Here is a 278,054-nt window from a genome sequence, read left to right on the forward strand (position 1 = left end):
AAATACACCAGGTTGTATCACTCAGAAAGGCATCACAATGAGAAATTTTACCTTTTTGCTAATTGATGTGTTTACACATGTTAAATTTCATCCTATGTATAAGATTCTGAGCTCTCTGTTGTGCATTTTGCATTTTTTAAATTAAAAGTGTATGAAGACTTGAGCCTTCTCTCCTTGTTAGCATCTCACCTTTTTCTCATCTTACTAGTATTTTGGAGCATGGAGCTACCCTGCACTAAAAAGCGTTATACATGCAGAATCTATGTAAATTGTGTAATGGAAAAGTACTAAAATAGAATGTGTTTGATCCACAGATACCTGGAAGCTCCTTTGCACCAGCCCAAAAGTTCTGTTTTTTTACTGGCTTATTTGAAAGGCAAATTTTTTATAGATAGAGAAGGATAGACAAGAGCCAGGGAAGGTCTTCTGTCTGTTGGTTCACTCCGCAAGTGACTGCAACAGCTGGAGTTGAGCTCATCTAAAGCCAGGAATCAAGAGCTTCCTCCTGGTCTCACATGCTGGTGCATGATCCCAAGGACTTTGGGCCATCCGAAGCAGTGGAGGATTCCACTGCTTTCCCAGGCCAAAGCAGGGAGTTGGGACACAAACTGGTACCTATGTGGGATGCCAGAGCCAACGTGTGAGAATTCACCTGCAGCACCACCATGTCAGCCCCCTAAAGTTCCGTTTTGAAACTTCAGAAGAATACTCTAAAATCTAGCATGTGAAATTACAGTCTAATTTGCTTCCTTGAAGCAGCAAAAAAAAAAAAAAAATTCTAACTAGTGCTGTCTAGTCCCAGGACATGTTTAGGTGTCCAATCCGTGCTCTTCTAATGAGTAAGCAGAGGTGAAAATTTGATCACAAAGCATGAAAAGTGCATTCAAGTCATATACACAAAGGAGAGGAAAACAACAACCAAATTGCTTTTAAAAATTCACAGAATGTTCAGAAATAAGTGTCATCTGATTATTTTTAGTTCTATCATTAGGAAAGACTACCTGCCTGGCAAAATCCACTCCTCCATCTTGGCCTCATATGAGCTGGTGAATGTTGCGGCCTGGCCCGCCCCATACCCTGTTTTAGGATGCTGTAGCCTGGACCTGCCCAGCTTTTCTCGGTCCCTGTACCTGTGAGTGTTAGCAGGTTCCATGGTCACATCTAGCTCAGCCCATCACCACCCCAACTCTTGAGCTAACCAGCAGGACTTGCATTGCCACAGGGTTTGGCCCACATATCTCCACACAATCTACCCTCAGACCTGGTTCTCTTGTGTGCTGGTTAGTGTCATGGCCCCACCTAATGTGACCCATCCCCTGTTCCGACATTCAGTCAGGAACTGGCATCTAGTCCTGCTACACAGGCCCCAAACCCTAGCTTTTGCATGGATTGGTATGTGGTGGTCAGCAATGTTCTATCCTAATAAGCCCAACTCTGGACTCCCATGGGGGCTGGTACATGATTCTGAACCATATAGATCCTTCAGTCTCTCCCCTCCAAACCACAAGGTCTAAGTCCCTTCACTTAGCTGCAAGTACAGTGGCCCTGTCATTGAATATCCCTCAGGATTCATTCCTTACCTACACGTACAGTGGCTTTATCCATGAATGTACCTAGACAATAATTCCAGATCCCCAAGATCCCAGACTTTGCTTCCAGGTGACCAGCGGGCAAAACCCAGCTCCCTTGTCACTCTGGCTGCCCACAAGCCCAGGATTTGACCACCGCCTTGCGGCAGTGGACGGAGAGCTAGGATCCCCAGCAGGAAGTCTGGCTTGACACAGGTTCCCCACATGGCTGGGAAATTCAGACACCCACACCTCTGAGCAGACTTACCTGGACTCTTCCAGCAACACTTTAAGCTAAGTATCCAGAGGGGCCATGAGGGTGGGACCATTGTGTCTACCTCAATGTTCCCTTTAGGCCATATTCCTTAAAATAACTGCTTTTGATACAGTGAGGAATGCCTGAAACACAGATGAAGTGGAGGGAAGGGGTCTAATGTCTTCATTTTTACAGAAGCTAAACTTGCCCAGTGTTCTATTGTGGTACATGCCCATGAGCAATGTATCCTCTGTGTATTTACAGAAAACCAAGCCCCAGCTTTCCAACCATGGCATTGTTGCACAGGCATCCTTCAATAGGAAAGGAAGAGAAGCAGGCAATTCCACCTCACTGGTTCCAAAGTCACATCTGTTCAACTCAGCATTAAAGAACAGGGCTTGGACAGGGCTCAAAACTTCTACTGCATGGGGCAAATCCAAGCTCCTGAACACATTGTTCTCATGCAGCCATCCACTAAGACCAGAGTGTGAGCAGATTCTTCCATAGAAACAGCAGCCCAGGGGCTCAAACGCACAGGTGCATTCCACAGCTGCTCTCATAGAAAAGTCAGCTGGCCCACGTGGGCCTGGATTCTAGCAAGGCACCACTGGGAAATCTGAAAAAGGGGATCTAGAGTGACGGTCACCCTCAGGGGTGACAGCTCACCTCGACCGTCTCCAGAAGGCAGTTCCTGTGCTCTCCATGATAGACGGGATAAGAAGTTCAAGTGAAAGCACCCACAAAGCACTTGAAAGCAGGTTTTTAGGGACAGAGGAAAGGCCTGCCTTGTAAGTTCAGACAACCATGTGCTCTAAGTGTCTGCTGAGTGTGTTGCCACCTGCCTAGGGGGACATTGTACCACATCTACTTCACTAGTACACATACCTGCCTGGCCTCTGCAAGCCTTAGGTTGTGACACCAAACTCTGTCCTCTCCACTCTCCTTCAACTGTAGGCATTCATTGAAGGCATAAACTGTTCTTCATACTCGGTTCCATGTGGGTTCCAGAGGGAGTTTTCCTACAGGACATCTTTACCTGAGTGTCCGCAGCTGAAATCAGTCTCCACCTGGCTCTCCTCCACTCATCCCAAGCCCCTTGTCTGGTCTAGGCTGCCTAGTCGGTTGCCTGGCCACCGCCTCCCCCACTTCCATCCTCCCTGCCTTAGCCAGATAACACATCTAAACACAAACACAAGGAAACTATCCCTTCAGCCCTGCTCCCGCTGCCCACGGACAAACTCAGTCCTCCACTCACCCCAGAAACCACCATCAAAAACCGGGAAGAGGGGTATCTAAGATGTCCCCCAGTTTTGCACACTTACAAATTCTCCTGCCTCAGGTTCACACGCCCTGGCAAATGGCATGAGGGTGGTGGCTAGAGGCCAAGGGCATCCTGACAGGCCAGCGGCACAGACTGTACCTACACTGCTCCCTCTTACTCCACCCTCCCCTCCCCTCCCATGCCAGCAGCCCTGATGAAAGTTGCGCGCGCACACACACACACAGCATTTGTCCATTGCTGAGGAGACTTAGGGCAGGAAGCTCTGACCCTTAAAGGGGTAAGCTGGCAACCCTGGACAGACTTGGAGTCAGACACTGACTTGCCCTGGACACACACACACCCGCCCTTAGACCTTTTATCTGTATCTGTGTCTTTATGTGATCTATGAATGCCTTTGAACTGAAATCTGGGGCCAGAGCTAAGGTGAGATGAGAGAAACACAAAATGCAAGAGATTGAAATAATTTTCTCGGAATTGTAACTTCCTTTTTCTTTTCAAAAGTATTTCCCAATATCTCTCAGATATGTTTATTGAAAAGGCAACGTGACAGACGGGCAGAGAGAAGGAGAAAAAGAGATTCCATCTGCTGGCTCACTCCCCACATCTGCAACAGCTGGGCATGGACCAAGCCGAACTCAGAAGCCAGGAATCCCATCCGCTTCCCCTGTGTGCATGGCAGGACCTCAAGTTCTCGGACCAGTATCAGCTGCCTTCCAAGTGTATAAAAAGGAAGGTCCATCAAAGGGGGAGTAGCAGGGACTTGAACCAGAACTGTGGTACGGGCATCCCATGCAGTAACTTCACATGCTGGGCCACAACTCCTAACCTACAATATTAAAGATGGAGAGACAAGGTTGATCCCAAACAAATGAGAATATCTCATAATATGATATTCACAAATGGACTTGGTAATATGCATCAGTAAGATTAAAAATTCATAGTCCTTAGACCAGAAACTATACTTTTGGGCATTTACTGTAAGAGAATCATCAGCTGCCATTAAAGATTTATTCCGCGCACACACCTCCCTTGCACAGCCATACACTGGAGAGTGGTGAGATGGATTTTGTAGGCCAGCATGGCTTTGTACATTACCACACTTTTTTTTTCCCGGGTCAGGCTTACCTGCTTAACTACACAGAGACCTGGTCCCAGGTCACACCCTGGCGACTTTGCAAAAGCTATGTCTTATACAGTGTTGCACCCTAAACCCAGCAAACCACTCATGCCTCAGGTGGCTTCCCTCCTAGCCAGTGTCCTCTCTCCATGTCTAACTTGCTGGTGTTTGGTGAGTCCGGCTCAGCATCGTTCTGGCCCCTTAGACCAGCAAGCTCCGCATCCTGTTACTAGAGCTGCTGCCTTTCTGATCCCCTTCTCTGGCTCACACACCTGTCCTGTGTCCTCCTCCACTGCTACTGTTCTTTCCCCAACTGCTCCCTGTGAGCTCTGAACACCTTGGGTCCCTTTAAATTCCCACACATCCTTATCTTTTCACTTGCAGCAATTCCTTCAACATGTGGCTTTTACCTACGGATCTTCCTTAAGGACATAGTTTCTCTTAAGGAACAATTTTTTAAAGGTTTATTTTTTTTGGACAGGCAGAGTGGCAGTGAGAGAGGGAGAGACACAGATCCTCTGATGGCTCATTCACTTCCTATGTGCGCACAACAGCCTTGTGAGCCTGCAGCTCCTCCAGGCTTTCCATGTGGGTGGCAGAGACCCAAATGCTTGGGCTCTCACCTGCTGCCTCCCGGATGCGCAGCAGCAAGAAGTTGGATTGAAAGCAGGGCAGGACAGGGAAGCCAGGCGTGTATCCCAAGTGGTGTGTCAACTCCTAGGCCAAATCCTTCTGCTCACTAAACAAAGACCCTTTGTGCACAGGAATTTCTGGTTTTTTTTTTTGCACCAACCTTACTTTGTAGATTCATTTTCCATGAACTTTTTGACATGCCCTTATACATAGTCCAGGTCTTTTCCATATCAGGAACTTTGAGTATCTGGTTAGTTTCCTGTGAGTCAGTTCTAATCAACTTGGTTTAGAGTCTGTGTTTAACTTGATGACCTTTTCTATTCAAGTCTTTCATCCACACGGTATTTAAATCAATGTTGGGAAATCCTCTTTGGAAACCACTGAGCCACAGAGTTCAGTAAAAAGGTCCTATTTTTCCTTGTAATTCAGCATGGTCAAGAGGATTGCATCTTTCATATGAAGACATTGCTCTATTAATTTCTCCACTTCCTTGTAGTTTGAGAACTGCTACTACTAAGCATGGCAGATACATGTTCCCACTATGCACGTGGACCCCTAGCTATCCTGTTCTCCTTTCCCAATGAGTTACACTGAAAGCATGTAATACTACACCTGCTTTTGGGGTAAGTAAAAAAAAAGATGTTCAGAGCATATCAAAAAACAAGGAATGCTGTCATGACCTAGGTAAGGCTCCCACCTGCAGAACCAGCATCCAATTGTGGGCGCTAGTTCGAGTCCCGGCTACTACAGTTCCAATCTAGCTTCCAGCAAACGTGCATGAGAAGGCAGCAGAAGTCATGCCTACACCTACACAGGAGATCTGGAAGAAGCTCTGGGCTCTTGGTTTTGAACTAGTCCAGCTTCCAACACTGTGGCCATTTGGGGAGTGAACCAGAAGACAGAAGATTCTGAGTATGTTTTGTGCCTTTCAAACAAACAAGTAATTTTTTTTTCTAAAAAAAAATAATAATCAGAAACAACACAAATAGTCAACAACAGGAAGAGGTAAAATAAATGATGGTCTACAGGTCTTTATAATATAGAGTCACTGAAAAAAATGACTTTAGGTACTGTACTTTCTCAATTTCATTAAGGCAGGTGCAGTAGGTCAGGAAGAGACCTGGATATGAGAGGGCACTTCAAGAAGCTTATCAAAAATGGATTTAAAAGGGAAGTTTACTTTAATGTAAAAAGATTTTGAAATCCAGGGCAGGTGTTGTGGTCCAACAATGCTCTATCAGAGTGCTAGTTCAAATCCCACCTTCGCTACTTCCAAGCCAGCTCCCTGCAAATGCACGTGGGAAGGCAGAGGTGATGAGCCCAACACCTGCATCCCTACTACCCACTGAGGAGACCTGCACGGGGCGGCTGGCTTTGGTCTGGCCTAGCCCTGGTTGTTATCTGGGGAGTGGACCAGGACACTTGCTTTGTCACTCTTTTTTTGACATCCATGCATACTGTTTTCATAATATTCATTTTCTATGAACTTTTCGGAGACCTCTTCTATGTCTGGCTTTCAAATCATTTTGCTTGAAAACAACTTGATCGTTCAATACCTCTTCCTATGAAATTTTTGAAGTTCCCTTGTATGTGTTATAGTATGGTTGCAATTGCATGAAATAATTTAAACAACTGAGATTCAGATGATCAGTTATATCCTGTAACTATGGTAGATCATTTTATTTATGCTTCTCTACAGATTCTAAATTCTGCATAGTATGAATATTCTACTTTTTTTTTTATTTATTGTTGCTTAAATTGTATTATGTAGTACAGTTTTATAGGCGCTGGGGATTCCCCCCACCCCTCCCATACCCCTCCCCCCATGGTGGATTCCTCCACCTTGTTGCATAACCATAGTTCAAGTTCAGTTGAGATTCATTGCTTGCAAACACATGCCTAGCATAAAGTTCAGCGTCTTATTGTCCAGATAAGTTCAGTGGCCTCTTGGGGAGACCTTCTATGGTCTGAAGATAGGTCTAACAGAGTAAAGATCCGGTCAGTTAAAAGCCCCAACAAGGCCTCAGTATCAATATACAACATTATGGAATTAATTGACATAGTATTGGGTAAACAATATGTTAAAAATAATGCAAGTTCCATTCTTCGAAACATCTGGGTTGAGACAGTATCAATGACAGGTTCAAAAAATAACAAACCAGAACTTTTTATTTTAATTTCAAAGATTAGAATTTTCTGGCAGTCTGATCCTTCTGGTTGACAAGATGAAGGCCCAGCCACTCCCTACAACCTGGCCTCACTGGCTTTTTCTTTTGCTTTCTTTTTAAAGATTTGTTTATTTGAGAGTAACAAAAAGGGACTGATGTAGTGGTATAGCAAGCTAATCCTCCATCTGTGGTGCTGGAATCCCATATGGGATTTATGCCCTGGCTGCTCCACTTCTGATCCAACTCATTGCTCATGATCTGGGAAGGCAGTGTAGGATGGCTCAGGTCCTTGGGCCCCTGCACTCATATGGGAGACCAGGAGGAAGCGCCAGGATCCTGGCTTCAGATCAGCTCTGTTCTGGTTGTCGTACCTATTTGGGGAGTGAACCAGCCAATACAACATCTCTCTCTCTCTCTCTCTAAATCTGCTTTTTAAATAAAAAGAGTCACAAAGAGGGAGAGACAGAGATATCTTACACCTGCTGGTCCATTCCCCAGATGGCCACAATGGCCAGGGTTGGTTGGGACAGGCAGAAGCCAGGAGCTTCTTCCAATTTTCCCACATGGGCGGTAGGGTCTAAGCACTCGGGCCTCTCCCACTGATTTTCGCAGGCCATTACAGGAAGCACCAAGAACACAAACTGCTGTCCATATGGCTTGACTCACTATGCTACAACACCAGCCCCCCACTTTGTGCTTCTGTTAATATTGAAACAGAACTCACATATACTGCTCACCAATGCACAGTGCACAATTCAATGGTTTTCCAACTATTCAGTTTGAAACTTATCACAGTCAACGCAAGCCTCATCCTGACCCTGTATCACTAAGCACCACCTCCCATTTTCCCCCACCTGTAGGCTGACTACTCTACTTGATGAGTCCTGATCCTGTAAGGGTCAGGCAGAGCTGACATCCCCATGGTACTGTCAGGAAGCTATTCCCATCCTTTGACAACCACAATTTGAGGAAATTCAAAAGCCGAGTTACCCCTACCCTTGGCAATATCACGCTAATTTTCTTTCTTTGTAGGGATTTATTTGAAGGGCAAGGGTGAAGGTATAGGGTGACTTCTCCCCTGGTTCCTTCCCCTAAATGAACTGAGCCAGCTGAAAGCAGGAGCCAGGAACTTCCTCCAGGTCGGCCTCAGTGGGCACCAGGGACCCATGCACTTGGGTCATTTGCAACTTTACAGGTTGTATGAGCAGGGAGCTGGACGGGAGAGGCAGAGTAGCCCGGGCTTGAACTGCAACTCCCACGCGGGCTGTGGAGGCTCCAAGCTGTGCTACAGTGCCCACCCTAGTTTTCTGTTTCTGCAGATCTGCCTCTTTGGCACATCCAGTGGTGATGCATCAGACATCCCTAAACCGCACTACCGCGTTCCTGCCAGCAGTGGCAACTGTTACTACTGCGGCACCAACGCCACTCGGGAGCTCCAAGGGGCGGGGCCTCGGCCCCGGCGCTCGGCGGCCATTCGTTGGGGCTCAGGACTTTCCAGTGAATGTCTCTTCGAAGGGAAAAATAAAGCCACTCAGGGTTCTGTGACTGGCACCAGAGCTTAAGGGCCAGTGGATAAGGGGGGTAATTCGGCTTTTGGATTTCCTCGCTCATTTCACTTTGTCAAAGGATGGGAATAGTTTCCTGACAGTGCGATGGGGATGTCAGCTCTGCCTGAACCCTACAGGATGAGGACTTGCCAAGTCAGCTTCCAATGAAACACACAAGAGAGGAGCAGCACGACAAAGTGGTGAGGGGACAGAGGTGTAGGGGGAGAGCGCTCTGTCAACTCCCAGCTCTGTCCGCACCCCAAGGGCCCTCGGTACCCCGTGCCTTCCGGTTCCCTGACGGGTGGAAAATCAGGACAACACAGCCCGAGGCGCCACACGGGCACAAAGGGGCCGGAAGCCGGCATCCCTGAGGCGGGCCCGTCCCATTGGCACTCGGGAACCGCCGTCCCTGTCAGGGCCTGAGGGAAGGGTCGCTCTGCGGCGTTTCCCCCGCCCCGCGTGGCGGCGACGCGTCCCACGAGCAGCAGCCCGGCCCGCATCTCCCGCGTGGAGGGGAGTGCCGGGAAGCCCGGCCTGACCCGGGGCCGCCCGAGCCGGCAGCCCCCGCCCCCCGACGTCACGGCGGCTGGGGGCAGTGCCCCCTAGGGGCCCCGGCTCGCCGAGAGGAAGCGCCCGGTGCACGCCTCACCTCGCCGCGCCGCCCTCGGAGCGCCTCGCCGCATCTCCTCCCGCACCATGCGCGCGCGCCTGCCGCTCGTGCTGCGCCAGCTCGGCCGCCCGCCGCGCCCCCCGGGCCCCCGCTTGCCCTGCCGTGCCAGCAGCAGCAGCGGCGGCGGCGGCGGAGGAGGAGGAGGAGGAGGAGGGAGCGGCCGGGACGGCCTGCTTGGCCAGCGGCGGCTGCAGGATGGCCAGGCCTGGAGCAGCTGCGGCCCCGGTAGCCCGGTGCCCCCTGTGCGGGACTCGATCGTCCGGTGAGTGCCGGGCTTAACCGCCCCCGTCTCTGGTGAGCGAGGGAGGCCCGGCACCTTGGAGCTGGGGGCGGTGAGGGCTCCGGGGGGGAGGGGGCCGCCGTGGAAGTAGGGGATGCCGGGCGCGGATCTGGGAGCGCTGGGGTCGCCTGGTGGCCAGCGTGTGCTCGCCGAGAGCGGGCCGGGCGCCCCCTGGCCGAGGCCGGCCTGGGGAGGTAGGGGGACGCGGGCAGCCCGGCCGGCACCGCGCTGCACAAACTGCACGCCCTGCACGCCCTGCACGCCCCGCCGCACGTGTGCCACGGCCGGCCGGTTGTGATGCAACGGGGCCGGGTGGCTCCCCGACGGGAAAGGGCGGGCGGAGGGGCGGGCCCGGGCGCGGAGGCTGCTGCGAGGCGGGCGCGGTCCCCGGCGCTCCTCCCAGGCCGGGCCCATCCCTGCTGGCGGGCGCGCGGGCTCCCTCCCTGCCAGAGCAGAAGCTCCTGCTCCCAGGACCCGGGCCCCCAGTGAGTCACCGTTTTCCCGGATAGGTCTAGCTGGATATCCTTTTCTTTGCTAATATGTCTTCTCTCTGTATGTTTGTACATAACACGTTTTACAACTTCCCACATTTTAAAACACTTACTTCAAGATTACCATGGCGCCTTAGTTTAACTGGTGCTTTTCCCTTGGGGAGGAGCCTTGGGCTGCTCGGAGACCCGAGGGAAGACAGGTGTTTTGGGAAGCGGGCTGGGCTGCTTCATCTGGAGTCTGTCTTCCCAACCACCGCTGATTGATCCCTTCCGACGCAGCAGGAACCTACTTCCCACAGGCCTGCAGGCAATCTGGCATCTGGCACAGGGCAATCTGGCATCTGGTGGCCGAAGGCAGATGTGCAAGAGAGAAGAATGTGTGAAAGAGAAGAGGACCAAAACTATCTTAGCGTGTCCAGAACTCATTCTCACTCCTGAACATATTCCTTTGTAAAGGCGCCGCCCTCAGTGCTGGTACTGGGGACTGAGTTGCCAAGAACTTGGCCTTTGGGGGGCACGTTGAGGCAGTGTGCCAGAATCTGTGGGCTCGGCTGTGCAGAGAGGAGGGGCCGGGATGACCCCGGGGTGTTGTGACTCCTGTTGCGCCAGCTTGGTTCCTTCGTGGTGGGTGGTTGGGTGGCAGCAGGCAGGCAGCAGGCAGGCAGGCAAGGGGCCAGGTGGCCGTGCTGGTCAGAAGTGCCTTACAGACTGTCGCCACGCCGCAGGTGAGTGTGACCAGCATGTGCACTTGAGCTTGGTGGCTGGATACAGCTGAAGTGAGCTTACTGCATTCAAAGCAGAGGAAAATGCATGCAGGTCCCTGCTGGCCATAGGAAGCCCCTGACCCTGTGATCCAGGCATGGGGAACCTGTGGCCCAGAAAACCCTCTGGTCTAGCCCCAACAAGGCAACTGCAGGCAGGGCTCAAAATTCAATACATATGTAGCAGGCAGAATTTTTTTCTTTCAAAAGATTTATGTATTTTTATTAGAAAGGCAGAATTAAAAAGAGAACGAAAGAGAGATCTTCCATCCAGTGGTTCACTCCCTAAATGGCCACAATGGCCAGAGATGGACTGATCCGAAGCCAGGAGTGGCTTCAAGGTCTCCCATGTGGGTGTAAGGGCCTGAGGAGTTAAGCCATCCTCCACTGCCCTCCACGCCATCAGTAGTGAGGCAGATCGGAAGTGAAACAGCCAGGACTTGAACCGGTACCCATATGGGATGCTGGAACTGCAGGTAGAGGCCTGGCCTGCTACACTATCCCTGACGGTGATTTTTAAGTTGATACTCTTGTGTCTCTTACAAATGATGTTAACAGATATCCCAATGGCCCTTGGCACCTTGGCACCCACCTGTTAAGCCAGTGGGTAGCAGTTTGATTACTGTTGCTGTTATATTGACTATCGTGTGCTGAATGTCACTGTTAAATTGCTTGTGGTACTTTTTACCTGTTATTCCTCTGAATACAAGTGACTCTTTTTGGAAAATCTTCATGATATTTATAAAAAGTACACGTTTGGGCCAGCGCAGTGCTGTCATAGGCTGTTCCACCTGCATCATTAGCATCCCATACGACTGCTAGTCCGAGTCTCGTCTGCTCCACTTCCAATCCAGTGCCCCGACTGTAGCCTAGGAAAGTAGCGAAGGTGGCGTTAGTGGACAGAAGACTTCTCTGTCTCTCCCTCCCTCTCTCTTTCTGTAAGTCTTTCATGTAAAAATGAATCTTAACAACAACAAAAGTGTACCCTTTTTTCCCCCCCAAAGAGTTGAGAAGTTGACATGTAGATTATTAATAAAAATGGAATCCGCATTCCGAGATACTTAAAGGACAGTTTTCAGTAGCATGGCCAGCTGCTTCCTCCCAGCCCTGGCGTGGGGGGCCACAGCAGGCCACGGAGCACGGAGGAATGTGGTCCTTGTCACTGGGCAATTCTGTATCTGGCTGGCTCAGTGCACAGCCAGCTAGAGGGACTCAGCCCAGCTGTGTCACCCCCGCCCAGCCTGGTGCCCAGTCGGAGTGGAAGCTGACAGAGCCATTGTTCTCCCAGGGGCACAGAAAAATCCCTGACTTTGCTGCTGTTTAGATCTGTGTTGCTGGGAGCTCCTTGCTAGCATGCTGTGTTTGTGTAAATGATGAGTATCTCCAAAGAAACATTAGGATCAGTGCGCTGGGGAGAGGCTGTGGATACTGTTTCTGGGCTTCCTTGGTTAACAGTGCTGGACCGCCTTGTGAGCCTGTCTTGTCTTCCTGTCCCCATACAACGAGTTTAAAATTCTGACTTCTTCACTCTTGCCAACTTACGAACAGTGCTGTTCCATTCATTTCTTTCTTTCTTTTTTATGATTTGTTTTTATGCTGTTCCATTCATTTCTTTCTTTCCTTTTTTTAACGATTTGTTTTTATTTCAGTGGCAGATTTTGAGAAGTCTTCCATCTGCTAGTTCACTCCCCAAATGGCCACAATGGCCAGAGCTGAGCTGATCTGAAAATCAGCCTCTTCCAGTCTTCCACAGGAGCCCAAGGACTTGGGCCACCCTCTGCTGCTTTCTCAGGCTATAAGCAGAGAGCTGGATCGTAAGTGGAGCAGCCCTGACAGGAACTGGTACTATGTATGATGCCACACTGCCAGGTGGAGGATTAGCTTGCTCTGCCACTGCGTTAACACAGTTTTTTTTCAGTTCTTTGGGAAGTAGGCAAGTCTGGATGTTTCTGGGATTTTGACTATCTTGGGGAGTGTTTTTAAGTTGAGCCAGCTCTATGGCACAGGAAACAAACAAAAAGAACAATTAGAGGGAAAAAGATAAGGTGTCTCTAGAATATACGTATTGATGAAGAGGTGAGTTCACGAAACTAAGAGAAAGGCTCATTATGTCGGTCCTGGGCAGTGTTTCCACTCATGTTTCAGAATTATTGGGATGTCTTGTCTACACCTTCTGGGCCCTCCTGGGCTTTTTCTAAGCAGCCCTCTCGTGTACACCTGCTGCGGAGCTGCAGTGCCTTCCGATTCCATTTGTCACCTGCCTGTGGGAAGCCTGGGAGAAATGCCCAGGGCCTTTCAGCTAGTGTGACCTGGCTGGGACTTCCTGCCCTTGCATATTTGAGGTCTGCTAGGTGCGTGCAAGGCCTTATGGGAGAGTGAGACAGTGTAAAGTTGGTCTCAGCACTGAAGAGCTTGGGTGCAGCCACTGGGGCCTGGCCACTGGGCTGTGGGAAGAACGGGAAAGCCTCCTATTGCATGGGTGCCGGGGATGTGGGTGGTGAAGTCACACATCCTGGGCAGTTCAGGAAGAGCCCGGCTCCCCCTGTGCATCAGGCTCCCCCTGTGGTGCTGTGAAGTCCCTGCTGGCCTTTTGTAGGGGGCATTGGGCAGGCAGTCCCTATGCAGAGCCCAGAAGAGTGAGATCTCACAGAGTACCATAGAATACCATAAAGTCCCCGCTCGCCCCCAGTATCTCTGTAGCTTCCCTTCCCAGTCTCCCACCTTTCTCAAACTCTGGGGCCTGGGGTTTGCCCTGATTTCTTGTCCAATGACAAGCCCCTTCTCCAAACCTTGTCCTTACTCCTCCCATACTCGCCCATCCCCCATGGGTCCCAGACTCTGTGTGGGGGATGGTGACTGTTAGTTAAAATAGAAACCTCGACATTTCATTGAGTCCATTTAATAAATGCAAGAGAAAAACTGAACCCTAGGAGATGTTTGCCAGGGTCACGTCCATTTCCGTCTGCCTGTTTTTAAAATCCGAACTTCTGGGCCTAGTGTGGTAGCCTGGCGGCTGAAATCCTTGCCTTGAATGTGCCGGGACCCCATGTGGGCAATGGTTCTTATCCTGGCAGCCCCGCTTTCCACCCAGCTCCCTGCTTGCAGCCTGAGGAAGCAGTCAAGGATGGCCAAAGCCTTGGGAACCTGCACCCACGTGGGACACCCAAAAGCTGCTCCTGGCTCCTGGCTTCGGATTGGCACAGCACTGGCCATTGTGGCCACTTAGGGAGTGAATCATCAGACAAAAGATCTTCCTTTCAGTTTCTTCTCCTCTATTTATGCCTTTCCAATAAAAATAAATAAATCTTAAAAAAAAAAATCCGACCTTCGCACTGTCCACGGGGGCATAATCCACGATGCTGGCACCATTGTGCTTCTTCCCTTTGTGCACTGGACTCAAACGCCTGTGCTTGTCTGATTGCTGTAGGAGTGAGGCGTTTTCGGACGAGGTGCCGGGCGTCCTGGTGTGTCCATCTGGTCTGCACATTTACAGTGAAATATTCTTTTCTTTTCCGATGTAGAGAAGTCATTCAGAATTCAAAAGACGTCCTGAATCTGTTGCAAGAGAAAAACCCTGCTTTTAAACCTGTTCTTGCCATTATTCAGGTAAGCCGAGGGTGTGGTTGAGTCCCGCTGTTTTAGGGTGGATGTCAGTTTAGGAAACACTTGTATAAAATAGTACCTGTTATTTCCAGTCCAAGAGAACATCCTGTTGGAAGTGGCCTCACCTTCCCCTCTCTGGGCGTTTGCCTCTGCGGGGTTCCAGGTTAGGCATTGCTGCCCTGGGAACTGTCTTTGAGGAGTCTTCCTCTCTGAACGTGGGTGGCTTTCAGAGGACAGGAGGTGGGCACCCACATACATTGCTTGTCCAGTATGCATTGCAGTCCGAATGCTCGTATGTGCTTTCCAAATGAAGTGAGAGGGAGATGAGTTCTGACAGATGCTAGGTCTTTGTCATCTTTGTGTCTTTAAAACCCACTTTCAGCTTGTCACAGGTCCTCAGCATGTCAGAAGAACTGTATGCAAGTGTGTTTTTGGGCTGCAGCCCCATAGTTCTGAATGGTGCTCGGGACTTGCTGTCCCTCTTGGCATCCTTTGTATGGCGGCAGGTGCTGAGATATAGTAATGCCAGAATACTGACCCAGTCTGGCAGGTAGACGGCTACAGGGCTGTTTGGCTTGCACGTCTCCTATCAACGTAGCAGGCTCCAGTTATACCAGTGCTGTCTCTCAGGATGTTTGCGCTGCTGTGTTTCCACATGTGTTTAGAAAGAAAGGCAAGTTAGGACAGCAGAAAGCAAGCTGGGCTGGGGGCTCGCAGCCAGTCCTGGGTGAATCTGCCTATCAGCGGCTTCCTACCCAAGGGTAAACCGCTAAAGCCCCTTCCTTTGGGGTCCTCCTCGGGAGGGGATGCTGGCTATGGGACCGTGTGTGCCCCGTGAGAGGAGAGCTGTGACTTCTTGAGTGACTTCTGTCTGCTAGCCTGAAAAATAAAGATACATATGAGCCATTTTTCCCTTTTTCTCTCTCATTAATCCTTTATATAAGGAGTAAGATTCTCTGCATCTTTCTTTAATTTTTAAATTTTGTTTTTTGAGGGGTAGAGGGCAGGGAATGGGGGGGAAGACAGATAGCTCTCCACCATCCTCTGGTTCACTCCCCAGCTTGCTACACGGCCCAAGAAGGGTCAGTGGGATGCTGGGAGTCAGCTGGGTCTCCCACATTTGAGGCAGCGGCCCAAGGGCTGGGGTCATCTTCCACTGCCTTCCCAGACATATTGGCAGGAAGTTGAATCAGAATCAGAGCGTCCAGAGCTGTGTGTCTGAGCAACTGCTGTGTCACAACTGCAGCCTCTTTTCGTGTTTTGAGGAGATGATTTAGAGTCCTGGTGCTGGTGGCTGTGTCCTGTGCTCTGTGTTTGCAATATGTTTTGATGCCATTACACTCTCCTCACTCTCTCCTAGGCGGGGGATGACAACTTGATGCAGGAGGTAAACCAGAACTTGGCTGAGGAGGTGAGGACTGTTTGCTTTGACCTTCCTGTGTTCTGTACCGTGTGTCGTGGTGGTGCCTGACCCTGTGCTCCCTTTGCAGGCCGGCCTGAACATCACGCACGTTTGCCTTCCTCCGGAGAGCAGTGAAGATGAGGTAATGACCACAGAGCACGTTCCCCGTCACTTGTTTTCCCTTGTGCACCTGGCAGGCCCGTTAGCATCTTCTGGGGGGATGGAGCAGTCCTTTTACTTGTGGGGGATGGCGTTCGTCTTCCCTTGCGTTTAAATGCCCGAGCCCTCTGTCCTTTCTCGTTGTGTCCTGAGGCCTGAGCCACAGTGGGTTGTGGGTTTCCTTTGGCTGTGGCAGCAGTGTTGTCTGGGGGAAGTCTTCAGGCCCTGGGAGCACTGACTGTGCACCTGTTCTGTTTGATAGACTTGCCTGATCCCGGGCCATTCCCCCAGCCTCCCTGGGTCACAGTGACCCCGTGGATAAAATAAATGAGTGGGTCATGATGACCTCAGGTTCCTTTCTGTGGTTTCCTCAGTAATCTCTCTCTTTTTTTAAAGGATTTATATTTATTTGAAAGGCAGACTGACTTAGAGAGAAGGAGGCACACAGAGACAGGAAATCTTCCATCTGTTGGTTCACTCCCCGGATGGCTGCAGTGGCCAGAGATGAGCCAATCTTCCCCCAGGTCTCCCACGAGGGTCCAAGGACCCGAACACCTGATCCGTCCTCCCTTGCTTTCCCAGGCCATAGCAGGCAGCTGGATTGAAAGTAGAACAGCTGGGATACAAACCAGTGCCCATGTGGGGTGCTGACACCGCATGTGGAGGCTTACACTGCTGTGCCATGGTACTGTCCCCATTCAGTGAGATTTTGAAAAATTGAATGTATTTTCACAATTTACTGAATTTTTGCTATTATTTTATTTAAGAAAGAGAGAGAGAGGGAAGCATCCCATCTGCTGGTTCATTCCTTAGATGCCCACAGCAGGTAGGAGTAGGCTAGGCCAAAGCCAGCAACTGGGAACCCAATTGAGGTCTCCTACATGGAAATAAAATGTAGGTGCCAGCTGCTCCAGCACCTGAGCTGCCGCCCACTGCCTGCCAGAGTGTGTGTTGGCAGGAAGTCAGAATGGGGAGAGGGGCCAGACACTCCAGTACACAGTGCAAGCGTCCCAGGCAGCACCACAGACGCCAGGCCAAACGTCCACCCCTTTGGAGTGTCATAGGAGCAGCTGATGAAGAAACACCCATTGGTCCTCCCACCGCTATGCCTGGTAATGTGGCTGTTCCTGCCACAGGGAGCAGCTGCCTTGCCTAGCATCATCTCAAGCGTGGGAGGAGACTGGGCCAGAGGCCACAGGTCCCTTTCTCGGCTGGCTTTTCTTTTAGGGCATTGGGATGTCCCCTGTGAGACAGAAAGCTGCAAGGACCCGGGTCTTAAATAACAGAAGGAAGTGTGGGAGTGGGCAGACCCTGGGCAGCAGCGTTCTCTCATTCCCTGGAGCCTCGGGCTCCTCCTCCAGCTGTCTCCTCTCCCTGTCACATCCACGTTCAACCCGCGTCAGATAAAGAAGAAATGGTGAGGTACTGAAAAGGATTATTTGCAGGCAAGGAGAGGGACTGCTGAAGCGGGGGCAAGGGCGTTACGGCAGCCACCCCGTGTCCACAGGGAGTTCCTTCCAATACCCTCAGTCAGTGCCTGAGCCGGGCACAGCACTGGGCCCCATGTGTCCAGCACTTCACATATTGCCTTCACTTCACATATCCCTTTGGCATATTCCACTGGCCAGCATTGCTGCTCTTGCACTTGAACCCAAGTACATGCTAAGACAGGTGCTCTGATAACTGAGGTAGTTCCTGAGAGACTCATGGACAGGTGGAGAGCAGGTAGGCGTGTACCCTGGAGGCAGCGATTTTTCTTGTCCGATGGGACAGAGCAAGACAGTGCAAGACTTTGTCATGTAGTCAGAATAGCATGCAGTGGAAAACATATGAGTTACTTATTTCTGGAATTTTCTCATTGGCCATTTTTCATTTTAATATTGACTGAGGGTGACAGAAGCCATGAGAAGTGATTCCACAGGTCACTGTGTGAATACGCAGACCACAGACCAGCAGACCCTCCTGGGGTAGGCAGTGAGGATTTTTCCTCTACAAGGAGAAGGCAGAAGGAGGAGAGGGGTGTGGGGGAACTGGTAGAAACAGTGTGAGATCTCTGATTGTTCTAGCAACTTGTGCCAGCTCAGCCGGGGTGAGCCAAAGTTCAGAGACCTGGAGGTAAAAGAGATGTGTGTTCAGGGTCTCCTTGTCAAGCACATTGTGCTGATTGGTCAGCTGTAACCAACGGTTCACCTAATCATTGATGAGACATCACGGGCATTCACAGTGACTGTATCAGGCTTTGCCCTAGGAAAACATGGGGACATCCATAACTCCAAAGGGGAGTTAGACAGGTAAGAACTCTTCCACCCTCTGGGTCACTCCCCAGGTACCCATGACAGCCAGCGCTGGGGCTAGGCCACATGTCCATGGGAAGCACCCAGTGACTTCACCCACTTGTTGCTGCTTCTCAGGGTGCCGGTGCCTGTGAGCAAGATGCTGAACTTGGGAACAGAGTCAGGACTGAGCCCAGGTGCTCTGAAATGGGTAGCTGGTATCCCAGGAAGTGTGTTAACAGCTGACGTCCTCCCCAGAGTGACCTCCTGGCTGTTGATCACCGAGCTTTAGTGGAACACACTGTGTTGGGCTTAGCTGGGCCAGGCTTGGAATGCTAGCGTTTCATGTTTCTTGGCCTCGCTCAAAACCCATGTGTGGCACTTAAAAATATGCTTATTGACAGGAAATTGTCCTTGCTGTCTTTAATGTTTAATACCTGCAGAGTTCTGCTTTGGTTTGGTGTTCTTGTGTTTTGGCACAGAATAGAAGGATAAAAGCTGCAGAGAAATCATTTTTAAAAGTTCAGCTAAGCTTCTTTGCTTTCCAAAACATGATGAAAAGAGGAAATGGAGTTTTTCACTATGCTGTCTTCCAGGTCTTCCACAAGGAGAAAGAAGTTGTAAAACTTCTATCAGTCTGTTATTCACGTAGCTGCTGCTGTTGGGTCTCCTTATCACAGGCTCAGTTCTGTCTTGTGTCTTTTCTCTTTAGATCATAGATGAGATCCTGAAGATGAATGAAGATACCAGGGTGCATGGTCTTGCCCTTCAGGTCCCAGAGAACTCTCTTAGCAGCAAAGTCCTCAATGCCTTGAAGCCAGAAAAAGATGTGGATGGGTAAGAAAACGGAGCAGATAGCGACCTTAATGGCTAAGTCATTTTTCTACAGTAATTTCTTTTTGTTTTTAATCCTTTCTGTTTGTTTCAACTGTGTCCATCACTAGGTAATGAAAGATGTCATTGCAAATACTTCAGGAGTTTGAAGAACTTTGAAGATTGATTTATTTGAAAGAGTTACACACAGAAAGAGACCTTCCATCTGCTGCTTCGTTCCCCAATGGTTGCAATGGGTGGAGCTAGACCAGGCCAAAGGCAGCCTCTTCAGCTAGGCTCCCCCGTGGGTGGGAGGGGCTCAGACCCTAGGATCATCTGCCTCTGGTTTCCCGGGCCATCAGCAGGGAGCTGAGTCAGAAGTGGAGCAGCCAGGACACGAACTGGCTCCTACATGTGATGCTGGTGTCACAGGCAGAGATGGACCCTGTGACTACTGTGCCTACTGTGTTACCTGCCACGCCTCCAAGCTAGTCCCTCATAGCCTATGGTTTTATGTGAAATTTTAGCAATGGCAGCGTAAATGTCTGGGCCCAGATGTCAGGCTCTGCTTTTCATCATGATATAACCTGAACTTTATAGGACAATGAATACTAATACTGCCTCTCTATCCTGGGGAGGTTGGTATGTTTCCTGGGGATGAAAACCACCTCCGCTGTGACACAGAAACATGAAGAAGTATTTTCTGTTGTGGCCCAAAGTTACGAGGTTATTGGCAAGGTTGGTGTTGTAGCACCACGGTTCAGCCAGCACCTGACACCAGCATCCCACACAAGAGTGCCACTTGGAGTTGTGACTGCTGTTCCACTTCCGATCTGGCGCCCTGCCTCCGTGTTTAGGAAGGCGGCAGAGGATAGCTCAAGTGCTTGAGCGCTTGCCACCCATGTGAGCATCCTGGCTGGGGCCCTGGCTCCTGATTTCTGCCTGGCCTAGAACTGACTGTTGAGGCCATTGGGAGAGTGGGTCAGCAGATGGACGATCTCTCTGTCTCACCCTCTTTCACTGTTGCTTTCCTTTTCCAGTAAGTAAACAATATACATTTTTAAAAAAAGCAAGATGATATGTGAGTTTACAAAATGAGACTCTGTTAAGTCCTTCAGGGCCACTCACTGCAACAGTTGGGCCTCTTGTCTTCTGGTCCTTCACGGTGTCCTGGGTATCACCAGCGCAGCTCAGGAGTAGTCCCAGATACCTGCAGTCCTCTGGCAGACTCGTGTAAGAGCTTGCAGGGCCTCCAGGTAACGGGCAGTCGTTTCAGATCTGCCATTGAGAAGAGATTAGGATGACTTTTTCAGATGTCTCCATCTTGCTACTCTGAAAATCCAGAAGGAAAAACTGACCCAGAATGGTTTCCCCCCTCCATACTTGCTCCATACTTGCAAGCCGGTATAAACACAAGAGATCAAATAGTTCAGTAAAAATGAAAGAGAAAAGATTTTGAAATTCCTATCTATAAGGAGTTCTCAAAATGTTGATGGCTAACACATGTTATAAAAACAAAACCAAACCTTGCGTGGGTTTTCTGAAACTGTCCTTGTACTTCTGCTTTCCAACTTGTAAGACACAGAGGCGGAGATGCTCAAGGTGGGGGCTGGGGGTTGGTGCCGAGGCACGTGTCCTCTCTGGACAGCTCCCTCCAGGACCCTCCATCTGGTCGGCTACCCAGAAGCTCACCTGTCCTAGGTTTCTGTGGAGACTCATGGCATAGACAAGATCCCTGATGCCCTGGAAGAGGAGTCCTGGTGACTCCCACCTCAGAATTCTCTTGAGGGCAAGGGACGGGACTCCCTGTGGAGTGGGTGGGCTTAGGAGCTACCGTCCTGAGCATCTGTGGCCGGCCTTGGGGAGGGCACCCTGCCCAGGATGAAGTCCCAGACGTGCACTTCCGTGTAGCACCACGGGCACTGCTCCAGGCTGAGAGCATCAGTGCAGCGCAGGTGTTTTGTCCTGTATGTGAATGAGATAAGGCATGGAAAGCCTCAAAGTTGGGCAGTGGCACTGTGTTTTCATTTCCCCAGGATGTAAATACTGAGGTCAAGCAGTCAGATTTCTGAATCCCAGGTCTCACTGGGTCACTCCAAATTTGTGCGATGGATTCTGGGTGTTGGGGCCAGACCTCCCTCCAGTGGTGTCATGCCATTCCCTCACAGGCTGTTGAAAGTACTCTCCGATGTGGCCTTCAGCTACATACTGCTGTGTGGGCAGACCTGGAATGTGCAAGGTGGGCACAGGAGTGGAGTGTGCTGGTGGGCTGCTTCCAGACTACTGCTTCTTGTCACTAGTCTGTTGTGTTGCTATAAGCAAATGCCTAGAGCTGAGCACTTCATATGGGAAAGCGGCTTATTTGGGTTGGTCTCATTTTATGTCATCCCGCTGGTGGCTGTCATCCAGGCCCGGGCAAACCACAGCTCAGAGCAAGCAGCACTGAGCCATGCATGCACTTCCAACCCTTGTGGCTACATCACCTCGTCACTGTCCCACCGCCTGAACAGTCCACACGGGATCCTCTAAGTGACATGTAAATTATCACATACCACTTTTTTGGCACATACATAGTATGTCCTTCAGACACTGACTTGGCTGTTAGGGGGATTACAACCTAAAAACTTAAGCCTGTGTGGTTTCTGTCCGCGTGTTGGCTTAGCCTTTCTCTTGTTTTCTGTTGCAGGGTAACAGACATAAACCTGGGGAAGCTGGTTCGTGGGGATGCCCATGAGTGTTTTGTCTCACCTGTCGCGAGAGCTGTAATTGAACTTCTTGAAAAATCAGGTAAGATGCTCCTTTCAACAAACTGCTCTTTGTTATTTATTGATGTTTGTTTTTCCAAGAAGGATTTATTTCTCAAGGATTCTGATGGAGGCAGAAGTGATCATTTATAACTTTTGAGAGGTACAAATGAATGCAAAAATTTTCTAGGAAGACTGTAACGTGACTTGAAAGAAAGTGGTAAGAGTAAATGATTAGTGCATTTTGCATATTCCTTTTCTCTTGGGAAGCAGTAAACACCACATTGAAAAACATTGGCCTGGATAAGAGGAATTTAATTTTACATTTACATGCTCTAGGATAAAGAAAGCTAGATTGATTTGTTGATGGAGTTTCTTTTCAGCCATCAGCCCCTGGTTTTCAGCACTCTCCCCTCGTCTTTGCATTTTTATGTCAGTAGACAAAAAGAAATAAATTCTCCTCCTTGGTTATTCAATGTAGTTACTGAGTTTCTGTCCAGCTTCTTGTAGATGTTAGTCTTCAGAAAGTTCATAGAAGAAGCGTGCTTTGAAAAACCAAGGCAAGAATAAATTTTTTTGCACCAAAATAAACTTGTCTTAATTCTATATTCCATAGACTTTTTGAAGTACCCTGTTATTTAAGAGTTTTCCTGCTGAGAACATAAAAGGTTGACTAGTGTTTTCTATAGTTTGCATGGAAAAGCAGCAGATGCCCTTTCTGTATCCTTAAGAATTCAGTAGTTGGCTAAAAAATTCCGAAAATGAATTGCAAAGTCTCATTAGAAGGTTAAGTTTCAGATGGGGACGAGGCAGTGGGCCTGGCAGGAGAGATGCTGCTTGGGACACCTGCGTCCTGCCTGGGTTCAGCTCCCAGCTCTGCTTCTGACTGCAGCTTTCTGCTTGTGAGCCCTTGGAGAGGCAGCAGCTGACAACTCAAGAGCTTGGGTCCTTTCCAGCACGCGGGATACCTGGGTGGAGTTCCAACCCAGCCCGACCTTGGCTTCTGGGGGCATTTGAGAAGTGACTCAGTGGAAAGAAGCTCTCTTTGCCTCTTGAATAAAACAAAGAAATAAGTACTGAAGTTTTAGTACTTCTCATTTGTCTCCATGTTTGAAATATGGGAGGTGGGAGGAGAGACAGAGATGCTACGTTGGCCGGTTGGCTCCCCAAAGGCTTGCAATGGCCAGAGCTGGACCAACAGGAAGCCAGAAACTTGGAACTGCAACCAGGTCTTCGCATGGGAGGTAGAGACCCAAGTATATGGGCCATTTCCACTGCTTTCATGAATGTATAAGCAGGTGGCTGGATGAGAAGCAGAGCAGTCAGGACTCAAAGCAGTGCTCTGATAGGGGCAGCTGTCATCACAGAGGGCAGCTAAACATGCTGTACCAAAGCAGCATACCCAGGATAGCTCCTTAAATGAGTAAGCATTGAGTTCACCTTTTTGCCATAACCCATAAGATGTACAGTTTTATCGTTAGAAGGATTGTCCAGGTCAAACATCTGAGCCATGTTATCAGAAAACTCAACATGAAAGAGTCAGTTATGGTAAAAAAAAAAAAAAAAAAGACAGCAGTGCCTTTTAGAAAGTTAGCTGCCTGGCGCTTCCTCTGGCTCTCCCATGTGGGTACATGGGCCCAAGCACCTGGTGAATCTTCTGCTTTCCCAAGCCATTAGCAGAGAGCTGAATTGAAAGTGAAGCTGCTAGAACTTGAAGCGGCGTCCATACGGAGTGCCGGTCTCGCAGGCAGTGTTACCGCTATCCCGTGATGCTAGTCCCGAAAGTCAGGCTTTTAAGAGATGTTTTCCCTGGAAATCAAGTTGGAGAGGCAGACCCTGACATTCTGATCATTTGGTTGGTAGGTGTCAACCTGGACGGGAAGAAGGTCTTGGTTCTGGGTGCCCACGGAGCGCTGGAGGCCGCGCTGCAGTGCCTGTTCCAGAGGAAAGGTTCCCTGACCATGAGCTCCTGGTGGAAGACGCCACAGCTGGAGAGCAAGGTAAACTTCCCATGGAGATGCGCCTCCTTGGATGCTCCTGTTAGGAAAGCAGAAAGGCTGGGGATGTGTGAGCCAAGGGTGGGCTTAAGAGATAAGAAAAGGCAACACAGAAGACCTCACAGCATGGAAATAGATGAAAATTTTAAAAATGAGCTAGAAAACAAATACAAATGAGTGATTAGGAAAGTCTTGTAAAGTACACGCACCACCACCGAAAAGAATTCACAGAAAGTGTCAGCAATACCAGGAATGAACAAGCGGACGTAGCCAAAGGAGAATGTACGTGACATTACACTGGTAACTTGAAACGCGTGTGAAGTGAGCACTTTGCTTGGAACATGTGAGTTACGAGAGGACCCAAGCAGAACGGAACAGGCTGTATCCATCAGAGGATCGAGGCCTGGGGTTACGAATCGGCTCCACCAAACAATGAGCAGATGGAGTTCTCTCACACAGGGAACCGACCGTGCCATTCTGGCCATGCCCCAGCAGGCAGAGACAAACACCAGGTCCTAACTGGTCTTGTGAGTGCCAAGACCAGGCAAGGTCAGGAAGAACAAGGGCGATCGCTAGTTCCGTTTTCACCTGTGGCTGTGGAAGCCACCAGGAGCAGAATCTTAAAACATCTGGATACGGCAGCAGGTTGGGTTCGTTTAGAATCAGGCTCCATTAGTGTAGTTTATCACATTATCAAGACAAAGAAAACTGTTCTTACCAGAATAGAGGCAGGGGGAAAAAAAAACCGAACCAGTATTTGATTTAGAAAGTCAGGGATACCGAGAGTAAGTCGTTGCTCACTGCCCACAGTGGTCAGGGTCAGTCTAGGGCAAAGCTGGGAGCGGGGAACCCAGTCCAGCACTCCCATGTGGGTGTTGGGGACCCAACGACTGGAGACGTCAGTTGGTGCCTCCCAGGGTGCCTGTCAGCAGAGGTTGCCATCAGGAACCCAAGGCAAGCGGTAAACCCAGGCATCCCAGGGCCTTGCCCACCTCACCAAGTGTGTGACCTGTTAGGATTTAAATACATTAAAAAAAAAACTTTCAAACTGGGAAATTAAAGGAATGGTTCAAACCAGGCAGCTACAGAAATGTATAGTAGATTTAAAAGTAACAGCGTCATAAACGTTTAAAATCAGGAAAGAAATGAGTGCTGGTGACCAGTACTCCTACTCAGCATTTACTGTGGTTCCTGGATAATCCTGTGATAAAAAGAAGAAAAGTTATAGTTATCAGAAAAGAAAGGCACCCAACTGTCCTTCATCCCAGGTGATAGGATTGTGGGGAAGACCAGAGAGAAGTTATTAAAAAATATAGGGGCATTAGAATTTGCTGACAATAAGATCAACATGCATTTTTAAACACTGGCAATCTAAAGTTGCCATGTTAAATGTCTTAAAAGATAATAATAATTTCTGTTAAAGAAAATGAGAAGGTACCCAATAATAAATGAAAAAAAAAAATACAGCCCTTTGAAAGTAGTCATTTAATTTTAATGGAAGTCATTAAGAAGACCTGAAATAAAAGAGATATTATGTTGGTGGATGAAAAAATATCAGCATCTTAAGAGATAAAGATTCTCCCTAAATTAATGCATAAATTTGAAGCGACATTCAGGCATGATATGTTTTGTATAATCTGTTAAAGTGAATGCAACATTGTTATGGAGAGCTGGGCATTTCACGTGTCTCTTGTCTGAGTACCTGGGCTTGAGTCCTGGCTTGCCCTCCCATCCCAGCCTCCTACTAACACACATCCCAGGAGGCGGCAAGTACTTGGTCCCCGCCGCGCAGGTGGGAGACCGCGGATTCCCGGCTCCTTGCTCCAGCCTGGCCGGGCCACAGCCTCTGCAGACATCTGCGGAATGAACCAGTGCACAGAAGAGACCTACTTTCTCTTTCAAATACATAAATATTTTTTAAATGTGAAAAATAATATACAATAAATAAAATTCCTTTATCATTTTTAAAAAGGCTTATTTTTATTTATTTAAAAGAGTTTATAGAAACACTGATTCACTCTTCAGACGGCCACAATGGCCGAGGCTGGGTCAGGCTACAGCTGGGATCCAGGAGCTTCATCTGAGTCTCCCGTGGGGCTGCAGTGGCCCAAACCCTTGGGTCGTTTTCTGCTTCCATTAGCAGGGAGCCGGATTGAAAGTGGGGCAGCCAGGACAGGAGTGAGTGTCCATACAGGATGTGCAAGCATTGCCAGTGGCAGCCTTACTTCACCACAGTGCTGGCTGGTCCCAGATAACATCCTTGAGAAAGCACTGAGGACTAACAGGATCAAGGCAGTCTTGTAGAGTAAGTACCTGGGACACTCAGCCGGCCACATAGTGCAAATTAGACATTTACAGTAATCAGGATCGTGTGGGAGGCACAAGGACAAGTGGAACAGAAGCAGCTTAGAAGCAAATTCGAATGTTTCTAGAAGCTTCAGGACACAGGTTGTTGATCAGCAGGGACAAAGAGGACGTTGACCTCTCTAGCTACATAGAAGTGCCGGTCTGACGCTCCGTAAAAACCACTCCTAGGTACAAGTGTGGAAGTTACCTTTTAGAAAAAAAAGGGTAACTCGGAGAATATACTCTCCAGAGAAAATGCAGAAAAGCTGTGACCGTTTCACCACTTTGCTATTTAAGAAGCAAAGCCAGGCTTGTTTTGGTGAAAAGGCAGCTAGCTGATGGGCAGCGAGCACTGGGTTGGCTCCGAGTGAGAAGGCCAGACTCCGTGAGGCCTTGCGTGCGTGTGTAGCCTCTGCTGATTCTGCTGTCAGATCTACTGGTAACAGGGAAAAAAATATCGATGACGAACATTGCTAGAGACGGGGAGAAAAGATTGAAATGCACGCAGTTTGCAGTTTGAGGCCCTCTGACCCAGGATGTGACTGGAGCGAGATCGTGGGTAAGCTGTGGGTGCGTTGATCAGGGCAGCATGTTCCCAGTGCAGACCAGTACTGTGGCCGGTGAGCTAACTGCCCGTCGGGGTGAAGGGGGGATCGGTACAGTTGTTGTCTGCAGTGTGTAGACGCATGGTCATAAACCGTAACAATATACACACAGTGAAAACAAAGCAAGGAAGAGTTTCAAAACGTGGCTTTCAGAGGGAAAACTCACAGAGGGGTGCAGACAGCATTTATAGAGCACTTAGAGCTGTATTTTATACTCCATACTGTGTAGTACATACTGTGCCATTCATAAAAGCCACACGGTATCATTATCTGTCACACACAGTTATTACTGTGCATGCGGTCGGGATAGGTTCCAGCAAGCAAGCATGCTGTAGATACTACCACCTGCACATGTCCAAGTGCCTTATGTAAAATGTCATACTCACTTCTCTATCACAATCCCTCAAGCAAATTAAATGCTATGTGCATAGCTGTTGTACCACATTGTTTAGCAAACAGTGACAAAAATGTTTAATACAAACTCAACTCTTTTAGCGAACGTTTTCAGGCCCTCGTTGGTTGAATCCGGGGATGGGCCTGCCCATGTCTGTGAATGTGTCTTAAGGCTGCATGGACACTAAGTGCAAGTATAAACACATTAAAGCTATGAATATCTTCAGAAAAAGCTTGCACTGGAGCAAAAGATGTGGATGGAGATGGAAATGAAGAGATGGGAGGTTTGCTTAGTCTGGGCTGTGAGTTGGCCAACATGTGCATGTCTGAGCTAGTGAATTCATTATGTGAAAAAAAAAAAGCATAGTGCTCACAAATTTCAAAATAAAGTTTACTAAAATGATCACATGAAGCACAGTTAATTACTGCAGGTCAAGACCTAAAAATATTCCATCATGGTTCTCGGGTTGCAGCCAAAGCCGGAAGTGAGCAGGTTGGAGTTCCAGGAGGGTGTGTGGCCTCAGCATGTTCTTGGAAGTAAACCTAATCCTTTGTGTGTTCTCGTGATGACCACAAGGTGGCACCCTATTCAAGCAGATTTGGAAACGGGGGTCAACGTGTTTTTGACTTTGGAGTTGCAGATTTTTTGTTCTGAAACTCAGCGGACAAGGACACTAAAGCTGACCCTGGACAGAAGAGCTGAGAGAGAAGGAGAAAATACCTTCATTGGCAATTGTTTTCACAGCTGTCATGCATATTTTTGCTAGTTGTATCTGTATTTTTGAAAAACAAAGATGTTTTTCAAACTGCTTTTTTATTGTGGCAATAAATCACCTTCAGTCTGTGCTTCGGGATGAATCTCATGCTGATCATGCTGATTTTAAGGATGATTTAATGCCATGGACTTCTGGAGAATGTAAGAATTGGGTGACTTTCTGCTTCTGCATAAACAAAGTTTTTTTAATGCTTTTTAAAAAAAAGATGTATTTATTTTCATTGGAAAGGTAGATTTACAGAGAGAAGGAAAGACACATGGAAAGATCTTCCACCTGCTGGTTCACTCCACAAGTGGCCAGAGCTGAGCCCATCTGAAGCCAGGAGCTTCTGTTGGGTTTCTTACATGGGCGTAGGGACCCAAGACTTTGGGGAAACCTCCACTGCTTTTCCAGGACACAAGCAGGGAGCTAGGTGGGCAGTGGAGCAGCCGGGACATGAACTTGTACACATGTGGGATCCCGTGCTTGAAGAGGGAGGATTAGCCAGTTGAGCCAGTGCACTGGCTCCAAATTCTTGGTGTTGTGTATGCAGTAGCCCCAAGTCCTGGTGTTTGCAGTAACGCCACTGTGCGACTTAGGGGTTGTCCACTTTTTTTTTTTTATTTATTTGAAAGACAGATGAAAAAGACACAGACCTTTTGTCCACTGGTTCACTTCCCAAATGCCTGCAGCAGCCAGGACTGTGAATGGCTGAACGCCAGAGCCCAAGACTCAGCCCAGGTCACTCCCATGGCTAGCAGGGACCCAGGTATTCAGCAAATTGGAATTGAAAGCAGAGATGAGACTTGAATTCAGGCACCTCCTTAGAGGATGTAGACATTTCAAGTGTCATTTAACCACTGTCCCCAAGAGTAAGCTTTTTAATTATCTCTGTAACCAAACACATAGAAAAGGTCAGGTCCCCAGCCCTATCCTTGAGGTATTTGGTTCCCTTGCCTGGCCTGCCTATAAACCAGCTGCCATCCCACCTGCATGACTGTGTCCAGGTTTTCTTACCAGCAGCTGCCATTTCTCCAGCCACATTGCCTCTGTATGGTATGCCTCTACACTTCCATGGCACATGGGAGTTGCAACTCTTCATGGTTCTTCTACAAGAAGAATACCTCCACCACTTGTTTCCAGAGGCAGCATTTTAGCCTTCCTTGAGCGCAGACACTAAGGTGGCCGTGTCCCATGGGGAATACCATGGAACGGAGAGCACTTGGGGGCAGGTGTTAGGGTCCAGGGGCTTAAGCCCCGCTGTGTGGGACACCTGTGTTCTCTATCACGGTACCAAGGATGCTGCCCTGCTCCACTTGTGATCCAGCTTCCTGCTGGCGCACACCCTGTGGGCAACAGGTGATGGTCCAGTGGTGGGATCCTGCCACCTAGGTTGGAATGAGTTCTAGGCTCCTGGCTGCAACTGCTGTGACCATCTGGGGAGTGAAGCAGTGAACAAACTCTGTGTGTGTGTGTGTGTGTGTGTGTGTTGCTCTGCCTTTCAACTAAATTAAAAAGAAAATCGTAAAGAATTTTTGAGAAGTCCTTGGGCCAGCACCCTGAGGCACCTAGTGTGGACCGGCGTTGGAGCACGCTTGCCGTCACGCCCTTGGAGAAGCCTCTGAGGAGACACTGGAAGTGCATGTTTGGCAGTAGTTTGGGATTTTTTGTTGTCCAGTTTATTTGCAAGTGTAAGCAGCAGTGAGTAAAAGCATGTTTTATCAGCAGTGGTAGAAGAGCTGGGGAGAGGAGAGGTCGGGGAAAGGATCACGATGCTGAGTGTAAAGCGCACGTGGTAACCACCACACTGTGGATGTCACGATGCTAAGTGAAAGGACGCCCCTCCTGAGATGGGGCTTTATGTGCTTGTCATCACGTGTTACGTGGAGATAGGGAGGCCTGCCGGGCACATGTGAACGCTGTAGGCTTCACTATGCCATGCAATTTTTTTTTTAATAAAGAGTCATAAAAAGAGAGACAGTGAGAAGGAAATATTTCATCTGCCAGTTCACTCCCAAAATGACTGCACTGGCTGGGGCTGGGGCAGGCTGGAGCCAGGAGCCAAGAGCACCCTCCAGGTTTCCCACATGGGTGGCAGAGACCCCAGCACTTGGGCTGTCATCTGCTGCTTTGCCAAATGCATGAGCAGGGAGGTGGAGCAGCCGGGACTCCCGGCAGCACTTAGATGCTGGTATCGAAGGCAGCTTTACTCTCTGTGCCACAATGCTGGTCCCTAGAGTGCTTGTCTTATAGGACCAGTGTTATATGCCAGCCCATCACTGACGGAAACACCGTGATGCAGCACAGGACTGTATTGGCCTCAGACATGGAGCACGCCCCCCTTCAATATTCTGACCGGGGCTTCCTAAGGTGCAGATGTGCAGAGCTGGGAGTCAGCGTCTGATCTTCCGCTGCCTCATGTTCTGGTAGTCTTGGAAATGTGGGGTGACCTTCATGTTGCCATGCAGCCTCAGCACGGCAGCACCCGCCTTGGGTCTGGAGCTCGGCACACTGGCGTCTCCTCCCGAGGCAGTAGGCTTAGGCTTTGGGCACAAACAGCCCTGGACTCAGGTCTTGGCTGCACCTGACTGTCCTGAGCCTGTGTGCCCCTGTGCTCATTGGAGGCTGTTGTGATGATGAGGTGAAGTCATCGGGTGGATGCAGAGTGGATGTACAAGTAAGACAGAGGGGCCCTGCCTGCAGCCTGTGGACGGGCCAAGGAGGATGCAGAACGTCCCAGTGGTTGGTTAGCACAGAGCCCTGCCAAAAGCAAAACCGAGAGGCAGGACGAGCATCCCACACTCTCTGCAGTGTGACCAGAGGCCCAGACCATCTGAGCTTGGCCTGCTGCTCTGAGTCCAGGAAGTCCCTGCCCTCCAGTGCTTGCCTGCTGGTGACTGCCAACCAACCTGTCACTGCTTCTAGACCCTGTGACACAGGAAGAGTTCCACTGAGCTTAGTACAAGTGGTTGCTCTGTCTGTCCAGGGATGTTCTCTGGGTATTGATGTGGCCTGAGCTCCAAGGAGCCTCGGCATGGACTTGGGACTGGTCTGCGTCCAGTTCCACAGACACAGGCCTGCTGGTCACCAGAGAGCCTCGCTCTGCGGTGTATCCTTAAAGCGAACAGCAGGCTGCCTGCTTTCTGAGTGTTGCTAGCAGGCCTTGAAATGCATTTTCCTGGTGTCTGGGCAGGAATCTAGATTAGCCCTGTGCTGTGGGGTGTCAGGTGTCTGTAAACCGTGGCACTGGGTCAGCTGTTCGGGTGGAGCTAAGCAGCGCCCCTCCTCCTCCATGTCCCTCCACCCCAACCTAGCAACCACAGTAGCTTCCAGAACACAGGCTCCTGCACACAGCCCCCACTCCCACCCCCGATTCTATTCTTGGTAATGAGTTTGGGTTCACAGGTGCCCTCTCCCTGGATCAGTACCCAGGGCGGTATGAGGCAGGGGCATCGTGCACGTGCTGTGGATGAGGCAGTGGCCAGTGGCCAGTCAGAGAGTCCCCTGAGGGTCTCCACTAGGCCTGTGGTTAGGGCACAGCTGGAAGATGGGCCTACAGCAGCTTCAAGCTGGGGCAAGTTAGTAAACCCCAGCTGGTGGGGTGGGGGGAGAGACAAGCTAGAAATGAGAAAGCTGTTTGGTTCTCAGGGATCTCATGTCTCCTTAACACAGGCCCCCTCGGCACCAGCGCTCGAGGAGGGAGGAGGAGCAGGAACTGTGGGGCGGAGGGATCTGCCCCCAGTGCCTCCGTTTTTCAGGAGGGCCACATTATCACAGAGTCCTTTCGAGTTTACATTTAGCACATAGCGTAGCTTATGGAAAGTTTTTAGAAGTGCACTGGTGGGCCTGGCATAGTAGCCTAGTAGCTAAGTCCTCGCCTTGCATGCACTGGGATCCCATATGGGTATCAGTTCTAATCCCAGCAGCCTTGCTTCCCATCCAGCTCCCTGCTTGTGGCCTAGGGGAGGCAGTTGAGGACGGCCCAAAGCCTTTGGACCCTGCATCCATGTGGGAGACCTGGAATAGGCTCCGAGCTCCTGCTTGGGGAGTTAATCATCGGACAGATCTTTCTCTTTCTCTCTCTTTTTCTCTGTAGATCTGCCTTTCCAATAAAAATAAATCTTTTTTTAAAAAAGTGAATTGGTAACTTCTAAATGTCTACATAATTTTTTTAAAAAAAATTTATTCCCTGTACAGCCCACTGTCAAAGCCGATAGACTTGCGTTGCTTTTTCCAAACTGTTGATAGCTCCAGACACTTGCTTCATTACATTGTATTTTTTTGACATTTATTTATTATTTTTGTTGCAAAGTCAGATATACAGAGAGGAGGAGAGACAGAGAGGAAGATCTTCCATGTGATGATTCACTCCCCAAGTGACCGCCACGGCCAGTGCTGTGCCAATCCAAAGCCAGGAGCCCAGATCCTCTTCCGAGTCTCCCATGTGGGTGCAGGGTCCTAAGGCCTTGGGCCGTCCTTGACTGCTTCCCCAGGAAGTGGAGCTGCCGGGATTAGAACCGGTGCTTATATGGGATCCTGGAGCATTCAAGATGAGGACTTTAGCCGCTAGGCCACTGCACTGGGCCCCAGACACTTGCCTCAAAGAGGAGCGTGCTGCTCTCTCCCTATGGCCTGGGCCTTGTCACAGTCCATCCAGACTGCTTCTCTGAGGATGGTGTGCGCTCCCTTTCCGGTTGTAGTGTGGATGCTTGGGCTGCCGTGTGGGGTGGGGGAGGTTTCTGCAGACCCCTGGATGCTACAGCCTCATGGTGAGCCATTAGCACAGCACTCCGCAGGTGGAGAGATGGGGAGGTGGAGGCCCATGGGCTTTTCTGAATGTATTTGTTCCTGTCATGGCCCTCAGCTGCATCGCAGTGTCGGCTCCCCCGCCTTCCTGCTCTGGCCTCTGCCTGATCTTCATGTTCTTCAACCCCAGGGAAGAGGTGAATGGAACTGTTCAACAGCCAGAAATTCAGGCCATTGTATTTAGCAGTGTGAGAAAAGCTCTTGTGAGAGATGATATTTTGAAAATAATGGCTAGGAAACCAAGTGGAGGCCGTAAGTGGACATGTTTGTTTTCTAGTCTTAGGTGATTTAAAATTTAGAGAGATTGGAATTTGGAAGAAGTGATATCTTCTTAAGTATGTAACATGTAATTAAAACACAGCCTGTTTGCACCTTCCCTTCTCTTCCTGTTCCCTGTGTGTTAGATGTCCTGGCTGTGTATTCAAGTCTCAGGGTTATGTGATTTGAACCTAACCTTCATTTTCTCAGAGACAAATGGTGTTGGGTTCATGGGACAGCGGAGCAGCTTAACACAATGCCACATGGTTGTACCAAGGAGTCTCCTCCAAGATAACACTTAGAGGGGTCAGGTCCAGCCTTGAGTGACCTGTGATGACCAACGAGGGGTCCCTGCAGTCTTGGGGACCAGATGAGGAAATAGGGGTGTGATGCACAGAAGAGCTGCCAGCGACCCCGGAAGCAGTCTGCAGCCTGTTCCAGGGAACTTGATTGTCGTCTCCCTTGGACATCCTGCACCTTAGAGCCTTTTCTCCCACGTGGATGCTTTGTAGGGCGGTAGAATCAGAATCTGTACTTGGGACAGCCTTGACAGCAATGTGCAGGAATGAAGCCCCTGCCTTCACTTTGAAGGTTTTACGTGAATGTTCCCTCGTTCATGTCTCAGTCTTGCGAACAAGACCTGGTCAGTGCCAGCCCTATCATCATCAACGAGCTGTGGGGTCCAGGAGTGTGTCCACCTGGAGCGCCCTCTAGCCCCGCATCGCCCACGCTCCTCACTTGTCAGAGCAAGCAGCCTAGGCCTGCAGAGGTCCGCCGAGCAGGTGGGATACAGGAATCTGTTGATGTGCTGTGGGAGGGACACCTGTCAGGTAGTACAGCGCTAAACACCCATGTACATGCGTGTGCCTGAGCCTGCGTTACCCCCCACCACAGCCATTTCTGCGTGCGCTTATGTTGCTCCGGGAGCCATACATCAAGCGTTCCTTCATTCTTGTGCTCTGTGCTCCCAGGTCTTTGTCACGTACAAAAGATCCCTCTTCCAGAGCAAGGCATGGGATCATTGCTGATGAGTTGCTAGGCTGGAATCAGCCTTTTCCTTGTAACATCCATCCTGAGTTTTGCAAGCATCAAGTTCTCTTCAAGAGGGTTTAAGCTGTCTTCCCTAGGAGTTTGGATATGACCGAGTATCTTCAGCATTCTCTTCTCATCCAACGGACAGTTGAATGATGAAGTAAGAGGTGGATTTAGGAGCAGTTAGAAAAAGGGAGGTCATGTATTATCCTTTGGGAGAAAGAATGGTAGATTAAGACTGTAATCGTTATTTCCCAATTGTCTGGCTCGTAGTCTCTCTGATTTATGAAATAACCAGAAGAAAGGTCTTAATAACTTTAAAAGCCAATAATCTGTTCTACTGATTACAGATGAGAGTGGAGAAGAGAAATGCACTCCATTCCTGAAAGGACACAGTTCTCCCAGGATGAGATCATCGGGTGGATACGGAGTGGGAGAAGATACCTTTTTGCTAACAACTGTTTTGTCATCTTTGCTTGCCACAATGAATGAAAATGCTTTGTCGGTTTCATTTCAGAGTAGTCGTTTCAGCATTCCTATCTGTTAGTGTGCTTAATATGGCAGGAAAGCATAGATTCTGATTCACAGATAACTATGATAACCGTATGGTAGAGGTCCAGTTCACTTCTAATGAAGAGCTGGGCACTCGAGGTGGGAAGGTTTGTGATGAGTCAGGAGCTCTGCTGAACATCTCTTCTGCCCCGTGATGAAATGGCTGTCTGGGGAAGACAGACTGCTCAAGGGACAAGGCTGCCGCGCAGGCTTACTGATGTGTGTGTCCGTGGGAACATCACAGGAGTTACTGGCTGCCAACAGCGTGTCTTTTGCTTCAGTTTGCTTGGCCTGAGTGTCACTGACAGCTGTGATCACACCCTTTCCCCTTAGCCTGGATGGAAAGACCTCTTCCTCGGTCCTGCCACAGACCGGGGTCTCCATTCCTTACTCCCCTTCGCTCAACATTTAACACAGTGCTCCCCAAGGGCTCCCCTGAACCTCTCTCCTCCCCATTATTCTGTCTCCCCTGGAGACTGGCATCCAGGCCTGTTTGTTCTGTTTTTTAAAAGATTATTCATTTACTTGAAAGGCAGAGTTGTAAGAAGAGAGGGGAGGATGGAAAGGAGAGTGTCACACCCACTGGTCCTCTCTCCAGATGGCCAAGCTGAAGCTAGGAGCCTGGGACTGCATCCAGACCTCTCGTGTCTGTGACAGGGGCCCAAGCGCTCAGACCATTTTCCACTGTTTTCTCAGGAGTATTGGCAGGAAGTTGCTGGAAGCAGAGCAGCTGTGACTTGAACTGTGCTTCAACGGGATGTGGCACGCAGTGGTTTCAATCGCTAAACTCCCACACTGTACTCCCCTCTCCCTGCACTTGTCTAAAATGTTTATTTCATCCGTGAAAGGCAGTGACAGAGAGAGTGAGGGAAAAGAGATCTTCCACACCCTGGTTCACTCCCATAATGCCAAAAACAGCCAGGCTCGACCAGATGGAAGCTCAGAACCCAGAAGTCCATCTAGGTGTCTCATATGGGTGGCAGGAGCCATCATCCACTGCTTACCAGTCGCATTAGCGGGGATGCCGATTGGAAGCATGGTAGCTGATGTGGATGGAAACCAGTATTCAGATGTGGGATTCAGGTGTCCCAAACAGCAGCTTAACCCACAGCACCGCCAGCATGTGAGCTTCTGGTTTTAGCTTCCATCTACAAGGCAGTTTCAAAAAGTGTTGAATTGGGCCTGGTGTGGCGGCCTAACGCTAAAGTCCTCACCTTGTACACTTGGGATCCCATATGGGTGCCGGTTCTAATCCTGGCAGACCCGCTTCCCATCCAGCTTCCTGCTTGTGGCCTGGGAAGGTAGTCGGGGATGGCTCAAAGCCTTGGGATCCTGTACCCACATGGGAGACCCGGAAGAAGCTCTAGGCTCCTGGCTTTGGATTGGCGTGGTTCTGGCCCTGTGGCCACTTGGGGAGTGAAACATCGGATGGAAGATCTTCCTCTCTGTCTCTCCTCCTGTCTGTATTTCTCCTTCAGCCTTTTCTTACCCTCCATTGTTTTCTTTTTTATAAAGATTTATTTATTGTTACTCTACAGGCAGGTTTAGAGAAAGAAGGACAGACAGAGACAAAGATCTTCCATTCATTGGTTCACTCCTCAAGTGGCTGCAACAGCCACAGCTAAGTTGACCTGAAGCCAGGAGCCAGGAGCTTCTTCTGGGTTTCTTCCAAGGCCAGGTTTCTTCAGGGTCCCAAGGCCTTGGGCCGAACTCTACTACTCTCCCAGGCCACAAGCAGGGAGCTGGATGGGAAGTCGAGTAGCCAGGACATGAATCAGTACTCATATGGGATCCTGATGCATATAAGGCTAGGATTTAACCACTAGACTCTTGTGTTGGGCCCTAGCCTCCAACTGTTGATGTATGAATGTACAAGGAAATTTCAAAAAATTGAAGAAAGAATAAAAAGATGTTTATTTGATAAAAAAAAAAAATGCATGCATCCCAGTGGGTCTCAAAGTTCATAGAAAGCATATTTATAAAAAAGCTGCATGGATTTCCTAAAGTAAATTGCACCAAAATAAACCTAACTTTTATTTATATTTTTCCATGAACTTTTTGAATCACTCAGATGAGCTTCTCGTCGGCCCCTTTTCCAAAGGCACTGATAGCAGAAAGTGAAATGTCTTCTATAGCCACAAATTTGCATTTTATTTGATAAATACAAAACCACCAACTTTACAAACCATGATTTTCCCAAATCTGTCCTCTCACTCCTTTCCCCTCTTCTGCATTCTGATGTTTGCTGCCCCTAAAAAAAATCCCTGTCTTGGAGAAAGATGGATTTTTGCTGTCCAGGCTCCGCAGCAGCCCCCTGCCCCGTGGCTGTCCGTCAGCATAGCTGTGCCTTCGTTTTGTTTTAACATTTGGTCCCTTGCCTGGGGAGTGGGTGGTTCATGCTGCTCTGTTCAAGTCTCAGCAGAGAGAGCAATATTTTGTTACGAGGTAAGGTTTCCAGCCAAAGCTTTTGGCCGAAGCCTTTCCAGTGTGGGAGGAGGCGAGTAGGAACAGCCAGGAGACGATCATTCTCCTCAGTTCTGAGCTCATTAAAATCTCCCCTCGTCCTCAGCGGGTCATTTGTTGATTTAAGCATCTTGTACGTTGCCTTTCCAAAAAGAGCCCGCATCTACGGTGTGGTCATCACTATGGGGAGATATTTGTCTTTTCTCGGTAGGATTTACTGTCTCTGGTTGCTGATTAGCACAGGCCCCTTGGGAGGTGCATGAGGGTCCAGAGTACGGGTCAGAATGGGACTGCCTAGACTCACAGACAAGGAAAAGAGCAGGTTGAATCCAAGACCCCACGTGGAGGAAGTTCATGACCTGACAGTGTTCTCCACGGTGCGCTTTTTGGCCTCATTCGTGAGAACTGAATCTTTGGTGGTGTTGACGATGCTTGTTTTGGAATTGTTTCTGTTGTACGCGAAAAAAAAAAAAAGCTAAAACAAGCAAAATGGCGATTTTTAAGTGCTAATCTGCAGCAAGCCTTAAACGTTTGCATTTTCTTTGAGGAATACTGGGATGGAATTATGGTATATGCAAATAAAGGCAGACTTTTTTTCCCCCACACAGTTGTTTAAAATTTTCTGCCCATCAGAAGACGCTTTTCCCTGAAATATTAACACCACGCAAAAATCTAGGTGCTGTGCAGATCCATACGTCAAGGTCACATGCAGTTTGCCTGGCCCAGCTTGCCAGGGACCTTGGCTGCAGACATAGTGACACTGCATGACGCTGGAGCCCTGTGGCATGAAAGGTGATAGCAGCTGGGGGATGGGCTCTTTCCCATGTGAGCCACACAGCACATTCTGACACTCCACTTCCGGAGCTGTGATAAAGCGAGGCAGTGAAAAGCCATGAGCACTGATTGGCGTGAGCACGCCTGAGCAGGCCTGATCAGATGGAATGAATGATTCCAAGGTGTTCACATTGAAAATCTGACCTTACTCTGTCAATGGGAAGACTCCTGTATCAGAAGGGCAGAACTGCCCTCAACCCTATGGTTTCTACTCATAACCTCAAGAGGCCAGGGATGGATTTGTTCCATCTCACCCCCATCTTGTGTCCTGAGATTTCAAGATGTTGACCAGTGCCTCTGCTTGGCCCCACAGGGTTCGAAAAACCAGGCAGAGGAAGTGACTCTGTGCCCAGGGCTGCAGGGGTTTCCGTGTGTAGTGTGCATTTGCATTCGGGATGCTGGCCTGTTTTGTGGTGGTCGTGGTGGTAGCTCTGGGCAGTGGCACCTTGGATGATGCCGAGTACAAACTCTGTGCAGGCGTCCCACGTTGGTGCCCTTGTCCTGGCTCTGCCACAGCACCGCCCCTGTTTGCCTTCCAGGCCGCTTTCTATCCTGGCCGTCTTTTTGTCCCTGCCTGCCATCAGTATAGATTCTTCCCTCTCCCCTTTCCTGTCCTTGATACTCTTGTTAGTTAAATCATAATCTTGCACACAGTTCTATATTGCTGGAATGACCTCACTGAAGACATTGTTCAAATTATCTTTTTTTTTTTTTTCTTTCAAGGCCATGGTAAGGAGTGTTCTGCTTGTATTAACATGATGTGCTTTGAAGGACTAGAACAGATTCTGCCCAGGCCAACAGCTTGGAGCAAAACTCTCCATCTGTGACTTGTTGTGTCAAAGTCAGTAGTCACCTGTGTCCTGAGGCTGCAGATTAAAATGGGTGTTTTTTGTTCTGTTGTTTTTTTTTTTTTTTTTAGCTTCAAGAGGCAGACATTGTGATCTTGGGCTCCCCAAAGCCAGAAGAAATCCCCCCTGCATGGATACAGCCAGGAACTACTGTTCTCAGCTGCTATCACAACTTCACACCGGGTAAGAGCCTCAGTTTCAGGGCCAGCCCACCGGCCAATGCTGGGTAAGGTTGCCGACCACCATATCAGCCTTGCTTGCTCTCGCTCAGAGTGCTGACACAGTCCCATGGATTTCCCCATGATCCTGCCGGGGGCCACCTCCCCATCCTCCCCCACAGCAGTCGCGATGACAGGTGTGTGTGAGAGAACCCGGAACTAGTTTTGCACCATCTTTTACAAAGTGGTGGAATCCATGCTTCCTGAACAACATTGGAGGAATCAGTGTTTCAGAGCAGAGTGTCTCCCTGGCTTGCTTGTGCCATGAGCGCCGGTGCACTCCCTGGGAACCCAGAAGACACCCAAAAGGCGTGTGGAAAGTACCACTGCAAACAATTTCAGGACTGGGACTGGTTACCCTGGCCCTCGGAAGTCCACCTGTGGGACAACTGTGCCCACGTTAAGGGCTGCCAACCAAGGGCAGCAGCAGCAGCTGGCCCCCATGGGTTACTTCTTTCTAACTCACTGAAAGACTCGCTAAGCAACCCCCTGTGTGCAACACGTGTGCTGGAGTCAATGGTGAAGGGAAGCCAGCAAACCACCTGCCTTACCGCCTTAGGTCTTGGCCTCCAGACTCCAGGGTAGGCAAGAGGACTGGGATGAACTGGGCTGGAGCATGGATGGACAACTAGAGCCAGAGGAGGCCTCTTTTCTCTGTTGAACTCGAGTTGGAGATCTTAAGACCTTCTGAGCCCCACACCCCCACACATGAGAGTGAGCCCCATGGCCACAGGCTAACTGGGCCTTGCCCCCAAAAATGACCAATCAGAATAGCCCCTGGACCTGGGCCTGAAGCTGGTGGGATGGAGAAAGGTTGCAGGGGGAGTTTCCTGGCCATCCCCACCATCCCCCTGTTCGTGCTTCTCTCTGCCCTTGCATTCAGAGCTCACAGATAAATGAAACATTAGAGGCTTGTGGGATATGTGGCTGTTGTTAACAGAAGGTGGGTGCCCAGTAACTTCATTTTTACAGTATGAGTTATTTGCGCATTTCTGAAAAGTTAGTTCCTGGCTCACCTGAGGTGATGAAACAGAAGGGCTGCTTTGCTCAGCATCCCTGTTAAATGAAGACACTCAGCAATGCCCTTTTGTCTCCTTTTAAGTGAATGCTTCTTTGCTGTAAAAATATTGCTGTGTTTCATTGCAGTTGATATTTAGAACAGTGTTGGCCCAATTGTGGCTGGATATAGGAGAGTCTACTTTAAATGTCCTTTTAAACTCTTTGTCTCCTGTGTGTGTATACACACACACACACACACATATATATATATATACAGATCTATATTTTTAATAGCATATGGTGTTTGTTTTTTAAGGATTTATTTTGTTTATTTGAAAGGCAAAGTGATGGGGCCAAGGTGGGCGAAGAGAGACAGACCAGAGAGAGAAAGCGATCTTGCCTTCCATAGCTCCAGTTGGCTGGGGCTGATTCAGGCCGAAGCTGGGAACCTGCAGTTCTGTTTGAGTTTCTCACATGAGTGGTAGGGGCTAGAGTACTGGGCTCTCTCCTGCTGCGTTCCCAGGTCTGCTAGAAGGAAGCTGTGTAGGAAACTAAGCAGCCAGGACTCAAACTTCACCCTCGAGTGGGATGCTGGTGTCATGGGCATGTGTCAGCTTTAACAACATTGCCACAACACTGGCCTCTGCCTTATTTTTAAATAAGATTTGTTTTTAAAAGAAGATATTCTGGAAAACATTAGATTCCATTGGAATGAGTCTCTTGGGGGGAAGGGGGGGTAGGCAAAAGGCCAAGGCATTAAATGTTGATTTAACAGCACTGTGAATAGACCAATTGCACTTCATTTGTTTTAAACTTATCTAGTCCAGTTGTGGGACTTTCCTGTCAATTTTGCATGCCCAGTGTCTGGAAGGAATGCCTAACCGCCGGCACACGTGCAGTAAATGCAGAGTTGAGGGAGTGTGTGCACATGGACTCAGGAGCATACTCTAATGGTTGTTTGGAGTTAGTTGCAAAGTTAGACGTGTTTGTTTGGGCCTGTCTCCCATGGGAAAGCAGGTGACAGAGCAGCTGTAGAGACAAAGAGGACGATCGCTATGTTGACGAAATGGATGGTCACTTCAAATGTAACTGGAGCAACCTGAGTTTATAGGAAAGTTTATCCTGTGATTGAATTAAATAAAGGCTTTACCTACCACTGCCTCTTTTCTTTATGATCTTACCACTTTAAACAAATGAGTAGGCCTTTTTGAAATGGTGTTAAAAAGGAAGGTGCTTTTGTTTAAGCTTGAGACCAGAAGGAAGATTTTTAAGACATTTGTGGCTGGGTGCAGGCAGTGTTTTATAATGAAATTTTCATTCTCTGCTGTAATGGCACAGGGTCCTCCCGCCCCCGCGTCCCCACCCTGTAAAAATAGATGGGATATGGTGATTTATGATGAGGTAATTCTGTAGGGCTGTGTTATTTAATACCTAATCCTAGTAGAGATTTTCTTGATGGCTGATAGCCCAGAACCACTGCGCAGAAAACAATTACACCTCACTTCCTGGGGCTGTTCACTGTTCTGTTGCTTAGGTCCAAGGTTGAGACTTCAAAACAGGGACTCCCATCCTTCCATTGACTGGCTCTAACCTTTGCCATGCTTGCCAAAGAGCCAAGATTACCCAAAGCAAGACCATCCTGTACCCCAACTTTTAGGACTTACCGATGTACCAAATGGCACAGGGAAGGTCCAGCCAACAGGACTGCAGGAAGGTCCACAGCGTCATTTTCAGGCAGTGTGCTTCTGCGTGCTGTGGAGTGGGAGAACTCTGGGCCACACCACTAGGTTTGTGCTCCTGGAAGAGGGAGCGCAGGAACTTGGCGAGAATCAGAGTGCGTATCTCAGAAACCAAGCCCGGCAAAGGAGGACGTCTGATGAAATTCTACAAGCGAAGGCAGGCAGCTTTGGAAAGGTAGACATGCCTGGGCATTCCGAGTTAAATGACCATCCAAACTTCTGTTTGTGACTTTCACAAACCTGTTGTAGCTTACCTCTTTTTACTTTTTATTTTTTACCTGGCCATCCAGATGTTTTGGGTATATCCCTGAAATGTATTTCAGAGTTTTAATTCTTTCTCAATATAATGAGTTCAGTTTTGCTTCTTTTAAGTTTCGAGCCATTTAGAATATGCAGCCTGGTTTTAATTCCTTCCTAATGTAGTTCCAGTGATTTCAAAAGGACTTCCATGTAAATTCTTAATAAAATTTTTGTGTTCATTTGAATAGTTGTACTTTACTCTCATTGGTAATGCAATTCAAATGACTTACACAGGAGTACAACTCTTGAGAACACCATCACAGAAGTTAATCATTTAGGCTAATTTCATTCATCCCTTTTACTCTGAAGCTTATAAAGCTAACAGATACAACTTAGAAAAAGCTAGTCACTAGTGTTTTTGAAGATGGTTTTCTCTGTACTGATGTCTGTTCTTTAGCTCTTCCTAATTTCAAAACCTCACAGAAATTTTTTGGAGTAGCTTGTTCTCCTAGAAGGATAAAAGAATATTGGAGAGTTTAGTGTATGGAGGCCACAGGGAGGATATCCTCGGCCATGTGCAGAGATGTGGCCCATGGCAAAAGCGAGGGGAAAGCCATGAATCTGCTTTGGCCTTGTCTCTAGTTATCCCAAGGTGGTGTCATACAGTGTAGGTCAGGGAAAGCTCTTTATGCTTCAATTTGGTTATTGCACGAAGTTTGGTTATTGTAAGCAATATCATAAACCAAAGGCCTAGCAGTGGCTAGGCCAGGGGGAGTCCTGCCTTCGCACAGGCAGAGATGTAATAATGAATCCTGGTTCTAAGCATGTTAGCCCTGGCGTTGGTTAGGAATGTATTTCTGATTCACTCAGTTACCAACATACTTGCCACAGTCTCTCTGGAATCAACTTTCAGTTCAGTTTTCAGATTGCGTTGCTTCTTCTACACAAGCAGTACTACAGTATTCATGGTAGAAATTTTGCAAATGGCGGAGTAACTCAGTAATAAAGTAATAATAACTTCAGATCATGTCACCTCGAGATAATTGTTATTCAGAGGTAATAAGAGAAGAAAGTGATACATTAAAAGTCTTATTACTAAGACTCAGATAGCTATCTTTAAAAAGGAAAAAATGGGACTGCCATAGTAGCCTAGTGGCTGAAGTCCTTGCCTTGCAAGCACTAGAATCCCATATGTGTGCTAGTTCATATCCCCGTAGCCCCGCTTCCCATCCAGCTCCCTGCTTGTGGCCTGGGAAAACAATGGAGGATGGCCCAGAGCCTTGGGATCCTACACCTGCATGGGAGGAGTGGAAGCAGCTCCTGGCTCCTGGCTTTGGATTGGCTCAGCTCCAGCTGTTGCGGCCGCTTGTCTCTCCTCCTCTCTGTATATCTGACTTTCCAATAAAAATAAAATAGATCTTTAAGAGAAAGGGGTGGTGGAAATAGTGGATCCCTCTGGGTTCTTATAAAATTTAAAATATGTATGTTTTTGTGTGCTCATCTGTATGAATAAGTAAGAGGCTGTGGATTTTGTGTTGTGTTTTAAAATCTTTTTACCTTTTTAAATTGTGTTTTGAGTGGGTCAGAAGATCATTTTGCAGGTATTGAGCATATCCTGTATGGGATCGGTGGGCAGCTCTGCATAAACAAAGCCAGCTTTTCTGGCGGCTGGTGGGTGTTCCTCCCCGTGATGGCCGCTGTATTCACTGCTGCTTTTGCTATCTTTTGACCTGGGGTTTTGGGCTTCTCCTTGTCACAAGCAATCATTGCCATTTGGGGTTTTAGACTCCTCTACGTTGGTTTCTCATCTGCCTGCTCCGATTTGCTACTTTTTCCACAAATTTCTCAAGATTTCCGATTTGTTCCTGGTACCTGCTTAACCAGTGTGGCCATATTTCCTTTCCATTTGCCCCCAAAAGAGTTTGGCGGGAAGGAGAGAGTAGCACCCTGTGTGTTGCTGGCTGCCAGAGACGGACTCTTAAGAGCCTTCATGCTGTTTTGTTCAGTGTCCCTTTCTTCCCGTAGCTCATTTCTCTTGTTGCCATTATCTGCACAGGGGTGGACGTTTGCTGCCCTCGTTAAGATGCTCCTAGCAGGGCCACGTGACTTACCAGCCAACTCCCCCACACTGCTCCTCATTCAACTTCCTGCTTCATGCACTGGGAGGCAGCAGTGTGATGGCACAAGTAGGTGGGTCCCTGTCATCTACCCGAGGTCCCTGGATTGAGTTCCCAGCTGCCAGCTTCAGCCTCATCCCGGCCCCAGCCATTGTAGGTGCTTGCGGAGTGAACCAGCATTGTGGAAATTTCTCCCTGTCTCTACTTTCCTCCTTTCCATCTTTCCCCTTTGCCCCCACCTTCTCTCTCCCTCTGTCTCTGCCCCTCAAGTAAAATAAATGCATAATATATTTTTAGATGAAATTATTTGTAAGATGGGATTTAGGTGTATTAATAATTATACAGTTTTCAAAATAGCAAATCCTTAATATTTGTCATGTCCTGAGTTATCCAGGTGACGTGAAGGTGAAATATCTTTTACTCTCATAACTGTGTGATTATACTCTGGAAACTCGCATTTATAAATTGACAACAGCTCCTGGAATGTAACTTTGTCTTATTTTTCCATCACTTAAAGATAGATAGAATGAGAGAAGCATTTTTCTATCATAGAAGTTGGACAAGATCAGATCTCTAGTGGTTAAAACAAAATAAAACAGATCTCTTTTATCCTCTGGCCTCTTGGCTTTTGCCTCAACACAATTTATAAAAGTGAAGTGTTGCTAATCTTTCAACAATGCCTAGGGGATGTGATTTTCCAACACCCTAACACATTTGACAATAGAATATCACACAACACATTCTCTTAAGTGCTTTGTGCTCTTTCTCACAAAAGACTGTCAGCAAAGTCGATAATTCAAGAGAAAAATGGTCCAAAAAGGAGAAGATGGTTTATTTCCAAAAAGTTGCTATTAGAAACACTCTTCTGTAAATTGTTTTTGCAAGTGTGTGTGTGCCTCTTGTACATTATGTGCATACTAACTGAAGGAGTAAGAAGTAGAATTCTGTTTTGTTTTTTTAAAGATTCATTTTTATCTTATTTTTATTGGAAAGTAAGATATGCAGAACGGAAGATCTTCTGCGGCCAGAGCTGCGCCAATCCGAAGCCAAGCACCTCTTCCATGCCTCCCATGTGGTCACAGGGTCCCAAGGCTTTGGGCCATCCTCGACTGCTTTCCCAGGCCACAAGCAGGGAGCTGGATGGGAAGCGGGGCTGCCAGGATTAGAACTGGCGCCCATATGGGATTCCAGCACTTCCAAGACAAGGACTTTAGCCACTGGGCTACCATGCCAGGCTTAGAAAAATTAGAATTTCTATCCATGCCTTTGGAGTTGGAAGACTGTAGGCTCCTCAATATCCTAAAATGGAATTTCTTAGTTTTGATGGGAAGTTGGGCGTATAACTTGTATGATAGGGATTTCTTTGTAAGATTTGTTTCGTTGTTTATTTGAAGGACAGAGAGTGAGTTGGGGTGAGAGAGAGAGAGATATCTCTCTGGCGAAAAGCAACATCCAGAAATCCCATCCAGTTTCCCACACAGGTGGCAGGGACTCAGTTACTTGAAGCGTCTTCTGCTGTGTCCTAGGCATGTCAGCAGAGAACAGGATTGGAAGCCGAGAAGGCAGGACTCGAAGCAGCTCTCTAAAATGGTGTGCAGGCACCGCAAATGGTGGCTTCACCCCTCTAAAATGGTGTGCAGGCACCGCAAATGGTGGCTTCACCCCTGTGCCTAATGGCCACCTCCAGAAATTTTTTTTTTTAATTATCAAAACCATCTTGATCTCGCATGTAACACTTAGACTGGATATTACACTCTGTGTTTACAGTCTCCTTTTTAAGCCTGGTGTTCACAGCTGAGATTGGTTTAGTTTGCTGTGTCCTGTCCAATAAAGATTGCAGATGCTCCTCACAAAAAAAAGCATCAAAGACTTTAGGGTCCAGAGTGATTCTGACAGGTGCCGTGAGGAGCCACCTTCCTCCGGCAGTGCTTTCCCTCTGACAGTTTAGAGAGGCTGAGTCTGCTACATGCCACCTTGCACTTCACTTCCACAGGATGCCCTGTACTGTTGCCACCTCTGTTAACGAGCAGGCCCAGAGTCACCACTATTCCTGAGAGAGGGAGCCATGATTATAATGCAGGTCTGACTCAGAAACCCCCAGCCTGAGCTGCAGGCCCTGCTGCCTCCTGTGACACCTTGCAGACATCCCCTGGGACTTGTCTTCAGCACCTAGGCCATTTCATTCTGTAAGGACATCGTATGTGAAGGACTGGTACTTGTGGTTGCCTAGAGAGACTGTGTGTCTGGACATTTCCCTCTAATTCAGGGTGAGAAAGGGTTTCCCAGAGCATAGTGTACTTGAGTGAATTACACCTCGCTTTACCCCAGGCAGCTCGCATGATAAACACTGCTCAGATGTGAAAGACTGATGCTTCTACTCAGAGACCCAAGGCGGAGTGTGGCATCCTGACTTCCTTGGTAGAACAATGAGAGCACTATGCCGGTTCTAGCTTTTTTCAGAAGGCTATTGGTTATGCATGACAATATGCTAAAAGTCTTGCTTTCCCTCCATTCCCCCACCACACCCCATGTTGTCCAGAGAAGCTGGGCTGTGATTTTCCCGCGGTACAACTCGGCGGATCCATCGCCCAAGATGACGTGAGCCTCCTCACAGCAGCGCTGAGGATTCAGGTCTGTTCAACCAATTTTGAGTTTGAAGGTTTGCTTTAATAGTTGCTCACATTGTACAAGGGTTCAATTTATTTATTTATTTTTAAATTTACCCAGATGTAAATTTAAACACTTCACGTGCCTAGTGTTAGTCCCATTTGATAAATAAGGAAATGGAGACTTAGAGGAAAGAAAGTCAGTTACTTGTGTGTGATCTTATGACATGTATTGGATAAGGACCCAAGTCAGAATCTGGGTATTAATTATCTGTTGCTATGTAAACCCTTAGCACCAAATGTGGCAGCCTGAAACAGCAAGCTGCTGTGCTCTCCCGGCCTATGGTGCTCAATGTTTTGGGAGCGGGTAGTGCTGCTCTGGCTTGAGATCTTTTATGCAGGAGACGTCAAGGGGTCATCAGGATTACAGTTGGCAGCCGGCTTGGCTGTGGCTGGAGCTGCTTGCAGGGGATGCACACACCTGGCCCCCGGCATGGGATGTTTAATTCCTCTTGGGCCCTTTGAGGGGAGCCTGTGCTCCTCACCGAGTGGCCCTTGTCACGGGGCTGCCCGCCCCTTGCTCCTCGCTGCAGAGAGTACAAACGAAGCTAAATGTGTGCCTTGCTCTGGCATTCATGAGCAGCAAGGAAAACTGAACTCCAGTTGCCACCACCACAATTAACTTTAGTTCATTTTATTTTTTCTTACATGATATGTTTCATATAAAGTGATACACAATTCAGGCTTCTCACCTCTTGAAGGGATGTTGTCCATTTTGCAGGGATCATAAATGACATCTCAACTAAAATTAAACTTGTATTTATTTTAATTCAGTGCACTTAACAATTGTTAGGCACATCTGAGGGCCCTCCAGAAAATGTATGAAGAATGATTTGTGAAAAAGCTCTGAATGTATTTCAAAAGCCTGCACCAAAATGAACTTCTGTTTTAATTCCATTTTTTCCATTTATCCCTCTTCCCTAATTCAGTTTACTTGACCTTTCTACCAGTTACGGAAGGGTGATATTTGACATGGTGTGGCACCAAGCCGATTATTCATGTAGTGTCATGTTTTCCTCATTTTTCTTTTCTAGTTGGTATGAAGAGCGCACTTGGTTATAATTTGATCTGTGTACTTGAAGTCCCTGGTGAACACTCAGCCAATTGAATAATACTTATATCTCACGTTTTCCTCTTTAAGAGAACTCTGTGAGCCGAATTACAAGTGCACAAATTATTGCTAGGATGGAGTGGAGGTCTTGTGATTCTCTGTATGACCAGGGCTGTCGCGGGCACCCGCGTACACTGTTTGATTGTATGACTGTGCCCACCCGGGTCAGCCTCGCTTTCCTAATGCGCACTTGCTTCTCTGTCCCCAAAGAACATGGTCAGCAGTGGCAGGCGATGGCTCCGCGAGCAGCAGCACAGGAGGTGGAGACTTCACTGCTTGAAGCTGCAGCCCCTGTCCCCCGTCCCCAGGTAACACTGTGCCTTTGCTTCTGCTGAAGGCAGTCCACCCGGTGCTGTCCAGACCCGGGGTCTTCCCCTTTCGACTGGGCCCAAGGCTGGTGGTATTTCCATTTTGGTGGGAGATGGCTGTCTCTGATCATCATCAACTTGCCAGATTTTATTCCTAAATCCTCCGAAAGGAAGCCGCACTGAACTTGTTTCCTATAGTCCCAGCAAGTCTACAAACGTGTATTTGTCACTCCGTTTTAATGGCAGTGCTTCTGTTTAGTGGTCCTAAAGCAATGGTTTTAGATTTCACAGCTGCAGAAAGGCAGCATTGGACTAGGCTAACCCATGGTCTCATGGGCCATGTCAGTTTCCACTATGGGGGTAAGTGGCCAAGCAAAGTGGGCATCATCCCACATGGGAGCTGAACCTTATTGCCTGGCAGCTGCAGAGTAGGACGCTTGGTGACTGTCATGCAGACATTTTCTTCCAAATTTCATGAGGTCCAAGACAAATATCCTCTTGGTATATATTTGGAAATGCAGGCTGTCGGATGTGACGTCAGTGCTTGACTGAGATGCCTGAGCGAGAAGGACTTTCCAGGCTCACGCTCAGTTGTCTTGTCCCCCACCTTCTCCTAGGTGTGTACAATCCAGGGACATCCCCAGGTCGTCGTGTCCAACAATGTTGGAATGCACAGTGGATAAAGTAGATAAGCCCCCCAGTGATGGATTTTTGTTTGATAACCAGTGCTTTTTAAAGGTGACCTCTGTCCTTCTGGGCAGCTTGTTGACCCTGTGGGTTGAACTCACCCTCCAGATTGGCAGAACTGTTGCTTTTACCCTTGTCTTAGACTAAACATCTTAGTCACCACGTGTTCATTAGCACATACATTCCAGTGGGGAGTGTTTTTCCTTGTAACATTCCTGGAGTTGTGTGATCTGTTTCATATAACATCTTCATTTTTGAAGCTATGTATGTTATTGAAGGACCCTAGGTTTTGTTTTCTTTTTTTTAAAGTAAATTGACATATTCTGCTGATTGAGAATGAAAAAAGTTAAGCTAGATTTTACTGGATTGTGGACATGAGTCTTTCAAAAGCAATGCTAATTGTGGGGACAGAGCAGTTGCTTAACCAGATTTGATTTCTAGAGCCATTTTGAGGGAGGAGTGAGATGAGTTGTTTATTAATCACTCAGAAATCAAAATGATGTCACAGTGACTCGTTGCTAGGGAAGTGGAAACCTGAGAGGTTATGCAAGATGAGGCTACTTGATGCAAGAGACTGTGAGGGAGGAGAAACAGATAAAAAGGTTCCCAAGCAAGCTGGAGGAAGGAAGTCAGTTGGGGCATTTGCAGAGGGGGTCAGCTGGAGGGAGGCCCCAAGCTCAGCCCACACCCAGACCTGGAGCCTCTTGGCCCTCTCCTGGCTTCTTTGGTGCCTTACAGAGAAGTCTGGTTAAAGTGTTTTTTTTTTTTTTTTTTTTGATGTCTCAGACCCCTGCAGTCGCCCAGAGAAGGTAGCGTAGCATGAAGACTGAGAGTAACTCATCAGGACCAGGGGATAAAGGGCAACATCCGAGATGCTGTGGCACCTGACCTTGCTCCAGGGTGAGCCCTGGAAAGATGGGCCTCCTCCATGTGTCCTGGGAGAGCAATTTGTTCATATCTACCCTCTCAAGCTCTGTGGCTCAGTTGGACTTGCTGCCTGGAGAATAAACATACCCTTCTATTCTCACTGCTAGGCACCTAGTCAGTTCGACGTGCAGCCTGAGCCCCCACAAAAATGAAAGTGGCTGAGCACTTGAGTCCCCAGAGACTGGGGCATTCAGGCCACTCCTGGTGGGCGAGCAGTGGCGTCCTCGTCTGGCCAGTTACGGAAAACAGTTTCAGTTATGAGGCTGGCCATACTCCAGAGTCCCTAAGTTGTCCCCTGCCCGGAAGTTGAGCTGCGAGCACTTGGTCCTTCTGCTAGCAGTTACGTAATTAATAAAATATTTTGAAATACGATTTTGGACAAGAAGTAGGAAAGAGAGAGGCAAAGGATGGACAGGGATAAAAGAAAATAGTATTTCCACATTTTTGGATAGCCAGGAGACACACAGGGCCAGCCCAAGCAGAGGGCCTTGTGCAATACCCCTAATTCAAGGTTGCCACAAGGAACGTTTGAACACACCATTGTAGCCAGTCCCCTTCTCCCTGTGGCATAGGTGTTAACTCTGTGCCTGGACACAGTTCCAGGGTCTTGGAGGATTTTTTTGAGCAGCTTCTCTGAAAGAAAAACAAAAATGCATCATTTTTTCATGCACGTTAATTGTTAGCAGTCGTGCTCAATGCAGCCTGGGAGAAGGGACCACAGGCGGTTGGGTTGAGTTCATCATTGTTGGCGGGGACACAGACTCACATCTCCCTGGAGCAGCGACCACCTAAGCTGACAAGCCGCTTGCCTTCTTGTGTGTTTTCTTTTCCTCCACAGCGATATCGAGATCTCAAGAGGACAGACTCCAAAAACCATGGATGTGCTTGCCAAGGAGATAGGATTGCTCCCAGAGGAAATCGAGATCTATGGCAAAGGCAAAGCCAAAGTCCGCTTGTCCCTGCTGGAAAGGTTAAAGGATCAAGCAGATGGAAAATACATCCTGGTAGCTGGGTAAGAGTCTGTGTGGAATCCGCAGGGAAACACTGACCAGTTAGCTCGGTCCTCCACCCTGCTGTGCACCTCCAGGCATCGCCCCCTTCACTTGGCACAGTGCAGGGAAAATGAGACTTTGCCTCCAGGCTCTGAGTTCAAGGAGTTGTTCATCAACTGCCTCTCATGTTGTGATCAGCTCTCTCCCCTCAGGCTCTTGTATTTAGCTTTTCTTGATAAAAATCAAAATAGGAATTGAAAGAAGAATTTTATAAGATCTTTCTCTAGTTAGAGAGGGCAAGAGTATTCAATCCTCCAAGGCTTACAATGAGCAGGACTGGACAAGGCCAACAGTAGGAATCAGGAACCCAAACCAGGTCCCCCATGTGGGCTGCAGGACCCTGGTGACTTGAGCCATCACCACTGCCTCTGACTTGTCTGTGTGGGGAGGAAGCTGAGGTCAGGAACCGTGGCTGGGTATCAAAACCCAGGTACTCTAGTATGGAATGAAAGCATCTACAGGCATTTTAACTGCTGGACCTACTCCTGCCTGTAGAAGTAACAGTATTTGGAACTGGGCAGAGGTTTTTATTGTGTGTTATACTTAGATTATCCAGATAACTGTTTTAGAATTATATCCTTGATATATGCACATTCCAGAAACTCATTGTTTCTCTTATATTTCAAAACCAAGGTTGGGCCAATTTCATTTGTGTTGATTATTCTGTAATGAAAAGTGAATTTGTAGTTTTTTGAAAAATGATCTCATCGCATCTTTCCCTTTGCTTGTTCCCCACCCCTTATTAAAAGAAGACACTAGCTGAAAAAGTGAGAGAAAGCAAAGAATTTCAAGTATTTACCCACAGGACCTGAGGAGCATCGGGAGACTCCATGCTGAAGTCTTCTGTTGTTTACAATGGAGAGGCCCAGCCTTCAGGTGTCTGCTTAGTGGAGACCTTCTTTGAACAGGACTTGCAGTTTACCTTGGTTTAACATATTCAGTTATTGTCTTAAGTGCTTTTTTATTTGTGTCTTTTTCTCGTTATAAAAATAATGTAGTCTCCCTGTTAGATAAGTTAACAAAAGTAATAAAAAGTAGAAACAAGAAAGTAAAACATCTCTAAATTTTACTTCCCCCAGCGGAAGCACCTGCTCACAGCTGAGGATGGTCCTCACACGGATAGTCTGTCGTGAATCACGCTAGGTGTGCTGCTCTGTGAGTCACTTCAGTGTTCAACAGTGTACGGGTGGACCGTATTGCAAGTTAAGAAAGAAATGTATAAACAACAATGGCACAATGTTTTATACCTAGTGTAAATACAGATAGAGCAGTTGCTATTTTCACAATTCTATGCTATGACGTAGTTCACTCCTGAGATTCTTAAATGTGGTCGGGAGTGGGTAAGCAGTGGCCCCGAAAAGAAGGTAGAATCCTTCGTTGCCCATCTTTCCAGCACCCCAACTCCACTGAGAAGGGTTGCGATGGCTCAGCCTTGGTGGTTGAGCAGAAGTAGTGTAGCAAGCTTCTAACTCAAGGGTGTAGAGGCCTAGGAATGATCTGAAAATATGATAGGGCTATTCTGTAACTTACTTAAGTAGCTCTCTACTGATGGACATTTAAAACGTAAAGTCTGGTGATTATATGGGTGTTAGAATCAACAACCTTATTGTTCAGTGAATCCTTAGATCCTTAAGGGTTTTTTTTTTTTTTACTAACCCATAAAAAAACAAAACAAAACCAAATAAAGCAAGGTCTCATCCAGTAATATCTCTTCTTAATAGTACCCCCATTTCTCCATGATACCTCCTCCTGCTGTTCCTCTCCTCCCCCTTTTGCTCTGTTCTGTCCTCCTGACAGGGGACACAGAGCCTTTCAGAGCTTTTGGCGAGCTGACATTTTCAGCTGTAGTTTGTCATTTGCATGTGGCTTTAAGCTCCTCTTTGGGCATTCTGGTGCCCTGCAGTTGAACCTCCACGCTGCTTTCTGGCTGAGGACCCTGTCCTAATCCAGGTTCTGTCCTTGGAACAGAACACCTGAGACTGGGTGATTTATAAAGAAAGGAGGTTTATTTTGCCTTGTGTTTCTGGAGGCGTGGCAGGCCAAGAGACTGCGGCTGACTCCGACAGAGCCTCATGCCACTTCCTGGCATGACAGCAGGGCAGAAGGCCAGGGGGTACCCATAGAAGAGACAAAATGCAAGGGACAGGCAGCCTTTGTCACAGCCCTGAAGCTAACCCAGTCTCTAGAGCATCAGCTCAGTACCACAGGATAGGTCCTCCTAACGAGCCACTCACCTCTTAGAGGCTCCGTTTGCTAGCATCACCACCACGGCAATCCAAACAAAAACGTTAAAGATTTCTTCTAAATGCAGTTTTATAGAGACAAAGTGAGAGGAAGATTGAGAGAGAGAGAGATCTTCCTTCCACTGCTTCACTCCCCAAATGGCCATAACGGGCTGGAGCTGGGCTGGTCTGGAGCCAACAATTTCTTCCTGGTTTCCTACATGGTTTGAGGGCCATCTTTCACTGATTTTCCAGGCACATTAGCAGGGAGCTGAATCAGAAATGAACTGATACCCATATGAGGTGCTGACACTGCAGGTGGTGGCTTAATCTCTGCATCATGGCAGTGACCCCTTTGGTAATCAAATTTTAGCATCAGCTTTGGAAGGGCACAAGTATATTCAAGCTATAACAAGTGCAGTCCTCATGCAACCATAGGTGACTTACTGCCACCCATTTGTGAAAGAAGCCAGGAACTTGACTGCGAAGAATACGGTTATACCTGCTCCTAGAGTTCTGGCTTTGGAGCACCCAGCTGAGGATGGCATTGATAGAAGTGTGCTTGGGGCACATTTGTTTGCAGTGAATAAGTAAACTGTTAAACATTAAAGATCTTTCAAAGCACCTTCTTCACCGATTTGCCTCGCTCTCTCGCGGCTGTTGGTGGTTATCCCACCTGACTTAAGATAGAAAGATTTAAGGTAAATTCTAGAGGGTGTGATCTCAGTGTTAAAGGAAGGCCCATGCAGCAGTTTTCCTTATGGACTTTCTGGCTGCAATTTGCTCCATTTGGGACTTGTCAATACTAGAAAGAAAAACACGGATCTCAACAGAACCCTGCCACGAACTGGGAATGCCGAGTGGAATTTGTGAAACCAAGCTATGATGGTATTGTGATCAAGTTCCTGACTTGGAGTCAAGCCGTCCGTCCTGCTAGAGGGTGCTAGGTAATAATGCAAACTGGGGTACAAAGAGTGTCAACCCACTCCTTGAAGAACAGCCCACTATTTTTACTAGTATTAGTTAAGTATCGCTGAGTGAAGCCACATGGTAAGTGAAAACAAAACATAAATTCTCAAGTACAAACTTAATACCAAAAGATCAGCTGTTCTTTTCCTGAATCTGTGTTATAAATTCCCTTCATTAATAGAGCCTGCTGATGGAACAAAAGATGAATGGCTTTCTATCTAATCATATTGGGGAAAGAAAAAAAACCTGGGAGAGTAGGACTTTGAGGTCTACCAGGGGACTTGAGGAAGTTTGCATAAAAAAGTGGATGTAAAGAATCCCTGTAGAAGGAGGTATCTGGTGGAGTGGTTAAGCTACTGTGTAGATAGTCATCCCGTGCTGGAGTTCTAACCTTGGCTCTGTTCTGCACTCCAGCTTCCTGCTAACAGGCACCTGAGAAGCAGCAGCTAATGGCTCCACTGTTTGGATCCCTGCCGCCCAGAAGGGAGATCCGGAACCTGGCTTCAGTCTGGTGTGGACCTGGCTGTTGCTGCAGTTTGGGGAGTGAACCAGACTCTTTCTCTCCTAGCCTCCCTCCCTTTCCTTTCCAATGGGTTTTTTGTTTTTGTTTGTTTTAGTTATTCATTTTATTTGCTGGAAAGGCAGAGTTGGAGAGAGAGATATTCTGTCTGTTGATTTACTCCCCAAATCGCCACACCAGCTGGGGCTGGGCCAACCCACAGCCAGGACTCTGGGATGCCATTCAGCTGTCCCACTTGGGTGCAGGGACCCAAGTACTTGGGCCAGCATTTACTGCCTTCCTGGGCACATTAGCAAGGAGCTGGAGTGGGAGTAAAGCAGCCAGAATTCAAACTGGCACCCAGGTGGAGGGTTCCCATCACTGTTAGAGGCTTCACCGGCTATGCCACAATGCTGGCCCTCAAATACATTTTACAGATAAAAGTTTGGAAAGGATAAGTTTATTCTGGTACAGAAAAATTTTAAATCTATGCCGAGTTTTTTTTTATAATGTGTATTTTGCATGAACTTTTTGAAGTCTAGCCTTATATACATATCTAACATGACAGTGAATAGGAGTAACAACACCACACAGTGTGAAAATAAATGGCAAGGCCCCAAACAAATCATGTGTTTTAACATGTTAATTAGCCTTTAATTGCCGGATGATTGAGGTCAGTTTAAAATACAGACACTTCAATTGTAATCTAAAATGACTCATGCCTTTGAAATAAAAATTCCCTCTGGAATTTTACTTTTGCTCAGGTCAGAAGCTGGAGGAAAGTGCTATCTAAAACTTTTTAAAAATATAAATGACTCCTCCACTTACTGGAGAATAAGTACCTTTTTCTGAAAGTCTTTATCTGAAAATAATATTGGCTTATTGTACAGACACTTCATATGAAGAAGAGTAAAAAGAAAGAAAATAAATTCCTTGTTACTCAGAAGTGTTAGGAATGTTTATTATTTCCCTCCAGAACTTGATGTTCCCACCCTTTCTTACTCTTGGGGGTCATGTTGTGAATACCATTTTGTGTCTCTTCTCTGAATGACGTTCCATCAGTCCCTTCCCAAGCTTCAGCAGGTTTCAGACACCCAAGTGGTTTTTCAATAAGCCTAAGTAACAATGCATTTGCTATTGTACCTTTGAATTTATCTTTAAATGGGATTGAAATGTACCAGCAGGAAGATTAAAACATAGACCAATGGGAGTTAAGGGGAAAAAACCCATTATTAATAACCCAAATGCAGAGCGGATTCTTTTCCAAAAACCAATCTTCCAAACTTGAGGATTTCTCACTCGGTCGGACTCATCTGCACTTCATCAGCTACACATCGCATGGTATTTACACCTACACATCACTGCATTTGCTTTGCCTGACAGAATGAGAAGGATTGGGAATTGCTCAGGGAGATATGCCAAAAGATTCTAGGGCCTCTTGAGTTTTACATATTTTCCCAGTTACACTAATGAAAAGGAATTTTGTTTGAGAACTTGATTCAGAGTGCAGCTGCGGGGCATTTGAACATGCACTTGGTCTCTGTTGGGCCTTTCCCCATTTCCATGCAGAAGTTTCTAGAATTTCTCTGAATTGCTTGGACAGAGCAAGTGAGAAGGGAGCCCAAGCTGGTTTCTAAAGAGACTGAATTTCACATTAAAGAAAAATCAAAATCATTCATGTCACTTCATCTTTTTGTTCCTGCAGATTTCCAAATCTCTGATTTTTTTTTTTTTAACTTTTCAACCCGTTATCCTGGCACAGTGTCAAAATAACTTCTACTGGGCTTTCTTGTATTCGGTCTTTACTGCTTAAGTGCGAGTTTTGTTTGTGCCATTTGCTAAATAGACGAGCGAATGTCAAAGGAGGCTCCATGTGTACCCTGAACAAGGGTGATGCAAAACACAACCGAACAGAGCAGAGGGGATTTGTCACTTGATAATGAAGGGCTATAAAGACCTTCCAAACATTAAGAGGCCCAGGACACATGATCCACATTCCTGTGCTGTTTCCACATTGCATTTCGGAGTTCCTGGGTAGGCTTATGGCTAACAGCAGTGATCCTCTCAAACAAGACTCTGGATTTTGCGAACGGTTGTCTTAAGTAAAACTCTGTGTAACCAGGCTCTTTAGCCTTTGAGTAAATAGTGAGCATCTTTCAGATTGTGCCCAGATTGTCACAGAGTGCAAGTGTTTGCTGTGGTCCATCCTCAATATATCTGATATTGAACCTGTTTTTGCTCATCCGTGCCATGAACAGGTAATCGAAAACTTGTCCCTCCCCTTTGTGAGCTTGTGTCCCCGTAGGCCAGATACATCCCAAAACATGATGCCGACCGCAGTCCTTGAGTAGTGTCTGATAAATGTGGGGGCGTAGGGCAGGAGTGCGTAAGTTGGCTTAGAAAAGTGGGGGAAGTTGATACTTTTAAAAAAAAAAAAATCACAGTCCCATCTCTCTGAACTCTGAGAAAGAAATTAGATTAACTTGGTACTCATTCTTTTCTAAATCAACTTGATGATTTGGAATCAGAGCTGAGGATCCTGGGGAGAAAATTAAACCAGATTTTGCTCTCAATTGCAGGAATGGGGTAAAATAAATGTTTTATCGTAGCTCTCCTTTTATTGCTCCCAGTAAATACTTCCTACTTTTTGATTTCCCTGAATTGTATTCGTTGGCAGATGGTGGAACGGCCCTGTGTTTCTCATTAAGAATTGGATGGGTAGTTGAAGTTTGAGGAGGTCATCGCTGGGCGTGTCGGCTTTGGGCCGTCTCCAGCAGCTCTGTAGCACAGCCTTGGGATATGAGACTGTAATCCTTCATGTGACACCAGTGGAGTCAGCCGCTTCCTCCTTCGCAAGCCGGGAGTGCTCTGGTCGGCGCCTGCCCTATGCTGTTAGATACCCCTGCTGCCTTGCAGGCTGGGGCATGATCATGAGGCCTGTCAGCTGTGAGCTGCTGTGGCTCGTGCTGCAGCTGAGGCGGGAGAAAGCTGGCTCACAGTGTGAACACCTTTGTGTAACCTGGAGTCTTCCCTGTGGACCCCAGTCTGTGAATTGCTATTGTGACAGATGCAGAAGCCATTGATAAGGCAGCTTGGGGGAGCTTCATGTTTATTTCACTGAGTGCTGGTTGGAGTAGCTAAATCCCTACTCTAGGAGATGCCAGCTACCTCCATGTTCCTGAATCTGTGGACCACTTCTTGGTCTACACCCTGCTTGCAACCCCCAGTGACATTTGGTTCCCTTCACCTGGAACCACTCGTCTACTGGGCCTTTTCTGAGACCTCTGTTAATGAGTTTCCTCTAGTGGCTTCTTCTCCTTTTGGCTTCGCTTCCCCCTCTTATTTCCGCATGAGTCTCTTCTTCTGACTACTCCTTTAAAGGGCTATACTTAACCATTGTGTCTCTAGCCCTTTTCTCACCCTGTCCATGGCCCTGTGCCTCAAGTTGCTTGTGATAGTTCACTTTGCATCCGCAGAAATAATAAGCTCGTTGAAGTCACACCACCTGCCTGGCTGGGTTTGATTTCTCACCTGTACTGCCTAATTGTACTGTGACATTGAACAAGCTACCCAAACACTGTGTACCTCAGTTTCCCCATCTTTCAAATGGGACTACAAATAGTGAACTCTCTCAGTAGGAGGCAGAATGCCTTGGCTGCTAACTCACCCTGAGCCACCCTCGATGTTATCTGGCTAGCATCTGTTTTATCAGGTGTTGGCTTGTATGTTGTGTGCCAGGGAACACCTGTCCATCTGTATGCTCACCTAATGCAATAGATAGTCCATTTGCTGTATTGCCCTGTCTCAGTGTCGACCTCTCCCTCATGTTAATCAGTGATTTATCCAAATCTACCAGCTGGGTGCTTGGGAGAGCGTGGATGGCTGACTGGGTCATTGCTGTGTCCCTGGCTTCCATGGGTTCTGGCCCCGTGTAGTGTTTAGTAAATATTTGCTGAGTGAATGGTGGACTGAGATTGCAGGAGTGGCTCTGAGCAAGCTGGGGATGGCAGTTTGTTTCCACACATTCCATCTTTGCGGTCACGTGGCTCGATTCTGTTGGTGAGACAACTCTATCAGCTAGTTGAGTTTCCTAGAAGATCTGGTACATACCAGTTACTTCAAAGAAGGCCGGAATTGGACTTAGGACTTTATCTTTCCAAATATCTGAAGATCTGCACAGAAAAGGATTTAGGCTGAGCGTGTAGGATCCTGAGAACCAGGGGCGGCCAGAGTGCAGATGTCTCCCATTTAAAACCAAGCTGTCAGGACCAGCACTGTGGGGCAGTAGGCTAAGCCCATATGGGTGCCAGTTTGTGTTTTGGCCGCTCTGCTTCCGGTCCAGTTCCCTGTTTGTGGCCTGGGAAAGGAACAGCAGATTGCTCAGGGCCTTGGACACCAGCACCCACATGGCAGACCTGGGAGAAGCTCCCAGCTCCTGGTTTCAGATCAGCCCAGCTCCAAACATTGTACCCATCTGGGGGAGTGAACCAGTAGATGGAAGAACTCTGCTTCTCCTCCCTGTAACTCTTTCAAATAAAAAGAAAATAAATCTTTTGAAAAAAATATATAAAACAACCTGAGAGGGCGAGCATGGTCATGCAGCAAATGAAGCAACATCATGAGCACATGTTTGAGTCGCAGGTGTTCACTTCCAATTCAGCTCCCTGCTGATGCATTTTGGAAAAGCAGCGGAGGATGACCCCGATGCTTGGGCTCCTGCACCCATGTGGGAGACCAAGCTGGAGTTCCTAGCTTCTGGCTATTTAGAAAATGAGACTGCTGATGGAAGATCTTTCTCACCCCATCTCTGCCTTTCAAATAAGTAAATAAATCTTTAAAAAAAGAAAAAAGAAGAAAAGAAAGAAAGATAATACTGTTAGCAGCACTGCCCAATTTTTTGGTCTCTTGGTAAAGTTGTATCTTGTGTCTTGACTTGCTTATGTGGGATGTGTGTGTTGTGGGCAGACAGTAAAGGCGGAGAAAGCGAGAACTTTGGAGTGGCTTTAGGCATGACGTTTGTAGCCGCATGCCTCGCTTTGGCTTCTGGACCTGAGGTTGGTTTCCTATGGGAAAGTTCATTCAATCCACCTTTTCCAGGATCACGCCAACGCCCCTTGGAGAAGGGAAGAGCACAGTGACGATCGGGCTCGTGCAGGCGCTTACCGCGCACTTGAACGTCAATTCTTTCGCCTGTCTGAGGCAGCCGTCCCAGGGGCCAACTTTTGGAGTGAAAGGTATGCCGGCTTAACCACCGCTGTCTTTTTCAGAACACAGTTCTGAAGGTTCCATCAGAAATGAGGAGAAAGGTCCCATCATGGACGCAGAGGTAAGACTCCTCAGAGGCATGGGGACATGGCACACGCAGGGCACACAGGTTCGGCCTCCGGAGTAGGAGGATATGCGGAGGGAATTGCAGTTCGTGGTTCAGCAGCTCAGCCATCTGTCTCCTTGGTGTCCTGTTGGTGCCATCCTCACTCATGATTTATCCACAGCCAGAGAGTCTTTCCCTCTCAGCAGTTGGAGAGCCCCGAGGCATCCCGGTCTCAGCTCTCGGAGGTACCAGAGGTGCCATGTGGGGCCCGAGCTGCTGACAGCCACGCTGGCTGTGCGCCACAGACGCTGATGTGCATGACACCTTCACGCCCATGACTTTCTTCACTGACGTGTTGGGAAATTGTTTGTTAGTTCACTTGACAGTAGCATTTATTAACACAGCCACTGTGTGTTCTGGGCACCTGGTGGGTTTATACAGTGTAATATTTACATTCTTGTAACACATTTTAGTAGCAACTAACTTGTTCAGTAGTGATGGTACACAGAGCATCTTACATTAGGTAGTACAGTGGAACAAACGCTGGACTGAGCAAGGAGGCCGAGGTTTTCATCTCAGCTCTAGTCTCCTATTGCTGTGTGACTTGGAGCCAGTTGTAAGCTCCTGAGTCACATCTGTGGAAGTGCAAATAGCTCATAGTACCAGGCTCCCCAGGTGGGCGCGGGGTTCAAATGGGACAGCAGAGGGTAGGGGGTTGTTTAATGATTGCACTTGGGCAGTGTTATTGTAGGACCGACGAGTCTTTGCAATATAATTTTAATGTTTTGATGAATAAGCAACATGACAGATCGCACCTAGTATTATCTAAAATAAATTAACTGAAGTTTACCATTTGTAGGCCATTGTTTATAAAGCTGCTTGATATCTTAGTGCATGTTTGATTTAGATGAAGCATAATCACATAAAGCTGATAAATAAATATTGTGCTATCATGATAGATGTCTAACAGTAATGGCATTTGCTGTATTATTTTTACCTTTGAGTTTCAAAGATTTATGTATTTATTTGAAATACAGAATTACCAAGGGAGGGGAAGACTGAGTGAGAGCAAGCACACACAAACAGATTTCTTGTACTGATTCGCTTCCCGAATGGCCCTAGCTACCAAGGCTGGTGCCAAAGCCGAGAGCCATCTGGGTATCCCGCCTGCATGACAGGGGCCCTTGAGCCTGCTTCCCTCCACTGCTTTCTCAGGTGAAGAAGCAAGGAGTTAGGTCAGAAGTGGATTAGCTGAGACTTGAACCACTGCTCATATGGGATGCTGGCATTGGTAGGCTGTGGCTACGCCACCCTAGTCCCATCATTGTTATTTAAATGACAAGATAGAGTTCTTAGCATTGTGCAGTTGTGTGCTGTGCAGACTTTTGTCCCTCTGCTTAGGCAGAGCTTGTTCTCTCATCTTGAATGTCACCTGTTGGGTTGGGGAACTGTGTGCCTTGAGCTCCAACCATCTGTGTAGCTGCACTTTGTGACTCATTTACATGCCAGTTACTCTGTCTTTCAGGAGGAGCTGCCGGTGGCGGATATGCCCAGGTCATCCCCATGGAGGAGGTAAGGTCGTCCCCATGGAGGAGGTGAGGTTGTCCCCATGGAGGAGGTGAGGTCCCGAGAGAGGCACGTCTCCTCCTAGCAGCTCTGTCTCTGTGCCCACAAAGTGCACACCCCTTAGCTGAAACGGTCTGCTAATCAACAGTGCTTGCACAAGTCCATTGGCAGAACCTGACCTTGACTCTTAGGCGCTACCTGTGGGTTTTTTTATGCCACTTGATGTGAACATTCCTGATTTGTTGTAGAAATATGATGGTTGCTTAACTCAGCTGCCTGAGATGATTAGCGAACTATATATATGTTGCTCTTTTTCTAAATTATAAAATATTTTGAATCCCAAAATCCTATCTGGCCTGGAGCATTCTGGATAAGAGGTGGGTTGTATCCCCTGCTCTGCTGCCAAATTCAGGAAGACACGGATGCTTCCAAGACTCCAGAATTAAACGCAGAGAGAAATGGGTGCACAAAGCACATGGTTTCTCTTCTCCTCTTTCCTGCCTTGCCTCTCATTCACCCCCCATGTTTGTCCAGTGGTCCCTTCTCATCTGGCTCTCCTCTCAGTCTCGTAGGTCAGGTCCTGAGCATCCTTCCTGAGCCCAGATCTGAGGGGTTGCCTTCCCACCTCCTGCAGCCTTCCCATACCGCATGGGAGGCCTGTGTGGGCTCTGCTCCATTATCTGCAATGGAGATTCTCACCTCCATGTCTCTGGCCACCATAACAGGCTCCTTACAGACTCCTGGCCTGCAATGTGATTGTTCAATGTTCCAAGAAAACAAAGATATGCATCTTAAGATACAATTTCTTGGGCCCAGTGCAGTAGCCTAGTGGCTAAAGTTCTAACCTTGTATATGCTGGGATCTCATATGGGCGCTGCTTCTAGTCCTGGCGGCCCCGCTTCCCATGCAACTCCCTGCCTGTGGCCTGGGAAAGCAATTGAGAACAGCCCAAAGCCTTGGGACCCTGCACCCACGTTGGAGACCTGGAGGGGGCTCCTGACTCCTGGCTTCGGATTGGCTCAGCTTTGGCTGTTGTGGCTACTGGGGGAGTGAACTAGCTCTGTCTCTTCTTCTCTCTATGTCTGACTTCCCAGTAAAGATAAATAAATATTTAAAAAAATACAACTTCTTTAAACTGTTACTGTCTTAGTCTGAAGGCGATCTTGATGGATTTAGTAGTGCTCAGCGGTTAACACTTCATCCTCTTCTGAGAGCAGTTCGGTCACACGTTCGGTCCCGGTCAACCCATTCTTGAGGCTGTGTTGTTTACTCTCAGCTAACTCCTTCAAAAGCGAAGTGCTGTTTGCATGTACTGTGTAATTGTCTACAAAAGTAAAAATTGAAGAGCAACTGAAATATCCAGACATAGGAGACCAAGCATTTGGATATGCCTATTTGGTTTTGTAACCCTCGTTAACTTGACTTTACACAAAGGTCAGTTCACTTCCCAGGAGCCCAAGGCCCAGTCTGGGTGTCCCCCAGGGCTGGCAGCGATTCAGGTCATTCCGTGCTGCTTCAGATGCTGGGATAGGAAGCAGAGGCCCCAGGCCTCGGCCCAGACGCTCTGACATGGAGTTGAATAATCTAAGCACTGTCCTCACTGCCAGCCTGGAGTGTTTGGATAAAGAGGCTTTCCAGTTACAAATATGCTGGTTCTGCCAGTACTTATCACCTATGTACATGACACTGGAGCGAAAGCAGCAGAATCGATAGAGTTGTAATGGTGAGGTGCTTTGTTTCTTAAGCTTCCTGTAGTTTTCTTAAAATGTTTGTTGTCTGGCCCACCACATTCCAGCAGATGCACAGTTTTCATAATTGTAAAACATTGCGTACAGGTAAAATGGATCAAAATAAGGAACTCGGTCATTGAGTCTACCTAAGTGTTTCACCCCTAACCTGAGAGTGGAAAAAGACACCATTGAGATCAGTGGCTCACATGAACTGTGCTGGCAAGGGGCCAACCTTCCCCTCAACTTTGAGTCAGAAACTTGAACATTAGGAGACTCAGTTAGCGTATGACTTTATATACCCCGACAGGCCTTGCATACTGCCATGCTGATCTGAAACAAATGGGTGTTTTACTTCATTTGCAGTTCAACCTTCACTTGACTGGGGACATCCATGCCATCACTGCCGCCAATAACTTGCTGGCCGCCGCTATTGACACAAGGATTTTGCACGAAAGCACTCAGACAGACAAGGTGAGAGGATCCCTTGCTTATCGTCATGGGCGTCTGAATCCAGCAGTTCCTGGGTCCTTCATGAGTTTGTAGAAAGACTTCTGGAGTTGTCTACTCTCTGAAATGTGATTCAGAATATTTTGCATTTCGTGGAAAGTCTTTTGTTTGCTTGGAGAGAGGATGCCACACTTTGGTCAGCTTCTCATATGGGCTTATGACCAAGCACTGCCACGTAAAATATTCTTTGAGCCGTGTCATTAGTTTAAGAACACTTGGTGGATCATTTCTGTTTATTGTGCTGAGGGGAGCTGGACAGACAGATGTTGGTTAAGATGGGCGTATCCTGCAGCTGTCCGAGAGAGTTTGAGAGATGCACGTGGCTTTACACAGGCACCGAGACGTCAGTCACACCCAAAGGGAAAGAGTAGCAGGTGCTAACTCCCTTCCGATGTTGGGTGTGGGGAAAGGGTACTTTTGGCATGATTGGCAGCAAGGACACTGACTTTATTAAAAAAAATAGTAACTCTTTAGGCTTTGAAATAAAAATCCAGATAAGTCCTACTAATGTTATTACTATAAGGTCAAGAGATAGATTATACAAACTCTGCAGTGTGCACTATTTCAGATCTTAGTAATTCTTATTAAAGTGACAGGATTTAAGTCCGTATTGTGTATATTGGCCCCAAAATCTTAGTAGAATCTGTAATTTCAATAAATGGGTTAAGTTATAAAGATAATGGATCTTGTCATATTGTGTGAATTCTCCAAGGTCATGATTGGATCTTAAACTTTCATGGAGTTTCATAATTGTTTTTGCTTTTTTGTTTGTTTTTGTTTGTTTTTAGGCTCTGTATAATCGGCTGGTCCCTGTAGTGAACGGTGTCCGTGAATTTTCAGAAATTCAACTGGCTCGGCTAAAAGTAAGTTTCTGTTCAGGGCTCTTTGGAAAGGAGGCATTTTAGAAGCACATCAGGAACATGGTTAAAGTCATACAGTCTGAACTTGCTTTGATTTGGGTTTTTAGATCCTTTCTTTTGGTTGTGTAACTCCCAAGTGACAGAATAAGGTGTCGGGCAGAGCGGAGCGCGGAGGCTGCAGCCTGGGCCCTGCACCCCATCAGTGGGCCTGCTTGGGGACTCTGCTGCTTCGCCTGTGGATTGAGGAGGCTGCTTTGCTCATCAGGAGCAGGCTCATCCGCTCAAAAATGAGAATTCTTTTCAGTTCTGTTTCTAAAGGTATCTCAGGGCATCAGTGAAATCCTAGCAAATGAGAAGGTGGCCTGCAAAGATTGCTGTATCTCAGCCTTTGTTGCAGAAAGACATGACCCTTGTTGTGGTAAAAGTCATCTTCATTGTATTTTTAGGACTTCTGCATCTGCTGGCTAGGCAGAATTACAGAGAGCAGAAGAACTTCCATGTGCTGGACCTTTCTCCTAATGACTGCCACAGCTGGGGCTGGGCCAGGCCTAAGCCAGGAGCCTGTGTGGGTGGCAGCGGTCCAGCTGCCTTGGCCATCTTCTGCTGCCTTCCTGCTCGCATTAGCAAGAGGCTTGGTCGGAAGTGGAGCAGCCAGAACTAGAACTGGCACTCATATGGGATGCCAGTGTCACAGGCAACAACCGATCTATGTCACCACTCTAGCCCCATACAAAAGAATACAGCATTCTTTTTTATGTTGTCATTGTTTTAATGCTATTTGCTGCTGGGTCCTACTTATCAGTTGCATTGCCCTGGTTCAGATTTTTAAAAAGAAAATGTTTAAAAGTGTCATTTACAAATCATAAAATGATTCTAACAGTTCACGCCCCAGTTATCCATTCTACCATGTTCAGCTTGTTGAGAATCACCAGTGGTTCTTGCTAGCTGTATGTGTACAGTTGCTGCTTCCTAAATTCTTTTTTGATATTTTTTTCTTTCTGGGGCAGGTGTTTGATGTGGTGGTGAAGCCATTGCCTGGGATACCCCCGTGCCACATGGGAGCTGCTGTCCCCACTTCCTGTTAGCCTCCTGTGGATATGCACCCTGAGGGGCGGCACAGGGGCTCAGATACTTGAGTCCCCATCCCACCACGTGGCAATCCTGGATGGAATTCCCAACTCCCACTTCTGCCTGACACAGCCCCAGCTGTCATGGCATGTGGGATGTGAGCCAGTGGGTGGGAGATATCTGTGCACCGTGGTGTGTCTTGCTGGCTTTCAAATAAATGAAACGTCAAGACTAAAAACAGATTTAAAGATAAAAATAAGTTTATTAGGGTGATTTCTCATGAAAATAAGATGTATTTAAAGTAACTTCTTAAAAATTTTTCTCAGAAAAATCAGGAATAACTGGTTTGGAAGCATAGGCAGGAGTCTTACGTGAGTTATTGGTGTTCATATTTGAAAAGAAGAACTAACAAACCAGAGCCTTGGCTAATGGCCAGCAGTGTGCTGGCCCTTCTGAGTGCAGTGCCCAGCTGCCACACAGGCCAGCTCCACTTGCTGCCCAGGCCACACGCCCCGGGCGCCATCGCTCAGTGACTGTCATCAGCCATGCCAGTTACTCATCTGTGACTTGAAAGGCATATTGCAGATTTGCAGCATCTCCCCATTGTAGTGGGTAGTTGGAGTAAGGCATTGATGGGGATAACATACCCTACAGTGCAATGTACACCTCACATCCATTTTTAAAAGGCTCTTTCTAATCAGAGAAGAGGTCAGTTGAAAGGGATTATTTTGGTTACTTTTGCCTACTGCCATTTCTTCTTAAACTTATACTTGTTTTTTTTTCCTTCATCATCATCAGAAACTGGGAATCAATAAGACTGATCCTAGTGCACTGACGGAAGAGGAAGTGGGGAAATTTGCCCGCCTCAACATCGACCCCTCCACCATCACGTGGCAGAGAGGTAGGGGCAGGGAGAGCATGGAGCTGGGGGCTGAATTGGAGTGTGACTGTGCAAGGGCCAGCTCATAGATGCACAGCGTTTTCCTTCCCTGTGTCTTCCCTACCTGGCCTCCCTGATCCCATGACTAGTCCAGTGACTGAGATTGTTTCATCCTGCCTCGTGCAGGCCAGCTGCATTGTCTAGGCTCAGGCCACCCTGCTCCACATTTCCAAGGGAGACTATGTAGTTTTTTTTTCCTTTTGTGTTTCTTCTGTGGCTCCTGTCTTTGCATTTTAAAAACTGTTTAAAGGCTGCCTCTCTCCTTGTCCTTCCTCCCCGTTGGCTCTGCCTTGTGTTTCCAGCTCTGAGCTGAGAGCCTGGTAAGTACTTGACCATAGTTGTTGGCTGAGTGTCTCCTTCATGCTGCCCACAGTTGCCATGCACATACACACACACACACACACACACACACACACACACACACACGCACTCATGTTCCCCCAGTGCCCTAAATGTGGGCTTAGGCACCTTGAACTAGGTGTCTGCCCAGCCTCTGACCCACTGTGTCTCTCGTAAGTCCTGTGGGTGTTGTGGGACCCAGTGTGTTAGAGATGGACCTGGAGATGGCTGTAGGTATGTGTGTATGTGTGACGATCAGACTTAAGGAGTGTGATGGTGATTGTGTCTTAGCCATCACGCTGCTTCTGCCACACCTCCTCACTGCTGGCACTTATCAAATGCCTTGATGACCAAAGGTGCAGTCTCATTGATTCTCTGACATCCATTTCTTTCAGCAGTGATAACAGCAGGCTGCTTGTCACTTCCATGATCAGAAACCTCCAGGGCACACCCTTTTCCAGATAAAGAAGAATGGGGGGGATGGCTCAAGCTTCAGGACCATGGCAGCGTGGCTCCCTGTTCCTTTCCTCTGTTGAGGCCATCTGTCTTTCTAGGTCCAGCCCAGGGCAGTCCCTTTCCTGTGCATTTCCCCACACATGGGAAACTAGACAACCGGACTTCAGTGGTTTCCCAGCCCAAGAGGTGGAGAGATGAAGTGCAGACACCGAGGGAGCCTGGACCAGTCCTGTGGTTCATCTTTTGGGTGGAGCAGGCTGCTGGCTCCACTCTGGCCGCTGCCCTGGAACCTGCGAGTCCTTTCCGAACTCCAGGACACTGCCCAGAGGATCATGAGATCTCCCTGTGGTCATAGCTTTACTATGTAGTTCTCTGCATATCTTTGTCTCCCAAACAAGGTTGGAATCTCCTTGGAAACACTAATGATCTATTTTTCACTTTAAAATAATGACATTGTTGAGATTTTGGAGTTGTCTCAAAAGTATAAGAAACATGGCCTTGTATTTATACAACTTATACTAATTTTTTGTGCATCCAGGTTTTGTGTATAGCTATATCCTACTAGTCTCATGTGTGTCATCAGCCTTTCGTAGCTCTTCGTTAACATGATCACTTTAAGTGGCTCTAGAATATTCCCTTGTGGATGACCCAGAATATACTTAACAATGCCTTTGATCTTGAAAAGACCGACAGAATTGTTAATAACTGACGTGAATATTTTCGGCACTTTATTGGAAAGCCTACATTTTTTTTTCCTAAAAAGAATTTTAAGAATAGGAAAATGAATTATTAAGATGTCATTATGTCCAAGCGTATAGTTAACTTTTGCAAGGCATTTGAGTCTGTGTTACTCTGCAGGGGTGTTTGCTTTATGAAAGAAAAGTTATGGGTTTGAAAACTCATGTGTTTTAAACAAAGCATATGGATTTGCTGAAAAAAGGACGTCTTGACGACTGGCCTCCTTCCACGTCTGCTTGGGGCGTCAGCAATAGGACAGTGGCCCAGTTGTGGGTCTTGGAACAGAAGGGCCATGATCTCTCCTCCACCGAGGGCCAGCATGAGACTCTGTTTTCTTGGAGGAGGCGAACAGGACTGAAGCTTTCTTTAGTCACAAATCAATTTTAATGAAAGTGACAACTTTATAAAGCTATTCCAGAAAAAATACTAGAATTATATTACTGTGCAGGACACAAAAGTGAAGAGAACTTTATTGATGAGGACAAGCCACCTGGGTCAGGGGAACTTGGACTGACATTTGATAAGTAGTTTGGCTCTCACTCGCACAAATTAGTGTCAGCAATAAGACTGCGTGAGAGGAGATGAGGATATGCAGTCATGGGTTTGTGCTTAGATCTAGAACTAGCAGAATGCCCTGATCTGATCAGATCCTTATTTGATAACTAGAGAGTGATACGCAAGTACCCCCGTTGCATGAAAGCCATGAGTCTGAAACCGTGTGAGTGCCATATCACACTAAGAGTCACAACCCCTTCCTGGCAGACTCTGGTTCATGCAATATTTCCTGTCAGATGCTTCAAGGTGTCATGTGGTTGATCATAAGGTGGAAACAGGGTCAGTAGAAGGTCAGCAACCTTCAGCACAGGCTGAGCCATGTAGTTATTCCCAGGCAGCCATGAACATGGCAGGCTGGAGCTCCTGTGTCCGAGTGTCCGAGGCCCACAGTGGCTCATGGGCTAGCTTACTTCCCTTCTATCTCATGTGTCTGTCTCCTGGTCACAGACGGCTGGCAGCCTCAGTCTCCCTCAGCATCAAGTTCCTGTTCCACACTGCCCCTAGAGTATTGTAGCAGTTCACTCTCATGTCTTCCACCAATGCTAGAATAACACACTGAAGATGGTACCTGGCACTATCCAGGTGCTTAACCGATGTTGGTTACAGCACAGGCTATCGGGCACACCAGGTGTTTGCAGGACAGTGCTTCTGCCCCCCCAAGGGACCGTCTAGAACAAGATTGAACGTACAGGTGTGCCTTCCAGATGCCACACCTTGCGCGCTCCATGGCACTCCCTACATCTCCCCATTGGCCTGCTGAGCTCCAGATCAGACACTTGTATTCTTTCCCCTGGACTCCTTAGAAGGCTAGTGTAGTACTGGGTACAAAATCAGCTCTCAGTCCCTATTTCTGGAATGGATGGATATGTGGCACATTCCACCATCAGCTGTGTTGTTTAGAGGCCAGGAATGGCCTGCCTGGATTTGCCTTCCTGTGTGTTGGGATGTGCCATCGTGTCTCTAACTGGTACATCACTGACGCTTTCCCAAAGATGAGAATCCCAGTGGGCGTCAGGCGTCCTGCCCCGCCAGGCCATGCGAGAGACTCACATACACTTTGGATGCTCCTGATGATAATTGATCTTGCCAACAAGCCTTTTTTTTCTTGCTTCCTCTCTGCTAAATAAAAAACAGCTGAGTCTTCATGATTGACTTAAATAGGTTCTATGAAAAGATTATGTCAATCTGATGCCAAGATACTATGCAACAGAAAGGAGATGTTTTTATTTTGTGCAACACACACTGTGCATCTTTGGAATACAAGTAGTGGCAAGCAACCGTATCAAGAAATAGCCCCATTTGCTTTGCGTGTCCTCTGCTGCTTCTTCATAAGCCATGAAGGAGGTTTATATGTGTGTGTGAAGGATGGGGAGGAAGTGTATTGTAGGGAAGGACCGAACGGCACAGGAGGGGGTGGTCTTGCCATCCTATGTGTGCCCGTGGGCCCCCAACACGTAATTTCCTTCGCCATCTTCCTCAGTGTCCTCTTACACATTTGGTAAATCAAATCTTAGTTGTCAGAAGCATCGTAAGTTATCTGGGGAGGTCTCTGTCCTCCGTCCTCCTGGTTTTTATTTCTGGCATTGTAAAGTTGGTTTGCACTAAACCATATCGAGGTTTCACAAACAAAACCTCAATTACTGTAGCAACCCCATGAAGAAAATAAGCAAACTGTTGCTTGCTTTAATCATGATTGGCTCCCTCCCGAATAATATTTGATTCACTTTTATTTTTAAATTATGGTCATATTTATGTAACATAGCAGTTATTTTAACCACTTGTAAGTGTGTGGTGTGCGGCATTAAATACATTCACAATGATTACACTCTCACCACCATCTATACCCAAAACCTTTTCATCAGAAAAAACATATCTGTGCCCATCAAATAATAACTCCCCCCTTACCTGTGGTTTTCACTGTCATACTTTCTATGTTTGTGTATTTGGCTCTTCTAGGTACCTCGCATAAATGGAACCACACAGTGTTTGTCCTTGGTTTCTGGTTTATTTAGCCATACATAATACTTCCAGCATCCATCCAAAGTTGTATTCAATCTCCCTTCCTTTGTGTGGCCCATATGTACATAATGTACATACTACTTTTTACTTCTCCTCTTACTATTGCTGTACACTTGGTTGCTTCCACTTTTGAGCCATTGTTAATCGTGCAACCATGAGTCTATATCTGTTTGAGACCCTACTTTCAAGTTTTTTGAATGCTGTGCAAGAATGGAATTGCCAGGTCCTAAGGTTGTTGTACAAGTTTGTCCACTCTTTTGAGAAATCAGATTGGGTTCTGGTCCTTCGGGCTCCAGAAAGACATGCCTGCCACACCATTACTGACACACACTATGTCTCCTTGGGCATTTAGCATTAGGAGGTATTTTCTGGTCTGAATCCTTGGAGGAAACATGCACCTTGTCTCTGTTGGTTTCTGCCAGTTCCCTGGCATCAGAATAGTGTCCAAATATAATAGAGAGACCAGCCCATCCTCGTCAAGTGGGTGAGAAATCTGTTCCCGTCTCTTTCAGTGGTGGACACCAATGACCGATTTCTCAGGAAAATAACCATTGGGCAAGCAGGCACGGAGAAGGGATGTTCCCGGCAGGTAGGTGGCGCTGCTTGCCAGGAGTGGCTGCGTTTTTTCTGGCCTTGGTTTCCATGGGACCACAGAGGGCCCTTTGCTCTTCACTTCCACAGTCCTTCAGCAGGACCGGGGTTTTGTAGGAGGAATGGGAGTGGGAGTTGGTGTGGCAATTGTCCCTTCTTACCATCCTTTTCTTGTTTTCACTCGTGTTTGTGGGAAAAGCCACTCAGACGGTCCCTTGAATATAAAGCCTTAAGCATCTTATTGAAAAACCACCCAGCTAATACAACATCTGCATGACAACTTAAAAATGAAAATCTCAGATGCCCTACTCAGATTCCATAAGCCGAAGAATGATTAGGCTTAGTAGCATGAACTGTTTTATGAAGGACACTGGCTTATTACCCAAACAAAGAAACTTATAGGAGAAAAATTATGATGCCTGTCTTTATTTTACTAGATCTCTGATGTAGGTCAGTGGCACTTAAGAGAACATAAATTTGCTCTATTATTTTGTATGCTGTGCCTCTTGTCTAGAAGGTATCAGTGGAAACAAACACCAATATGTTGTGACAGCTGGGGCAGGCAAGGACCACCTTTGGCCATTTGCAGTTGACTTTGCTCGGAACTAGGAGTGGCCCAGTGAGTGGCACCGGGTGGGGAGCCAGCAGTGGTGGGGATCCTGCCCTCCTGAGTTAAGACAAGTCAGGGATGGGCTTCCATAGACAAGGAAAGAGGGTGTGGGAAGCCAGGAGTTGCCCAATGTTTTGTTTTTTTAAAGATTTATTTTTATTATTTTTTCATTAGAAAGGTGGATATACAGAGAGGAGAGACAAAGAGGAAGACCTTCCGTCCTATGATTCACTCCCCAAGTGAGTGCAACGGTCGATGCTATGCCGATCCGAAGCCAGGAGCCTCTTCTGGGTCTCCCACACGGTTGCAGGTTCCCAAAGCTTTGGGCCGTCCTCGACTGCTTTCCCAGGCCACAGGCAGGGAGCTGGAAGGGAAGCGGGGCTGCCGGGATTAGAACCGGCGCCCATATGGGATCCCGGGCGTGCAAGGCGAGGACCTTAACCACTTGCGCCACCGCGCTGGGCCCGAGTTGCCCAATGTTAAAAAAAAGGCTGTGTCATGTAGACTGACACTAAATTCAGTGTCCGGTAGATGAGATGGCCAGGATCTTCCATAGCAGTTTGTCATTGTATTCAGTGCATTTAGGAGCTTCTTCAGAAAGTTTGTGAAGAAAACCCTGAAAACAGAACTGTAATCGTCAGACTCCGATTCCTGAACTGCATAACCAAGGAAGGCACAAGTGTGCCAGGGAGGGGCATCTAAACCAAGAAACTTAGAGGACATAAGCAGAAAGTGACAGAAGATAGGAAAGACAAATTCATACGACAGACTGCACTGGCGAGTTCTAACAGACATACGACAGGTGTTGCCAAAGAAAGTAATAGAAAATGGAGGAAAAATGTCTTTAAAGAAAGAGTTTAAAGGGAATTTCCTGACTTGAAAGGAAACATGATTTTTCAAATGAAAAGAATGTAAAAAGTGTAGAGTGGGATGAGTAAGAAAGACACCCAGACACACAGTGTTGAAACTTCAGAATAGAGGGAAGTGGGCCCGGTGCGGTGGCCTAGCAGCTTAAGTCCTCACCTTGAACACACCGGAATCCCATATGGGTGGTGATTCCCATCCAGATTCCTGCTTGTGACCTGGGAAAGCAGTTGAACATGGCTCAAATCCTTGGGACCCTGCACCCGTGTGGGAGAGCTGAAAGAAGTTCCTGTTTCCTGGCTTCAGATCGGCGCAGCACCAGCTGTTGTGGTCACTTGGGGAGTGAATCACCAGACAGAAGATCTTCCTCTCTGTATACCTGACTTTGCAATCAAGATAAATAAATCTTTAAAATTAAAAAAAAAATAGACTTATAAAGCAAACAAACCAATAACTCCTAGCCATGGCTAGAGAAGAAAGGCCCTGTGCTGTCCCAAAGGAAGAAGTCTTATGGACCAGGCAGAAGACCCCGGGGGATGAATTCAGAATTCTGAAGGCCCAAGTCCTTTAGCAGAGAGGAAGATAGCAATAGCAATGGTGAATCACATGGGCAAGGAAAAAACTCTGAAACTACCTGCAGTAAACCAGAGCCAGGAGCAGCCACTGTTGATGGAGCCAGTCCCCAGTGATGATGGAGCCGGTCCCCAGTGATAATGGGGCCAGTCCCCAGTGATGATGGAGCCAGTCCCCAATGATGTTGGAGCCAGTCCCCAGTGATGATGGAGCCAGTTCCTACTGTCGATAGAGCCAGTCCCCAGTGATGTTGGAGCCAGTCCCCACTGTCAATGGAGCCAGTCTCCAGTGATGATAGAGCCAGTCCCCGGTGATGATGGAGCCAGTCCCCAGTGATGATGGAGCCAGTCCCCAGTGATGATGGAGCCAGTCCCCAGTGATGAGGAGCCAGTCCCCAGCATCAAATACACAGGGAAGAGATCATTTCAGGGCAATCCACACTGAACGTCTTCACACGCAAAAGTGTAGAAACGAGTGACAGCTTGGGAATTGAATCTTTGCAACAGCTACAACAAAGGAGTAATGTGCCAAATGTAAGAACTTCTGGAACTTAATATTCAGTGATCTCTCAGCAAGGCTGTTCCTGGCAGCTTACTGAGAACTACAACAGCCTTTCTGAAAACTCTGCCCATAACCTGCCTCCCTCCTTCCTCTCCTGGAAGCAAAGCACATGCCTGCTTGTCTTGTTGGCACAGGGGGCTTTGCCTTTGTTATTCTCTGCTGCATCCCCCCATGCTTTGAATGGGCCTTTAGTATATAGTAGCAATGAATACTCATTAAAATTTTTTAACAAATAAAAGCAAAATTTTAAAAACATTTCACAGACAGAAATAAAATATCAACTTGGCAAGATTCTCCAGGTCAGGCACCTGTCCTAGCTGTGAAGATGCTGGTGAAGGTGCCACAGGCCATGCGAGGATGCCAGGGTTGGAGCCCAGCGTGAGCGCCTGACTTTAGCTTCATTCCTACCGCTCATGGTGGACACCAAGGTTGAGTTCCTGGTTCCTGGCTTGAGCCTGCAGGCGTTTGGGGTTTGAGCCAGCGGATGAGCATTCTCTCTCTCTGTCTCTTCCTTACTCTTCCATCTTTATGTGTGTGTCTCAAAATTCTTTTTGGAAAAAAAAAATTCTTTTTTGAAAAAAAAAATTCTTTTTTGAGCAGTTTTCCACCAGTAATCAGAAACCTGCTGATTAACACAATGGAGTAGCATTTACCTGTGAGCTTATTAAGATATACATAGCACTAAATATGCATGAGGATGCAAAGAATTGAAGGTTTCATTTTTTTTTTTTACATCATTATTTGGATTTGGCAAAGTGTACATGTGCCATGCAAATAGGTGCACCTAAAATGGAAGCGAGACAGACATTCAACAACTTTTGACGTTAATTACCTCTGGATTGAAAAACATATGTATACATTATAAATTCTATTTCTTGGACAGCATTACAAGAATATTTATAGTCTCATATTCTCTACCCCCAAAAAAGAAAAAAAAACCCAATATTTTAGTCATTTTCTTCCAATGACTGTATAATGGAATGGAAAGAGCCCTAAATCGCATACAATGAAAAAATCACTTTGGTTTAGAGTGACTTACATTGTGTGTATAATTGAATATGATTGCATTTGACTTTTGGGGCAGTATTTTTTCTCTAAATCAATGACTAGTACAATCTCATCCAGGAAGGAACCAGAAAACACTGAATTAGCTTCTTTTCCGCATTTGTCAACGATGGAAATGGACAATAAAATGTCTCATAAGGCAGTCCTGCAGGACACGGCCACATTGCCTCTCTGTCAGCTTGCACTTGCCTGGCTCACACTTCCCTTGAGAAGGAGAGAGTTAAGCAAGAGTATAGTGAAGCCGTTTTTACCAGAACTTTCCCGGGGGCTGAAATACGGGATGAGGAAGTACACATTTCTCACATCCCTTCTGGCTCCTGTTGGACTTTGAACAGCCTGGGTCAGAGCCAGGCAGGGATAGGAATTCCGGGGAGTGTTTTCTAGAAAACTGTTACTCTCTGCCTTTCGTTGCATGGAGCTTTAAGGTCTGTGACATGGCCACATGCTCGGGGCAGCTGAAAGCTGGTTTTGTAACACACATGACTTTGAGTGTGCCTTTTCCTGTATCGAGACCTCACTGTGGGGAACTGGCTTCACACGCAGGAAGCCACGAGAGCCATCTCCTGCAACCACCTGTGCCTTAGCGCGTGGCTGCCCGGACCCAGCACTGACTGTCCACTTAGCAGTCTCATGTACTGAAGGAGTCCTGGGGTCCTGATCAGGCCTCCCTGCTGGGGTTTCCCGGGAGGACCCTCCAAGTGTGGCTCTTGCCTCCGTAGCTGTAACAGTCCAGAGGCAGAGCTATGTCTCAAATAGATACTGATACTAAGAACTAATTACTGGAGTCAGCACCATGACTGAACATGCTTAATCCTCCATCTTGAAGCGTTGGCATCCATATGGGCACTGATTCATGTCCTGGCTGTTCCACTTCCCATCCAGCTCTCTGCATATGGCCCAGGAAAGCATCTGAGGATGACCCAAGTCCTTGGGACCCTGCACCCATGTGGGCAACATAGCAGAAGCTCATGGCATCAGATCACCTCAGCTCTGTCCATAGTAGCTATTTGGACAGTGAGCCAGTGGATAGAAGATTTTTCTTCATCTCTCCTCTCTGTAAATCTGCCTTTCAAATTAAAAATAATTTTTTAAAGTTGCCAATGCACAATAGAGAATACATGGAAGTAACCCAGATGCGTATCAACAGATGAATGGATAATAAATTGTGGTACATTTACTCTGTGGAATGCTACTCAGCCATTAAAAAAAAAAAGAATGAAATCTTATGGTTCACCAAAAACAAAAAAATGATCCCAGCTGGAAATCATTATGCTTAGTGAAGTAAGCCTATTCCGAAAGAACAAACATCACTTTTTCTCTCTGATATAAGCCAACCAATACGTGAAGTATAAGATCTATATGTATTATGTGTATATGCAGATAAATAAATATAGATAGATATATATTAACTGTACAAGGGAGATTAGCATACCAGGAAGTAATGGTGCTATACAGTAAGCATCTCTACTTCCAAGTAAAATAGGAATTCCAATGTAACTTACCCCTTTACATTACAATATTAGGTTTTTCTACCTTTTACCATGTCATGACATGTTTAAATATGAGAAAGTTAAGCCTGTAATGTGTACTAAAGGACAGTTGTGATAATATGGAGGCAAATAGTGGGATGGAAAAGGGGAGAAGGAGGGATGAACTGTTATGCCTGTAAAACCGCATTGTAGAAAATAATAAATAAAAAAAAATAGCAAGAAGTATTTTAAACAGAATTCATTACAGATCTGAGTTCAACTACAAGAGCAGCCACGTGTTGCTGTGAGCAGGTGCTCTGGGAAACCTCACTGGACCCACCACTTCTCAAAGAACACGATGGAGAGTGTGGGCTCTGGGGAGGCTGCCCTGCATGTGCTCCCGCCCCTCGGAAGTTAGGAAGCCCCCCGCCCCGACCTGCAGGCACTTCAGTGCTGAACCCCAGCTCCCTGTGCTGTAACTGACCCCTGCCTTTGCTTTGTTTGGTTCAGGCACAGTTTGACATTGCTGTGGCCAGCGAGATCATGGCGGTGCTGGCCCTGACTGACAGCCTCGCTGACATGAAGGAGCGGCTGGGAAGAATGGTGGTGGCCAGTGACAAAGACGGGCAGCCTGTCACGGCAGAGGATTTGGTGAGTACTGTCCAGTGTGGAAGCTCACTCACTGTCCTTGCTGTTTGCTAATCATTTTTTCCTCCACTTGTAACGGGGATTCATAAAAACACACACCCATTTTCCCCCTCCTAAGACTGTTTTCCTTACAGCCTCTTCGTGTACTCACAGCATTTGTGACACCATCACACTTGCATGCAGCTTTGCACCATGCTTGCCAGTCCAGGTCTCTGTCTAGGGTGGCGTGGGGTCAGCGCCCTGCTTCCCTTGGCCTTAAGATGTCTGGTATATGCCCACCTTGAATTGAGGGCCAGTCTGCTTTCTGAGGAGTGGGTTAGGGGGCCCTGTGTTTGTGAATGGAAAGCGGAAGCCAGCACTGACACATTTTGGCACCTGCTCCCTAGGCACTCTGGCTGATTGAATTTTGTTCCTCAGATTTGGGTTTTGCCTCATGAGAGCACGTCTGCATCTCGATTACTCAGTCTCCTCTCGCGTTAGAGTGGAGGGGATCTTTGTGCGAAGTGCAAATGGAAGCCTGCCACACCACTTTGTGTTCTAATCCAGCACCCTCGTTTCTGTGGTTCTTTTTAATAACTCTATTAATAATAATAACTACACAGCAGTGCCATGCTTAGAACATGTTTTGGAACTGTACAGGTTTGACAGACCTACCCATCAAGCGTTGCTCCACATTTATGCTTGCTCTCCCACTTAATGGAGTCCTAGACAAAATGGGACTAGAAATTCAAACTGACAGTTGAAACATGGCGATGCAAGAAAATAGGCAAGTGTGTTCGATTCATTCCACTGGCTTCGCGTCCTGAGTGTTTTAGGCTACGTTTAAAGAAATGAATGTGACCGACTCATTTCATGGGTCTCATCAAGAAAATTGAATTAGATGTGTTTGTGTTGCTGACCCCACGAAATACTTCAAGCTTGTAGAGAAAGCCCGATTCAGTGTGCTGCGAAAGTGCTGCTTTGTAGAAAGTGTGTATTTCTCACCATTTCTATCGAGGCTAACACTATAGTTTGTGGGCATACATTTTCCTATAGGGTACTAATCTTAATTCAAACGCAACCCTCCAGAATTTCCCTAATTTAACTTCTGTGTGTGAGAGTAATGTCAGATTCAGAACAAATCTAGAGTTCGGTCGTTTTTATATCTGTTATTTGTGGACGGTAATTCATTTCTTTTTAAGATTTCTTTATTTGTAAGTTACAGCAGGAGAGACAGACAGGTCCTCCAATCACTGGTTCCCTTTCCAGACACACACACACCCACCCTTGCTGTGCCTAGATCACTGCAATAGACGGGGCTAAGCTAGGAACCCGGAGCTTCATCCCAGTCTCCCATGTAGGTGACAGGGACCATCTTAATTGAGCTATCAGTAGTTGGTCATTAGTAAGACACTGAAGGAGAATTTTAGGAGCTGCTCATTTTCTTGTGGTTCTGATTTGCTTTGGAGGAGTACTCAGGTGTCCAGGCTGTTCCCATCACAGCCCTGGAGCATGGAAAACTGGCAGTGCACATCAGGTGGCAGAGCTCTCACAGGATGCGACAGCCACAAGAGCTTCCTCCTAGGTGGATCCCAAATGGTTCCCCCTCCTCATGTCCCGTGACTCAATCGCAGTGTGAGCTTCAGAGGGAATAAGCCATGCTCAAACCCTTGCAGGTAGCACAGAAGACTTGGCCGACTCCTTCTGCTTCCACCTCTTCTGTGTTAGGGAGAAAGGCTTCATTTCCTTGGGCCCTTGCCCTGCACCTTTCTTTGGTAAATGAGTGGGTTACGTTTTGTACAGTATTGTGGGAAATTAGAGTGCATTTTCTTATAGAATTCAAATGACTAAATTGTGTGGTAGAATTAGGGGGAGGAAGTATGCTCTCTGCCATGTGGAAGGTTCCAAAGAACCTGCTGTGAGATCTGTGAGGACTGGTGTGCCAGGGTGAAATGGGACTGCATGTTGTGATGCTGTGTGCAACGAGCGATGGCACCTTTTTAAATCCAGAGCTCCGTTCACACGTACTGACTCAGTTATATGTAGTCTTCCAATTGGTTAATTTGCTGAAAACAACACATGGCCCAAGCTTAGCAAGGAGAGAAAAGATTAGTGAGAAAGGAAAAATGAATAGTGTCATCTCATTTAGAACCAAAACATGCCATCAGTTCTCAGGTATCATGACTGTCTCTCTCTCTTCCTTCTCTCTTTTCTCTAGAAAAAAAGTGATTTAGAAAGAAGCCAGCTCAGCGTTTCCTAGGCCTGAAAGGAGACAACCTTAGAAATTTTTGGGGAAAATGGGATTGAAAAAACAATAAGCTTAGTACAGGCATTCAGCACAGTGTGTCTGGCATCCGGTATCAGAGAGCTTGGGTTCAAGTCCCAGCTCCCCTTCCACTTGCAGTGGTCTGCTAACATGCACTCTGGGGGATAGTGAGTGCTCCAGTAGATGCGTCCTTGACACTGACATACGAGACGCAGGTGGAGTTCCAGGCTGCTTGCCTCAGCCTGGCCCAGCTCATACAGCTGTAGGCATTTGGAGAATGAGCCACAAGTAAGAGATCTCTGCCTCCCTGTTTTTCTGCTTTTCAAAGAAATGATGAATTCAAAAGGATACATTTCTTTGGTACAAAATATTTTTAAATCCATACATTGCTGCTTTTTATATATACATTTCCATAAACATTTTTTTAAAGACTCCATTATATACATGAATTTTAAAAAGTTGGGGCGAAGGGTAGAATGACCTAACTCTGTTTTCCTTAAACATGTGAAATACTTCCATGTAAGAGGCAGCGGTTTTCCTCTGAGGAAAGAGTGTAAGGCCCTTTGCCCCAGCCCTTCCAGGGACCTCCTTCTGGGCATGGAAGGTTTAGAGAACAGAAACCGAATGGGCACTGTGCAACATTGCCCTTGATCTCCCCTTACTTTGTCTCTGTCACTATCCCTGTTTGAGTTCTTTGTTGGATTTCTTTGGGTAATAGTAAAGCACATTATAAAAGTATAATGTGCCTAAATTGCCAGAAAATTCTTTCAAATGGATTAAAAGACCTATTTACTGCAAAACTCCATTATACCAGCAAGGAAGGCTTGGGAAGAACAAGGGCTACCACTTGCCTGTCAACAAAATGGCTGCATCCATGCCTGACCCCGGTCGAGTAGATGGGGGTGGCTGTGCCAGGTCCGCTTTGACTCACAGGTAGAGGGCAGCCACGTTGGAAGCAGACTGGTAGGCAGCAGCCAAGACTCGAGTGACACTGCCTTAGGTTCTTTTGCCAGGAATCTAAATTGTTTTTCTCCCTCTCCTTTAGGGGGTGACAGGTGCCTTAACAGTTCTGATGAAAGATGCAATAAAACCGAATCTGATGCAGACCCTCGAAGTAAGTGGTTTTCTTGTTACGGTCATTGTTTATGGAGTTGGCACTGAGCAGGTTGCCTGTGTGTCACTGTGGAATGTGAGTGTTGTCAGCCATGAAGAACCAGGCTGGGGCAGCACGGGAATTCTGGATCATGAAAAAGAGAAAGAAAGGACAATAAAAAAAACATGTGAAGTGTGTTAATGGAGTATTTGCTCGGATTCGTCTTGACCAGAGTAAAAAAATTAAGAACCCAATGTCTCTATAGTGTTCTAATTGATTGTACAATCAAGTTTATTTTCCCGTTTTTCTTTTTTTAGCGTAATATCTCGTGTCATTGGGTTTTAGATTTGAGGGTTTGTTTTATTTGTTTTTCCCCAAGCAAAATATAGTAGTAAATGCCAAGAAGCTTTTTGCAGGAAAGCAGGCAGTGCTCCACTTTTAGAAGGATATTATTTTTGTCCATGGCTTACCCTGCTCTTGCCTTTACTGGGTCCCATTGTTTCCTGAAGATTTCTCTGTCTTAATCTAATTTTCTAGTGTCTAGTTGTCCTCACTTGATCAAGTGAATGTCTAATTGCTTCCTCTCAGCTAATGAGACCCCAGGGTTTGGGTCCACACAAGGAGACAGGATCTGGGTCAAGTTGAGGGAAGAGATAAGTGGGGGTGATGAGGGGAATGGAGGAAGGGACACAGGGTACACTGCAAAGTGTTGTATAGCCCGTTCCTTGGAGGAAACCATGTCCTGTCCAGGGCACAAGCAAGCTTTTAGTCCCCACTCTGCTGAGGGACAGAGGCAAGTGGGGAGGAAAGCAGAGGCTGCGTGTGCCCAGGACACAGCAGAAAGAGAGCAGACAGTCCATCCGTTCCTTCCTTGAGCAGAGAGGCAGCTGAGGCAGAGGTGATGCTGTGCTGGGTACCAACGTACTTCACGTCTCAGCCTCTGTTATTGTGAAGATTCCATATGTTTCCAACACATAAGTTGGGCCAGCAGAGCACAGGAGATGCTATGGACACGGCAGGGAACAACCCAAGGTCCCTGCCCTCTCATCAGAGTCCTAGGTTAATGGAAGAGACAGATAATAGCTAAGTGAGTAAATGTATATTCTGTTGCTAGCTGGCATTAATGCTGTGGAGGGGCATCAGAGTGAATGAGGAGATGGAGATGTGGGGTGGGTAACTAGGAGCCCACCCACCTACTTGTTCAAGCCCTACTTGGACAGAGGCAAGCCAAGGAGCCAGTCAGACAAGGGGTGACCTGAGTGCAGAGACCCTGGCACTGGGATACGCTTCGTGGTGTGAAGGCAGAATGAGCAGGGATGGAGTTAAAGGATAATGGTGACACCAGACATAGCTAGAGGGACCAGTGAGGGACAGAGATGTCCCTGGAGCTGAGCAGAGCAGGTAGAAGAATGTCATCCTTGGGTCCAGCAGCCGCAGGTGAGGGAGAACCGGATGCCTTGGGGGACCCACCTGCTGGAGCACTAGGATCTACCTCCCCATGGCTAATCCCATCAGCAGCATGCGCACACACACTCTGGTGTAGACCTTCTGAAAGCCAAACGAAACTGTTTCTAAGACCTCCAACACCCTGAGTTGCCACCTGGTACTGCTCTGACCTCAGGAAGACTCTAATATCTGTAACAGTGGTCTCCATGTTAACTGGCCTTCAAATCCACCTGATGACATGTCCCTCTGTGTGGCCTTCCCTGCGGAATGCTTGCTGCTCTGACTTCTTATGCTCCTTGCTTGCTCAGGTTCTTTCCCTGACCTCCCCCTTGCCTTCTCCTCTTCAACTCACCTGTGGGTATGGGAGGCTGCACCCCGTCCCTCTCTGGCCACACACTGGTTCTCAGCCTCCTAACCTGGGCTTGCAGACCCGCTGGCCTAGTTAAACGAGAGCCATGACCATTTCCATCAGAGATATGGAGCTCCTCCTTAGATTTCCACCCACTCCTTGCTTGCTGCTTGTTCAGAAAAAAACAGGAATCATCCTGGGGGCCTCTCCCTGCCATCATCCCTTCTCATCCTCACAGCCTTCCTCCACTATGTGCTGTCCACCTCTCTCCCTGCCCCTCCCTAATCCAGCCCCCACAGCCCCCACCTGTACCCCTGTGGCAGCTTCCCACTCACCCTCTGTTTCTGCTCTATACTTCCAAAATCCTTTTTGTGCTTGGAAGCCAGAAAGCTTGAAAACCTCATCCAGCCACCTACCTTCCTGCTGAGCATCCTTCGGTGGCTCATGCCTAGCCCCATTCTAGCCTGGAAAGGTCCAGGATCTGGTGGCACTCCCACCCCTCTCATCCTGCCCCTTGCTCCCTGCCCAGGCTTCTTGCATGGCAGGCACTTGGAGTGCTCTCTCTGATCTTCGGGTGTCCAGCTCCTGCGGGTCTGCCCGGGTGACGCTCGGCCAGGCTGCTGGGTGCAGGACAGCCCCGGGCTCTCTACCCCTGCGTCTTCCTCTCTCATAACACAGGATGCTTTTCTGTCCCCTGCAATTCTCTTCCCACCACTGCAGCATCTTTCTGTCTTGGTCACTACCATGTTCTCAGCTCCTAAAAGTATCTTATGAGGTGCTCACTAAATGCTTATTGAATAGATGTTTATTACTGTACTTGTTAAATAAATATATGAATGTGAAAGAAAAACAAGATACAATACTACTTCATAACACTGCTCCCTCAAAAATAAACACTTATTTTGAGGGAAAATCATTGTGTTGTTTTAAGCTATCCCATTTTTCATATGAAAAATAACTTGGGGCTCTCATTGTAACGCAGCAGATAAGCCACCACCTTTGACACCTGTGTGCCATATGAGTACCAGTTTGAGTCCCAACTGCTCCACTACCAATGAAGCTCCCTGCTAATAACCTTGGAAAACAGGAAAATGGCCAAGTGCTTGGATTCTGCCACCAACTTGGGAGACCTGGGTGGATTTCCTGGCTTCTGGCCTTAGCCTGGTCCACCCCAACTTGTTGTGGCTATGTGAGCAATGAATCAAGGAATGGAAGATATTTCTGTCTTCCTGTCTCTATATAATTCTGCCTTTCAAATAAATAAATCTTGAAAAGAAAGGAAGAACGGCCTGCACCTCTAGGTGTTCTGCACTCTGAAATTCTGATTTCTGCTAGAGGAATGAGTGAGTAGGCTGCCTCAGTCTGGTTCCCACGCTTTGGTAGTTGCCACACCCCTGCCTGTGGTTTCAGTTATGTACAGTCAACCACAGTCCAAAATATTAAGCAGATAAATCCAGGAAGAAACAATTCATAAGTTTTTTTTAAGGAATTTATTGCTTTATTTGAAAGGCAGAGAGACAAAGAAGTGAATGAGGTATAGATAGATCGTGTCTGCGGATTCACAGAGACGTGGGGACCGTCTTCCCACTGGCTTCCTGGGCGCATTAGCAGGAAGCCAGATCAGAAGTGGGGCAGCTGAGACCTGAATCGATGCTGTGCTGTGTGATGTCAGCATTCCTAGTGGTGGCTTAACTAGGTGCAGCACAGCATTGACCTAATTAGTAAGTTTTTAATGACTTTTATTATAGTTGTTCTATTATTGCTGTTCATCTCTTACTATGCCTCATCTGTAAGTTATACTCTTCCCGTCTTTATCATGGATATGTTAAGTAGATATAATCTATATGGATTTTTGTACTATCCATAGTCTCAGACAGCTGTAGCCTGTCTAAGAATGTATTCCGCACACATCAGCGTCACCAGTTTGGTGTGTTTTTCATGTAAACCCTTGGTTGTTTTATGGCTGAAGTTAATGGATTATGACTCTTGTTTGAAAAATGAAACACAGAATTCAGTTTAAGTATGTGCATGCCTGGCCCCTTCTGTCTTGAATCCTTCATAGCCGCTCTGATTGATTTAGTCAGTCGATGACACTAGGAAGCCACACCAGTGGACAGCCTGGACGTCACCGATTAGCTTACAGACTGTGCTTCTGTGCTCATTGTTAGCTCTGTTATACGTGAGCTTACCAAGCCGTCATTAGCGAGTTTTCATTTGCAAAAAGCTGGATCCGAAGTGGAGAAGCCAGGACTCAAACTGGGCACTCAGACTTGAGATGTGGATGACCCAAACAGGGACTTAATTACTGCCCCTGAAGCCTGCCTCTGTCCTTGTCTTTAATTAGAATGCTGCTGTGGCCATACCAGCAACTTCTGGTAGTTGCCCCAGGGAGGCTGAGCTGTCCATGTGTCTCATTGCAGCCAGGTGGTCACAGGCTACAGGCATATGTGTCTGTGTTGGCTGTTGCTAGCTTCGTAGCCGCACACATGTGTATCCTTGTCAAGGCCCTGTATTGTACTTCCTGAGGACCTATGGAGGAGGATGTCAATAGAAAACTTCGTATAGTGGCTTTGAGAAACTTTTTCATCTTCAGAGGGGACTCTTCTTTCATTTCCTGCTTTTGTTCAGCTTTCTCATCTTTGAGAAGTGTTCAGCTAATAGCCCGTCATGGTTCATGGGAACTTTCCGTGGCTCCAGTCCCCTGGCCCCCGGCATGGCTCCCTGCCTCTGCTCCCCACCCCACCCTGTGTCAGTGAAAGGGCAGCCCGTATTTTCACAGGTGGAGCCAAGCTCGGTATGCACGGATCCCAGTGGCCTTGGCTGGGCTCTGAATAAAGCTTAAATACATTAATGCATGTGGATAACTGTTCTGGTCTATTGTCATCAATAAGGAAGAGGAAAATATGTAGAAATCACATTCAAAATGAATGAAGGTTTTGTTTAAAGAATTAAAATTTAAAGCTTCGGATGATTGTTTTGTGTTTCCTTCTCATCCATTTTCATTACTAATAGTCTAACATTTTACTATGGGTGAAATTTTTCTCTGCTCTTGTTATCTTGATGGTTATCAGATTTCCAGCATATAAGACAAACAATGAGAAACAGTTAAATAGAACTTTGAAATGTCAGAATTGCAGTTATAATTAAGATGCAAACTGCCGATACTCAATAAATCAGTATGTGTTTGGCCTGCTATGACTTAATTCGTTGATTGAATTGATTTTTGAGCATACGTTGGATTTTTCTTAAATAGGCCTCTTAAACCAATAGGAAGTAATTCTTTGCTGTTGAAAATTACAGTGCAGAGCAATATAAAATAGGTTACATAGCTTATTTCATGGTCGCTGAGGTGGCACACGCACGGTAGCTTGGTAATATTACAGTTAGAAATGACTTGTATTGGTTTGGCATTAAATGCAAAATCATAGCAGTGTTCTAGAATACTCAGGAATTGTGCTTTGTATACATCACGTGTTTCAACTCTTTGATTTTGTCTAGTAAATGTGCAGAGTAAGTAAATGCTAGAAGGAATACTTAAAGCTCTAAAATACCCTGCAGTCTGTTTCATCTTGTCTGCCCCAGCGAATCCTGGTTTCGAGGCTTCCACTTGTCTCTTGGGATTTAATTTGTTCTTCTGATCCTTTAGGGAACGCCTGTGTTTGTACATGCCGGCCCCTTTGCCAACATTGCTCATGGCAACTCTTCGGTGTTGGCTGATAAAATCGCCCTGAAACTGGTTGGTGAGGAAGGATTTGTAGGTAAGTCAGTTTATTTCCATTCAGTTGGGACGGTGTATAGCATACACATCCTCTAACAGAGGATGCCTGGAACAGATTGCTTGGATGCAGATGTGAAATACATTATTTTAGACCCATCTGTCATAGATCGTCTCAGTATTAGAAGAACTCAAAGGTCTGTTCTATACTTATGAAATTATTTTGTAGTTGAACTAAAGGTGATCTTTGATTACAAATGGATCTGAATATTGGTTCTGACATCTGACTTGAACAGGTGATCCGGTATGCTTTATAATTATCACGGAGTGCCAATTTTCTCTTCTGTTAAATAGTGCTAACAATAGGGCTGTCATGAAAACAAGATTACTCAGTTACCCAGCAAATCTCTGTGGGGAGCACGTTACGCAGAAGACGTGGTGTGTGGAGCTGAGGATGCACCACTGCGCACAGCAGGCCAGGCATGGCCCTGGGGGGGCAGGCTGGTGCTTGCTGGACGGCAGCCAGTGTTGTTCGTGACATTAACACTAGTACTTGTAACTTGAAGTCGGTTTTCTCTTCCTGGAATCCTGGTGTGTTCTTGTGACCTAGCAGTTGTAACTGGTAGGACTTTACCCTTCCTGCCTCTGTCAGGTTCTCTGTGATGCCTGCACCCATTTAGCTTTTGTTACATATTCCATCCGGAGTCCTGCTCAGTCAGGCCGAACCCTGAGCTTCCCCATGGTCATAAAGCTGGGAGGAAACAAAACAAAATCAAGCAAGAACTCTGGAAAGGACCTGAATGTGGCATGAGAGGGTTTCCACTGACAAACTGAGCATGGCAGCAAAGAATTCTCTTTAACCACATGCATCTCTATAAAGAAGAATATCAGTCACTTCTTTCACTTATTTCCAACCTTGTATTCAACTGAGAAGTGAGTTATTCTAGAAAAGATTCTGCAGACAGAAAGACTGTAGCACTGCTCTTTTTTGCTTATGTAACACAAAGTTCATTGAGCATTAAGGAGACGGAATTCTCTATAGGCACCAAGTCAAGAGCAAGTGAGGATTTGTGAAGTTCCGTTCCTCAAAGGTCTCCGCACAGTAGGCCTGAGCGTGGCCTTCTCAAAGCCCGACCCACCACCAGAGTGGGCAGACGTGCTGTCTAAGTGGCTGCGCTTGATGGATCGTGCATAATCATAGAGCTAATGGAGAAGGAGACGGCACAGGGGCCGGCACTGAGAAGTCTGGTACAGAAATGAAGTAATGGCTCTAATGCATCAGCTGTGCAAATACCAGGACTACTGGGGGGAGGGGGCTGGGGAGCGCTCTGCTTTCTGCTGACAGAGCTCTCTGCCTGTGCAACAGCCCGTACTTTATCAAACATCTGTATGGCCGTGGCAGAGAACCTTTAAAGGTATAAGTCTATGTGGAGGTCTACACACTAGCACTCTGTGTGACCCTTGGATGAACCCTGGTCGTCTCGTCTCTGTGTGTCCTTTGTAGACATTCTCATCTGAGAAATGAGGAGTTGGGTGAGCTGGGGAGCTGGCTGTGGATGGGTGAGAGGGAGCCACAGTCAGAAGCTGTGGGCACAGCCTTATCTGACAGTGTGTCCTGTGGCCATTCCTTGACTGCTCCAGAGCTCTTTGGATCAAAAGAAAATACACTATAGTTTAATGAGTAGTATCCAGTGAGCCAGGGCTCTTGCTAAACATAGAGAACTATGCAAAGGGCAGGAGGTATTCTACCATCCCTTCTGTGACTGCTGGGCATTTTTGTCAATCAGCTCTGTCCATTGCCAGATGGCTCACCTCCTTTCATGTCCTCTAATCTTGGCTCCACTCTTCTGTGCCTTGGTCTGTTTGTCTGCAAAGCAGAGCTTGGCCCATAGGTTTGAAATGAGGATTAAGTGGGATGTTACATGTCAAGCCCAGGCAGAGCACCCGACACACATGCAGACTTAGTCACACTGGTCATTCCTCCTTGTTGTGTTCCCACATTATGGATGAGTAGCCAATAAGCATTGTTTCCTTTTTCATTTAGTTACTTATTTCTAAATAATGGTCTTTTAAGTGTAAAAGACAAATAACTTGAACTTTACCATCTTAATATGTAAGCATATGTTTCAGTAGTGAAGTGTATTCGCATGGTCGTGCAACCAACCTCCAGAACTCTTCAGCTTGGAAGAGTTTCCTTTCCCCAGTGAATGGTCTCCCGTCCCTTTCCCTGGACCCTGTAACCACATCTTCTTGTCCCAAGTGCTACTCCTTTGGATTCGTCATACAAGTGGACTCCTCCTGTGTTTGTCTTCCTCTTGCAGCACGCTGATGGAGTCCTAGTCCGTTTCCTCCTGTTGGATCAGGTAGCAGCGTTTCTTTACATTTGTAAAGCTTCGTCGTGATCCCTTGCAAATACCTCTACCACAGTCTTTGTGCATGTGCAGACCGCAGGACTCTGGCCCCGTGCTGTGACGTGATCATGGAGTGTCGTACTACTGTCACAGCTGCCTTGATATGTGTGCAGCAATGCCCTGGGGACCAAGGCACCATCAACAAACCCATCCCCTCCCTGCTACCCGGTTCATCCCCTGTCCTTGGATGTGATTCACAGTAGCTCCTCTTGCTCTAGGTAATATGTAGATTCTCTGCCATCTGTGTATCGTCTAATTCCTCAGGCCTGGTCACAGTCAGTCACAAACTAGCCCGTTGAGGTACAGAATAAGGGTGCCAATTTAGCTAAATCACAAGCTCTACGTTCATTCATATCCATGCTCCCGTCTTCCTCCATCTCAGGCCTGCTCTGGGCCACCGTCAGGTTGTCCTCAGCCCCTCCAGTTCTGGTGCTAGGCATTGGTGGTGCCCAGCCAGCCTCCCGCCACACAGGTGCCATCATCAGGTGTGGCAGAAGCGCTCCTGACAGGGTCCCTCTGACACTCTCCTGTGGGCCCTAGTCTTGGTTCTCAAGTGTAGACACGAGCCTTTCCATGTTCGCCTTCTGCAGTCTTACCCACTCTGGGTGGTGGGAAGGAGTGGACTTGGTCCTTTGTTCACTTTCTTTAGCAAAACCCCTTCCGAGATTCTCGCCTGGCCGGCCGTTTGGGAACCTTGAAGTGACTGACGAGCTGAGGGATCCTCCGTCAGCTGAGCAGTCCTGCAGGTCAGCAGGCATCCTCCCTCGGCCTGGGAGCGTTGGGTCCCACTGCAGGCCTGGAGCAGAAGTGAGACCCAAGAGCCCCATTCGAATGCCCTGCCAAGTATAAACATTGGAAAATAATTAGTGTCTGTCAAAAAGTACAAGATTCAAGCAAGTGACAGATTGGGAGGAAATGTTTACAAAGACAGAAGATTAAGAGTTCTTAAAACACTGCAGACTAGGTTGATAGGAAAAAGATGAATAACCCAGAAAAAAAAACTGGGCAAAAGACAAGAAAAAGCAATTTGGCAAAATTTCTTCGTAAATAAGTGAATAGTGTAGTAATTTCACTTCTGTGTATGCTCTAGAAAAGAAGTAATTGAAAATGCATTTTTTTAGTACTTTGAAACACTTGAGTACACACCTGTAGAGCTTCCTCTAGGTCTATGTTTAGGCGCCGGGTGCCAGGAGCGGGGAGTCCATGGTGAGTGTAATGCAGCACTCGTGTAATACAAATTGCTACCTTGTGGCGATCTGTAATGTGTGAGAGAGCAAGCCAGGCAGAAGCTGAGCAGTGAATTCACAGCGCTTAGGAGGCTCTGCAGTTAATTGGTCTACTTAGAGCTAATGAGCCTCTCAGAGCTTTCTCCAAATCACCACTTTCACTTAGCAATATTTAGCCTAACTTTTTATCCTAGCCTGACACGTATTAGGGAGGAACTACTTTGTATACTCAGAATAATCGTTCCAAGATAGTGGGATCAATAGTCCATTTAGATTTAAAGCAGGGTGGTGTTCATTTAACGAGCTGCAGGACCTGTCAGGCCAGAGGGAGGCACTTGGTAAGAACTTTGAGCAGAGTGCTGTGGTCACCATGACATTCACAGCTTTCTCTCATGAGCTGGCACCCTCGGAGGAGTCCACCTAGTTTCCATTTACTGCTGTAAAGACAAACATTTTTTTTGGCATCAAACCTTAATCATGTGCTATTAGAGAGGGGGTTATAAATGAAAGAAAAGAAAAACAACTCTTGAGTTTCTCTTAGTTTTTCTTTCATTTAATAATCTCACATTTAAACTACTTGAAGAATTTCAAGCATACATGAAACCTAGTTGTTTGATTTGTTTTCAGCTGTCTTAATTAGCTTTTTGTCCTTGGCAACACAATCTTGCCATTGTGGGTGGTGAGTGCTGCGTACTTCCGTGTTTGTGCATTCTCAGAGCCAGGGGTCTTAACTAAGGGTGACCCACACCATGATCCCTAGGGGAGCTTACATATCCCACCTACACTTGTGCACAGGCCTACCCATGTGGGCCTTGAGTGCACAACTTCTCCACTACAGAATAACTTTGCCTTCTGCTTGGTTCTAAGAGGGGACCGTGATGCCCGGTGGTACATGTCGCTTAGCCTTGTGGCTATTGTCCAGCCTCACCCACCACCCTCTTTCTAGGCTCAACATTGCTGGCTTTTTCTGTGTTTATCCTTGTTTGACACCTGTCATCATCACCTACAGTGCTTGTCCAGTCAGCAGCTCCTAACTAACCCATCACAGTGCCTCCTTCCAGTCCTGTGGACAATCACCCAGGTGGAGCTCTCTCCCAGGTGTATGGGAGTAAGTACCAGACTTGACCCCCGCAAAGCACATGCGACCTTGGATGTGCCAGGATTAAGGTTGTGAGATGTGAGAAACCTTATGGTTCTAAGACAAACTGCGTAGGAAGGGGAGGCAAAGCTGTGTTTGTTTTTCCACTAGAAAGGTCCCTTTGCCCAAGTCATTTCCCGGTGTTATTCCACCCTGATCTCGCTCCATCCTGAATGCAACTCTGTGGGCCAAGTTCTTAACCCGGACTTCCAGATGGTACAGAAGTCTAGCAAGAGACCCACATCCAACCATGACACCTGCTTAAGACATGGCAAAAGGCATGGTTGAGCCCAGGACTGCCTCTCCCCAAACTGGGTGATGAGCCCCTCTTACTTTACCTGATTTCACCCAGTACCACTAAAAAGCAGTTTCCACTGATCTGCCACAGCATTTCAAAGAGTAGTGATACAATTGCATCTTGGTTGTCCCCGTGGTGATGGAGTGCTTTTGCTTCCTCTCCCCCCTCTCTGTCCTACCTGGCTCCTGAAGCACTTGTAAGCAACTGACCTTGCTGAATCTCACTGCCCATCACTTTCTCCCTGCCCTGTCCTGCAGGGACTCTGCTGCTGGTCGCACATTCATTGCCATGAAATTTTAAGTAGTCCTTCATTATGGTAGAACAAAACTAGACCAAATCAAATATTCCTGTAAGTTTATCCAACCCTTCAAAAAAAAAATGTGGAGGTCACTCTTAAGTTACTGCTCCCAGGCCTCCTTCTCTACTCTTGGTCCCGCTTTGTTATGCCACTTCCAATTTTTTTTTTTCCTCTAGATAATTGTGTTTATGATTAAAGCGGATGTGAGAAGTGGTGGGTCATTTGCTACTCCAGCTGAAGTGCACGTGCTAACTCAGCAAAGTGCTCGTTATAGTGCTTTGTGGGGGCAGAGGAAGCACGTGATGGTTTATCTGTTTGTTAGGTAGAGTTCCAGATAGGGAGAGGAAGAGAGAGAGAGATCTTCCATCCACTGGCTCACTCCCCAAATGGCCACAGTAGCCTAGGCCAGGTCAGGCTGCAGCCAGCAGAGCACCAGCACTTGGGCCATCATCGCTCCTTTTTCACAGGTATTAGCAGGGAGTTGGCTTGGAAGTGGAGCCACGGAGACTCAAACCAGCACCTGTATGGAATGCAGGCAGTGACTTTACCCAGTGACACTAGCCCTCAGAGTGATATGTTTTAGCCCTATATTTAGGGAAGCCCAACTCAAGGGGGAGACTGGTGATATGCCCAGAGCTCTGTCTTCTCTTGCGTAAGAAACATGGCACCAATGTCACTCCTTCTCCTGTGTGGCCCCCCATTTCCTCCCTGTGCTTTTACAAAGTTGCCCCATTAGCGGTTCCTCTGCCCTTTACAAAACAAACAAACAAAACGAAAGCAAATGAAATGTGCTGACAGCCCTGTCTGGGATAGTGTTTATTTACATGGAAAATGCCCACATTCCTCCCACCCAGTGCCTGGACATTATTGCTGTATGTGCTGGATGTTTTTGTTTGTTTGTTTGTTTTGTTTTGTTTTGTTAAGAAATAAGCACCAGAGATGTAGTTCTGGCTGCTGTGAATCCCTGTGCCATCTGCCTCAGTGTGGCTTGTCTGTACCAGACACCATGGTGAGCCTCTGTGCCTTTGTGCTAGAGGTTTGGGGGCCTGTACACAGAGGCCCCACGAAGTGCACTGAGACCATCGCCTGGATCTGTTCCCATTGGAGCAGAAGGTTGCTACCCACTTTGCCTCTTGTGCTGCCACTTACTCATCCCCATTCCAGCAGAAGGAGAGTTGCTCCTGGCTCTGTCACCCATCCCAGGGGCTATGCTGCAACAACAGAGCATCGATTAAGAAGGCCCACGTGCCCTATTGCTTTTTCTGTTTCTACAATGGGAAATCTTCCTTGGATGTGAAGGGCTGTCATTTCCGGGTGTGCATTTATTTGCCACATAGGTGTGTGTTCCAATGGGATATATAGCACAGGTTCCTGAACCTTCTCCCTTCCTGATGCTCCCTAGTGGCTTTTTACAGTTTTTCAATAGTATCCCAGACCAAAAGAGATGCTCTGAACTGCCTGCATGTATTCAGTAGTTAGGTTGTGACAACTTAGTAGTTGAAAAAAATAATACATGTGAATGGAATAAGCACTGTACCTCATTAACGAGATGCGCATCCTCCTTGGCCACTGACCAACTCGTCAAACCCGGGAGCCGTGCCAGGCCTCCAGCCTCGTTTCCTGGCCCCTGTCGTTTTTTCATACAGGTCTTGCTGTTTACTACAGCAATCGCCACAAGGGTGATAGTGTCACAGAAATCTCGTTGAAAGGAACCTGGACAGCCAAAGATTAATGCACTCACAGCATCTAGCAGATTTCCCTCTGAGTTCAAACTATCCTTAGCTCCTCGAGCTCGCTGCGGGGTTCTTACTGCCTCACGTGCTTCCTTGGGGGATCGTCAGTGTGCAGCTTTCTCCTTGTGTTTGTCTTACATTGTAAGTATCAGTGTTACTGTCAGTATTGATCTATAACAGAGTCCAGCACGTTTTTTCTGCGAAGGGAAAGATAAGATTCATTTGGGACTTTGTGAATCATCTTGTCTGACACAAGTACTGCATAAGGAAGCAACCACAGATAAGATGTAAATTCATAGGATTCATCAGTATTTACGACTGACAGTGGCTGTGTCCAGGTGGATTTTAATTATGAGCTCTGATTTGAATTTTCTGTAATTTTTGCTTGTGATGAATACCATCCTTAGGCATGGTATTTTTTTTTAAAGATTTATTTTATTTTTATTGGAAAGGCAGATTTCACAGATAGAAAGATCTTCCGTCTGCTGGTTCACTCTCAAGTGGTTTCAACAGCTGGAGCTGAGCCAAGCCGAGCTGATCCTAAGGAGCTAGAGCTTCTTCCTGGTCACCCATGTGGGTTTAGTGTCTCAAGGCTTTGGGCCGTCCTCTACTGCTTTCCCAGGCCACAAGCAGGAAGCTGTAAGGAAAGTGGAGCAGCCAGGACATGAACTGGCACCCATGGGATTCTGGTGTGTGCAGGGTGAGGATTTTAGCCACTAAGCCATCGCGCTGGGCCACAAGTAGTATTTTAAGATGGAAAAATTGCATCCCTGTAAGCCAAGGGATGTGCCAACCTTTGCTCTGTTTAGTTAGGTATTTTGGCCAGCATCACCTTTTTGCATCCGCCTGTGCAGCTGCAATGAGAGAGGCCTCATTCACCTGTTGCGTACTCCTTCTGGACATGGCTGCAGCACACACCTTTGCACTGTCTTTGCTGAGGGCTACTTACTTGGCTTCGGTGGTTCTGCTGTTACTGATAATGCTGCAGGAGCATCCATGTTCATGTCTCTGAGACTAAGACAGCAGGTGCTCTGTGATCTACAGCCAAGAGTCAGCACATATGCTCCACATCAGCTTAACAGATAAGGCCAAAGCATTACACAGGGCTCTGCCAGTTTATTTTACTAGCAGTTGCTTATGAGATCTCTGACTTCATTTGATAGATTTTTTTTTTTTTTAGCTCAAGTGTCTTGGTAATGGAATGACATTTCACCAGTGAGATTAAACATACTTATGAATGTTTATGAGTATTTGTAACTTCAGTTTTCCATGTGCTATTCATCTTTTTCTCATGAAATTGTAGAAATCCAGGGCAGGCAGTTTGCACAGCATTTAGCATGTCACTCGGGTTGCCCACATGTTAGAACCCACATCACAGTCCCAGCTCCACTTTCAGTTTTACCTTCCTCTGAGGCACCACGTAGTGGACAGCAGGTGTTGGCTTAAGCACTTGTGTCCCTGTTACCCACCTGGAAAGCATTAAGTTCCACAGTCCTGGCTTTGGGCTAGCCCAGTTGTGACTGTTACAGACATTATGGAGTACATTGGCAAATGAAAGATCTCTTGTCTCAGTCTCTGTGTCTCTGTCCTTCAAATAAACATAAGTAAATAACTTAAAAAATGAAACTTTCAGAAAGGGCCATCACTGCAAAGAAGAGAGAAACCAGAGGAAAATTTTCTAAAAAAAATAGAGGTGCCAAGTAGTTTAGTGTGTGACTTAGCCAGGTTTGTAGAATTTACACGTTTATATAAGGTAATAAAGTATTAGCCAATAATACAGAATGCAATCAGGCAGCTATTTTTTTATAAGTGTGTTTCTTTTGCAACATATTTTCTTAAATTATACTGTCATCTATAGCAACACTTATATTCGTTCATTTAAAAAAAGAAAATATGGGCCAGGTGCAGTAGCCTAGTGGCTAAAGTCCTCACCTTGCATGTCCAGGATCCCATATGGGCGCCAGTTTGTGTCCCAGATACTCCACTTCCCATCAGCTCCCTGCTTGTGGCCTGGAAAATCAGTCGAGGATGACCCAAAGCCTTGGCACACTGCACCCATGTGGGAGATCTAGAGGAGGCTCCTGGCTCCTGGCTTCAGATTGGCACAGTTCCAGCCATTGCGGCTACTTGGGTAGTGAACAAGCAGATGGAGGATCTTTCTCTTTGTCTCTCCTTCACTCTATAAATCTGACTTTCCAGTAAAAATAAATAATGAATAAGAAACACATAAGTTGTAGAAGAGGTTCAAAATACTGATGGAAGGTGCATATTACGAAAAAACTGTACATTTCAAAATATTTTTGCATCAAAATGAATAATATTTATTTGTTTATGGTTTCATCCCTCAATCGGTGCTTTTTTTTTAAGCTTTACTTACTTATTGGAAAGGCAGAGTGAGAGAGGAGACAGAATGCAGGGGATCTTCCTGTTGGCTCACTTCCCAGGTGGTTGTAGCAGTGGGGGGTGGGTTATGCCAAAATCGGGAGCCAAGAGCTTCATCCAGCTGTCTCAGGGCTGGCAGGTACCCACGCACTTGGGCCGTTCTCAGATGCTTTTCCCAAGCCGTTAGCAAGGAGCTGGATTGGAAGTGGAGCAGCTGGGACTTAAACCAATGCCTGTACGGAATGCCAATGTGGCAGGCTGCAGCTTTACCCTCTATACCAACACCGACTGCCCCATACACTTTTTGAACTGTTTATTCAAAGCCAGAGAGAGAAAGGTCTGCCATCCACTGGTTCACTATCCAAATGAGCACAGTGAATGGACCGGGCCAGTCTGAAGCTAGGAACACAGAACTACCTGCATGTGCTACGTGGGTAGCAGGGGCCTTGATCCGGCACGCACTGCTTCCCCAGGCACGTTAGAGGGAACTACATTGGAAACAACATCTGCGATTTCAACCAGCACTCTGATCTGGAATGCTGGTGTCTCAAGTGATAGCTTAATTTACTGCTTCACAATGCTGGTTCCATGCCAAATGTAGTTTCTTTCTCGTTTTTTAAATAATAGGCAAAAAATTTTTAATATTACAAAATAATATGTTATGTATCTTCTCTATCCTGCCTTTTCAATGAATATTAGATTGTTCATCATCCGTATGTCCTCTTGTCGCATCTAGCAGTTTGTTTATGTATTTATTAATGGATACGTGGTTTACATCAAAATGCTATAATGAGTGAACACGCTTGGTCTGGTATTGTGCGAAAATATCACCTAAAATTTATTTAAATGTGGTTGACAACATGCTACAGTTGTGTTACACACACAAAAAAAAATCTCAAAAATAACTTTTCTTCTAATTATTCTGTGTTATGGAAGAACCTCTGTAATAACTCCATTGAACGATAGCTTATATATGTCCTTAAAATGCCATACCTCTCCTGTATCAGTCTCTTTTTTCAAAAATAATTTTTTTAATATATTTTTTTAAATTTTTGAATGTTTGAGATCTAGACAGAGTTCTTCCATGCACTAGTTTACCCCCTAGTTGCCCACCACAGCTGGAGTGGTGCCCAGTCCAAAACCAAGAACCTGGAGCTCCATCCAGGTCAAGGACCCAAGTACTGGAGCCATCACCCATTGCCTCCCAGGGCGCACATCAGCAGGAATCTGAAACCAAAAGTGGAGCTTGGCTCAAACCCATCCAAAATTTCCCATCTTAGAATCAAGCCAGGGTTTTTAACCTGCCATTTTCTACTGCACAACCCTTCAGTGTTACTCCCCTGAGCCCTGGTGTGGTGCCAGCAGCCTTCCTTTTCCATGTCAGGGCCTTTGGGTGTGCTGCTGTCCCTTCTCATCACTGTGGGATGTGCTGCCTCACTCCTCCGGTCTCTGCTTGCATCTCATCAAGGTCTTCTGACAGGCACACCCTCTGCCTCCTCAGCACCCTGAGCCTCTCTGATCTTAACACCCTCAGACACATTTGCACTTGTTTGAATACCATCTGACTCTCCTCTAGGTTATAAATCTACCTGAGCAGTGGCACTTTGGCTCCTTTGTTCTTTGATGTTAACAGGTTTTCTAGAACAGTCCTTGGCCTTGAGTAAGCTCTGAGTAAATATCTGATGAATCACTTCACAGTTCAAAGAATTCCACTGAGGCATTTGTAAGACTCATAAACATCAGTGCTCAGGGTAGCCATGGTTCAAATCCTGGCTGTGTTCCCTGTCAGCTCTTTGGGCAGGTGCCGGGACCCAGTGTGTGCTCAGACTTAATTCACTCTTTGCCCTTGTTGTATAACAAACACTTGATGATCTTGAAATGAAGCAAGTGTCACAGGCTTTTCTGCATCCTTTTTAAAAATAACATAATGCAGTGATTGCTGTATGAACTACTTATAGCACACTGTGTATTAGTTGGAAGAAATCTCTCAGCTGCACTGTAAGATCCTGATGGTTAGGTGCTCACAGATCTCCAATGACTAATGCAGAGGATCACCACAGATGCAGAAGTGTCACTGTGCCATTGGCCACTTGGACGCCCCTAGCAGCTCTTTGTCTTGGTGGTGCCCATTTCTGAAACACCCAACAATGCTTGGCCAACCATACTCCCCTTGTATTCCCCCTAATGCACCATCCTCAGGGGCTCACACATCCTGTTCCCTAGATAAGTACTTTGTGTCTTTATACAGACATTGGACTGAGGGGGTCTAGGTTCGTATAAACCTATCCTTCAACTACAGGAATATATTTCTGATAAGGAAACCCTGCGGTGTGTGGGACACGTCTGTGTAAGAAGCATCTCACCCAAAGTCTGGCATCCCTTGTCCTAGCCACCAAATGCCAAGTTGGTAAAACTACAGAAAATAATAAGAATCAACACATGATGGAGGACCTGCAGAAAGTTTCTGGAAAATGCGTATCAAAAAAAAAAAAACTCTGTACATGGATTTCAAGATTTATTTTCCATCCTAATTGATCTCTTAACTCTATTTTTCCATGAGACTTTAGAACCCTAGTATAAAGCATGTGGTACAGTTCCTGGTATGAGTTTACCTTTCCTGGAGTGCCTGCTGATGTGCTAGGCACCCTGCCATGTTGTGACTCAACCAAGTGTTCTAAGAATCCAATGAGGAAGTTCCCAGCTTACAGGTCGGAAAAGCGAGCATCAGAGAGAGTTGGGGATGTTCCCAAAACAGAAAAAGGGGAGCAAGGACTGGAAACACGGCCCTGGCCACAACACCTTTCCTGGAGCTTCCGAACTTTAGCCCCTGTGAATGTGCACTGTGTCACGTGACTCTGTGCATAGCAGATGACCCCGCTACGTGGTGCGTGGTGAATGGAATACTGGTGATGTGGTTCAAGTAACTAGGAAACACATCTCCAGGTAAGTGGATGTGAATTGCCACTTCACTTTTGCTGGTGAGCCCATGCATATTTGCCCTGTGGCTTGTGGCTGCAGTAATTAAATTTTAAAAAAGAGCAATTAAGTTCAAAAAAGTTTGGAAGGAGCTTTGAACTTTAGAAATGTCTAACCTGACCTTGACTGCTTCTTGTTGTGCTATAAAATGCAAATTTATTGTCAGTGAGACATGTAGCCCATCTTGTGATTTATGTATGCTGTAAGTAACCTACTCAGAATGCTGCTCTACTTGCCGTCGTAAAATGTGCAGTTCAAATAAAGCCCTCATCACAGTATGATCATGCAGAGGTTGGGCCATCAGCATGAAATGATCCTGAAATGCTATCCAGAGGTTGCACTGTAGTTTTGAAATGCACGGGATACATAGACATTTTAAGGAATTCAAAATAAATAACCATTGCACAGTGACTCTTCACATTACATTATGAAACTACTGTCCTGTCCATGTTGGCCCAAGAGCATTCAACCTGGGATGCTTTCCCTATATAAACTGTAGTTTTGCAAATTGCGAGTGTCTGAGGTCGTTTTAATGGTTTTTGCGGTGTTTGAATGATAGGATTATAAGCAGGCTCCATGAGGAGCAGCTGCTGTAAGATTGTGTCGTGGAGGGACCCTTCGTTTGGACCATCTTACACCTTACAGGGAGGTTGGGAAGAGGAAGAAACCAACAGTTTTGCTAAAAGTCCAGACCTCTTGCTGGCCACAGTTGTCAGTGTCCTTTCATACCTCGTACAGATAACATCAGTTAAGTGATAGGTAAATCACAGTGGAGCTGAAAAGGAACTTCAGGGATTAAAGAAATTTAGCCGTGAAGAAAAACCTCATGCACAGAAGAAGCTTAAGTAAAATGGAAATTAACAGCACCACAGAGAATAGCGTGCTCCTTGGGGCACTCATGATGCATTCAGGTCCATGACAAGAAATGCTTATAGCCAATGCTTACTCATCATTATTCCCAAGCCCTGGCCAATGGAAGAAAATGGAAGCATTTTAGAAGCATAGATATTGAGGAGGAAGAAAGAGACACGGTTTTCATTATTTATGAACAGTATGATGGTGCAAGCAGAAAATTCAAGTGAGTCCACTGAAAATTTATGTTAAGTAATAAACAATTGCATTTGCTGGTTAGGTGCAATGTAAATATGTAAAAGTCAATCATTTTTTAATAAGCATTAAACAGATATTTTAATGGGAAAGGTAGTTCTATTTATAAATGTTCCCAGAACTCTGAAATAACTCAGGAATAAATTTAACCGGAAATGAGTCCATAGTAAGAAAACTATAAAATTTTATTGAAAGACGTACAGCAAGACCTAAATAAATGGTGAGACATGTGGTATATTCTCAGATGGGAACAATTAATATTAAACAATCTCCATTCCTTTGTCAGACTAACATAAATTACTGTAAGAATACTATACTGTGCAATCTTGTATTTACTATAAAAGCTATGAGACAAGATGAACTTCATTAGACTAGTAGAAATGTTTGTCTGGTCCTGAAAAGTTCATGAGGATACAGAATACTTATAGAGAAAATTGGATAACCCACCTAACCCTATGCAGTAAAACAGGGTAATCTGACACTACAATCAAGATAGAGCTGATATTAAAAAAAAAAATCTCAGAGTGTCTCAAATAGACCAATTACAGTAGATGTAGAAAAGAATTTGACAGAAATGACATTTAACCCAGTCGAGAGTGGCTAGGTTAGCCATTAAGTGATGGTGAGTCATTCAACCTCTGCCTGTTTAAGCTGAGTGTTAATGTCCTGTACCACAAGATAGGGAAACAGTGATTCAATTTTGAGTAGGAAAATTATAGTATAAAACTTCAAGAAGAAAGAGAACCAAAGCACACTATAAGCAGTGTGTTAGAGATTCTAGCAGCAGTGTGACATCAGGGCTGCCAAACAGAGGAGGTTCATGTACCTGGAACATGAAAATATATCCATAGTGTGTGACATAAAGCAGCATCGTGTTGGAAAGTGGTATTGAAATCGCAATTTCAACTGACATGTATCTGTATATGCGAGGAAAGCTGGAGAAGCACAGGATGGGATCATGACTTGCGTGTTAGATTCTGTATACTGGGGTCTTATGATGTTTCTGCAGTGAGTATGTGTCTGTTGTATAGTTTTGACTCAGCGTCTGTACCTGCAGAGAGGGGGAGGCCCTGTTCCATCGGCGTGCATAGGAGTGGCTGGATCGAGTCGGAGATGCTGAGCTTGAGCACAAGGTGTGAAGAGAGGAAGATTGTCATCATATTTGGGGGAGGACTAAGTGCCCATGTGAATTATGTATGGTGGTGAAACACTCTGGAAGAACAACTAAGTTATGTGGGGTGGAAAGAGGGATTGGTTTATGTTAAAGAACCTCCAGTGTGCCCAGTTGGCTCAGCAGTAGGGCCTAGGAGACAGAGTGGAGGTGCACATTTGCTATCTTTACAGGTTCCCAGGGACACATCCTTCAGGACCTTCTGAGTGATCTTCCAGTGATGCTCGTTGTTAACAGAATTCCACTCTAAAATGTTCCTCTCCAGTCCCCCATCACACAAATCAGCGTACCTATAGTTATCCAAAGGAGCTTCCCCTGCCAAGAAAATCTCCCGTGATAGAGATCTGTGTGTTGTACACCCAGCAGTACTGTTCCTGGGGGTGTCGCCAGGCTGGGGCTCAGAAGAGTGGCATGACGAGGGTGATGTGACAAGGCAGGCTGAAATGGAACTGCATGTGCAGGCTGAAAGTGTCACAAGCAGAAAAATGCAGTGAATACACAAACCTATGGAACAGCACCGGTGAGCAGCACAGCGCTTTACTACATGTTGCTGGCTTCCCCTCCCTGCCACGGCACTCACTGGAAGCTATGCTCACCACACTAATGAGCATCGCCAGAGAAGATCTGACCACACATTGCTAGTCCAGGAATTGACCACATTCCTGATTCCCAGCTCAGCTTCTGCTGAGTTCAAATTGCTTTTACACCATGTTGAAATGCCATATCTCAGGAGCCTTCTGTACACTGCAGTACATTTCAAGACATGCAACAGAATACCATGAGGTCACACATGGCTCAACAGTGGGCATGCATCCAGACAGACACATCCTTGGTTGAGCTCCTTATTGCATGAACATTGTAGACTATACTTACCTCAACCCAGGCAGGAATAACCTGTGCACCTGCCTATATGGCTTAGCTACCTATGTGGTGTGGCTTCTCATTGACAATATATCTGAGCTCTTTGGCCACGTGTTTTAAAAAGTTAGGAAAGCATGACCTAGATAAGCTCTGCGTTCTTAGCAGTTGTCAGTGTGGGAAGCAAGGGCATTGGTCCAGGATAGGCACAAGGGAATGAGATGTCAGCTCTTAATTGGGCAGTTTTATTTCTGAGGACAAGGGAAGATCTTAAGCAGTTGGCAAAATGATGATGGGTGCTCATTGCGCTAGTGTAGGGGGTAGGATGAGGAATAAGAGGAAGCTTGCTTGTAGGATTTTGCAGAGAGGCTGTGGCTAGGGCCTGCTTGGTAACTGTAAGCAACTTGTGGCCGGGTGTTACACTCTCTTTTGGGGAGCCGAGTTGGGACATGAATAGCCGCAGCTGGTGGTCCAGGAGCTGGTTCCGAATAGCATCACAGGTTCTTATCTCGCCATCTGTGCTTGTGCATGTCCCTGAGGGTAAAGGGTAGAAGTGAGGGCCAAGCTAACCAGCGTAAACCTGGCCACCCAAAGCTGAAGTGAGGCTTTCTGTCTGTCTGCGGCTTATTTTATGGGGTGGAGGAGATGGCTGCCTCACCCGCACAAACTCGTTGTGTTGTGGAGTTCTGTTTTCTATGTCTGTTTTCTATGTCTGTTTTCTATGTCTATGCACATGCATACACAAACACGCTGAATATCAGACACTAGCGGTCTGAGCCAGGTACCTTCATGTGCCCTCCCCCCACATGATTTCATCCATTTGTGTTTGTTGATAACATTGCAGGCTTGTTTGGGAGGATTGTAGATTGTTTTTACTTTTTAGGGGCAAACGAGAATTTTGTGATATAACATCTCAGGTTGTTTTAAAATACAATTGTAAAATAGCTGATTGCCTCCCAGGAAACATTTCTTTGTTTAGCACACGTAATACACAGAGGGTATAGGATTTAGAGGGAATTTCTGTTTTTTAAGTCAGAGGAACAAGAAACCCGCTGGAGTCCTCTGCATGTATTTTCAGGCTGACAGTTGTACAGGTGCCTGCCATCTTGATTTAATTCCATGTCTTGCACAGGCAGTCCGTCCTCTCCCATCCTGGCTGCATCTCAGCCTCTAAAGGTTCAGCTTTCTCACCAGCGAAACTTTGAACAAAGCTCACATCTCGTCTAAATTAGAAGTGTATCCTTGACTTCAGTCCTGGAGTTAAATGTGGTACAGAGAAAGAGAACACTGCCTCGTGTTCCAGCAATGCGCTCACCGAAAGGAAAGAGATGAAACAAATGCTGGGCTGTTTCTAAGGAGATTCTGTTTTCACATATGGCTCAGTTAGGATTAAGCACACCGATACATATCAGCAACAGTGGGAAAAAGGGACCTCCAGCTCATAGAAATGTACTTTCCTCTCAGAGAAAGAAAGATAAAGGCAGCAGGCCCTCAAGTTAAGTTTCTAAAGTCCCCGTCTCAGGGGCCCCAAGAGAATAGCTGTGCCCTGCGCCATCATCCCAAACTCCAGGCCCCTCATTAGCACTTGGAGACACTGTCGTTGGCTGAAATCTTAAAGGTTAAAGATGGCCGTTGTTAGGACATGGTGTGAGTGCTCAAGCTCCCTACAGGAACTATCTGAATAATGCGGCCATGAATTTTAATTCAATTGGATTGTCATAAGGGAGGTAAAAATAACATACATAATTTAATTTACATCTAAACATTTTTCTGACCACAATTAAATTTCACTTTGGTCGAAATCATTTTAGCAAACATGACTGAGCATGGTTCCCTGTAAAGTGAGCCAGTGTCTAACTAATTAGCTCTCCAGAGGAAGGAAATTGCAGGTCCTGCCACCAGAGCACGTCAGAATGACATCACTGGCGTTTTCTAAGTGTTTGCGGCTCTGCCACCATCATGTCTGTGCCTGTGCCCTCCTGTGTGCCACCTGCGCTTTCCCTGTCACCAGATATATGCCCAGTAACTTTCTCGTGCCCTCTGCACCACTCTCAGTCTTCACCTGTCAGGTATGCACATCGCCAAAAAATTACAAAAGGAAAAGGCAGATACTGTTATTAACACTGGGATTTTTGCTGGCTTCTATTTCCTTTCGATTGTCTAACATATACACATGCTGTTTGGAAATCTCACCCTAAGACGTTCAATAAGCAAAGAGGATTATAGATCCAAAAGGTCAAAAAGATTTACTTTTAGGCGAGATTTCACAGATTAAGATGCATTAACTCTCCCACGGATTCACTTCCCCAGATGCCACAGTGGCCAAGTGGGTGCAGAATGTTGAATACTCAAGTTATCCCCCACTGCTTGCCCAGGTTTATTAGCAGGGAGCTATGTGAAAAATGCAGCTAGGATTTGAACCTGCACTTACAAAGATGCCAGTGTGACAGGTAGCAGCTTACCCCGTGCACTGTCACTCCAGCCTCAGATTAGTATGTTCTAAGTCAAGTTCAGTGTTGTAACAATGCTAAGCTTCCCTTGAGTTAATATAATGATTCATCTTGGTTTACTTAGTTTCCTTCTAGTCACTGAAAATAAAAGATGATTAAAATCCTCAAAGGTTATCAGAGTTTGAGTGCAGGTCCAGCAGTCCTGTGCTGTGATGACTTTGAACCCAGCTTGTCCTGAGTTCAGCTGCAGACAGCTACAGCTGAAGAGTCCAGCTCCCACATGCTTCAGCATGGCTCAGCAGTTATAACCCACAGTGCTTCGGCCTGACATCCCACCTGGCAGATCCCTGGCTTCCTCCTGTAGGGAGCTTTTATGCTTACTTCCCATTTGTTGCGACAACATGTAGAGTGCAGACTGAAGGCAAGCTGCAGTATTATTTTCCTCTCTGCTTACAAAAAATTTTTTCAGGATTAAGTTAGCTAGGTCTACCCTGTGTAGACATATTTCTTGACTGACTTTGGGCTGAGCAAGTTAGACTAATTTTGTATGAGACCTCTAACAGTCCGTAAATTCACATTTATGTCCAAAAGTAATGGGGAACTCAATATGTTGTATATTTGATTTAAAGATTTGTTGTATGCATCAGGGAGAGAAAAAAAATACTACTGTTACAAAGTAACTAGAAAATGTGAGGGTTCTAATCTCTTTATTTTCTGAGTACAGAAAGATCTAAGGAGACTTAATGATGGAAGAGAGCAGAAATTTGTTTGCAATTCCATGTGACAGCATTGTGCTATTTCAAGTAGCCAAAAACCAGAGGAAAAGCTCTCTGGGTGCCTCAGTTTAATTCTAGGTCAAAGACCAGCAATGATCTTCCCCAAGATAAAAGTGAAAAATGAGGGTTTGGAGGCTAAATCGTCCAGAAAAGATGGCTGCTTTTATTTCCCCTACCACATGCACGTGGTGGTAACAGGAAGTGAGGTCAAGAAGAGAAAATCCAAGCTGAGCTATTGGAGTCATTTCCCCTCTACTGGGAGGCCTGACTTCTGACTGGAGGCTGCGGGGGAGGCACGCTGGGTTCTGTCCACTCAGTGGGCAGTTGGGGGAATTCTGCCAGCAGGAGACCACTGGGTTCTCAGGAAGCCACACTACAGTATGAGAGCTCTGCTCGCAACACCTGTTTCTGCCACCTGTTGGGTAACAAAAGCAGGTGGGATTCCTGCTTGGAGCACTCTCTTGCTGAGGTCTCTGTTCATCCAAACCCAACCAATGGGGTTGCATCCAAACTGCCACCCCATTTGGCACAGGGACCCAGGGTGACACCTCCCCCTACTGCTACCCCAGTTGGCACAGGGACCCAAGGTGCCAAGGGGAGGTGCTCGGTAATCCCTACATACACTGGACTGGGAGGGTGAGCAGGTTTCTCAATTCAGGAAAAGCAAGAGCAAAGAAGGAATCAATGTAAAGACCATCTCACAATATCCTGTTGTTATCACAGGGCCATATTACCAAAAAAAGAACAAAAGAAAATCAGGATCCACTTAACCTGCCAGCTCAAGAAATTTAAAATTGCTTTTGACAGAATGAAACCTTATTGAAGTAAAAAGTGTTAAGATTTTCACTGATGTGGAAACTGAGCAAGCTACTCAGCTGAAATAGGGTTGCATGAATGGTTATTGTATCCACATGATAACATGTGGCAGGGCCATTGGTGCTGTATGGAGAGGGAGGTGTGGAGAGGGTTCCTTGGTGCTGTATGCATGGTATGGTCTGGACCAGGTACACTGGTACTGTGTGCATGGGGTGGTATGGACTGGGTACATTGGTGCTGTATGTAGGGAGGTGTGGACTGGGTACATTGGTGCTGTATGTAGTGAGATGTGGACTGGGTACAGTGGTGCTGTGTGCTGATGGTGTGGAGTGAGGATGCTAGTGCTACAGCCATGGAGTAGTGTGAGGCAGGACATGGCAGAGAATATGCTCATATTGTCCTTGTTCCCAATCTAGGCTCTTGCGCTTGGTAGTTGTGGCCTTGAAAAAATTATTTACTTTTCCCAGCGTTGATCATCTAGGTGTAAGCAGAGGTGAATGTCAAGCCTGTCTATGTTATTAAAGGATGAAATGAAGCCTCCAGTGCCCTGGACTCTGCTTGGCGCACAGCAAAGGCTTAGCAAATAACAATTTTGGCCCCTCACCCCATGGCACTGTCTCTAAGATGTGTTTTTTCCCTTCATTCACATTTTTAGCAGTGAGACTGACACCTAGACTCCCCGTGATGAGTTTTTTTCTGTCTCCCACAATTCCCCTGGTTCTTTGTGCAGTTAATTCAGCAGTTGCCTAGAGAGGCATTACCTCTCATGGCCAGGGATGCCACGCTTGGTGGGCACAGTGTTGAGGCAGCACATCCAGAGTGACAGCATGTTCACTGTGCTGCCTTGGACAGCAGGCTCTTGGAGAGCACAGGGCAGCTGCTCTTAATCGGCTTGTGCAATCTTCCATGTAGTACCTAGTGCATTTGTATTATCAGAGGGAGCCTCGGCCAGGCCCTTGGGCCCACTTGAACATGGCACGCAACTTGGCACTACTGGCATATGGTGGGTTTTCTGTTGTTGGTGGTGATGTGTTGTAGGGGAAAGGGACGGTTGGCTGTGCTGTTCCATTACAGGACATATTGTAGCATGTCTGCTACATGCCGGTTACAACAATTAAAACCAGATGTTGATGAATGTTCCTGGGCTAGAGCTGTCCTGGAGACTAGAGGATCAAATTGCCTCCTGTGGAAGAGGCAGGAACTGCACTTGGGATTTGGGACTCTGTGGAAGTGAGTGTAGTTCCTGTATACTACAGAGCAATAGGAAATAGGATTCGAATTTTACCTACATGTAAGTTAATAGATTTGAGGACCCAGCAAGACGGCTCAATTGGAAATCCTCTCCCTACAAGAACCAGGATCCTGTATGGACACCTATTTGTATCCCAGCTGCTTCACTTCCCATCCAGCTCCCTGCTTGTGGCCTGGGAAAGCAGTGGAGGATGGCCCAAAGCCTTGGGACCCTGCACTGGTATGGGAGACCCGGAAGAAGCTTCTGGCTCCTGGCTCCTGATTCCTGGGATAAGCTCAGCTCCAGTTACAATGGCCGTTTGGGAAGTAAAGGTTGTGACTGTATTCTGTAATGTGTGTGTTTAATCCGGAGTGTTCCTGAATTAAGCGGCAAGGTGCAGAGTGCACCTTGTGTGGTAGGGAGAGCTCCAGGCTGGCAACAGAGAGATCTGGCCCACCACCGTGGGCTCCATAGTACCAGGCAGCTTGCCTGGTGCTTCAGAGCCTGGAGAAGTTCAGTGGCTTCTCTGGTCCCCTCTTAGCTCTAGGATTTGGGGAGACCTATTTTTTATGAGCTCCCTGCCATGTGCTGGCACTTCTAATTTGGAGCATTTTGGTATGCTAGCAATTCTGTAATTGAGTTCAGTTATCACCACAACTTTCCTCTGTTCCCTACAGTTAAGTTGGGATGTGCAGAATATAGTGAGATACAGAATTCTCTTTCCTTCTCTGAAGAATTTTGCAGATGGCACACGTGCCTGCCGGCAGTGTTTTTTTGTTGGTATGTTTTTGTAGTTGTCATTGTTTCTGTTAGACAACACGACTTGGGCAGCACAGTGGGTCATCCTAGTCAGCCAGCTGCCTAGCTTTCCAGGGCTGATATCTGCCCTTCGTCTGAACCCAGAGCTCTAGTTCCTGGGCAAGTCGCTCCCAATCTATTTGTGCAAACAGCCAGTCCCTCCCCAGCCCTGACCCACTGACCTCCCTTAGCATCTGAGTCAAGCTGAGGTGCAGAATCACTGTGCAACCTCTTCTCTGCTTTCACAATAAGTATCCATCAGTGTTTCCTGTTTTCATTCATGGAGTAAGTTGAGTAACTATAACAAAAAGAAAGGAGATAGCCAAGACAAAGAATTGTGGCTTGAGCAAACACTGTATTGCAAGCCTTATTAAATATGCAGATATGTGAAGCCTGCCTGGCATGCTTTTCAGGAAAGCTAAATTGTACGAGGTGGACTTGATAAATCCAGTCTTGTATCTTTTTTACAAGTTTCTGGACAACAGTGGACAGGATAAGGAAATAGATTTGCTGATTTGGGATTACAAGGAAAGCTCCACTCAGAAGGAATGCTTTGCCCCCTCTCAAAGATGGTCTTCATAGCAAGTTCCAGGGATCCTGGGGCACAGAGCTGGAGCAGCTGCCCAGTGTCAAGTCATCAGTGACACCTTACTAACGGGGTTCTTGCTTTTGAAATTATTCCCTGCACATCAGCATACCTTTCCATGCTGTTTTCCTTGGCAGCCTGATATTTGAAAACAAACAGCCTGAAAATGATTACATGCCGTATTTCAGAACAGTTTTCAAAGTATGAGAACTTGGCACTTTCTTCTGTTTTCTTCACACGATCTGCCTCCGTATTTCCTTTGCCTTTGGAAGCCTTTGGAACTACATCCTGTTTCCTGCCCCCAACTGAAATTGTCTTTATTGCCGTGTGTGTGTGTGTGTGTGTGTGTGTGTGTGTGTGTGTGTGTGTGTGCGCTTCCCCCAACTTTTCTAGTGTGAAATCAAGCTTAGCTAGTTTAAGTAGACATTTGAGACAATTCTATCTTATCAGATACAGCATGTTTAACCTTTCATTAAAACTGTTTTGGGATTGTAAGTCATCAAAAAGATAAGTGTAATAGGGAAGATTAAGAACTTAATCTTCATTCTAAATTCTGCTTTTTTGTGTCTGTCTGTTTCTAGAATTATGGTCTTTATACCCCCATGGGCTTCCAAGTCTGCTGTCTTCTATCACTTACACATGCCAGGTTCCAGGTTGGGTCATGACAAGCTCCCCGCCCCCATGTTTGTGAGCTCAGAGAAACAGTGATGAACACTTTACATGGCATGAGTTACCTCGTTTGGTCCTGCCGACATGTCATTCAAGGGTGATGAGACTTGGGTGAAATGCCTAAGGGTCGCACAGCTGAGAAGGAATGGGGACCCTGTCCAGGAGACTAAGGCACAGGCTGGTCACCCGTGGGCCGGTTCCATCCACACTGGACCTCCTCTCCTCCCCTAACCCCCCCATAGCGAAAGGCCTTTGCCAACTGCTTTGTTTCTCTTCTGTGATTCTACACGATAAAGTTAATACTTGCTCTAGATAAGTGACAGCAGTCCTTGCTGTCTAATAAAATCCCAAGAATTGTCCCAAATACAGTGTAAGAAGGAATGTCTTTTACTTCTTCAATCTGTTCTGTTAAATTGTTCAAAAAATATATATAATAAAAGATACAATGGCTTGTAATTATACTCATTGCCAATTAATTCTTTTAAAGGGATTTTTAAAATTTGTCATAAATTTTTATATCCTCCAGTCTTATAACCTCACCCTTGGAAATTTATTCCAAGAATATAATTTGAAAGAAATTAAAGCTCGTATGCCTAGATCTTTTCCATATCACATTGTTGACGTTGGGAACAAACCAAATACTCAGTAATAGGAGAAACATTTTACAAATCTTGGTGCATTAACAATTAAATTATGCATTGCCACTTATAAATTTGAAAGTTTGTTGTAAAGGGCAGACTTCAAAATCCTGCCTGCATGCACAAGTTGTACTGACTGAGAAGTCCAGATGAACAAGAAGAACTAATTCATCTGTTTAGAGTTTGAAATAACATGCAGATTTATTGTAGATTTATTGTACTTATTCTGTGCTAAAATGTGTATATCAGGGAATGTTAGAAACTTTTGTTTATTTGTTCACATTTGAAATGTTTTTAATTTCTATCCTGGAGCGTTTTGAAAGAAAAAACAGTGAATTCCTTATTTGTGCCATCAGTCATGCCTGGGTACACTGTCAGTGTATAAGAGGGCATTTCAGGATTAACTACTTTCGATTCCATCCCTAGCTACCTTTCCTAGCCCAGGGTGCTCCCCAAGGTGGTCTTCTTGTTGGGACTTGGTGAACATGCTGGTTCTGATGGCATGGTTCTCCTGGGAGGCCCCGATTCCACAGTTCCCAGTCGCTCTCAGTGCTGCTGCCTGAGCCAGCTCTGGGGCACCTGCTGAGTAGCAACATGGCAGAGCGTTTCTTGTGGTGTGAGAACGCTGCTGACCCAGTGTCTGTATTCCCTCTGCGCTCTGCGCGCTTGCCATGCTTACTCCCCTGTGGTTGTGGAATGGTGGGGCTCTCCGTATTGGCTTTGGTAATCCACACCCAGAAGCCACTCAGCTAACTTCAATTCTATCTTGGTCAACAGGTGACACTGAAATAAAGAATAGGAAAGGACCTCCTGCAGTAATTAAACTGTCATTGTCCTTTGACACGCTTTGGAACCTGGTCACGAATCCCATATATTTTAAGAAAAGCTTTGTTTGAAGTTAAAATCTGGGAGGAAAACTATTGGCCTTGGTAGTGAATTCTTCAGGCCTGGTGATGGGAATCTGGGCGGGGAGGCCTCTGTTGAGGCATTTAAGGAAGTAGAATGTTAGCCATGGCCATGGGAAGATGAATTTACCTTTTCCTGCGAACAGGAGGTCATGGTATGTGGCAATCCAGAAGTGCTGAGGCATCGAAGCTGTCCTCTGAGCTTACCTTATGATGATGAGGCCAGAACTGACCACAGGTTTGGAAAATAACAGCCCCTTTCTTAACCTTCCACAGTGACTGAAGCTGGATTTGGTGCCGATATTGGAATGGAGAAATTCTTCAACATCAAATGCCGAGCGTCCGGCTTGGTGCCCAACGCAGTTGTGCTGGTAGCCACAGTGCGAGCACTGAAGATGCATGGGGGCGGACCGAGTGTAAGTCCTAAGTGATATATTTTTTTAAAAAGTGGGGGAGGGGGGTTTGATTCACCTGACATGGAGTCTGGCTGGTCTGGCAGTTGTCTGGGGCGCCTCCTTGCATTGCAAGTGGCCGCTGCCAGGCCCTGAGGGTCACTTCAGGTGCAGAATCAATCCCCAGTGACTTCTGAACAGCCTTTAGAATGAGCACAATAGAGCCACCTCGAAGGACTGGCTGTCTTCAGATCTGTACCTGTATTAAGCCAGTATTCTATAACCACGTGGTAATGGGAGGACAGAGGCCCTTGCGCCCTGGACGAAAAACACCGGGATTAAGGCAATTTCTTTGATGCCTGCGGGTTTTTGGTGTTTACACAGATAGTTTTTGGGTTCACTGGTGCTCCAGTTCATCGGATTTCATCTAAAACTGTTTTCCTTCTGTTTCTGTTTATTCTGATTTTACCTCGTGACTCTGTTATTGCCTTGGAATATTTCTAATTGAGCTTTGTGTGGAAGACACAAATTCTGTTTTAACATTTTTTAAAGACTTTTGGTAGTTATCTGTCTCAAGATGGTAACAGGAAAGGTGTGTGTGTGCTTTGTTTCTGGCATATTTGGTTGTTATTTTTTCATTTCAGAAGTTTCTAAGTGGAGGAAAAGAAACCTTTTACTGATTAATCACTTTGAAATGAAGTAATTCCTGGTTTCTTTGTCATTACAATGTGGACATATAGGACAAACAGGCCAATCTGATTTCTAATTGGTATGCTGTGTACACAAGTCACATACTCAACAATTATTACCCAGTAAGCATGATAACAGATTTGCTGTCAGAAAACACTGTAACATTTGCTGTTTGATCATTCTAGCAGTTGTTTGTCCTGAGTGAGGCAGATGTGATTTCTGTATCATTTTCCGGGTGAAGAAGCCGGGGTCTTAACAAGTTTAGGGTATGTGGGAGCAGCCGTCAGGCAAGCAGAGGCAGGTCCAAAGCAGAGATCTTCGCTCCCTCATTCTCTCTGCCATGTTGAATTTAGTATTAATGGAAAACGCTCTAAATTTCAAATGTACTCTCAGTGTTGGACACTGAGACCTTTCATCTCTGCCTAGGGCTTCTAGCATCATTTCAAAGCAAGATGGCTATACTGTGCAGCCGTGCTAGTCATTCCCGGACATTACACTTTGAATCTGCAAACCGATTTCCAAAGGGGATTCCATTTCTCTATGTTGTACGCATGTGAGTGTCTCCCTTCAGTTCCTATGGGATTATAAAAGCAAGGCGCTTTGGCATGGGACAGTGCTTAGAGACCCTCTGGCCTGGCTCACTCTTCACAGAGAGGTAGTCGGTGAGGCACAGTGAGAGGCAGTGGCCTGGCAATGGCAAGATTCTGGTTAGATGACGACTCAGACCTACAGCCAAGGTCTCTGCACTTTCATTCCAGTTTTCCCCCAGACTCTGTGAAACTGTCCACCTTGTCTTCAGGGTCCATCTCAGGGCAGATGCTGTGTTGCATTGAATCCTTTCTGCTTCTTCCACTGCCACACCAAGTCCTGGTTTTACAATGGCCGTGATGAGGCTCCTGTAAGGTGTGGAGGTCTGAGGAAGCGGAGTCCGTTCTCTGGCCTCCTGCAGCTACTCTGCCTCATATTGTTCTACAAATGTCTATTTTTGTGTTTCCTGCTCAGTTCTGAATGCTTTGAGATAAGTAACTGTGTCTTATTAATTGGTTTGCCCTGGTGCCTGGAAGAGTCTGTATCCAGGAAATGTTTTCAGTAAGTGGATGATAAGTGAACTTCCATCTCCTTAATCCTTTGTTTCATATTACCCTTCTCTGTGTTTCTTCATCTTACTTGAAATAGCTCTGTGATGTTTTTGATCCATTAAAATTTCTACTTCCTTTTAATATCATTATACAAATAACCAGCACTGCCTCTTAGCTTATTCAGCTTGTATGTTTTTCCCCATAATTTTTGCAATGGAAAAGCTTCTGACCCTTGAACTTGCCCATTTTAGTCCCAGCCATTTAAATTCACATCCTGTCTTCCAAACAGCTCACCATTCTTGGTGTAATACAAGCATCATTACTCTATTAAACTTTGGGATCCATATAGCCCTTTTACAACTAATTCTTTAAACCTACTGTTGGGGCCAGTGTTGTAGCACAGTGAGTTAAACTGCTACCTGTGACATTCTACATGCGTGCTGGCTAAAATCCCAGCTGTTCCTTCTGTTCGTGATAGATGCACTTGGCAATGCAGTAGAAGATGTTCCAAGCATGTGGCCTCTTGCTAATAACGGGAGATCCTGGTGGGCCTCCAGGTTCCTCGACCCAGTTGGGGAGTAAACCAAGGGGGGAAGGTCTCCTCCTCTCTCTCTCTTTGAAATCAATGAACAAATTTTCAAAAATAGTAAAATATAAATAAATCTGTTTAATTTACCAGAGTTCCCCAGAAAAGCAGAACCAATGGGGTGTATGTATGTGATGGAATTAGGTCACATGATTGTGGAGGTTTAATCGCTTCTCGGCCTTTTGGCTAAGATCAAGTGATTGTGGAGGTTTGTCTATGTGACAAATAAGACCCACAAGGGCCAAGGGTGTGTCTCCAGTCAGCTGGAGATTTCTGCTTTGCTTAGGGGAGTCCTGCCTTTGGCTGTGTTCTGACCTTCAGCTGGTTGATTGAGACCCACTCACAGACAACAGCATTTAATAAAAACAAAAACAAAAAACCGCCTGGAATAGGGGCTAGCGTGGTGGCATAGCGAAGTTGGGGTAGCATTTAACCAAATATCTGGGTACTCTGTGACTCAACCAGATTGATACATGCAGTTAACCATTATACCTGTTACGGTCCAGCTGCACTTCAGAAAGTTCATGGAAAATGGAATTAAAGGATAATTCCATTATATGCTGCAAAAATGTGAAATCCATGCATATTATGAGAAACCATCACATGGACTTGCAAAATTTTTTGTGCCAAAAAAAACCAACCACTTTTCAATTCCATTTTCCATCAAACCACATTTCAGTTCCGTTTTCCATCAACTTTGTGTAATCCCTTCCTATGTGACACATGATCACATCTCATTTTCTTTCTTTTTTAATTTTAAGTTTATTTCAAAGGTGAGGCGTTCATAGATACCTGTGGGCATGTTCGGGCGTGGAGGATCGGGGGGAGAAGGTGGTCTATGGAAGAGCGCCATCACCTGACCATGTGCCAGTCTTCATTGATCTTGGGAGGGGAGTGAGTCAGAGAATTACTCCAGATCCCCCCTGTGAAGAGGAGTACTTCCTGTGGGAGGAGTTAACGGGTTAATAGATAGGTGAGTGGGATTTACAAAGAGCAACAGAGTGTGGCTTCCAGCACATGACCTACCTGTCCCATTTCGCTCTTCCCAAAGAGACTTCTGACTCAGTCTAAGAGTTCCTCAATGGTGCAGATTCGTGATATCTTCTGTATTTACTTCCTGCTGATTAGGGCTATATGGTTTGCCTATCCAAGGTTCAGAACTCTGTCTCATCTAATTCACTTTCTCCCAAGCCAAAGGCTTGTGGCTGCGTCCCCCATGTCTTCATCATACCCTGAGATGTTGTTGGAGTTCTTCACCCAGGAGTCAACGACGTAGGTGATCTGATCATGCAATGTGTACACTGAAGCCAGACCACACAGCCACTGGTTCTAGTCCCTGAGGTCAGAGAGGCTGACATGTCTGAGGCCAACATGAGATGAGAGGACAGGCTATTTGCCAATGCCAAGACCCTTTCATAAGCCTTCCTTTATAGCAGGTGCTTGGCCTAACCCAGCACAGTGCTGGTCCTCTAGGTTGCCCTGGCCTGTCTGCCCTCAACCCTAGCATAATTTCCTTTTTTCTATATTAATAAGCAATATACCTATCACTGTATTTTAATCCTTTTTTTTCCATTGCTGGTGATAGACAGGTGACTTGTAAAGAGAAGAAGCTTAATTAGCCCACAGTTGTGCAGGTTCAAGAGCCCACATCTGGTGGTAGCCTCGCTGACAGAGTCCCTAGACAACACACTGTATCACATGGCAGGAGACAGAGCATGTCCATCTGTGTGTCGATCTGGGCTTTCCTCCTCTTATAAAGCCATCAAGATTCAACCCTGGTCGTAATCAGTTTCAAGGCGTATACTTCTAATCACTGCAGATTGAGTTCCCACCCTCTTAATACCCATCTCACAAGGGGAATTAGCTTTTGACACATGAAGCCTGGGGGAACACTCAAACCGTATCCAATCCCTTACACCCTCTTTCTTCCCAGTCTTCAGGCTGAATGCTCTGTGATGAATCAATTCTCCACACATGTGTAGGTCTCCTTCTGGGTTCTCTGTCTCTGATCAGCTTATGTATTACTGTGTCTGTATTGCAGTGACGCCCCGTACTGCACGCTTCCCCATTTTTCTCATGCATGCCTGACCAATTTTACATTCTTTTCACTTTCACGTGTAGGATTAGCTTAGGAAGTTCTATGGATAATTGCTTTGGGATTTTTATTAGAATGGCACTAAATCTATGGATGATATTGGGAAATTTTATTGCTTTCTATCTAAGGATGTTGAATATTTCTTCATTGAGTTTAGTATATTAAATATATCAAAATATATTTAATAAGACCTAATATTTTAATAACTATTGAATTAGGTCTTTTAAAATAGGTCTTTAAAAATATATGTTAATGAAAGCTTGTAGTTTTTTTTTTTCAGTAAAGGGCTTGTACAACTTTTCATAGATGTTTTCCTATGTACTTTATATGTTTTTACATTTTAACAGGTTATTTCTATTCCTATACGTGGTTTTCATATCCGACGGCCTACCTAAATTGTATTATTGATTGTACTAGTTTAACTATAGATACTTTGGGAGATTCATGGAAGCAGTCATATCTGAAAATGATTGGTGGTTTGTTTCTTCCTTTCCAGTCTGTGTACTTTACTCTTCTGATGCCAGACACAGTATATCACTTTCTTATTCCTGGTCAGAGGAGATGCTATTAACAGTTGAACAGTAAATATGATGTTTGCTGTAGTTTTTGTGGAGCTATTTTTTAAGAAGTTAATATCATTTCCATCTAAGGTTGCCTAGCTATGATACTGAATGGAGTTTGATTTTTCGTCATCTGTTGAGAGCTGATGTGGGATTTTTTGATTGTTAATATTATAAGCTGCATGTCACTTTGCTTTCAAATATTATGACTCTTATATTGCTGGAATAAATCTAATAGATAGATAGATAGATAGATAGATAGATAGATAGATAGTACTGATTTGAATTTTTACATCTAAATGAGTAAGATGTTGGGCTCAAAATAAATTGAAAAGGACATTGTGGCTGAGTCGGGTAAGCTGCCACTTGTGACACTGGCATCCCATGTAAGCACCGGGTGCAGTCCTGGTTGCCCATTTTCCCATCCTACTCCTTGCTAGTATGTCTAGAAAAGCAGCGAATGATGGCCTAAGTGCTTGGATCCCTGCCAGCCACTTGGAAGACGTGGATGGAGTTCCAGATTCTTGGCTTCAGCCTGACCCAATGCTGTGGTTTGCTGTCATTTGCAGAGTGAACCAATAGAAGAAAGATTCCTCCCTCTCTGCCTTTTGAATAAGTGAATCTTTAAAAACAAAAATGAAACAAATTGACTTGAAGGAGTAGGTATTTGTTGCACTGGTTAGGATGCCACTTTGCTTTTCTCTTCATCTCCTACAAACTGCCTGCTTTCCACATCCCAGGCTACTTCTGACTCCAGCTTCCTGCTAATTCGCCCTCTGGGAAGCAGCAAAGGATGGCTCAGGTTCTTGGGTTCCTGCCCACCGTGTGAGAGACTCAGATGTTCCCAGCTGCTGGCTTCAGCCTGGCCCTGCCACAGCTGTTGCAGGCACTTAGGAATTTAACCTCCAGATGGAAGACACAACTTTCCTCGGGCTTTCAGACAAATAAAATGATCTTTGTAATAAATGGAAGAAGATTCTTTCTTTAAGGTGGAACTTATCTATAAAACTGGCCCTCTTGCTCATTGGTAAGAGGTAGATTTCTTAACTATAAATTAATCTACTTAATGAATAGTGGACCATTTCACTTTTTATTTCTTACATTAGTTTCAATAAAATTGTACTGCTGTAAGTTTCTCTTTTATATCCGTCCTTTAATCATTTTGCAATGGAGTTGGTCACAGTAACCTGTAATTCTTTTGCATCCTTTTTATCTTCTCATCTTACCACAGTTTTGTCAGTGTTGTTAGTTTTTATGAAGTTTTTATGAAGTTAGCGTTTGACATTGGCAATCACCTGGCATTTGCTTACAACGTATTCTTGCTGCTTTTGCCTAGTTCTTGGACTCTGTAGAATTTTGTGCATATGCAGGCGTGTATTTAGCCACACTTGTTAATAGGTTCTAATACAGCATTTTTGTTGTTTCAACTGAGAGCTTTCACTTGATATTTGTCTGTTCCATCTCTGGAAACCATTCTGTCCCAGTGATATCTCAGAAGGATTTCTGATGGTCTCAGGACTTCTCCTGAAAATAAAGTTTTTATGTCCTCATGAATCAAAATGTTTTCCAGTGCTCTTCAGCTAAACCAGTAGCAGGCTACAGATAAAAGCAACATGGACTGGTGAAAGCTAACATGGGGTTTCAGAGCTCTCTTTGACTCATGGGCGCATCTGTCTCTCATTTTGAGCAGCATTGGGCAAGGCACCTGCCTTCCCTCAGCTCAGTGTGCTCATCATTGCACTGCTCTCTCCCACCCCTTTGGGTTTTGTGAGAAACTGGACAATGGAAAGAAAGCGTAGTGATGGTGATTTTGCCATGATACACGATTGGTTTAGAATGATGCTGCACTGTCTGTAAATCAGGTGATAAACATGTCATCAGTTCCGTTTACACCAGGCTAACAGGCAATGGTGAGCTCTCAGCACGGGCTCACGTTAGAATCACTAGGGAGTCTTTAAACATTACTGATAGTGGGTTCCATTTCCAGAAATCCTGGTGCTTCTTATTAGTGTGGAGCCCAGGCATCTGAAAGCTTCCCGCACAGCTTTCTGTTCAGCCCACACCACCAGGGACTGTTAGCAGTGCTCAAAACGTAAGGCTCCCTTCCACAAAAGTGGCCATGGCTTAGTTTTCTTGGAGAACTTTATCAACTAGAATAAGAATTTTTCCAAGATCATTCCTAATTTTGGCCTCTTTGTGTTTTAGGTAACTCCTGGTGTCCCTCTTAAGAAAGAATACACCGAGGAGGTAAGTGGGGCTTCGTCAGATACTGGAGGGAAGGAACATCTCAATCTGCTTAGCCCCTGGCTTGTGGGTGACGATCAGTTTCTAAGGAAATTGGTGTGACAAAAGAAATAAAATATCTATTTGGTTGACATAAATTTCAAGATAAAACAGATTATGTGCTGTTCCCTCCATCCAGGGCTTTAGGAGAGCTCAGGACAGGGGTACATCTGATGCCTAGCACCTGTATCTATTAATATGGGAAATACTAACCTTTGCAGTAAATAGTTTTCTTTATTGACTTCTGTAAATAGAGTTGGGCTTACTGGCAACAGTACCTCTTAGCTCCTACAGGTGGCACCAGGGAGTTGAGGCAAGCATAGCTGGGCAAGGATCCTCTCACCCTCCCAGGGCCTTGTGCCTTGGGGGTCTGTTGGCCTGCAGAGTCTGGGCACAGTTCTTGTGTCCTGGCAGTTTCCAGACTCTAAAACCACATTTTCAGTAGATCCAGAATTCTCGTACACGTTGTTTTGAAAATGAAGCTCCTCCTGTGGCATCTGCCTGACTTGGAGGAAAATGTGATGGATGGTCTTCTGTCGAAGCTGGGAGTAGCTCAGTCTTGCTGGGTCTGATTGCCTTGCAGAACATCCAGCTGGTGGCCGACGGCTGCTGTAACCTCCAGAAGCAAATTCAGATTGCTCAGCTTTTTGGGGTTCCCGTGGTGGTGGCGCTGAATGTCTTCAAGTAAGTCCTGCCTCCTGCTCCCCCTGTGGTCCCACCACGGGGCCACCCTGTGAACTGTGCTTGTGTCCGGAGGCTAGCTGGTCCTCCCAGCTCCATTGCAGTGCAGGCAAAGACACTCAGCTGTTTGTGTGTCTGCTTTGGTTTCGTTTTAGCGGATGCATTCGCTAAACATTGTTAGGGAAATGAAATTTACATAGTAAATTACCATTTATTTCTGTGGCTTTTGGTTGGTGGGGGTGGGGTATTTTTATTGTTATTATTCCACCCAGCACGTCTGTCGGAAAGACCGGTCAAAAGGCTTGGTTGTGGAATTTTCTCGATAAAACTCTCAACAACTTGAAATACTTGAGTTTTGTTACAAATTTTTTTCCCAGCCCTTTCTTTAAGAATGATTTATTTAAACACGATGTGACCGCTTTTGATGTTTAAAATATATTCGGTGTTAGAGTGAAGTTCCACATAAACGGTTAGTCTGTCTTTAAAAACATGGCTAAGTGAATACAGATGCGAAGCCACAAACGTTCTCCTCCCAGGACCGACACCCGTGCAGAGATCGACTTGGTTTGCGAGCTGGCCAAGCGGGCTGGTGCCTTCGATGCGGTCCCCTGCTATCACTGGTCGATCGGTGGAAAAGGGTCGGTGGACTTGGCTCGGGCCGTGAGAGAAGCTGCAAACATGGGCAGCCATTTCCAGTTCCTCTATGATGTTCAGGTAAGATACGATGACATCACCTAGTTCCTGCACACCCCAACTCTGTGCCAGGTCTACAGTGAGACCTCTCTGGGCCTCCCCATTCAGGCTTCATGATATCCTATAGGTAAGGACCCTAAGGATCACAGAGAGAGGGGCCCGCTGACCAGGATCCTGTGCCATGAGCAGATCCCAGCTCCCTGTCCCAAAGCTGTGCTTCCATGGGGAGCCCTAAGTGAGGAGGTGAACGGGCCACAGGGCTGTGCAGTTCGCACCAGTGGGACTGCATGGGGTTGGACTGCCGAGCAGGTGCCTAAACCTGTGAGATCATGGACACAGTTCCTCTTCTGCTTCTCCCCTGGTTCCTTTCTCTCCTAGAGTTCCTTTGAGTAATCTCTAGTAAATACAATCTATGATAAAATACATAAGGCTTAGCCATCTCAACTATTTCTGAGAACGCAATCTGTGGCTGTGAAATCCATTCCCGCTGTTGCTCAAGCAATCCTTAGATCCCTGTTCATCTTAAACTTTGAAGCTCTGCACCTGTTAAACAGTAACTCCCTGTCCACAGCCCCACACCAATCTCTGGCATCACTCCCCATCCTCCTGAGCGCCCCCCCTCCCCAGTCTCTGGCACCACTCTCCGACCACCTGTGCCCCTCCCATCCCTGTCTCTGGCATTGCTCTCCAGTCCCCATCTACCTGAACCCCCCTCCCCATTTAGTGGCACCACTCCCTGTCCACCTCAGCTCTGCCATCTCTGGCACCCACTGCTCTACTTGGTATCTATGATTTTTGACCACTGGGGCTCCCTCTTTGAAACAGGTTCGTGCAGTATGTGTCTATTTGTGACTGGCTTATTTCATTTAGCATTATGTTCATGTATGCTGAAGCACATATCAAACTTTCTTTCCCTTTGGAAATTGAATAATATTCCATGGAAACCATGCGTCACGGTTTGTTTATCTACTCCTCTGTAGGATACTTGGGTTGTTGCTGCCTCGTTGTTATAGTTAATAATGAACGTGTATGAACCTACCATGAACCTGTATGATCAGAGCATTTATCTTGTCAAGACCTTGTTTGTAATTGTTTTGATGTAGTCAGGAGTGGAATTGCTAGATTATTTTATATACACACACACACCTTTGATTCAGAAAACAGACTTGTCCTCATGGGACGTCCATCACTTGCAGAGTGCTCAGCCTGCAAGGTTGCAGTGTCTTCTGTTCGTCTGTCCTTCGGATGTCACAGATGGTGACAGTCTTCCTCTTTCCTGTTCCGGTGGTGTGATTCAACAGCACAAGGAAACAAGAAAACACTCTAAATACAAGGAGAACTTAGCAGCACGGCCTGTAAGACTGGAGTTTATCAATAGAGCTGGAGGTTGATTTGGGATTGAGGCTGTAGCTTTAGGGGGACTTCCCAAGAGCTGCCTAGATGGACACCTTGCAAATGTTCACTTCTTTCATGTGTATGTGTGTGTGTTTATATGCATGTATGTGTGTGTGTATATGTTGTTATTTACTTACTCATTTAAAACACAGAGAGTTCCCATCCTTCACTTCTCTCCCTACATCCCCCCAACAGCCGGGACTGGGCTAGGCCAGAGCCTAGAGCTGGGAGCAAAGTCTGTATCTCCCACAATGGTGGCAAAAGTCCAACTACTTGAGCTGCCTCCCATTGCCTCCCACAGTGTACCACAGCAGGAGACTAGAATTGAGAGCAGAGCAGGTACTGTATCCCAACCTGGGCAACCAAATTTGCCAGGCCAAATGCCAGCCCCCTATGTTGACCTCCCTAGTCGTATATCCCTTCCGGGTCTGAACTGTTGAAATTCTTCCATGTTCAGGATGAGAAAATGAATGCTCAGTGATGAAGTAACCTGTCTACTGTCCCCCAGCCAGGAAGAGGTGGCCCTATGATAGGGCCCATTGCTCAGTTCTGTCCTTCCCAACTTGGGACTGTTGGTTGAGGGGAGGTTGCCTAGGAAATACATTGAGCTACAGAGGATAGTGACAATTCAATTTACCTTAAGAAGAAGAATGATAACGGGGCCAGACACACAGCCATGTCAAACAAAGGATGTTGCCAGCACAGTTAGTGTTTGCAGGAGAAACACAAGGAGTTACTGGTATGGTTTTCCCAGGAAAGACATGTCTTGTTGAAAGACCATTTCCTGAGTAGGACTTTGGACTATCCCAACTTACAGAGGTCAGCAACAACAGGAGGAAGGGACCAGCAAGAATGTGGTCATTGGAGATGGCACTGGAAGCTTTAAGAATAAACCAGACAGTGCTCAGCATGTGAGCAGACCAGAGAGCTTGGTACCGACTCAGACGGCAGATGGCTGGACTGACCCTGTGTTCCTGGGCAAAGGAGACAGGGCATCTACAGTGCCAGTGCAGCCCCTGGGCCTGTAGACACATCATGCCCTATTCCAAATACCATGGACCACTGGACCACTGCCTGCTGCAAATGGGAAAGGCCCATTTGTAAGTGAATGATTTTATAAAGGTTGCTCTTTATTTTCAAATTTATTTACAGTGGCTTTACCCACTGTGCCAAAACATCAGCCCCAGCATTGCTTTTTGCAAGGCAGACATCCCAGGAGAGAGAATGACCAAGAAAGTCTTCCCTCTGCAGCTAAGCCCTGTTGCTTTCCACCATGCGAAGCAGCCTGTCCATCCCCTCCAAGCTGTGAGAGCCTTTGAGATTTCCTCTGCGCGATATTGAGGTGCATGGTGCTCAGCTATGACCCATAAGCACCGCACTGTGCAGGAGATCTCAGCAAACATTCACTTCTTCCTGTTAGCTGAGGCCTTGTACCCCCTGGCTGGTTTCTCTGAATTCCCATTCTCTGTGGAGGTAACACCATTGCTATGTCGCTGTCATGGAAAAAGGAGGGAAGTTGATAAAAAACGTGGTCAAAAATCTCTGTGTTTGGCAGGCTGCCTCAAGGCCAGAATTCTTACCTCCCATGCAGTCTTCTCCCTTTTCTTGTGACATGGACATGAAGTCTAAGCTGCATGGTGGCTTGCCAGGCGTGCAGCACCTGGCCTCTGGTCATATGACCCCTCGAGGAAGGAGACCTCCGTGCTCTGCCTGAGAGATGTGTCCTTGAGTTGAAAGATTTCAGACAGTGCATTGCTATTGACACTCTTGCCCTGTCACCATGTAGAACTCTGAACTCACTGGAGCAGCCAGTAATGGGGGTCATACCACTTCCTTCCTCTGTTTTCTTGTATTATTCAGTGCTGTTAAAACTTCATAGTCTAAGTCATGGCTTTCTGGAAGGCTTGCTTTTCCTCTTTGTACTGTTCCCCCCTGGCTAAGGTGTGAATGCCGAGTGTGAGGCTGCTCTCTAGGTGAAAGTCGCTAAATCAAGGTTTCAGATGGATGGTCTCCTGCCCTCACTTCCTGGTTCAGAGTTGCTCTCCACAGGCCTTTTTTTGCCCTTCCCTTAGACTTTCTTTCCTTAAGAATATATTCAGTTGAGGATTGCTGACTTTATTTACTGCTCTGCTTTCCACCCAGTCTTGTGTTACAGAAGAGAGCCCCATGAGATCATGTGGAGGGGTGCAGAGTGGTGTCAGACCCAGGGTAGGATTGCTTTGTGTGTTCTGTGGAAGCTGTCTCGGGTTCCTGTGCAAGGAAGACTCGAGAGTGTGTGTGACTCATACGTTTCCTCATGATGGAGTTAAGCATCTGCTCCTATCTGGAGGAATGACACATAGGGAGAGAGAGAAAGAGATCTTCCATCTGCCGGTTTATGCTCTGAATGGCCAAATGATTGCAATGGATAGGGCTGAGCCAGGCTGGAACCAGGAGTTCAGGTCTTCCATGTGGATGGCAAGGGCCCAGACACTTGGGCCATCTTCTACCTTTCCAGGTGCATTGGCAGGGAGCTGGATCAGAAGTGGAGTGCCCTGTTGTAAGCAGGAACTTAATTCACTGCACAACATCAGCCCTTTCTGTTTGCCAGAGTAGCTTCTGATACTAGGATAAGCAGTTTTTAATTATGGTACCCAAGACAGCAGTTTACTGTCAATTGAAAAAATGTGATCAAGCTACAATGGCCTAATCATTCCCTCAAAATGAGTTTCTCATGTGAAAGTTAAAACACTTAAGAAAACACATTGAACCATTATTCTGCTGTCATTCCTATGAGCTGTGGAGTCTATCCCCAGTTCATCTTCTCTGTGATTTTCCTTTTTTCTCATTTTGCTTTTGACAGTTAGATCTTTACACCTGATCACTGATATATATTTCCCTATTTGCAGGCATACAGGGAAATATTAAAAGCTGTAGAAAAAGCCAGTTTTACTTAGACCTCATGAGCTTAGAAATTCCTCCTACAAGTCTTCTTAACATTGGCCTTCTGGGTTGTGCCCGTGACAAACAGATGCAGTGGGAGAATGAATGTAGCTTAAAAGCCACAGCTTCTTGGCGGCATAGAAGTGAATTTGAATCTCGCTTTGGGGTCCTACAGCAAGTGTAAACTTGAGCACACTGCCTCATCGACCTGAGCCTCAGCCCCTTCACTTGTTGGATAGCATCTGACATTCACCACACTGCTGTGAGGACCGGATGAAGGGCTGAGAGCTGCCAGGCAGTGTCTGCTCTTCTGCCACACTGCTCCCTTTGGAGAGTAGATGTCCTGCATTAACCTTCAGGCATTCTCATGTGACTGGTATGCTGAGTCTCTGTCTGTGACGCCACCATCCCATCTGAGCACGAGTTCTAGTCCCAACTGCTCTAATTCCAATCCAACTCCCTGCTCATGGTGAGGGGAGATAGCAGAATATGGCTCACAACTTTGGACCCCTGCACTTATGTGGGAGATCTGTAAGAAGCTCCTGGTTCCTAGCTTCAGACCAGTCCAGCTCTGGCCATGGCAGCCATTTGTGGAGTGAACCAACAGATGGAAAATCATTCTGTATCTTTCTCTCTGTAACTCTTTAAGTAAAATAAATAAATCTTTAAAAAAAAAAAAACACTACAATTGGCAGTAATTTGGCACAGCAGTGAAGATGCTGCTTGGGAGGCCTGCTCCCCACATTGGAGTGCCTGGGTCTGAGTTTTGGCTCCACATTGAAGTCCAGCTTCCAGTTAATGTGTGCCCTGAAAAGCTACAGGAGAGGGTTAGAGTGGTTGGATGCTCCCCCACGTGAGGAAGGTGAGTTCTTGGCTCCGGACCTTGATCTGCAGTGACAAACATTGTCGCAGTGACTCTGTCTCCATTTACAGGAGTGCTCTCTGCCCTCTTTCCCTCTCTGTTTCAAGTAAATCAAAAATAAATGTATAACTTACTAAAAGGCACACACACACACACACACACACAGCCTGGATTTAGAATTCACTGCTCCTAATGCTCTCCCCAAATTAAACCAAGACATTTGCCATTTTTTGCTTCCTGTTGACAATTAAGCTTCATTAGTAAAATCACCAAAAGCTGTTTCTGCAGAGATGGATGTCTCGCACCCCGGAGTCAACTTGAAGCAGCACGACTGCTGTCTGTTGAATCCGGGGTCAAGCTGGAAGCTCCTCCCCGAATCCTGTGTCTAACCTGGCAAGCGTGTGGAGGTGTAACCTTGACAGCAAAGCAGGATGGTGTTTGTTTTGGTTGCGAGGTCTTTCCCTGTGCTTGCATGAGATCTTCTCTTGTTTGCAGTGGGGACTGCAGGAAGAAAGACCAAAACACACCATGGGGATGCGGCCGGGCCACCACCATCACCCACCCTACCCGGATGTTTAGACATGATTTTCTCAAAACCCCACAGTCTTTATTATTATTATTATTATTATTATTATTATTATTATTATTATTAATTACATTACATTATGTAATGGGCCACAGTCTTCTTAAAGGCTGGCTATGTGTTTCTGTTTTGTTCTGTTTTGGGTTTTTGTTTTTTGTTTGGTTTGTTTGTTTTTGTAGTCATTAAGAGATTATTTTATATTTCTTCAAGATTCAAAGTTGAACCTAGACCAGCTGTGGTAATTTTGTGAGTCAGTCTTCTGCTGGGCTTAGGGTGTTTGCAACCTGAAATAATATGTGCATGTGTCCAGAAGTTGGTATCTATGCATGTAATGGAGGAGTCTTATTGCAGTAACAACAAAAAAAAATAGATCAACAAATGCCATTTTAGCCATTTTTAAAGTGCAGTTCTGTGGCAGTAGGTGTATTCGTATTATACACAGAAAATTTAGTTGATAGTTTTAATTTTTAAAAGGAAATGCGTATCTCTACAATCTTTATGTGTCCCTGCCCATCCAACACTCCTTGTCCTCAAGTTCTGCATCCACAGATCTGACCAAATACAGATCAAAAGTATTTCAAACAAGAAAAATTGGCAGCTGTGATCAGCGCAGGTAGAGCTTTCCCTTGTCACTGTTTCCTAAACAGCACACAGTTCCAGAGCCCTGACATTGTATGAGGTAGTGTAGGACAACTCAAGCTGACAAAGGGCGTGGGGATTTAATCACAAAATTTAGCTTCGAATGTGAAATGCAGCCAACAGGAGGGTGTGCATGGATGATCGTGCAAAATCTATGCCATTTTTCATAAGGGACTCGGGCAGCCAGTGATTTTGGTGCCCAAGGGGTTGGGTTGTTTCAGCAGGCAGTTCCTGGAGCTGATCCCCTCAGACACCGAGAGCTGACTGCAGTAGAACAAAAACACTATGAGGAGGAGGAGGACGGAGGGCCTGTCTTTGTGTCATCCTTGTCCCCCCAGAACCGTGAGCATTTGACTCCCCCCTTGCTTGTTCCTCTCTTCAGACTCAACACAGGGACTGCCTGCCACACTTCCCCCTCTCCCCTTCCTAGGCTTGAAGGAGCGTGGTGTGTTACTGTGTGGTACAGCCTCTTCTGTGGTTCCAGTCGGTTAAGTGTCTCATGGATGATTCAGACTCCAACAGCTTTCTTCAGTTGCCAGGGCCTGCATACACCTCTTCTCTGACCACCTTGCTGTCATTTAGCTGTAAAATCCTGTATCCCCTCCCACCTGATGATACCTGCTGCCCACACACCTCACCTCAATCTCAAAATTAGATTTTCCCTCCATGCTGACTGCTAGGTTCTGTAGTTTCCTCTTGCCTGCAGTTCGTAACACCTGTGCAGACCACGTATCTGTAGTCAGTGATGTCAGGCACCTGAACATGTTGGTGGAAGCAGCCAGCTTACTGAAAACACGCCATTCCTGCTGTGGGACTCTGGCAAAGCATGCCTCAGCTTTTTCTAGGTTGGTATGAATGAGAAAGAAATGGTGGTCTCTCTTTGTTTCGTTTCTGCTGTGCCAGAAACAACCCTGTCTTGATGATGGAAGTTTCTAGAAATGCATTATAAGAGATCATATTACAATTATGAAATGATGGACTGTCAAAGTCACACGACATGTTGGCCAGCCACTCTCCACCTCCTGCCCCCTCCATCCTAGGCTCTCTTGGTTTCAGTTTGGATGAGAGGAGAGCATTATTAGAACAGGACAAGTCCCCATTTTTGCAACTTAGAAACAAACACTCCAGGAACATTGCATCACAGGTATAAACATTGAAGGGACAACACCTTTAATTGCTTTCTGGGAGAAAATCATGGCCCTGGATTTGAGGAAAATATATTCAAATAGCACAGGCTCCCAGTCCCCCAGTGTGCAAGCTTAGAGATTTGTTCTGAGTAATGATGTTGGATCAGAAGATGGTTTCTTTGAGTTTCCTCTTGAGTGAGACATTTCATCTCAGAAACATTCCTTTTCCCCTGAAGCACCTCTCTGAAAAAAATCAATGTAAGCCAGGGTTTTTCTTTTTTTGTACATCAGGGAAAAGAGGCCGTGTGAAGTACAAAAGCACCATCCTTGCACATGAAAATGGAAGCAGAACTGCACCTGTGCGTTCAGTCTTATTGTTCCTATAAGAGGCTGACGTCCCTAAATCATGTCTGCGAGGGAGGCGTGCACAGATCGCAGCCACTGTTTCCGGGCAAGCCCAGGGCTCGGCAGCCGTCAGCCCTTGACCCTGTGTGCGTGGTGGGAGATCTTGACATCACTGATTCTGCACATCACTTGCCTTGGTCATTGCTGTAATGTTAGTTGAGAGTCATAAAAGGTTACCCCAGGACTTCCTTCCTGTCCTCATTTTGCATACACAAATGCAGATTTTCCGGCAATGAGTCTTGCACCCCAATTATTTCACTGCACACCACAGTTCCCCAGGAGAATGAGATTCCTCTGAGAACCTTTACAATTAACCAGTGCCCAGGCCAGCAAGGCAACAAGGGAAGCTTCCTAGGGAGCAGGCTCGTGGAGGTCAGCGTGTACACCAGGCCTGGCTCTAGGGTACTGGTTTCTTGCCAAGGATGTAGTTTGTACCTGTTGTTCTCAGTAACCAGGCCAAGGTTGCCCCATGGCACCAGTCGGTGGCTTCATAACACAACCCCTGCATCTTGTGGCCTGTGTCAGTATGAAACAACACCCATCGTTTCATGTGTTGTTCTTTGTGAAGCTCAGGAAGGGCCGTGTGCCAGACTACACTTGTAAATCATTTAAACTGCATGCTTCATTTAAAATACAAAATGCAAATTAAGAAAATTACTGTGCGCCCAGAGGTTTCTGTTCAACTTACAAGTTATTCAGTTGATCCTCCCACTATCTTGTGCGTGGAGATGTGTTTTGCCGATACCACAGCATAGCGATATTTAACCTACATGAATTCAACTCTTGCCTTAGTAAGCAAAAGAACGGTGTCTTTCAGGATGACTCCAGATGTACGCCCCAGACTTCCTTTGGTGCAGCTGCAAGAAGCAGCAGTGAGCTGCAACCATTGAACCACAGTGTGCCTGTAGCTATTAAGAGAGCCAGGCATTGAGAGCCCAGTGTGATATCGTGTTCTTCAGGGTCTCTGACTTGAGAGTGTGCCTTCTCAAAGAGATGAGGCAGCACTGCATCTTAAATCCTTCGTGTGTTTTTATTTGGAGCAGCTTTTCTTTCTAAATTTGTTCTACTTCACTTTCTTTTGTCCACCTGTCACTAAACAGTAATTTAACATTACATTGTAATTTAAGTTCCTGCTGTTCTGGAATCAACATCCAAGTTTCATTATACTAAGTGGGTATTAAACAATCTCATCCCCCTCCAGAACCTTTTCAGGAGGAGTATACCAACCAAGCAACTGCTTCTTCAAAGCTGGATGGTCACATCTATAAGGTGAATAAATAATCAGGCTATGCCATTTCTGACTTCCCTCCGTGGTATCAGTCACTCCCGCGGGCAGAAGTTGCTCTGCACAGTGCTATTCTGGGGGACTTCAGTCTCCTGAAGATTCTCTTAAAAAGAAGGAGAAGGCAGAATTACTGGAGAGCATGTTTGGAGCTGTATTCTTGGTGAATATGCAGATCTAACATTGTTAGTTCGAAAATGATCCAGGATCCTCATGCAGATGCCATGTTTTGTGGAAGAGCTTAGGAATGTGTTAAGCAATTGTGCATAATCATAACAGAATATTCTCTGTTTCCCAGATGAGTCTTGGGTTCGCCCTTGTCCACACCTTGGCCTGTGCCTTTCTCTCTGTGTGGACATCCCTTGGCTTGTTGATATCTTTCCCATCCTCCATTCAGGGTGTTGAGTTTCTTTTCGTGTCCTGCCAGCTCTTGCCAATTTCCATGCGTTCCTCTATAACTGTAGTCCCTTAGCTTTATTGGCCATGTTTATGCCAAGCCCCAGTCTGTGCCATCATCTTTGTTTGTTGGGTTTCATTGTCTTTGTACAGGGATTCCCCAGTACTCTGTGTACAACACTATGACATCTTGAAAGTACTTGCCTTACAGGTTGGGTCATTTACCAGATGCTTGCTGGAAGCGCACCATGTTTGAGCCACTGCTCTAGCCCGTGGGGCCATGAGGGTAAAGGATGTGACTAAATGGATTACTCAGTACCTACAGAGCCAAGAGAAAGCCAGTGATGATTAATGCCTACACACTCATAATTTACTTTACCATGATTTTATTTGTTTTATAAAAGCTATCATCTGCCACGGGGCATTCCAAGTGAATATCAAGTTTAGATTAATATCATTGGACTCAGCCTGAATTTTTTTTTTCCCCTTTTAAAGATGACAATGCTCCCAGAAGTCAAGCAGGGAGACAACAGGAAGTTCCTTGCTTGCTGACTCAATGTAGATAGATGCAGGCACTGCGACCTTCCTCTCAGGGTAGGTCTGGGTGTTTGTACCAAAGCCCCCAAAGTACATGAACTGAGATTCTCATTTGTTTACTCACCTGCTAGTGAAAAAAGAAAATCTGCAAGCAGGGAGTCCCCAGAGAACTTGGGCCTTGGCTTTCTAGTTGAAGCTCTTTATTCAGCCTGCGATCCTGGATCAAATTCAGGATGTAAACAGTGCATCCTCCAGGGACCGTGGAGATGGCATTGGTGCATTAGAGCTGTCAGGAAGCTTTTTCATCTTCTCCAGCAGGGACCAGGGTGAGGTCCGAGCATCAGATGTGCAAGATGCTAGGAGACAGGTGGCAGTGTCTGCCCGAGCCCCATGGCTCCTGCAGGGAGGGAAGGGCAAGTGAGACAAGGCTGCCCCCCTGGGATCCCCTCACACCACAGCACCACAGGTTGTCTGTCATGTGTGAGTGGTAGCAGTCCCCCTTGACACTGCAGCCACACAGCTCCTGAAGTCAGGCTGGTGCTTACTTGGTGATCTGAAAACATTTCCTAGTCAATATTAGAAAGGAAGATAAGTTCATGGTTGAGAAAAAGATACTTGTATGCCCCAAAGAAGTGAAAGCTGGGCCTCAAAGAGATCTTTGTGTCCCCAGGTTCCCAGCATGGGTGAGTGGATAGGGTAAGTGTGGCCTTGCATCCTTTGCAATGTGACAGCCTTAAAGGCAGGAAATCCTTTTTTTTTCCCTCAAGAAAAGCAGTTGTAATTTATTGAATTTCTGCCAAAGGAACAAGCATTATACTGGGTTTTTTTTTCTTAATTTCTTTCTTTTTTTAATTTTTTTTTCATGATACAGTTCTGCAGGCTCAGGGCTTGCCCCTCCCATTCTCCCTAATTCTCTGTCCTCACTGTTTTCCTCTATATTAGTACAGCAGTATCGTCAAGGAAGGAAGTTCTGACATCTGCTACGCTATAGATGAAGTAAACTTAAAAAATAAGCTGGATACACAACAGATACAGGACAGATCCTGTGGGAGGCACCCCATGGAGTCTGACCCCCGGGGACACAAGTCAGCTGAGGAGTGACTGTGGCCAGTGGGGGTGAGGCACCTTGCTGCCAAGTGGGTCCAGAGCTGCATGAAAAGCTCTAGAGGCGGGGCAAATAGCAGTATGAAATGTCCTTAGCACTACTGAACTGTCCGCTTAGAAAAGGTCAGGATGGACAATGACATGTCACATGGCCTTTACCACAATTTAAAATATTTAATGGGGCCAGCACAGAGGTGTAGCACACTAATTCTCCATAAGCAGCACCAGAATCCTATTTGGTTGCCAGTTCTAATCTTAACTGCTCCATTTCTGATCCAGCTCTCTGCTTATGGGTTGGGAAAGCAGCAGAAAGTGGTTCAAACCCTTGAACATCTACATCCATGTTGGAGATCCAGCTCCTGGCTCCCAACTTCAGAACAGTCCAGCTCTGGCCAGCGTGGCTGTTGGGGGGTTGAACCAGTGGATGGAAAATCTCTCCCCATCTTTCCCTCTTTGTTTCTGTAGCCCTGGTTTCCAAGTAAAGTAAAAACATTTTTTTTTAAAAAAAAAAAGGATGTTTTAAATGGATACATATTTCTTGATATAAAACATTTACACATTTAAAAATAGAAAATCAGGTGCTGTCATTGTGGTTTAGTGGGTTAGGTTGCCACCTAAGCCACTGGCATCCCATATGAGCACCAGTTTGATTCCCAACTGCTCCACCGCTGAAGCAGCAGAAGATATCCCAAGTTCTTGGGCCTGTGCAACACATGTGGGCAACCCAGATGGCATTCTAGACTCTTGGCTTCAGTCTGGCACAGTCACAGACATTGTGGCCATTTGAAGAGTAAATTAGTAGGTGGAAAAGAATCTTTCCCTCTCTGTTATTCTGCCTTTCAAGTGAATTAATATTTAATATTAGTAGTAGTAATTAAAAAGCCTGATCCCACTGACAGTAATGCCTATACTCGTCATCCATTTGCTGTTGCTTTGCTCCCATGTCTTCATTATCTTAATTGAAAAGTCATAATCTAAAGTGTACTAAAGAATGCATTCTGTTCATTCAATATGTTTAAATGGAAGCATCGCTTCTGACATTTTATTGTACTTACAGAGAAAATCATTCCTTTGGTCAATCCTAATGCCCTCACTCAGTAATAGTAATACTTAGTTTGTACAGTATGGTAGTTCCATCATGGTTTTCCCACCTAGAGGTTAAGATGTGCACATCGCCTATCCCAGGGCCTGGGTTTGAGCCCCAGCTTTGCTTCTGCTTCTTGCTTCCTGCTAGCGTACACCCTAGAGGCAGCAGGTGATGGCTCGAGATGCCTTCCACCGATATGGGAGATCTGGATGGAGTTCCCAGCACCCAGCTTTGAGCAAGCCTTTCCTTGGCTTTTGGTGGCATTTGAAGAGTGAACCAAAAGATACAAGAGCTCTATCTCTTCCTGTGCCTCTCCCTCCCTTCCTCTCTCCTTTCCTTCTCTCTCAAATAGATAAAATTTAGGAAAACAACCTTGCTTCCGCAGCCTTGCTTCCATGCCTGCAGTAAACTGTGCAGCACCATGTTTCCATTCTCATCTTAGGAGCGATGAAACTCAGAGCGGTCACAGGCTGCAGGCAGGGGCTGTCTTCCCTGCCCCGTTGCAGCCACTGTGCTCCCTTGTTTTAGAGCCCACAGAGATACTGGAGGCTGTGAGAGCATCACCTGTTTCCCAGCAACTGCAGGCATGCCCTTTTTAGGGAATACAGAATCCTCAGCACCAACTTTAACTCACGGGCAGGGTCCTGGCTCTTGCTGGGTGGCTTCTTCACTGCTAGAAGTGCCTTCTAGCATCCCGTAATCTTTTATTTCTTCAGAGGGTTGCTCCTCAGAAGCAACAAAGCAGACAACAGTGGCTTCAGTGTAGTGCCCACAGTGAACCCTCCGGTGCCCAGCACAGTACATCCTGATGACTCAGAGTTGCATCTTGTGTCATAAGACCTTTCGTTATCCTGCAGCCCATCATCACCTCGACTTGTTTTATCTTTTGATGAACATTGAATCTTTTACATGTTATCCAGGAGCGGGTATTGGATGCAGCAGTGAGGATGCTGGAGAGGACGCTCAGAGTTCCTACCAGAGTCTCTGAGTTGAAGTTCTGTCTGTGCACCTGCTTCCAACTTGGTGCGCCCTTTGAGGCAGCAGGGCGTAGGCCAGGGAATTGGGTCCCTCCCACCAGTGTGGAAAACCAGGATTGAATTCTTGCCTTCCAAGTAGTTGGGGAATGATCCAGGCATAGGAGCTTTCTAACTCTCTGCTGTTCCCATAAATTAAATAAGAAATTTGTGAATTATCTGTGAGCTCACAGCAGTAATTCTGTCTAGTGCCTTCCTGGCACTCTGTCTTTGTAGTGAAGTCTCCGAAAATGTACAAGTCTTTGCTTGGTTAGGCAGCTTTGATTCACTGCTTCCTTAAATTACTTCCTTCCAACTTCTGTTCATCCCTTGGTTCACATTGTGCCTTCCTGGAAAACAACAGTGATTTGTTTCACACTTGCCCCTTCAGGTTTTCATGGCTTCCAAAAGTTCCTGCCCTACGGGCGAGTTTGGGCTCAGAATGCGGTCAGGCCCAATATTCTGAGTCTTGTCACCCCTTGAGGTCTATCAGGGAGGTTTCAGGTGACTGGAGCTCTGCCAGGCAGCCCTGGGAACCTCCATCATGAGTCAGCAGGTGGGAGCATCACACGGACAACTGGAGGGCAAAGAAAACACTGGGCAGTGCCTACAGGGACCCCCTCTGCAAAGAAGGTGACCCCTGAGAAGGGGCTTGGAGGATGGGATCAGAGAGCTCAGAGTGGGAGCAGAGGCTGATCTTTGAAGACTAGGTGTGTAAGGCCCAGAAGCAAGAGATTAGGGGGACATTGAAATGGAGATGTATCCAATTATGGGCTGCCACAGATCACACTGCACAAATGCATGAACCCCGTTTCATGCTTCCATGAAAAGCATACTACAGTAGGGTAGAGGCCGTGTCAGCACCGAAGAAACCACTTAGGCAGCTTTCCTTGAGCCAGTCCGTTCACTTTGCAGTGAAGAAACGTGTTCTTCAAATGTGTCTTCTGTGCTTGATACTATGATACCTTTCAGTTCTGTGGAACCCGAGGATGTGAGCTTTCACCATTTTAATTTGCATTTTCCTGATTACTAAGGAGATCAGCATTTTTAAATACTTTTCTTGTAACAGATGGGAGATTTGTTTAAGGTTCATTTTTAGTATTCATCTCTCAGCTTTACAGTCCCTTACCCATTTACCTTGTTTATGGCTTTTTTTATTACTATGGTGTCAAATCTATAAGTCATCCCCTTTATGGCTTACTCTGTTGTTACCTCATTCAAGAAATCCTCTCCTGCCTTATAATTATAGAGTTCCTAATATTTTTTGCCAATAATTCCAATTCTGGTTTGCAAGTGGAGACCTTTGTTCCACATTGGATTTATTTGGGCTTGGTATGTGATAGGAATCTAACACGTTTCTCTGCGGCCAGGCCATGGGATAGTCAGTCCATCTCTATTGTATTCAGCCTCGCACCTGCTGAGGTCTCTTTCTGACTTGTTTGTTCTCTTCCGTTGCTTACCTCGTCTATTCCTGTGCCAGTAGAGCATGGAATTAATTAACATAGTCTTTTGGTATGATTAATACTTTGTAGGGAAGTGGTTCTTCTTTGTTCTGTGGTTTTTATGTATCTTTGAAGTTATCGTACATATTTGTGCCATTATTTTTCATTCTGAGTTTGAGAACTAGTTGGCCAAGTTTCCCAAAGAACCCTTGAGATTTTTATTGGAATTGCATTGAACTAACAGGAGAAGTTTAAGACAGTTGATATCTGCACAACATTGAGTCTCTTCTTCTATAAACAAAGTGTTTTTCTCCATTGCTTCAGACTTTTTCTGTTCTCCAATGAAAGCCTATAGCATGTCCTGTACCTTTGTTTCTTTGTTATTTGTTGCTTCTTGAAATGTCCAGTGTTTAAGTTCCAGAGCACAGAACATCTCTGCAGAAGTGAAAGTGTAGCAATGAAGAATATGCGTTGCTTTGCTCTGGGGTTATATCATTGCTGCATAGTGAAGAGAACTGTCTTTTCGCTTGGGTAACTGTTCTGCCTCTAGCAATGGTGATTCATAAAAATATACACTTACCATTGCCACACAGAGTTCTTGAAGCCTGCACAAGAAGTGGAAGGAAGACATCCATGAGGAATATACACCCTTGGTTATGTGGTCTTGTCCATCAGCACACAGTTCAGGAGTCATTCATCAAACACTAAATCCACTGACTGCATTATGCCACTGCTTTTCAGACCACGCTAAAATTAGAAATGGCTTTGTCAAAGGTTTGGCTTATATTGAGACACACTTTCTATATTCCTTTTCTGTTGAACTATTCTAGTTTATTAACTTGACTTTCCATATTTTACTGGTAATCTGCCTCCGAGTTTTCCATCTAGCATTACAGAAGTCACGCTCCTACAAACTTATTTGCCCATGCCTAATCTTCTCACATTTTCTCCATGTTGTCTGATTTCTCATTATTTGCTAAAACAGAATAGATCCAGCCATGATCTTTCCAGTAGAGTTCAATCACATCAACATCTATATGAAAATGTCATGCTATTCCACCTAACAAAAAATGTACTTGTTCTTTAGTACTGCTGCCTTCTTTGGTGTAATCTCATGAACCAGTGTTTAGACCTACTTAAAAAGCAGCAGTAACAATTCCACTAGGAGACTGCTGTTCTAATGTATCAGACTGTTAAAAAAGCATAGTATAGGCTACATTTTTTTAAAAAAAAATCTACAAAGGATGCCTAATGTTGTGGCATAACATGTTAAACCACCATTTGCAGCATCAGCATCCAATATGATGGCTGCAGCTACTCCACTTCTGACCCTACTTCTGCTAATAGCCTGGAAGGGCAGTGTAGTTACTGCCCACATGGTAGACCCAGATGAGTCTCTTGGCTAGCCTGGCCCAATCCTGGCCATGGCAACCATTTGGGGAATAAACCAGATGGAAGATCTCTATAACTCTGCCTTTCAAATCAAATAAATCTTTTTTTTTTTTTTAATGCTGCAAGGGATAAAAGTAGCTAACTAGATAAGCAACTTCTAAAATGAGTGACCATCTGAGGTTTCTTGTTTGTAGATAACATCTGATCTGGAATTTTTGGTACTGTAAGGATGGATATTGTACTTGAGGTGGGACTTGGTAGGGAATTGTAAGCTGTTCTGAAATCTCATTAAGCTACCCCTTAGTTCTCTAACTAGATTAAAGTTAACAATGTTGTTATTATTTGTGTTCTCCAGCTTCCAATTGTGGAAAAGATAAGAAAGATTGCCCAGGCTGTCTATGGAGCCAAAGATATTGAACTCTCTCCTGAGGCCCAGTCCAAAATAGATCGTTATACTCAACAGGTAAGAGTGGCACCTGGAGGAAAGAATCCACCTCAGCCTGTCAAAGTACTGTCTCTGACTTGAGGGCCTATGGTCAACAGGGGACTTCAAAAAGTTGGTAGAAGTGGAATTTAAAAATAAACTTTTTGTGTGCAAAAGGCTTTGAAATCTATACATACAAAAGGACTTTAAAAAGTTCATGGAAAATGTATATCATAAAAAAAAACAGTGGCTGGCTTTGTGGGACTGCCGGTGAAGCCATCGCCTTTGATGCCAGCATCAGGCTTGAGCACTGGTTCAAGTCTAAATTGCTTCACTTATACGGGTGCACTTGGGAAAGCAGTGGAGGCTGCCCATATGCCCGGACCTCTGCCACTCCCCAAGTACGTGGAAGGCACACATGGAGTTGCAGACTCCCAGCTTCAGCCTGGCCTGGTCCTAGCCACAGTAACCACTTGGAGAGTAAACCAACAGACAGAAGATCTTGCTCAGTCTCTGTAACTCTGCCTTTCCAATACATACAGAAATAAATATATCTTTAAAGAGAAAAACTCGCAAGGATATACACACTTTTTGCACCCATGTAAACTATAAACCTTTCAATTGGATTTTTACACAAACTCTCTGAAAGTATTCTCATCTACCTCACCAGCTGAACTTTGCTTCGTTCTTCTTTGTAGCCAGCAGAGATTGAAGTAGCAGAATATTAACTATATCCAGAACATGCTGGTGAGGTGAAGGACGAGTTCTCCCCTACCTGCATCGCCGGCTTGTGTGGTTGTGGTTGTGGATGGTGTCCATGTTTGTATGTGATGTGCCATCTGTAATCTCCTCCCCCTCAGCCAGAGATATGGAAATTGCCATGTGGGGTGCAGCCTTGGGACCCAATTTAGATGATTTGTGGTATTTCACTACAGATCTTTTGGTGCCTTCTGAAAATTAGCAGGGTGCCAAGGTAGGCAGTTAGCAACACAGCCTGTGCGTGTGGGCAAGATCTGCTTTCTTCCCCTGCGGGTGGCTCCTTAGTTGTTGCTGGATTGTCTGGCAAGGCCGAAGGCTTGGTTACGTTCCACATGTAAGGGGTGACACAGGCAGGTGAACCAGCAGCCATTATGGTGGTTGTGATCTGGCCCATTGTGATCCTGGGACGCCAGCTCCATCATGGGCTGCTTAGACACTCTGACCACAGAAGGACACCCAGTTTGATGAGATAGGAATCAGTCCTTGCCACCTGAAATGGCTCCATGATGAGAAGCATTACTTTGTTGGCCTATAATCCCCCAACATCCTAATCCTGTTTCTGTTGTACATGACCAGTCCCATGGTGAGTGTAGGGTGCAACAGAATCTCTCTGTGAGTTTCCCATCAATGCCCTTGGCTTATCCTCCTGTCAAAGGAGCCCCACACACTGCTCCACACTCTGGCATTGTTCCCTGGCGAAATGCTCACCCCTGGGCAATAAACCACATAAAAGAAGGTCGTAGCCTTTGAGGATTCCTTATTTGTTTTCCTACATGAGGAATGCAGTGTAGAAGTATCATGTCGCCTGCTGTTAAGTCATTTCTCCTGCCTGTGTGTGTGTTAAGTTTGCCTTTTATGAAGTAAGAAGATCGTAGTATGTGGCTTTTTTTAAATCAACATTATTCATAGAAAATACTTCAGTGTTTGATTTTTCAATAACCAAAACTCTGGGCACCATTTCTGTAAAGCAACTGTGGTTATTCCTCCCTCCCTCACCCCCTGCCCCATGCACACAGATACACCAAGGAAAACGCCTAGTAGCATCCTCTTAGCATCCAAAGGTAGAGATTTCAAGAAGAACAAGGACCCAAGGACTCCAGATAGTTTGGGGTTGAATCATAAGAAATTCTAGCCTGTGTAACTCTTTCCTCTGTGCCCACCGAGGGAATATTCCCTAAAAGTTGCATGTCAAGTGAGCACTTGCAGCTCACTAGCACGGTCTCTGAAGGAACACTGTGTGCCGTTTCATCAGAACCAGGCTGCCAGGATACTGTCCTTTGTGTCGGACATCACATGGGACTTCCCGCCCTTTCACCTCTGGCACTCTGGGTCAGGCACAGACTTTGGTCCTTAAAGAAATAACAGGCTTAAGCAGTGACCTCATCTCAGTTCCTATAATGTAATCACAGATCAAATAACTGTGACTCATAAACCAGCACAAAGGAGCCCTGTGGGGTCTCGACGGATTCCAAGAATGAGTGAACCACAGAACCAAAAAGCCTCATGACGGAGCCTTGCCTCCAGCTTACCTTTCTGCATCCCAGATATTAAGTCTTAATATCTGCCACCACCATGGCCGTTTGGTCCAAAAATAGCTGGGCTTTCCCCAAAACGTGCCCTTGACCCTGTGCCCTCTCTAACAGACCCTCCACAGTCAACAGCAGACCCCTCAGCCTACTCAATAAGCCGTGTCCACGGAGTGGGTTCTCTGCTCGGCTGCTTGCTCATGCCTGTGCATATTAGCATAACAATCATCTGTGGCTTCACCTTATACAATTTCAATTACACAGGGTCCACCACAGCCCAAAAATATGAGATGGAAAAATCCAGAAATAATTTATAAAGTTTTAAATAGCCATTATAAGAGAACATTATCAAAATGGGTCTATTTTGTGTGATTTCTTACTGCTCTTGTTACTTCATCTTGTACTGAACCCATTTAGGAATTAAGCTTTAGCCTAGGTATGTTGGTACCACCTGCCGTTTCATACATGCACTGGAATGGGCCCCTGTGGGGAAGGAAGGGCTGTTTATAACAAGTAGTTACTATGTGTGCCTGGAGCCATCATTCAGTTGCCACAGCGATTGCACAATTGAGACCTGTCCGTCACTGCACGTTTCTTCTCCTTTTCTGCAGGGTTTTGGGAATTTGCCCATATGCATGGCGAAGACCCACCTGTCTCTGTCTCACCAGCCTGACCAAAAAGGTGTGCCACGAGATTTCATCCTGCCCATCAGTGATGTCCGGGCCAGTATCGGGGCCGGCTTCATCTACCCTTTGGTTGGAACGGTAAGTGACACTATCGCAAAGCCCTCTGTCCTCTGAGCTCGTGATGCCTGGCCTCAGGTTCTCTGCGCACATCACCCATCAGGAAGTAATGAATAGGATCGCTGCTTTGCTACCACTGCACCTGCTGCCCTGATGCTTTGGATTCTTATTTTTGTTTGGTTGTTTTACGTCAGTGTCCAGGGTCCATAGAATCCTGAGACAAGGAAAAGCGGGATAGTGACTTGAAGAGTTCTGGTGTTTGCGAGGCTCAGTGCTTCCCTCGAATGATAATATGTGCTCAGAGTGGGAGAATGGGAGTGGCTTCCCACGCCAGACAGGACCAGCCCAGCCACACCAACGTGGTGGGAAGCTGCTTCTTACTCCTGCCTTCTTGCTCAGTCAAATGGGAAGCTCTGGCTTAGAACATATGTGATTATCGTTGTAGACCTTGTTGTGATGGAGCCACTTTGCTATTCCATGATCGTTGTGTTCTTCAGGGTGGGAGGGGAGATCCATGGGATGATTAGAGACACAAGAGCTTACCAAAGGACTGACAGACCATAATGGTGAGCTTTACACATACAAGACGTTCATAACAAATTCTTTGGTCATGAACTATGTATCTGCACTCTGCAAACAAGGAATGGTTAGAGAAGTGCAGAATTGTTTCCTTGATATTTATACACTTTGTCTCAAATGGGACAGAGGGTTTGCAATAAGCATTTTGTAAATGGATTCTCTCCGAGTGTGAGGCGTGAGGATTCTAAGAGTAGCCCAAGTGAGAAGTGTCGTCCTGATCGCAGAGGCTTCTCTGGCTGTCTGGGGGCCGGGGAGGACAGCAGCACAGGTCTGAGGTGGAAGAAGAGGACACAAAAAATGCTTCACGAAGAGCTCGACTTGGGAGCTAGACAAAGACTAAGCTTCCGCTCCCAGGCACAGAAGCCGGGAGTCCCTTGCTGGGGTGGGCCCTTGTGGCCGGAGCTGGGGAAATGGGGTGGGATAGCAGTGTGTCGTAAGGAGCTTGGATTTCCTGCCACGTGCACCGCCGGAGCACCAACAGGTGAGAAGGCCTTTCCTTTCCTAGGACGTTTATTTTGTGTGAGAAGGAGAAAGTGGGTCTGAGAAAAGAAGCTGTGGAGACAATGGGTAGAGGAGTTAGAGGAAAGAACTAGACCAAGGAGAAGAGTTACATCGGCTCGGGCCAGAGGTGGTCAGAGTTGGCATCGCTGTCCCAAGAGCCAGTACAGAGGGTAGAGGTGATTCCCTAGGGTAAGCTCCTTCAGATGCCATCCGTTGTGTGGAGAGCACAGGAGGGTGGCAGAATTGGCACAGGCAGGGAGATGGTAAAGGAGGGCAGCACTGCACCTGTGCCTAGCCCACTGCAGCGGTGGTCCTCGGGCCTGGCGATAAGCTGGCAGGCACAGGGCAGGCAGAAGCTGCAGAAGTCCAGTGGCCAGTGGCTGAGAACTGCTGGCTGGAGCCAGGGCTGGGGATGGTGCTGATACAGGGAGAAGGCATGCAATAAAACAGGTCCACTCTCAGGCCTGTGATTTGGACCAGAGTGCCGCGGTTTGGTGGGGAAGGGCTGCCCACTAAGAGCAAGGCAGACACTCTGGGGCCACAGACATAGTGTCTGTTGTGATCATGGCAGTGAGTCCATGACCAGGTGCATTTGTCCAAACTCAAGGCCTGCACCTGCACGCTCTGAAAGCTGAAGTTACTGTGCATTACCTGTATGTGCACCCCAAGGCCCATGCCTTCATGCCTAAGAGCACTCACTGCCACTATGCTGTGGCAAGAGCCCCACTTTAGCACCAAGATAGCCAGGCAGTGTGGGCCCAGAGAGCAGGACCTGCCCAAATAGAGCAGGAATCTGCTGGCATCAAAGAGGAGAAATTTCACCCTGTTCACACCTGGCCTCTCTTGCCTGTACACATGTGGAATCTTGCTGCACTGGTTCAACCAAGTTCACTCATTCTGTTCTTTCTTTTTATTTATTTTCCCAAAATGTATCTGTTTATTGGAAGGGCAGAGTTATAGAGATGGGGCAAAGAGGTTTTCTTTCCTCTAGTTTACTTATCTAATTGCTTCAATGGCCAAGGCAGGGCCAGACCAAGGCCAGGGCCTGGATCTCCATCCACGTGGGTGGCAGTGGCCCATGCACTTAGGCCGTTCTCTGCTTTCCCAGGTGCACTGGCAGGGAGCTATATCAGAAGTAAAGCAGTCGGGACTCAAACCAGTGCCCACCTGGCATTCTGGCATCACAGGAGGTGGTTTAACCCACTGTACCGTAGTGCCAGCTCCCCACTGGTTCATTCTGAAAGTGCATAGAGGCCCTGTGTTCAGAGGCACAGAAACTTCCTAAACATGAAGTGACAAAAGCAAATGGTTTGGTGTAAAAATTGTGAATTGCGTTGGCACCTCTGCTCACTTCTGAGCACTTCATAGACACTTAATAAAAATCACAAAAGAGCTGAAAACCTTTGGGATCCCTATACAAGCAGATCGGATGTACCGCCTCCCTCCACAGTCAACATCATCACATCCAGCCCCAGGTAAGGGCTGAAACAGTTCTGGAAAATCCAACCTCTATCCACTCGCTGCATCCGGGTGCTGAGCCGTGACTGTTGGGAAGTGAATGTGTAGAACAGGCCTGCAGGAGCAGCTGCCGCACTTCCCCCAGGCTGTTATCTCGTCTCTGCAGCGCCCAGCCAGGTTCCTCCTGTGGCCACACACAGGACACGGTGAGCGTCAGCAACTGTGCTAAAATCCTCCTGAAACAAGTGTGCGCTAGGGGTCAGGAAGGAAGCAACGCTGGCCTGCAGGAGTTCCTGAATCTCAGGAAGCCGACCCTGGGAGACCGCTTTCTCTGACAGAGCAGGAAGCCGCGTGTGCGTGGGACAAGTGCACTGCCGAGGCCAGGATCTCCTAATAAGGGCTGGTATTTACTTTTACTTCCCTGGACCCCGTTCTGGGCCCTGCCACGAGCTGCTGAAGTGCTTCCAAGATTCATCACCCATGCGGGAGAGAGTGTAGCAATTTCCTGCCGAGATGACCGAGGGAAAAGGAATGGGGACACTGCAGGTGGGAAAATCGTAGCGTAATGAATCACTCAGATGCCTAGTCACTCAATATGTGTTAATTAGTGTACCCTTGAAATATGCAGTCATCTGTCCACTCCAGAAGGGCCAACCTGACACCTCAAACCAGAAAGGGCAAATGATGATAAAATACCTTTAGCACCGCAAGTTGGTAAAGCACGTGGAAAACAAGGATCAGTGCTTCCTTCCCAAGCCATACGATAGACTCTAATAAATAAAACCATACAAGTAGAGAATGCTGGGGGCTTTTAACAAAGAAATGATATCCCCCTTGGACAAGTCCTTAAGTGGGGGCAGGGAGTCCTTTCCGCACCACACAAGCAGGAGTCTCCTGGAACAGTGGCCACCTCCAATGTGGCTAACTTTGGGAGGTCACATAGGAAAATGCTGGAAAGTTGAGTTTTCTAAGCACTTAATTTTCTCCATCTTTGATTTTAGGCCGTTGCATGGTTTCATCCCATTCTTTTTAGTTACTGCTTTACTTGGCTTTGGTGTACACAAACCACAGCGATGAAAGTCATTAATTGATGTGGTGGCTTCATGAGTTCATTCTCCTTCCCCACGTGGTGTCTGGAGGTACTGCATAGCTGAGTCCCTTCGCTTGTGGCATCTAAGACCTCAGGTACCTTATAGCAATAAGGAAAATGCTGTAACGCACGTGCTAGGAGCCAACATGCCCTCCCAGAAATCACTTGCTCCATTCCTAGGAAGCTTTTGGTAGCACTGGGCTTAGGTATTCTTTCCAGCATATCCGTGAAAGCCATGGCATAGAAGATTCATGACTAACACAGTGCCACTGGGTGTATCATCCTCTAAGAAATCATCCATCAAACATGGATTATTGAACTGGAAGTGAAGAGCAAGTTGTTGTTAAGATTCTTTCCAATACTGTCTTCATAAGTCGCCAGTTATGGTGCATTTCCAAAGTCCTCTCAAAGCTTATGATTTACCTAATAGCTTTAGAAAAAATGAAATTTCTTTAAAAAGCTAAAGCTCCCTCTTCCCCTCGCCACCCCCACGGAAAGTTTAGCAGGTAGTCTTGGGCTTCTGATCCCATTGTTTTGATAGCATCCTTAAGTTCCTATAATTTACAAGGACTGCTTACTCAATTGACATAAATTTCACAGTGTAAAAATACTAGTGTGTCTGCAAGATATGTAAGGCAATATTATTGAGAAATCAATTACATTCCAAAAAGAAAAGGACTAGAAAGGTAACACTGCAAACCTTAACATCAGACTGTGATATAATGAACAGAGGATTTTCTTGACTTCTCTCTAGAGTCCAAATTACCACACCGGGCATCTTGTCACCTTTACAACAATAGCTGCAGTTGGGAGTGAGGGGGATGATGGGCTCCAACTTGGAGGAGATGTTTACCTGGGGTCAGATAGTTTCAAGAGTCCATGCCATCCCTGGCATGTCGACTCCTTGAACCCCTGGAATCTAGGAGAAGGGACAGAGCTAGAGCATCCCTTTGGGAGTTGCCTCATCCTGTCCGATGTGAACTCACCCTGAGTTCTACCGAGGAAGTGCAAAGATCTTTTACCATGTTAATTTGTCCCTGAGCCTTTCCTGCCTATCATTCCAGGAGTGGGAGGTTGAGAGGAGGTGGGTGGTTTTTCTTTAGGGATAATATGTTTTTCCAAAACAGTTGGCCTGGAGAGGCATCAACCAAGTTTGGATTCTTACCAGGTGTTCATTTGAAGTTAGCTTTTGGTGCACTTCACTGTTTCCTTTGGCATCACATGGAAGCTAAGTGAAGTCCCGGCTAATTTAAAAGTAGCAACCCTCTTTCTGAGACGGGCATGGGAAGCAATGCTAAGCCTCAGTGGCTATTTATATAACAGTCTGAGCTGGATTGTTGGGGTTAATCAGGGTCAGGGTTCACCCAGAAGGGACCAAGCTGCAGCTTTATGTGGTGACCTGTGTGTGTACCACAGTGTGGCCTTCTGTATGGACTACTGGTGCTTCTAACTGTCTGATGGATAAGGAGAGGTGGACAGTAGGCCTGGAGCCTGCCTGCACTGGGGTCACCTCTTCCCAGTTTCCTGCCTTCTGTCTTCCCACAGCTGTCCAGCTTCGGTCTCTGAGTTCCTTCTGGAGCAGACGATGGTACGGCAGCACCACGGGCCTGCACACCAGTGCTGCCTACCATCAGGGCTGACCTGGGTTGCACACCTCACAGAATGGGAGGCTGTCCAGGTCAAGGGACTGGGCAGTCAGTGGTTAGTCATGCAGGTTTTGTAACTGGCGTGGTCTTTGTGTCCCTTCTGAATGACCTGACGCTGGCCACATCTCTACCCAGGTGCAGCCCTGATGTCACTGCCAGACTGCGGAAAGCAGGAAATTGTTAGAGGGTGTTTGAGGAAACCTGGGATATTACCCATAACCAGTCTGAAGAGTTCCCGGATCCAGGGCGGGAGGGAGCGGGAGGGAGCTGGTGGAAAAGGAAAGCTGGGCACACCCGGCCACGTCTGCTGCCTTGTGCTCTCTGGGGTTTCACTCATGCTAGCTTTGTTTTCCGGGCTCCTCCCTCCACTGTCAATTATGTATCGAGCTTCCTGCTAGGTCTGCCTCAGGTCAGTGCTGAGCACATCTCTCTGGGCTTGGGGAACTAGCTGTGCTGGGCATGCGTGGTCACACACGTGCTTTCCCACGTCAGACCTGAAACGCAGGACTGGACGTACGGCCAGTTACGTAGGGAGACAGCAGACACGCACCCTGCAGTCATGCGTGCTGGCAGTGACGCGGTAAGGGCCCGCTACGGGGTCAGTCCCTGTGGGACTCCTGTGCCCCAGGATGTCCCTGGGGAGCCCGGGGGCAAGTGGTTCTATGGAATTGCCTGCAAACCCCCCCTTCCCCGCTCGCTCCCATCCTCCCAGAATAAATAGGAACTGCTAGCCGCTTCTGTGGAAGTCTGCAGGTCATCTCCCCATCTTTGGGGGCTCCCTGGGACTTGGCTTGCAAATAAATCTGAAGTGTGTCTGATGGGATTGAAGCAGCCGGCATGGGGGTGGGCCTCACCCTCTGTGCTCCTGGGTGCCTCAGAGTCAAGCCCAGCCACTGATGTCCGCATCACAATTTCCTGCTTTACCAGCCTGGACATCCAGGGTTCCACTTAGTGCAGGTCCCACAGCGTGTTTCCTGATTTCTCTGGAGCCACGCCTTGCTGAGAAAGACAGCCCCTCCACCCAGCTGGCGGGAGAGGGAGGGGTGTCCTTACCTTTTGCTCTCCCCGGCTTGTGCAGGGAAAGGAAGGGGACCAGCCTCACACTCGGCTTCTGGGAGCTCTGTATCACCCACCCTGTGACTCATAAAGTGATGTTCTCTTCTCCAACACGGAAGGTCGTCCGGGTCCTGTCAGTTCATCTAGAAGATCTTTTGTTGCACATTTGTCTTTAGGATAAATGTAAAGTGACTTGAAGTGAAACAGGCCTCCACCAGGGAAACGCGCTGAGTAATGATGGCGAGGATGTTTTCTGTTGAGCTGCGTGTTTAACCCACTACTGAAGCCTGAGTGTTGGTTCATTGTCTCCTCTCAGCTTGCCTACAAAGAGGCTCCAAATCCTCCTGTGCCTAGACTGCAGTTAGCACACTGATCTCCTGTTTTTTCTATGAATTACTGGAATATTGACTCATTCCTCTTCCCTTTCTCTTGGTAGCCTACTTGTCTTCTTTCTCCCATTTTTGGTTTGGATTCATCACATGAAACTGATAGCAGAAACACCCCCAACCAGCTCAGAAGTTCTGAAAGTTGTCTGGCACTCATGGAATCTTTTTCTTCTTCTATGCCACTTTATGCTTTCGTATCCCAATGTTTGCATAGAATGAGGCAGCTAAGCAGTAAGAGAAATAAAGCTAACACAATCCAAAATGCCAGTCTTGCAAATGAAATTTCCAAGCCACCTCACTGTCAGATTGAGGGGTTAGAGGAAAAGATGCCCAATACAAGACACTGAGCTTCTAAGAAAAATGGTTATCCTTTGAAACTGGATGCTTAACTTGGAAGGATGTACGGTTAATCCTATCTGGAACTCCTGCCAGCTTAGCCATCTATAGATACCAGCTTGCGTATAAGTGCTTGTAGTAAATGCTTTTGAGAAAAATCAGTTTTCGCTTCCTCTTTTCTGGAAATCATTGAGAACTCAAAATGTTTTATTAGATTGGTTATATACTTACTGATACAAAATTGGGGAGCAAGTGCAAATTAGGTTTAGGAAAGTCCTATGTGTTGGGTTGAGTGATCAAGTGAAGTAATGTTGTGTAGTGTCTGTAAGATCCCAGGTTGAAACTCCATAACCACATTGCAGAACAATTGTAGGAATGTTGTAGGTGTCTCCCAGGTCATTGGGATAGCAATTCCACAATCTGCTGAGGAACACTTGGAGCCTAAGGAGCTTATCCATCATGCACTCTAGTCTCCTAAAACCCGTCTCAACCCCAAAAGGCAGTTGTGTTTAGGACCTATAAACCTTATCTGCCATGCTTCCCTGCAGTTTTTACAATCTGTCATCCATTGCCCAAAGTTAGCTGTGCTCCCCTCTGTGCAGTCACTCAGGTTCCCAGGTCTTTCCAGGACTGACGTGAGAAGAACATGCCCTATCACACTCTCCGGAATATCTTTACCCACCTCTGCATATGGGACCACCAGCCTCGCCCCACTAAGTGTCCTCTTGCTTTGAGAACTGGTCTTACCTAGCAGTGATAAGGTCTTCAGTTCTGTTAACCTCCCACCACTGGAAATCTAGAACTTGTTGTGAGACGTGACCAATTGAGAACAGCATTGCAAGGGTAAAGGAATTCACCAGAGGACACAGATGGAATGAGCAGAGTTAAAATTATTAAACATACTGCCAAGGAGCAGTGGACAGGATAGCTAGAGGCTGTCTGCTACATGGAGACTGCCACCCAAAACAGCATGCTTGCAAGTACTGTTAGTAAGGGTGAGCTTTTCCCCATGATCCAACAGGCTTTCCCAGGTAAGTGATTTGCATTTCTGGGTAGGGCTGAGGAACCTTTAGCTTTGAAATTTTCTTTTTGGGTTTTCCTGGGGGTAACCCTCCCTAGGACCTCCCTTAGGAACTGACTAAAGGTACTGGTGGCCGAGCCGGTCTTAAATTCAGCGTTTTAGGACCAGTAACCTGGCACTTCCTTCTGAACCAGAAAGACTTGATGCAGGTCCTCTTTTTTTTTTTTTTTTAGTAGTAGTAGTAGTAGCCTCAAAGGTAGGCTTACAGATCCAACCCCAGTTTGGTTCTCTCAAGGGAGAACACGTTTGTTCTGTCACACTTAATACAGGCACTGCTGTGACCACGATGTGATGGTTTTCCCCACACCCTAAGCAATTCCCCAGTTGATGCCCATCAGTCATCCTGTTCTGGCTATGGAGTCAGGTCCCCAGGTTGAGGGTTCAGTCCCATAATGCTCTCCCACACCAAATGCCAGTCACAGTCCTGAGCCTCTTGTTCTTCTTTTCAGTTGGCTAAACAAAATGGACTTCCCATGACTCCTTCCTTGGTTTCAGTTGATTTGCCTGGATGGCTCATGAACTCAGGAAGAACATTCCTATTTACTGGTTGGTTCTACAGCATGCAGATGGAGAGGTGCCTGGGGTCTCTAGGGGTCTGGAAAGGCTCCCTCTGTCCCTGTGAAAACCATCAGATCTTATTAAAGAGTTCAGTGGAGCTCTTCTCTAGCCCTTCCCCAAATCTTGCCTGTAAGTTAGTGGGAGAAACCCCTCATGGAGTCACTGAACTCCTTGGTGACTGGCCCCATCTTATCACTCCCTTGGCAGACATTTATTGTTATCTGATGAGCTCATTGTGAATCACAAGACATTCATCACAACCAAATGCGCTTCACATCTACCACAGTTGACTATCTTGGTGGTGCATCCAGTTGTTTGCACATTGTCAGCGTGTGTGCCAATGTATTATAGTCCTCATTCTAGGTGGTGGCATCATCATCTTCATCATCATGGCCTTTTCCTCCTGGCCAGACTCTCCCAAATGCATGTGGCAGATGAGCTCATGGTTCCTGACACCAGCACTGACAGCTTACACAGGGTCACAGTCTTCTGAGATCTCTACCTGAGAATAAGCTGTAATTTGAACATCTTGGTAGTTTTCAGTAGGCCAGTTGATGTACGTGCAGAGCCCTGAGACACACGGTGAGGCCCAAAACCTATTGTCACCTTCAGAAGGCAGCAGGATGGGGGATAAATAAGGTATAAATGTGTGAAATTTTTAAGCAAATACAGTCAGAGCAGTTTGCTTGCCAAAAGGAAGGTGTACATGAGAAGTGCGGGAGGCATGAAAAGAGAGCCAAGACCACCTGGGTGTGGTTTTCCAAGGAGGTTGGGGCTTTGGAGACAAAACAGAGCGGTGCTTTCTGGAGGCAAGGACTGCCAGGCAGTGAGCTCCAGCAGGAAGGAGGGACTGAGTTCAACACCTTGAGGGGTTTGTGCCAAGGCCAAGGTGAGTACGACTGAGCCTACTATGGGGGAGGGAAGAAAGTGTTAGGTGAGCTGGAGACTCAGCACAGTGGAAATCAGCAGAACTGAGAGTTGACAGACTAACGAGACAGCCCAAGGATGTGAGGGAAGAGCCACAGCAGCCAATTGGCCTTGTGGTGATGTGATTGGCGGGCAGGTGCCTGTCTGACGGTTGTGTCCATGTGTGCCGCCAACACAGAGAAATTTGTTTCTGGAGTTCAGGAAGGAGGCCAGTTCCAAAACCAGGAGGGTCTTTAGAGTATTCTTGATGTCTAGTGTGGACTAAGACTATTAAGATGGAAATTTTCTGTCCTTGCCTTGGAGGCTATTGCTGGTGTGAGGGTGGAGGAGGGTGGTGTTGAGGGTTAATCTAAGCAAGCAGAATGCTTCCAGCAGCCCAGATGCAGAGGTACACAGAGGAAGGGGGCGTTACCTCTCCTGTGTCCACAACCTCACCCAGAAGTGCTCCCAAAGTGTCCCTGTGGGGAGTGTGGGACAAGGTGATGCCTTTCAAACAGGGCAGGAGGCAAGAGCCTGATTCCAGAGCACACTGGAGGCCCTAGCTTGGAGTTGCACTGGATCCTAAAGGCAGTTTGGTGAGCCTCAGAAACGCCTAACACAGGCAACAAGGGGGTGGAAGAATTGCACAGCTGTGGTCTCACCATTAAAGCAGGCTGGGGTCTTTGGGGTCACCTGTCAGGGAGAAGGATGCTGACTGCTGTTTAATGTGGTTTCTGTCTGGACTATTGGAGCTTTCTCGTGCTGCATCACACTAAGAGATAGGCTTGCCCTTCAGGTCGGTGGAAAAATCTCTCCCCTCGCTTGAGACTCCAAGCGTTATTTGTCTGCCTTGGACAAGTATTTATGATCTGCTATGGTCCTCTGCTCTCAACATCCTTTCTGCAGTATCTTGAGTGTTGTGTCGCCATTGGGACCAGTAACCTGAGTTTCCATCGTCTCTTTTTTTATGACATAGTTGGTGCTACTTCCAAGTGACAGAGAATTAACTTGTCATCAATGCTATTAAACCCAGTGAGATGTGAAACGTTCTTTGTTGCTTTGCATCCATGAGAGGTGTAAATCCTGACCGTAATGCTCATATTAAGACATATCCTTTGTGCCGAGAGGCCCTTCTCCTGCCTCTCCTAGGGACTTTGTGTAAAATCTCAATCCCCCAAAACTGGAGGGCTTTCCGTGCAGCCTCTGGTAAAGCTGGCGCGTCCTCCGCACATAACGCGGAATGAATTCAGCAAAGTACTCCTTAGTGATCCTTTATGCCACCTAAAGACAGGCTAGTTAAAACTGCTTCTCACTTGGATAGAGATCGTTAAGAGGTAGCTGCAAGTTCTTTCGGGTTTGTGATCGCTGCAGCCTGTTTTTTCTCATAATGCTGTTGGACAGCCAGGCAAGGTGGCATGAATTTTGTTAGGTGTCTCATAGAGAGTGGGCTGTGCTCTTAAGGGGATCCCAACAGGAAAGCCACCCAGCTTCTTGAAAGCACTTTCTATTTTTGCTCAGTTCCAAATCTTTATTTGAAGCAATAAGATTTTCAAACAGAGCAACCTGCTGCAGCCACATCCCTAGAGAAAGAGCAGAAAAGATTTCACAGAGCATTAACACAATGAAGTTTGTGAATCCCAACTTCAGATGGAATTCTTTGGGCAGTAAGGAGTTAAAGATGCACAGACGCCACAGCCCTGACCCCTGTAAGTCCTTCCCCAGCAGTCTGCAAGTACATACTTGGGCCATGGACAGTGCTGCAAATGTTCCAGTTCATCCAAAGTGCACACGTCCCCCTCACAGCTCGCTCTGACATCCCGGCTCCCTCCTGAGTGTTGTCAATGTGCAGACACTGCAAAGTCATTACTCCCAAAACAAAAGCTCCACCAACCCCACAGCTCTTCCATGGTGAATTTTCCCCCCTTGTATCTTCCTCGTTGAGCACAAGAAGTGACATCTCTAGCTTCAACTAATGAATGCTTTTTCCCTATGTGGAGTGTGAAATCCACAAGAAGACTCGTGGCAGGGAGGGCTGCAGATAGGGATGTCTGCATCATTCAGACCAGAATGATGGTCTCTAAATGCAGTCTTCTTGTGTCTACGGTGCTTTAGTGGCTTGGAGAGATAAGTGGTGTTTTTTGCAGTAGAAAGGCAGAAATTAGATGTTATAGAGCATCATGTCAACAGTGTAAAAATCAACAGAAAAGCAAGCAGGAATAAAAGTGTGCTTAAATTAAAATGATAGTAAGAATTGAAACTGTAAGCAGAGGCAACATTTGGTGGCAGGTGGTGCTGTGACCACTTTTTGATGCTCACACTACCCTTCCATTTCATTGTCCTTGTTTGCAAACGAGGAATCCAAGGCATAGATAGCTAGGTAACCTACTCTAATCATAGAGCTAGAAAATGGCAGAACCAGAAATATTATGATGTCTTTGTACTGATTGTCTGATCTTATTGTCAAATCCTGTGACTGCTCACCATCTCATTGGAAAGAGTAGCTTGGAATGATCAGCTGTAAAATGAATACTGGTATATTGGCAGCTGGCATCTAAAACCTTATTGCTTAATAGCCATTATTTCCCTGTAGTCTTTAAAATATTTTAGTGCCAGCGTACATTTTCCCTGTTTTTACTGCCGTTACCAAAAATGTCTTGTCCAAAAGGGAACATTTTAATGGTGCCTTGTTGAGATGTTGCTACACTATAGCCTTTGCCTTTGGCCAATGACTCTTGCTCCGTGACTTGTCTAAGCCAGAGATGCCGGGCATATTGGATGATGTGGATCTTAGAACTCCCAACTTTCATTGGTTCATATTCTCTGGGTAGGACTTGAGCTATTTTCTGAGAACTCTGGATGCTATCTGTTTGGGGAAAGTCGATCATCTGTTTCAGTGAGAAATTTGATTTGCTTCCTTGGTTTCACAAAAATATTGTCAGCTTTCCACCTCCACTCCCCTCATCAGCCAAGTGATTGATCTGCCAAACATGAGAGCACACTCCCTCAGCATGGTGGAGAGATTGACCCAGACCCTCACCAGAAAATGTAGCCTTGAACTATTGGCCTGCTTGGGAAATGGTGTTTGTGCAGAACTACCTCAATAATCTGTTCGTGTCCCTCTGGAGATAGCTGTGCTTTGTCCCCAGCCCTGCCTGAACCACAAGGTGCTTTGTGCTTACATCATTCAGTACTGCTTTCAGTGACATGGCCTTTGTAAAAATATTTACTTAATTCAACTTGAAAGGCAGAGAGGCGGAAAGAGGTCTTCCAGGCATTGGCTTGCTCCCCAAGTATCCCCAACAGCTTGGGCTGGGCCAGGACCAAGCTAGGAACTGGGAACCCCATCCAAGTTTCCCGTGTGGGTGGCAAGGACCCAAGGACTTGAGCCATCACCTGCTGCCTGCTAAGGAGCACACTAACGAGAGGCTGCTGCAATCTGGGCCTGGGACTCAGATAGGAGACATGGGCCGCCCAAGCAGCCTCTTAGCCACTGCAACCAACATCTGCTTTGCCATGTGCTTATCCCTCTTTGAGAGACAGTGGTGCCACAAAGAAGAGCTTTACTGGTGTGCTCCTGCAAGGTGCTGGCATCCACCTGGTTGGCTCACAAAAGAAAGTTCCTTGAGTTAAGTGGGCTCTGGGCTCTGTGTGCTTTCCTCTTTCTCCTGGCTTGCTGGGTCCTAGGAGGGTAGGGATGAATCCCGTTCATGCCTAGGACACAAATGTCAGGCCCAAGATGTGGCAAGCAGCAGATGCCAGCTGTTGAACGAACCATTAAGTGTAGGAGTGTTTCACTTGGTTTTGCTTCTGTCTGTAGGAAACAGAAATGCCCCTTTTCTGTGGACAGGTCACATCCTGGGGCTGGCTGGGTTTTAAGTGTTTGCCTTGATTACCAAGCAGCTCTGTGCTCAGCAGGCAGCTCAGGGTGAATCTTGACTTGTATTCCATTTGTGTTTGTGTAAGTGTATTCATACCAATCTAATTTTCAAAGCTCAGCCTCCTCACCTTCTTGGCTTAAGCCTTTTCTCTTCTGGAACAAAGACATACAGGAAAACAGGGGACAAAGTGTACATGATGCTGCCACCTCCAGAACCATTGAGACTTAGACCTGGCATCCACTCCAAGACATCCACACACAGAGTCAGGAGCCCCTGTCTGTGGGCGCAAACTCCTCTTAAACATCAGAGGACAGCCAGGCACAGAGTCATTCTTTTCATTGTTACTTAGGGATGACCTGGGGCTGATGGGTCAGGGTTTGGGTTTCGTCCCCTCTTCTCCTCTTGTGTACCTGTTCCACAGACTGACCAGATTGATGTCTTCAGGGAATATAAAAGGCAGATGTGGATTTAGAACCCAAGATTGAAATCGTCTGGGCAGATCAGGGCTGTGCCACGGAGCAGAGTAGGGACCACAGGAACCCTGGTGCCCCCACTTGTCACAGCTGTTCTTGGCCTTTGTCCTGACAGCGGCTGCATTTCTGATCTCACAGAGAGCATCTTGGTAAGCTTTGCAGAAGCCATTTTGTTCTGCCTGCTTTGCAGGATGACCTGTGGGCTGATGGCCAGCCGGCATCATTAATTCCATCTTGCATCTGCAGAATTTTCAGTATGATAGATGATGATGAGCTCACGGAAGCCCATTTAGCCTTTGAGTCTGAGCCATGTCATGAAAACAGTGATGTATGGGAGAGTGTGTAATTCGTTCTGTTGTGAAGGAGTAGCCGAGATTGGGCCTGATCTGGCCAAGTGAATGGTGTATACATGTGTGTCATCACCTGGGGTACCTGCATGTCCCTTTCGTGCTGTTTAAACTTACTTGGTTTCACCTCACCAATACTATACTTTTCATAAAGCATTACAGGAATTTAAGCTGAGATAGCACCTTACAGAAGGGCAGGGTGGTACCTAGGAAGGGAAGCAGAGCTGGGCTTGATGTCCTGCCTCTGCCACAGGGCAGCTCCCTTCACTCCTGCTGGAATGGTGCCCAAATTCGAAACTGGATGGAATTGCTATGTTTGTAGAATCAGGATATTAAATTTGAAAGCAGAGAAATGGTGACTAGGAGTAAAGGCTAGAACAGCTGTCAGGAACTTCCCTGAGCATTGAGGCTCTGCCCTTCCCATGTTGTTCAGTACATTTTCTTCCTGAAAACCCTGTAAGATGTTTGACTTGTGTTTCCCAGCCCAGCTTCCAAAACATCCATGATACTGCATCCCACCGTGGAACCTGAAGCTAAGCTGCCCTCAGCTCAGTGGGCACGCACAGCTCAGTGATGAAGTGCATAGGGAGGACACGTCCTTGGTATGTTACCTAATGCCCTAGAGAGCATCCATCCTTTTTAGAAGTAAGTCGATGCTTTCAGTGGACTCTGATTTTGCTTTATTCCTTGCTCCTATCCTTCCTGTAGTGCAGCAAGAGAACTTGAAGGACGTTAGAGTGCCAGGGAAGAGCAAACCGGGCCAATGTCAGTGTCAACAAGGAGGTATCTCCTAAGATGAGCAGCCCTAAATTTGTAAAAAGTAATGCAGGAATTTTTTTTAAAAAAATGTGAAATGCATTGGAAGCGAGTCAGGTAATGTAAAAGTATTGCATTGTCTTGGAGTTGGGTATGGAACACCAGCAGGTTTAGGACAATGTGGAATTTAGAAAAGGGAGCACTGGAGAATAAGATGTTCTCACCAAGATAGTCCAATTGTGAAGATAAAATGAACTGGATTCTATGAACAGAGGAGGAAGAGAGAATTCAGAAGTAGCTCTCATTTCTGGCATGTTCTCTTGGTGAGCAAGGTTGTCATTTACTTAACCAATGGAGGGAGCAGATCTAATTTTAGAAGGAAGAGCATGGTTCTGAGCCAAGCATGATGACTCAATAGCTAAATCCTCACTTTGCAAGCACCAGGATACCATATGGGTGCCGACTTGTGTCCCACCTGCTCCACTTCCTATCCAGCTCCCTGCTTGTGGCCTGGGAAAGCAGCAGAGGACTGCCCAAGGCCTTGGCTCCCTGCATTCATGTAGGAGACCTGGAAGAAGCTCCTGGCTCCTGGCTTTGGATCAGCTCAGCTTTGGCCATTGCAGCCATTTGGGGAGTGAACCAGTGGATCAAAAAGCTTCCTCTTTGTTTCTCCTTCTCTTCATAAACCTGATCTGCCTTTCCAATAAAAACAAAATAAATCTTAAGGTTAAAAAAGAGAGTGCATACATGGTTTTCTGATTCACTGGGAGGACTTACAGACCCATAGCTATGTGTTGGTCCGGCAGAAGGATAGGAAGAACTTGGGGGTGAATAGCATAGGAAACCAGGTATGAGGTGTCTGTATATCTTTCCAATAGGGAGTATCAAAAGATCTGCCAAATCTCTCCAGCATCTATTGTTGCAACACCTGATGTATCTGTTGTCCACTTAGTGAGGACCATTAGAAACTCAGCCCATTGTGCTTCTTGGACCTGAAAGAGGCAGTAACTCTTCCTTAGCAAAACTTGTAATCACTAATAATTCTGAGCACCAAATACCAGTCATGCAGAAGCTATGGCTTGGGGCTTGCCCTGCACAAGTAGCTCCAACAGTTGGCCAATGTGTCAACTGGTAATGGAACAGAGTAGATTAGGCACGACTGAGCAAACCTTAGCCCACAAGTAAAACTAGAAACCAGGAGGGAGCAGAGGTCATGCCGAGCTAGGCTCTTGTACCTGCTGGTCTGTGGGAGCCTGGGACGCTGAGTCACAGTGTCTAAGGCAGAGTTCGGGACAGGGGAGGGGTTGTGCCAAGCTGAGTCAGAGCATCCATTGGCAGGCATGTGATCTATGCCTGGGAACGGACCCGGTTGGGGAGCAAAGGGGACAACCCTAGCTGGGCTGAGGTTCCCACCAAGAGGCGCGTGGCCTGGAAGGGGGCTGCGTTCTGATCTGGAAACAGTTGTAGTCTCCCTTGGCACAAATGTGGACTGGGATTGGATGCACCGAACTGGGCCGGACCCCGACTCCCCCTGGTGTTCTGGAGGACCAGGGCAGATGTGGGATGGACTAGGCAGGGTCTCAAACCCCTACTGAGCCATGTGTGAGCCATACGTGGGTATGGACAAACCATGGCTGGGCTGGAACATCCAACAGCAAGAACCAGATTGGGTTGAAGGCCAGTCAGGAAAAGCCACAGTTCCTGCTATGACAGGAGGTGGACTGAGTAGGGTTGGCTCATGGACCCACTGGTAAGCGTGAAACCTGGCATTGGGAGAGGTTCTGATGGAGGAGCCTGGGCAACTCCTCTGGCAGGACACAGACCCAGCAGGTAAACGCAAGAAACATGATAGGAAACAGCCCAGAAAAGGCCATGGAAACCTACCCACTGGCATACAGTTGGCAGAGGTTGGGGCAAGACCAGGCTGAATCTGTCCACATCATCCACTGGCAAATCCAGGCACCAGTGTGGGTCGACCCAGGGTCGGTCGCAACAAAGACTAGTGCACATTATGGAATGCCGAGGTGAGGTTGCCTGTACCAGAAGGGACCGCAGTGCCCAACCAGCCTGAGAACAAGAAAGGAAGTGGGCAGAGCTGGCAGGGGAATAAGGGAGGGTTCCTTTGCTGGACAGCTACTTCCGCAGGAGAACATGGGCTGGGATGGGGGCAGACCAGACTAGGCAGAGCTACCACACCTGTGCGCCTCATGTGGACTAGATCAGGGAAAAGCCAGGCTGGGCGGATTATTCCTACTGGTGCAAACAAAATTAAAGTGGGCGAGGTTTGTTTGGGCAGCATCAACTGGAATCTGGGAGTGGGAGAGGCCTGGGAGGGAAATAGTGGGCTCATCCCTCTTGGGTTACCACTTCCACGGGAGGACATAAAACTAGGACAGCGGCTGGGGTGGAATGGGATGTGGGACAGACTGGATTACTGCTACACTTACTGGCAAACCAGGGTAGGGGGTGGGCCTGGTTGGGGTTATTGTGGGTCGCTCCAACCTAGGCTACAGCTCCCGCTGGTTTATGTGAGGGCCAAGTATGTGCTGGGCAGAACCAGACTGGACTGCAACACCCATTGGCTCCAGTGGAAGACGGGAGTGAACACAGAACCAACCCAGGAATTGCAACCACCAGCTGATTGGAGCGATGGACGGTGCCAGGCCCTGTACTTGTTAGCACATACAAGAAGTTTCTTTGGAGATCTTCCTAGTCTGAATGCTGGACTCAGAACCATAACAAAGAAAAGAGCGAAGACAGACCGGGTCAACCAACCATCTAAGCTATGATGGACTATGTCGATCAGTGGATTTTTCAAAGACCTCATAGTGCTTGGAGCGGCAAGATTGACAGCGATTCATAACTGTTGCAATATCAAAACCACTTGAGCAAGGACCTCAGAGCATGCCCTACACCCGGGACTTGGGGAGGGTGGGAAATTGGGTGGGCCTTCTCCCTTAAAACCCCCCTTTTGAACATGAAGGTAAAAAAGAAACTCAGTACCTGAGGTTTTGACTGGGGGCTGATCCATAGACACCCTAGGCTGGCACATTGTACATTCAGACTGCCAAAGGGAAAGCCAAGGATTCAGCATAAAGCCAGTTGCTTATGCAAACAGTGTAAAATGCACTGAGATCCTAAGCATTTAAGGAATGGTGGAAGCCCTCCCAGCAACCCCAGATACCACCCTTGCAAGCAAGTACTTCTAAGGACAGCACTCGCATACCTGCTGTACGATTCCTCTTGTGTACAATGACGTTGATGCATGGACTTAGTCTGGCGTGTTTGTTAAGTTCAAATGAAGATACGCACTAAAGAGAGTTGAGTATTAGGTATGAAGTTCGTGCAGTAAATTAAAGCTCTGGAACATATTAGCACCTCAGATTTCCAGCTCCGTATCCCTTCAACACACTGGGCTAAGATTGGGTTCAGCTCTGCTCACATAAGAAAGTGGAATCCCCAGCCAGGTGGCCTGGTTCACTGTGTTCCTGTTTGAAAGCTGTTGCTCTTTCTGTCCTGACAGCTGCCTCTCCAAAGGTCAAAGTTATCCACAGATGAAGGAAGTGATATTTAGCCTTCTACATTTCATTAATGTAAGTGATTTCCCCAAGAGCCTAATCCACGGGTCCACAAAAATAGTTGACCACATTAAAGGCTCCCCGTGCCCTGCGAGGCATCTCCAAGCAGTTTCTCTGTCCACCATACATGTTCATTCATGCTTGATTATCAAAATGCCATGCATTATGAGCCAACCTTTCTCCTCCTCTTGGTTCTATTCAACAGATTCTTACACTGCCAGGTGCTCTGGTAGCTATTATCAATAAAATAATAGTTGTGTGACGAAGTCTTCGCGATCTGTTTGCTTACAGTCACAGTCAAGAGACAGATGGACACAGGTTGGGATCCAGGCGTGTGTTGAGGGCAGGAGAGGTTAGACTGACCACTTGAGTATGAGAAAGGAAAATAAAGGTTTTTGTGTTTTTTGTTTTTGCTTAAAGCTCTGGTAAAGGGTAAAGTGGAGCTTGGAAGCTGTCAGATGGGGTTGCTGCATATTTATCCAGTTTGGGATTTCATGCTTGGGTGGCCTTGCACTTGGATGGGGAATACTCAGGAGCCATATGGCCGTGGTACCCTGGAGATGTCAGTTTTCACTCTTCACATGGAGTTTGGCTTTGGTGCTTCCAGAAGCGACCACCTCCCTGCCCACTGCAGCCTTTTCGAGGGCTGGCTGCATTTGCAGGTATTTGCTGCTGCCTTTTGTGAGCCCATGCATTCCTCCTGTACTAATAATAGGCAATTTTGTATTATTCTAAGCTGTCTCGGGGGACGTCATGAAATATGTGCCGTGTCAAACATAATGGTAGAATGTAAATTTTAAAAATCAGTTGTGGGTCATTTATGTGGTTTCAAAATATATATTAAAAAGAAACAAAATTCTCCCCTCCTGCATCTTTATTCTTATCTCGGCTTCATTTACTGCCTCATTTGTCATCCAAACAGTCTTTGTTCTTTCAGCTTTCCAACATGATTAATAGATGTTGTGCAGCATAGTACAGGGAAAGGCCGAATATTTTGTAAGATGAGTAATCTAGCTAAACGCCCATCTTTTTTTTTTAACTTGACCAACAAGTATGGTTTATGCAGATGCAAGGGCAGTTTGTTTATTTCCCTGTTCAGAATTTTGTACTTTTAACATAGCATGTTTCCTTTCCATTAAGCTTGCCAAAAATAATATTGACAAATTCGTGAAGGCTTCCATCTGATACGGTTGCAAACTTATGCAAATATATTTAGACAGTGAATAGAATAATTAAACATTCAAATGCCAAGAAGGGGATGGGACAGTAATACCAGCTGTCATACAGTATTATCGGGCCTTCGGCTGGAGTTCATGAAGCATTGGAAAATGCACTTTTGAAACCAAAGATCAGAATTGTGCTAGGTTTTTGTCTCTCCGATTTTCAGGAAGCACAACATCTCCTCATCGCAACAGGAAGTTATACACATTGCTGGGCGTGCTCATTGTCGGCACATTGCTACTCAGAATTTGAGAAGACATTCTTGTGTCTTTGTCATGAATCTTTCCCCTGGGACCAGGCCACTCCTGGATGAACTCACAGATTGAGCTTCTCAAAACACAAAATCAAACTGTTTGTCTTTAAAAATATTCTATTTTAAAATCCTGAAAAATCAAAGAATGAAAATACACTAATACTTGGCAAGAAAAAAAAAGTTTGAGGAGTTGTCTCTTGTAAAACTCATTTCATTTAAAAAGCTTGTTTCCAAAGAAATTGGCATTGTAAATCTTTGAAATCTAAAACCTTCTCTTTGTGTTTACCTTCAGTCCTGATAAATACCCTTGAAGTGTGAACATTATTTTTGACTCAGTGGATATCAGTTTTTCTTACCTAGTTTAGCAAAGTTAGTTTAAATCTTTGCTATTATTCAAAGGGAAAAAACACTAAAAAATGTTAAACCAAATCATAGCTTGTAACTATGCAGATCTTGACTAATCTTGAAAGGGGTGTAAATATTCTCAAATGAGCTCCTGCCCGTCACTACACAGTTTTGTGCCTGTGGTGTCGTTTGAGTTGGAGTATCTGCAATGCCAGTTACTCCAACCACCAGGAAGAGGTTAGTACAGCAGGTGCAAGGCCAGGAAGGCGAGGGGGCAAGAATGGTGGTACTAGTGGAGCCTAATAGAACCCAGCCCTGCCCTTGCCACATGCCACCCACCCTCAGCAGCCTCTCTCTGCTTCCAGGGACTTGCCAGCACTTCCCTTCTGTTGACTGAGGGTCATGGCAGGTCTGGGAAAGGGCCCAAGAGGCCTTCAGTGCACTGTGGTTAGAACTCTGCTGTAGCCACAATGAAGAGAAGCTCAGCTCAAACTTTGGCAACATAGGGAATAAATGGACATGGTTACAGAGAAGCTCTGGGGTTGGTCTGGCTGTAGCTACCCCTGAGTTCAGACATGCCTTTCACTCCCCTCTCCATAACCCTGCATCCAGGGTGGGGATGCCTTTTGTTCACAGAGTGACTGACTTCAAAATCAAGATCCCCAGTGGACCCTGTGTGCCTTCTGTCCAGCTCTGTTCAATCCAGGAACCGACTGGCACATGCCACATCCTGTGGTGAGGCCGGGCAGGCCCATTTACACCATATGAAGTGATCTCCATGGCCAGGAGGCCCTAGTAAGCCTGCCCAGGGTATGTCTGGTCTTAGAGGGTGTGAATCAATCAATCTTTATGGGCAGGAACTACTCATTGTTTTTAGTTTAGGTGGATGCTAGAGTGTACAAAATCCAAAAGTGTCTGACAGTATAACTCAGTTGGCAGTAGTGTCTTTTTGTGTATTTCTGTGCCAAGTGGATTCTGCCCTGTGAAAACTGAAAAAGAGGATGCTACACTCAAAAAAATGTTGGGTAGCATTGTTGCCTTTGATTTGACCTTAATATTTTGGCTTTGCTAAAGGATCGCTGGTTGTCATTCAGTCTTTCTGTCATGCTTTCATCACCCCTGGGACCCAGCACCTCTCAAACTCTCTCATCTTCATTTTATTTCCTCAAAATTTCTGCAGCTCCTCATCTCACTAAGAGGAAAGTGTTATCTTCAATTTGTTAAGGTGGTGTGCTGCTCTTTGTACTTCCAAGAGTTAAAAACAGATCAGCTGGATTATTGTAAATCGCTAAAGACACATCAATTCTAGTATTCTAAAATTAAATATTAGCTTAAGCAGTAAAAAATAAATTACAAATGGTATTATCATATTCTACGTCACAGTTTTTCTTATGCAAGAAAAACCATGAAATACGACCGTGTGCTCGGTTGGAGGCAGAAAGGTAGCTGCATCTAGAAACACGACCGCACACACCTTCATGGAGGGAAGTCTCAACTGAGGAGCCCAGGCTTGCCGCATGCTTGTTTTTCCTCCAGGAACTGGAGTGTGGTGGCCACCTACCAGCTTGCCATCAACGCTAGTTCCCCTTTTTTTTTTGCTGATGTCGTGGTTTTAGCGGCCAAATCGACTCTGGTGTTTTCCCCTGTGTTGTACGTGGACCCAACAATACATAGAAACCGTGGATGTTTACCCTGGATAGTGCATTTGCAGTGAGGCTCAGAAGGAGACAAGGAGGACTTGAAAGCTGCGTTTGAATAGAAGTTTATTCTAAGGCAGGACTACATAAAAGAGATGACTGAGTGATGCTAAACAGATAACAAAATTCTGATTCATGCCATTGGCAAGAGAGGAGACTTCTGGATAAACACACTGAAAATAACAGCTAGAATGCAGCTCTGATAGCAGCCCTGGGTTTTGCCTGAACCTAAAGGAAAGCTCATGACTGTCCTTCCATCTGCAACAGCTCAGGCCAGGCTGCTCGACCACACTGAAGGAGAAGCGCCACCTTGAATCTTAGTGGCACCGACGCGTTCCGCCCAGTGACCCAGTTAGAAGAACTGGGGCCCGGATCTCATCAGCGATGGTGATGGAGGCAACTCAGGATTTTCCAGAGTCGGTTTTTCACTTTCTGCTCTGGGATGTAGTTAATAAAACTCCCAGATCTGTCAGCTGCTGAGGCATTTCCTCATGGCTCCAAGGAGCCGCTCCAGGTCAGCTTCTTGAACTGAGGCTTTGCTTACAGCATCCATATGCTTCCCAGCCCACTTGCTGACCTCCCTTCTTTCTCAGGCTTTTCATGTTTCCACCCTGCATCCCAGGAGGCCCTCGAAATATTCTGAGGACACAGTCCAATTATTTTGCAAAAGCTCACTCAGTAGTCATGGCTTAAGGTTCGTACGAATTGAATAAGTTTTTTAACTTAACGATCATTTACTTACAACCTAAAGCAGTTAACCCTGACAGTATATATAATCGCTAGTAAATCTGAGAACATTCTTAAGTGGGCGGAGCATTCTCATTTCCCCCACATGTAGCATGGTCAACAATGAGACATTCATCGCAGCCATCATCGACATCTTTCAGAATATCATCAATGCTTGTCCACAGCCTGATGCCTTTTGAACACAGCTCCGTGTCTTTGAAGCATGGATCCCGGGATCCAGCTTTGATTCCTTTCCTGTGGACCTGTGCCAGTGTGCCTGATTTCATTAGGTTTTTGGAAAGGACTGAAGCTATGGTATCGTTTTTATTGCAGTCCTCGCATCAATCATAATTTAGGGCGCCCCTGGTGAAAGATGAAGAATTCCAACTGGGGGGCTGGGTGGAGGCAGGTCTCGGGGGCTGGGCGAGTCACTAAACCAAGTGAGTACTTATTGCATACAGTAAGTGCAGCCACCTCGGCCATAGCTTCATTCCTGAGTGAGTGCAGCCTGGAGGCCCAAACCAAGGAACAGGAGTGCCTGGAGACCACACAGCTTTTAATTAGGTGCTTATCTTTTCTGCCTCTCTCCCCTGCGTTCTTCCTCTTCCTCTCCATGGGGAGCCCCTTGGTGTTCCAGGTTGTCCAGCCGAGGAGTGGAGGCATGGTTAGAAATAAGTGGGTTCCTCTCTTATCAGAACAAAGGCTGCACGCAGATTCCTCCCGGCAGATCCTCTCCACTCTCTTCATTCACCTTTACCACTCCTCAGCCAGGACTCGGTGCTCCAGATTCCCAGTGCAGTCCTCTCCCTTGCGCTTACGACTTTGGAGTTTTCACTTTGGGAAGGCGCCCGTCCCTTCATTAGCAAAATCACATTGCTCTTATGACTTCCCTTCATCCCCCACCCCTCACGGTTCTCTAGTTAGCATCATGTGGCCATGACCTGTCTGTCTCTAAATCCCTCTTAAGGGTTCTCTGCCGATTCCTCTTGTCCCAGACATCAGCAGTGCTACTTGACCATGTAATGCCGTGGGTCTAAGGGACATGAGCAAGCTTTAGGTCACCTCAGCCAGCATTGCAGGGGTCTCACATCACAGATCTTTCAACAACTGCACCCATGCAAAGAACCTGCCTCCGAGGCTGCCTCCTCCTTCCTGTTGATGCGCAAACACACCTCCTAAACAGCAGTGACGATGTTCCACTCATAGATGGACACAGAGGACCCGGTTCTCTGTGGATTCCAGGGTTTCGCTCTGCCTGTCTTCAGCCAACACAGAAAGTGCTAGGGTCTCCACCTCGGGCCCAGACAGAGCAGGTGAGGTGTGCTCTCGTGTGTTTAAAGCAGCACGTCTTTAAGCACTCAGACGTTTCTTGCAGCCATGGAAAATTAGATTCCAAGTAAAACTTCAAATCTACAAGTTAAATTGTATAAGTTGTATTCTGCAAATTACAATCTGTGAAGTAGATGCTTAGAAAAATACTATAAAGTAATGTAACTTACTTCTAATCTGAGGATGACTTTGAAACCATTCCCCTAGAATATTAAAACTGTGCCAGGTTAATAGCCTTCACCTCTTATTTGGGGACATCTCATGGAGGCTGTCATCTAGATTCAAACACCAGCTCTTGCCTCTCACTTCCAACTGACTTCTGTGCTTGTGCTCTCGGTAGGAAACGTTTTTGGTGACTTTAGGAAAAGCTAGGAAATACCCACATTTAAGTTCAACTCTTAATTTTCAGTCCAAGTCTTTCTCTTCACAACACCTTTTCGAACAGAGGCCAACAAACACTCTCCCCTAGGGCCAGAGAGCAGATGTCGAGGCTTTGTAGTTTGTGGTCTCTGTCCTGCTCAGCTCTGCAGTGAAAACGCAGAAGTAGCCATGTACAGCCGAGTAGAGGCGAATGGCCAAGGCTGGGTCCCAGGGAGCCTTCACTTGTGCAGACAGGCAGCCGGCCAGATTTGGCCAGTGGGCCCTAGTTTGCCAGTCCCTGATTCAGACAAAAAGAGGGCTTCGTGCAATTTTGTGGATAGGTAATAAACTTAGCAAACCGTTTCGGGGGCTCCCTAGCCTCTTCCTCTTTAGGACCTATTTTTGCTTCCTCTGTATCTCCAAATACTGGTGAGAAAGAGGAAGAGCACCAGGAATGGCTTTCTCTAATGCAGAGAGCTGACCCGATTTCTTTCCCTGTGAAAATCCCCACTGACTTCAGAGAGGAGAAGCAGCTGGTGTGGCAGTCCCCACCCAGATTATTGAGGATATTCTAAGCCCTGTTCCAGGCCACTTTGTCTCAGCTCCTCAATATTCATACAAAAGCAAATGAACTAAATGCTTATAGTTCGGTCACATGTAGATGTATGTCCTCGGAAATTAAGTTTTCATGCAGGCATCAGATTTCCAGGAAATTACATCGTGATGGTTAAGGGGGGTTGTAAGGGGTGGGAAGAGAGGGAGGAGGAAGTAAAAGTGATTGTTAGTCCAGATTGGATGCCACCGTAACACTATGAGAAGGGTGGCGTGCTGGAAAGGTTTTCTGTTGTACAGTGCTTCTACATTGATGGCTTTGTGTTTTATATACATAAGAAAAATGTAACCTTTATAAGCTTGGTTTCTGTGGGAAAACAGCTAATGGGCTGATGGTATCGCTCTACTTCAACATGCTAGAGAATTACTCAGATGCTTGTCAGACGCCTGAACCACATATTTATTTGAGAATGTGCCATCATGGGAAGCTTTCACTCACCAAGGTCACGGGGAGGGCAACGGAGGGAGGCACTCTGAACTTCAGATGGTCCTTACTGCCTGTGTCCATAGCAAAGCGATGAGTGAGGAGCTGGCTTGCCAAAGGAAAAAAGGCTTATAGAGAGAGCTGCTTTGTTCTGTTTGCAAATGGCAGATAGCTGAGCAATAACTAAACAGGCTTTTCGTTGGTGTTCATTTTGTAACCCTAAACAGAAGAATGTGTTTTATAAAATTGCAGAATTTTTTTTCTGTATTTATCTTACATGTTAGTAAATGAAAGAAATTTTGGCCCTAGATTTAAGAAAGTGGTTTCGTTGTAAGCTCACTGTTTTGTGCTTTGAGTTTTCTGGGTATATGAGAATGATTTACTTTTGAACTCCTTTTACTTGCCTGAAAGATACACACAGAGATTTCCTATCTGCTGGCTTAACCTCCCAAATGCCAGCAACAAGTAGAACTTGTATAACCCAAATTCAGGAGCCAGGAACGCAATCCAGGTCTCCCTTGTCTGTGTTCAGCCATCTCCTGCTGCCTCCCAAGGTGCGCGTTAACCAGAAACTGGAACTGGAAGCGAAGCTGGGCCTTAAACCAAGCACCCACTGCTCTCTCGCTCTCTCTCTCTCTTCTTACTCCCCCCACCTGTAACTCTGCATTTCAAATAAATAAAACAAATCTTTAAAATAATGAAATCTACAATTTTTTAAAAGAAATTTGAATCTACTAAAAGAAAAATACCAATAATGATAGCCACTTAGGTAAATGTAAAGATTTGTTCTTCTTTTGGTTATTAGTAGTAAAGCAGCTTCAAAGACTACATATAAAGAAGTTCTGTGTCAATCAGAAAGAGCAGCAATCTACTGCTGAATAGTGGAGCCAAAGTGAGCATCTTGCCCAGAATGTAGAGTGTGTACAAGTCTCCTCAATGGGCATTTCTGTGTCAGTGAAGTCAGAAAACCTGATGGCCACCTTCAGGGGTTAGGAGGTGGCCCATCACCTGATAGAGGTGTCCCCAATCTAGGGAATCAGTGAATGAAAGCAGGTCTGTCCTATAGCCTCAGCTGCAACATCTCAGCCATTACACTGCACCTGACGTGTGGAAATCTCAGCCAAACTGAACAGGTGAGGAAGATACATTCAGGCAGACTTGCAAGTAAGCTCAGTCTTTGCCATCGAGTGTCATGCTGGTTGAAGACTTGGGTCCAGACGTAGGCTCGGTGAGAGGTCTTAAACCAGAGAAACGGTCTAGTTTCAAGACCATTTCTTGAATTTGACTCACCTGCCAGCGGTCCATCCAGTCCCTCTCTTCCTGCTGGAGATGTTGATTGCATTCTCCGTGCCAGCATTATTTTGCAGGAAGCTCTTGGGGCTTTGCATTGAGTTGGTGGAAGTGCAGACCTGACATGTGTTTTGCTAGCAGAGAACATTGTAGTTCCCACCTGACTGTGGAAAGTGGGCTAAACCATACTTCACTCCTCCTTTTTATACACCCACACACTCTCAGATACCTAAAAATAGAGAAACCTGCAAAGAGAATGTTGAGCCAGATTGTTCATTTAAAAAGTAATTTATGAGCTATTGCCTGATGAATTTGTCTCTTCTACCTGTTAAAGTGCAAAACCTTTTGGACTGCATGGGTCGTATGTGCGTATAGGAGCATTTTATTTTCATTAAGATGATGTATTCTGGAATAAAATGTATGATTTTGTTTATAGTATATAATTTTAGAATGAGAGTGAGGGAGTTGGAAGACAGAAGCGGTGAGAAATCCCCCTACCTGTGCAGCTAAAATCCTCTGGTGTGTCTGTGCTGTGGGTAGCATATGGCTCATTGACTCAGTTGCACAATTTGATGTTTAGAATCATACTCAATGCTCAACCTTTCAAATAAAATTTTTTTGAAAGCACTCCACCTAATGGAGACGGAAAAGGAAGAAAAAGATAGGACAATGAGGATAAGAAAGCAAGCAATAGATTCAGTAATCTCATTAAATGTAAATAAATTTTCCCTTATCCCATTCAAATGTGAAGACAATATTTTACTTACAAATTAGAAAGTAAAATAATATTATTAACAATTATACCAATATAGTATAATAGAAGTTCTTTGGATACAGCCTGTCTCTCAGAATATCTTATTGTAATTGTGCTTTTAGCTGAAACCTTGGAAGACAAAACCATGGATAAGGGAAGTTTCTCCTAGGTTCAAGGTAGAGTGATGTATTAATAGCAAGGTAGAAGCAGAGGAGTTGGCTTGTTCCCTGGTTGCTAAGCTACTTAGATCACAGGACCAGGGTTTGACTCCTGGCTCCAGCTCCTAAATCCGGCCTCCTGGGAAGCAGCAGTGTTGACCGAAGAGGGGAGGCCTAGATTGCATTCCTACATTTGGCTTCAGCCCCGATCTCTCTGTCTGTCTCAAATAAATCTTCTAGGTAGAGGTAGAACAAGGTGGTTGTGTCATAATGATCAAAGAGACATTTCATCAAATCGTGATCCTGCAGGTTTGCAGATGATACACCGAACCTGCAACAGACCTTCAACTTACATGAAACAAACAACATAAAAAAGGTAAATTTCAGGGAAAAATAGACAAATCCATGATGATAGTCAGGCTTAAAATCCTTCCCAGAACAAATAACTTGAAAATCGATAGGAATTTACAAGGGACCTTCCTAGTTTATGGGGGAAAAAAAAGGCATATTAAGAAAAAGCAACGTTTAGGTTCCCATTTTTTTTTTTTTTTGCTTTAAAATGACGTTATCTTTTAATTCAATTTTCTGTGAACCTTTAAAGTTCTTCATAGGATGCTTGAATAATACTGTGATCCAGCTTGACCTGATTGGCATGAGTAGAACACTCCACCCAACAACAGCAGAGCACACAGGCTCTGCAAATGCACACAGAATGCTTGCCAAGATAGAGCATATTCTGGGCCACCGAACAAATCTCACCAAATTTTCAAGGACTCAAATCATACATAATATGCTCTCTAAGCCCAGTGAAATTAAATAAGAAATCAGCACTGGTGGATATCTGAAAAAAGTCCAAATCTCTAAAAATTAAATAAGCGTTAGAGTAAGAGAAAACATTTGCAGATCATCTATCTGATAAACATTTATATCCAGAAGATAACAAGGACTCTCAACTCAATAGTGAAAAAAATAAAGGAATCTTATAACCCCCAAAGAGTGAGGAAAATATTTGCATACACATTACATCTGAAAAACACATGGGTGATTATCACATAAAAATATGCTCATCATTGTTAGTAAGGAAATGCAAGTTGGAACCGCAGTGGATACACCACGTAGCTGTTAGAGTCTCTCAAATGAAGGTTGACCATACCGAATGTGGAAGAGGATGTGAATGAGAATGTACAAATAGTTACACGAAAAACCTGTTGGAAAACAGGTTGAGAATGGCAGGTGTAATACACACCCATCATACGGCTGAGTCATTCCGTCCCTCTTGACTCGAGAGAAACAAGGCACACATCAGTATACAGATTTGCACCTGAACATCCACAGTTCTCACAATAGTGCAAATTAAAATTAAAGTTTAATTTGTACTGTGTGTGTACTGGTATCGCGGTGTGTACTGTGTATCGCACACAAGTTTACCTTAGTAAAACTGTTAAATAATGCGTTTGTTCAAAAATAAAGTACAAAAACAGAAAAAATAAAAGCGAAAACTTCCCAAAGATTAGATGGGCAGTCCAGAGGATTCAGCATCCAAATAATTAGAGTTCATCATAAAACAAGAACAATAGGGATCCAGAGAAGACCCTGTAAGCTTTCGGAGCTGGAGAGCCGAAATATGTTGACATACAACTAATCCAGACTGAAAATGGAGGGGAAAGGGGGAGAAACTTAGCAGCAGCCCTGGAGGCTGGGCTGCAATTAGTGCACTCTTCAAAATGCAAATATTGTACCCAGAGAAGCCATCAGTAGGGTGAGCTGAGAATAAAGACAAGGCTAGTGTTTTCTTTCTTTCTTTATTGGAAAGTCAGAAAGAGAGAACTAGAGTAGTGTCTTCTATCCACTGGTTCACTCTGCATATGACCTTAACTCACCAAATTGCCAACCTGGAGCCAGGAGCCAGAAACTCTGTCCAGGTCTTCCACGTGCATGGCAAGGACCCAAGGCTCTGGACCATCCTCTGCTGCTTTCCCAGGTGCATTAGCAGGGAGCTGGAGTGGAAGCAGAGCAGCCAGGACTCACAGTGTACTCCAGGATGAGATGCTGGCATCGTGAGCAGAGGCTTCATGTGCTACACCAGCTCCATGATGAGACATTTTAGAATTGACCTCTGTGGCCTTTTGCTCAAGAAACTACCAGAGTCATCATCCAAATGAGTAAGTCTTTTTTTTTTTTAAGATTTATTTTTATTATTTATTTATTGGAAAGGCGGATATACAGAGAGGAGAGACAGAGAGGAAGATCTTCCGTCCGATGACTCACTCCCCAAGTGAGCACAACGGCCGATGCTATGCCAATCCGATGCTATGCCGATCCGAAGCCAGGAGCCTCTTCTGGGTCTCCCACATGGGTGCAGGGTCCCAAAGCTTTGGGCCGTCCTTGACTGCTTTCCCGGGCCACAGGCAGGGAGCTGGAAGGAAAGCGGGGCTGCCGGGATAGAACTGGCGCCCATATGGGATCCCGGGTGTGCAAGGTGAGGACCTTAACCACTGCGCCACCGCGCCAGGCCCCAAATGAGCAAGTCTTGGTGGAAGAAGGTGCATCTATTCATTTTAGGTTTTCTCTGCTATGTGGCAAAATGCTGCTAATTTCGTTGCTTAAAATATTGCAGGTTTATTATCTCACAGTCTCTGTAGGTCAAGAGTCTTTTCTGAACTTAGCTGAGTTCTCAGCCTCCGGCTTCTGGCAATATTGGTGTCACCTAGGGCTACCTCACATCTAAGACTTGGGGGTCCCTGGGGTTACTTGCAGAATTGGTTACTTGGTGTGATAGGACTGAGGGTGGAGTCCACATGTGGATTCTTTGACTTCATCTCACTCACAACATAGAAGCGTATTCCTGAAAGCCAACAAAGGGACAATCTGCTGAGACAGAGTGACATGCCATCCCTGTAGCATGTTCTGTTGGTTCAAAGCAGGGGACTCATCCCACACAGTACGATCCCAGGGAAGGGAAGCTAAGACCACAGGAAGGAGAGAGCAACCCCTGGGATCATGGTGGAGGAGCCTACCAAGCAGTTTGCTAGAAGGGTAATCTGTCCTTGAGCCTGTGAAGGCATGCAGGTGTGTCAGAGTGTGCCAGAATGTTAGGGGCAGGTGCATGGGAAACTAAGCACAAGAAAACACAGACAGTTGGTAACTCCAGGAGAGCAGGTATTGCACAAGAATGGGAACAGTGTGCAAGCTGGTGCCCCAGTCCTAACAAATCCTGCTATGACCAAAAGCATGATAGCTCAATATTCAGAAAGTGAAAGGGGGCAGGGAATATTTCGGGGTATAAAAGACCTAAATCAAGGCCAGGCCTTTGGCCTAGAGGAAGAACCAGGTCCTGGCTTCAACCTGGCTAAGTCCTGGTGCCAGCTATGCTGGGCTGCACATTTGGGGAGTAAGCCAGCAGACGGAACTCTCTGTCTGCTCCCCCTCCCCATATCTCCACCTATCAGAAGTAATAATTAAATGAAAGCTAAATTTGTTATCGTCTATATTAGAAAGCCAATGGGTATTGCACAATAAGACAGCGTGTGATGGATGGGGAAAAGAATGGTAGTGCTCACCTCTTAGGAGAAGAGGTGCTGGGAGATTTGGGGACCAAGGTGGGGGACAGACATGGTAGGCAGGAAACTCATTTTTCATGCTAAGCCCTGAGGAATAGTGTGACCTTTTAAACTGTGATTTATATCAGTTAAAGTTAAATTTGAAAAACAAAACAAAGAATGCATCATCTTGTTTTTTGAGAGCTTTTTTTGTTTTGTTTTTTTCATTTTTTAGTGTGCATGTGCTTGTAGGAAAGCGGAGGGGAGGTGACTTACAAATCATTTAGAAGTGCATGGTTTTCTTCTGTATCCATCTCTGAGACTAGCTTGGGAGAATGTGGTCTGCGTGATGCCGTGTTCCAAAGTGAAAAACCCATGGCAGCACTGAGATGGGGAACAACAGGTGCACCTCCTCCCAGCCAGGGACCGCTCACTGAGCCTCCCAGGCTTGTCCATTCAGGCAGGAGAAGGAGGGTTCTGCTCATTGAGGCCTTTGCAGACAGTCCAGCGAAGTGGGAGGAAGGCATTTATGAGAGTCTCCAATTGATGTGAAGGCACGTGCAGTGGCTCTGTCTGCTGGGGCTGCCGTAGCGGAGTCCCACAGGTGCGGTGGCTCGCAGCAAAGCTCATGTTCAAGTCCTGGAGATGGAAACTCTGAGATCAAGGAATCAGTAGGCTTGGTTTCACCTGAGGCCTCTCTGTTGGGCCTGCACAGGCCTTTTCTCTATGCCAGACGTCCCTGGTGTTACTTCCTCTTTCTGTAAAGATACCAGTCCAACCCTCATGACTCTCTTACTCACTCACCTATTTAAATGCTGGATCTTCAAATCTACCCAGGGGATGCATGGCCTCAGCATAGGAGTTTTGAGATGAATACTGTCTAGTGCATAACACATCAAACCACTGCAACCCTCAGTTTGAAATCCTGTGCATGGAGCTGGGATCTGGTCTGGATCACCTGGGAGGAGAAAAAAAAAAGTGTGGAACAGGCACTTGGCATGGTGGTTAAGGTGCTCCTGGAGCACATGCATGTTGGAGGCCAGAGTTCATGCTGCTTCCAGCTTCCTGCTAATGCGCACCTGGGAGGCAGAAGGGATGCCCTGACTAGTTGGATTCCTGCTACCACATGGGACACACAGATTGGCTTCTGGGGTATACCATCTCTCTGACTCAGTGCTGGCCATTGAGGGCATTTGAGGAGTCAACTGGCAGATGAGGTCTCTTATTCCTTCTTCTGCTCCCTCATGCCAGCTCTCTGATTCTAAAATCTTTTAAAAAAAAAAAAAAAGTTTTTTTTTTTTTTTCAGGGTTGCAGCACAGTATAAGTTTCTAGTATTTGGAAAAGTTCACTTAGGTCACAGGGTGGTCCTGAATTCTTTCTTAGTTCAGCAAGTCTTGGCCAAGCCAGGTGTCCAGCTAGTGAACTTGAAATGAGGCCACCCTCTCAGGCTTCCCCAGACCACTCCTTTGCCACTGTCCCAAGAGTAGCATAACAGGAAGTTGAAGTAATAGAATTTCCCCGAGTCTTCCAGGGTTTGCCTGCTGGACTAACTCAGCATCTCTAACGAGGAGCCTGCAGAGCCAGACAGGGCAGGGTGAAAACTCGGTGCTCAGCGCCAGCCCGGGAAGCCATCTGGGCAATACATTCTTGCGAAAAAGCCCCTTAAAGGCAAAAATCCAATGGGCCTGGTGAAGGCAGCAGCAGTCATTGCTCCCATTTATTTGAATGCTTTAGTAGGGCTTGGCTCTTGAATTTAACTTCAGACTTGATTGCCGAATGTAGGAACTAGAGAAAGTGCGATGTTTAAGATATAAAGCCAGAAAAATTAGCAGTCATAAAACTAATGAGCCCTGTGAAAGAAACATATAGTCATTAGTCATAAGCCAGATTTGTTTGGGACTTTCCTTTTTTCTTTCATACATATAATTGTACATTGTAAAATAAAATAGCAATACCGACTAGGTTATTAAACGCAAAGCTGGGGTCCCTTCTTGCTTTCATTTTCATTTTGAAATGGCCTCTTGTAATTCAGACACTTCGGTGCTCGTGCCACACCAACACAGACACCGCAGCTCAGGGAAGCAGCTTGCCCAGGAAGCTGCATGTAGGCTGTGAACAGAGACACAGCACCTGGCCACATGGAGGCCTTTCCTCTCAGACTTGGGCTGGCTCCTTTTACCCACAGACTGTGGATCCACCAAGAGCCTTTGGTCTTAGGTTCCCCCCCACACATACCCAACCATCACACAGCTGTGTTGATGGCGCCTGTTCCTGCACCTGTGTGTGGGGTGGGAGAAGGGCAGCCTCTCCCACTGCCTCCATCTCAGCTGTTGGAAGGCTCAAGGATGGCCTTCCAGTGGAAATGAAGTGAATGCATTGTAAATAATGATTTACCACAATTACCTGAGTGGTGGGTGAAATCCCTTAGGTGTCATTTTGGTAAGGAATCAAGACAGAGTATATGAGTGGTGGAGAAACAAGCGGCTCAAGCCACAGTGGCACTGCTTTGGAAATGTCTGGCTTGGGTGTTGTCCGCATACTGAGACTAGTTACCGAAGCAAATATCCAGCGTAAAGATGAGTGACTGATTTTTTTTTCCCCTGAATGTAATTCCTAAGTGGATAGTACTTACTCCTTACACTTGGAAGAGTAGTAAGTATATTATCTTAAGGGAGTTTTACCTTAGGTCAATTACAAGATCTGTATCATTTATGGAAGAGGTTTTTTTTTTTATAATAATAAGTATTGTTTACTAACTGCTGTAACCACTTTAAAGTTACAATTTGGAAAAGCAGCATCCAAAGTATAGTCTTAAAAATTCAGAAGAAATCAAAACTAAACTTTTCAGACCAAAGTGTATTGTGACGAAAACTGTAGCTGGCAGAGGAGTAGCTCAGTAGGTTGGGTAGGCTCCCATTACAAACATGGGGAACCCGTGATATTTCCTGGTGCAAATCCCGCCCTGGTGGATCCATCCCTTCCTCTGCATTGGGAGCACAGGGTGGCAGTAATGCTGGAAGGAGGGCAGTGCTGCCCAGTAGCTAGGGCCCCGGGCTGTGGCATCACACTTCCTGCCTGTGAAATCCACCTGCAGCTGGCACTAGTCAGGTGCTTTTCGGCAAATCACCGTTTCACTTTCAGAGTCTACAAAATAGTAATAGCTGAAGTAGTCATAGTCACAGCGCTGCCTTTGCAGTAGTGTAGGAGTTAGATGAAATACTCATAGAGTATACGTGAAGCTCCTGCTGCAGAGGTGCTGCCCAATGGACATGCCAGGGCACCTCATTACTGCTTTACAGGTGAAAACTTGTTAGCCTAAAGCTCCTAGTCCTGTGTGATTCCTGCATTCGGTAACTTCTGCCTTGCTTTGTTTGCACCTGGACAACCAAACCCTCCAGTTTCACATTTACGCTTCTTTCCCTCTAAAAGAAATACCCCTGATCTCTGATGTTGCAAAAAACGGGTCCAGAATGCCAGTGGCAGCTCTCCTTGGCTCCAACGTCTCCTGCGGCCTTCCCCTTATTTAGAAATTACCCCAATTACCAATTTCACTTCTTTTGTTAAGACTTTTTTTTAATGTGAAAGGCAGAATTACAGAAAGGCATATCTTCCAGTGGCTCGCTTATTCTCCCACATGGCCACAACAGCTAGGGCTGGACAAGGTGAAAGGAAGCAGAAGTTTCATCCAGGTCTCCCACGAGGATGATAAAGGCCCAGGTGCTTGCGCCATCTGCTGCTGCTTTCGGGGTATTGGCAGGGAGCTGGATCTAAAGTGGAGCAACTAGGGCTCGAACCAGCACCCACATAATACAGGCTTGACAGGGGATTTAACCCACTGCACCACAACCCTGGCTCCCCGATTAACAGTATTAATATTTAAAAATAGTAATCTCCCTGAAAATCAAATACCAGAATTGTACATGTAGAATGACCTGATTTATGTATGTAACTAGTAGTCATTTTACAAGGGTAATCCAACGACTCAGGTAAATAGAATTGAAAGGTTTAATTTTTTTAAAGATTTATTCATTTGTATTGGAAAGGCAGATATACACAGAGGAGGAGAGACAGAGAGGAAGATCTTCCGTCCAATGGTTCACTCACCAAGCGGCCACAATGGCCAGACATGAGCCAATCCGAAGCCAGGAGCCAGGAGCTCTTCCAGGTCTCCCACGTGGGTGCAGGGTCCCAAGGCTTTGGGCCGTCTTTGACTGCTTTCCCAGGCCACAAGCAGGAAGCTGAATGGGAAGCTGGGCCGCTGGTATTAGAACTGACGCCCATATGGGATCCTGGCGCGTGCAAGGCAAGAACTTTAACCACTACACCATCGTGCCGGGCCCTCCATTAACTTATAGTGGCTTGATTGGGTCTTGCAGTGCAGCACATGGAGAGAGAACACAGCCATCTACTGACTCACCTCTCAAATGCTTGCAGTGGACATGACTAGCCTGGGCAAAAACCAGGTGTCTGGAAGGCTATCGAGGTCTCCCACCTGAATGGCAGAATCCAATTATTTAAGCCATTACTGCTGCGTCCCAGGGTCTATAGGAGCAGGAAGCCGGCATGAGGAGTCCAGGCCAAATGTCAGACCCGGATACTCCATTCTCAGCACACAAGTCTGAACTAGCTTCCTGACTGCCAGGCCAAATGCTCAGCCCTACCTGCCAGCTTACACAGGACGCTGTTTGTGGGAGTCACCCCGGTGGGACTTTATTTTCAGGGACAGATATCCTCTCACTGAGACTTCTACACTCTCCCGTACAAAAAGGGAAAAACAAAGGCAACCGTATTTAGTCTATTTTTCAAGGCCACTGAAACAAATTGCAGTAATTTGAGCTCTCTGCTACTGTCACAATATGTGAGCACAATGTGGTAATTTTTATAATAATTGAACATGACTTCCATCTTAAAAATTCATAAGTTAGGAATTTTTCTGTTCATTCTTTTTATGGGAAAAATAAACGATACAAACCATTTTTTAAAATCTCAAAAACTAAAGAAGGATTTTACCCAAATGTCTCAGTTATGGGCTGTCCCACTAGGAGTGAAGCCAAGGACTGGTCTCCCGATGTCCTCATTGAGAGCCCTTCCCCATAGCTGAGTTAACTGAAACATCACTGTAGCAGACACTCAGGAGATTCCATGCCTGAGTATCCCTGACTACTAAACACAGATCACCTTTTGAATACTGTGCAGATAGAGAAAAGAAAAACTTCCAGAACATTCCATGTCTGTAGAATCAAGCAAATAGAAATCCCAATTGCGGCAGTGCCATCTGTTTTCATTAAAAGGATTTCTCATCTCTCTCTCCTTCCCTTGAATCCCTTGACTTTTACACTGGGCCATTTTTCTCGTGCATCATCCTGGAGTCACTTGTATCATTACCTGGATGACAATTGAATATGAATAATTCTGTCTCTCACATCCAAAAGAGGAAAAGGGAAGAAACTAAGAAAAGGCCTAGTTCCTCAGAAGTTGTTTGTGTGTTCTCTAATCCTCTATTTTTGCTCATCTGTTTTCAAAAATATTTACTTGGAATCCAGTACTGCCAGGCAATGTGTTAACAACTTGGAAAAAATACTCTTGCTTAAGAAAGACTTTAAAGTTTTGAGCTATTTCATTAAAAGAAAAACTATTTTTGCTTACATCACATGCTGTAGTATTTCAAAGATAAGCTGAAGTTCAGTAAAATTGGGGAGTCCACACAGTGACTCGAGAGGCCCACCTGCAAGTGTCAGCACCTCATGTTGGTGCCGGTTCTAGTCCCAACCGCTCTGCTTCCGATCCAGCTCCCTGCTTGTGGCCTGGGAAAGCAGTGGAAGATGGCTCAAGTTCTTGAGACCCTGCACCCAAATGGGAGACCTAGAAGAAGCTCTTGACTTCAGATCAACTCAGTTCTGGCCATTGTACCAGGAGCTTCTTCCACGTCTCACATGTGGGTGCAGGGTGGCAGGGAGCTGGATGGGAAGTGGAGTAGCCAGGATAAAAACCCATGACCATATGGGATCCTGGTGCTTTGTAAGGTGAGTATTATCCAATCAAACCAGTATGCTGGGCCCACCCCTCCCCCAAAGTTTCAGAGCTTGTTTGAGCAATGACTCATCAATTGGACTGCTCCAAACCAAAACTGATTCACGGGATCAACAATGGAACATCAGTGGGAGGCAAGGAGGCTTTGGTGGAATAAACACAAATGTAAAGCAGAGAAAACATTGGGTACAATTCTATCTTGCCACCTTTAGCTTATCCCATTAAAAAGCTCTGACAAAGCTTAATGGCTGATTTGGATTGACTGAACTTAAATTCTGTAATGTGGACATTTACAAGAAACAGATCTGTAAGTTAAGTTTGCAAATCATGGAAGGTTTAGGTCACTAGTGTGACCATGTCTGCTCAGTAATTGTTCAGTCCTGGTTTTCATTTCAATTTACTTTTTAAAAATATGTATTCATTTTTATTAAATAGGCAGAATTACAGGGAGAAGGAGAAACAGAGAGAAAGATCTTCTGTCCGTTGGTTCACTCCCCAATGGCCACAGTGACGGGAGCTGAGCCAGAAGCCAGAAGCTTCTTCCCAACATAAGTGCGGAGTCCCAAGACTTTGAGCCATCTTCTACTGCTTTCTCAGGCCACAAGCAGGGAGCCGGATGGGAAGTGGAGCCTCAGGGACATGAACCACTCATGAGATGTCAGTGCCTGAGGCATAGGCTTAGCCTACTGTGATATAGCACCGATCCCATTTTAATTTGCTTTACATCTGTTAGCTAACATGGATTTGTTTGGCTATTGGCATTTTTTAAAGCAAAATAATAGGAATTGGTTGTTGAGGGGGAGGGGAAGCCATACAGACGGACTTTTTCTGCTTTGGATTGTGAATTACAGAAACAAAATAGTTGCATTAAGTGCCATTTCTTTTCTGAATCAAAATAAAAATGGGTGACTCATTCAATAGGAAAAGGTGGTGAATTCAAATAGGAATAGAAAATAAACTTCCACGAGTACAATGTGCTTAATATCTTTGGATTGTGTGTCATAATTCTAGTACTTTATGAGACCATTTTTAATAACAGTTCTCATCCAGCAACACTCTGTTACTTCTCAGTGACTGGTTTTCAACACAGGACTTTCTCTTTACTGGTCTTTACTGTCCATGAGGGCTTTCGGAAGAACTCACAGTAAGCTCCAAGTTAACCCCAAATCCCAAATGATCTGGAAGATTCATGGTCCTGAAGGGCAAAGGCCAGTGATTTGAGTTTGGTAAAAGAATCCATTAACGTAACAGGAAGTGGAGTTTAGTGCCTCCTTGGTTATTTTAAACAGGAGGCCTCCTCAGAGGGCACACAGACAAAGTCAACAGAGGTCGCCACTGACCCTGGCGTGTGGCCAGAGGTCAGCTACCCAGGGCAGCCTGGCACCTTCTCTTCCTGTGTGCTCTGCTGACTCCTGTCTGAGGACTGCCTGGTGACCTTCAGTCACAGTTTTTATCCAGAGAGAATTCAGTACAAACTATAAGTCTGGTGAGCAAAGTTCTACTTTGCGTTTGCTCAGCGGGAGGGGCTTTAAGAGTGAGGCTTGTCTGTCCACAAGTCAGAGAGTCCCTGGGTCCTATGGTTTCTGTGAGGGTCAGGCCTTTTGCTGCTGAGCCTAAAGAAGCCAGTGCAATTCTTGGATGTGGCTGGGAATATGGGAATCTTTGGATGAAGTCATTTTTCTCCCATTTATAAGAAATAAGTTGGAACTAAAGGAAAGATGTTGCACGTTTCCTGGCAGGCAAGGTCTTAACTGATTTGAACTGCTAGTTTGGTGACATCATGGGCAGGAGAGCAGCTCCCAGCATCGTGAGTGTCTCGTCCTACCTTGACCAGCACTTGTCTTTTATCATCTAAAGGCTAATGTGGACTACTGAACTTAAAGATTGAGCGATTGATTGATTGATCAATTGATTGATTAATTGATTTCTGAGAGCAAGGGAGAAAGTCCTTCCAGTCTCTGCTTTGCTCCCCAAAGCGGCTGCTATGGCTTGGCTGGGCCAGACCAAAGCCAGGAGCTTACTCATCTCTCCTGGTCTTCTACGTGGGGCTCAAGTACTTCAACCATCTTACACAGCCTTCTGGGAGTATTTGTGTGCAGCTAGATCAGGAGTAGAGCATCCAGGAATCGAACCAGCAACATGGGATATCAGTGTCACCTACTACACCACTAACACTGGTCCCAAGTGTTATATGTTTGTGTCTTTAAAAAAAAAAATGTGGGGCCCAGCATGGTGGCCTAGCAGCAAAAGTCCTTGCCTTGTACGTGTCAGGATCCCATATGGGCACCGATTCTAATACCAGCGGCCCCGCTTCCCACCCAGCTTCCTGCTTGTGGCCTGGGAAAGCAGTCGAAGACAGCCTAAAGCCTTGGGACCCTGCACCCTCGTGGGAGACCTGGAAGTAGCTCCTGGCTCCTGGCTTTGGACCAACTTAGCTCTGGCCATTTAGGCCATTTGGGGAGTGAATCATTAGACAAAAGATCTTCCTCTCTGTCTCTCCTCCTGTCTGTATATCTGATCTTCCAATAAAAATAAATCTTTAAAAAAATGTGTAGAACAGGCATGCAGTGTGACTGTCGTCTACGAAGGAATCTTGCACTGGTAGCCCTGGGTACATGGGCTGTGTTGGCGGCCCTCGGGGTGCCTCTGTGTGCTTCGGGGCATTTGAAGTCCTCTCTAGTGACTTTGAACATCACCTGCCTCTTACTCATTTTGTCCTGGTATGAAACCCCATTGCAGCCTCAGAAGCAACAATAGCCACAGAACCCAGACCCCACTCCCTGCCTTGACCTCAGGAGCTCACCTACGGGAGGGGACGGATGTAATCACTCATTTCTTTCTCTTAAACTATAGAATGCATATTCCTTTAGCCAAATCCATTGCTCTGCACATACAGCGGAGGTGTCTCAGCGTCTCTGCCATCCATATCCTCTGCATTGACCTGTTTTCTGTTGCAGGATCCAAACACGTGACACTGGGCACTTTATACATATTAGAGGTTTAGGCCTGGTGTGGTGGCACACAGCAGAATAAGCCACTGCTTGCAGTGCTGACTCAGAGCACCAGGTCAAGTACTATCTGTTCTGCTTCTAATCCAGCTTCTTTCTAATGTGCCTGGGAAAGCAGCAGAGATGACCCTTGGAGTTCGAGCCTTTGTCCTGGCTCAGCTGTGGCTGTTACAGCCACGTGGGGAGTGAACCAGTGGATGGAAAATCTGTCTCTCCCTCTAGCACTGTGTGTTTGAGAAGAATAAATCCTTTTTTGAAGGCAAAATTAAAAGGATTTATCTAAGCTTACTGTCTCTGAGACTCACCATCCAAATTCAGCATTCCTGGCGGTTTGGCTTCTGCCATGCCATGGCTTGGCATGGTAGAAGGTCACCAAGGGAACCAGCAGGATGCAGAGGGGTCCTGCACAGGGTGACCTCACTTCCCATCCTCAGAGCTCCACACTAATTCTTTACAAAGTCTGTGTCTTTCTGCAACCTCATTATCTTGCACCAGATCTTGGCTTGGTCACTTTAGGGACAAACCACCAGTGGACAGTAGCCCATCTCAGAACACAGCCTGGCAGGAAGAGGGTGGTGTGATTTGTCATCCAGGCAACTGGCGGCACCCTGTGAACATTCCCAACCAGTGACCCTCGGGCTGACACAATGAGCGTGGAAGCTGTCTGTGTAGGGTTTCTGTCATGACATGAGGCCACTGGAGTAGCCAGAGGAGAGTGCTAAGGCTGATGTCAGGAAGGTGAGACACAGGAAGTCTCCGCCTATGGGCAAAAGTCTAGTTGAAGTTGCTTGCTTGGAATCTAGCATCCATTCTTTCCTAGGCATCTCTCCCTATTCCCTGGAGGCCTCAGAAGGCCATTAGAGCCCACCAGATAGCCACAGGACAGTTCTGGGCGATTAGCAAGAGAGCAGCCTGCCCCATCCATCACAGTGTTTCATGTGAATGGCCATGGCTGTCTGCCTTTCTGCAGCTTCCCCATCCAGGCGGGCAGGGATTGGTCTATGTGGCTTGCAGGTGCATGGATTTGCTGCCCTTACTACTACTTGGGCAGGGAAGAGGAAGTGGCACCAACTTCAGGGACTCAACAGGCCTTCTCTCCCCTCACCTTCGGAGGCTCCCTTTCCCAGCCAGTGGCAGGCTGTATTCATTACATTCTGACCCAGCAGGTGGTTTCTGAGATTGTGGATTTCTGAGAAGCCCAGGGGTTGCTGAAGTGTACGCCGTGAAAGCGGGGAAGAAAAGTTGGCGTGGAGGAGAACTGATTGCGTTGTCCTGGAGCACCTGCCTTTGTACCTAAATGTCCCCTGTCCATAGCTGTAAAGTGGTCTTAAAATTAGCACCTGCCTTGTAGAGTGCCAGGAAGTCGATTGAGTTATCTGTATAATCTGTATCCCCTCCTAGGTGGGGACGGGGAGGGGTGTGAGGAGAGGCTCCATCACTGCCTGGAGCCAGATTTGCCACTTGTTACTTGTGTGTCCTTGGTCAAGTGACTGGGATGCCTCCTAAACCTGTCCTTCCTTTGTAAAAATGAAAATAATAAAAGTATCAGCTTCAGAGGGTTATTGAGAAGATAAAATATACAAAACATCCAGAACAAGGCCAGTGTTGGTAATTGCATGTTGAGACGCCTTTGCCTGCAACAACCAACATCCCATATAAGCAACAGTTAGAGTCTCAGCGTCTCTACTGCTAAGTCCCTCCTAATATGCCAGCAACAGCCTGAACTGGCTGAGGCCAAAGCCAGGAGCCTGGAACTCCACCTGGATCTGTTAGGGTGACAGTGGAAGATGACCAAGGTGCCTGGGCCCTTGCCACCCTAGTGGGAGACCGAGGTGGAGTTCCAGGTCCTGGCTTTGACCTGTCCCAGAAGCAGCTGACACAGGCATTTGGGCAGTGAACCAGCAGATGGAAATTTTTCTCTATATGTTTCACTCTGTCTTTCAAATAAGTAAATCTTTTGAAAGCGAAAAGGAATGAACAGGTTCTCAGGCCATACCCTTTGGCTGGGGTGCTTGGTGTCAGAATGGGAGTTCTGATCTAGCTCCCTGCTAATGCACCTGGGAGAGCAGAGGAAGACACTGCAAGTACTTGAACCCATGCTACCCACGTGGGAGACCCAGAGGATGCTCCTGGCTTCAGCCTGACGCAGCCCTAACCATTGTGGCTGTTGGAGAAGTGAACCAGTGGAAGATTTCTCTCTTTCTCCATGATTCTTTCAAATAAGTGAAGCAAACACCAAAGGAACAGGTCCTATCCACATGCCTCTTCAGTGCGAGGGCTCATCTTTGCTAGGGTTCACCATGATTTCTTTATTTGGAAGAACTGCTATGTGTCTGTAGGATGTTGGGAGACCACGGCAGAAGGTAGTGCTCTGGATTTCTAAGAGGCTGATATTTGCCTTTTCTATTTCATTTCATTGAATAGCACAGATGATAAATTTAAAGAGATATAGATCTATTTCCTCAAGTTACATGAGGCTGATTGAGCTGTAGGATCCATTTGCATCATAGACAGCCTGTAATCACTGTGAATACTGGACATGTCATACTTTATATCCTCTACTAATATATACTAACAGTATTTTTATATTGCTTACTAGTATTTACAAGAATGCTTTCTGTATTATTTATCCTTACTTAGCATAATTGTATATTATTTACTAATTACTGGCATAATACATTTAAGCTATTTAATAATGTTTATTAGCATAATTGTCGTATTAGCAGTATTACCGACATCTGTTGCTTGGTTCTCTTGCCCAGATGAGCACCATGCCGGGGCTGCCCACTCGGCCCTGCTTCTATGACATCGATCTTGATACGGAAACAGAGCAAGTGAAAGGTTTGTTCTGAGCGGACAGGACTCTCGCGGGACCTAGTGCAGCAGGTAAGCTGTGGCTTTTACTGTTTCTTTTCTTCTTCTTTTTTTTTTTTTTGCCCCCAATTCAAACCTTTTTTTGTTCTGTTGTTTTTCTGGTCTTTACTGCAAAAGTGATCTGCCACGTAATTTCGTCCTTTGGCTGTCGTGTATTCCTGCCATATGACTGCCCTTACTTTGGGGTCTTCTCCCAGGACGTGCAGTCAGGTAGTCCGTGCAAAGACTCTCAGTGTGCCTGAACTTGAGACCAGAGGAAAGTCACATCACATCATCTTGGGATATAAATTGATTTAAAATGGCTCTGGACGTGACAAAGGAACTAGTAATTTTTCTTCTTCCAGAATTAAAGCCAGTATCTGCTCTTAATTTCTAAAGAGTCACGTCCTTCCTTCCTACCATATGTGTGAAAAAGGAATTTAAGTGTGTTGCTTTCCTGGGCCCCCCCCCCTAAAGTCTCATCAACCAAGCGACTTCAAAATTTGCTCTCTTGTAGTTCTGAAGGCCAGAAATCCAAAGTCAAGGTATTGGCTGGGCTGTGTTCCCTCTGGAACTCTGGGGAGGATGTGTCCTGGCCTCTGCATAGCATCCCCAGCTTGCAGGTACCTCAAGACAACCTCTGGTTTTGTGGTCCTCCCTGTGCCTCTGTCTTCTTGTGGCCTCCTGTTCATATTGGGCTTGAGCCCAGGCTGTTAGTGTCATCTCCGTTTGAGGACACTGCAAAGAAGCTGTTCCAAAGTTGGGACTTCCCTATCTTGTGGGGCAGACACTCAACATGGCATGAAGAATATGCTGAGACCTCCTGCCATTGGAGAAGCACACAGACACAGGACCAATTCTGTAGCCCAGATAGCCCCAGGAGTTGTGAGAAGGACAGGACAACAGAAATCTTCCCATTCGACAAGTCTTGATGTTTGATGTTGGAGAGGTGGGGTCTCATCTGAATTAGACAGCCCTGCGTGGAGACTCCCGGTCTTATTCGTATCCACCCTTCAGTTGCAGCCACACCTGATGGCTACCATCCTACCTGCTCATGACAGAGAGGAGTGGCCACACTCCCTGAAAAGCCCCCAAGCAGAAGTGACAGGCTTCAGCTGCCTTTGCCACCCCATATATCAAACATGTCCTCCCAGGTTCCCAGACACATCCCTTCTTACAACACCTCCAACTCCTGGTCCGCAGCCCTAGCCCAGCCCCCTCCTTCCAGCCAGCGTAGTGTAGGCCTCCCAGATGAACTTGCGCTCCAGCCATTCCTGGGCTAGGGCCCTAAGCCAGCCATGCTGGGTTCTCACACTCACTGACCTCACTACCAGCAGTCAACGTGGGATTTCTTTCTAAGACAGTAAAAGACCCAGATTACAACAAGGAAGTGAAACAGCCACTTGAGTTATTTGAAAGCAAGGTGTGGAACTGTTAGTGCTGCATATGTGTTTGTGTGGTGGCTGCTGAGAGCTGGGAGCTGTCCTAAACTTCAGCCATATCCATGTGGTTGCCTCTTCATTGTTTCTGAAAAAGAAAATGAAAAAAGGATGTTAGCACAGAAATCCATAAACTTGAGCTTTGAAAACTGTTAGTTTGGTCTTTTCAAATGACTTTGTGTGCTGCAAATGTCTTGAATTTCTTAGCTAAGCCTTGGGAAAATAAGAGTATCATTCCTCTTAAACCAAAACTTGACCTTTGTCCTAACTAATAGATCTCTTCATGTCAAGAACCCATTATGCTCAATTTCTCGCATTTGTCCTTTTACTCCACAAAAATTTCTCTCCTCTCTTGGATGGTATTTGATCAATTCTCATTTGTTCTCGAAGTAGGTGATATGAGCCTGATTATACCTTAGTTATTGCCGCTGAGACATAAGTAATGCCCAGAGGTGTATCACTGCCTTTTGTTTAATTGCTTACTTATTTTAATCGTTAAGATATCTGTCCTGTGTAAAGACTGAGCAGGCTCCTGCAAGTTAGGACACTGGCCTGTGATAATTAGAGTTAGCCTTCAGTATTCAGAGTTTCCACTTCCAAGGACTTGGCCAACCGTATCTGAATTATTTTGGGGAAAAAATTCTGGAAGGTTCTAAAAAGCAAAAACTTCCATTTACCATGTCCTGAGCACAATATGAGGTCAATGAGAATGAAGTAATACACAAGCATTGTGCATTCAGTATTGTAAGTAATCCGGAGGTCATTGAAAGCATACAGAGACTGTGCTAAAAGATGAGCTATTTTATATGAGAAATGTGAACATCCATGCATTTGGCTCTGGAAGCAAGCCCCATGGAGACGGGGGACAGCCCTACCCACAGTGTGCCAGATGCCTTGGTCAGCAGGACCTCCAGAGCAGGTAGTCTCGCCATCCCCCAAAGCTTTAAGAGAATCAGTCCTTCTCTCTGAGTACCAAGAGGTGCCAGCCCAGGTGTGAACCAGACGTAGCAGGCATGGAACTGCCCTGCCTCTGTGCCCTACTGCCTCTCGTGATTTTTGCTCCTGTCACCTGTCGTGTTAGCATGAACCCAGCAAAATGGCTGTATTTTTGCTTCAGAGCTGCAAAAGCCCAGCCCAGAGAGATCAACAGCATGCTCACATTGACACAGCAAGAACCTGCAAAAGCTGAGACACCAGCCAGACCTGCCTCTCCCTCTCCCCCATCCTTCATGCCCCAAACCAAAAAATGCCCTTTTAATAAATTCAGTCACAGACAACATGACCTTCAGCCCATACCAGAGAAGTGCTGGTAGCACTTCCAATAGGAACGTAGATGTACTGGGGGATGATAATGGTGACTTCGAAGACAATTTTTGTGCATTAAAAGCTGTGACTGTCAGAGTCTTATTAGTCGAAGTACAGTAGGACTATCCTTACCCTTAACTGCATGGCATTACCTGAGACTGCTTTCTTCTCTGCCCTGCTAAATACTGTCCTGGGACCGTGGGCAGTGGCTCAGAGCCCATCATTTGGCCCTGCGGGAACTATCTGAAACAGATCCTGCACCCTGAGATAAGACACCAAACAAAACCAGCGTCCTCCCTCTGTGACTCCTCCATGTCCTGATCTAGCAAACATTCTGTTTCCTGTGCCTCTCACAAAGAGTGGTCAGGACCCATCCCTGCCAAGAGCCAAAGATTTGTGGCTATTAAAAATGCATTAAAACAGAAATGGCAACCCTTGGATGGCAGTCAGCTTGCACCAGCATAGGCAGTGGAAGCGGAAATGTCTGGGCCACTTACTTTACCCACCAGGGGATCAGGCTATATAGAGCTATGTCTCCTCGAAAACAGCAGGCTCTTTCCTGGGGACACACAGACACCTGCCCCCATGAGCAGAGAATCATGCCCCGTGGTGACGGCCCTCCCTCCTCCTCCTTCCCTCCCCCCTTCCCTGCCATCCTCTTCCTGTGAGGCTGAATATGAAGCCAAGATGCCAGCAAGGCACCGGAATGGGAACTCTGGCTCCCTGATGCAAGTACTTCCCTGTGGGCTTTCACTGCTGTTGGGATAAAGCCAGGATTCAGTTGTGTGTATGTGTACACACACACACACACACACACATACATATATATTTTAAGGCACAGAGAAAGAAAGACAGATCTTCCATTCACTGGTTCATTCCTCAAATGGCCCCTGATGGCCAGATCCGAAGCCAGGAGCCAGGAGCTTCTTGCATGTCTGCCTTGTGGGTACAGGGTCCCAAGGACTTGGGCCATCCTCTACTGCTGTCCCAGGCCATAGGCAGGGAGCTGGATAGGAAGTGGAACAGCCAGGACTTGGACTGGCACCCATAGGCTATGCCATGCTGCAGGTAGAGGCTTAACCTACCATCCTACAGCGCTGTCCCCATAATTCTTCCAAATGCTACTAAATAGAACAGGAAGAAAGTAACTTACTTGTTCAGTGAAATTGATCCTATTTAGTCTCTTGTTTGAGGATGATTGGTTTTGGAGCTGAATATTTTTTTTAAATGCAGAGGAATCCAACTGGGTCTAAAAATGTAGTTTAAGTATTTGAAAGGCAGAGTTACAGTAAGAGAGAACTCACCAAGTGGCTGCAATGATTGGGGAGCTTCCTCCCTGTCTCCCATGTGGGCCCAAACACTTGGGCCATCTTCTAGTCCTTTCCTAGACACATTAGCAGAGAGCTGGATTGATAGTGAAGTGGCCAGAACACAAACCAGTGCCCTATGGGATGCCAGCATTGCAGGTAGCAGCTATGCATGCTATACCACAGCACCGACCCCAACAATCCCAGATTAAGCTTAAGTAAGGTGGTACACGAGTGCCATTCTGTGAACAAGGCAGGTTCAAGCCCAAGTCACAGAGCACAGTCTTGTCACGTGCCCTGGCAGGTCAGCTGGGCTCTGTGATTTTGGCCCTGAACTGCTTTGCAAATTAGCTCATTGCCATTGAACTTCAGTGTCTCGTCACCCAAAGACATCCTTGGCGTAGAGCCCGCCCCCTTCCCTTTCCCGTTTCCAGACAGGATCCAACTAGGACGGAAGTGCAAGCTCCTTAAATAACCCGCCTTGGCTTCTGAAAGAGGATGGCAGTGAAATCTTCCCTTATCTTAATGAAAATGTCATGTTTTGAAACTTAGGTAATAATTGTGAAATTCTCCTCCCTTAGAAGAAACTTCTTCTGGGCAGATTTGGATTTCTTCCTATTTCTAAACTGAAAATAGATTGTAATACCTTCTGTCCCCAGGACAGCTGCCTGCTGAGGGGACATCAGAAACGGGCTTCCACTGAGCAGACGGCATGTTCACTTTCATTCTCGCCTTAGCTTTCACGCCTGCCTTTTGTCCCCGTCTGTGGTCAGACTCTCGGCTGCTGCCAACTCTTCAGGTTTCCTGAAAACACAGGACCAGAGACCTTCAGTTCTGTAAGCACAGCATAGGTGTAGAGCGGCCCTCCCCCTGCCCACCTCTGCAGCCTGGCCGGGCCACCCAAGGCCATCGGCCACCTGCTGAGCCCACCTTCCTATCCCCAGGGTCACTGGCCCTCATTCAAGCTTCCCCAGAACCACTGAAGTTGGAATGGCTGTGCCTCCGCTCTGAGTCCAGGGCAGGGCAGGTGATGCACCAAGCAATCCTCCCTCTGTAACCTCTCAAGTGTTTTCCTCTTGTTCCCAGGTTTCTCCCTCTCCTTCTGGGTCCTCCCTGGCCTTCAGTCACTTGGTAGGGGGAGTGCTGGAAGTGCCTCAGCCCCCTGGTTTTGCCCTGGCAGAGCCTCCTGTCTGGCTCCAGCCCCCGACGGCACTCCAGCCATTCGAGGGAGGCCGACTCCCTGCAACCGTGCCCTCCTGGCCCAGCAGATAAATCCCTGCCTGCTCACACCTGTGAGCTCACAAGAAAGGCCACATGCTCACACTTACAATGTTCCCAGAATGGGAAGCGATATATATAGTTTATGTGCTGGTAAGTTTTTTTTTTTCTAATGCAGTTTGATTGCTACAGGATTCAAGAACAGTGTAGGATCTTAATATTCTTTCTAGGTAGCAAAGCTTTAGCCACCATGAGATGCTCCACGTCCTCTCACGCCTGTAGTGTCTCGGGTGTATTGGTTTTCTGTGCCCTACCACAAAAAAGAGAAACAAAATCCCACGATGTGTAGTCATTCCTGAGGAAGTTAAGAAAGTTGATTCCCACAGGAAAGTACAGTGGCCAGTAGAGGCTGGAAGGGAGAGGCTGGATCACAGCTCCCTAAAATACGTTTACAGAGAAGGAATCCGCTCCAACGTTCTCTAGCCTGAGAGGGTGGTGGCAGCAGCACATGTTTGAGGACATGGAAATGCTGGTCACCAGATTTGGTCACTACACATAGTAAATGTGTATCAAATTATCGCTTTGGACCCCACAAATATGCACAAATCACAAGCAGAAAATCACAAATCAAAAACCTAGGGGGGCAGGGGTTCCTAGTCTGAAATTCCTACACCTTCTCTCTGCACAGCATCCTTAGACTCTGAGGCCCTAGGGATTGAGGCACAGGTACCACCTGCCGCACGCCGGGACCATGTGGCCCCTTGGTCACAGACCAGAGCCGGATCTGCCTCTCTAGTCCTCAGAAGTACAGGAGCTTGCTGAGGTCAGCCTACCTCTGCAGAACCACTTCGCTGCTCTGGAGTTTTCCTGTGCCCTGAACTTCAGGGCTGTGACGTGTGAATGCTTTGCATAGAGGAGGAAAGCTGTCCCCCACCACTGAGAATGTGCTTGTCCTGTTTCCCAGGCTCCCTCAGACACACACTGCTGCTTGCTCCTTCACTACAGCTGGAGAAGAAAGCGGCTCTGAAATATGCTGGCGAGGTGATGCAACACCGGGGGAGTGCGCAACTAGGCCAAAGGTGTCGTCTTCCTCCAAGATGGATTCCATTTGCAGCACGGCCAGTGTCCAGCAGAAGGATTCCACCCTGTCTGAAAGAAGCTAATTTATTTTCTGTTTCTGCAGAGTTTACATGATTTATCGCTGTTTACACTCTAGAGTGTCTATTTTCTGGGGACTAAGGGATGAAAAGAGTGTGGACCAAAAGGTAACGTTTTTCCACTCTGGAGTTTTCTATCTTGCCTTTGAACTGAAAATAAATGTGTATCCACAAATGCAAGATACGGCTCTTCATGCCAGACACACCTCTCCTCTGTAAAGGTGGCTGTGCTTCCAGAGTAGCCGGGGAGCCAGGACTGTTAACTGACACTCATTTCCTGGATAATGGAGAATGTAGCCGGGACTTGATAAGCATGGAAAGAAAAATACTAACACAGAATGTCTAGTCAATTGTGAAATCTTTGCAGGGCTTTAGTATTGTAAGATTGTGTAAGTACACTTCAGAAAGTTCCTGGGAAACAGAATTAAAAGATAATCTGATTTTTCCCCCCTAATTTGAAAAGCACAGACACTGGAGATAGAAGAGAGATCTTCTGTCTAATTGGCTCTCTTCCCAAATTCCTGCAACAGCCAGAACTGGACCAGGTCAAAAGCCAGGAGATGAGAACTTCGTTAGGGTCCCACACATGGGTGTCAGGGACCCAAGCACTTGACATCTCTTGGTGCCTTCCAGGGTATATATTAGCAGGACCCAGGACTCAAACCAGGCTCCCTCGTCTAGGGTACAGGCACCCCAAGGGGCCTCCCAACCACTCTGCCAAATGCCTGCCTCAAGAATATGAATTTCCAATGGGCATTTGAAGCCCTCTCGTGTCCAGCGTTTCAGTGACAGTGAAGTTTATGTTCATTTGCTTGTATGGCGCATGGGTTAGTACTTTTTCTTCCATCCATGAACGAGTCTCTGCGACCACTAAGCTTTCTCCAAGACCCACAGACGCTAGGAAAAGTAACTCATAAAGGTCAGGCATGTTTGGCAAATGTTTTTCCTTTTGCCCAACCCTTAATTTATAGTAGAGAATGTTCTGTGGCCTGCACCCCCCACCCCCACTTCCTGGGAGTTCTTGACCCTTCTTTGTTTCTAGGTTTTTCTTATAACAATATAAAATTATATAAAAGTTAAAACAAAACCAGAGATTCAGGGACAAACAAGAAGCGATTGTTCTGCAAGCTGTGTGAATGCAGTGGGACCCATAAATACCAGAACGTGTCCCCAGGCACATCCTGCAGGATCCTTCCTGGGGACTCCTGCGTGCGTCCCCCTCCACTCCCCACCCTGGTGACCCTGCTCATTAACTGCATGGTTTAATTTGTTCCAAAACACTGTTTATCAACTCCAAGGCCTCCCCATTCAACGATGTTATTTCACTTGGCAGTTCCAAAGTGTCTCTCCCTGTCCCTGGGCTGCAGTATACTTATTCTCAAAATATACAGTTAACTAAAAATGTTAGCATACAAGTCTCTTTGAAGAGTAGAACCATTCTCAGTAAGTTTGCACCCTACACTTGGGAAGCATTCTTTGTCATGAATGAATTTTTTTTTCTTTTAAGATTTATTTGAAATCAGAGTGATAGACTTGGAGAGAGCTTCCATCTGCTGATTCACTCCCCCGATGGCTGAAACAGAGCTGCGCAGGTCCGAAGCCAGGAGTTAGGAAATCCATCCAGGTGTCCCATGTAGAGGCTCAAACCCTTGGCCATCTTCTGGTACTTTCCCAGGTGCATTAGCAGGGAGCTGGATCGGAAGTGGAGCTTGCATGGGCTGCTGGCATCCCAGGCGTTGACCCAAGGATTGATTTGTGAGTGGTTTCCTTCTGACTGTTCAAGAGTTTTATTATCCTTCTCCCACTTTTTTTTTCTAGTTCTTAAAATGTTTTGGGACAGAGAGCATCTTAGAGATAAGCATTTGCAAGGCTCATGTGGGAAGGTACAGTAGCGGGAGGGGACCCGTGTCCCACAGGTGTTCCTGCTGTGTGGATGAATGTGGACGTCTCTGGGCTTGCTTACTCACATCCACTGCACCTGCTGGGTGATCTGCAGCCCCTAGAGAAGGAGTATCTTCAGCTTAATGGGGGAGGACTGGGAGACGTCAGTTACTCTGCCTCCTGAGGTCACAGCAGGGGGAAAAATCTTCTTTCTAACTGGTTCTCTGAAATGGCAGAACCGTTGGCAGGGTGAGTTTCATTTCCAGATCTTCGCCACAAGGGCAGAACCTGATTTTTTTCTATCCCTATAATTGAAAAGTCAGAAACACTGGCAGGGCTCCCTGTGGTGGGGACCCCCGGTGCCTGCCTTGGCACACTCCCCGCACACACGCGTGTCCTCTCTGAAAGCTGTTGAAGATCACACTGTAGGGCCCACAGTGGCACCATGTCATCGGACAACCCACACTTGAGTCCTCATCGAGTTTCTCTAGTTTCAACTCAAATACACTGACTCCATTAAAGCCGTACAGGAATATGCTTCACAATAGTTTGTTTTGTTTCCGTTTATTTGAAAGGTAGAGTGATGGAAGAGGGAGAGACAAAGAAAATGGGGATATCTTCTGTCTAATGGTTCATGTCCCAAATGCACAACAGCTGCTGCTGGGCTGAGCCGAAACCAGGAGCCAGAGACTCCAGCACGTCTCTGCTACCTTCCACTAGCTAAACGGAACACTCTGATATGCAACAGGAACAGCCCAAGTGGCAGCTTACCTGCTATAGCCCAGTGTCTGCCCCACACAATGGATGCTTGGCGTCCTTGTTCACTCCCTCCCTTCCAACATTAGCCAGGGGTTGTTGCCATTCACACAGTGCCTGCAAGGGATGTGTCTACTAAACTTAAAAAGAAAAATCCACATGCACATCTTAGATTTTGTAGGCATACAGCAGTAAAAATAGTAAGTCTATTTGCATAGCATTTGTTAGAACCCTATAATCCATAGCCTCTGAAAAGTGGAGCATTGCGACAGACCCATTGGTCGGTACACAGGTCCTTATGTGGTGCCTTCATTCCAGAGGCAAATTTGCACACTGAGATACAGACAAAGCCCTGATAGCTGTGCTTCAGAGGAAGACAGACAAGAATTTAGTGGTTGGGGACCTTGAGCAGGAAGAAGGGTTGCCATCTTTATTTTCACTGTCCATCAGGAATGTTCTCACTCCCTGCAGTCCCCAGTGACTGTGTCCGTCCCCAGTGGAGATCTATGGCAGCTCCAGACATCGCATGGCAGCTCTGTGGACACAGTAGCACCTGTGCCTATCCCCACCTCGACGGACTGGTGACCATGACATCTGCCATTTTCCTTGCTGTGTCTGCAGTCGGAGGCATGTAGATTACTTACCCTTTCAGGATGCTAGTCATTGCACTTTGCCATCCTGAGTTTGCATTACAGTCCTGTGCTTTGCTTTAGGCTTTTGGAAATATTCTTCCAAGAAAAGCTGCATGGGTTTCTAGCCTGCTCAAAGGGATGCATGACACAAAAATGGCTATGATCTCTGGACCAAATGAAATTCCTTTTGATTCATTTATGGCAAAGACAAGCAGATCCTCCATTCATTGCTTAACTCCCCAAATTCTTGGAACAGCTGGGACTGAGCTGGAGCTGCAGCCTGGAAACTCCAGGATGGGGTGTGGGCATCCTAAGCACTGTCTTAACCACTGGACCAAACATCCGCCCCAGATGAGATTCTGGCAGCCCAAGTACAGGCGATATGGCCCAAGTCTAAGAGAGATTACATTCTGAGAATAGCAGAGGCATCATCCCTGTGAGCCACTCTGCAGAGTGCCAAGTGCACGGGGCAGGGTAGGCAGCAGGCCACCCCGAACCAGCTCCCAAGCTCCTGGCCAGCTGCTGTGGTAGAGCTTCCCTCCTAGGCTGGTCCCCCTTCAGCTCACACACGGCCTCAACTTGGTGTTTGAATTCTGAAAATAAAGACTCAGGCTTATTAATGCTATTTTCATGGAATCACAAGGCTTACTCCACAGTTTTCAAGTAAAAGATACTGCTATTATATAACATTTTTTAAATTGCATAAATTTTATTTTTGATACTTTTTACATATTTGATTAGAGTGAGAAGGGTCAAGAGCTAGAGGAAAATGGATGAGACCATTGTTTCAACATTCTCTTTTTCCTTCCTGTATCTGGGGGGAGGGGAGAAAAAGGGAGAAGCCACACCCAGCCTCCCAACCATTCTAGGGTCCCCGACATGAGGCATGCTCCAAGAGTCCTCCTCATGAGATTTTGATAGTTCAACAGTTCTGTATTGCTGCCAATCTTGCCACTCCAACCACAATGAAATCTTTCCAGACTCCACTGGCTGACATAGTCCACCTTAGAGTCTTCATTTACGCAGGTATATTCACTGCCAATTCTTTGCTGGCATCTACTCTCTGTTCTGGTGTCCTCTGCAGGTTCCAGTGTACTGCCATATCCTCTATGTGCATCTGGATATGCTGTCCACTGCTCTGTCTAAGCCACTGAGAGACCCAGCTCTGATACATGCACTCCATGGTTGGAGTTCTGAGTCCAGTGGTTCAGTTGGGGAAATTCCCAAAGAAACTCATCTGAGGTTATCCCAGACCTGATTCTTGTGTGTGAATGCCAATACAGGGTCCAGTGCAGTCTGTCGTCCCAGTTGGCCTACATACACACTTAGTTGCATTTGCTGGGTCAGTTGTCTCCAGCCTGGTCTTCTATGCAAACTAATGGATGTTGCAGTCAAGCCTGATCCTGCCCACCACACACTTGTCCCATACGCAAACCAGTGGGAGTTGTAGCCTAGTTGGAGAGTCCCACAATAATCCCACCATGCCCACCTCCTGCCCTGGTTCATGTGCTTGCCAGTATGTACAGCAGATTGGTCCTGTCTGTCCCACATCCCATTCAGCTCTCATATGTGTCAAAGGGCACTGAAGCCTAGTTCAACCCAACCAACCCCACTATCCAGCCCACACATGTGCTGGGAGGTGCCACTCTGACTACCCATGCCTGTCCCAGTCCTAGTTCTCTTTCTCTCCAGGGAAAGTGTCAACCTAAGAGGGAGGTGCCCAGTGTTTCCCTACTGGGCCACTCCCACTTCCAGATCTTGCACTCTCCAGGTGGTACTAGAGGTTAGCTCAACAGAGTTCTCCCCTCGTGCCAGCATCTACTAGCTGATGCTATGGCAACCCTCACCCACTCTGGTTTATGCAAGTACCAGTAGGTACAGTCCACCCAACCTGGCTTGTCCCCAGTCCAGCTTACATGCAGGCCAATAGGTATTGTTGCCCTGCCCAACCTGGACTACCCCCAATCCCAGCCTTTATACTCACCAGTAGAATAGTGGCCTAGCAGGGGATCCCTCTGCAGCCCCCCTACTGGGTTTGTACTCTCTCCTGGGTCTTATGTGTGCTGGTTGGGTGCTGTAGCCCAATCTGGTATAGCCTGTCTCACCTTGGCATTTGCCAATGGATGCTGTAGTCTGGCCCAGTTCCAGCTCACGCTGGTGGGGACTACAGCCTAGTCCAACCCAGCCAACCACCAGTCCCAGCCCTAGTATGAACTGGCCTGACCTGGTATGACCTACATTCATTCTGGCTCTTGCATTTGCCAGCATGTGATATGAACCGGCCCAGCCTGGCTAACCCCAAACCTGAGCCAAAGGTAAGCCTGTGGGTACCATAACCTGGCCTGGTCTGGGCTGCTCCCTTTCTTGGTTCTTGTGGTCACCTGCAGGGACTGTGTCGCAACAGAGGAGTTGCCAAGCTCCTCCATCAGAACCTCTCCCAATACCAGATCTCACACACACCGGTGGGTCCATAGCCAGCCCTACTTAGTCCACCTCCTGTCCTAGCCAGAACATTGGCCTTTCCTGACCAGCTCACATCCATTCTGGTTCTTACTGTTACGTGCTACAGCCCAGCCAAGCCTGGTCCACACTCAGATACAGCTCATGCATGGCTCAACAGGGACAGAGACCAGCCCAACCCATCTTACACCCACCCTGGTTCTCATGAGCTCCAATGAGTGCTAGAGTCTAGTCCAGTCTTGCACGTTGCAGACCCAGTCTATACCCATGCAGAGTCTAGACCACACTCACCAGTGGGACCCACAATATCATATAACATTTTGAAGATATATTTATATATTTGAAAGGCAGACTGACACACACAAAGAGAGAAATCTTCCATTCACTGGTTTACTTCCCAAATGGTCTCAACAACTGGGATTAGGCCAGACTAAAGCCAGGAGCCCAAAACTCATCCTGATCTCCCACATGGGTGTCAGGGACCCAAATACTTTGGTCATCTTTCATTTCCCTGCCAGGCACATTAGCAGGCAGTGTATCAAAAGAGGAGCAGTTGGGACTGGACTCAACACTCCAGTATAAAACACCCGTAGGCCATAGAGTGCCTGGGGATTGAATTCTACCTCTACAGCCAATCCAGCTTCCTGTTGTGGTACCCAAGAGGCACCAGGTGACAGCCTAAGAACTAAGGTATGTACGGCCCATATGGAAGACCCTAATGGAGTCCCTGGCTCGTGCCTTCAGCTTGGCCCAGCCCTGACTGTTGAAGGCATCTGGGAGTGAACAGGGAGTAGAAGGTCTCCGTCTTCCTTTCCCTCTGTCCATTTGTTAAATACATAGATCATTTTAAGACGAGGTTAATTTTTAATTTTAGCTATTGGTCATTTAGGGGATTTGTTTTGGTTGCAAATAATTATCCATCAACAGGTAAGTAAAAGTTCTGCTAGAGGCTTTGAATTTCCTAAGAGAACATCAGTGTCCACAACTGTGGTCAGACACTTCCAGCCATGCTAGAAGGGACCAAACACAATGGCCAGTGTCCCTTGTGGAAGCCCCGAGTCCCACTCCTTGGCAGCTGTTTGTACAATGGCTGTGGGTCCACCATATTCTCAACACGCATGTCCATTGACAGAGGAGTCAGAACATCGTCCAAGGAGCCGTTCTTCATGGTGCCTGCAGGTTCATCTCGGAGTTCTCAGAAAGAGGCTTGATTTCTAGGACAGCAGATAAATGGCATGATATGTCATGAAATTATGCAATTGAGCTTTGAAAATACAATTTTTTTTAAAAAATGAAATTTTTTTGCTTCCTGTGAACTCAGACTTGGCAATCTGAGTCATCATCCTAGGTCAGTAAGCTTTGTTCTTGTGCTACTTAAGCTCTGGATAAACAGCTTCTCCAGGTCCTAAATGAGGCCATGGGTACCCCCTGCCTCCCCCAGTATTACTATCATGGGCCATACCCTAGCTGGCCATGTGCCTGATAGTCAAGTTAACCTAAACCCATGTAAGATAGTTAGACATAGACATCCACTCTGGCCAATTAATAGCAAGTCACTAAACATTTAGTCTCATTTCCCAAAGCCTGCAGTAGAATTACCTGAGATGCTCATTAAAAATGCCACTTCTCACCTCACCTGAACATAACCTGGTAGACTCTGGGGGGCTGATCCTGGGACTCTGTATGTTAGCATGTTCCCTAAATTATTCTGCATACTGAAGTTTAAGAATTAACCTCCACTTTTAAAATCAGAATTGTGCCAAGCACAGTGCTAAACCCCATAGGAGGTTCTAAGCAGGTGCTTGCTAAGAGGGTAAGCATGATCACAACCAGTTTCTGGGCTAGTGTGCTCCCCTATACCTCAACCTCCCCTGCCCTCTCCTCCTCCCCATCCGCTCCACCACATACACACCTCTGTTAGGCTCCACGTTACCATCACAGCCTCTCGACCCCTGCCATCCTTTCAAAACTAAGGAATCTTTCTCTGCTAATGCTTTACTAGGTTTGCATGCCTCCCAAATTCAACTCTTATGCCTCCTTGGCAAACACAAATTTGTTAGGCAGCTTTACACTGATGTAAGGGGTTGGGACAGCCCAAATTATATTGTAGGGATCAAGGGTGCTGGCTGGGCTTGGGAAGACCCCAGCTAGATGTAGTCCAGGTTCTTCCTGTATGCAGGAACACAGTCAAGGGAAGAGGGAACTTTGTGGTACAACAAGTGAAGCCACCACCTGTGATTGTGGCATTTGTATGCAAACACTGGTTCAAGTCCTGGCTGCTCCACTTCCAATCTAGCTCACTGCTCAGGGACCTGGGGAGGCAGCGGAAGATGGCTCCATTGCTTGAGCCCTTGCTATCCATGTGGGAAACCCAAAATGGAGTCCCAGGCTCTTCCTGCCTTCAGCCTGGCCCAGCCATGGCCATTGCAACCAACTGCTGGAAGAGCCTCTCTCCCTTTGTCACTCTGTCTTTCAAATAAATCTTAAAGAAAAGTGCACAGCTGGGAGACAGCAGCTGAGCAAAAACACAGGATTTATTGAAAGGCAGAGAGAGTACTCGGCACCTGGGAGTCTGGGGACGCTGGTGAAGGAGAACTGCCTCTGTGCAGCAGGGCTCACACTGTGACAGAATAACTGAAGTGCTCAGGGTGGGGCTGCTGAAGAGCCAAACAGCAGGGTTTGGGGTGGAGCTGGAGCATGCACGGTGGTCTCCAAGAACTGGCATGGTGGCTGGCCCCTGATGAAAGGGAAGGCTGGGCTATGGGGTGAGGAGCAGGTGGGCTGGACCTCTAGCCACAGGGGTGGGGGTGATGGGATTTGGTGGTGTGCTTGGCTCGGGTGTTGGCTGTCCTCAGCTTGTTGTTCATCGTTGACTCCCTGCCTCACTTCATCAGCATGACCACAAAGTGCATTTCTCCATCCCAGAGTCTTTGATGATCCTTCCTGAGCAATGCACCGCATGAGGCAGGTGAAAAGGAAGGCACAGAGGCTATTCAGGGGGTCCTGTGGTGACCTGGGCTGGCAGCAATTCCTGCAGATAGCATGAGACCGGTGCTGGGGAACGGCTTTCCACCCATCTGTGAGGTGTGTGTGATGACTTAGCTGCTTTTTAGCACCTGAAAAGTCCAGACTCTGCTATCAGCCCTGCTGCACCCAGCAATGAGATGAGACTGGAGGCACATTAGTGCTGAAGGTGTCTTGCCCTTTGTGTTTGGACAGGATTGCAGAGGAGTGTGGGGTAATCGCCCAGCCTGCGTTTGAGGTTGGCCTGTTGATGCAACAGATCAGCTTAGCCGAAATGTTTTTTGTGATGAGGTCACGGCTGCAGAGCCTTGCTTAAGTCATCAGCGACAATGTTCTCTGTTGAGCCTGCGCTGTGTGGCCACCTCCACGTGCATGGAAGGCCCCCGGACCACTTACAGGTGGTGACTGTTTTCAGCATGTTTCACAGGAAGGATTGGGAAGAGACCATGTTTCAGAGCCGCCAGAGTGGATACATGTGTGCATGCGCGTATGAGCAGACACATTGGATGCAAGTTCATTTGGCAGAGTCAGGATGCAGGGATTATTCTGCCTCCAGGTCCGCCTCCTGCATGCTTCCCCCTTGACAAACAATGACCAGATGGATGATAACCTGAAGGAACCGTTCTGGCTTTCCGGGGTCTAGAATGCACCAGCTCCGCTGCCGGGGCATCAGCCTCATCAGGAGCCTTGAGAGGGAGGCTGCTCAGTGATGGACTGCCATGTACATTGCCAGACGAGCAGCCACCGCAAACCCCTGTATGAGCACAGAAGCCTTCCCACGGCGAGAGCAAACTGTTTCTCAGTTATTCATGCTACCCTAGCTTGCCATTCAAACAGATAATTGAAGGAATACTTATAAGTAAATACATATAAGCAGAAGTGACAGCAATAGAACTGTGCACCACACACTCCAGAGGCACAGAGAGAGCCGCTCGGGGCCCTAATCATGGAGGAGCGGCCCTGGGAAAGGTGGAAGGAGGGCAGAGATCTGGCCTTAGGTAGACAGGGGTGTGACTATTGAGCAAGGGCCATTTTGTAGTGGGTTCTGGTTTACAACTCGGAAGTTAGTGAGGCTGAAGTGACAGGTGGTGCCTCCAGCTCACATGCAAAATGGAAAGTACACAGTACAGGGGACCTTCAAGATCCTGCTAGGACCGTGAGACAGACAGAAATGGCATTGACCCTGCAGCCTTCTCTCATGAGGGCCAAGCCTCTATAGAATAGACAGTGGGAAGCATTTCAGAAGCCATTCTCCTGTAGCGACAAACCCTGCCAAGTGGGCAGGTGACCTGAGATTGAAAGTCCAATATTAGTTGGCAATATTGACTGTTCTTCAGGGACACAATCCAGTGACAAGTCCAGCTTTGGGCAGATTTGGAGGTGGGGCAGGGTGTCACCAGATGGCCCTCTTTTGTACTGGCACCTGGTGATGCTGTGTGTACCTGGGAGCTGCCCTGGTCACAGAGTAGATTCTGGAGCCAGACTTTTGGCATTGTAGTTTAAGAAGTTAGGCATCTTGAAATATGGGCTTTTCATATCCAAGCAGTGCTTCAGGTCCTGTCTGCTCCCCACTTTCCATCCAGCTGCCTTGCTAACGTCCCTGGGAAAGCAGCAGAAGATACACAAGAGCTTGGGATATGCCACCCACGTGGGAGACCCGGATGAAGCTCTGGGCTTCTGGCTTTATCCTAGCCCAGCCCTAGCTACTGTCACCATTTGAGGAATGAACCAATGGATGAAAGATCTCTCATTCCTTCTCTTCCGTCATCCCTCCTTATCACTCAGCCTTTCAACTAAATGTCTTGAAAAAGAAACAGATTCAGTGAAGGCTTGGAGCAGCTAGATAACAAGAACAGGACATAACTCAGTAGCACAAATATCTCTTCATTTAACATTCTGCTACCAAAAGATGACCTAACTCCTTGGAAGTAGCCATGTGGTTTTTGTTTTTCAAGATTTATTTATTTTATTGGAAAGGCAGATTTACAGAGAAGGACAGAGACAGAGAGAAAGAACATCCATCTACTGGTTCACTCCCCAAGTATCCACAATGGCCAGAACTGAGCTGATCTGAAACCAGGAGCCAGGAGCTTCTTCTGGGTTTCCTGCAGGAGTTCAAGGTCCCAAGGCTTTGGGTCTCCTCAACTACTTTCCCAGGCCACAAACAGGGAGCTGGAAGGGAAGTAGAGCAGCCGGGATATGAAATGGCACACAAATGGGATCCTAGCGTGTGCAAGGCAAGGATTTTAGCCACTAGGCTACCACACCAGGCCCCGATTTTGTTTTTGTTTTTATAGCCAAAGAGACTGTAGCTTAGAGAGCTAAAGGGACATGCCCAAGGTGTCACAGTTGGCAAGTGACACATCTGAAACTTGCAGTCCATCCCAAATGACTCCAGGGCTGCTGAGCACTTTCGCTAATTCTTTGAAGGGGTTGCTTTCCATTTTTTCCCCCTCTGTCTCTTCCACACTTGCCCTGTTGACTTTCTACTTCTCTTCGGTGTTAAGATGAGCACAAGGCCCTCAGCAGATGGGACCCCCTGACAGGGACTCCTAGCCTCCAGAACTATGAACCAAATAGATTTCATCCTTTATAAATTACCCAGTGTCAGTACAGCATCTCAAAATGGGCCAGCACAAGAGAGAAGTCGCTTCTGCAGTTGATGATATGGAAAATGTAATTAATAAAACATGGAGCGCGCAGTACAGTGGCTTTCTAGGCCACCTGGTAGAGCAGGCATTTGGCTTCATGGTTAACATGCCCACATCCTATGTTTGAGGGCCTGGGACAGAGTCTGAAGGAGCCCACGAGAGATGGAGATGCTGCCCAGATGGACAAACCCCGGACCAAAGGGGGAGAGACAGTGATGGAAAGGGTCTGTTGATGCCAGGATGTCATATAACTTGCCTACCTGCTGGATGGGGCATCGCGTAGGGCACAGAACAGCTGAGTTTGCTTTGCAGCATCACCTGCATGACACAGACCAGTGTTCTCAGCCTCCCTGAGCCTTTCCTATGGTGTCTCACAATGCAGGTAGTCACAGCACCAGCCATCAGAGGTGTTGTGAAGGAGTGGCTGTGCTAGCAACAAAGGCTTGGGTTTGACATGTGTGAACAGTGTGATTATCACAATCGCCGCTGTTGATAACATTTCCATGCCTGTTCAGAGGCCCATGGTGGCTGCTCAGAGAGTTTGACACTCAATAAATGAACTCACCAGCTCACTGTCAGCATGGACAGAGACAGACAGTTGCCCAAGAGAGCAGCAAGAAACTGGACAGAGAAAGAACCTGCCAGCCAGGTGCCCACCTCTTGTCTCAGAGCCTGCTGGAGGAAGGCAGTGGAGGATGCACACAGTCACTTCTCACTTTCTGAAGCGTGTCCGAGACGCCACAGTGCTATAAGGAGGACTTGCACTGTGAAAGCAACAAGCCTCTTCCCTTACAGCCTCACTCCATGTGTCTGAAACGGGAGCCAGATTGGAACCTGCCAACCAAGAGGCAGACCCCAGCAAGCTCTGAAGTCTGCCCGGCGGGAGAAGGGCTTGGCTCAGGAAATCCTTGGAAGGCAACCCATCAGTTCCACTTTCATTTGGCTGAATTTACAACACAGTTCCACAACAATTCAGTGATTTCTCGTTTCTGGGTTACAGGATTAAAAATATAGTATCAGAAATATCATCACCATTCTCAGCCACAAACAGGATCGTTTGGGTTTTTTTTTTCATCATAGCAATAAATTTACTACATTACACTTTCAGCATATCACCTATTTTTAAAACTCATTTCCACAAAAAAAGAATTCTTCAAAAACGTAGATATAGAATTACCATATGATCTAGAAACTCCACAACTAGGGATATACCCAAAGAACTGATAAGCAGCACTCCAAGAGATGCGTCTACACTCCAATTCATGTTATACACTATGGCCAAAAGGCAGAAACAATCCAGTTGCCCAGACAGCATTCGTGAGAAATGAGTAGATGTGCAAAATAGACCACTGGTTACCTGAGCCTGGGAAAGGGGAGAATCAGGAGTTGTTGCTAAGTGGGTATAGATTTTTCTTTGGGTGATGGAAAATCTTGGAATTGCATCATGGTGATGGCTGTGCAGCACTAAGATCCTTGAGGCTATTGGATTGTCCATTTAAGAATATCTAAAATAGGCAATGTTTTTCACACCTTTTCACACAAAAATTTGGGAAACCTCATAGACTTTTTGTTATTATTGTAATCTTTGGTTACTAGAATAATCATCTTTATTAGATTTTGTTTTTAGGATTGATTTGTTTATTTGAAAGGCGGAGTTAGAGAGAGAGGGAAAGACAAAGAAAAAAAGATCTTCTGTCTGCTGATTCATTCCAAAGATGGCTGCAGTGGCCAGGTTGGCCTCAATCCATTGCTTGGAACTCTGTCCAGGTCTACCGGGGCGTCACAGGGGAACTTGCCTTCTGCTGCCTTCCCAGGCTCATTAGCCGAGTCAGAAGTGGAACAGCCAGGATTTGAACTGGCATCACAGGTGGCATTTTATTATTTAAAGATATTGTAATGGCATTTATTTCCAGCACATTCCTGCATTTCTATTATCTTTAGTTCATGGCTGATGTGACCAATCTAATGGTGACCATGCTTGCCTCATATCCTCTCTTTATTCTTACATAGTTCTAAATTTAAAAAGGCCTCTGTGGCATCTTTATATAGATAGAAGACAGATGATAGATGATTGAAATGGATAAATAGATGATAGATTTCTGTGTTCACTCCTATTCGCTGATAGCCAAGATCTTCTACCTGGATCAGGTATTTCCAAGCAGCAAGGAATGCATTAGCCATCACTGTCTAACAAACGCTCCAAACCTCAGTGACTAAAGGTGACAGTCCTTTACCGCCTGTCCTGTTTCCTGGGCGTGGGACATTTGGAGAGGCCTGGAGGGAGCACACTTTGATCTCAGCAGCACATGACTGGGCCTTGGCTGGGAGGCTGGCTGGGTGGGAGCCCTGATGGGTCTCACAGCAAATGCTGGTTGTCAATTGAGGGCCTCCCAGGGACCATGGGTGGGGAGCCCCGATGAGGCTTCCCCATGTGGCCTGGGTTTCCTCACAACATGGTGAAGGCAAATAGCCCAAGACAGGGGGCCAGCCAGAAGCTGAATCTTTGTTCTGGTCTCACCTGGAAGTCTCACTGACTGCCTTGTCTTCACCAGGCTCCACAGCTGGGGCTGATCCTGAGTCTTCACCCAGCCGGCAGGAGTGGAACGTAGACCCGAAACTTCCTGGGATGAATACCGGTCACATATTCTGATCACCACCATCATCATCGTTTCAGACAGGAAGAGACGTCTTGTATCTATTGGTTAACTCTTTCAAATGCCCATGATAGCCAGGACTGGGCACGGCCAAAGCCAGGGACCAGGAGTTCAAGCTGGGTCTCCCATCTATGTAGCAGGGACCCAACTACTTGAGTCACCACCTGATGCCTCCAGGGGCCATGCCTTTAGCAGGAAGCTGGGGTCAAAGCAGAGCCAGCTACTCTAACAGGGTATGTAGGCTTCTCCACCCATCCCTCTTAGACACTGAGCCAAACCCCTTCCCCAAAAGCCAGTTGCTGTAGAGACGTGCTTCTAGTCCATGCCTGTACTAGAAATCTCCAGTGGATCCCAGCAGGTAAACAGGGAGCATGTGGCTTCTAGTAACATAATGGAGGATGAGGCAGGAAACGTAGATTAGAACTAGATTTCAGAGTGCCTTGAATGGCAAACTAAAAGCATGGACTTTACTCTAGGGGGAATAAAAATATTTTCAGCAAAGATTGCCCTCATGGTCCTGAGCAGGGAAGGTTGGAAAAAGAAGAGCCAGGAGGCAAGACAAGTCAGGAATTGGAGTCTTCCAGGTGAGAAGTGTCAGGAGTCTGAAAAATGTTATTCATCTGTACCTCCGAGCCCTAGCCACAAGACTGTACCATCTGTGGATTTTTGTTCTGGCTAATTATAAACTCAGCCAGGACCCAAATGGTTGCAGCATCTAATATTAATAAATGATAGGTCTTAAAGAAACACATTTGATGTTGGACATCGCTGGCATCTGTGAGAGATAGTTTCCAGAAGCTTCTACACAGATGCCAAAATCCAGGGGTGCTCAACTCTCTTATGTAAAATGGCATAAAATTTGCATAGAACTGGTGTACACCTCCCATATGCTTAATCCGTCTCCAGACCACTTATGATACCTGATACAGTGAAATTCGTTTCTTTATTATGTTTATGGGACAAAGACAAAAGGAGAAATTCTGTACCTGTTCAGTACTGATGCAACATTTCTTCCTGAATATTTTTTTTTAACTGAGATTGGTTGAAATGAAGCCATGAGCATGGTAGACCAGCTGCACATCCTTGTGCTGGTGAAAATCTTACACATGCAGTCTGAAGCAGCTTGCCTTAAAATTGTATTTTAGAAAAGCATCGAGTTTGCTTAGACACCCCATAAATTGCCCCCTCAGCCTCTGCATGGACTTGTCATTATGCCAAAATCACTGAGCAAACTATGTCCCTGCTCCTCTAGAAAGCTTGACTGATGGCTGAACTGTGACCCAGGAGTTCAAAATACTACTGGGGAGGGGCCTGGGCTTGTCACAGACATCTTGGAGAACCTGACAAAATCTGGGAAACTCACAGCTGGTGGTGCCACTGCCAAGTGAGCTTGCGGGCTCGTGAAATGGGGACGAGCTTGGCAGTTCTGGCTTGAACCAGGAAGGTCAAGTGAGTCAGCTATGAATCATCACCTGGAGGGGTCAAAACAGTTGTCCCGAGATAAGGGCTCTGTCTGACTTGGGGCAATCATTTGTCTCTTGAGCTTCCCAAGGTGAGAATGATGAGACCTGTTCCCGGGAAGTGCTGGCTGTCTGCCTGGGAATCTGCATTAGCGCAGGGCACAATCAAGCTGGTGAAAGCTGTCCTTTCCAGGCCCTCCTGAGATGCTTTTACAACTGTGACTTGGAATTTCGTTTACCCTTGGATGGCTTTATTTAAAAGCTAATCTAGTTATATAAACATACCTCCACACGATTTATAGGCTTGCAATTCTTCCTATCATGGCTGGCTTTTATTATTATTATTATTATTATTCTTGAAACTAACTCTTGAGTCTAGACTTTGTCAGGTTGATACATGAGTTTGGGGACTGTTTATACCAAAGCCATATACACATTCCAGGAGCCTGCCTTGTTACCAAGGTGAAGTAAAGCCGATGAGCCTTTGGTCCATAAAGAGTTACCCAAGAAAACGTTTGAAGTACAATCCTTCATCTGCCAAAAAGGGGCACCAGGAGATTCCTCAAAATGTGCTTGTGGCATCAACAAATGGGTGTTAGAGAACCAGCAGCTCTAGGGCTGGCAACAGGGACTGTCCCCTCGTGGCAGGACTGGCTCACTTACTCAAGTAAGGTGGGTTTGATTTTCTGATTTTCACGTCTTAGAGCTCTCCAATCAGCCCATGAACACAGGATTCTGTTAATGTTTCAGTCCTGAAGAACAGAACTCTATAAACAGTGAATGAGACCATGACCCAGACTCTGCAAAGCGTCACGTGGATCGCGACCTGAAGCTTGAGAACATTCCAGAGCTGTGTCTTCCAACAGTAAGCAGCAAACGCATGTATACATATACAGCGCTTCCCCCAGTGAGCGTCCTCCTCTCCGAGCCGGCAGACGGTGAAAACACGGAGGCAGGAACTAAGCTCTCCTTGCTTGCTGGGTACTGCTAGCTCACATTCCGGTGTGAGAACGCTTCAAAAAGGCCACTGAAAAGAGAAAGGAAAGAATAGGTGTTTTTTGAGTGCACAGAATTTTGTGCTCCACCTGTGGCTTGTTTTCCATGAACTTTTTGGAGACCCCTCATATGCAGCAGACTTATTCTTTTAGCCTCCCATCCTCCGTGAGGGCTCAGTAGGAAGACCCCAGGCCCGGCCCCCACAGTGCGCATGCTCCGGATGGAGCCGGACTGCAACGAACGCAGGGGAAGCTGCAGCCTCCTGAGACTTTGCAACTCGTGCCTTAAGCCTTTCTTGACCAGGATTCAAACAGACAATCATATCTTTTAAAATATTATTTTCTTTCCACTTGGAAAGACTGATGAGTCACTGAGAATGTAGACTCTTGGGTGACTTTGGAAATGTAATTAGTCCAGCAGATAACTCAGGTACATCCTTGTGGATTAGCATTTTATAGAAAGCATAGTTTTTAACGATTTATTATTATTATTATTTTTGCATTTGCTAAAGTATAGCTAGCTTGCCTAGTCTCAGAAGAATTCAGTTAGGGCCTGGGATAAACATTTTTATGTCCTGTGCTAGCTTGTGTTACAGTGGGGAGTCTCCCATCTCCATTTATGATGAAATATGTAAAACTTAAGAAAATTATCTCATGCTGAGTCTAAAGCAACTAGTTGGCGCAAACTGAAGGTCTGCAAGTCTGTTCCCTGGGAGCGACAGAGGGAGAGTCAAGTTTCCAAATTCACTTTACTGAATATGCATACTCAATTTGCATCTAATTAGAGCAGCTGGCTAGAACCTGCAGCCCGAATATTAATTCGTTAGTTCAGGCGTCAATGTGGGAGGGTATGCACTGGCGTCACTCGAGTGAATACATTCAAATTGCTCTAATCTACAATTTGGAGCAAATTCTCTACGGTGAGAAAGCCTGCGAATGTTCCTGTGGCAACACACTCTGAAATGCTCAGAACTGGAGTGCCCTTGTTAGCATTTCAGATCAGTCCTGCTTTTACAGGTACGCTTTCCAAGCACAGGAGCAATGTGCTGGTGTTGTGCTGTGGAAGGATCCTCTGATGCAGCCTGGGGGTGCACTAATGGCAAATGTATGAGGCAAGGAGGCAAAAGTTAGGATAAGCCAGCAAGAGATGACCACGGGCAATCCAGGTGTGTGACGGAGCCTCTCCGAGCTGCACTTGGTTAAGCGCCTGTTGTATATCGTGTAACAGCTCCCTAAAGCATATGTCCAGCCAGAACTTGTGAATGTGACTTGATTTTCAAAAAGGTCTCTACAGATGACATGAGGTTGTGGACCGTGCCATGAGATCTAATGGCAGTGCCCTTACAAGAGAGAGAGAGAGGAGGGCCACAAGAGGCTAGAGACAGAGATGGGAATGATATGGCTACAAGCCAAACAATGCCTGTACCCAGTGGCAACAAGAGAGGTTGGCTGTGGACTGCCCCAGACCCTTTGGCGGGGATGTGGTCCTGCAGACAGCCCCACCCAGACCTCCGGCCTCCGGAATTCCGAGGAGATAACGTTTCTGTCATTTGAGCCGCCAAATTCCTGCTGATTTATTTTAGCAGCCATAGAAAACTATCCAAGGGACCCCCCCACCTCAGAGGTTACATTTAGGTTTTTTCTCATCTTAGTACCTAAGAGGGAATTCAAAAACACCAGCTTAAGGCAGATCTGTCTCATTCTACAAAGAATGACTTTACTGTAGAGAATAATATCCACCCTCTGACTTAGAGGAAGAATGTCAGCAAACATTGGGAGTGTGTGAGGAAGGAGCGAGGAAGAGGAGCTTAAAAAGTGCTTTTCCCTGCTAGGATCTGGGGAGGTGACCACGCACTGATGGGAGAGATCGGGAGATGGTAGTTCTAGGTTGCATTCAGAACCCAAAATCATCCAGACCAGATTATTACATCTTTTAGGATGCTTTGGGCTGTAAGAGACACAAAATTTGACTTAAACAGCATTAACTAACCAAAGGAATGTGTTGGCTCATATATTTGAAAAATCCCCAGGAAGGACTGACTTGATCCAGGAGCAGGTATTGAACTTGCTGCTCTGCACTGCTCTGTCCTGTCTTGCTCCTTACAAGGTTGTGAACAATGTGAGTGTAAATTAGACTGCCTGTGAGGCTGTGGGCAACAGAGAAAGGCGGTGGAATCATGGGAAACATCATCGCCTAAGGAGAGGTAAAGGGAGAGAAACCAGCAAAGGAAGATGGATCATGCAGCGTGTCTCTAGAGGCGGGAGAGGGAAGGTTCACGAAGGAAGGAGTGGTTGGCAAGGAAGAGAACAGCAGAAAACGCCCGTCGATTGGGTTTGAAAAATTAATGTTGACTGATGGGTGTGGCAGGAGCTGGTTGATGGTGATTGCATCAAAAGACTCAGTACATGGGCTGTGGACTGAATACAAACAGCTAGGACGGAGCATCTATAGCCCAGGAAAGTCAGAGGAAGGGGGCAGAGAGAGAGAATCAAAAGCAAGAGAGGGGGAGAGAAGGGAAGGATTAGACAGACAGCAAGGCCTTTGGAAGAGGTGGAAGAGCCAGCTGGGAACAGAAGTAAAGGAATAATCTTGAACAAGAGAAATATCTCCTTCTGAGTCTCCAAAGTAAGAGGGGAGTTGTAAGGATGGGCAAGTATTATATTAGTTAGCTTTCTTTTCATTACTACGACAAAATGCCTGACACAAGCTACCTATGAAATAAAGATTATTATTTGGGCTCATGGTTTTGAAGGTTTACACTCTGAGATCAGTCAGGCACAGTTGGCTGGGTACCTGCTGGGTTGGGTACCTGCTGGGCTGGGTACCTGCTGGGCTGGGTACCTGCTGGACTGGGTACCTGATGGGCTGGGTACCTGCTGGACTGGGTACCTGATGGGCTGGGTACCTGGAGGATGGCAGTGGTGAAATGTGGGGTGAACCAGAAAGTAAAAGCAGGGGGCTGGTCCAAGAGTACTTTCACAGCCAAAACTCTCAGCAGAACTTTCTGGGGGCTCACTCCTAATGACCATAGCACCTCCCACTAGGTTTACCTCATGAGTACCATTATGGGGTAAAGTATTTATGCTCAAAGTTGCTTTAATTTGTGACTTTGGGTTTTCAAGTCCTCTGTGAGTTTGAGAGTCAACATGTGTTCAAACTGCAGCAGAGGATTTGGTACATAATTTGAGATGGGAAATGTGTATGATCAGGGGGAAGGTACCAGAATGTGAGAGATTCTGGGGTGAACTGTATTTTTACCCTCTGTGAGAGTATATTGGTTTACAAGGGCTGTTACAGCAAAGCATCACACACTCTTGCTTTAAACAATAGAATTTTATTCCCTTATAACTTCCGAAGGCCCAAAGTCAGAAATCAAAGTGTTGGCAGGCCATGCTTCCTCTGGAATCTCTAGAGAGAGTCCTTCCACTTCCTCCCTGGTCCTGGTGGCCTGAGATTTCCTTGGCTTGTGCATCACTTCAGCCCCTATATCCATCCACACATGACCATCTTCTTCCATGAATGTATGTATTTACATGCATGTATGTATGTATGTGTGTGTGTGTGTGTGTGTGTTCATTCGAAAGTCAGCGTTACAAAGAGAAAGATCTCTCTGCTTGTTCACTCCCCACATGACAGTGGCAGGGATTGGGCCAGATGAAGCCAGTGAAAGTAGCAGTCAGGAACCAGGAGCTTCTTCTGAGTCTCCTCTGTGGATAGCAGGGACCAAAGCACATAGGTTTCCGTATGAATTGTTGTCATTTGATATGCGTTACATGGCTATCTTATCCCATTTTCCCAGGCCATTGGCAGGGAGCTGGATTGGAAGTGGAGGACCTGGGACTCCAACCAGCACCCATATGGGTCGCCGGCATTGTAGGTGGTAGCTGTACATGCTTTACCACAATGCCAAGCCTCTTCCCTTCCTGTTGTTAGGATACCAGTTTTACTGAGTTCAAGTTACCCTGATGAACTCACCTAACCTTTTTTATCATGTGACTGCCAAGATCCAAAGTACAGCCAGGTAGCTATTTGTTTTCCAGCCTGGGAAAGATTTAAGCCCTATGGGCTTACTGGTAGTCACCATCAACAGGTGGCTACTTAAAAGAAAATTAAAAGAGCCCGGCTATGCCTTCACCTTGCATGTGCCAGCTTCCAATATGGGCACAGTTCATGTCCCAGCTGCTCCACTTCCCATCCAGCTCCCTGCTTGTGCCTGGGAAAGTGGTGAAGCTCGACCCAAAGCCTCGAGACCCCATAACCACCTGGGAGACCTGAAGGAGGCTCCTGGCTCCTGTCTTCAGATCAGCTCAGCTCTGGCTGTTGTGGTCACTTGGGGAGTGAACCAGTGGATGGGGAGTCTTTCTGTCTCTCCTCTCTGTAGATCTGACTTTCCAATAAAAATAAACATACCTTTAAAGAAAAAAAAAACACAATTAAAAGCCCAGCTACCGAGTATATGATAGCCATATGCAGCTGAAGGCTGCTGCATTGGAGAGCGCCGATTAGAAAGTGTTTCCATAAGAGCAGAAAGTTCTTGCGGATTCCATGAAACTTTCAGAGCAGTCCTTTAAACTAAACCCTCATGACCTCACATCAGGTTAAGTGACTGCGTGAACCCAAAAGCTTAGTTTCTTCTCTTGCATCCCAAACACAAGACCCACAGCCGCCAGCCTGGGACGTCCACTCCATGCTGCATAGTCCCGAACCCATGCCAACAAACACAGCTAGAACATAACATGGTACACTGCAAGACTCCACCCTCCTCACCCATGGAAACAGGGAGAGCAGTAGTCCTCAGAAGCTGATTAAAAAGCTTAAGTGAGGTAAAGCCATAAAATGCTTCATAAAATGCTTCACAAGCAGTAGCAGCTTGATAAATTTCAGGTCTCTTAAAATTATTTTCATTTTAAGCAGCAGCTGGATTGTCATGCTGTTTTAACTGATCCTTTGCTGCTTAGTGGTGAATCCTCTTCCCCGTTACCCTTAATAATCATTTCAAACTTTTTGTGATTTTTGGGTGCCCTCTCTGTCTCTCTGTTATGGGCTGAATTACATCCTTCCGCCTCTAAAAATTGCTGTGTCAAAGTCCTAACTGTGGTCCCCGTGGCCATATTTGGAGAGGGAATCTTCAGATACGGCTGTCCCAGTATGCCAAGGGGTTCGGAGCAGGCTCTAACGCACCATGCTTGCATTGCCCTTATCGAGAGGGGAGATGTGAGGCTGGCTTCATGGCACAGCAAGTAATGCCAGTTCAGGCCCTTGCTGCTCCTCTTCTCATCCAACTCCGTGCTAACGGCCTGGAGAAAGCAATGGGAGATGCCACAAAGACATTGGCTTCTGACACCTGTGTGTAAGACCTGGGTGAAGCTTTGGGCTTGGGCCTGGCCTAGTCCTGGCTGTCACAACCACTGTGGAAGTGAACCAACATATGCAGATTTCTCTCTCTCTTCTCTCTCTGACTTTCAAGTAAATAGGAAAAAAATAAATAATAATAAGATTTCAGAGGCCAGCACCACAGCATGTAGGATAAACCTTTGCCTGTGGTGCTAACCACAGCTTTGGGGCTCCAGTTCAAGTCCTGGCTGATCTATTTCTGACCCAGCCCCCTGTTTGTGGCCTGGGAGAGCTGCAGAGCCTCTGAACCTACATGGGAGGTCCAGAAGAAGCTCCAGGCTCCTGGCTATGGATCAGCTCAACTCTGGCTATTGCAGCCATCTGGCAAGTGAACCAGCAGATGAAAGATCTGTGTGTGTGTCCTTCTCTCTGTAACTTTGTGTTTCAAATTTAAAAAAAAAAAAGTGTTAAAAAGGTAGGGGGAGTTGGGAGACATGCACATACACAGGGGAGAGAAGGGAAAGAGACAGAGGGATGGATGCTGGGCACAGACCCAGCTGGCGGCAGCTACAGAACTCCGTGCATGATTGAAAAACACCTCGTCACTAGAACACTGAAAGCAAATGACTGAAGGTCAAGTCATCCAGTTCCTAATCACTTGCTGGTGTCACCGTAGCTAAATAATAAAGCTGGCGTATGTTCTAGATCCCAAAACTCACAGACCTTCCAGTTCCTTGTATGCAATGGTGCAATATTTGCATACGATCTACATATTACTTACTGTATCTCTAGATTACTGATCATACCCAATGTAATGTACATGTATGTAAATGACTGGTAAACTGTGTTGGTTAGGGAATGAAGACTAGCAGACCAAGTCCGGACATGCTCAGAAGAGACACAACTCTTTTTCTGAATATTCTTCATGTGCGATTGGTTGAAAGCTCAGCTGTCTGACCCTGGAATTCTCTCAGAAACAAGGGACTACCAACTCACCTGGGAAAAAGAATTAGCTTGAGGCAAGCAACAGATCTGATTCCCATACTTCCACCATGTTCTCCTTGTCCCAGCTGGCAAATGAAGAATTGCATCCAGTGAGCCACCCAATCGTTAAGGAAGTCGGGAGGGGAGACATCAAAGCAGTGAACCATTGGCCAAATGGTGTTGTTATTGCAGCAACAAGCTTCAGGCTTCACTCCCTAGGCCTCTCGACTAAGATAACACTTAGGGCCTCCACATTCCATTTTGAAGTGCCTGGGTCCTAATCACAGCTTTGCTTCCAAAGCCAGCTTCCTGTTAATGTGCATGCTGGGAGGCGACAGGTGATCAATCAAATATTTGGGTTCCTGTTACCCATGTGAGAAATCCCAGCACCTGACTTCCGCCTGGCCTAGCCCTGGCTACTGTGGGCATTTGGGAAGTGAACCTGTGGACAAAAGACCTTTTTTTTCCTCTTTCTCTTGTTATCTCTTTTTAGCTTTCTCTCTCTCTCTCTCTCTCTCTCAAGATTTGCTTATGTGAAAGGCAAACTGACAAGCAGAGAGAGGGAGAAACATAGAGAAATCCTTTATCCCTTATTTACTCCCTAAGTAGCCACAACAGCCAGGCTGGGCAATTCAAAGCTAAGGAACCAGAAACTCCAGCTGGTCTCCCACACGGTGATGGGGGCCCAAGTGCTTTAACCATCACATGCTGCCTTCCTGGGTTCATTAACAGGATTCTGGAACAGAGGTGGAATAGCTGAGAGTCAAACAGGTACTCTTAAATATATATATATTCAAAAGGCAGAGTTACGGGGAGGACGGGCAGGGGTTAGACAGTAAGACCCAGTTCTTCCATTTGCTGGTTCATTCCCCAGATAACCACACTGGCTAAACTGAAGCCAGGAGCCTGGAGTTGCATTAGGTCTCCCAGGATGGTGGCAGGGACCCAGGAGTTTGGACAATTTTCTTCTGCATTCCCAGGAACATTAACAGGGAGCTAAATGGGAAGTGGAATGGCTGGGACTTGAACCTTAGAGCCCATAAGGGCTTAGCCTACTGTGCCACTGCATAGCATCCACTTAGGCCATTATTTGTTCATTGATTTTTCTGTTGCTAACATCACACAAACCATCAGAGAGTTACTGGAACATTGACCAGTGGAAATTAAAATACACTTGTGGAGACCTGAAGTTCTACATCAATTGTAAATCTTTTTTTCTAACAGATGTGCCACTGTGCCAATGCCCAAACAGGTACTCTGATAATGGAGGCCAATGCTGAAAGCATCAATCAGCCTACGACCACTTGCACTCTCTCTCTCTACCTTTCAAATAAATGGAAAATAAATCAACTTTACAACATCCTTCTATCTTCCTAAAGAGCCACAGTGTCTGCAGCTAGCTGTGCCTGGGGCTGTGTGTGTCCTGGAGCTTCATTCCAGGGCCACCTGTGCTGCTCCTGTGACCTGTGACAGCTTCCTCCACCCTCTCCCCCCTCCCACCAGCTTCCAACCTCCCTCAGGAAAGCCTGCCTTGGGGGTGGCTTTGGACAAAGCAAAAGGTCCCAGTCCTCGCACACTTGCCTTTTCCATTCACCCTTCCATTTAGCCCTGCCCTCTTCCTCTTGCAGTCCTGCAGCCTTTCCTCTTAAACTGAGCCTCACCTTCAAATCTCGGAGGATGAGAACAGGCATGGCCATCAAAACACAGTCTAGTCACCCCTTGGCCACAGGCCGGAAGTGAAGCTCTGTATCATTGTGGCACTAGGAAGCACATTTTCATCTGACGGATCACTGCATAGCATCCACTTAGGCCATTATTTGTTCATTGATTTTTCTGTTGCTAACATCACACAAACCATCAGAAAGTTACTGGAACATTGATCAGTGGAAATTAAAATACACTTGTGGAGACCTGAAGTTCTATATCAATTGTAAATCGTTCTTTCTAACAGATGTTGCTCCTCTGCACAGCTCTGGGCCTCTCCCATGTCTCATGTCTGTCATTGAACAGAGCAGACCGTTCAAGTCTGCTCTCCCCATCCACGTGAGAAGGGTGCAGCTGGGGGCGCTGCACCTGCGGAAGATGCAGGGGACTTCAGACCATTGTCTCTCTGTGCACCTTTCTTTCTGTGTGTCCCAAAAAATCAAAGGAGGGGAAGGACTCATTTGGGCGCTTGAGCAAAGGGTTAGTTACATCTTGGTGAAGCAGAGGCAATTGATTCTGAAGGAACATGAAGTGATCCTGGGCAACTTTGAAAATGTCTTTTCTCGAGGGTTTCCTGTGGTCTTTAGGTAGAAATACGGTTCAGGGCCTGTGTGTGTTAGTGAAGCAGCACTTAGTGGCTGCAGGGCAGGATGCAGCCCCAAGATGAAGAGGGGGAGAATCCAAGCCTTAAAGTATATCTAGAAAGCAATCTGTCCCTGGAACGGGCAGTTAGGTGCCTCAAGCAGAAGTAAAATTGCTGCTGCTGGAGCAGAAGGAGGAGAAGACTTTGACAATGAGGAAATGGAAGAAGCGCCATGTGAAAGCCTCCAGCCAAGAACGCACAGAGGTCAAGCTAGAATGGAAAAGAACCTAAAGCACCAATGCGGGGTCTCCCCCACAGATTCCTCTAGCACCCCATTGCCAGAGGGGATGAGCCTGCTGCCCTCCACCCAGCCTCCCGGCCTATGAGAGACAAACAGATGGACAGGGGTTCTGTCTAAGCAGTTCCAATTTATTGGGGGAAATTCAGTTTCTTACATAGGGTAAGGGATAGCTGCAGGCTAGTAATTTCAGAAATTTCAGGAATTCCAGGAGGGGAGAAACTAGGAGCCAATTACTAGGAGAATGACTACGGAAGCCACCTCCCATAGGCTGGGGGTAGGTGAACGAGATGGCCCTGGTCAATCAGTATTTTCTTGGAGCTACGTGACTCCTGCCCTGGTTCACGCCCAGGGCTCTGTCCTTGGCCACGATCTTGCCTGCCAGTAACCTGGACTGTTAGTTGCCATCTTATTGACTAAGTGACCTCTTTGGCCCTGAGCCCCACACACCAACAGCAAGATCAGAAAGTCCAGAGTTCTTCAAATAAACAAGCAAAAACTCCTAAAACAAAAGACCTCTTTTGGTAGAAGACATTAAAGCAACACTGCAGAGGTGCCAGGCCGGGGTGTCTCCATGCTCAGAGCCCTGACTCCAGCCACCACGTGCACGTGGTGAACTGTCCCTGGGCCTGCCTGGGCTCCAGGGTCTGCTCCCTTTGGGGTGAGTACACTGAAGGGGGAAGTCTTGGGTGGTGGGCAAGCCCGGGGCCCACTTGCCGCCACAATTGCACGGTGGATGGGATTGGGGAGGGGCGCGATTTTGCACCTGAAGGTTGAAACTTCCGGCAGCTGCAGGCTGCTGGTAGCTGCCAGGCTGGGGCAACTCCATGCTTGAATCCCTAACTCTAGCCACCACTTGCCCATGGTGAGCTGTCCCAGGCCAGACAGCATGCCATTTGTCGCCAGGCTCCACCTCCCAGCCGCCCAGCCAGGAGCTCTGGGGTTTTGGTTCTTTGATTCGCTGCTTAGGTAATTCCACGTTGAACCCACTGTGCTTCTGGGATGTGAATCAATCCTAAAGATTCCCAATGACAGAGTAACTTTTCCTTTGAAGAAATTGTAATCACTGAACAATGCTGACCACTGAACACCAGTCCTTGCAAAAGCTAAGACTCGGGGCTTGTCTAGGAGGATCATATCCTATAACCTGACATGATGATGGATCAGGGGACGGGTCACATTAGGCAGGGCCATGACATTAATTAACACACGAGAGAACCATATCTGGGGGTAGATTCTGTGGGGGATGTGTGGGCCAAACCCTGTGAAAATTCTAGGCCAACTGGTTAGCTCAAGAGTTGGGGTGGTGATGGACTAAGCTAGGTGTGACAAAGGAGTCTGCCATCATTCACGGGTTAAGGAACCGACAACAGTCTGGACCAGTCATGGCAGCAGCACTCGCATGTGCATCCTGAATAGGGTGTGGGGTGGGCAGGGCTGCAATGTTCACCAGCTCATACAAGGCCAAATGGAAGGCCAGACTTCACCAGGCATTGGCCTAAATACCAATGGCATGTATGAGAACTGGGTCTGGGAGTGGATCAAGTGGAGGAACTTGGGACACTCCCCTGGCGGGTCATAGCTCCCGCTGGTGAACATGTGGTCCAGACCTGGGGGTCAGACAAGCTGGGCAAAGTAGCTCCAACAGCTAGCCAATGTGTGAATCGGTAATGGAACAGGGTGTACCGGTCAGGACTGAGCAAACCTTAGCCCACAAGCAAACTAGAAACCAGGATGGAGCACAGGTCATGCTGAGCTAGGTTCTTGCACCTACTGGTCTGTGGGAGCCAGGGATGCTGAGCCAGTGTCTAAGGCAGGGGCCGAGACAGGTGAGGGGCTGTATCAAGCTGAGTCAGAGCAACCACTGGCATGCACGTGATCTATGGCTGGGAACAGGCCCAATTGGGGAGCTAAGGGGACACCCTAGCTCAGTTGAGGTTCCCACCAAGGAGCGCATGGGCTGGAATGGGGTCTGCGTTCTGACAGGAAATGGTTGTAGTCTCACTTGGCACAAGTGTGGACTTCGATTGGAGACACTAAGCTGGGCCAGACTCCAACACCATCTTGTGTCCTGGAGGACCAGGGTAGATGTGGGACAGACTAGGCTAGGTCTCAACCCCTACTGAGCCATGTGTGAGCTGTATGTGGGTATGGACAAGCTGTGGCTGGGCTGAAACATCCAACAATAAGAAACAGATTGGGTTGAAGATCATTCAGGAAAAGCCATTGTTCCTGCTAGGACAGGACGTGAACTGAGTAGGGCTGGTTCATGGAACCCCTGGTATGTGTGAAATATGGCACTGGGAGAGGTTCTGATGGAGGAGCCTGGGCAACTCCTCTGGCAGGACACAAGCCCGGCAGGTAAGTGCAAGAAGCATGATAGGAAACAGCCCAGAACAGACCATGGAAAGTTTCCCACTGGCATACATTTGGCATGGGTCAGGGGCAGACCAGGCTGAACCAGTTCACTTCAGCTGCTGGTGAATCTGAGCACCAGAACAGAGTGTGGATTGAGTCAGGTTCAGTCGCAACAAAAACCAGCACACAATAAGGAATGCCAAGGTGAGATTGCCTGTACCGGATGTGACCACAGTGCCCAACAGCACACGTGAGAACCAGGAAGGGAGGAGGCGAAACCGCAAGGGGAAATATGAGAGGGGTTCACTTGCTGGACAACTACTCCCACTGGAGACTATGAGCTGGGATGGGGTGCAGACCAGACTAGGCCAGGGCTAGAACACCTGTGGGCCTCATGTGGACTAAATCGGGGAAAAGTCAGGCTGGGCTGATTGTTCCTCCTGGTGCAAACAAAATTAGAGTGGGTGAGAGTTGGTTGGGCTTAGCCGCAGCGTCAGCTGGCAGAAGCTGGCACTGGGGGTTAAATCTGCCAAGTCAAACCACAGAAGCACCTGGAGAGTGCATAATCTGGGAGTGGGAGTGGCCTGGGAAGGAAATAGTGGGCTTCTCCCTCTTGGGTTGCCACTCCCATTGGAGGGCACAAGAACTAGGACAGGGGCTGGGGTGGCTAGACAGAGAGGCACCCAACAACATCTATGTGGGCTGGATAGTGGAGCTTGTTAGATGGAACAAAGCTTTGATACCCATTGACATGTACAAGAGCTAAATGGTATGTGGGACATACTATGCTAGTCTGCTGCACATACTGGCAAACCGGGTAGGGGATGGGCCTGATAGGGGTTATTGTGGGTCGCTAGGACTAGGCTGCAGCTCCCACTGGCTTATGTGAGGGCCGAGTGTGTGCTGGGCAGAATCAGGCTGGACTGCAACATCCATTGGTTCCAGTGAAAGTCAGGGCTGAAAACAGAACCAACCCAGCAATTGTAAGCACCAGCAGCTGATTGGAGTGATGGACTGTGCCAGGCCCTGTACTTGCTAGTACATACAAGAATCTGGTCTGGTAATACCTCAGACAAAGTTTCTTTGGGGATCTCCCCAATTGAACTGCTGAACTCAGAACCCTACCCATGAAAAGACAGAGGACAGAATAAGCCAATCAACAACCTCAGCTATTTGTTGGCAGTGAAAAACAGGGCAAATGGAGACTGTATGATGGACTATGTCAATCAGTGGATTCTTCAACGACCTCATCATGCTTGGAGTGGTGAGATTGGCAGCAATTCATAACTGTTGAACCACTTGAGCAAGAATCTCGGAGCATGCCCCACATCAGGACCTGATGAAGGAAACAATATGGAAATAATAGTCTTACCCACTTTCCTGTAGCCCTTAAACCTTTTTGCCCTAAGTAACTATGTAAAGATTGCCAAAAATATAATAAAAAAAAACATGAAAAAAGTTTTTTAAAAAGGCAACACTGCATACAAACACAGAAAGAAGATAATTTTCTTCCCAAAGTGGAAGCTAAGTTCTTCATTCGAGCAAAGAATCGTTGCCAGATATCTATGCGGCCACTCAAGGCCTCTGGTAGCAGAGGAAGTCTTCTGAGTAAGGTGGTCTAAATTGTTTGCTAAAATGTTATGTCTTGGGGCCAGTATTGTGGCACAGCAGCCTAAGCTACCATGTGCAATGCCAGCATCCCATATCCAAATGCCATTTAAGGGCTGGTTGCTCCTCTTCAGATCCAGTTCCTTGCGCTTTGTCTGAAAAAGAAGCACAGATGACCCAAGTACTTTGCCTAATAGAAGACAAGGTTGGAGTTCCTGGCTCTGAACTTTAGCCTGGTCCAGCCCTGGCCACCTTGGGAAATGAACCAGAAGTTGGAACTTCTCTCTCCCTCTCTCTGTCACTCTGCATTTCAAATGAAAGGCAAAAAAAAACCCACATTTTAATCTTTTAAATTTCTCATCTTATTTTATTCTTTTATCAGTTGATATCTGACTATCCTGTTTGAAGAATATCGGTTGGGGGCTGGGGTGACAGCCCAGCGGCTAAATCCTTGCCTTGCATCTGCTGGAATTCCATATGGGTGCTGGTTCCTGTCCAGGCTGCATCCAGCTCCTTGCCAGTGGCCTGGGTAAGCAGCTGAGGATGGCCCAAAGCTTTGGGACTCTGCATCTGCATGGGAGACCCAAAAGTAGTTCCTGGCTCCTGGCTTTGGATTGGCTCAGCTCCCGCCTTTGTGGCCACTTGGGGAGTGAACCATTGGATGGAAGATCTTTCTCTCTGTATCTCCTTCTTTCTGTATATCTGCCTTCCCAACAAAATGATAATAATAATAATAAATCTTAAATTTTTAAATAATATCTTTTGGTCATTTTGAAGGAGAAATATGATGGGGTCTTTATTGCAACTTTGCTTGCTGTGCGCATGTCACAGCACTTATACTGAAACTAGAATAAAACGCAGTTCACAGTAGGCTTGATTAAAGAGTTGAGTAAGAACTGAGTTCCGTCTCACTTTGTTGGAAGCAAAGACACAAAGCCCAATTACAGCAGATTTAGCTTCTAATTGGCTGATTAGAAGCCCTTGAAGTGTGTAAGAAATTTGATTTCTTTGAGGCTCAGCACTCCTTTGTGAACACGCAAGGATCAGAATTCAGCATTTGCAAATGAACATTACGACTGCTCAGAGGGGGTTGCCCATGTAAATATCATCTTTTTCTTTTTTAAAAAAGTTATCATTTAATTTGAAAGGCATATTCTACAGGAAGAGAAGGAGAGCCACAAAGCGAGTTCTTCCATTCATTGATTCACTCCTCAAATGGCCACAATGGCTGGAAATGAGCCAATCTGAAGCCAGGAGCCTCTTCGGGTCTCCCAGGTCACGAGCAGGGAGCTGGATGGGAACTGGAGCAGCCGGGACTAGACTCAGTGCCCATATGCTTTGCAGACACTGCAGGCGTACCGTTTATCTTTTTCAATTACCACTTTTAAGCTTAAAAATGCCTGAGCTCAAAACGATTTCCAGTAGGTGCTGGGAATCTGTATTAGTGATGACTCTCTTCTCCTTCTTGAATCTAGTCTTCAAATAAACAAACATTTGTCATAACCCAGGCCCTGAACTAGGGTTGCACTAATGTGAAAAAAAGAGTTGGGCTACGCCCTGAGTGGCTAACAGCACCAAGAATCATCTCAGTCTGAAAGGGAAAAGCCTCAGTGTTGAGGCTCAGAACCTGGTGTGGGATGCTTTGATTCAGAAAGTTTTAATCTGCCATCAAACAAATTTCTTTTCTTTCTTTTACTTTTTTTTTTTTAAATCTCTGTCTGTTGATTCACTCTCCAAATGGCCGCAATGGCCGGTGCTGCACCAATCCAGTCAGGAGCCTGGAGCTTCTTCCAGGTCTGCCACATGGGTACAGAGTCCCAAGGTTTTGGGGCCATCCTTGACTGCTTTCCCAGGCCACAAGCAGGGAGCTGGATGAGAAGCGGGACTGCCAGGATTAGAACTGGCTCCCATATGGGATCCTGACACGTGGAAGGCGAGGACTTAACGTGCTAGGCTATTGCGCTGGGCCTTAACAAGTTTCAAATACACCCATCACATAGGCATTGAGTCCTTATCAATATTTAATATGCAAAATTCAGAAGCTATGAATCTACAGCCCAACAGTTGCAGTACTAGGTTAAACTGTGCCTCCAAGAAATCCGCAGTGTCCACTGGGAGCCTGTGGATGTGCCCTATTTAGAAATAGAATCTTTGCGAAATAATCAGATTAAACCAGCCTGAGCTCTCAACCCAGTATGTCTGGTATGGTAGGAAGAGGGCAAGCTGGACACAGACGCCAGGGGAACATGGCGTGTAGGACAGAGGCCAAGAGCATGGCATTCCATCTCCAAGCTAAGGAATGCTAAGAATGCTGCCCTCCTCCCTGGGGCTAGGAAGAGGACAGCAAGAGTCTCCACCCCCTTTTGCACCCCCAAATACTGACAGTCATTTATCCCACTGGCACCTTAATTTCGAACAAATTCCTGCCATCTTGAGCCATTTAGTTCCTGAAATCAGCTCGGGGATCCTGACATAGTCATTTTACCACCTCCATGCCCTCTTCCGAGAAACACACCCTGTCATTGTCTTCTCAACTCCCTCAGTAGCCATGAAGACAGTTCTGCACCCTGCTTTTCTCCATAAACGTCTTCTCTTATCCTCTACATCCTTGGGAAAGTTCACTCTGGATACTGTTAAAGATGCAGAAGCTTCGAGGAACAACAGGTGCTTTAGTTGCCTTCTGTTGCTATAACTAAACACTTGACACGGATATTTTATTTAAAAAAATTATTTCTTAGAAGTTCAAGACAAAGGGGACTGCTTCTGGGAGGGACTTCTTGATGGGGGGACACTGTGCAACATGCAGGGTAGCTCAGGACCTCACAGGACAAGAGGGAGGCACACAAGAAAATGAACCAAACCGTCTACAAAAGATGTCCCATGAGTCCATCTCTAGGGACAGACTATGACCTAATCACTTCTTCCCCCAGCCCTTGACACTTCGCAAGGTGCCTTGGGTTCTACTCTGTGTGTTGGCAGACAATCACATCTTAACAGCAGGTGGTAGATGAAGAGGGCCTGGTTATGGCATACACAGGAGGGAGGAAGGTCTATAGTCAGAACAACACATGCCGCCATTACACCTTTGGAGGTCATGGTCACGCAGGATGTGCAGCAGTTTCCTAGGGCTCTGGCTACAAGCCTAGAGCCAAGCTGAGGTGGGCATGCTGTCTTCAAGGGCCCTCAGGAAGGATCCTGCCTTGGACTCTGGGCTTCTTGCGATGCTGTTGGGTCTTCGGTGCTCCTTGTCTATCAGCTGCGCAACAACGACCCTGCTTTCCTTGTCACAGGACCTCCCTGGGTGTCTGTCTCTGTCTCTTCCTTCAAAAGACAGCTCACCATGGCAGGGTGGCCTCAACTCAACTATGTCTGCAAAAGCATTATTCCCCAAAGGGATCCCATCCTGGGATGCCAGGGAGGATATGAGTCTGGGATGAGTCTTTGTCACAATCATCACGTGGAAGGACAGAAGTGAACTGAGCAGAGTGAGAACGAGTCTGTACGTGGAACCCCAAGAACATCTTTGTTTAAGGGCTGCAGGAAGGCTGTGGAGCCCATACTGGGGCCTGAAACCAGAACGTGGGGTGGCCTAGAAGCCACCCAGGGCAGGAGACAAGTGATGTTGATGCTAAGCAGTTGCTCTGGAGGGAGACGACAGTGGATCAAAAAGCAAGTGGCAGACAGGGAAGATGAAGTGAGGACCAACCCCCTTTGGCAGCTTGGCCGAAAGCGAGGCGAGACAGAGCATCGGTCGGGGTGTGTGTGGGATCCACTGGGCAGAGTCGAAGTACCTAAAATGGAGAGGTAGGTTAAAGATACAGGAAATGGTGCAGGCCTTAAGCCTCACAGGTCACTCACCCGCATCCCACAGCATGGTGCCTGGTTTCCGGGCCTTGCTGCAGCCCCCAACACTAGCCCTTGCCACGCAGGCCCAGAGAGGCAGCAGTGAGGGCTCAAGTCAGCGGGTCCTGCCATCACGCGGGAGGCCTGGCCTGGATTTCCAGCTCCTGGCTTCAGCCACTGTGGGTCTTGGAGAATCAACTGGCAAATGGGAGCTTACTTTCTCTATATGTGTCTATAACTCCCTCTCTCCATTCCCCCACCTCTCTCTTCTCGCTCTCTCTCAAAAGGGGGTAAAAAAAAGTACTGAAGAAGACAGAGGAGCAAGACCCCAAACAAACAGGGGAGAACTGGCACGTGTGGGGACCACACCACCCCTTCCCCTGGAACACGAGGGAGGATGAGTGTTGGACGGCAGGCTGCAGGAACGCGGAGTCCCTGCTTTGCAGCCCCTGTTTTCTCTCTGGGCCGTGGGGAGGCAAGGTGAGTCAGGCACCGAGAAGGGATCAGCGGGGAGTCGGAGAGGCCTGGAGTTGTGGGAGAGGAGCAAAGGTTTGGAAGAGGGCCAGTGGCGGTGGAGGCAGACAGCGCTCCTAGCTCCGTGCCTGTCGGTGTTGTTGACTTCCTGTGATCTGTGAGGATGCCTCTTGTTTTATGAGATTGTTCCTGTGAACGGTGCAAAACGTGCCTGGCAAGAGAATGAGGGGGCAGCCCAGGGGATGTGTTTGTGGAAGCCTGTGACTGGGTGGTCAAGTGCAGCGAAACACACCACTTCCTGCTCCCTGCCCCTCACTGGCCCACTCTGTGCAGCCACCTGATCCCTGACTGGCCTGGGCAGGCCACTCGCTGGGGTCTTGGGTGACGAACGGAACTTCCAGCCCCAAATTGCAGACTGGAACTTGGAGAGCTGTTCTGGGAAAACGCTTGTCCTGGACCCTTCAAAATGATGTTTGTAGTTTATGTCATGTTGTATTTTTATAGCATTTTATATACACTGGTTATTTAAATTCATCGATTCCCCCTTTTTTTAAATTTAATTTTAAAGACACAGAAAGAAAGATATTGTGACAGGGAAAAAGAGAGAGAATAGAGCTCCTATCCTGATTTAGTCCCTTCACAACTGGCGATTATCCAGGCGAAAGCCAGGAGCTGAGAACTCAAGCCTGTTTCCCACGAGGGTTGCTGGGAGTTAACCACGGGGCCACCACTGATGCCTTGCAGAGAGCTGGAGCGAGATCTGGATGCATCTCTTCAGCGTGGGGTGCAGACTCTTCACTGGAGCCTTCCTGGGCTGAACATCCGCTCTCCAGTGCTCCTTCCTTTTTCCCCAAAAGGCAGAATTACAGAGAGAGGTATTCCATCCACCAGGTCACTCTCCCAAATGACCACAACAACCAGAGCTGGGCCAAGCTGAAGCCAGGAGCCAGGAAGTCTTCAGGGTCCCCCACATAGGACAGAGGGGCCCCAACCACTGAGACCATCTTCTGTACCCTTCTCCAGACACATTAACAGGGAGCTAGATTGGAAACAGAACAACCAGGACTCAAGCTGGCATTCCATGAAATGCTAGTGACGCAGACAATGGGTTAGCCCACTGTGCCACAGCCCTGACCCCAGAGGGTTCTATTTTAAATCCCGCACAAGTTTGCTGGTTCCTAGAATTGACCTTATTATAAAGCTGTGAAAAAGAAAGCTCCAGAAGGTACTTACTTGCTCAAAGTCAAGTAGAAAATTGAAGTGGGAACTGAGATGAGGCTTGCATCTTCTAAGGTCACAACGATACTGTCACTTGAGGTGACACATCAGACTGAGGTGGCACCAGGCAGGATAGCCAGCCCAGACCGGACAAGCAGAAGAGGGTTCCCCGAGCAGCAACATCCAGGATGGCAGGTGGATGATGCTAAGCGGAAGGATCCAGGATGAGCCATGCCAAGCCCCAGACACCATGCTCCAAGGACTGCAGCCCCCAGCGGAGCACAGGCAGACAGAACCTCTTCCACAGCAGCTCCTTTCCTGAGTTCTGGCCTCTCCAGCTGTGACGTCAGGGAGTGTGCTACCCACAGAAAAAGGCTGCAAGCCCAGGTTGTCCGATACATGAGGCCCTGGTCTCCCGGTGTGCTGGAACATACCCGGGGCAGCACCCAAATCACCCAGAGGAAGAGTGTGCAGGGGCACACCCCGGCTTCGACATAGAGAGGACCATCGAGCTGCCTAAGGGAAGGACGAAACCACCCATAAGTGGTTTTTGTTTTTCTTTTCTTTTTTAAATAAATGAGGACCTTTTTTCCTACTGTAAGACATTTATTTATTTATTTATTTATTTTTATTGCAATGTCAGATATACAGGGAGGAGGAGACAGAGAAGAAAATCCCCCATCCGATGATTCACTCTCCAAGTGACCACAATAGCCAGAGTTGATCCGATCTGAAGCTAGGAGCCAGGATCTTGTTACGGGTCTTCCACACAGGTGCAGAGTCCCAAGGCTTTGGGCTGTCCTTAATTGCCTTCCCAGGCCACAAGCAGGGAGCTAGATGGGAAGTGGGGCTGCTGGGATTAGAACCGGCGCCCATATGGGATCCCGGCATGTTCAAGGTGAGGACTCAAGCCTCCAGGCCACTGTGCTGGGCCCCATAACTGGTTTTCACATCAGAAGCACCCTTGGCGGAAGCTCACAGTCTCTCACCTGCCTCCTACTTTGTACTTGGTGAAAACTGCCTCGACACCAAAATTTTCCCTGGCATGAGAGTTGGGCTCAATGAACCTGAAAAATCAACAATGGGCCAAGTTGGCTCAAGAAACAGGATCCTCAACTTACCCACCAAATGGAGTTCCACTGGCAGAATGGTTATGGCAAAAAGAAGGAATGTATTAAACTTATAATTAACCAACCAGCAATAACTGATCTACAGGGGTCTGCATGTCATGTTGGCATCTCCAAAATATAATGTGTGTGTATGTTGGGGGGGGGGGTGAGTGATCGAGGGCCGTGGTGCTGTGGTACAGTGGGTTAAAACACTGTGACACTGACATTCCCTAGTAGAGCACCAACTCCAGTCTTGGCTGCTCCATTTCTGATTCAGCTCCCTGCTAATGCATCTGGAAAAAACAGCTGATGGCCCAAGAACCTGAGAGACACAGATGGAATTCCTGGCTCCTGGCTAATGTGATCTTTGGAGAGTGAATCAACAGATAGAAGATGTGTGTGTGTGTGTGTGTGTGTGTGTGTGTGTTCCTCTGTTGACCACTTTGCCTATTGAGTAAATAAATAAATCTTTAAAATAAAATGAAATGCGAAGTCAGGCTTCTTTCATCTTTGGCAAATCCCACACGGAGAGGGCGTTGTGCCTTCTCTGCGTGGCTTTCCCAACACCCGCTTCTTCTGTTGTAGTGCTGCTTGTTTTGTCCCAAATTGAGGGCCAAAATTGCTCTGGTTGGGAAGGAAAGAGAAGGGAATGGAAGGGAAGTGGAGAGGACATTGTCCAAAGACCAAGCCTACCCAGGCTGGCTTGGATGCTCTGGATAGTTCTCTAGAACAGCCCAAATCCTAGAGATTGCCCCGCATGCTGGGCATTGGTGCCTCCTGGTGAGCTTGCCCACACGGGGTCTCTTCTACATGCCTGTGACCCTGCAAGGTGGGGCCCTACTTGGAGATACAGCCCTGGGCCCAGAGCACCTCTGAGTGGTACTATTCATTGAACACTTATTGTGTGCCAGACAGTCACTCACTACACAATCCTCAAGGAACCCAACTTTACAGATGCAGACACGCAGCCCAGAAAGCATGAGTCACCTGCTTCTGTCGTCAACACACAAAGCAAGCTCAATCCACGGAAAGCGTCTGAGGTCACCCTGTCTGGTCTGTCAGTCTAGAACTAGAAAATGCAGAGGATTCTCATACAGGTGGTCCCTATGCATCCATATCCTCCTCCTTTAGATGCTAATGCCCGTGTGAGGAGTAGCTCAGCACGGGACCAAGAGCGCCCTAGGCCTGAGACCCTCCTTATCCGTCTACCCTGCAGAAGCTCATTAAGTATTTACTGAATCAAATCTGTGACAAAATTAATGGCTTTGTGTACATTGCATGATGAGACAAACATGCTTGGAGTGAGATTGTCTTGACTTTGTGCTCTGTTAGGCCTATATAGAACTGAGAGCAAAATCTAGACCCTCTTAAAGAAACCACCAGCCTCCTGGAAGAGAGCAAAATCTGGTAAAACAAACAAACAAACAAACAATGATACAGCCGCTTGCTTCCAGGGCGGTTTCTGAGTATTCCTAAGGGATGGGTTCTTAGGGTCCCAGGGAATACTCAAGGCCTTTACATAAATGGCCAAGGTTTAGCATGTGAGCTGTGCAATCTTTCCACACACTTTAAATCAGGTCTAGGTTACCGATAATACCAGATACAAGGTAAAGGCTATGTCAGTAATGGGTCACAATAGAATTATTTAGAGAATAATAACAAGGAAAAAGCCCAATTCCAATTCAGAGCAGTGCCTGAGTGAGGCAGGGTGCCAGGAGGGGACAGTGGCTTTGCTCCCACGTGGGCTTTTCTGCACCTCCAGCGACAGAGGCACTCACTCCCTGGAGTGCAGACAGAAAGCAGGAGCGCAAGGGTCAACGACTCACCAGCTCCTTTCCGCAGCACCCAGGGCCGTCCTGGCATTCACTGTTCTGTGCAAAGAGACAGGAAGGAGAGAGTGTGGCGGGCAGGACAACAGGAAGGAGAAAGGCAGTAAAGGCCAGGCAGAGGGCAGTTGGTCTCAGGGCCGGAAGTACAACTCCAGGAGTGTCCAGTGACACAGGATGTACTACTGCATTCCTGTCTGTAAAGGGCACCCAGTGGGGAAGTGACCTTCACTGTCTCCTCACTGCTGAGTTGCGGATCCACAGAGCAGGTGTCTTGATTCCTAAAGACACCTTCTGAGGGGACAAGCAGGAGGCAGCTGGAGTGGGGGGTAGAGAAGAAGAGAGAGAAGAAAAAGAGATGAAAGAAAGAAAAAGAAGGAAGAAAAAATGAAAGCAATGAGAAGGAAAGAAAAGGGAGTTTTAAAAAAAAAGTGTGGGGGGCATAGCATGCTAGTCCTTCACCTACAGCGCTGGCATCCCATATGGGCCCTGGTTCTAATCCTGCCTGTTCCACTTTTCATCCAGTTCTCTGCTAATGGCCTGGTGAAGTAGCAGAGAATGGCCCCTGAACCTGCATGGGAGACCCAGAGGAAGCTCCTGGCTCCTGGTTTTCAAATAACCCAGCCATGGTCTTTGTGACCATTTGGAGAGTGAAACAAGAGTTGGAAGATCTCTCTCTCTCTCTGTCTCTTTCTCTCTCTTTCTACAACTCTTTCGAAGCAAACGGAAGGAAGGAAGGAAGGAAGGAAGGAAGGAAGGAAGGAAGGAAGGAAGGAAGGAAGGAAGGAAGTAATGGAAAGAGAGAGGGGGCCTGGCATAGTAACCTAGCAGCTAAAGTCCTCGCCTTGCATGCACCAGGATCCCATATGGGTGCCGGTCATAATCCTGGCAGCCCTGCTTCCCCCCCAGCTCCTGGCTTGTGGCCTGGGAAAGCAGTCGTGGACAGCCCAAAGCCTTGGGACTCGGAGGGAGCTCCTGGCTCCTGGCTTCGAATTGGTGCAGCTCCAGCCATTGCAGCTGCTTAGAGAGTAAATCAACAGATGGAAGATCTTCCCTTCTGTCTCTCCTCCCATCTCTATGTCTGACTTTCCAATAAAAAAAATAATAAAAAAAAAAAAAAGAGAGAGAGAGAGAGAGAAGGAATCTCAGTTTTGGCAGGAAAGGGGAAGCCAGTAAGCTCCCTGAGACGTCAGCAGCAGCTGGCCACGCTGCCCCAGGAACACTCTGTGAAGGCCAAGGTCACCCCTTGGCCCCTCGTTCCAGGAAAGGCCTCTTTTCTCACCCACTCGAAGCCCCAGCGTCCAGCTGCTGACAGTTCCCTTTTGTGAGCACCCACCCTAGGACATAACTGGGTCCCAGACTGCTAGTGTTCCCAGAGCCCTGCTTGTTGTTGCCCTCCTCCCCAACCCCCTGGACCTGCCGCTGCTCCAAGGACCCTCTGTGAAACACCTTCGTTCAGGAACGTGAAGTCCAGGCAGCCACAACGATGCACTCACAGCACACTTCTGCTTCTGACCCTCAACCCCTTAGCACGGTTCGGGGCCCCTGTGGCCTGCATTCCGAGGATGGCTCACTGCTGCTTTGTCATCCGTGCAAAGCAGCTGGCGTCTCCTCAGCAGTAGAATGAGCCAAAAGCATTCTTCCTGGTTTCGTATCTGGGGAGTTTTGTTCTTAACTCGGCTGCACTGGCTTTTGTCAAGAAGTATTCCACAATGTCCCATGCTGTTTCTCGTAGGGCAGGAGCTGTATAGTACATTCCTGGCTCAGCGATTAAGCAAGGTGGGAGAGACGCTGCAAGCCCATCCATCTCTTGGAGATCAGCCATGATGTGAGCGTGCAGAAACTCTGGGATTTGCAGTGGCTGGCTTGGTGCCGCCTGCTTCTGGGCCTCCTCCTGACCCTTCCAACCTCTCTTACTAGCTCATGTGACCCCCAGTGAGCAAAGGCTTTCCTGGGGCTGCATTCAGCTGTCCCCCAAATCCTCTACATGATGAAACCATAATCCCCACATTTTGTGGCTAAATGACAAATTTCCAAGTTGTTCCTTCTTCAAAAATAAATGCCTTTGGAGTGATTGGTATTATTACAAGTCCTTTTCATTATCATCCTTAAAAATCATAAATCACTTTCAGACAACACATAGAGCAACAAAGGAACACAAAATCCTTATCTGCTCAAGGAAAATGTTGCCTTCCAGATTTTTCTTTGATATATCACAATAATGTATTTTTAAATGAGGTTAGTCATAATGTATTTTGGAACAATTGGGCTGTTAACATCTCTCCACATCAGTAGTTGCATTTTCGTAAAGTGAGCTTAATGGAGTCTGTGCGTGGCTTCACCTTGAGGGATGTAATGGCTCCCCTATAGTGGGACACTCACATTCCTTCCAGCTTTCCTTCCTTCCTTCTAAACAGCACTAGGCTGAACATTTCCAGTTGTGTCCTGGCATCCTGGCACGCTTTCTTGATTATTTCCTCGGGAGGAATTCCCAGGGGTAGAATTACAGTCTTCCCTTTGCCTTGGTACTCAGAATCCTGGTGAGCACTGGGGTGCACAGCCCCCTGGGAGGGCAGAGGCAGGGAAAGAAGTCACCCCTCACAAGCATGCGCAAACACCACTAGGACATTTCCCCTAGCTTCCTGTGGCTGCTCTGAAATAGCTGAAGACCAACAGATTGGCAGGGCCAGGCTTCCTTGGGAAGCCCCAGGGGAGTCTGGGCGGGCTTGGTAGCTGCAGGCGTCATTGGCTGGGAGCTGTGTCCCATGTGTCGGCCCCTTTCTTCATATGGAGTCTCTGCTTCTTCTGTGCTTTCTCTTCTCTCTTCCAAGGATACTTGTCACCACATGTGGGGTTGGTGGGATGGTACAGGATAAGCTGAAACTCAAGGTTCCTTGCTGAGTTACATCTGCAGGGGTGATTTCCATCACTAAGGTCACAGCAGAAGTTCCGGGACTTAAGGCCAGAGCAGAACTGATCAGAGGGCACTGTTCAACCCACCCAATGTCCTTCCAGATCATAAGGAGTTGCTGTCAAATCAGCTCATCACACAGACACAAAGAAACTACTGACTCTTTTATGAAAATACCATCTTCATGCGGGCATTTGGTGTAGCCAGTAGGACGCCACTTGCTTGAAATGCTCATGTCGTGTATCTTAGTGCCTGAGCTGAGTCTCAGCTCTGTTTCCAAGTCCAGTTCCTGCTAATGTGCACGCTGGGAGGCAGAGGTGATGGCTCAAGCAGTTGGATGGAAGCATCAAGAGAGACCTGGGTTCAGTTCTGGGCTCTTGGCTTTAGCTTGGCTCAACCCCAGCTATTGTGCATGCTTGGAGAATTAGCCAACATGTGAGAGATCACTACATGCCCTCTTTATTTCTCTTTCAGATGAGTTCAAATAAGTGTATCAACAGATGCGGCATGAAATCTTCATTGACATCCGAGATCTGAAGAATGAAGTTGACTGGTGGAAAGGATGTGCAGGAGACCGGTGCATGCAAGCGTGGGCTAGGTCCGGGGCACACTGGGACACAGGAAACGCAGCACCTCAGCTTGGGAGGGAACTGCTGTTCCAGGAGACAACATCCCAGAGGCTCCCTTTCTGGGTCTGATCTTGGCCTGTGCCCTCTCTCTGATCACGGGGAAGAATAGGGTCCCCCCAAAACCTTACACGTCATCGGTGAGACTTGGGCAAGATCCTGATTCACAGCTTTAGTATTAAAAAAAAAAAAAGCAGAGCACTCACATATCTCAACAAGTGTCCTCAACATTCCTGAGTTGCAGTGGGAGGAAACAGGAGTTGCTTTATGAGCTCTTCCAGCATGCTTCTGGACTGCTGAATGTTACAGTCTGCTGTGATGTCCAACCTTATCTGCACAAAAGGCCCAAGTGTCAAACAGACTGTCCCTGAACTCACAAACCCTGTAAGTTCACGGGTAGGTGAGTGGGATGCCCCCCAAAGCATTTCCCCACGAATGCTGGACTGGATACCCCACAGCCTGCTAACTGTTGCTGTGCACAAGGTTGATGCTGGACCCACTGAGCATCCATGCACATCTTCATCCTGGGTAGCACTGGGCCAAGAAGGCAAAAAGAGCAGCAGTGTCCCAGGGGTTCAACAGCCTTGGGCATCGCTGGGGAGCAGGTGTCTCAGGTGTGCAGACTGTCACCGTGGTGTGGCTGCAGAGGGCCACAGATATCTGTGCATGTGCCCAGATCATTTTATCAGCAAGCCCGCCTTTGCTGCCGCTATCTGCCTAACAGGGCTGCAGAAGCTAGGAGAGGGAAGATTTGGATGTATTCATCCCCTAGGGTTGCTGTTACAAAGCACCCCAAACCTGATAGCATAAAACCACAGAGAGGTACTCTCCCCAGTTCTGCAGGTGCCAGCGAAGCCATGCTTGCCCTCTCCTGGTCTCTCGGTGTTGCCAGCAATCCGCGGCATTCCTTGGCTTGCAATGGCAGAGTTGTACTGTCCACGTGTTCTGCTGTCACATGGCCATCTCCTGTGTGTCTACGTTTCCACCTGCCCTTCTCTTGTCCATGCTCTCTTCTTACAGAAGCCGTAGTCACAGTAGATTCAGAGCCACTCTAATGGTTCCCCTGTCGTGTGGTTGTTTCTGCGGAGACTTTCTTTCCAAATAAGGTCACATAGATTGGTATCAGGGGTAGAACAATTCCATCCATCACGGAGGGGATTTAATCCATCTTCCCACCCAGAATGAAGTTGTAATCCACAATGGCCAGGACCTGTAGCCATAGGACCACCATAATTGAAGTCGTCTTTCATTGGACCATATAGAATAAGTATGATCAGTCTCAGCTCCCTCCAAACCTGTGGTGGCCTCTCGGGCAGCCTCTAAATGTTTTCAGAAGGATAACATCTCCAGATATTCCTATGATGTGGCTTTGAGACCCTTCTAGGCCTTTGCACCAATATGGTGCTAAAGCAAAACATTTTGTTGTTGTTGTTGTTGTTGTTGTTGGAAAGGCAAATACACAGAGAGAAGGAGATACAGAGAGAAAGATCTTCCATCTGCTAATTCTTCCCCAAGTTGTTGCAATGCTAAGCCATTCCAAAGCCAGGAGGCAGAAGCTTCTTTCCGGGTCTCCCACATGGATGCAGGGTCCCAAGGCTCTGGGCTGTTCTCTATTGCTCTCCCAGGGCACAGTCAGGGAGCTGGCTGGGAAGTGGCGTAGCCAGGACATAAACCAGTGCCCATAAGGGATCCGAGCACATGCACAGTAAGGATTTAGTCACTAGGCTACCATGCTGGGCCCCTTGCTGCTTATTTTAAGTGAATGCCTTTTAACCCTTAGAACCTGTTAAGATCTTGGTCACAGCACTCTGTACATGGTTATTGGTCTAAGTCCATTCTAAGCAGAAGCTTCCACAAATGGCCACACAGATACAGTTTGATGGGTACAGATTTGTGCAGTATACCCCTAATAAAACCTAAAATATGCCATCAGAGTTCTGTTTTGTTCCGGTTTGGTTTGGGTTTATTTGCCTGTTTGTGTTGCAGGAAGGTCACAGGGTTTAACGGCCAAGTTAGACTGTTGACTCAGAGCAAGTCTGCAATCAGCTGAAATCTTGTAAGCTTTTCCAAAATAATTCCTCTTCCAACACATCTCCCACTCGTCATTGCTGCTATTTCCTTTTGAACTTCCTGCATATTGACTTGTATTGGATTTCATTTTATGGTTGGCAGTACTTTAATGCAGCACGTAGAAGCTCATAGAAACGTTGACCTGTCCTCCCCATAGTAGCCACCTGACCCAGCTCTGGTAAGCCAACTACTAGCAGGAAAAGACCAGGAAGAAAGAGAACCAATATTTATAGTGTTAAAGCCCCACTAAGCTGGAATAGACAATTGTCTCCAACATTTTAATTGACGTCAACACACATACAGAAAAGCATTCAAACATAAACACACAGTTCCACGAATTATCACAGAGCAAATACCTGTGTAACCACCCATGTCAAGAAAGAGACCACTGGTCTGGGAATGTTTTAATAGGAGTTTTTCTCATTAAATTCTCAGAACTGTTTGGTAATTATTATTAAGACTAGTTTACAGAGGATGAGAATGAGACGGTCTTGCCAGCATCCTGCAGCTGGGAAGTTACAGAGCACACAACGACTCCCTACAGAGCGTGGTTCCCCCTGTTGACTCTGGACCTGAAGAATGAGAACCGTGGCCACCTATCCAGAGGAGAGTGGTAGAGGGCCCCCCCAAGCCGGGGAAGCCTGGGAAAACAGAAGCCTGCATGCGGGAGACATGAACTCGGGCAGGTGGCCCGGTTTTCCTGGAGTGTGGGTTTCTGGTGGGCGTGTGGTGTTTGGAATGCAGGCTAGCTTTGGTAGCCAGGCTCACAAAAGAGGATTTTGTTCTGTAACCAAGGGAAAAAGCTATGGAAGCTTTTAAGAACTCTGCTTTCATATAAAATCTTGCCTTTGAAACACCAGTGGGCTGGGGCAGGTGTTCAGCCTTGTTTGGGTTATTCATATACCACATGGGGGTAGCTGGATTTGAGTCCTAGCTCTGCTTCCAATTCCAACTCCCTGCTAATGCACACCCTGGGAGGCAGCAGGTGATGGCTCAAGTATCTGGATCCCTTCTCCTCTGGGAGAAACGGACTGAGCTCCAGGCCCCTGACTTCCACTAGGCTCAGCCCTTGGCTGTTATAGGCATTCAGGGAGTAAACCACAGAAGAGCTTTCTCCTTGCCTTCCAAATGATGAAAATAAAAATTCTTGATGTTTTTAAATAAAGGAGATAGCCATTCAAATAAATAAGGACAGCATCCCAAAACCTTCAGCTGTACAGGTGGGCAGGCTGTTCAAACTCTACTGCTCAATCTGAGTTTCTAGGGTCTTCGGAAATTGACATCCTAGACTTCAGGGAATCAGACTTATGGGCGTTCAAGTGAAAAGAAGGAAATGACAGGAGAAGTCCTAGGATGCTGGCCAAGGGGCAGGAAGTCCAAGGGGCTGGAGGAGGTGAGCTCCAGGTGGCTGGGCTTCCTGCTGTGGATTCTACTACAAGCTGAGAGCACACCACACTGTTTGACCCTTTGTGCAAAGGAGTGAAGTGGTCCAGTGATACAAAATGTCCACTTAGAGCTAAGTAAGCTCAAATTAATATCAATAACATGGCTGTGGAAGAGATGAAGATGTATTGCAGCAAAGTGTTATAAAAAGCACAGGGGCTAGCTTTGGGGATAGCAGTCAAGCCACCCCTCGGAGCATTCACATCCCCATAGCAGGGTGTGAGTTCAAGTCCTTACTCTACTTCTAATTCCAGTCCCTGCTAATCCGCTCTGGTGGAAGGGGGTGGGGTGCTGTGTGCCTGGGAGACCTAAATCAGGTTCTGGGCCCTTGGTCTTGAATTAGCCCAGCCCTGCCTATTGGGGGCATTTAGGGAGTGAGCCAGCTTGTGGAAGATCTCTGTTTCTCTCCCCTATCACTCTGGCTTCCGAGTAAATTGAACAAATAAGTATTAAAAAATTGAAGAAATACAGAATGATCCCAGAAGACAGGTACAGACGGGGAGAGAAGGAGGATTCTGAGCCCTCTACGTTGAGGAAGAGAGTCAGTCCTGGAGAAGGCACAAGCCAGGTGACAGGTGCCCATGGATATTCAGATGACAGTTCTCCGCAGGCAGACAGACCGGGACAGGCGTCAGACCAGGAGCTCAAGAGAGGCATCTGTCCTACAGACTCTGACACCCTGATGTTCTGTAGGAAAACATCATTTCCCGAGTCACTGCGTTTTCTGTATTGAACCGGAAGGAGGGGAAAATTCTCTTTACTTGCTATGATTGACTCAGCCAAACAATCAATAGTGATAATCTAGAAATAGATAAGCACATTTAATATACTTGTTTTAGAGGAAATTAATGTTTGCAGAGTTCCCTGCTTCTCACAGTTAAACAGATACTGCAACAGAAATTAAATATCTTCAATGAAATATGCACTTGAAAATGGTTGTTTGGAGTACCCAGCCTGATGGCGTAGTGGCGGAATCCTCGCCTTGCATTGCCAGGATCCCATATGGGTGCCTAGGAGAGCAGTGGAGGATGGCCCAGAGGCTTAGGACCTGGCACCCATGTGGGAGACCCGGAATGAGCTCCTGGCTCCTGGCTCTTGGCTCCTGGCTTTGGATCAGCTTAGCTCTGGCTGTTGTGACCACTTGAGGAGTGAGACAACAGATGGCAAATCTTTCTCTCTGTCTCTCCTTCTCTGTATATCTGCCTTTCCAATAGAAAAATAAAATAAATCTTTTTTTAAAAATGGTTGTTTAGCCAGCGAAGTGGCAATATGTTAATCTACTTGCTGTGCCACTTTGAGTCCAGGCCACTCCTCTTTTTTTTTTTTTTGAAGATTTTTATTTATTTTAATTGGCAAGTCAGATATACAGAGAGGAGGAAAGGCAGAGAGGAATATCTTCCATCCAGTGATTCACTCCCCAAATGGCTGCAACGGCTGGAGCTGAGCCAACCTGAAGCTAGGAACCAGGAGCTTCTTCCAGGTCTCCCATGCAGGTGCAGGGTCCCAAGGCTTTGGGCCGTTCTCCATTGCCTTCCCAGGCCACAAGCAGGGAGCTGGATGGGAAGCGGGCTGCCAGGATTAGAGATTAGAACTGGTGCCTATATGGGATCCCAGCACAGGCAAGGTGAGGATGTTAGCTGCTATGTTACTGCGCCAGGCCCAGATGCCCACTTCCAATCCAGCTCCCTGTTAGTGGCCTGGAAGCCCAGCGGAGTATTACTCATGGCCTTGGGCCCCTGAAGGAGACCTGGAGGAAGCTCCTGGTTCCCAGCTTCCAGCTTTGATTGTTGTAACCATTTGGGGAGTGAAGAAGCAAATGGAAGATCTCATTTTCTGTATCTCTCCCTTTCTCTCTCTGTAACTCTTTCAAGTGAAATAATCTTTTTTTTAAAAAAAAAAAACACTCATGTTTAAGCTCCCACGGATGTTAGTAATTGACTTGAAAGTCTGTTGTCACGAATAAATCCTGCATCTATGATTAGATATTTGACCCCTTCCCTACCCCACAAAGGGCAGAAATATGTCTGCAAAAGATATCTGGCCTAATCAATTTTCAAATTAATCTGCAATTACTACTTGAGTTCAAATTTAGTAAATGTTATAGGTCATTGCCCTGGGGACAGATGTGGACTTGGTTTATTAAATGACACAAAATAGCAGAGCTGTTTCTGGTGAATATACATAAGCATCAGAGGCCACTGGATAATTTACATAAAAATTGGATTTTCCTGTGTTATATTATCTTTTTACAGTGGACAGCTAATAGTGCCCGTTCAGCTCTCGGGCTCCATCCTGCTAGTCAAAGCTCACTGGTTCGTGTTGCCCCCTGCCCTTCCCTCCAGGGCTGCTGGCTGCCCCAGGGCATCTATCCTGGGACGCTGTATTGAAGGCAGCCCCCTTCTAGTGCTAGAAAGCTCCTATGGAAGTGTGGGGGCTGCCAGCAGCTGTGTTGCCTACCTCTGCAGCCAGTCCATCCCAGGGAGCTTGAAGCCTGAAGCGGGGAATGAGGCAGACCACTGCACACAGGCCCTGCACCTGCTGGATAGCAAACAGAACAGCCATGGGGCGACGTGTGTTCTGCAGCGTTAGGACTTCTGCACAAATAAGGTCGTCTGGGCTTGGGCCTCCTCCCTCCAAGGCTGACCTCTGTGAGCTGAGCTAATAGACCCTCCAGTAAATCCCCAGGCTGCCTGTGAGGCACACCTCACTGTGTCCCCACTCTGCATGCATCCACTCTGAAAAGGCCTCCGCCAACATAGAGCTGTGTGAGTTCCTTCACACTGAGGCTAAGAGTTTGATGGCTTTTTGAACCCATTTGAATGTTGCCTCTAAGTTGTATGTCTCTGTAGGACCCTTGTGAACATTTTTTTAAAGAGTTATTTCTTTTTATTGGCAAGTCAGATTTAAGAAGAGAGGGAGACAGGGAGAAAGATCTTCCATCCGCTGGCTCACCCAAAATTGGCCACAATGGCCAGAGCTGAACCCATCCGGAGCCAGGAACCAGGAGCTTCTTCCAGGTCTCCCAGTCGGGTTCAGGGTTCCAAGGGTTTGGGCCACCCTTTACTGCTTTCCCAGACACAAACAGCGAGCTGGATGGGAAGTGGAGCAGCTGGGATATGAACCAGCACCTATATGGGATTCTGGCGCAAGCAAGACAAGGATTTAATCATTAGGCAACTCCGCCAGGCCCCACTGTAAACATTTTTCCTTAAGATTTGTTTATTTAAGTGAAGAGTGAGGGAGAAATAGAGATCTTCCATCTGCTGATTCACTCCCATGTGGTTCCAAGAGCTGTACCAGTCAGGCTGAAGTTGGGAGCATACAGCTGCATCTGGGTCTCTCCTATGGGTGCCCAGGGCCCCAGCGCCTGCACCATCAGCTGCTGGCTTCCCAACTGGCTCAGGAAGGAGGAAATCGGGAAGGGAGAGAAAACAGGAGTCAAGCCAGTGCTATAATATAGAATGCTGGCATTGCAGGTGATGGCTCAGCCGTCACTGTGATCGTCTGAGCGTTGCCTTGAAGGGCGGTGCACATTTCCCCCATGGATGCCTGGTGCTAGTTCCTTAGTGGAACTCTGGGCTTCAGTGACTTCCTTTTATCTCTCTTTTAGGCTGTATTCTCCTATATCCCATTTGCTTATTTTTATTTCTGTGTGCATTGCAGTAAACTGATTATTTCAGAAACTATCTTTGCCTCATTTGGCTTGTCATTTGATCACGGGAGGAAAGGACATGCTGCTCTGGGAAAAATGATAAACCCTCAAGCTAAAATTGTTGCTAGGTATTTGGGAATCAGGTCACCCTGGCTGGTCCAGCATGACAAGCAGTTAAACAAATGAGAGGAGACAGTCTCCGTTGTGGTATAATTGCATCTCCTGAAAAGAAGTATTGAGCAATAACCAATTTTGGAAATAAGTCATTAGAGATAGAATTAGTTCATATGAGATCACATTCGAGTGGGGTGGGTTCTAAATCCAAAGCAATTGATGACTTTTTTTTTAAGAAAGAAGATACAAAGGGAAGAGAAAGGACCTGAGTGCAGAGTGGGGTGATGCTTCTAGAAACCATAAGCACCGAGAACTGCTGGCCAACACGGAAGCCAGAGGAGGCCAAGAAGGGCTCCCCACTCTGGTTCCAGAGGGAATGTGGTAGAAATGGTGCTTGCTCACTCCTTGGCTTTTGAACTCTGAGACAATACCATCGGTTGCAGGTCACCCTGCTCACAGTTCCGCGTTTGGCAGCCCTAGGAAATGATTCAACTCAGATTTGTTGCATCTTCACTTGTACAGCTTGGATGCTCTTGGGTAGCTGAAAGAGGCAAAATGACCCAGTTCTTTTCCTTGCTATGTTTCACCTAAATGAATGACACTGGGGGCACCAGGAAGTGGAAGCAAAGGCCATGTGATGGTAGACCCTTAGCCTAATGCATTAGATCCAGCCACTGTCAAATGGAGGTGTAGACCAAGAATGGGCTAGGGAGTGCTTTGTTTGGTGCCTAGCATGGAGCAGCCCCTCTAAGGAGGTTGTCATCCTGGAAAGTATTACATAAAGAGGAGCTGAGTGCTATGAGCCTCACTGCCATGGCCAGCAACCCTACTGCTCATGCTGCCACCATGGAGCTGCCCTTCACTTCTCTTTCAGACTTTTGCCAAAGTGTCAGGCTACACAGACGTCATTTACGAAGCATTTGTTCAGAAGTTCTTGCTTTGCCAGAGAACATATACATCCTTCTCAGTTTATGCTGTTTCTTTTCCTCCTCCTACCTCTTCTTTTCTTAAGATTTATTTATTTTTTAAGAGAAGGGCATATTTGTGGAGAGGAGAGACGGAACGATCTTCCATCTGCTGGTTCACTCCACAAATGGCCACAATAGCCAAGTTGAGCCCATCCAAAACCAGGAACTAGGAGCTCCTTCTGGATTTTCCACGCAGTTGCAGGGTCCCAAGGCTTTGGGCCATCCTCAATTGCTTTCCCAGGCCACAGGCAGGGAGCTGGATGGGAAGTGGAGCAACCAAGACACAAACTGGTGCCCGTACAGGCAGAGATTATTCTGGTATACCATCATAACAGGCCCTGTGCTGTGTTTCTTAATCAGGGAAGGAAGGAAGGAAGGAAGGAAGGAAGGAAGGAAGGAAGGAAGGAAGGAAGGAAGGAAGGAAGGAAGGAAGGAAGGAAGGAAAAGAGAGAGAGAGGGAGGGAAGGAAGGAAGGAAGGGACGGAGGGAGGGAGGGAGGGAGGGAGGGAGAAAGAAAGAAAGAAAGAAAGAAAGAAAGAAAGAAAGAAAGAAAGAAAGAAAGAAAGAAAGAAAGAAAGAAAGAAAGAAAGAAAGAAAGAGAGAGAGAGAGAGAGAGAAAGAAAGAAAGAAAGACCATAAAAAATAACTGCAGTGTTGCCACTCCTCACCCCAAGGAGCGATTGTTTGCACATTTGCTAGTACTCAGAGACTATGTGGATGTGATCACAGGTGGATTTTCACACAAAGTGAGAGACAATGATTCATCATGCTGTGAGTGAGTCTCCACACCCACGCCTTTCTTTTACTCTAAGAAGGTAACTGTGTTTGCACAAGATAAAGCTAGATGCTTCAGGGCATCTTAATTTGTTTGTGTTAATCAGGAGTGGGCAAGAAGGAGTACGCAAGATCTCAAAATGAAAAAAGAGCCAAAGTGAGAGGTTGCTACACCAATTAACTTAGTTGAGCTCCCCTTAGAGACTGTTTTCCATCAGGGACTTGAACAGCGAAGTGTATTTGCAGGATAGGTCCAAGGTCACTCCCCTTGGCTTGCAGACACCACCATCTGGTGCATCGTCACATGGCACACCCTCCGTGCCTAATCACCTCTTATAAGAGACAGTCTTGCTGACCAGGCCATTGGAGTTCAGGAGAGGTCGGTTTGGGCTGAGTGCCAGCACCACGTTCAGCAGATCAGAACAGCGTGGTGGAGTCGTTAGTTCCAGGCATGATAGAATCAAAGTGAACATTGATGGGATCCTGTTTAGAAACCAAAACAAATCCAACCACAAAAAAACCTGGGAGATTCCATTAACCTAAATCAATGCAATTAGGAAATCTGGGCCACCCCGTCTTATTGCTTTAACCTTTACAAACCTCCCCCACCCGAATCAGACAAGGAATCAACTAGTCGTTTTGCCTGTTATTCTGTTTCTTTGTTCCCAACTTAACAAAACCCACTTCTGTGCCATTGCACCCTGGGGGTTCTCATTCTGTTTTGTGAAATGGAGGCTGCCTTGATTCCTGAATCAAGAATAAAACCAATTAGATCCTTAACTAAATTTGTTGTAGTTTCGTTGTTTGGTGGGAGTCATGCCAGTGACCTCGTTCTGGACCCCTCGCTATGGCTCAGTCGCTCTCATTTGGCATGTGCTGGGATCCTATACGGGGGCCGGCTGCTCTCCTTTCCATCCAGCTCCCTGCCTCTGGCCTGGGAAGCAGTGGAGGATGGTCCTAAACCTTAGGATCCTGTACACGTGGGAGACCCAGAGAAAACTCCTGGCTCCTGGCTTTGGGTCAGCTCAGCTCCAGCAGTTGAGGACATTTAGGGAGTGAACCAATGGATACAAGATTTTTCTGTCTCTCTTTTATCTGCAAAATCTGCCTTTCTAATAAAAATAAATCAATCATTAAAAAAAAAAGATCCTAGTTCCAATTGCAGCCACAGCGTGAGGTACAGGGACTTATGACTCTAACATGAAGGTACGTAGCAGGAAAAGAGGGTGACATAACCCAGCTCATCGGAGAGATCTAGTGGCAGTCAAAATTAAGCTCAGCCTCACTGATCACTCACAAACTACAACCCAAATAAGCTTAAGCAGCATACAACTTCTCTTCTTCCACAAAGGACAGGTGTAAACCACTGAGAGCTGCTATAGCAGCTTCATGACCATCAGAGAGCCAAGAGTACGCTGTTCCCACTTAGCTATCCCACTTTAGGATCCAAGAAAAATATTCAACCTTCAGCATAGTCATATTTTTTAAAGATTATTTTACTTATTTGGAAGACAGAATGATAGGGAGAGAAGACAGAGAGGCCTTCCAATCCCCAAAAGGCTGCAATGAAGCCAGGAGCCAGGAACTCCACTCACATGAGTGGCTGGGGCCCAAGGATGTAGGCCGTCCCCCAGCACCTTCCCGGCATAGTAATAGGAAGCTGGGTTGGAATCAGAGCTGCTTGGACTCAGTAAGGAATGCCAGTTGCACCACAGCAGTGGCCCCCAGCATGTGCATTTACCTTTGTTTTCTAGCAAGCCAGACTGAGGAAGGGAGCTTGGGAAGAGGGCTGACTTTTCTTTCGGAGGGAGATTTCTTACAAATCCTTCTGCTTTGATCTCGTTGAGGAGCCTAGCTGCAAGGGAAGCTGAGACATGGAGACTACTGCGCAGCAGTGTTTCCAGGTGAAACAAATTAGGATTAATTTATTAATTAAAAAGAAGAGACCATTATGCTCAGCGAAATAAGTCAATCCCAGAAGGACAAATATCATATGTTCTCTCTAATATAAGGAAATCATCATGCAAATTAAGCTTTTGTGTCTTCTTTTCATCATCCATACACTGGATATTCAGTGGCACGTTTTTTCAACTCTATGGTGCTGTAATTTTGTTGTTGTTTTTGTTGTTGTTGTTTTAACTTCATATCTGTTGTTGACCTTATTTCATGGCTTTTCATTTAAGGGAACATATAATGATGGAGTAATATTCAGATGTGAAGATACGTTGCAATATGCATCCCTACTTCCAAGATGGATTCCCAATGAAACTTTTGGACATATCTAGACAATTAGATGCTGGACTGTCTGACATTGTCTGTACCAGCAATGTTGGGGCACACTTAAACAAAAGACTGATAGAATTGTAACTCCTTATGAAGGACTATACTATTGTAACAAAATACATACATTGGGAAAAATCAGTTGGGGGTGGGAATTTGGTGATGGGGGGAAATTCCATACTCTACAGAATTGTACCATAAAATTCAAAATTCAAAATAAAAATTAAAAAAAAAGAATGGGTAGACTGAATAATAATATGAGTGGGTGGATAAAAGTTCTCTGCTATAGGTTAAGTTCTTTTTAAATTATTTATTTATTTTGTTTTTTTTATTAATTTATAGGTTAAATTCTAACAATGCCATTTCATACTTCTATGTACTTGTATCATTTACTACAGATCTTACTTAAACGTAGTATTTTATCCATTTATTTGTATGAATACATTTTAATTATATAATCATGCAACCAAAAAAAGGAGATACATGAGGCAATTTTCATTGTGGGAGGTCCAGTGTGGGGGCAGACCTAATCCCTTTGGTCAGTAATGCCCAGGACCCATGATCTCCCCTGGATGAACTGAACTGCCCTGGAGGTGGCCCAGCCTCACCAGCCTGTCCTCTGAGTTCCCCACATGCACACAGATCTAGGACATTTGCGACCCTTCTCCTGCCTTGGCTTAGTATTCTCATTCCACAGAGAATATCATCCCTCTGCCCCATTTCCCTGAAAAATGCTCAAGCTTCCAGCCCCTGTTACTTCTCCCCTCCAGTGGAACGTGCTCCAGCTCCTCACCCCAGCACAATCTGCTCTGCAGGCTTTTCTTGCTTCTTCCATCCCTTACACATACCTATCAAACGTGATGGTGCATTTTTGTTTGCTTCTGATGAAATCGCCTCCATCGAGGCTGTGAACTTGTTGAAATTAGGGACTATATTTTAATCATGATCTTCCCCTCAGCCATGTAATGGTTGATAAGCGAGACAGTCAGAACTGGAAGGGATCTAGACATGAAGCTACCCTACCAGGTCTGTCACATGCAGTGGCCCGGCTGTGCCTGGATGCCAGCAGTGACAGTAGGGTGCACCTGCATGCGTTGGGCCAATGAACGAAGAGGCCAAGTCTGCTGTGTCTGCACAGGGCATGTCATTGAGGCTGCATTTGTGTGAGCACATACAGTTTCAGGTACCCTAGAAACCAACCAATGTTTCATCCAAGTTTTTGTAGAATCAAACCAAACAAATGGATTGCTGTGCCTTCCATCCCTTCCTTAATTCATTTAGTGTTTATGGAGTGCGTTCGAGGCATAAGAGTGCTCTACTGGCGAAGGAGGTGCAGGGCACTGCTCCTGCTCTCAAAGTGCGTGCAGTCTAATGGAAAAACCAAGACAAGACATGGCACTTATAGATAATGTAAGACATGCAAGACTGTATATGGCTAAGTGCCCAGAGAGGGAGCAGACTTTCAGTCCAAGAGAATCTGAGTGAAGGGAAGAGAGGAGGTGAGACTTGACCAGAGGGGTAAAGAAAGCTTCTGTTCAGATCTACTGCAGGGGGCCCGGCGCCATAGCACAGTGGTTAAAGTCCTCGCCTTGCATGCGCTGGGATCCCATGTGGTCACCAGCTCTAATCCTGGTGGCCCTGTTTCCCATCCAGCTCCCTAATTGTGGCCTGGGAAATCAGTCAAGAACAGCCCAATGCCTTGGGACCCCGTACCTGTGTGGGAGACCTGTAGGAGGCTCCTGGATCCTGGCTTTGGACTGAGCTCCAGCCATTGTGGTCACTTGGGGAGTGAACCATTGGACAGAAGCTCTTCCTCTCTGTCTCTCCTCTTCTCTGTATAGCTGCCTTTCCAATAAAAATAAAATAAGTCTTTTAAAAAATAATAAAACGAAACAGATCCACTGCAGGTCAGATACAGTGTTAGCAAAGGCAGAGGCAAGAGAGAACCCTGGGTTCAGAGGAGAATAGAATTGAGAACTTCAGGAATTTAGATCTTGGGGCTGGCGTTGTGGTACAGGAAGTTAGGCTTCCACTATGATTCCAGCATCACGTATGGACACCTGTTCGAGTCCCAGCTGCTTCATTTCTGATCCACCTCCCTGTAAATGCTCCCAGGAAAGCAATGGAAGCTGGATCAAGGACTTGAGCATCTGAACCAGTGTGAGAGACCTAGAAAGAGGTTCAAGATCCTGGCTTTGTCCTTGCCCAGTCCTGGTCTTTATGGCCAATGGGGAGTGAACAGGCAGATGGAAAATTATCTCTCTTTGTGTCTCCTCCCCTTCAAAACAAAGAAAGAAAGGTGTTTTGTCTATTAAAAAACTCTTAATAGATGGCCTAATGAATGTCAAATTTTAAACCCCCCCCCTTTTTTATAAGGATTGCCTAGAGATAATTGATCCAATCAACATTAAGTAGTCAATCAGGGTAGACCTAAAGTAGACTGACAACGAAAGATATGAGAGACCCTGATGCATCTTCCACAAAGAAAATTGGAAAATAAAAGATTTAGGAGCACAGTTGGCTAAATGGGCACAAATTCTAAGCCCATGGGTGGAGGAATGTCCACCATTATTTGATTGATTGATATTTAACACAATTGCAGCTCAAATTGCAATGGAAGTTTCATAGAACTTTCTTTTGTTTTTCAGAAAGAAGATTCTAGAGTTATGGGAATAACTTTAACACTGAAAAGCATATTGTAAAGCTGTAGCAATTTATATCCAATATACTTTATAATACTATAACACTTTCTAATAGTATGTTATTAGATTTTATAATATGGAATAGTCCAATAATGGTTTTCAACCAGGCAGCAAGATCAAAGAAATATTAGATGTGATCTATGGATAAGTTTTATTGTATGAGAAATGCTAAAAATATAAATATATATGATTAATATTCATCATAAAAATCAAAGGGAAAGATAAAGAAAAATGAAGTTTTCTTTGGGAATAATGGATAGGTCATCTGGCAAAATAAATTCCAACAGCTACTCACCACAAACTCACACTAAAATAGGTTCCAGATGACTATAAGTTTTAATATATCTTAAAATAGAAAAAGAATCAAATATATAGTAAACGTATGGATAGAAAATGACATGACACACTTGGAAACAATGAAATCAAAAGATGAACAGATTCTTCACAGATACGATATTAAATTGTTCTAGGTCAAGAATAAAAATCAGGAAAAGTAATAAAACAACCAACAAACTGAAACATTCAAATAATACATATGATACAAAGTTAACAGTTTTTAATAAGCTTATAAAGTAAATAAGAAAAATCAGTAAGACCAGCTCCTAAAAATAAGTAGGCAACCCAGCAAACAACATTAATGAACACATACATGGAAACCTGAGTAACCGCTGACGGAATCTTCCCAGCACTCTAGCAAAGCAGCCTGGTCTCGACCAATTCTGAAATTAAACATCTTAAATAGTTATCCCCAATAAACAAGAGAGCGTCCAAATGTGAGAAAATCTGGCTATACAAAGACTTGGGGGGAATGCGCAGTTTCATTCACAGCAGCACAAAGTTCATGGGGTAAATGAATGCAGAAATGAATCCACAGTGGGAATTAAGTAGAATGGATATCGCAACTTGATGGCATGGCATGCACAGCCTTAAATATTTTGGGAGAACTGTTAGTTAATTTTCAAACTTTAGGTTGGACTGAGTGCCCTATGCTTTATCTCCCGAACCACAGGACTCTATAAGCTATTATATCTGCTCTCCTGATAGTTCATCCTTGAAGTCTGCTGAACAGAGCAATTCTTCTGCTGAGCACTAACAAAATGCATGATTATCTTTCTCATAGACACAGTTGTATATGTGAATATTTTTTCTGTATAGGAAAAGGATAAATAAAGGAAAAATCTCCTCAAATCCTGCTGCTAGAAATAATCGTCGTTTACATTCTAGGCGAGGCATTCTATACATCCACGCTTCTAGAACTTTCCACATGTAGTTTTCCATGCCTAGGCACTCCTGCCAAGGATGCTTCGCCGTAACCTGCTTGTTGTGTTTATGTTTTTCTTGACTGCCAATTCCGCTGCCTGTTCAGAGCTCTGACTTTCATAAAAGCCATTAACTCACCATTCCCAAGGGTGCGAGCACATGGGCCACATATGCAGATGATTAACTAGTAGTTGGCCTGCTATTTTTATGGTAAACCACACAGCGCAGGCTCACGGAGGGGCCCCGTTTATGAAGACAAGTCCAAACCCAGCTATCTGTGTCCTTGAAGAGTCTTGAAAAAAAAAAAAATACACAATTTTATGAGGCTTGCATTCTTTCTGACTGGTATTTACTAAGCTTTATTTCATCTCATTTTATTCATCTTGTTCCAGAAAAATGCTAAATAGCTACAAGAGGAATAAACAATGATTATAGACATCTGGGACAACACTGATCACCCACTGCAATCTTAGCTGAGTTCAGATTTAGTAAGCAACTAGTATAGGCCAGGCACAAGGATAGGCATGCAAAGATAACATGTGCCAGGAAAACACGTTCCTGCCTGAAAGAAACTGGATTTAGACAAAATAAAAATGAAGTAGATACTCATCCATAATCCCATCACTCAGAAATACTACTATTAGAATAGCATAATGCATGTTATTCCAGATATAAAGCTTTGCTTGAGGAGTCCTGACTGCATCCAGACTGGGAATTTTCACACAACAAAGTTATATTGTAAGTTCTATTTGTAGTTCTTGTCCGTGGAGATGAAGAAACGGAAGCAAAGAAATATTATTTGTCTTGAGTTACACAGCTGCAAGGCAATGGGGATAGGATTCAAAGGCAATGCTGCTTGACAGGCAATTAACTGACAGGTGACAGATGAAAAACTTGTGATTGACAGATGACAGAAAGAAATAGAGCACTTTCCCTGCTGGAAACCAGATTTTGAAAGAGAAGGAGAGAAAAGTTTGCATTCTTTTGGACTCTAGATTTTGATAATGAGTAGTTGATAGAGCAGACAAATTGACAGGTGACAGCAGGCAGATCAATAGAGCAGCTGGCATTCTATCAGAAAAACAAGGCTTACAGACAAAAGCTACACAGCACTTCCCGTGACCACTCACAGCTCCAGGTATCCTACATATGTTGAGAAAGCTGGCATGCACTATTTATTTTACCCAGCTGTCTTAGCGACCAGAAACAACTCTGTAGACTTTGCAAGGAGTAGAATGACAAGGAGAGCATGGGCTGGCTGCTCTGCCTTTGGTCGGAGCTCAAGGTCAGTAAACTCAGGCAGCTGGACCTCACCTGAAAAGCCGCATTGTCTAAAAATGGAGTCTCAAGTCAGCTTTCCCAGCCTCGGGTGTCATGTTGTGGTCATGTCCCAGCGAGTTTATCTCTGGTCCCTTCCCCAGTAAGACCCAGGCGGGATGGATTGATAAACGCCCAGGAACAGGTGAGCCACTGTCCCAGCCCTTCTGGTGTATAATTGCTGCCATGGCCCTGAAAAACGTGAACAATTTCCCTCCAAGGCGTGAGGAGGTTTCATAATGAGGTGGCAGGATGGGGGAGAGTCGTCCTTGACTGAACCACGGCAAGTCTCTGAAGAAGTGCACCCCCAGATTGCCACCTGCTTCCACCGAGGCTCCCCCAAGAACGAACCAGGCCAGGGCACAGCTTGCATTTCCTCTCACTCTTCTCTCCGTCTTGGACAAAATGAATCATAAAGTTTATATTCACTTTAGTGTGTACATTTCAAATAGACCCTGTAAAACCCACAGGTGTAATGGATTCAAGATGCCCACTTCATAGCCGCTCTGCATCCACCCTGGGCTTTCCTAGGGCTTACGATCCTGTCGTGTTAGTTTTCAATAGGAACAGACTTCAGACTTCTGGAGAAGGATAATGGTGTGCCGCTTCGGGTGACTGCTGGGTTAGAAACGCTATTGTCCTGGATCCTGGTGAATGCCAGAAGGTAAGGAAGGAACTCAGAGCATTTCTTTGTCTGCAGGAGCCCAAGACTTCCTTCGCGGGGGAGGGGGGCCGGGGGAGGGGTGAGGGACGGTGAGCTTCCTGTGCTCCTCCCCCTAGCTCCAGATGGGTCCTGTGGCTGGTGACTGATCTCTGGGGTGGCCTCGTCCTACAGGTGCGCATTCAGCAGCAGAACCCAGGGCTCTGCTCAGACCGAAGAGAAGAGGTGCAGGTGCCAAGGTGCCGCCCCAGTGTTCTGAGCTCCAGTTCCCAAAGCTATTGTAGCAGCTTTCTGTGGTGACATTCCCCATTCCATTCTAGTTCCACCATGGGCTAGCCAGGGGGCAGCTGACCATGAGCCAGGTCACTGCCACCTAGAAGTCTACTCACTTGTCCAAAGCAAGGCAGTCTGGTTGGTATGGGTGGATGGGGGCGCAGTGTAAGACATGGGGGCAGGGAGGTGGCTGTGGCTTCCTCGTGTCTGCAGCCCACTGTTGGACCAAGGTGACTGCAACCCATGCTTTTTGTTCTGGGAGCTCACGTGAAACGTCGGGCTCTCCCGTTTCCTGTAACTGTAGACGAGGTTTCAAAACACAGAATCCACTCTGGGAAGTGGCCTGTCCTCACAGTAGAAGGAAGGGTTGGGTTCATGAGTCCCTACGGTGAGACAAAGGGCAAGATGTGAACCCAGGACCACCCAAGGAAAGTTAAATACAAATCAACTGGTGATGGCTGCTTTTAACAAAGGGGGGAGTTTGATCTTGGAAAAAACAAACATGGCAAAATGGGCTCATTGTCAACTGCTTCTCACACCTTGCCCGAGGGTGGGAGCGTCTGCCGAGGAGCACAGACACACACATGGGTTTGGGGGCTTCTGTGTCTGGGGTCCTTTAGGCTGTCCTTTGTTGGCTGGGGAGTGGGGCCACACCAAGGAAAGGGGCTGCCGGGCTCCGATACGCTGCACCAAGAGAAACAGAGGGGTCCTCCAGCAACCAAGTCCCTATTCTCAACTCCAGAGCCAGGACCCAAGGCCAGATGGTAGACCCTCTCCCTGCCCTGGGGTTGGGGATTGCAGGTGGAGCAGACCACGGTTAATGACAGTGCTGCTAACCCACATTTGTGTATTCCTGTTTTGTGTCCCCACAATTCTCCTTCCCATCCAGCTCTCAGCTTGTGGCTTCTAGCTTTGGATCAGCTCAGCTCTGGCTGTTACAGCCATTTGAGGAATGAACAAGTGGATGAAAGATCTTTGTCTCTCCTTTCTGTAATTCTGCTTTTCCGATAAATTTTTTTTTAATTAAAAAATAAATACTAAAAAAAGAATACTAATTGCTTTCCACCTCAGGCTTTTGTCAGCTGTTCTTTTTTTTTTAATGTATTGAAGTTTTGAACATACTTAAAAGTAGCTGGATCGCATATTTAACAGCCACCAAGACTGGCTGTCTTTCTTTACCTAGTTCAAATTTCCTCTTGCTTAAAACCATAAAGGCATACAGTGGGATTCAAGAGCGATCCTGACAGCCTCTTAACAGGAGGTCATATGCACAGAGCAGCGGGAACCCCAGAGTGGAGCAGGAGGACAGGAGGAGGTTTGTATCCCAACCCTGGAGACTCCTGGATCCTCACCAAGGACTATCCGTACGGGCACCAAGGACTATATCCCAACTGCCAAGGAAACCACGGGGAATTGGACTGCCCTTGTAGGCCAAGAACTCTGAGGTCATCCACTCCCTTTCGGATCTCCCACATGGGATGGAAGAAGCCCAAATCCTTCCTTACAGGATCTAATGTCATCGGAACAATAGCCAGGAGCCCTGAGCGGTCCTCAGAAACAGAACAGTCAACTTCCTTCCAGACTCAGGAGAGGAGCTTTCTCTGGTCCTTACCTATTTCCAACTTTGGCTCTCCACCCTCTCTTGCAATGACCATCAGGGTCACTCCAGAGTCCCTTAAAAAATTAGATCAGATAGACAGAGACCAATAAGGAAAGCTCAGAACAGACAGGAAACAGTCAGCTTGGACTCACATATACCTTACTAGGTAGGACACAAAGATTAGTTACTCCTCACTAAGGTGTTGAAGAGTTCTATGCACACCCCTCCTAAAACTGTTCTGCTGCTCAATTGTTAGCATATGGCATGTTTGAATTATAAGCTTGTTTGGCCTATCTTAAAATTCGTGAAGTTCAGTAAAAATCACGCTTGAATACTATAAGCTGCTAAATATAAAAAAGAAAATAGACACAAGACAGCTGAATAGTACCCTATAATCATTTAAGGTGCATAGCAGCCAGTTGTGTATAAACCAAAATTGAAATGTCAATGAAGCAGTCACAGGATGTGGTTAAGAACTTGTATTTCCTAACATATTGGTCACTCAGTACCATGTCAATTAACTTCATGATGTTGTAAATTGTTGTTGAAGTAGTATAGTGGCTTTTCATTGGACGGGATGATATTCTGCCAGCTCTACTTTCAGACCAGAGATGGTCTCCCAATGAAACTGTTAAATTTATCTAGACAATAAGATGCTGGACTCTCTGCATGGTCCATACCCGCAATGAAAGAATCATGACTGGATATGAACTGTACTACTGTAACAATATAGGGGAATTCAATAGGGGGAGAGGGCTTGGGGAGGGGCTGGGGGAACCCCAGAACCTATGAAACTGTCAAATGATACAAAAAATTGTATGCATTGTGGCAAGCCTTGTTAAAATATAAATATAGTATTTTATAGTTATAACTATTTTGCATACATTAGAATTTATTTTGTGCTTAGAATCCTTTAAGAGTTGTTAAGAATGGTAGCTCATGTGTTTCTAAATGAAAATTAACAACCATGTATCCAGAGACTAAAATGAGGTAAGAGATTACCACAAAAAAAAATTCTGATCCACCGTTGGTTGAATCCACTGACGGACATGGAAGGCTGACTGTTTAGACATTTTCTTAGATAATTAAAATGCCATTGTCACTCCTTAAAATTTTACAATAGTTTCTTAAAATTACCTGAACCTCCGTGCGTCTCCGATTTCCACCAGCTCATAAAGCTGTCGTTTGTTTGTTGGCATCAGTAGCCAAGAACTCTTTCACTTGACTCTCATGCCTTTTAAGATCCTTTTCATTGATATCAGTTTCCTTGGGACTGTTTAAACTGCCAGAAACCAAGAGTCATCCTTGCACCCCCATCTTCAAGCCTCACCTCCGGGGTCCCCATCTTTAGCTCCTGTCCTCTCACAGGCAGTGGGACCTGAACGAGGAGGCATTACTTGTGTTGTGCAAAGATAGGCCTGCTCCAGACCAGAAATGTTGCTCCATCTGGCCCCAACTTACCTTTACTAACATAGCTGGGCACTTCAGAAAGTTACTAGAAAATGCATATTATTATCTGCATCATCCGTGGAGCCTGTGTTGACAGGCCACAGTCATGCACACTCAGTGATGCTCCAGGCAGTCCTTTGCATTCTTACCATCAAAGTGGAAGCCTTTCTCTTCACACATACAAATAAACTTCCCATCTGATTCCACTTTTCCATGAACTTTCTGAACCTCCCTCGCACAGAGCACAATTATCCATGCACGCACACACCTTGTACTTTTTCAAATTCTTTAAACTTGTGATGACATGTGCCACATGTATATATTTTTTTTAAAGATTTATTTTTATTATTTTTTATTGGAAAGGCGGATATACAGAGAGGAGAGACAGAGAGGAAGATCTTCCGTCCGATGATTCACTCCCCAAGTGAGCGCAACGGCCGATGCTATGCCGATCCGAAGCCAGGAGCCTCTTCCGGGTCTCCCACGCGGGTGCAGGGTCCCAAAGCTTTGGGCCGTCCTCGACTGCTTTCCCAGGCCACAGGCAGGGAGCTGGAAGGGAAGCGGGGCTGCCGGGATTAGAACCGGCGCCCATATGGGATCCTGGGCGTGCAAGGCGAGGACCTTAACCACTTGCGCCACCGCGCCGGGCCCAGCCACATGTATATTTTTATGGAACACCAAGACCTTTCATTTTTCCCAGGACCCACAGTTGTCATCAACCAGGTCTGGGCCTCCAGCTCCTACCCTCCCTTTCTCCTAGAACAGGCTTCTCCTGGTCTTTCCACCTTGTCTTCCCTCCTGAAACCACTGTTCTTCAGCCTTCTCCTTGACCTTCTCTTTCACTCCCGGCACAGATCCAGCATCTATTCACCCATCTTCTCTACTAGACACACACTTAAAGAAAAGGAGCAAGAACAGACTGTCATCCCTGGACATACGTAGCTCCTCCTCCTCTCTGATCTCATTGTCTCCTACAATTCCTTTAGCTCATCCCCGGGCAGCTTTTGATGTCATCTTGCTCATCAGCTCCTCATTAACATGCACAGAGGAGCACTAGTCAGGTGCTTCACAGAGATTCCTGCTAATGGGATCTGTCCAAGGTTTTGCTCAAGGTGAGACGGAGGGGAGGAGTCACTGGACTGAGGCCAAGAAGTAAGGGGCCATCTCGATTGCATCACATCCAGGGTGTGGATTCACTATGGACATGCTTGTAGGTTTCATGGATTACAGAACGATGCTCCACCTCTTTGAAGCGCAACATCTACACAACTTACTGGAAATTCGTCTGCATGAGAGATTCATGTCTTTCCCACAATAATTCTTTCCATTGGTTATTAGTGGATTTCTGTGTTTTCTGTTAGGTATTTTCTAAAATGGTTTTATTTATTTTGTTGCTCAGACTATTCCAGTTTTGCCATCTGGAGTTTCTCCATTGATCCAACTGTCCTCTTGGATATATGTTATCATTTTTTAAATCACTTTCTTATTTTGTGGTACTACCAAATGCTTCAAGTTCAGTTTGAATACTTCCTGCCTTGGTGCCCACATCAACCATTTCTCCAAGGAGCCCTGCTTCCTTTAATTAGTGAATAATGTTAAAAATCAAGATCAGGAGCCAGCTTTGTGGTGTAGTGGGTAAAGCCACTGCCTGCGATGCTGGCATCCCATATGGACACCGGTTTGTGTCCCAGCTGCCCCACTTCCAATCCAGCTCCCTGATGAATATCTGCCTAGAAGATTCAGTGGAAGATGACCCAAGTGTTGGGCCCCTGCCACCCACACATGTGGGAGACCTGGATAAAGCTCATGGCTCCTGATTTTCTTCTTGTGCAGCTCTAGCTGTTGTGGCCATCTGGGGAGTAAACCAGTGAACGACAACTCTGTCTCTCTCCCTCTCTCTCTGACTTCCAACTAAGTAAATGAATCCCCCCCCCCCGCCAGCCCCCACCACACATGCACCTGCCAAATCAAATTCTGGGCTGTAGGTGTGATCAGTCATCATGGCAGTGTAGCTCCTAGACTCTCTAAGATGAAGAGCAAGGAAATGTGTGTGTATTAACCTGTGTACACAGATATCCCAAATACTTTGCTATTACTCACGAGCGCATACTCAGGACTGGCACTGCAGCACTGCTGGCGACCCCAGGGGAGCCTGGAAAGCAGAGAACAAGCACGTGCTGTACCCTGGAGGAGCCTGAGGAGGGGGCACGGGAGAGCTGGAAGCACGCACAGCGGAACCTTTCGGATGTCTTCCAGTGGGCCAGAGGGAACTGACTGGGCACTCTGCACATCCCTAGGAAAACAGGTTACTCCAATGTCAGTTCCCTGATTGGCTCACACAGTTTGCCTCATTAGCATGCACATCAACCTTTCAGGGAGAACTGCTTTAGAGAAGCGTGAACTGCCAGTCAGGCAGTCAAGAGCAGGGCCTTGGGGCAGTCAGCCCCTTGGGGTAGTGTGCATTTCAGGGCAGGCCTTCCCAGCTGCTGGAGAGCTTCGTCACTTCCAGTGCAGCTAGCAGAGAAGATAAGCAGCAACAGCAGGTGAACCCAGAAAAGAGAAGTTAAGAACGGGTTAAGATGAATGGCTGTGCTGCCCTGAGGCGTGGGATGAGAAAACTCACGCAGCTCTGTGAGACAAGATGCAGACCCGAGTGTCATGATCTGAGTGGAAACACCCACTCCAGAACTCCTGCCACCTGTACGTGGGGCTTGGCAGGGTCGCGGGAGGGTGAGCGAAAGCAGGCGTTACTAACCCCGACCTGCTGATTGGTCGCTTTTCTGGCCTCCTGACTGCTTGTCTCTTTGTCCTCCTGATTGGTTAAATCTGTACTCACTTCTCAGAAAGGGGAGAGGAAAGAGCCAGTTCTTGCCGACTTCCCCGCAGCTCCCCTGGGGTCCCCACCTGCGGCTGTGGCCGGAGGTCTCTTGCTTTCAACCAAGCTTGCTTTACTCATTGTCCCTGTCTTCTAGAAGTCTTTCGATGTTCGACAGGAAGCAAGATCGGAACATCCCACAGTGGCACAGCAGGCTCAGCCACTGACTGTAACACCAGTATGTCATTAACCAAAACACCAGTTTCAGTCTCGGCTGTTTCAGTTCCTAGTCAGCTTGCAGCTGATGTGCTTGGGAAAACAGAAGAAGGTGGCTCAAGGGCTTGGGCCCTGCCGCCCACGTGGGAGACACCGGCGGGAGTTCCTTACTGCCAGCTTTGGTCTAGCTCAGACCTAGCTTGTTCAACCATTTGACTGAACCAGTGGATGGAAAATCACTGCTCTCTGTGTCTTTACCTCCCTCTCTCTCTTTCTCATTTTGCCTTTTAAGTGAATAGTTAAAAAAAAAGGAAAGCACATCTCCATCTGCCTTGGAAATAAAATGTTTAAAAAAAACACAAGTGTGGGCCCAATGCGGTAGCCTAGTGGCTAAAGTCCTCGCCTTGCAGACGCCAGAATCCTATATGATGCCAGTTCTAATCCTGGCGGCCCCACTTCCATTCCAGCTCCCTGCTTGTGGCCTGGGAAGGCAGTCGAGGAAGGCCCAAAGCCTTGGGACCCTGCACTCATGTGAGAGACCCAGAAGAAGCTCCTGGCTCCTGGCTTCGGATTGGCTCAGCTCCAGCCATTGCAGCCACTTGGGGAGTGATTCACTGGATGGAAGCTCTTCCCCTCTGTTTGTCCTTCTCTCTGTATGTCTGACTTGCCAATAAAACAAACAAACATGAGTGCATAGTGCTATCTCCCATTTGAGTCCAGTGCCCAAGCATCATTGTGGCCTCCTCCTCTGTCTCCATCCCAACGGTAGGAAAACTGGGAGCCCCAAAGCCCCATTGTTTACCCCGAGTCCTCCCTAACCTACCTGTCCTCCCTGCCAACCCTCCCTCCCCCCACCATCACCAAAACTGCTGCAGGGCTCTGACGTCGGCGTTGCGGGGCAGGCAGTATGAGGAGCTTTGCCTTGTCCCGGTTAGTTTCTGCTGAATTCCTGGGTTGCAGCTGCTCGAGTCGCAGCTTCTCTGTGCTGGATTCTCCGAGCAGTGCTGCAGCCTTCCTCATTCCTGCTTCTATCCTACGCTGCGTTCTTCGTTTTGCGATCATGAGGAATGACACACACGGATAATGAAGGGGTGAATGAAGCAAAGGGTATTTATTGAAAGAAGCAGAGAAAGGTATTGGGCAGATGGCAGGGGCTGCCCCAAGGGAGCTGCCTCCATAGCACCGTTTAAGACTGCCTGTCTCTCGCTTCCATGTGTTTTGAAAGCAAGAAACGCTCCCTGATTTGTTGAGACATATGTTAATGAAGTAGTTTTTATGAACCAATCCGGGAACTGATATTGGAGGGACCTGCTCAGCCTGGTAGGTTCACAGGTTACTCAGTCATGTCCGTGCAGCAGATGCAACAACATCTGAGGATCACATTGTGGTGGCTGTCCTGGCTCCTCTCCCTCGGGGCTCCTGGAGGGGAGTCGTGGATATTTCTTATCTTCCTTTCCTGGGGTCCCTTTCAAGACTACTACAAAATCAATTCTGGTTATTTAAAACAGACAAGGAAATCTGTGACATGGAATGAAGACGAGTACTGCCAAAATTTCTGTGGGAGCGTAGTGATCAGCTTTGGAGGGTTTGCAGCTAACTGCACCTGTTGAAAAAGTGCTGCTGTCCCAGGCCAGGACCAGCCCAGGATGGAGGTCAAAATCTCCCTCACCCTTGCTCTGGGACCAATCACCCACATCATCTCTCCACCACCACCCCTGCTCCAGGGCCAAGCACCCACACCGCCTCCTCACCCCCAGCCCTGCTCCAGGACCAGGCAGTCATACCACCCTCATACCTGCTCCAGGACCAAGTCCCCATATCACCTCCCACTGTCACCCCTGCTGAGGAGCCAAGCACCCAACTCCCTCCTCCCCCAACCCCTGCTTCGGAGCCAAGTATCCACATCACCTCCCCACTCCCACCCTTGCTCCAGGACCAAGCACCCACCAACCTCCCCACCCACACACCTGTTCTAGGATCAAGCACCCACATCACCACCTCCTCGCCTCCACCCCTGCTGCAGAGTCAAGCACCTACTCACTTCCCCGCCCCATCCCTGCTCCAGGAACAAGCCCCACATCACACCCCCAACTCCACTGCTGTTGCAGAGCCAAGTACCCACCGTACCTCCCCCACACACCCAAAGCCAATCCATACATTATGCTCTTTCTATTAATGTCTTGGCTGGACTTTTGTGACTGATGGAGATGGTCAAATTCTGAACTCTCCGGTCCCTGGGAGGCTGAGAAAGTGGGTTTCCGGCTGCCTCAGTGAAGGCACAGGGCAGCAGTTCCCCACAGGGACAAAGGTTGCTCACAGAAGTCACCAATAGGGCTTCGTGGCGACAACATCGTTCCCAACACAGAAGCCACTCCCAAGTCCCTTGGGCATTCCTCAGCTTGTCCTCTAGGTCCCTTTGCGCAGCGGGGGTTCAGATGGCCACCGTCCGGCTGGAGGTGTCGCCTGACTGCTGAGACATGCTACCGTCTCCAGGTATGACTTCTTATCCTCCCTCTCCTCCACACACTTTCTGTTTTAAAAAAACAAGCCCAGTGTAATGGCCCAATGGGCGAATTCTTCACCAGCATGTCATATGAACACAGGTTCTAGTCCTGGCTGTTCTACTTCTGATCCAGCACTGTTTATGGAAAACAACAGAGGGTGGTCCAGGGCCTTGGGACTCTGCACTCGTATGGGAGACTCAGAAGAGGCTCCTGGCTCCTGACTTCAGATCAGCCTGGCTCTGACAAAGGTGGACATTTGGGGAATGAACCAATGTATGAAAGAAAGAGTTTTCCTCTCTCTTTGTCATTCCGTCTTTCTGAAGATCTATCTTTCTAATATAAAATAATTAAATCTTCAAAAAAGATTTGTCAGTGATTGAATAAATAATACGCACATGATAGAAAACAGAAGGTAAAAAAGGGTGATTAAAAGTAAAACTCCTGGGCCCAGTGCAGTAGCCTAGTGGCTAAAGTCCTCGCTTTGTACACGCCAGAATTCCATATGATGCCAGTTCTAATCCCGGCAGCCCCACTTCCCATCCAGCTCCCTGCTTGTGGCCTGGGAAAGCAGCAGAGGAAGTCTCAAAGCCTTGGGACCCTGTTTCCATGTGGAAGACCTGGAAGAAGTTCCTGGCTTCGGATCGGCTCAGCTTCAGCAATTGCAGTCACTTGGGGAGTGAATCACTGGATGGAAGATCTTCTCTGTCTCTCCATCTCTCTGTATATCTTACTTTCCAATTAAAAAAAATCTTTGTTGGTCCCCTCCTTGTCCCTTCCCCTTTAAAGGCTGTCTCTGTTGCTTTCTCTAACTTCCTGCGGGGCTGTTCCCCGCCTACAACCCGAAGGCTGCACACAACGTGTCCCAGACAGAAACGTTCTCAACACCTTATCTGTGCTTTGCTTCTTTCAGCTAACAATATTTTTGAAGATGGTTCAATAGCATCCTGTTCAGAACTTCTTCATTTTTATAACGACTGCCTCGTATTCCAACTAGAATTAATGCAGCTTTTTAAAACAAGTTTTTACTTATTTTTTAATTTACTTTATCTATCTATCTATCTATCTATCTATCTATCTATCTGAAGGTCAGAATTACCGAGAGGGAGGTCTCTCATTGCTGGTTCGCTCTCCTGATGGCTGCAACACCCAGAGCTGAAACAGACTGAGGCCAGAGCAAAGGTGCTTCTAGCAGGTCTCCTGTGAGGGTGACGGGGCCTAAATGTTTGGATCATCTTCTGCTGTTTTTCCCAGGTTATTAGGAGCTGGCTCAGCAGTGGAGCACCTGGGACATGAGCCAGTACCCATATGGGATGCCGACATGACCGGGGAAAGCCACGACACTGACCCCCTTAGGCAGCGTTATTAAACTAGTTCTATATTAATGGATGATCATTTTCAATGTTTACATTAACTCCAATGAGTAGACTTGATGTCCAAACTCTTGCACATGTGTTAGCACATCTTCAGAAAAAAATTCCTAGAAATAAAATTCCTAAGGCAAAAGCCACATGTTTAAAAACCAAAACCAAACTTTGGTCTATGTGAGAGGAACAGAGACAAAGAGGCTGAGAACGAGAGACAGTGCTCACCTGGTGCTTCATTCCCAGGATGTCTGCGAAGGGCAGAGTTGGGCCAAGCAGCAGCAGGACCCCTGTCCTCACTTAGGTCTCCCCTGTGGATGGCAAGGACCCAGGAACTGGAGTCAGTACCTCCGTCTCCCAGACATCCATTAGCAAGAAGCTGGGGCCAGGGTTGGGACTTGAACCAAGGCCCCAGTAGGAGATGCAGGTGTCCCACAAATCCCATCCAAATATGTATATTTCAAATTTAGACACACACCTTCCCTAACTATCTTACTAACGCACGGTTCCATCACCAACATCCTATGATAACATCTCTTCCCTGACCACCAACAACCTAATCCTTACCGAACTTTTACTTGAAAATCAGAAAGAAAGTGGAAGAAACAGAGATCTTCCATTTCTGATTCAGACTGGACAAGGTCAAAATTAGGATCCCAGAATTCAATCCAGGTTTCCCACCTGGGTGGCAAGCACCCGAGTTCTTGGGCGACACCTCCTGCCTTCCAGAATGCATATCAACAGAAGCTGGAACGTGGAGGTGGAGCTGGACCCGGAACCCCGGTACTCGGGTATAGTCTTTGGGAACCCCAAGCAGATCCCTGCTTTAAGCACTCATCTCTGTAGTGCCATCCATCCATCCATATACACACTCACAGATGACATAATAAACATATTACATTGTATTAACTTCTGCCACTCTAAGAGGCAAAACAGTTTCATTCCATTCTTTTTAGCTTGTGTACTTCATCGCGTCACGGGGAAGGACCCCGTGAGATTTTGTCTTCACACGCACAATCATCTTCTCGCCAGACAATTAGTCTTTCATGTTGACTTAGTGGAACTCTGCACAATAGAGGTACTTGAACAGGCACCCCCCTACTCAGACATAAAACCTTGGCATCGGGGCTCGTCCCCGCGTGCCTGTGGCCTCGGGCCATGCAGAGAGCCAGGAAGTAACAGACCTTCCAAGAACATAGCCCTGCTAGGGGGCTTGCTCGAGAAGTAGGCTTTCTGTGCACCTCGCCATGTAGACGCACGGGCAAAGGAATGCGGGGTCTCAGGAGAGCAGAAACCTGAGCCAAAAGCTCTGTGAAGAGCCCGGGGACCTGCCTGGCCGAGGGGTGCTGTCTGAGAAACCGTCTTCAGTATACCAGCTCTTATCCTTCACCATCGAGCACACTGGAGAACGTAAACCCTGCCACACTCTTCCTGGTGTACAGAAAACTCCCAGCTGGGACACTGCCAGCCAGCCAGCCAGCCAGCACAGCAACTGGGTAAGCCAACCATTATCTAGCATCTCTCTAACTGCCCATTTCTCTCTTTCTCTCTTTTTTCTTTTTCATCTACTTGAAAGGTGGAATGAACAGAGAAAAATTTCCATCTGCTGGTTCAAATGTCCACAAAAGCCAACAGTTGGGCCAGACCAAGACCTGAGACATGGAGCTCAGCCCAGACCTCATGCCTGCGTGGAGGCCTCCGCGCCTGAGCCATCGTCTCCCTCTTCCAGGGAGAGGGTGCATTAACAAGAAGCTGGCTCGGTAGGAGAGTGGCTGGGATTTGAACTGGTACCCTGATACAATCATCACAAGTGGCATTTTAGTCCATGGCACAGCACCTGCTCCATGGTGGTTCTTCACCTTTTTGAGGTCACATTGCATGTAAATTTGAAGACAACTCCAGACTCTCCCTACATAGTATTTGCACACAGTAACAATGTTCTCAGCAACCTCAGGACGTTTGCAGGAAGCCCGAGGACCATTTATATGTCAGCTGGTTAAGGATCCCTGACCTAGGTTAATGGATAAGGTCGCTACTCATCTCCTTCAAGGCCCTTGTGCCTAATTCTCCCTCAGCCTCAGCCTCCTCGGCTGTTACCCGGAAGCAAATAATCTCATCTGGCTCACAGACTGTTAAGAGGATCAAATGAAGCCACTAACACAGTATGGCTCTCCCTGTGGCAACACTTGTTCGGGCTCAGTAACATCACAACTGCTTGTTAATTGCAGCAGCTCTACAGGCAGACAGCTGTGGGTCACCAGCAGATCTTCAAAGAATACCAGGTGAAGAGAAGCACCAGGCTGGGCATTTGGCACAGTGATGAAGACATGTTTAGGACACTCCACTCCACAGGGGAAGGCCTGGGTCAGATCCTAACTCTCATTTTGACCCCAGCTTCCTATTTAAGTACTGGCTCTGCAGGGCTCGGCTTGCACCTCAGCCCCTAGCCCTGCAGCCTCCTGTTGCCAGCTCCTCTTTGTGCAGACAGGAATCCTATCACGGGGGGCCAGACGAGTGGGGTTAGGGAGCCGGTCATCCTCTCCCCAGTACCCACTGCAGACAGCAGGGAAAGACGGGCAGCTGGCTCAGTGCTCCAGGGGTTGGCTGTAAGTGCTCAGGGCACAGAGCTGTAAGTAGACTTTCTTCATTCTTTGGAGCTGAAGCACAGCATTCTCTCCTAAAGTTGTACTGCTGCCTCAAAGGGCCCAAAGCTGACTTTTCCCATCAAAAATAAGTCCTCTGATACAAAGTGACAATAGCAGGATCATTTGGTACATTGCTGAAACTGAACACTCTCAGAGAGGCCATCCAGCTAGTACAGAGGGGGCTAGGAAAATTCTTTGAAGAAAACAAGTAGAACAATAGAATAGCAACAGTGTTTTCATAGCCCCAATTTCCTGTAAACTGCTGAAATCTCAGGATAAGTTTCTCTTTGAAGGCACAAAATTATCTCATGACCCAAAAATAGCTGGTCTCAGCATTGTTTCTGCAGTTTCCTTTAAAACAGAATTTTGTTTTTCCTTTTAGAGCGTCGTGATCTGCATGAATCTCCAGAGATGAATTCTCTGTCTTTTTAAACACCTTATTTATTTGAAAGACAGAGTGACAGAGGGAGAGACACGGAGATCTGCCAGGCACAGGTTCACTTCCCAAATGGCTTTAATGGCCAGAGCTGAATCATGCAAAGCCAGGAACCTGGAAATCGTATCAGGGTCTCTTACATGAGTGGGTCCGGTCCAAGCACTGGGACCATCTTCTCCTACCTTCCCAGATGCATTAGCAAGGCCCTAGATGGGAAAAAGAAAAGCCAGGACCGTCAGTGCTAGGCTATGGGATGCTAAGGGCTGGTGTGTTGGCTCAATTAGCTAATCTTCCACCTCCAAGTGCTGGCATCCCATATGAGTACTGGTTTATGTCCTGGATTCTCTACTTCCCATCCAGCTCCCTGCTTGTGGCCTGCAAAGGCAGCAGAGGATGGCCCAAAGCCTTGGGACCCTGTGCCCACAATGGAGACCCAGAAAAACTCTTGATTCCTTGCTTCAGATTGGCTTGGCTCCAGCCATTGCAGACATTTGGGGAGTGAACCAGAGAATGGATAATCTTTTTCTGTCTCTCCTTCTTTCTGTAAATTGACCTTTGCAATAAGAATCAATAAGACTTAAAAGAAAAAGAAAAAATACATGGGAAGCCAGCTTCATAAGCAGCAGGTTAACCCACTGTCTCACAACGCCAGCCCCTTCATTCTCTTTGCAAAGCTCATCCCTGGCGGGAGAGAGGGGGAATTCTGTGAGTTAAGAAAAAACTTGAAGCTTCTCGATCAATATTTCCAGCTTCTTTTAGAAGTGTGACAAGTAGTTGAGGGTCTCAGAATAACTCCCACTGGTTACTGAGGGTGTGTGGGCAAAGGGCAAACACGGGACTTGAATTTCAGAATCTTGGGACCCCAGGTTCATGGCTTTCCACATGACTGCTCATTGACCAGTGTGGCACACTTCAGGCCATACTGACTTCGGAGTGGTGGGCATATTTTTCTTTTCTTTTTTCATTTTTTTTTATGATCCTTACTGCATTTTAAAGAAGTTAATGATTATAAAAGATTATGGTTTATTATCTTAGATAGTTCAACTAAGATTATAGCAAGAGAACATCTTCAAGTCATTAGAGCTACTTAAAATATTATGTTAACATCTGCATTATAGTCCATTAGATTTATAATACATATTTTTATTTCTTAGTTGTTCTTTCTTTTCGATCTTGTCTGCAAACCTAGACCTCAAATGCATCTTAGGAGGGTGCTTCCAAAAGTTCATGGACAGTGAAATTAAACGATAAGATTTAATTTTGTCCCCCAATTTAAAAATCTATTATAGTTTTTACATCAAATACCACTTTTATGAGCCTTTTGAAATGCCCCACATAAACACAAACTTTCATTGTTTACCATAAAATCACCTTGTCTTTTAATTCCATTTTCCACAAAGTTTTTGAAATAGGATGTAGTTTTCATGTGTTTTGTCCCTTAGCCACAAACATGAGCTTTGCAGGGCCACAGAGAGCCGACTGGCTTGTTTTTCTGTTTGCTTCTTTCTTGCTTGTTTGTTTCTCTCTAGAATCTTTTCTGCTTTATACTTTTCAAGGTTTCCTATTTTTATGATGGGAGGTTTTTGTCGATGTCCTATGTTCGGTTTTTCTCTTGGGAGTTTTATATTTTTAAGTTTGCTTGTTCTGAAGGCCGAGAGGCAAGATTTACAGATACAGAGAGAAGTCACTCACACATACGCTCGCTCTAATCCCTGCAGTAATGTGCTAGTTCTTCTACAACACAGCTCCTTTCAGCAGTGTTAGCTCTTCCAGCTTGCCACCACAAACCCCAGACACCAGACGCCATGCAGCCAGTCCTGCAGGAGGTCTTTCTTTGGAGCACGGGAAGCAGCCGGAAGTGAGCCTGCTTTTATAGGGGAAGGGAGATGGGGGCGGGTCTCAGGGGAAGGCACCGCAGGGATTGGTGGGTGCAGTGGCCCCACGAGACTGGTGGAAAGGCACAAGGCCGTGAGTGGCAGGGCACTGGTGGAATCAAAATTATGGGATCACAGCGGATTGGCAGGCAGCAAATTTCGAATCGAAACAGAGCGAAACAGGGGGCACAAAACAGCGTAAAGAAGCCAGGACTCAGGGGAGGGAAGATGGCGTCGGGTATAAAGGGGCAGAGGTCGTCACAACCTGCGGGCTTTGAGTCACTCCTCATGGAGTCAGGAGCTCCTAACCTGGTCCAGGTCTCCCACTTGGCTGGGAGGAAGCCGGGTGCTGGAAGCTGAGTGGACGTTAATAGATAGGTGGAGCCTAATCAGAGGGTGGCCTCAGTCCCAGGCCGAGGGTGGCCTCAATCCCAGGCACCCCAGTGTGTGATGTGAGAGTTAATTTGCTGCACCACAATATCCCACTCCTCCTGCTACTTTTAGACAAGTAGTTTTATTTTAGGTTTTGGATTTTACCTTCTTAAAGCTACTCTAGAAAACAATTTCTTCAAAATGTCATCTGGGCAGGCATTTGGAGTGGCCTTTAGGAGGCCCCGCCTAATCCAGCAGAGCACCGGTAAATCCCAGCTCTGCTCCTCATTCCAATTTCCTGCTGATGCGCGCACGGAAGAGCCGCAGGTGATGCTCCAGCACTTGGCTTTCTGGCCCCTAGGGGGCAGGATTGAGCTCCAGACTCCGACTTTGACCTGGCTTAGCCCCCAGCTGCTGTAGGCATTTGAAGAGTGAACAGGAGCATGGGGGATTTGTTTGCACGTGTCTCATGCTTCTGTTCGGATAATAAAATCGATTCATTAATTTTGGATTATACACAGTTGAACAGACTACAAATCAACGGCTGGGTAATTATTGGTTTCATTTCTCCCTCTCAAATCGTTGTCCAGGAGAGAAAGAAACATCTTGATTGTGAAATGACTCATGGCACACACTTCTTTGGATTTTTTTTTTGTGTGTGGGAAGATAGCTTATCTAGCTCATTTAGATTCTCTGTGTGATATAACTCAACATTATAAAAGCTTTTATAAATGCGTTCTTTTCTGCTGAGATCAGGAGTGAGGTGAGAATGGGCCCTGTGGATACACGCTCAAACACTCCTCTGGAACCCTGGCCAGTGAGCACAGACCAGGGAAACAAAGACAAGTGCATGAAGAAAAGGAAGAGAACTGGAGACAGCCATTCAGACATGGGATGGCTACCTAGGAAGTCTGGAAGAAGCTTTCTGTTTTAGAGGGGAAAAGAAGGAGACCTTCAAAAGCACAGAGGAGGGGCAGACATCGGGCTTGGCTCTGGAGCTGACCCCTGGGATGCTGCAGTTGAGACCAGACTCAACTTTCTTTTTCTTTTAAAAGATTTGTTTTTTTTTTTTTTTATTGGAAAGGTAGATCAGATTTACGAAGAGAAGCAGAAACGTAAAGATCTTCTATCCACTGGTTCTCTCCCTAATGGTCACAATGGCCAAAGCTGAGCCGAACTGAAGCTAGGAGCCATAAGCTTCTTCTGGGTCTCCTCTGTGGGTGCTGGGCCATCCTCTACTACGTCTGCAGGCCATAAACAGGGAGCTGAATAGGAAGTGGAGCAGCTGGGACAAGAGCTGGCATCCATGTGAGATCCCAGAGTTTGCGACGTAAGGATTTAGTCATTGAGCCATTACACCAGACTCATCAGGCTCAGTTTTCAATTCCATCTTCCTGTTAATGTGCACTTGGGAGGCAGCAGGTGAATGCTGAAATTCTTGGGACACTGCCACCCACTTGGTGACCTGGAAGGAGTTCTAGGATCGCGGCCCGGTGTGGCCCAGCCCCAGCTGTTGTGGAGCCCTAGGATCGCGACCCGGTGTGGCCCAGCCCCAGCTGTTGTGGGTATTTGCAGAGTTGAACTGGTGGGTCACATTTCCCTCTCTCTCTCTGTGTTTGTCTCTTCACCCTTCACATTTTAAGAGAAACACAAAACAAAAATGATCTGTAACTCCTCTAACCAGAGGAGGCTTTTTTAAACAGTGAACTATTTGGTTTTATCTTCCACTGTAATTATTCACATACATGTAGATGTTTTTGTGTGTAATGAGTAATGAGTTTATTCCAACATGTTTACTGACCCTGCCATTGGCTGTTGGTTACAATGTAAGTGGTTCAACAGATCCTACGGAGGGACTTGTGAGCATTACCCTGAGTAGGAGCCCTGATCCCTGCTGTGAGAACGCGATGACGAATGAGCATCCACACAGAGATGCAGAACATTCCGGAACACAGGCAGCTCTACGTGACCCCATTCGACCCATACGTCAGGGGTGTGACTCCCAAAGTGCGATATGGTTAATGACTCAATGTGAATGGTTAGTGGATTAAGGGTCAAGACTTAATCCACTTATACTAATTTTATTCTTTATTTTTTTTTTTAAGATTTATTTTTATTATTTTTTCATTGGAAAGGCGGATGTACAGAGAGAGGAGAGAGAGAGAGGAAGATCTTCCGTCCGATGATTCACTCCCCAAGTGAGCGCAACGGGCCGATACTATGCCGATCCGAAGCCAGGAGCCTCTTCCGGGTCTCCCGCACGGGTGCAGGTTCCCAAAGCTTTGGGCCGTCCTCCACTGCTTTCCCAGGCCACAAGCAGGGAGCTGGAAGGGAAGCGGGGCTGCCGGGATTAGAACCGGCGCCCATATGGGATCCCGGGGTTGCAAGGCGAGGACTTAACCACTTGCGCCACCGCGCCGGGCCCTATACTAATTTTAAAAGGATGATCCAGCCGTAGCTGCTCAAGGTGGGGGTCAGTGGGAAATGATTGGATTGGTTTCAGTTGCAACTGCCGAGTCTGTATTTGATACGTGGTGCCTTTACAAAGACAGCCACATGGACATGAAGGACAAAGGTTCTCCTCTCTCTACTGCCTGACTCATCATGGCATCCCGGCTCTGCACATGTTGGCATTCACCATCCTCATCCGAGACCACACCCACAGTCCATTGTTGGACTGTGAAGCTCCAAACCTGGGAGCCCCAATTACCTCCCTCCCTTCTAACCAGCTCCTCTCAAGAAATATAACTCCTGTGATGAACAGCTGTCTGACACAGCTGCAGAACACAGAAATGCTTTCAAACCCATTGGGTGGGAAGCCACAGCCTTAAATAATCCACATCTTTAGGACCAACGTCCATATCAATGCAAACACACCAGTGTTATTTCATCACAGGGAACTACTGGAAAGCCCACTGCAAGAATTTGATACTCTCTTTCTTTGTAAAAGCCCCAATATTCTTTGTTCTGAGAAGAGCCCCAGAGGTATGGGTAAGGGTTTTGAAGTATCCAGGGGTGCCACGGAGTCTGAGATGTATGCTACAGTCCACAAGTTCTCAAGTGACACTGAAATGGAAAAATGCACGCCCAGGAAGCACTTTAGATCTTTCAAGGAAGCCTTTATGCAAATGCACAATCCTTGTCTGTATTAGAGCGAGCAGACAAACCTCTGTGCTTCATAACACATGAAGCCTAATTTTCTATAAATAAATTTTTTTAAAAAAGAACTTTTAAAAAGGGAAAAGATAGTAAATAGATACACAATCTTGCCTATGAATATTTATAATGTGAATGCCTAGGGGCCAGCACAGTCGTCTTGCTGGTTAAGCCTCTGTCTGTCGCACTGATATCCAGATGGACGTCCGTATCCAATATGGATGATACCAATATGGGTATCCAAAATATCCTGGTGGATCCACTTCCCACCCAGCGCCTGCTAACAGCTTGGGAAGGCAGCAAAAGATAACACAAGTCCTTGTGCCACAGCACCTGAGTGGGAAACCCAGAAGAAGCTCTTGGCTCCTGACTTTGCATCAGCCTGTTACAGCTATTTGGGGTGTGAACCAGCAAATGGAAGATCTGTCTCTCTGTAAACTCTGCCTTTTAAATAAACACGAGAAAAGGAATCTTTAGAAAAACATATGTGAATGCCCCCAAATCACGCAGAATTGTGTGTGATGGAGACAGCCCCAGCACTGTGTATTTGACAAGAAGTGGAATGGATTGCTTCTCGGCCTCTTGGCTAAGATCAAGTGAAGAAGAGAATGGGGCCTCCCCCTCCAGCAGGTGTAGTAGAGTTCTACCTGCCAGCACAACATACTTGGAGAAAAAAAGGAACTTGCTGGCAGCTGTTGGCCACTCCCCTTCCTCACTACCGCCTTCTCCTTTGCTCTGCCTTCCTCAAGCAGGCGTGCTTTAGAGCCCCTGCAGACTGCAGTCCCATCAGGCAGACACAGAACAACCTCCTCTTGCAGCAGCTCAGCCTCCCGCAGCAACTGCACCTGGCCACGGGGGCGTGTTGGCACAGAGCAGGGCAATGAGTCCACTAATCGGTAACAGTCCCTTCCTGGAGGCGAGAGCAGGCATGGTTTGTAACTGATGGTCCCACTCTGACCGTACGGGATGGGAGAAGGGCAACCCCGAAACCAGAGTGGTAGAGAAAACTGATTTAGTTTGATTAAGATTCTTCTTCATTTTTTTTTTTTTAAAAGCAGGGTTATGGAGAAAGAGGAGATACAGAGATCTTCCATCTGCTGGTTCACTGCCCGAATGGCTGCAATGACCAGGCTAGCCCAGGCCCAAGCCAGGAGCCCTTGAGCCTGTGTAGGTGGTAGGAGTGCCTGGGGAAGACGCCTCTGCTGCTTCCCCAGGTGCATAGGCGGAGAACTGGATTGAAAGTGAAACAGTCGGGCCCGGCGCAGTGGCCTAGCGGCTAAAGTCTTCGCCTTGAATGTGTTGGGATCCCATATAGGCGCTGGTTCTATCCCAGCAGCTCCACTTCCCATCCAGCTCCCTGCTTGTGGCCTGGGAAAGCAGTCCAGGATGGCCCAAAGCTTTGGGACCCTGCACCCGTATGAGAAACCCGGAAGAAGTTCCTGGCTCCTGGCTTTGGATCGGCATAGCATCGGCCGTTGCACTCACTTGGGGAGTGGATCATCGGACGGAAGATCTTCCTCTCTGTATATTTGACTTTCCAATAAATAGATAAATCTTTTAAAAAAAAAAAGAAAGAAAGTGAAAGAGTCAGGACCCGAGTTTCCTGTGGGATGATCCCATTATAGGCAGCAGCTGAACCTACTATTCCAGATTGGTTTTAAAAGAAAATGGAACCACTGTTTCTAGCTCCTCCCTAGCAATTTCCTTCTTAAAGAGACCACTTTACATGCGGTGAGAACAGAGGATGAGGGGAACCTATGGGAGCCCAGCCACCCTGGTCACAATGTTGGCGTTCCTACATCCATAAGGGAGAGAATATTCCCAGGTGGAGTCAGGAGAGATGGAAACGGAAATGACTTTGGAAGTGGTTGGTGCTAGAATCAGTGAGTCCTAAGAGGATGTTGAAAGGAAAGAGAAGGATGCTGCTGGAAAGTCTAGAAGAAATGTGGCCCAAACCGGGAGTGTTGCATCTCTGTGAAAATGCTTTGCTGCTGGCTGCGTCTGAGCTGGAATGTGGAGAGCACTTCCTTTGTTCCTCTAAGCATGAGGAATGTCATGAGGTTGGAGGCTGGAGGCAAGTTAGTGAGGACAGGTTCAACCTTTGATGGATAGAGTGCTGGCTGAGAACACAGTAGAAATCTGCCTGACAGTGAGCGGAGGAGGGGCAGGCTTATTTATAATCCATATATGCTACATTCTTCCGATTGCAAACCTCAGAACTATGATTTAGTATGAGTTAGGCAAAAGTAAATAAACACATAAAAATCTACTGGCTCATTTATGGCAATGTTAAGAAACAGACAGAAACCCAGAACTGATTCTGCTAGAACTGTGGCGTCTGGGGACCAAACATGTCCTGTACTCCAGCTGCAGTCAGTTCCAGACGAGTGGCTGAAAGTCACCCAGAGAGTGATTTGTTGGTGTTCCAGGAGAGGGAGTGGCCGTGAGACAAAGCAACTCTTCCTGGCATTTTTCTGCATAATTGAGTTCCAGATGCTATTTGCAAGTCACTGCTGAGGCCCCTCCCAACAGAGGCTACTTCTCCAGTCACGTGTGCAAACCCAGATCCTTCTTCGGGGGTGACATTGTAATTACATTCTGGACCAGCCTTTGTTTTTCACTTGGAGGACAAAGATGGCGTCTTCAAGGCAGGAGGCAGAGAAAAGAGGAGACACATTTGGCGTGTCCTGGGGTAACCTTCGTCTGCCAAGTCAGACAGCACCAGCTCCTGAGCAGCCCCAGTCCATTACCAGGGACTGAAGCCTCAACAAGAAATAATGTGCTCTGGGCATTTCACATCGCACGTCCTCAGAGTTCTCGGAACACTGAGAGCAAGAAATCATTATCTCTCTTTGAGCAGATGAGAGAGACGAGGCTCTGCGGGCTCTGGTTGTTTTCCATGACTCTCAGGTGGTAAGAGGGAAATGTCAGGATTCTAGAACAGAACTGTGCAGGTTTGAAGCTAGACCCAGGCTGGGTGTGCCTTCAAAAAACATTTAGCTACCACTCAGCCCCTGGTTTCCTTTTCAGCTCCTGTTCTCATCATGCATGGGATTTGTTATCACCAAGAAAAAATATAAGCAAGAGAATAGCTCACCAGACTTGCCATTCAGGACACCCTAGGGTGAGGGACCCCCAAATATAATAAGGAACAACCCTGAGGGAGATCAGGCTCTATGACCCATGCTGGCGACTCCCAGATGCACCTGTTACCAGTTTTTTCTACTGCAGTGAGCCGCCTCCTGGTGCCTACTGCGAGTTAGGACTGCAGTGCCTGGAACTGCAGAGGATACTGCCTTTCCCACTCCGCTGGCTGCTTGCAGTCATTGAATTCTGTCTGGTACTGTCTTAGTCTGTTTCCTCTTTGTGTAGCAAAATGCCTGAGACTGAGGACTTGCTAAGAAATAGAAATTTATTTGGCTCATCGTGGTGCTACGGGCTGGGAAATCGAAGGGTGTGGTGCCAGCACTTGCTCAGCCCCTGGTGAGGACCTGCTGGGCACTGCCTGGTGGCAGGATCACATAATGACACGAGCAAGCTGGTGGCATGGGCCTCTTTCTCTTTAAAGTTTTGTTTATTTGAAAAGCCAAGTTACAGAAAGAGGGAAAGAGAAAAATAGAAATCTCCCATCCATTGGTTCACTCCCCAGATGGCCGCAACAGCCAGAGCTAGACCAGGCCAAAGCCAAGAGCCTAGAAGGCCATCGAAGTCTCCCGCATTGGTGTCAGGGATTCGAGCACTTGGGCCATCCTCTGTTGCTTTTCCCAGGTCGTTAGCAGAGGAGCTCAATCAGAAGTGGGGCAGTTGGGACTTGAACCTGCGCTCATATGAGATGTCATTATGGCAGGCAATGACTTAACCTGCTACATTCCAATGCCAGCTTTCTTCCTCTTCTTCTGAAGTTACTAACACCATCATGGGAATCCCAGTCACTTCCCAGAGGCCCTAGCGCTGAAGATCATCAACAAAGGAACTGTGGATTGCCTTTTTATTAACTAATGTTTGGAAGGCAGAGGTCTTCCATCTGCTGGCTCATTCCCCAAATGCCCACTGCTACTGAACTGGGCTGGGCTGAAGTCGGGAACTGAGAACTTAGTCCCGATCTCCCACATGGTGGCAGAAATTAAAGGACTTGAGCAATTACCTGCTGCTTCCCACTGTCCCCGTTAGCAGGAAGTGGAAGCCATGGCGAAGTTGGGACTTGACCCCAGGCACTCCATATGGAGCTGGGAACATTCAAATGGTGTGACCACACAGCTGACACGTGCAGCTGCCTGCCAGGACTCTAGGGGAAAGAACCAAACACTCTTCTTTCTTGCCTGCTAGACTTCGGCAGCCATCTCCAACAGGGAGGGGCCTTGGCATGGAGCTACATGGCAGGCATTGTCCAAGGATCAGCCTTGCCATGTCCACAGGGCACAGGCATGTCTCTGACTGCCAGCCTCCATCTGTCCTCTTAGCCAGAAGAGAGGTAATTGAAGCCATTGTTGTCTGGGATGTTGTTGTCTTAGATACAAGCTCTACAATTCCCCTTGCCCGACCCCCCACCATGTGACCCTCAGCAAGTGACTTAAACCTTTCCTGGTTGTAGGCTCCCTTGGCACAAGTGTGGACTGGGACTGAAGGCACAAAGCTGAGCTAGTCTCCAAGACCATCTTGTGCTCTGGAAGACCAGGATAGATGTGGGACAGACTAGGCTAGGTCTCAACCCCTATTGAGCCATGTGTGAGCTGTATGTGGGTATGGATGAGCCATGGCTGGGCTGAAGCATCCAACAATAAGAACCAGTTTGGGTTGAAGGCCCATCAGGAAAGGCCACTGTTCCTGCTAGGACAGGAGGTGAACTGAGTAGGGCTGGTTCATGGAACCCCTGGTATGTGTGAAATCTGGCACTGGGAGAGGTTCTGATGGAGGATCCTGGGCAACTCCTCTGGCAGGACACAGGCAGGACACAAGCCCAGCAGGTAAGTGCAAGAAGCATGATAGGAAACAGTCCAGAACAGGCCATGGAAAGGTTCCCACTGGCATACATTTGGCATGGGTCAGGGGCAGACCAGACTGAACCAGTTCACTTCAGCTGCTGATGAATCTGAACACCTGAACAGAGTATGGATTGAGTCAGGTTCAGTCGCAACAAAAACCAGCGCTGATTCCAATACGGAATGCCAAGGTGAGATTGCCTGTACCGGATGTGACTGCAGTGCCCAACAGCACACGTGAGAACCAGGGAGGGAGGGGGCAGAGCCAGCAGGGGGAATGTAGGAGGATCCCCTGCTGGACAGCTACTCCCACTGGAGAGCGTGGGCTGGGATGGGGGCAGACCAGACTAGGCCAAGACTAGAACACCTGTGGGCCTCATGTGGACTAGATCAGGGCAAAGCCAGGCTGGTTCCTCCTGGTGCAAACAAAATTAGAGTGAGTGAGAGTTGGTTGGGCTTAGCAGCAGCATCAGCTGGCAGAAGCTGGCACTGGGGGTTAAAACTGTCAAGTTAAACCACAGAAGCACCTGGAGAGTGCATAATCTGGGAGTGGGAGTGGCCTGGGAGGGAAATAGTGGACTCCTCCCTCTTGGCTTACCACTCCCAGTGGAGGGCACAAGAGCTAGGACAGGGGCTGGGTTAGCTAGACAGAAAGGCACCCAACAACATCTGTGTGGGCTGGATAGTGGAGCTGGTTGGGTTGAACTATGCTTCAATGCCCATTGACATGTATGAGATGGGATGTGGGACAGACTATGCTAGTCTTCTACACATATTGGCAAGCACGGGAACCAGGGTAGGGGATGGGCCTGGTGGGGGTTATTGTGGGTCGCTCCGACTAGGCTACAGCTCCCACTGGTTTATGTGACAGCCGACTGTGTGCTGGGCAGAATCAGGCTGGACTGCAACACCCATTGGTTCCAGTGGAAGTCAGGGCTGAAAACAGAACCAACCCAGCAATTGCAAGCACCAGCTGATTGGAGTGATGGACTGTGCCGGGCCCTGTACTTGCAAGTACACACAAGAATCTGGTCTGGTAATACCTCAGACAAAGTTTCTTTAGGGATCTCAGATCTCTAACAATGGAAAGACAGAGGACAGAACAAGTCAACTACCCCAACAGTGAAAACAGGGCAAATGGAGGCTCTAAGATGGACTATGTCAATCAGTGGATTCTTCAACGACCTCATTGTGCTTGGAGTGGCGAGATTGGCAGCAGTTCATAACTGCTGAACTATCAAAATCACGTGAGCAAGACCCTCGGAGCATGCCTCACATTGGGGACCTGGGATGGGTAGGAGACTGGGCGGCACTTCTCCCTTAACCTCCCCCTTTATTCCATGTATATTAAAAAATGTGGAAATGATAGTCTCACCCACTTTCCTGTAGCTCTTGAACCTTTGTGCCCTAATTAACTAAGGAGTGTCAAAAATAAAATAAAAAATGAAAAAAAAAGAATTTAAAAAATGCATTTCTCACGGTTCTAGAGTCTAGAAGTTCAAGAACAACGTATCAGTAGGGTCTTCTGTGGCCTAAGTTCTTGACTTGCAGATGGTGCCAATTCATGTGGTCAACTTTCTGCTCCCATGCGCCCCCCAGGCCTCCTCCTCTCCATGCAAGAGTAAGGGCACCAATCATACTAGATAAAGCTTCACCCTCTGTTTTAGCATTTAACATAAATGGCCTCACTTTATCTGTTTAGCGTTTCATTTATTTGAGAGGTAAATGGAGATGATGATGGAGATGGAAAGAGAAAGAACTCCCTTTTGCTGGCTCATGTTCCCAAATGCCTCCAGTAGCCGGGGCTGGGCGAGGACCAAGGTCAGGGGCGAGGAAGGCCCTCCAGGTCTTCAGTATGGATGTCAGGAACTCAACCACTGCTACCCATCGGGGTTTGCATTAGTGGAAGCTAGAGTTAGGATGGGAACTGCAATTGGATCTGGGTATTTCAATACTCGAATGCAATGCCTACCCCTGTTTCAACTTAACCTCCAAATACAGTCACATCCTCTCACATGATGGGATGTACATTACTGAATCTTATAACACCATTGTTTAATGAGCAGTAATAAAATGCAAGGATCTTAGATTTCTGATGCAGCAGTATTTAAAGAAAAGGCAAGTATTAAAGCTGAGTGGTGAGAGCAGTCAGTTCTTAGCAGGTTTTCCTTTTGGTTGTAAATCAGGCACTCCTGCCATCTTGAAAGAGAAACCTGTACTCCACAGAAACCAGGCTTCAAGGACCCCCAGCCTTCTGCACAGGCTCTTGAATCAGGGCATGGTCAAAACCAAGCAAAACAAACAAACAAACAAAAAAAGGAAACAGAGGGGTCCAACCAAGAGCCATGCAACCAACATTGCACTTAAACAACTGCTTGGCATTAATTACTTTCCTGTGAGGAAGGGCAGAAGAACTCCAAATGACCTGCCTCTAGTGTCAGAACCAAGGTTGAGAGCCAGGATCCGCTGGGAGACCCAGCACCTAACCCAGTGCTATCCCCAGGAAAGACCCGAAACCATGGTGACACTGCCTTTGCGAAGAGAAGGGGCAGTGTTGAACTGCCTTTGTTCTGACCAGAGACATGAAGTGGAACAAAACTCAGCATCTAGGTCAGCGGGATGGGCAAGGAGGGACAAAAGGCACCTGCATTTTGTTTCAAACACCCTTGAAAGGCTAGTTCAAGGTAAGACACCCCCAGAATATGTGTGCAGAGGATGAAGGGTTGGGAAGAGAAAGTGACAGATTATGTCTTTGATGACCTAATCAAAAACAGAGGCACCCTCCCCCAACTGGCCTAATTTCTGTCTCCTCCTGACTCCTCCTGTTGTTTATCTTAGCCCTTCTCAAGAAATTGTCTTCTGTAATTACATTGTTACTTTCTGAATAGTCTGTCCTCTTCCATCTCCAGAATATTAGCTCTAAGATAGAAGGGGAATTGCGGGGTTCCCTGGGTATCTTTGGTACACACGACAGTACATAGCACAAAACATTATGGAGTGAAGAAAAGAGAGAGTAAAAGGCTTCTTTAATCAAATCGAGGTAACCATGTCTTAGTGATTACTGTAAGTACTTGGAAATCCTGGATGTGTCATTCCATGATAATTGTACAGGGTCAGCATATGCACTTTAGATCATAGAATGTGTGATAGCATTACAAATGATGCTTTTTGTTCCCTGTCCCCTTTGTAATAGTGAGCACTGGAATGTGACTTGCCAGCTGTGTCATTGTCAACCACGCCTTATTCCCTGTATTTTGATGCTCTGCCGGTGGCCGGCTTGCTGACAGTCTCCTCGCCCCAGCCCAGTCCCTAGGGATGGCAAACCACTCACCCACAGGCACACTTTTAAAATACAAACCAAATAAGCCAGGCCTCATGCCCCATCCTCCAGGCCACCACCCTCTTACCCTAATCATGCCAGCGCCAGGTCCCAAACAAGCACGGGTGGCCTCTGTCAGGCAGAACCCACAGAGTTTACTCAGACAAGCCAGTCCTTAACCACTTACCCCGTCTCATTCGTCTCCTCCCACAGAAACCACAATAAAGACTCCTGCCCTAGTTTCTGCCCACTCCCATTTCTGCCATTGAACCAAATCTGGGGGCCGGCACGATGCTTCAATTGGCTAATCCTCTGCCTGCAAATGCCGGCATCCCATATGGGAACCAGTTCTGCTCTGACCCAACTCTCTGCTTACGGACTGGGAAGGCACCAGAGGATGGCTTGAGGCCTTGGGCTGCTGCACCCACGTGGGAAATCAGGAAGACATTCCTAGCTCCAGGCTTCACATCAGCTCAGCTCTGGCCACTGAGGCCATTTGGGGAGTGAACCAGTGCTTGGAAGACCTCCCTGTCTCCACCTTCTCCTATAGATCTGTTTTTGCAATAAAAATAAATCTTTGAAATATAATCTTTAAAAATCTGGTCCCTCTCTGTGTGGCTGTCCTGGCACGTCATGGAGTGATTCCCCACTGTTGGAACTGTGAGCAGCAAGCTCTTCCTGATGGCAATTGTCCTTCGACCTGTGGGTCTTAACACACTTAGGTTTTTCTGTTAATACACTGTATTTTAAATGACAACACACCAGTCAAAACACATTCCGGTGTTTAAGCAACAGAAAACCCGGGTCAAAGTGCCTGAAAGTTGTAAGAGCTGAAGACGGCCTGCAGGTTGGTTTATTTTGAGGCTTGGTGATGTGCTTGAGCACACCGGGTCTTTCAGTGTCTTATCCTCACTCACCACATGCTTCCTTAGCTCTTCCTGGGAAAGGAGTTGGGGCTCTTCTAGAAGTTCCCAAGAGCAGGTGGCTCCATTCCCAAGGACCTCAGTAAGTTTCTTTGCAAACTTAGAGCATGTCTTCCATTCTTGGTCAAAAGAAAACAATTACATAGATGAACTTGGCCCTGTGTCATCTGGAATCAGGAGCTATCAGAGAGCGGTACACACACCGGAAGGGGCTCTGAACAGTAATAAACAAGAAAAGGAAAATCGTATGTCTGGGAGTGCCATGGTGCCTCATGAAATAATGTAATAGCAATAAGGTATAAAAACATAATAAATAGCATAAGACAATAATCAGGGTTGAGAAACAGTGCTTTAAGAAGAAGCAAGGAAGAGGCCAGAGGGCAGCTATTTGGCACAAATTGAGCACCCTGCTTGGTACTCACAATCAGCAGAAGAGTGCTGAGCCAGTGCTTCGGTACTGAGAGGCTGCGGAGTTAATCCGCTTCTTCCATCGCTGAATCTGTGAGCACAGCTTTGAGTCCCAGATGCTTGTCTTCCGATCAAGTTCCCTGCTAACGTCAGGGATATGGCGCAAGAAACTGAGTCTGTCACTCCTGTGGGAGACCTGGGTGACTCCTGGCTTTGGTCACTGCTACCATTTTGGGAGTGAAACTTTGAAACTCCCTCCCTCTCTGCCTTCCTCTCTGTCTGGCAAACTGTCTTTTTTTTTTTTTTTTTTAAGATTTATTTATTTTTTTTTTAAGATTTATTTTTATTATTTTTTTTATTGGAAAGGCGGATATACAGAGAGGAGAGACAGAGAGGAAGATCTTCCGTCCGATGATTCACTCCCCAAGTGAGCGCAACGGCCGATGCTATGCCGATCCGAAGCCAGGAGCCTCTTCTGGGTCTCCCACGCGGGTGCAGGGTCCCAAGGCTTTGGGCTGTCCTCGACTGCTTTCCTGGGCCACAGGCAGGGAGCTGGAAGGGAAGCGGGGCTGCCGGGATTAGAACCGGCGCCCATATGGGATCCCGGGCGTGCAAGGTGAGGACCACCACTGCGCCACCGCGCCGGGCGGGGCAAACTGTCTTTTAACCAAATAAATAAATCTCTTTTTAATTTTAATTTTAATTTTTATATTGAGTGCATGGTTGATCAGAGTGAAAAGGATTGAAGCTTAGGGAAAATTGGATGAACTCATTGTTTCCAAAATTGCTATTTCTTCTTGTTGTTTCTGAGGGGAAAGGGAGAGACAAAGGGGGAAACCACACACAACTTTCCAAAAAAAAAAAATACACCCACCCGAGTGTTTGGATTTGCATCCCAGCTCCGCTTCCAGCCCCAACGTCCTGTTGGTGCCCACGCTGGAAGGCAGCGGGAAGGGTTCAGGTAGAGGGGTTCCTCACTCCCACATGGGAGACTTGAATTCCAAGCTTTTGGCTCCAGCCTGGCCTAAGTCTTGCAGCCACTTGAGAAATGAACCAGCGAATGGGAGGTCTCTTTCTGTCCATTTCCCCTTGCTTTTCATACAATAAAAACAAGTAATTTTTTTTAGGGGAAAACCTACTTAGACGCCATAGGAATCATATTTTGCATATAAGTTTTTCTATGATGACTTCTACAAAATTGAAAGGAGACTTGAGCTCATCTGAGATTTGACTCTCATTTCCAGATGGCAATGTGAAGAAAAAGTCATTGAATCTGTATTTTTCTCTCGTACCATACAGTTGAATGGTCTACAATTGATAGGCAAAGGGATCTCCTGTTCTTACAGCATACTGGTATTTTTTTTGGGGGGGGGGAGGGTACCTTCTACCCTGAGAACTGTATTGCAAGTTCGTTGTTTTCTTCAACAGTTCATCTTGTTTCACACGGACCCACAGCTGAAAGCCCCTCGCCCTGGCACACACGTGCTTCGTCCTAGGAAGGATGCGGTGTCAAACGAAACACCATTCTGTACAGAAGCACTCCGTGAACAAGGCTGGTTAATTGGTGCCCATTCTGGAAGGAAAGCCAACAACATCTGGACTATGGAAAGAATAGTCGTGATCTGCTTCTCAGAAAAAGTAAGATGTCAGCTTGGTTTGTCACTTCCCGATGTTCACAACAATGCAGGCTTGCTGTCCTCTGCAGCAGACATGCTTCCAGTCACTGGGGTGTGGATTTACACTGTCTTCCTGACTGGTACAGGTGCCTGCAGCATCAGAGGATGAAGAGATGGTTGAGGGCCCCGCGCAGTAGCCTAGTGGCTAAAGTCCTCACCTTGTACATGCCAGGGTCCCATATGCACCCCAGTTCTACTACTGGAGGCCCCACTTCCCATTCAGCTCCTGCTTATGGTCTGGGAAAGCAGTCAAGGACGGCCCAAAGCCTTGGCATCCTGCACCCACATGGGAGACCCAGACGGAGGCTCCGGGCTCCTGGCTTCGGATCAGCTCAGCTCTGGTTGTTGCTGCTGCTTGAGGGATGAATCAACAGATCAAAGATCTTCCTATCTGTCTCTCCTCCTCTCTGTATATACGGCTTTCTAATAAAAAAATAAAATATATCTTACAAAGAAAGAGAGAGAGAGAGAGAGTTGGGCATTCTACAAGCATAGATCATATTTACCACCAAATTGAGGTAATAGTGAACACCAACGGAAAACTATCAAATTTACAGAATACACTACTGATTAGTCCAACTACAATTACCTCGTTTTTTTATAAATTTAATTTTTCTATAATGATTATATAGTGGACCACGGTGGGAAGGATAGAGATTTAGGGAAAACTGGGTGTACTCATTGCTTCAAAATTTGCCATTTCTTCTTGTTGTTCCTGGGGGGAGGGGAGAGATGAAGCTGGAGACCACTCACAACTTTCCACATGTGCCAGTGCCCAGGGAGGAGGGCACCTCATGCCAATGCAGAGTCTCAGTGTGCACGCATTCCGAGGGTTCTGCCCAGGTGGTTTGGATAGTTCTGAAATGCTGC

The 278,054-nt window shown here is 46.8% G+C and overlaps 1 protein-coding gene across 1 annotated transcript; it reads left to right on the forward strand.

Annotated features, from left to right (window-relative positions):
• Nucleotides 1-9,267: 9,267 nt before the first annotated feature.
• On the forward strand, nt 9,268-182,121 carry MTHFD1L (methylenetetrahydrofolate dehydrogenase (NADP+ dependent) 1 like). The gene is made up of 27 exons (XM_040965557.1): nt 9,268-9,503; nt 14,295-14,379; nt 15,737-15,787; nt 15,867-15,920; nt 18,923-19,047; nt 21,710-21,810; nt 23,631-23,767; nt 38,728-38,839; nt 46,509-46,600; nt 47,957-48,054; nt 50,507-50,680; nt 59,508-59,644; nt 61,247-61,293; nt 63,381-63,488; nt 64,313-64,387; nt 66,251-66,353; nt 71,012-71,088; nt 76,743-76,883; nt 80,171-80,239; nt 85,660-85,771; nt 110,472-110,611; nt 117,803-117,844; nt 118,464-118,564; nt 119,098-119,275; nt 135,796-135,903; nt 138,761-138,913; nt 182,031-182,121. Exons 1-27 carry the CDS (start codon nt 9,268-9,270, stop codon nt 182,118-182,120), a joined length of 2,946 nt encoding a protein of 981 aa, XP_040821491.1. The 3' UTR covers nt 182,121.
• The last annotated feature ends 95,933 nt before the right edge of the window (nt 182,122-278,054 follow it).

The sequence above is a fragment of the Ochotona curzoniae genome, unplaced genomic scaffold (genome assembly GCF_017591425.1).
Source record: "Ochotona curzoniae isolate NIBS_2020 unplaced genomic scaffold, NIBS_Ocur_1.0 scaffold_3890, whole genome shotgun sequence".
Taxonomy (NCBI): domain Eukaryota; kingdom Metazoa; phylum Chordata; class Mammalia; order Lagomorpha; family Ochotonidae; genus Ochotona; species Ochotona curzoniae.

Coding starts and splice junctions, on each gene's coding strand:
- MTHFD1L (XM_040965557.1), top strand. CDS start 9,268: ATGCGCGCGCGCCTGCCGCTCGTGCTGCGCCAGCTCGGCCGCCCGCCG. Junction 21,811..23,630: donor TGAACTTCTTGAAAAATCAG/GTAAGATGCTCC, acceptor TTTGGTTGGTAG/GTGTCAACCTGGACGGGAAG. Junction 59,645..61,246: donor GCCAACTTTTGGAGTGAAAG/GTATGCCGGCTT, acceptor TCTGTCTTTCAG/GAGGAGCTGCCGGTGGCGGA.